This window comes from Brachyhypopomus gauderio, chromosome 7 (genome assembly GCF_052324685.1).
Source record: "Brachyhypopomus gauderio isolate BG-103 chromosome 7, BGAUD_0.2, whole genome shotgun sequence".
NCBI lineage: Eukaryota > Metazoa > Chordata > Actinopteri > Gymnotiformes > Hypopomidae > Brachyhypopomus > Brachyhypopomus gauderio.
Genome location: NC_135217.1, coordinates 9,667,777 through 9,922,908, shown reverse-complemented (window position 1 = coordinate 9,922,908; position 255,132 = coordinate 9,667,777). Strand labels below are relative to the sequence as shown.

General features: G+C 42.5%; 18 protein-coding genes across 30 annotated transcripts in view; 14 read left to right on the top strand and 4 right to left on the bottom strand.

Annotated features, from left to right (window-relative positions):
• The window catches only part of zdhhc23a (zDHHC palmitoyltransferase 23a), an 8,837-nt gene extending 8,489 nt beyond the window's left edge, over positions 1-348 (top strand). For both annotated transcript variants that reach the window (XM_077011522.1, XM_077011521.1), the window contains exon 5: positions 1-348. This exon is cut by the window's left edge and continues 2,330 nt beyond it. The gene's annotated coding sequence lies outside the window, so the exon portion shown is untranslated.
• Positions 349-9,348: 9,000 nt separating this feature from the next.
• On the top strand, positions 9,349-13,131 carry LOC143518195 (nectin-4-like). Of its 2 annotated transcripts, none has more exons than XR_013132079.1 (4): positions 9,349-9,527; positions 10,044-10,507; positions 11,862-11,953; positions 12,836-13,131. XR_013132079.1 is itself a non-coding variant. In XM_077010666.1 (4 exons), the coding sequence occupies exons 1-4, from the start codon at positions 9,410-9,412 to the stop codon at positions 13,034-13,036; spliced, it is 786 nt and encodes a 261-aa protein (XP_076866781.1). In that variant the 5' UTR covers positions 9,352-9,409; the 3' UTR covers positions 13,037-13,128. The 2 variants fall into 2 exon arrangements, 1 of the variants encoding a protein (XP_076866781.1); XM_077010666.1 differs by having other exon boundaries at positions 9,352-9,527; positions 10,133-10,507; positions 12,836-13,128.
• A 1,645-nt stretch (positions 13,132-14,776) lies between these two features.
• On the bottom strand, positions 14,777-18,111 carry LOC143518766 (thiosulfate:glutathione sulfurtransferase). The gene is made up of 4 exons (XM_077011520.1): positions 17,761-18,111; positions 16,015-16,134; positions 15,527-15,689; positions 14,777-15,420 (listed from the first exon to the last, which is right to left on the bottom strand). Exons 1-4 carry the CDS (start codon positions 17,909-17,911, stop codon positions 15,366-15,368), a joined length of 489 nt encoding a protein of 162 aa, XP_076867635.1. The 5' UTR covers positions 17,912-18,111; the 3' UTR covers positions 14,777-15,365.
• A 738-nt stretch (positions 18,112-18,849) lies between these two features.
• LOC143518765 (cystatin-B-like) lies at positions 18,850-20,167 on the top strand. Its single transcript, XM_077011519.1, has 3 exons — positions 18,850-19,003; positions 19,708-19,809; positions 19,914-20,167. Exons 1-3 carry the CDS (start codon positions 18,914-18,916, stop codon positions 20,040-20,042), a joined length of 321 nt encoding a protein of 106 aa, XP_076867634.1. The 5' UTR covers positions 18,850-18,913; the 3' UTR covers positions 20,043-20,167.
• A 33,516-nt stretch (positions 20,168-53,683) lies between these two features.
• On the top strand, positions 53,684-55,065 carry LOC143518763 (cystatin-B-like). Its single transcript, XM_077011516.1, has 3 exons — positions 53,684-53,777; positions 54,444-54,545; positions 54,687-55,065. The coding sequence occupies exons 1-3, from the start codon at positions 53,706-53,708 to the stop codon at positions 54,813-54,815; spliced, it is 303 nt and encodes a 100-aa protein (XP_076867631.1). The 5' UTR covers positions 53,684-53,705; the 3' UTR covers positions 54,816-55,065.
• Positions 55,066-60,030: 4,965 nt separating this feature from the next.
• On the top strand, positions 60,031-64,680 carry LOC143518764 (cystatin-B-like). Of its 2 annotated transcripts, XM_077011518.1 has the most exons (4): positions 60,031-60,082; positions 63,291-63,389; positions 64,118-64,189; positions 64,369-64,680. In XM_077011518.1, exons 2-4 carry the CDS (start codon positions 63,318-63,320, stop codon positions 64,495-64,497), a joined length of 273 nt encoding a protein of 90 aa, XP_076867633.1. In that variant the 5' UTR covers positions 60,031-60,082; positions 63,291-63,317; the 3' UTR covers positions 64,498-64,680. The 2 variants fall into 2 exon arrangements, with proteins under 2 accessions (XP_076867633.1, XP_076867632.1); XM_077011517.1 differs by lacking the exon at positions 60,031-60,082 and having other exon boundaries at positions 64,118-64,219.
• A 19,142-nt stretch (positions 64,681-83,822) lies between these two features.
• LOC143518761 (serine/threonine-protein kinase pim-2-like) lies at positions 83,823-88,561 on the top strand. Of its 2 annotated transcripts, XM_077011513.1 has the most exons (8): positions 83,823-83,935; positions 85,608-85,781; positions 85,891-85,985; positions 86,334-86,384; positions 86,651-87,029; positions 87,137-87,313; positions 87,653-87,764; positions 88,087-88,136. In XM_077011513.1, exons 1-7 carry the CDS (start codon positions 83,863-83,865, stop codon positions 87,757-87,759), a joined length of 1,056 nt encoding a protein of 351 aa, XP_076867628.1. In that variant the 5' UTR covers positions 83,823-83,862; the 3' UTR covers positions 87,760-87,764; positions 88,087-88,136. The 2 variants fall into 2 exon arrangements, with proteins under 2 accessions (XP_076867628.1, XP_076867627.1); XM_077011512.1 differs by lacking the exon at positions 87,653-87,764 and having other exon boundaries at positions 88,087-88,561.
• Positions 88,562-101,901: 13,340 nt separating this feature from the next.
• Positions 101,902-107,346, top strand: abhd10a (abhydrolase domain containing 10, depalmitoylase a). The gene is made up of 5 exons (XM_077011514.1): positions 101,902-102,092; positions 102,549-102,732; positions 103,384-103,495; positions 104,463-104,600; positions 105,584-107,346. The coding sequence occupies exons 1-5, from the start codon at positions 102,011-102,013 to the stop codon at positions 105,923-105,925; spliced, it is 858 nt and encodes a 285-aa protein (XP_076867629.1). The 5' UTR covers positions 101,902-102,010; the 3' UTR covers positions 105,926-107,346.
• A 358-nt stretch (positions 107,347-107,704) lies between these two features.
• Positions 107,705-111,594, top strand: LOC143518194 (uncharacterized protein C3orf85-like). Of its 4 annotated transcripts, none has more exons than XM_077010665.1 (6): positions 107,705-107,935; positions 108,790-108,823; positions 108,974-109,019; positions 109,712-109,836; positions 110,073-110,158; positions 111,282-111,594. In XM_077010665.1, the coding sequence occupies exons 3-6, from the start codon at positions 108,983-108,985 to the stop codon at positions 111,358-111,360; spliced, it is 327 nt and encodes a 108-aa protein (XP_076866780.1). In that variant the 5' UTR covers positions 107,705-107,935; positions 108,790-108,823; positions 108,974-108,982; the 3' UTR covers positions 111,361-111,594. The 4 variants fall into 4 exon arrangements, with proteins under 4 accessions (XP_076866780.1, XP_076866777.1, XP_076866779.1 ...); XM_077010662.1 differs by having other exon boundaries at positions 108,790-108,859; XM_077010664.1 differs by having other exon boundaries at positions 108,790-108,896.
• Positions 111,595-111,867: 273 nt separating this feature from the next.
• tagln3a (transgelin 3a) lies at positions 111,868-118,154 on the top strand. The gene is made up of 5 exons (XM_077011511.1): positions 111,868-112,212; positions 112,768-112,996; positions 113,318-113,492; positions 115,471-115,573; positions 115,797-118,154. The coding sequence occupies exons 2-5, from the start codon at positions 112,817-112,819 to the stop codon at positions 115,978-115,980; spliced, it is 642 nt and encodes a 213-aa protein (XP_076867626.1). The 5' UTR covers positions 111,868-112,212; positions 112,768-112,816; the 3' UTR covers positions 115,981-118,154.
• Positions 118,155-118,754: 600 nt separating this feature from the next.
• Positions 118,755-131,835, bottom strand: LOC143518758 (uncharacterized). 4 transcript variants are annotated; one of them, XM_077011506.1, is made up of 20 exons: positions 131,713-131,835; positions 129,803-130,415; positions 129,429-129,490; positions 129,186-129,283; positions 128,799-128,845; positions 128,547-128,663; positions 128,194-128,319; positions 127,727-127,888; positions 127,265-127,386; positions 125,157-125,613; positions 124,834-124,924; positions 124,677-124,693; positions 124,245-124,385; positions 123,945-124,073; positions 123,558-123,686; positions 122,951-123,081; positions 121,628-121,733; positions 120,885-121,008; positions 119,566-119,687; positions 118,755-119,054 (listed from the first exon to the last, which is right to left on the bottom strand). In XM_077011506.1, the coding sequence occupies exons 2-20, from the start codon at positions 130,349-130,351 to the stop codon at positions 119,013-119,015; spliced, it is 2,772 nt and encodes a 923-aa protein (XP_076867621.1). In that variant the 5' UTR covers positions 130,352-130,415; positions 131,713-131,835; the 3' UTR covers positions 118,755-119,012. The 4 variants fall into 4 exon arrangements, 3 of the variants coding, with proteins under 3 accessions (XP_076867621.1, XP_076867624.1, XP_076867623.1); XM_077011509.1 differs by having other exon boundaries at positions 118,755-119,051; XM_077011508.1 differs by having other exon boundaries at positions 129,803-130,363.
• Positions 131,836-131,860: 25 nt separating this feature from the next.
• On the bottom strand, positions 131,861-141,981 carry LOC143518759 (cationic amino acid transporter 2). Its single transcript, XM_077011510.1, has 12 exons — positions 141,806-141,981; positions 140,523-140,893; positions 138,636-138,791; positions 138,251-138,413; positions 138,010-138,146; positions 137,335-137,557; positions 136,014-136,150; positions 135,594-135,696; positions 135,153-135,268; positions 134,399-134,565; positions 133,711-133,819; positions 131,861-133,285 (listed from the first exon to the last, which is right to left on the bottom strand). The coding sequence occupies exons 2-12, from the start codon at positions 140,890-140,892 to the stop codon at positions 133,134-133,136; spliced, it is 1,833 nt and encodes a 610-aa protein (XP_076867625.1). The 5' UTR covers position 140,893; positions 141,806-141,981; the 3' UTR covers positions 131,861-133,133.
• Positions 141,982-148,675: 6,694 nt separating this feature from the next.
• eif4e1b (eukaryotic translation initiation factor 4E family member 1B) lies at positions 148,676-152,128 on the top strand. Its single transcript, XM_077011505.1, has 7 exons — positions 148,676-148,823; positions 149,009-149,103; positions 149,249-149,344; positions 149,933-149,996; positions 150,256-150,369; positions 151,014-151,153; positions 151,679-152,128. The coding sequence occupies exons 1-7, from the start codon at positions 148,800-148,802 to the stop codon at positions 151,791-151,793; spliced, it is 648 nt and encodes a 215-aa protein (XP_076867620.1). The 5' UTR covers positions 148,676-148,799; the 3' UTR covers positions 151,794-152,128.
• Positions 152,129-152,226: 98 nt separating this feature from the next.
• On the top strand, positions 152,227-159,475 carry casr (calcium-sensing receptor). The gene is made up of 7 exons (XM_077011504.1): positions 152,227-153,299; positions 153,717-154,371; positions 154,647-154,953; positions 155,213-156,052; positions 156,473-156,703; positions 156,908-157,031; positions 157,382-159,475. The coding sequence occupies exons 2-7, from the start codon at positions 154,154-154,156 to the stop codon at positions 158,527-158,529; spliced, it is 2,868 nt and encodes a 955-aa protein (XP_076867619.1). The 5' UTR covers positions 152,227-153,299; positions 153,717-154,153; the 3' UTR covers positions 158,530-159,475.
• Positions 159,476-162,939: 3,464 nt separating this feature from the next.
• b4galt4 (UDP-Gal:betaGlcNAc beta 1,4- galactosyltransferase, polypeptide 4) lies at positions 162,940-171,385 on the top strand. Of its 2 annotated transcripts, none has more exons than XR_013132265.1 (7): positions 162,940-163,091; positions 164,988-165,513; positions 166,261-166,493; positions 166,692-166,879; positions 167,084-167,206; positions 167,464-168,352; positions 168,510-168,639. XR_013132265.1 is itself a non-coding variant. In XM_077011501.1 (7 exons), the coding sequence occupies exons 2-7, from the start codon at positions 165,219-165,221 to the stop codon at positions 168,649-168,651; spliced, it is 1,086 nt and encodes a 361-aa protein (XP_076867616.1). In that variant the 5' UTR covers positions 162,941-163,091; positions 164,988-165,218; the 3' UTR covers positions 168,652-171,385. The 2 variants fall into 2 exon arrangements, 1 of the variants encoding a protein (XP_076867616.1); XM_077011501.1 differs by having other exon boundaries at positions 162,941-163,091; positions 167,464-167,568; positions 168,510-171,385.
• Positions 170,167-201,635, bottom strand: tex55 (testis expressed 55). 2 transcript variants are annotated; one of them, XM_077011502.1, is made up of 5 exons: positions 201,169-201,631; positions 198,977-199,419; positions 198,569-198,631; positions 198,043-198,133; positions 170,167-170,280 (listed from the first exon to the last, which is right to left on the bottom strand). In XM_077011502.1, exons 2-4 carry the CDS (start codon positions 199,082-199,084, stop codon positions 198,074-198,076), a joined length of 231 nt encoding a protein of 76 aa, XP_076867617.1. In that variant the 5' UTR covers positions 199,085-199,419; positions 201,169-201,631; the 3' UTR covers positions 170,167-170,280; positions 198,043-198,073. The 2 variants fall into 2 exon arrangements, with proteins under 2 accessions (XP_076867617.1, XP_076867618.1); XM_077011503.1 differs by lacking the exon at positions 170,167-170,280 and adding an exon at positions 197,223-197,915 and having other exon boundaries at positions 201,169-201,635.
• Positions 175,097-196,992, top strand: arhgap31 (Rho GTPase activating protein 31). The gene is made up of 12 exons (XM_077011498.1): positions 175,097-175,917; positions 186,033-186,135; positions 186,271-186,415; positions 186,845-186,927; positions 187,045-187,152; positions 187,301-187,443; positions 189,758-189,968; positions 190,354-190,478; positions 190,882-190,938; positions 191,460-192,260; positions 192,692-192,855; positions 193,192-196,992. Exons 1-12 carry the CDS (start codon positions 175,818-175,820, stop codon positions 195,439-195,441), a joined length of 4,290 nt encoding a protein of 1,429 aa, XP_076867613.1. The 5' UTR covers positions 175,097-175,817; the 3' UTR covers positions 195,442-196,992.
• Positions 201,636-202,117: 482 nt separating the features above from the next.
• On the top strand, positions 202,118-244,590 carry zbtb20 (zinc finger and BTB domain containing 20). The gene is given in 6 exon segments (XM_077011500.1): positions 202,118-202,292; positions 208,339-208,447; positions 234,685-234,891; positions 239,592-241,172; positions 243,615-243,979; positions 243,981-244,590. Coding segments are annotated over 3 exon segments (2,088 nt in total). The 5' UTR covers positions 202,118-202,292; positions 208,339-208,447; positions 234,685-234,891; positions 239,592-239,611; the 3' UTR covers positions 244,143-244,590.
• The last annotated feature ends 10,542 nt before the right edge of the window (positions 244,591-255,132 follow it).

Below are 255,132 nucleotides of genomic sequence, written 5' to 3'. Positions count from 1 at the left end.
TGAAGTGCCTGGAAAAGGTGGTTCTTTGGTCATAAATTGTTTCCAGAGAGGGTGGATGCTCTACAGATTGCTTACCACCCAAATAGATCATTGGATGATGGGGGGCCTTGGCCCTTCACTTTATTCTGAACACTTGGACACCAACAGAACATGTGCACTCATGCTTTTTCTGCCTTCAACACAGAACTCATTGTGAATCTGGTAGACCTTGGAATGCCCACATCCACTTGTAACTAGATTTTGCATTTCCTTAAAGACATGTGGTGAAGCTGCAAAATTAGGTCTCTACTGAGCTCACAGTCAACACAGGGATCCCTCTCGGCTGTTGTCACTGTCCCAAATGCTGTATACACTACAACAATATCACTATAAAATATGCAGGTGACGCGTACCTAATTAAGAGTGGAGACGAGTCATTATACAGGGAATCGGTCAACAAAATATTTGTTGGAGAGGACAACAATCTTGTTCCTAACATAGATTAAAACCAGGGAACTAATTCTGGATTTCAGGAGGAGCGCCAACCCCTCTGAAATCTCTCACCATCAAGGGAATTGAGGTGGATCAGGATAAGTGTCATATGACAGAAAACCTGAGCCATGCCAAAACCACCGTGGCAGGAGTGAAGAAAGCTTGGCGACGGCCACACTTCTGAAGAAGGCCGGACTCCGACATGGCCACTCCGCCTCACCTGCTCTCACTGAGAGCATTCTCACCTGGGAGGAAATCTCTTCAACAAATCATCAAAACCACAGAGAGCCATTTGCTCTGACCTCTATGGACACGCTCTATACACAGTGCTGGTGAAGAAAAGCATGGAGCGTTTGTACTCTTTGTTCATGTGGAAACCCTCAGGATACAACCTGTGACACCACAGGACAGAGGGTATCACCACTCACAAAAAGCAATTCCACATTGAGCTTTTTTCCAACCACCGTCACACTGATGGCTAAGGACATTACAACTTAAAGGAAATATCACCCCCACCAAGTCATTCAGGCTGTGGACACTAAACAGTCATACGAAATTCAAACACCTTATTGCCTAGGACTACATAATTACCTCACTTTCTCTCAAGTTCTGGATCTGGGTCATAATAACTGTAATACCTCACTGTGCAATATCAACGCACTATGCAATAATTCCCACTATGTATTTATTTTATATAGTTTGTAGCTGTTATTGTGTGTATTTTTGTCAAATAGCAGATCGCTGTTACTGCTGCTTTATATAAGTTCTTCTTTCAGACTGTTTTTATAAAGCTGAGCTTTGCACGAGAATTCCAGTGTGCCAGTACTGACCCATACCTGTACAGATACTCTATGGCATGATCAGTCTGAAGGTGTTTGGGGTTCTTCCTTCTAGAAAATGTGTGTTGGGTTATTAGCCCTCCTTTCCTGCTGCAATCTATCTAAGCTGCCTGTCAAAAATGTCAACGGGCAACCCTACCTGGAAGAAGTGAAAGTGGTTGTGTTATTACTGTGATTGTCAGTGGCTGTGTGATCATTGCTATTGAAAAAGTGTTAGCTGAAATGAAAAAAAAAAGTTGGAACTGCATTGCATTTGAAATTCAGTGGTTACATGTCATTATTTCAACTTATATGCATCAATTTATTTATTTATTGTTTTTATTCTGGGGAAAAAAAACCAAAAGGCCGTTGGTTGTAAGTGTTGGTTTGGGTGATGTAAGAAATCCAAGGATTCCATAACGGTGACAATCATGTTGACTGTCATGTTGACTGAAATTTGCATGTTTATTTATGGTATAACAAAGAATACATTTAATGCATTTGTCATGTGAAAAAGTCCTTAAAAATACTAAACAATGCAATTGTAAGTTTAAAGTTTTTATCACTACTTATTGATTGATAAATTAAGCTGTCACAGTGTGCCAATCCCAGCCTGTGAGGGACATGCCTACTCACACGCCTGCCCACACACACACACACACACACACACACACACACACACACACACACACACACACAGTTCATTCCCTTCACCTCATGTTTTAAGGTCCTGCCGTCTGCACTGCGCATTATATGCCCAGTAGTGGTGAAGCCGGTCTCTGAACTGTGGTCTGCCTAGTAACTGTGAAGAGTTTGTTCTGCTGTGTTGTCTACGCCAGCGACTCCTTGGTGTTGTCTTCCCGCACAGCCAGCTTGTACTTCTCTTATTTGATGCAGAATAAAGACTTTTAGACAAACACATTGCCTCCACACTGCTGTTACATAAGCTAAATAAAACACATGTATATATATATATATATATATATATATATATATATAATATATATATATATTATGTGTGTGTGTGTGTGTGTGTGTGTGCGTTATTCGTCTCACCTGTCTCTTGTCTCGTTTGCGTTATGCGTATCTTGTTAATGTGGGTGTATTTAGTGTGTCAGTGGTCTGTTCGTTACTCATCTTTGCATCTAAAGCTGTTAGCGCTAAAAACACTATTGCTACATATAAAAAAAAACAGTGCTGTTCACACTGCTCTATCGGTCTAAAATGTCCTGGTTCTCTGGAAACGTTGTGTATAATTAATATATCTGTGTATAATTAATATATCTTCTATATATACTATGACATCTGTGGTGAGGACAGGATTCTGTGTTCTGAAAGGATTTGCAGCCCAAAAGTTCATATTTGTATCATAAGGAATTTAAAATTTATAAATATATCATGAATAAATCTTTATAAAAAAACTTTCCATTTTGTAAAAGCACACACCACATATAGTACAAAAGATTTTAGTAGAATCAATAACAAACAAAAAACAAATGAAAGACAATTACCACACAGTTTCGATGGATGTGCTTTGACCAGACTGATCAGAGTGTGCCCACCAAAACTCACAGGAAAGTCAGTGATGACAGTCCAGGGTGCACAGAAGGCAGCCTACAGAGAACGAGACAGGGTCCGGTACAACAGCCCTCTCAAATTTCCTTCAGGAAATGTAAACCTAGTTAAGCAACAGTCTCTTGTAAAGTGTACCAACAGCACCACCTACTGTTCCAGAGTGGTGTATTTGTATGAGTCGGTGTATATTTGTGAGACAATCTGAGGAGGATCTCGCCAGAAGCTTGCTGCTGCTAAAAGTGTGCCAAAAGTCACGTGATACAGAAAAGGGCAGTTGTACGTATTTGCGAATCAAGACATGGGAATGTTTTTGTAAAGCACATTATTTTTGTGTGATGGATTAGAAAGTTGCTCTGCATTTGTTTGAAAGTCACATATGAATTTTTGAATCGTGTTTTGTATTTCTAAGTCACATTTTTCATTTCAAAAGCTCCACTGTCATTCTCATACGCCCCAAAACAGTCAGACCAGTCGATCTAATATCTGTGGTGATGAAAACCTTGAAATACTGTTGGCCTGACTGAACGACATTACAGACCCAATGTATTGGGCTAGAAGGTTGATGGACGATACTGTCAGCATGTGTCTGCTCTACATACTGAACCTCTTCAGTCTGGGGACCTGGGCCAGAAATCTCTTTAGGCTTGACATCCTTCCGCTCAAACTCAGCCAACTGTCCATGCCCTGCTCCACCTGCACCTTGACAACCAACTTCCTGACTGACAGGAAGCAGCAGGTGAGACTGATGGGTAAAATCACATCCAGCACCTCTTTGTGCCGGTGCCAAGCACGTGTGCTCTGCACACTACTCTTCTCCATCTACACCAAAACCTCCACCTTCGGAGACTCCACCATCAACCCCTCGACGTTTAGATAAGATACAACTATCACTGGTGTCATCCCCTATGGCAGTAAATCTGCAGGCGTTTCTACAGGCTTACACTTTGGTGACTTGGCATCACTGAATTCATTCACTGCACACCCATCACTGTTTGGATCTGCCACCCAGCATGACCAGGGGACAATCAAAGTTACAGCATGGATCATCAGAACCTACCTACCCTCCCTCCAAGAACTATGCTCCTCCAGTGTCAGGAAATGGGCTCCGTTACTCTGTTTCAGCTACTAGCATCCAGTAGGAGCTACAGAACCATCCATTAGGGGCTACAGAACCATCCAGCAGGAGCTACAGAACACTACAAACCAGATTCCAAAAAAGTTGGGACACTAAACAAATTGTGAATAAAAAAAAAGAAATGCAATGATGTGGAGGTGCCAACATCTAATATTTTGTTCAGAACACAAATCACAGATAAAAGTTAAAGAGAGAATGTATCATTTTAGGGGAAAAATACGTTTTAAAATTTCATGGCATCAACATATCCCAAAAAAGTTGGGACAAGGCCATTTTTACCACTGTCTGGCATCCACTCTTCTTACAATACTCAACAGACATCTGGGGACAGAGGAGACCAGTTTCTCAAGTTTAGAAATAGGAATGCTCTCCCATTCATGTCTAATACAAGGCCTCTAACTGTTCAATCGTCTTGGGCCTTCTTTGTCGCACCTTCCTCTTTATGATGTGTCAAATGTTCTCTGTAGGTGAAAGATCTGGACTGCAGGCTGGCCATTTCAGTACCGGGATCATTCTCCTACGTAGCCATGATGTTGTGATTGCTGCAGAATGTGGTCTGCATTATCTTGTTGAAAAATGCAGGGTCTTCCCTGAAAGAGATGACATCTAGATGGGAGCATATATTGTTATAGAACCTGAACATAGTTCTCAGCATTAATGGTGTGTTTCCAGACATGTCAGCTGCCCATGCCACAAGCACTCATGCAACCCCATAGAACCAGTGATGCCGACTTCTGAACGGAGCCTTGATAACAACTTGGGTTATCCTTGTTCTCTCTGGTCCAGATTACATGGCGTCCCAGTGTTCCTTAAAGAACTTCAAATTGTGACTCATTTGACCACAGAACAATCTTCCATTTTGCCACCCTCCCTTCTAAATGACCCCTGGCCCAATGCAAACGTCTCAGCTTGTGGAGCTTGCTTAGAAATGGCTTCCTTTTTGCACTTTAGAGTTTCAGCTGGTAACGGCGGATGGCATGGTGGATTGTGTTCACTGACAATGCTTTCTGGAAGTATTCCTGAGCCCCTTCTGTTATGTCCTTGACAGTGGCATTCCTGTTTGAGATGCAATGATATTTAAGGGCCTGGAGCATCCAGTAGAGTTTTACGGCCTTGACCCTTATGCACAGCGATTGTTCCAGAATCTCTGAATCTTTCGATGATGTTATGCACGGTTGATGATGATAACTTAAAAGTCTTTGCTATTTCACGCTGGTTAACACCATTCTGGTATTGCTGCACTATCTTTCTGTGCAACCATGGTGGAATTGGTGATCCTCTTACCATCTTGGCTTCAGAGAGACACTGACACTGAGAAGCTCTTTTTATACCCAATTGTGTTGTCAATTTACCTAATTTGTGTTAATTGGTTTTCCAGCTGTTCATTATATGCTTGATTACCTTTTTCCAGCCACTTATTGCTACTTGTCCCAACTTTTTGGGATTTGTTGACAATATGTATGACGGGCAGGGTGTGCGAATTAAAATGGAAGCGATCACGCCAAGTCTCAGGGAAAAAGGATGGTTTAATTGAAAGTGCGCAAACCAAAAACCCGTGACATTGTTCCAAACGAAGGATATAATGACCAGCGGTCAACTAATACAAAGACAAGACATATATAGGCAAACAAACGACCCTCAGGTGAGACAGATCACAGGCTCCGCCCACCTGAGGGACGCACACAACGCAACAACAACAACAACCGCTGTGGACGGAGGCGACCGGTAGGGGGCCGCCTCACCGTGACAATGTGAAATTCTGAATCAACATATTTTTCCTTTAAAATGTTTAAGATTAAACTTTTGATCTGTCATCTAGGTTCTATTACGATTAAAATATTGACATTTGCCATCTCCACATCATTGCATTCAGTTTTTATTCACAATTTGTTTAGTCTCCTAACTTTTTTGGAATCCGGTTTGTAGAAACAAAACATCCAGACACAACCAGTTTCTTTCCACTTTCCATTAAGCAAATAAATGTACATTCTGGTCATGTGCCCTGATTTTCACCATATATTCTTTATATTCTAGACTCCTTGCAAAGTTTTGTACAAATTCTTCCCCACCCTTGAGGTTATAGCCTGAAGACAAATTCCATTCTGATTCAAAAATTTAACATGATAAATGATTCTGAAAAGCTTCCACCTGCTTACCTGGAAGCACTTCCACCTCTCACCACCAGAGGTCCCCATCTCTGGAATACTCACATGTAGATCATGACGAGTAACTACTTTGCGTTTGCGAGCCTCCAGTTCTTGTCTCCTTTTTCTTGGCTTTTGTACTTCTGTTGCCTTGGTACCCGCCCTGTACTGACCTTTTTGCCTTGGCCCCCCAATTTTGATTTCTGCGTTTGTGTTTTGTATCTGTGCATAATTTTTATTAAAACCTGCAACATGGATCCTTCCATGTCGGCAATATGCATGATTGTTGATAATCATTGTGTAACGTTTCAAGGGGCACAGGCGTGAAGCAATTGCAAGTTTAGGGAGATTTATTGAATACAACAAGCAACAGACTAGACTGACAAGATTACAAAATGCCAAGGGGAATTTACTTACAAAACCAATAACAGAGATGGCAAAACAGAATAACAAAGCGACAGAACTACTCTTAACTAATATGAAGAACACATACACATAGCCGTATCACAGGACTAGAAACCAAGGAGGATGAAACGAACATAAGGCTCAGGGTATTATACTCTGGAACGGCTACGAACATAAACACAAAGCACAGGGCTGTAGACAGTAACATACGAGAGACCCAACCGAAAGACAACTAGACAACGACACCGAGGTGAAAAACAACCGAATACTAGGGGACCGAACAAGGAAGCTAAAAGCAGACACAAAATACAACTAGGACAGAGAAGACACGTAAGGGTAGGCAAAGCAGCGCGAGGGCAAGGAGTACTTAAGAAACATACACAAACCACAATGACCGACACGGGGGGGTTTTATACACAGAGACAAGACGGTGAAACGAGACTCAGGTGTACGAGACTGACGACGAGGGCGTGACAGACAGAGGGAGGAACGAATGGGAGCGGGGAGCTAGGCGGGACCAGGGAGGAGGGAGGGGCTGGACGTGACACATTGTTTCTGTGTATATGTCTCTGTCTGAATATCAATCAACTTGTCCGTTGTAAAGGTGTGAATTGGTAATTTGCATTTGAAAAGGAAAATCCTTTGAAATGTTTGGGAGATGTTTATAAATAGGCACTTCCTGGCTAGCACTGGGATCTCAAAACAAAATGTGAGAAAGGAACAGATGTTTCACTGGGCTATTCCAAAATAATTAGCACACACTAAGCATGGTAGAAATGTTTCACAAGTTAATGGATCTTTCAAAACCAATAGCGGTGATTAAAATGCACACACAAAGGACACAGACCCCCACGTCAACAGTGGAGAGGGGACACGTTTGAGAGGCAGTTATAAAAAATGTATGATGCATCCCTAAGAGTCCCAGTCCCATCCCTGCTACTGATGAGTGTGTTATGTAATACCACTCGAGCTACGCTAAAAGAAAACACTGGCATTAGTTGTTTATGTACTAATTCAGTTATGTTTGTCACATAGGACATATTGTGTGAATCTAACATTTAGACAAGTTTCTCTAAATGTTGGCTGCATCCATAAATCCTGAATTCGAGGTTGAGTCTATTTCATCTGCTTTCTCCCTTTTTCCCTGGTGATTTAAGACACGGTACTTTCTGAGTAGAGGTAACAGAGAGTAGGACACGTAGATGGCAAGTAATGTTTTTAGAGTAGGCATACTTTTGTTGTAATTTTGAATGCTGTTTGTTAGCGTGTGCACATTTTGTGTACATCTGCATATCTCATACTACAAAGCAAACTAGAAACATTTTCATCAGTTTTTCCTATGACAGTGAAACACTTGCAAAATGTAAGCGCTTTTTTTCTTTATTTACACTAAAGGTAAAAAGTGAACACAAACCTGTCAAAAATTTCCACAAGGTGTCCATTTTGTTTCCAACCATAACCACTAACCACTTAACCTACTTACTGCATCAGATTCTGAAACATTGAACTTCCAAGAGTAACTGAATGCATAGCTGACAAAATCATTTATGAATTGCTGTGTTGAGCGCTGTAGTATGTAATATATTTTTTTATTAATGACAATACATTAATACATTTATGTGGCCTAGTGGCCTAGTGGTAGGGAACTGGACTTGTGATCGGAGGGTCGTGGGTTCGATTCCCAGACCTGAGGCCATAACTGAGGTGCCCTTGAACAAGGCACCTAACCCCAACTGCTCCCCGGGCGCCGGGCTAGGGCTGCCCACTGCTCTGGGCACGTGTGATCCACAGCCCCCTAGTAATCACTTGTGTGTGTGTGTGTGTGTGTGTGTGTGTGTGTGTGTGTGTGTGTGTGTTCTAACTGCACAGATGGGTTAAAAGCGGAGGACAAATTTCGATTGCGGTGTAAAAAATCACAATTGACAAAATATGGCACATTTAAGGGTGTGTCTTATCATAATTTGAATAACATGACTGCATTTTCACCCATTCACTTCACATTGGAATATAAATTGTCTCTTGAGACAATGGACATGTATCTTGTGTTAAACTCATTTCTAATATTTGTTTTAATCGTCATGCACAATATTCTTCTATATGTGTATAGCTTTGGATGTACAAAATGTGCTGTATTACACCTTCGGTAGGTAGAGACGTGAGTTTTTTAACTTGTGATCAGTAGGTGTGTGAGTCCGTGTGAATATAGTAGACATGTCGGAGACCCAGCTGCTTCGTGATGACTGTAAAGTAACATACTTAACAGTATTGGGGGTAAACAGGAAAAGGTCTAGTACCAGCTAGTCTCTGCTTAGTGAAACCACACAGAAAGGACACGGTCACAAATGTGGAAGCAAGTTTGCAAACTAGTGTATGTGCGGCTTCTCTCATATAGAGAGCACACTTCCCCTGTGCATGTCAAGCTATGACTGTATGACATTATATGACATCTTTCTGTTTTCACTGCAAGCAGTTGTTATTTTCACACTCTCTGCTCAGTCTACCTGTCCAGTTGTTTCTTAGTATTTACTGTGTTCAGTCTTATTGCTATACTTCCTATTGCTATACTATACTGGATTCACCTTTGTGCAAGATTCCCCCATGAAAAGAGGATGATGAGGAGGAAGGAGTGATTTTGTGTTAGGAGAGGAACTTAGGTGCTTGTCTTGCTCTGACTCTCAAGCGGTGTGTGTGTGTGTGTTTGCACGTGTGTGTGTGTGTGTGTGTGTGTGTGTGTGTGTGTGTGTGTGTGTGTGTGTGTGTGTGTGTGTGTGTGTGTGTGTGTGTGTGTGTGTGTGTGATTGTGTGTACATTAAAGTTGTAACATGTGGTCTTTACATCCTGTCTCTTCTTGGAGAGTGTAGATGGTTCAGTGGCCTCCCCTCATTACTGAGTTGTGCACCATGAACAGCAGACTTAACCTGTCTCACTCTCCTGGACAACAGTGGGTCTGTCTACTTCTATGTTTTATACTCTTCAAAGGTAACAGCAGATGCATAGCACCCGCATAGCAAAATATTCTACTCATGTATGAAAACTAGAGTAACATAACCAACTTGTTATTGTTATGTAATTTAAAATGCTTTAAGCATGTTTGTATTGTTATGGATAAAGGTAGGGTTAAGCAGTTACATATATGCAAAGCATGTGTAATATGTTAATACCTGAAAATTCACAAAAGCAAACATGCGTATGAGTGTGTTTTAATGGAAATTAAAATTATGAACCATACAGTTGATAAGTTTTTTGGAAAATAACTTTTTGGATGTATATCAGTGGAAATATAAGTAAAGTATAAAAGTTATTTCTACATGTAAATTGAAATGAAAGATTTGAAGACCTCAAAGACCATATCTCACTCTTAAATATATGGTTAGTATGACTATGTAGATAATTTCAGATTGTTTTTGAAACAAACTCTCAAACTCTCTTCATGTACATGTCTCTCTGACCCCTCTGTCTTACCCCTCTTTTTCTCTGTCCATCTCTTGCTTTTAGTCTCTCCTTTTGTCTTTTCTCCCCCCCCCCCAGTCTTTCTCTCTTCTTCCCTCTCTTAATTGTTTCATTTGTCTCCCTCCCTCTCTTAGGGTGTTCACCAAATGACATGGTGGTCACATCGGCACCCATCCACACACTGCCTAATGAGACCGTGTCTCTGTACTGTGCACCCAGACACAACACAACAGTGTTTCAGGTCCAGTGGAGCCACTGCAATGACTCAAACTACATCCTTGTCTTCAGCCCGACATTAGGACTTCACATCAACGACCACAGGTATGAAGGCCGTGTTTCCATGAACAAGTACCACACGTTCACACTCAAACATCTCCAGGAGGATGACTTTGGCGAATACTGCTGCCACCTTACCACATATCCCAGTGGGAGCCTGAAGGGCCGCTTGCTCCTACTGAAAGATGATGGGAAAGGTCCCAGCATGGATACGCCAGAAGATGAACATGAAGGTATGTACGAGATCTTATCTTCATGATCTTCATGGTCATCATGATCATCGTGATTTATGACTTGACTCATTTACATTTACTTATCCAGAGCGACTTACAAAGTGCTTTGCATCTGATCACATAATTAAATCTAGGTAATAGTACAGATAGGTCAGAATTCAAGATACCCTTTAGTCAGACTACTACTATATGGTTTAGTCAGACTACTACTATATGGTTTAGTCAGACTACTACTATATGGAAGTTATTCTATACTGTGATTGTTATTGCCAAATTGAGAGCTGTGGCAGAGTAACTGAATGTGCCTCAAACTACGGCGGTAGGACGCCACAAATGTTTCTTTAAACAAACCAGCATAAACGAGCAGAAATGTTTTTCTATTTCTGATCACGAGATTCCAGCTTCACGGAGGAAGGCCGTCCTACCGCCGTTGTTGGAGGCACACTCAGTTGCTCTGCCACAGCGCTCAATTTGGCAATAACAATCACAGTAGCGCCATATAAGGCAGAGATGTCTGCCACTTGATCGATTAACCTTTCACACTAATCGAGTGTAAATTCACCATAAGGACTCGTCTGCTACCATTTGAATTGATCTAATGAGCTCTTATGTGGCCATGTTTCAAAAAACTTGCCTGTACTGCTTAGCGTGCTATAGTCCCATCCTGATTGGCTGCCTGAGGTGGAAAGCTGTAGAACCCGATTGGCTGAATAAAGTGGAGGGTTGTGGAATCTGATTGGAAGGCTGATGGAATCTAATTTGACTATAATTTGAATGTAGTGAAAGACCATGGAAATGAAAATGCATTTCTGATGGGATTGTATTTTGAAAATGCTTTTTGACCTAGTTTGAGCGCTGTTGGTATCGTAATGTTATTGCAAACAGGGGAGGAGCTACTTCTCCATTAACATTTGAATATTGACATATTTTTAGCGTGGTGGTGAGGTTGAAAATTACATTTCAAACGTGTTATCACGGAATGCAAAGCATATTAAGCGAATAGTATTTTAATTACAATTTTGATACAACCTTTGCATGATCTATATATATATAGATAGATCATGCAAAGGTATATATATATATATATATATATATATATATATATATATATATATATATATATATATATATATATATATATATATACACACACCGTATATGGGTTGGGTGTTAGCCTTCCTGGTCCACAACCTCCAGAGAGGTTTTGGACACTTTGTTTACACAGCTGATGAAGGACCTTTGTCCAAAACGTTCTGCTTCTCTGGAAACTTATGTTACTACAATTTTTATATCTCTATGTATCTTACCTAAGTATACTGCCATTTATATGTGTATGTATATATCCTTCCTTCAGGCCTTTCCCTTATGATGATGGTATATATTGCGTGTGGAATAGTGGTGATTGTGCTTCTGAATGGGATCATCATCGTGGTTGTTTGTAAAAAGGTAAAAGTCCTTCATCTTCTTCCACCTTTCAATGTGTCAGACTCCTGTGTTAGTGCTGCACTGAAACCATTTGTTCAAATATAATACAGATCAGAATAAGCAAACAACAACAGCATAAGATGAATAACATCCAAATGATTTTTCAGTGTAATGCAAATATGCTTACAAGTTTCTTGTAAGCATCAATAAGCCCATATTCTGTCACTCTCCCTACACCTACATCAACATCTCCCATCACACTTATTCCACCAGCACGCCTGTCACTCCAACCACAGCCTGCATTCCGCCTCCCCTGATTATTAACTGTGTACACCTGTTTCTGTTTTACTTTATCTATTTAATCTGTGTCATCTCAGTCTTTCAGTCTTTGTCTGAGATGCACAGCCATGCTTTATCTGTGCATAACAAATGGGTTGGGTGTTAGCCTTCCTGGTACACAACCTGTTTTGTTCTCTGCGTTTTGCTTTTGTTTCATCCATTTTTGGTTTGTTCACTTACCTGGATGGTTCACTGGTATTTTTCTCGTTGGACTGGTTTATCGTTTGCTCTCTGACCCCTTGTGTTCTGAAACCATACATTTACAGGATGTTCTAATAGATAAAATCACCTGGTGAGCCTATTTGCAAAAAGTATTTTCAACAAGCATGTGATTACTGTATGTAAAGTTTAACAATTAAACTTTAATTTGCTCTTGTAAACAGAAGTAATAACAGATTTTGGACATCACTGTAGCCTGAAAATATCTTTACGTACTTTACAGGGTATATTCATGGAATACCCAGCATTCTTGGGTTTGCTCAAAGCTGTGAAACTAATCGTCTAAAATTGTCCATTTCATGCTGTCTTGCTGTTTCTCTCTGTATGTCACTCTCTCGCTGACAGAGGAGAAGAAAGTTGCGCAACCCCAAGTATATCATCAGCCAAGCAGCCGGTGGGCCCACCAGCCAACCCCAGGAACAAGGGAAGGGACAGGGCGCGTCCCCTGACGTGAACACACAACAGACTGATGGAAGACAAGAGGGGTGCGATGGTGATGATGAAGATTACCTGAATATTTCAAAGCCTAGTCCTGCCAATCCCTAAATAGGGCAGTAATAGATTTCAAACCACACACAGCAATAATCACAGAAATTTGTAAATTTACACTGTTTAATAAAATTTAAAAAAATTAATATTTTTTTTCCTATTCTTATTTGTTCTTGGTTGTAAAATGTCCTTGTGTGTCATGTAAGACACGTATAAATAAAATCCTATTATTTTAAATGTTTCAATAAACATAGAAAATCATTATTCACTAGTTGCTATATAACTAAAATGGTGTATATGCTGCATGATTGTTTTACACCAGTGACTAATTGAATAAACTGTGTTGCAGGGATGTAGTGTGAACATCACTACCACTTTCCCAAGCTCATACCTATCCACACTGGTGGGAGGGTGTATCTGGGTGGGAGGGGCTTGTTTGGGTAGGAGGAGCTTGTTTGGAGGAGAGTGAATTGTCCCACTCAATAATTCCCATTTACAGCAGCCTTGCAGTTTCCTTTGTTTATTAATTGTGGCCAAAATAATCATTGTTTTTTTTTATCCTAATTTAAAAATGTCAAATATCATATATATGATAAACCAAGATTGGGCAGGTCTTTTCAAGTCAGTGGGGTGAAAAGTGTTACGGTCACAGTGAGCTGGCCCTGGTGTTCAGCAGAGGCGTCTACTCACACACTCCCTCTACCACTCCTCCACTCTCAATCTCCATCATACTGACACACCATCCTGCACCTGCAGCTCTTTCTGTTCCACTCCTCTCCCTCTATCTAAACCCCAGGTTTAGTCCACCAGTGCTGCACATTGAAACCAGACGTCATTGACAGCCAGACGTCATTGACAGCCAGACGTCATTGACAGCCAGACGTCATTGACAACGCTGTTGGGCTTCCACGCTGCTTCTTATATATCACGCCTAAAGCGCTTCTAGTATTGTTAAGCGCTTTGCGCCCGCGTTCTTTATTTAACACATTCAGAGATGTTACGCACTTTGTGCTCTTGCTCCTTGTTTTGTTCTGTGTCAAATATGGAAAGTGAAGATGTGCTGTGGCCACCTTTGCCCACTACTTCTTCTTTAAGAATGCCTTTGGTTAGTCACAGTTCATGTCTGCTTCTGCCACTGACTTCTCCCCTCCCCCTCCACTGTTTCCCAGGCAACTGCAACAGCTTCCAGTGCACAAGCCAGTAAAGCAGGGAAACCACACCTGAAACAGAACCCAACTTAAAACCCACTCAGTAAAAATGTGTGACAAAGCTCAAAATGTGATTCAAAGTATTCAAGGTAAAACCTTGGATGCTTCTAGAGATAAACCTGGCCTACCAGTGTCCTTGGTGTTTTCCCCAAAGGACCCCCAAAAAATCTGTGTATCCTAAAAGATAATTTAGCCCTGAAGGAACAGTGCATGATTTGCAATTCAGTCATTGACAAGAAGGAAGAATATTTATTTCCAAAAACACCTGCTAGAACACAAATTCAACTTTTTGAATGATGCTATTTGTAGTCAATCGGGCAGTTATGAGAAGGGAAGGGTATAACCAATCACGCTGTCAGCACAAGGACCTCTCCAACAATGAGACGTTTTTCAGATAACCACTAATCAGTGAATAGTCAAGCACTGATTAGTCACCTTCATGTATCTAAACCAATTGTGATAGGCCACAAGGCACGTGTTCAGTGGCAGCTAATGAAAACTGCATAAGAGGTTTTCAGGGGCTGAAGATCTTTACTGCTAATCTTCAGTGGAAGAGTGAACTTGCGCAAGATACGAGAAGAGTGTCCTATTGTTCATCCAAAATGTGTTTATTACATTTAATATATCATGCATACACAAATTATCATAAAAAGGTCATATTTTTATTTTTTATTCAAGAACAAAGAAAATCACATCTTTGCTACACAGTAACTTTTTAAAATTTCAAGTCTCAGTAAAAGAAGTAATCCTGTTTAGAGGTACTCCTTTTTTACTATGGCTAAATGACATGGGACTGCCATGAGGTAATGTGCAACTCATTTAATAAAATACAAGAATGTGTAGAGAAGGCATTGGCAATTTCAAATGGACGTGTCTTTCTGTCGTACATAAAATGTTCCTGACCATTTTGTTTAGAGTAGTCTGAAAGTCTGTTGATTTTGTATTCTGATTAGAATATGCCACAGTAAGGTTTGACAGAACTGGAGTTCTGGAGTTTATCAACTAAACCTTTACACTGGTTTACAGTCCATAATAAATACTGCATTCAAATAAATATTGCACCCAAATTACTATTGCCGCCAAATGTAAACTGCATGTCTGGGATCTGGGGGCTATCAAATTATTTTCCTTCAAGGCTGCCTTGCCCTTAAACTGACCCCAGAACAGTTGTTATGGTTTCACTGTGCTTCAAGTTGAGCCCATTCACTATAACCTCCAGCATAATGACGAGCTCTGAAAGACAAAGAGAAAATTGCTCATTTCATGTGAAGAGGCACTAAGAGTGTGTTTGACGTGTGTGTATGTGATGTGTATGCATGTTATTACACACATCACGTACCTGAAATAGCCCAGATGTTGGACTATCTCCAGTGCAGTGAGACTGCGGCGCCCCCTCTGGCAGTGGAGTATGAAGTCACAGTCACTTTTCCCAGGCATGGACACCCCATAATGCTGTCTGAACTGATCTGGATCCATCCTAAACGCATCCTCCAGGTCATCCACTGCACAACACATTACACATGGCATCACACTCTGTGCTCCACAGTAAGTGTGTGTGTGTCCACATGGTTGTGCGTCCATATGTGTGCACTTGTGTGTGTACATCTGACTCAATAAATGCTCTACGTGTCCTTTAAAAGTCCTCTACAGGGTAAAATATTTTTTTGAATATTGATTAAATATAATTTTTTATTTCTAGATAATTACATATGCATAATAAGCACGTACATATGTAATAACCCAAGTCCTGAAACTTCACAAACGTGTGTAGGATATAGGAGTGGGGTGTGGGATGTAAACGAGAGAGAAGGGGGGGTTACTCCTCACATGGAATGTTAGTCGCTCCTGGGATGTAGCCTTCCTCAAATTCATCTGGATTACGAACATCAAACAGCTGCAGAATTCCAGTGGCCATCATCTCCTTTAGCTGCTCATAAGATACAGTGTCTGAAAAACATGCACACACAAACATAGAGTGAGAGAGAGTGAGGCAGAGTGAGAGAGAGAAGGAGAGAAAGTGGGCAGAAAGAGACAAAGATTATTACCCAAAAACATATAAATCCAATATAATCTGATAAAAAAAATACTGTGCACCCAAACACACAGACAATAACACCCACACACACTACTAGAACCACATGACAATCTGTACAACACTCTGGTCTTGGGTGTGAAAGACATCAAACAGGTTCACAAAACTTGTTTGGTGTGACAAACCACAACTGTACACAAATAGCTTGGGTCCTTACAATTCGGACCTTACACTGAAAGGCTTCAAACAAATCATGGTCATGTGTGCTAAACAAGCTGGGGCCAGTGTTTCAAAAAACTGACAAACTTGTGGGCTTGTCTCGTGTGCAGACAAAATGGTGTGATCAAGATAAAGTGTGAAGAACATGAGGATGTAAACAACCTGTCAACAAAAAGGGGACAGAGGAGGATATCAAGAACTGTTCTGACGAACAAGCAATGTATAGTCATGTATAGTCATGTATAGTCAAGCCAGCTACAGCCAAATACAACGTCTTCCAATGAACATGTCCGAATGGGCGGCTCCTTCCCGACAAAGCCATTGCTGTCTAAGGGAAACAGAGAGGCAAGACCAGTGAGCAGTGGAAAAACTGCTATTCAGATGAACTCAGATTTCTATTGCACCATGCTGATGGGAGGGTAAGAATTTGCCACACGCATAATGAATGAAGCAATGAGCCCTTCCTGTCCAGTGTCAGGCTTGTGGGGGTGAAGTAATAGTGTGGATGATGTTTTCATGGCACACAGATCTTGATCCTACAGAACATATCTGGGACAAATGGAGATGTTCAAAGCATGCGAGATGCTGTCCTGTTCACACTGGCCAACATCCCTGCAGAACAATTTCAAGTGGAATCTATGCATTCACTGTATTCAACTGTGTACCAGTTATCAATCCAGGCTTTATGGACTTAATATCTTTTAGTTTTTCACACTCTGACCATATATCAGTGGGAAAAGAAAGAGAAAGAGAGAGAGAGGGAGAGACACAGAAAAGGGTTTTCCATCCACCGAGTTTTTGCGCATTTTGAAAACGCGCATGAAAAAAGCTGGATGAAAGAGAGAGAGAGAGAGAGAGAGAGAGAGACGTAGCGTGGTTGAATGAGAAGGGGAAAGAAAATGAGCGAGACGCAGCGAAGGTATGTGGCCATCTAATGGACAGCTGTAATCACCGCAGTTTGCCTGTAAATACACGTTTTAAAGTGTATTAGAAATCTGCGGAACTGAGTAAGCTCGTGTGGACCTGCACTGAGAGGTCCCTGGTGCTCCACCTACTTCCCGTATGACCCATACACAGTCATCGCAGGATGTCTACGTCACTACAGACATCTCTTACGTAAAGGGAAGTTCGGCTCCCGGTACGTGCAGACCCACATGCACGTAGTTAGCAACCGAATCCGCCTCTTGTGTCAAGTAAAATTGCTCTTTTCGGAACAAATCTACGTTTGTCCTACGTTATCAGAAAACGATACGTTCAAAATGACAAAACATCATTTATTAATCATTAAACCTATTAATAACGAAACACAGAATTACAAGTACCTGAATGGATGGCTTCCGAATAAACAGCCCGAGGATCTTGTTTACACGGACCGTCGGGTTCGTTATCACAAACCTCTTCGCATTGCTTCGCCACAACAACCATAACCGCTATCACTGCTCCCCACACGCACGTTGTTAGACGTAAGCGCATCGTGCCTCCTTGTATTTTTTCACACGGAGTTTAAATATAAGCACAGCCTGCTACCAAGTTGTATGTGAAACTTGTGCTGCCACTCTAGTAATTAAATAAGTCCAGTAAAGGTATAGTTAATCCTTCCAAGCGCCGTTTAAGGTCTCGTTTAATACGTGATCCACGAGGAATTGAGCATATATTCTAGTAGCCTGAGTAGGCGTGGCTCTCGTCCACTTACCGGGTGGGCGGTGTAAACTGGAAAAAGCCTGGGGTTTTATTAACAGTACTTTAGGGTTCATATAGCCTGTATAAGCATCTAATTACATTTGGAATAAACAATTATGATGTTTAACGTAGACAAATGTTTTTGGTTTATATATTTATTAACAGGAATACTTTCGTGCATGGAGTAGAGTTGTTGTGTTTACATTTAGTTTTTGGTCAATGAGAAATATTGGTGGAACTGTTGAATCCGGGGATCAACTATAATAATCGCAAATATGTTGCCACATACCCACTGAATTTATAATCCACGAATATTACAACTACGTTTATAATTAATTGATGTTTAAATTGTAAAAATAGCCATTTTCACCATAACATATAATTTGTTTCGAGGTTAGTTAAGAAAACAAACAAAACAAAAAAATGTAGCTGACACTTGATAAGAAGTAAAATGTACGTGTTACTAGTAAAAGAAGACGCGTCCACACGAGTTTAGCAGTTAGGCATTACATGCTGTTTACTGAATGTGGACAGACACACCTCAGCATACACCACTGACCAGGGGGACCAGAATACAACAAAACCTTCAATGTTTTGTTTGTTTTTTTCAGTTCATTCTGTTGTCACTGTTTTCTTTAAACTATGTAGTCGTGCTGTTTCTTGAAAATACATGGTACTTCCTGAATGATGACACGGATCATATGATCGTGAACAGCGACGCCCTCCTGTCAGGGTATTTAAGTGTCTTTTGTCGTGCGTCGTGCTCAGGTTTGTGCTTTGGATCAGAACTCAACTATGAGTAAAGGAGGTCACAGCGAGGGCCACGTCGGAGGACTAGGCAAGGAGCAGCACGCCACGGCGGAGATCCAGAAAATATGTGATGAGGTGAAGGAAAGACCTGCTGGTTTCCATTTATTGTTATTTTACTGTATTTATAATTCCGTGATGTTGTGGTGTAAGTTTCATGTCACAGGGAGTGAGAACTTAGTTTCTCTTTTTTATTATTGGTGTCTATATAGAGTTTCAATGAGGCACGTAGTGTAGAGGCACAATGTATAGGTTTAATGTCACATTTTTCAGCAGATGTACATTTAAACTACATTGGGAAAGAGAGAAGAACAGTTCTCAGAATGTTTACACTGAACACACTGTCTCCTGGATGAAGTTTTAACATTGTTTTAGGTTTTAGTTTTTGGTTATCAGCAAGTACTTTTGTAATATATATTTCTGCGACACACATTCTCCCACATGAAAACCTGAAACTTGCAGACAATATCTTAGTCAGACTATTGTGTGGGTGTGGCAGCTCTGAGTGGGTGTGTGTAGGTGTGTTGCAGACATGTATGGGGATAAATCTTATAAGTTCTCACATCAAAACTACAAGGGCAACTTTTAGTTTACAGGTTCTCAAATTAAAACTACAAGTGCAACTTTTAGTTCTCAAATCAGATATTTCACGCTCTCAAGTTTTGCAACAGATTTATCACCATAGTCATGTGTGCATGTGTGTGTACGTGTGTGCACGTGTGTGTGGTGGTATTGTATACTGACCCTAAGCGTTGGTTGGCTTTTCTTGCTCCCTGTAACAGGTGAAGCATGAGGCTGAGAAGAAGGCTGGGCACAAATTTAAGAAGTTTGTTGCCAAGTCATACAGCACCCAAGTTGTGGCAGGAACCAACTACTTCATCAAGGTGGGGCTTTACATCTGATACCGGCAGTGTGTGTGAGAGAGAGTGTGAGTGTGTCTGTGAGTGTGTGCATACATTTAAATATAACTTGTTGTTTTCTCACTCAGGTGGACGTTGGGGATCATGAGTTTGTTCACCTGAGAGTGTTTCAGGGTCTGGCATGTAATGGAAGTAAAGTAGAGCTGAGTGCAATACAGACCAAAAAGACCCTAGACAACCCCATCACCTACTTCTGAAACACACACACAGACCAACACTCTTAGTGTGTACTTTACAGGCAGTGCTGTCCTGTATAATGAGGTATATGACACCAGTGGTCCACTGTTGTTGAGTAATAAAAGATTGGATCATTCAATGAAAAGGGGTTTTAGTCTTTTTTTAATAGATTGAGTGAATAGTTATTCTCCCCTCAAATCTAAATACAATCTATATAAACAAAACAGTCAAATGTGACTTTGAAACAAATATCATGGGTAAAATAAAAAAAAAGATTTGCTTGTTGTAAGTGTGTCCTTGTACAGTTAAATCAGAATCAGAATCAGAAAAAGTTTTATTGCCATTGTCAAGGAACAGGGTTCGCAGACTAGGAATTTGTTTCGGCATGAAGGTGCAACATAAAAACAAGTAATAATAAGGGAATATAAATAGAATGAATAAGGTGAATAAAAGATGAATAAAAATACAAAGGGCATAAAAATACAGAGGCAGAACGTGCAACAACAGTACTATGTACAGCAGTGCATGTGGAGTAGTGGTGTGGAGCATAAATGGACCATGACTGACATTTTGTTAAACATCTTGTACTGCAGGTTCCAAGGTCACTTTAGCAGAAAACAGTAGTTACTTTGAACTCTGTCATACACAGTATTCTGTATGATACTGGGAATTGTAGTTTTGTCTAGCAAGATTCGTGACAGCATTGCAAATGAGCATCTTGTGCCCTCTGACTCTCCCAGTGTAAGAGAAATCAGATTTTCCATTGGTCTGTTCCAGATGCATGTTTCTGGGAGTCATTGGGGCTTTTGCTGTCTGCTTGATTTCAACACTGTCAGACTTGCTTAAATGATCATGTTTCACAAGATTCAGCTGTGTAAGTAAAGTTTGCAAGCGTACTGCAAAGAAAATAAAAGAAAAAAGTTAATTACAAAAACTTAGAAAAGCCCATCTACATTTGAAGTCTGAATCATAACATGGGCTTCCTGTGTGTGTGTGTGTGTGTGTGTGTGTGTGTGTGTGTGTGTGTGTGTGTGTGTCTTTGGAGTGGTGAACTGGCAGCACTAAGTGGTGGATGTGGGTGACACATACATTCCTTTTAATTTTTCAACATATTTCTAAATGGCAGCGAAAGGTATTGCCAATAGAGTCTGTCGAACAGGTACCACCAATTATACCATCAAGTACAATCTCACATTCATGGTGAAGCTCATCTAAACCAGACCTACAGGTAATCTGTAAAACAATGGCAATGACAAATAAAATATGTTACACAAAAATGTCTACAAATTAATACCTAAAGACACATATTCATACACAATACCACACTTTTGTTCGTTTTTCTGTTTTAATGTTTCAGAGTTTAAAATTAAGTTTGTTTTATAACCTCAATTAGTTTTACGGGCGAGGAACATGTGTACATCTTGACCGCCAGAGGGCGTAGATGAACCAGGCTGAAGGGGAGTAGTTCCACGTTTGCTTTCAGATTTGCTACAGTTTACTACTGTAGTTTACTGCAGTTTTCTAAACTTGTTTTTGACGTTTTCTTATGCCGTAAACACCGGACAGTATTACAGGAAAGTCTGTTCAAGCAGACACAGGTTATTAACCCTTACACACAATAATTCTGTCAAAGATTTATTGCACCATATTAATCAAATTATTTAAAAACTGTGCACAGAAGAATAGAATATCAGTCTGATCTGATTCTTTAGTCTAATGGTCTGACCTAATAATTATTGTAACGTTGACACTCCTCTGGACCCAAAACCAGCCAGCTTGTATCATCACCATGGTAATGGGCCACATTGAGATCTGTGGTTAAAGACGAGCAACATGGGGAAGCATGGTAGATACTGCTCTAAGATCTCAGATCTCATCTCAGATCTCATCTCTCTCTCTTTCTCTCTCCCTCTCTCTCTCACACACATAAACACCCACCCACCCACACACACACACACACACACACACACACACACACACACACACACACACACACACACACGTGATCAAGTAACATGCCATTATGATTATCTTGTTGACAGATGTCAGTAGCTAGTGTTTATAATACTGATTATAATACTGACTTATAATATCTGATGTCTAACACATGTACCAGCAGTGCAAGTTTGGCACCATAATGGAGTTAAATTATGACTTTTCTTTTTTTAAATGAAGAAAAATTATAATTTTTGCTTATTGTGGAACTTTGATCATCATTACAACATCAACAGTGAACTCTGGAAGCTTCTCTCTCCTCACATACCCATGATGCCTTATAGGGTTAAGCCAGAAAAAGGCTCATCTGTGAACAAATGCGTATTGTTACTGCATGCCATCCTGGTTGAAGAACTTAAATATTAGTACTTAATATTACTATTTAATATTCCTTGGGTGAAATTCCCAAGGTGACGTAGTTGGAGTTTTGTGGTGTCGTGATAGAAACTGTTGTACTAGGCATGCTGTGCCATGTGCTAACTCATTAAAATACTAATATTTTACACCCTCTACCACTCCTTGTGGCTTGCCATACCTGCCAAACTAGTATCATTTCATCTCTCTCACTTATCCTGTAAACCCAAAGAATCATGGGAAAAATAAGAGCACCACCTTAGCTTTGAAACGCTACACCTCTCCAGACCCAAAATTCTAGATGACCAGTAAGCTGTTGAGAACCTGACAAAAGAAGCTTTTGCAGGTCTTTTCCTAGACACTGACCTACGATCTCATAAACACGAAACCTGCTGGCACCCAGATGGGGCGAACAGGTCAAGGCCATGCAGAAGTGTCAGAACGTTATGTTCCTGTGGGGGATGCAGGATTTGATGTTCCTGTGTTAAACCATGGGTGGCAACAGAGGGTGGTCTTTCCCTGGAGGTCATACATAGGCACAGTGGGGGAAGTGTGACTCAAGGAGTCCCCATTGAAATGGGCTAAAACTGACCGTTAGTGTTTTGGTTTATCTGTGTATTTGCCAGGCTTGCTTGGACTCATTTTGCAGCATGTTGTGTAGTGGGAAAGACGGCGTCTTCAGTTCAGAAAGAAGGTAGAGACACAGAGGTGGGCTCCTGTGTGTAAATGTACTATGTTGATTATACCATCAAACAGATTCCCACAGATTAACCTGTTTTTGATAACTGCGGTTCCTTTGATATGCGTCGGGTGTTAAAGGAAGAGGAGTTTGGTGTAGGGTCTCTTTTCTTCTGTTTTGCTCTCTTCTCCTGTTTTCTTCTCTTGTCTCTTCTCCTCTGCTTTCTTGCACATTGAGACACCCTGCACTGGTCTGTTTAACTTTGTTTCCATGGGAATAACTATTTTTTCTTACATTGATTTAGAATAGTTGTTCTGTTGTTTAATAATAAAGTAATCTAGTGATTAATAAATAAATCTAGTTTCTTGGTTCTATCCATAGTAGGCCAGATTAACTCATAATAAGTACAGTATCAGATAAAGGTATGATAACACCTATTCCCTATAAAACATTTAATCTGCTGCATACATTTTATATGCAAACCCATTGGTAGCTGTATAGTAAACCTCTGACAAAGCAGGCTACTATTTATAGCAAGGAACTTTGTGAAGTTGGTTAGTTATATCCCATAACCTACAGTGAGCTATTGGATACGTGAGTTCCCTTAAACTTTATTTAAACCTTAACCAAAACTATTACATATTATGCACATTAGTCCTTCATCTGCACCTATTTCCATCTTTAGTTGTAGGTAAGCAGGGTTGAGGAGTTAAGCATCAAAACAAAAACCCATACAGCCAACCAAGGTGAGCTTTGTTCAGTCAGAAGACTCAGATGCAGTAGTAGAGATGGTGTACAGGAACCCAACCCTTTCTCCAAGACACAGGACACGCCCCCCACTGGCCTCCATAGGACCAGGACAGAGGAGAGCAGGATGAAAAGTGGAACAGTCATGTACAATCCTGCATATACAATCCTGTCTTCACCAACGTGTTTACCCACCACTCAAGCCTGGTTGTTTCTTCCTTCAGGATGCAGATGTCTGGCTAAACAACAATGAGGGAAATTGAAACATGATTAAAAAATGAAAAGAATCCACAAGTGCCATACGTCACTTTTCTTGAACTGTGGGAAGGAAGGATTTCAGTGTGGGTCTGCGAACCCTTGTGTATCAGCAGGGCCTCAGAAGAGGAGACATGATGGTCAGGAAGATGGCTCCTCTCCCTCGTCTGGGTCTGGCCATGGCCCTCGTAGAATGGTAGCTTCAGCTTCATCTCCATCTTCACTAGAGGAACCCCTTCCTGCACGTGTCCCACTTGAACAGCTCCTTGCTGCCGAGTGTGTGTTCCTTTATGTGCTTGTGTAGGCAGGAATTTTCACTACACTCAAATATAACCGAATCTTGTATGTGCATTATGTATGGTGTATTCTTTATTTAGCTGTGACTGTAGTCAGTAGACTACTGTAAAAGCTTTATTACCGATACACACCATTTTGCAATATTGTGTGCTGATGGTGATGTTGTGCAATGAACCCAAGTGTTGGTTGGCTTTTCCTGCTCCTGTAACAGGTGACGCCTGAAACTTTACAATGTTATTCAGGTCCCAGCTTGTGCTTTGAACCAGCTACTTCATCAAGGTGGGGCTTTACATCTGATAGTGTCAGAGGTATTTTGTGTGTGTGTGTGTGTGTGTGTGTGTGTGTGTGTTTAGCATGTCTTCTCAGTCACTCAGGTGCAGGTTGGGGAGTATGTACAGTGTTTCAGTCTCTGACTTGTTATTGAGATAAAATAGAACAGAGACCAAGAGGAACTTGATGACCATATGACCTTCTTCTGAACACACACGCACGCACACACACTCTCTCTTATAGTGTGCACTTTAGAAGCACTGCTGTCCTGTCTCATGAAGCCTCTGACAGCACCAAACCAGGGAAGCTCACCTGCCCATTTAGCTGCATTTCATTTATAACAAGAATAAGAGGATGAAGCAGATCACCATTTAAAATAACGTAACAGTGTTTCTGCTGTCACCACTAAATGAAGTTCGCCAACCCAACTTTGTGTAAAATACACATTGGTAGTTCCAGACACCTCCCTTGGGGTCTTGGGGAGAAAAGCAGACACCCCTTCCTTTTCTGATGTTTAATTTTATGCATAGCAATCAACCTCCAGGAAATGCAACATTATAAATGTAGTATAAATGTTTTTTTTTTTTTTCTTTATTGTCAGGAAGGGGAGGTATCCTTGAGCAAATACCTGTTACACTCCCTGTGGGTCTGTATGTGTGGGTGTGTGTGGGTGTGTGTGCGTGCGTCTAGGATATGTCTGGGTTTGCCACATCACAGGGAACTGCACATATAATATTCCAGCATAAATGTAATTTTGTTTTTCATATGTATATAGATTTTACATTTAGTATATAGATTTAATTTTTTTTGTTTTTAACATTAAAGTGTTTACATTATATTACTGATTCATAAATAAGTCTGTTATTACGTTTCAAATATCTAAAATGTACAATGTAGGAGTTTTGTCAGAAACATGCCTCTTCACTGCCAGCAGTAGTCTGATAATACAGCAGTAGTCTGATAACAGAGGGGATCAACTTCCCACTGTCCCATAATACACGTAATGACACCTGAGCGAAAAAGTACCTGCAAAAGTACATAAACATTTTTATTTGAAAACGAATCAGAATCACTGAATTATTTTTGGCTATTTATACATTTTATATGACATGATTAGGAATACATTAATGGATGTTATTGTATTCACATTTTATGAATATATTTAAATATTCTCAATAAAATAAGAAAAATTGGGAATAAACTTTTATATCTAAGAATTAATTACAATCATTGGGGAGGCGAGGGCGCGTGCCTCAGCTCACACCCTGTAATGATCTGCGCGGGGCAGAACAGGGAGGCGGACACAAACGCTGAGAAGAGCGAGATTTATTACAGGAAATTCCAAAAGCAGCGTCGATGTAACAGGCATGGGTCAAACCGGGCAGGCAATCAGGATACGAAACACGAACAGACATGGTAACGGGCACGGGAAACAACAAGGCAGACTAAGAACGGGAGAACAGGCAAAACACACGGAAGACAAATAACATGGAGGCGTAAACATACGAGCAGGCATATACAAACGAACAGGTAGGAACAAAAAGACCGATCCAGACAAGGGCAATACAAGGACTATATATACACTGAACTAAACTAGGGACAGGTGATGACAATGACACAGGGGCGTGGTAACAAACGAGGAATCATCAAAATAAACGAGCAGGGCGGGGCAAACAGGCAGGGAACACAGACATGAGGGAACCCAGAGTGACAGCTACGAGAGGGGGCGTTGCCCTACGTGACAGAACCCCCCATCAAAGCGTGCCACTCCGGGGCACGCAAGGGCAGACAGGACAGGGACACAGACTAGGACAGGACAGGGAACTACGGTACACGGCGAGGGACAGAAACAGCAGACACAGGACAGACCAGAGGGACAGGACCGGGCAGAACAGGACATGGGGCCTGGGGCATGGCAGGGACAAAGACAGGGGACATGGAGGCTGGCCATGAGCTGGGCCGGGGAATGGCACCACAGGCAGGGACCGGGCGAGGCATGGGAGCAGGGCTGGACGGGACAGGACTGGGAACAGACACAGGAGTGGGGCCAGGGGACAGGGCAGAGATAAGGACAGAGGCAAACACGGCGTGGACTACTGAGACCGGCACAGGAACAAAGTGGGTCAGGACTTGGGGAACAGACACGGGGACAGGGACCTGGAGGAAACGACCAGACACAGACACAGGGACGGGTACGAGGACACGAACAGGTACACACACAGGAACTGGGACCAACACAAAACCAGGGACGGAACATGGGAGCAAGGGGAACATGGGCAAAGAGACAGGGGCACATGGCAGAGCAGGGGGCACAAAGAGTCCAGGCCCAATAGAGGGCAGCACAGTCTCTGGGGACACAGGCGCGGCCGGGCGGCGGGCAGCGGGCACAGGCGCGGCCGGGCGGCGGGCAGCGGGCACAGGAGCCGGCAGGCGGGCAGCGGGAACAGGCAGGGTCCGCTGGCGGGCAGCGGGAACAGGCAGGGTCCGCTGGCGGGCAGCGGGAACAGGCAGGGTCCGCTGGCGGGCAGCGGGAACCGGCGTGGACGACCTCTCCTGGGTCGCGTGGACAGGTGCCGGCATGGATGAGACACCCTCGGGGGGCGGAACCACCGGGCTGACGTCCTCAGGGGGCGGAACCACCAAGCCGACGTCCTCGGGGGGCGGAACCGCCAAGCTGACGTCCTCGGGGGGCGGAGCCACCAAGCCGACGTCCTCGGGGGGCGGAGCCACCAAGCCGACGTCCTCTGGGGGCGGAGCCGCCATACCGACGTCATCGGGGGGGCGGGACCGCCATACTGACGTCATCGGGGGGCGGGACTGCCATACTGACGTCATCGGGGGGCGGGACCGCCAAGCCGACGTGGCTTGTACTCCCCCCCAAAAAATACTTGGGGGTGTCGTGATGTGTAGCTGGCGGGATCAGCGGCGGTAGGTCCTCCTCCTCAGGGTCCTGGGTGAGCCTGGAAGAATACACAGACACAGAAGCCCCTTGGTGGCTCTCTCTGCGATGGCTCCGCCTCCTCTGAGGCATCGGGAGCTCGCAGAAGCCATCGAGAGCCAACCGAGGGTTTAGCAAACGCCAGTCTGTGCACTCAATCCGTCTGCCCGCGACTTGTATTACAGGGTTCTCCTCCCTATAGTGATCAAGCCGGGCAGACACGTAGCGCTCAACAGGAGTCTCGACACGAAAGCCAGACGAAACCGAAAGTGACTGGGCTTTCGTGGGTGCGCGTCGAGACTTCCGTGTTCCCACAGCGCCAGGGGAATTTCTGTCTCTGGTTCGTTCACGCTGCGATATCGGAGAGTCGAGCTGGACCGAACCAGCCAACATCTCATCGCAGCGATTAAACTCACCAGAGTCTCGCTCCCTCACTGTGTCCTTGTGGGATCGGTCTTTATGTAATGATCTGCGCGGGGCAGAACAGGGAGGCGGACACAAACGCTGAGAAGAGCGAGATTTATTACAGGAAATTCCAAAAGCAGCGTCGATGTAACAGGCATGGGTCAAACCGGGCAGGCAATCAGGATACGAAACACGAACAGACATGGTAACGGGCACGGGAAACAACAAGGCAGACTAAGAACGGGAGAACAGGCAAAACACACGGAAGACAAATAACACGGAGGCGTAAACATACGAGCAGGCATATACAAACAAACAGGTAGGAACAAAAAGACCGATCCAGACAAGGGCAATACAAGGACTATATATACACTGAACTAAACTAGGGACAGGTGATGACAATGACACAGGGGCGTGGTAACAAACGAGGAATCATCAAAATAAACGAGCAGGGCGGGACAAACAGGCAGGGAACACAGACATGAGGGAACCCAGAGTGACAGCTACGAGAGGGGGCGTTGCCCTACGTGACACACCCCCTAGCACCAAACCACTCCCTCGGTCCCAATCACCACAGTACTAGCACCTGTTCCTTATTATGTTGTGCACCATTTTTACCCGTTGGATGCTCAGCGTTGGACCTTCCCTTCTCTGCGTGTACTGTGGTGTCCAGGACGCGTAGCTATATTGCTGCTTTGCAGAACACTCAGTTTTCTGTTTACTATTGTCACTTATATGATGGAGAATAAAGACCCTGTAACCCTCGCCTTCGACCGCCTCTGTTCCCGCATCACAATCAGCACAGATATCAGTCCACATCACTTCTCACCATACACTCTCTTCTTGATCTAAAATGTGTATCTGTATTTAAATCAGAAGTAGAATGCATTTGCCCCACACCCTATCACATGATGAATATAACTCCATTTATTGTATTACTTCAACCATAATAATTATACTATATTACAATTCTACTACCACAATTGAGTGGCCACAGATTTATATTTGTGACGGGCAGGGTGAGCAACTCAAAAAGGAAGCGATCACGCCAAGTCTCAGGGAAAGAGGATGGTTTAATAGAAAGTGTGCAAACCAAAAACCCGTGCATTGTTCCAAATGAAGGAAATAATAACCAGCAGTCAACTGGTACAAAGACAAGACATATAGACGAACAAACGACCCTCAGGTGAGACGGATCACGGGTCCCGCCGACCTGAGGGACGAACATCACGTGACCAAAAACAGGACCGCTGCCGCTGTAACCGGGGGCGACCGGTAGGGGGCCCCCCCACAATGTGACAGACCCCCCCACCAAAGCCGCACTCCCCTCCGGATGTGCGGCTTACAGCGGCAGCACACAAAACACAACAAAAGGGGCGGGAGGGCGGGGACAAGACAGGGACCCGTTCCCTGCCGTCCTGAGCTGAAACACAAAACACATAAGCTCCTCGTCACAGGACGGAGACAAGGCAGGGACCCGTTCCCTGCAGTCCTGGAGCTGAAAACATAAAACACATACAGGTTAGCTCGCCTCCTGGGCGGGACCCTGGACCGACTGGGCCGTCAACAAGACGATAACCACGCCCTGGTCGGTCACAGGGCCCTCGCGGCCCAACCGGCCTTAGGCCGCTTAAGCCCCACTGCTGTGTGCGGACCGGGAGCACATGGCCCAACACACGTCACAGGTGTGGATGTGTGCAGGCCGCCACACTGGGGTGCGGCCACGGCTTCCACCAACCACCTCCCGAACCTACCTCCTCGCTCGGAGCTGACCCCTGACCTTTCGCTAGGGGTCAGCCCAGACGCCTGGGGCGTGAACCCCTCCTCGGGGCCCCTCATCTCAAGGTGGACTCCTCCACCCAACCCAGGAGCGCCAGAGACCAGGGCCCTGGCAATCCGCAACAGGGACACGCTGGTCACCCCGAGCTCGAAGGAGAGGGTCTCCTCCTGGAGACCCCACTAGGTCCGGGAGTACCGCAGTCCACCACCAGGAGCGACCTGCAACACATCACACACACACGCGCACAGACAACACATAACACAAAACGCGCACTGCTCCGACCACTGACCCCCCTTTTACACAGGGGGGAAGGGACCCCTTCTTGGCATGAGGAGACACCCTGTCCTTACACCCCAGGCATCCTCCGCCTACAAAGGGGTACAGGGGCTCCTCTTTGCTCAGGGGTCCCTCCCAACCGGTCAGGTCTCCTGATGGAGCAGTGCCTTCTGAGCCACATGTCGTGGCTCAGGAACCCCATAGCTCCCCCACAAAAACATATTTAGGGGGGGCCCCTCCGGGGAACAACAAAACAAAAAACACAGACACAAACATTTAACATATACACACCCAAGGTGCCCTGGCACGGGACCTCTAATGGGTCCCTCCCCACACACAGTGAAGAGGGGTGCAAGAGAGGAATTACATAAAACAAAGCACGCTACACTTTAGGACAAAACGAACACGCAAAGACAGAACACAAACAAACGGACAGGACCCACCGATGCGCGCGCTCTGCGGAGCGTGACGCGCCTACTCCAGCTCTCTCTCTCTCACCGTTTTCCCCACGGGATCCGCAGATCTTTAGAGAGAGAGAGCTATACGCGAGCGGCTTGCGCGTCACGCTCACAGCGACGCGTCTCTCGGGCTCGCAGTCGCTCACCCCCGTCACCACGGGATATCAGGTGAGCGAGGCAAAAGGCACCGAGAGACCCTCGCGTCTAACGCGGTCTAGCGTGCGGCACGCACCGGTGGACCCGACTACATACACACACGAACACCACCAGCGAAACACACACCACGGCACACACACACGTCCACCTCGTTATTACAACAAAACACTACAACGTACATACACACACACACACAGACGATAACGGACAACGGACTTGCGCAATGTGAGGCACCGGTAGTTTCGCTGGGCGAGAGCGGAGTCTACCGGTCCCCAGCTCTATTCACCGCCGTGTGATTTACGGGTTTAAACACAAACAACATTTAAACACGGCGGGACGAGTGGGGACAGACTCAACACTCTCTCAGACAATACACGACAAACACACAGCACATAGACAAACACTTACCACGAGACATGACCACGAACGAAGGAGAAAGCAAAGGAGACTGGCGGCTTCCGAAGGTGGCTGGTTATTCTGTGACAGGCAGGGTGAGCAACTCAAAAAGGAAGCGATCACGCCAAGTCTCAGGGAAAGAGGATGGTTTAATAGAAAGTGTGCAAACCAAAAACCCGTGCATTGTTCCAAATGAAGGAAATAATAACCAGCAGTCAACTGGTACAAAGACAAGACATATATAGACGAACAAACGACCCTCAGGTGAGACGGATCACGGGTCCCGCCCACCTGAGGGACGAACATCACGTGACCAAAAACAGGACCGCTGCCGCTGTAACCGGGGGCGACCGGTAGCGGCCCCCCCCACAACGTGACAATATTGCAGTAAAATAATTTTAAACTTTTAAAAAATGTATAAAACAACATTTTCACTTTAACATATTTAATTTTTTTCGAGGTTAGTTAAGATAGTGTTGCTTAAGCTTTAATAAGGGACCAAAAAAAAGCTGAAATATAGAAAGTAAAATTTACAACCTACTAGTAGTTAAACAACAGACTCACTTGAGTTGAGCAATACTGTACTGTATTTCAGTTTACTTAATGAATTAAAGTAGGTAGACACACCTCAAGACACACCATTGACTAAAAGGGACCAGAATACAACATTTACAAAACATTTGAAGAGTTTTTTTTCTTTTCATTCTGTTGTCACTGTTTTCATAACTATATGTTGTCTAGGGCTGTTCCTTGCTAATATAAAATGATAAAATTCCCATGAAAATAAACGGTATTTCCTGAATGATGACACAGATCATATGATCATGAATAGTGACGCCCTGTCAGCAGGGCCGGAGTGGGCCATTTTTTCAGCCCGGGAGTTTCGTGCCCAAATCCGGCCCAAAATTATTTTCCCCTCCCAATCGGCCCAAACATGAGCCGGCCCATCGGGAATCCTCCCGAATCTCCCGATTAGCCACTCCGGCTCTGCCTGTCAGGGTATTTAAGTGGCCTTAGTTCAGTTGTCGTGCTCGGGTTTGTACTTTGTACAGGGGCAGTCGTGGCCTGGCAGTTAGGGAACTGATCTTGTGACCGGAGGGTTGTGGGTTTGATTCCCAAACCTGAGGCCATGATTGAGGTGCCCCTGAGCAAGGCCCTTAACCCTCAATTGCTCACTTGTATAAAAAAAATGAGTAAGTCACTTGGGATAAGGGCATCTGCCAAATGCCATAAAATGTAAAAATGTAAAATGTACTTTGGTGTCAGAGTTCAATCATGGATCCAAAGGGAGGAGGACTAGGCCATGTGCACAATGCCACACCAGAGGTCCAGAAATTCTGTGATGAGGTGAAATTAACATATCCTCCTTGCTATTATCTATTCATTGTTATTTTGCTGCATGTATAATTTCATGTTATTGTGTGTATGTGAAGGTGTTTCATGACACAGAAAAATAACTATTAATTTAGTTTCCCTGTTTTTAAGTGATACCTATATAGATTTTTTATATTTAATATGTGCATGTCTCTGTGTGTGAGTGAAATATGCTTTTTTTGGAGATAGTGCACGGGTTTTAGGCTTGCACACTTTCTATTAAACCATCATTTTTCCCTGAGACTTGGCGTGATCGCTTCCTTTTCGTTGCTCACCCCTGCCTGTCACACTCACCATAAGTGTTGGTTGGTTTTTACTGCTCCCTGTAACAGGTGAAGCATGAGACTGAGAAGAAGGCTGGGCACAAATAAAAAAAAATTGTTGCCAAGTCATTTGCCACCCAAACTGTGGCAGGAACCAACTACTTCATCAAGGTGGGGCGTTACATCTGTTACGTGTGTGTGTGTGTGTGTGTGTGTGTGTGTGTGTGTGTGTGTGTGTGTGTGTGTGTGTGTGTGTGTGTGTGTGTGTGTGTGTGTGTGTGTGTGTAACTTGTTTTCTCACTCAGGTGGACGTTGGGGATCATGAGTTTGTTCACCTGAGAGTGTTTCAGGGTCTGGCATGTAATGGAAGTAAAGTAGAGCTGAGTGCAATACAGACCAAAAAGACCCATCACCTACTTCTGAAACACACATACACACACACACACACACACACACACACACACACACACACACACACACACACACACACACACACACACACACACACAGACCAACACTCATAGTGTGTACTTTACTGGCAGTGCTGTACTGTATAATGAGGTCTATGACACCACTAGACCACTTCTGTGACTGTTTCCTAGTTCTACTGTCCTTCTGTTTCTGATAGTTACCACAGTGCAGTACACTGGCACCAGTCTAACACCAATTACTTAACATTATTCTCTTCTATATGTAACCATGGTTTTCTGAATAAAAAAATAAACATATCACTGAATTGTTATACTGTTGTACGTGTGTTTTTGCTTGTTTCATTTCCAGAGGAATAGGGTTAATTTTGCGAGTCAGTTCAGGTTCAAATTCACATTCTGAACACATCTGTGACAGTGTTTGGGTAGAGATTCTAGATTCACACAAGGACATGTACTCGGATTCAGAGTCAAATGGACCGCTGACATGATGGCATAAAGCGGTGTTCTGAAGTTATTGCGTATTAGATCATTCAATGGAAAAGGGTTTTAATCTTTTTTACAGATTGAGTGAATAGTTATTTTGAGGTGAGAATAATTGTCTCACCTCAAGTCTAAATACGATCCATCTAAAAAAAAAGAGTCAAAATGTGAGATAAGCAAACATCATAGGTAGAACAATAAGGTATTTGTCTGTTGTAAGTGCACCAGAGGCATGGTAGAACCCCTTCCTGCACGTGTCCCACTTCACAGGTGTCTTGGTGCTGAGTGCGTCTTCCTTCATAAGTTTGGCGGGGTGTCTTTTTAGTGGTATAACAGGAATTTGGGGAAATTTCCACTATACACTCTAATATAACCGAATCTTGTTTTGTTGGTGCAGGTGTATGCACATGCCTGTGCATGTGCATCTGTATGGTGCATTCCTTTATAATCGCTGACTGTTGTCAAGACTACTGTAAATCTTTATTACAGATACACAGCATCATGCAATACTGTGTGCTGATGGTAGTATTGTGCAATGTGCAATAAGTGTTGGTTGGCTTTTCTTGCTGCCTGTAACAGGTGCTGCCTGAGGCTGAGAGCCAGGCTGGGGAGAACTTTACCATGTCATTATCGTTATGCAGGTCCCAGCTTGTGCTTTGAGGTATTTTTGGGTGCATGCATGGGTGCGTGTGTGTTTAACCTGTTTTCTCACTCACTCAGGTGCATTGGGGATAATTAGTATGTTCACCTCAACGTGTTTCACTCTCTGATTTTTATGGAGATAAAATAGAACATAGACTAATAACCTAGATGACCCCATCACCTTCTTCTGATACACAACACACACACACTTGTAGTGTGCACTTTAGAGGCACTGCTGACCTGTCTAATAAAATGTATTATATTTATTTTTTGAGGAAGAGGAGGTATCTCTGAGCAAATTACTATGTGTGTGTGTGTGTGTGTGTGTGCGTGTGTGTGTGTGTGTGTGTGTGTGTGTGTGTGTGTGTGTGTGTGTGTGTGTGTGTGTGTGTGTGATGTGACAGAACCTGTCTGCATCTGTCTGGGTTTGGCGTGTCACAAGGAACTGAAGTTGAAGTGTACATGTGGGCAGAAGTATTTTGCATCCGCCTAGGGGATAACAGGAAATCCCTCACCCAGGAAGACAGAGATCGGATCTGAGTCCTCGCTCCCAATGCTTTTAGTCTCAATTACTCACCTTAGTAAGTGTGTGTGCCTGTCTTGCTGCAAAGAACTATCAGAGCGAATGCTGGAGATGTGGCCAGGGGGGTTTCAGGTATTGTGATTGTGATTGTGATTACGGTGGAGCCTGAAGTGGGAAATGCCAGCTGAACACCTATTCAGTTATGGTATTTGTCCCGTCCTTCTCAGATCTAGCAAGACAGAAGAGACACCCCTACACCTAAGTAGGTACACAGCTCAACCAGGCAATGGTTAAAGGGGAGACAAAATAAATTACTTATTGTTAACGGAATGATATCTGCTTTCTCTCAGTCCAGGTACAACTTCTCTCACATTTAACTGCTGTTAATCATACAGTTAATACCAAATTAATAATAATCATAATAATATTTTTTAAGTAAAGAAAACAAGATATTGCTTATGGAAACACAGTGTGTGCACAGACACAACCTTAGAGTGGAGCACGGAAATTCAAAATGAAAGTGACAAGCTTAAAAGAAATGTCAGTGACATGTAACAAAAAACTTTATCAAGACTGTCACTGAAGTGAGTCTGCACAGACTGTAACATACAGTAGTAACTCTTTCCTCTCCCCCAAATGAATGCAATATGCCTAATGCAACATTGTTATTATTTCAAAAGTGCATGTGAAATCAACAGAGGAATTGATTAAAACTGATATGCAAATATTGTGGCAGTATATTAAACACGTGACTTGATGCAACGTGCCAAATATGTACTTTGAAAAGTGGAGCATTTAAGACATTTGGCGCATCCATTAAAAAGATCTGTGGGCGGGGTCAGCAGGTGGAGCTCACTGATTGGTTATGGAGTGGTGGTTTTCACTAAGATCATACAGAGCGGAAAAAGCCATGACGAGTGTTAGTTGTGAGTCAAGCGAGCTGGTTTCAAAGAAAAACAACACTGCTACAGATTGGCAGCATTTTGGAATTGTTTAAAATAAAAGGGAGAGCCAGCAAACCTGTATGAGTCAGTGTGTAAGATCTGCTTACAAAAATTCTCCTGCAAAGATGGAAACACATCAAACATGCATTCTTATATTGAAACTAAGCACCCTTCAATTACAATTCATCAGGTGCTATAGAAGTCCCGACTTAGTTACCACTGTAATTGGAGCTTTTGCCAAATACAAAAAATACAAAAGAGATGATAGAAGGTGATTACATTAGCGATAGTTGTGGACAGATCGATCCAATTATTGATAATATTAATACCAACGCTGGTATTGATATTGAACAATACTCGTGTAAAAAATCGATACTCTAGCATTCTATTTAGCTGCAGGCCATCTGTGACCACAGAGGCCTTTTCCTGAATATTTTCATGGGCCTACCTGGCTCAGTGCACGATGCCCAGGTCAGTCTATGTGTAGCAGCTCTACCCACCACAAGGCTGGAGCATCACTGGAGATGGAGGTTATCCCTGTCTGGCTTCACCCATCTGCATCATGACTCCATTTAGAGAGCCAGTACTGAATGCAGTGCAGGCCAGGTAAAACAGACACCTGTCCACGGCCAGGTCTGTGGTGGAGAGAGCATTTGGGACGATGGAGACCCGATGGAGACCCGATGGCAATGATATTGTAGCGTTAATGCCGTTCCCTCATGTGCTGTGTGTTTTCTGAGTTTGTTTTATGTGATCATTCCTCAATTTATGTGATTACGTTGCTGAGGTACCTAATTAAAAGAGCCTTTTCTGTCGAAAAGGATCAGTTTACTGCCTCTCCTTCCTACACCATGCCACAATATAAAAGGTCCTTTACAGTAAATCATAATTTAAGCACTAAAAATTACAAAATATTGTCTGTCAGTAATGTGATGTAAAATCATACCTTGCTCTCAGGTGCATTCAATCTTTGCAACAGTGGTAATCGCTTGTTGTGAGAATCTCTAAGCTCTATCTGCTCCTGAAGCTGCCATTGCAGCATTAAGAGAGCATTAAACTGGTCAGGAGTGGACCCATTATCCTTTTACTGTGTCTACATTCCTTGTTCATCTTACAATATGTCCTCTCCTCATGGAGAGACTCAGACTAATTCAAACTAATGACAAGGTTTTCTATTATTTGTCATGCTTTAATCTTAATCTTATTTTCTGTGCTAACCCGTGTCTATGATGCCTTCAACTTCTACATGTCACAATAATCCAAAATGAAAAAATAACAATGCACACATGCAAGCACTTTATCGCCATCTGGTGGACAGAGAAAGCAGCGTCTTTTCTTTATTCAATTGTAGCGTTTAACTCCATATCCAGTGGCGTGCACAGACATTTTGGGGGGCAAGTGCTCGGGGGGGGGGGGGGGGGGGGGGGGGTCACTTTTTAGCGCACGTGGAACACTTCATTATAAAAAAAAATTACAAGCACATGTTGAATAAAATTTGACTTTTATTTGTCACATTCTCTAAACATGAGTTTTCAATGGAAAAAAGTCACGCAGCCAACTAATATAATTCATATCCAATATACAGTCATGTCCTTCAGTTAACTTCTGTTTACCCTCCACTGTCTGCAGGCCTTGTTGCATATATTTTGCAATTAGTAAATCAATATAGGCCTACAATTAGGTGTGTTGTCATTACATGAATGCAGATGGGCATTTTTCACAGGTAATGGGGAACTTCCCGTTTCTTCTTTCACAAACGAATGTGTTGATTTATGTTGCCTAACAAAACCTATACAACAGAAAACTTTCAGCTTAATACATAGATTTGCAAACTCTACCTTAATTATTTGTATGTGGTCGTCCTCACGTTATCTATCATTGATTTGGGCGACTAGTTTATCAGGTGATCAGTCGGCTAAAAATGCTTAGTAGTTTGGTGCTGTATGAGACATTTTACTGCACAAGAAAATGATTTCACGTTGGGCTTAGAGGGCAAACGGTACAATTTTACTTGATGTGTATGTGATCTGGCTGGTGGGGCACGGGAGAAGAAGTCTATCTGTGACCGTGCGTGCTGTGCTGAAGACGCTTCCTTCCACTCTGAACTGAACTGCTGCTGCAGCGCATCTGGTGTGACAAAGGAAGAGAGAGGTCGGGTGTGTGCGAGGTGGTGGCGCATTTCAGGGCATTGATTTTAATCGCTCAGGTTTTCAAAAGATCATTTCAAACCGACCTCAGTAAAATGATAATAAAAAAAAAAAACGAAGTTTCAAAAGGGCACTTTCGTTGATAAAGAGCAGAGTTGATGTCTATGTGTGCACGCCACTGTCCATTAGGGGGGCGGATCGATATTTATATCGATAGTATCGATACAAAGGTGAGGATCGGTATCGGATTGATACCACGGCGAAAATATCGATTCTTTTGCTGCAGTTTAGAGGTCTGCGTGGGGCTGCTTTTTTAATCCCGCTCCCGCTTGTTTTAATCCCGCTCCCGCCCGCTCCCGCCAAAAAATCGCTTGCTTTAATCCCGCTCCCGCCAGCACCTGCTTGTTTTAGTCCCGCTCCCGCCCGCACCGGCCAAAAAATCGCTTGTTTTAATCCCGCACCCGCCCGCCACATACACATTTCTGTCACCCCCGCCCGCAATCCTAATATGAATTGAATTAATTAGATTTAGTACTTGAAATTTTCTTATGTATTTATTAAAACAGCAATATAGCGATGGATCGCGCTGTCCCATTTCTTACCACAGTCCAAACACATGCCGTCAGGTGACGTACACCAACACTTTCTGATATCAATCACAACAAGCCGATTTCCCTCTCCATTAATTACAATGGAATATGACTTCCATACATCAGACTTTTCTGTAGTTGGCTTAATTGTGGTGTATTCGCCTGTTTTAATTGAATTTTCCACAGCTGAAACTGGTTGACCGTCTACAGCAGGGGTCGGCAACCTATGGCACCCATTGGCACGAGGCATAATCACTGGCACGCGACACGCTGGACCAGCATCAGCAAAAATATATATAACTTAATATAAATTATTATATTAATGGATTATAATTTCAATTTAAAAGTATCACACCCCCCCCCCCCCCCCACGGTTTGGAAGTATCGGTATCGGTATCGGCGATACTGACCAGTATCGTATCGGTATCGTATCAATACCAAAATTCCGAGTATCGCCCACCCCTACTGTCCATATCATTTCATAAAAATGTTGTCAGTAAGTCAATAAAGGATATATAAAGGTTCTTATTTTTACACTTTTTAAAATTAATTTTTTTTTTATTTATAAATTATGCATTATGCATTTGATGAGAATTTGACATTTTTCATAGTCGTAGTCCATTGCCTGTTTTTCATTGGCAAGGCACAAATCGGCTTTCTGTATGAATATACATACGTGTATGTAGGCTATACGTATATCATGTGAATGTGTATGGATGTCAATTTATTAGTGATATTAGTGATGTGGACATTAGCAACTTTGTTTTCAGTTTTTATTTAAAAGGAGCATTTGTTCCACTGTGCTGGGGCTTAGTTGATTTTTTTCTTCTTCATAGTTACTCCATGGCACTGTGGAGGCTGGTGTACATAAACATTCCTGACAGAGGTGGGGATAAACAATCTTATGTAATGACCAGAACTTTAATGGATCCTCTGACCATGAAACAATTGGGTCAGTCAGGTTATCTTTGAACCTCAATAGTAGCATCTGCAGTGGTATTTCTGACTAGCCTTGCTTATTCGATGTGGCGGTCCAATAAATCTCACAGACAGACAGACCCTCTCACACAGACAAAGAATAGATTGTATCAGTGCTGCACATTCGGCTGTGAGCGAACGTAACACTCGTGACGGAGTGTTTTTTCAATAGCCCTGAAATAAATACTCCGGTTTAAAATTAATTCTCCCGTAAAAATTAAAAAATATTTTTGGCTTAACTAATATTTTTGGAACAACTTACGTTCGCCAACGCCGCCCCGGACCTCAGGTCAGAGCTATCTGCCAAAATTGGACCGCGGAAAAATATAATTGATTACCCCTGGTCAAGACAATGCAGCTTCTATATCAAGTTTAACCTTTACTTAGGGAATCACTTTTGTTCAAGAGTGTTTCAGCTTCTGCCATATAATGGACATAAACTAGAACTGAGTGGACCAACAAGACCATAAATTACCCCATCAGCTACTTCTGAAACACACACAGAGACAAACAATCTTAGTGTTATCCTGTATAATGACAGTGCTGTCCTGTCTAATGATGTCTACGACACCACTGGACCACTGGTGTGACTATGTTTGAGCTCTACTGTCCTTCAGTTTTTGATAATTACCTTGGTGCAGTACACTGGCACCAATCTAACACCAGTTACTTCAACATTCTACTTCTTATGTGTAACTACAGAAAATGAATCTTTTGATGCCAAAGAAAAAATATATATCACTGAACTGTTATACTGTTGTACATGTGGTTTTTGCTTGTTTCATTTCCAGAGGAAGAGGGTTCATTTTGCCAGTCAGTTCACTGTTTTATATTCACGTTCGGAACACAGAATAGTAAGACATCTGTGACGGTGTTTGGGTAGAGATAGTGCTAGATTCACACGAGGACATGTACACAGAATCAGAGTCAAACGGACCGCTGACATGATGGCATAGAGCGTTACTCTGAAGTTATTGCGTATTAGCAGAGCCGGCCCTGACCAATGTGGTGCCCTAGGCGAGATTTTGGTCGGTGCACCCTGCATCATCAATCATTGGGTTGATTGTGTCACTATTAAAGAAACAAATAAAAAGCAAATGGTAAAGCAAAAAAGCAAAAAAATACTAAATATTACCATATAACAAGCAATAAATATAAAGGTGTTGCACAAAAAATATTTTAAAACTATTTTACATAGTTATTTTAACTTTTAATTATTAATAATAAATTACCACCAGTGCAAATTAGGGCAATTTGCCTACTGCAACATTATTATTTCAAAAGTGCATCTGCAATGAACAGAGAAGCATATGTGTGTTTTAATATATATTTATTTTAAAACTTGCTGAGCTAAGCTAATCATAGCATTGGGCAGTATGATGACAGTGGCGGTTTTCACTAAGATCATACAGAGGGGATAAAGCCACAATGACGATTGAGAGTTAGTTGTGAGTCAAGCGAGCTGGTTTCAAAGAAAAACACAACAGCTACAGATAGGAAACATTTTGGATTTGTTTCAAATAAAAATGAGAGTCCATTGGAGCATGCCCCCACGATTCTAATTCGATAATATGATTGGTTGATAGAACTGCCAATCTATAATAAAAGCTCTCAATGTAACTGTGCGTTCACACCGAAAGCGATAAAATCGCTCTCCGTCGCCGAGTCGCCAGCATCGCGTCGCGTGTCCAACATCGCCGGCATGCAGCACGTGACAGATATGCAAATCACGTTTTTAAAGCAGGACGCAGTATTTATTTAATTTATTAAATTTATATTGATGACAGGACACCCGATTATAAAGGAGTGCGTGTATAAAACATAGTGTGTGTATAAAACACATATAGTATATAAACCTAAAATGTTTATGTAATTTTTTTACTTTTTACCCCAGACCCGAAGATCAAACAGGAATAAAAAAAATCATAATCAATAATAGGGTATATGCTAATTTATTGCAGATGTTTTTTAACAAATGAACAGTATTCCCTCCAAAAATAAACATTTTGTACTGTAAATAAACAGGGACACATCGTAAAGTGCGGGACATCCAGAGACAGCCACTATCAATCTCTCCTCCATTTTGCAATCGGAACAAATAATCAGTAAGAACCAAAGTCAGAGGTGCGGTTTCGGAGGGGGGTGCAAATACACTTTCTGATTGGTAGTCGCCGCCGCGCGTCACTGCTCATTTGCATAAAGTTGAGCCGAGCTCAACTTGTTCGCGTCGCTCGATTCGCTCACGGTCGCGTCGCGTCGCTGGGTGTCGCTCATTGAAAATGAATGACTTCCGGTCGCTGTGTCGCTCTCGTTCCTGGGGGAGGGCCTTTCTCTCTTTGACCTAGAAACAACAGTGTGAAATATTCTGATTGGTTGATTTTTTTATTTCAGCACTTATTTCAGCACTAAGTTTTTTTTTCCAGCACAAGCACGAAAAGTGGATTTGAAAGCCGATTTATAGGAAAAATACAAATTATTGGTAAAGCATTATTAACATATATTACATATAATAGATAAAGCATCCTTTTTAAGATCAATTAACCTTCAGAGAAAGCGTTGAAGTCCCTGACGTTTCGCCAATGGTATAGTGTTAATTCACCACATATTACCATTATATTACCTGTTTTTTGCCGCCTTTCTTCCTCCACTTTTCTCCTTTTTCTACCCTGGGCACCAGAGGACCTCTGCCTTTTTGACGTCTTTACGAGGAGATGTCACTCACTCTGTGACGTACAGAGAAACAGTAACGAGGTGCGCAGAGCGCGTGGGGGCGGGCGGGTTGGCGCGCGGGTGATAGGTGTCGTGTGTTGTTATTATAAGAATTATTAATTTGACTAATACTATTAAACAATTAAATTATGATTATGTGGACTTTGCTTGTTTTCACATTTATTAATTTATAATTAATTAATTGTTATTTAATTATTTGATATTTGATTAATTGTTCATTTGTTAAAAAAAACAAACAAAAAAAAATGCATGCACGCGAGCGCTCCCCTGGACAGACGGCGCCCCTAGCATTTGCCTATGTCGCCTAATGGAAAGGCCGGCCCTGGTTTGTACCCAGGATCTTAATTATTTTAATTGTCTTCAGTCTTTTTATTATGTCTTTGCATATTTTACCTATCTAGTGTACAGCACTTTGTATCTGTTGCAGTTCTTGTAAAGTGCTTTATAAATAAAGTTGGTATAGTATGGTGTGTGGGTGTGTGTTTGTGTGTGTGTGTGTAGGATGTGTCAGAACCTGTCTAAACCTGTCTGTGTTTGGCTCGTCACAAGAAACCGCACATATTTAGGGTTCACACACACAGTGTGGGAACCCTATTGTAATTGCTCGAGTTTTTCTTATTATTATTATTTTTCAGGCTGTAAAACGCATACTGCAGCCTAGACCGTAAGGCCCAGAAACACCAAACTTGGCAGACAGGTGCACCAGAGGTGCAATGAGGGAAACCCAGACAATGACCCACATTGGCCTGATGGTGGCGCTATAGCGCAGCATTTTGTGTTTTGGTCCATATCTCCTACACCGTAGGTCATAGAAACGAAATTCCACTTCTGATGGATTCCTTGGCTCAAACCAAACAAAAAAGCCTCAAGGACCCTTTAGCTCCGCCCACTTAGATTTCGAGTTAATTTGCATAATGTGCAAAATCGCACACATCTTTGAGCCCAAACTTGTCCCTGGATTTTTCACATACATGCACATATGTGGTATCAAAACGTTCAGAAGAGTCTGAACTTTAAAATCTATCCAGCAAAAATGCTAATTTCATCACTCCCTAGTCAGTATAAGCCAATCAAATGAGAGGGTGTAAACTCAATAGTAAATTTTGCGCATATGAAGCTCTAACTGCAGAAAACTTGCATGCAATGAGATGACACTTCACAGACAGCTTCCCTCTGAGGGTCTGGGGCAGCTCGCAGAGGTTGCCATACCTCACCTGCTAGGGGGCGCTATAACATGCAAAAATTTGCCCCATGCACTCAGATTGGCCGATTCACATGAAACTTGGCAGACATCATCTATGGGCCTCTGGGAACCAGGTCCTAAAGCAGATATGCCATACTTCCAAAATGGCTGACGTAATCGGCCAATCAGTGATCGGCACGCGTTTGACAGGCTTACCATTGGTCGATATGCACGAAACCTCTTGGGTGTGGACAAGTGCACACCCCCTATGACATAATCCAGCCGGGTGTCGATTGGCCACTGGGGGGCGCTATTGCAAATAAAGCAAGTATATCCCCTACATAATTCCACTTGGGAACATGCAATTAGACTATTTTGATTCCTTGCAGTAGTGCGAACAACTTTCCCATTACATGTCCTATTAAAAAATGCAGTTTATTTACAGTTATTAATAGTTTGAAATCATCACTTTTCATACTCCTCCTAGGATTTTCATACTATCATGTCAAGCAAAGTCTTATAATACTCTACAGAGTGTGAAATCAAAAAACAATCCAAAGATTTTGAATTTGAGGACACGTATACCTGCTAAATATTTTTTTAACGGACAGCATCGATACATATAATATTCATATTCTTGAAGCTCTTTCATATTTTATCCAATTCTGACCAAAATGCACAAGCCCATTCAGAATCCCATCCTGAACAAATTTGTCAAGTTTCATCTAAATCGGTTATCGTATGGCTCTACAGTGCAGTATTATATACAGTGGATAAAAATGCATGTAAAGTCCCTCTGTCACCTTCTCCTTCTCACACGCACGCAGGCTGAAACTCACACTCTCAGGCTCTCTCACACTCTCACCCACATTCCCCCTCCCATCTCTGTGCCCTAAGTAAACATTGCTCTGGCTACCTAGATCTCTCTGTGTCTATTAACCAGGCACACACACATACAGGCGCAAGCAGGCCTTCCTATAGCATTCACAATGACACTTCCCTAGCCATACCCACCCATATCTCAGTGACTAACACATGCTCATACAAACTGATATTTGGCTTCTTTTTTGTCTCTCTCTCTCACACAAACACACAGACACACACACCTTTATACCTATATGTATGTATAGTTTCTATGTATACTTATGTATGTATGTATTAGTATATGTTGTCATAGTTTGAATACATATACTACCACACACACACACACACACACACACACACACACACACACACTTCTACCTAAATGTATGTATAGTTTGTATGCATATCTATAGTATATGTATAGTATATGTCAGTCATACCAGTGATGTCAGTCATATCAGACATGCCAGTCCAGTCATGTCAGTTATATCAGTCATGTCAGTGATGCCAGTCATGTTCTGCCAGTCATGTAAGTCATGTCAGTCCTATCAGTCATGTCAGTCCAGTCATGTCAGTCAAATCTTCAAATCATTACAGTCATGCCAGTTATGTCAGTCATATCAGTCATGTTAATTTTGTTCGTCATGCCAGTGATGTCATTCCAGTCATGCCAGTCATATCAGTTATGTCAGTAATGCCAGTCATGTCAGTCATGCCAGGCTTTGCAGACTACATTCATACTTTGAATACACAGGCAGTCATGTTAGGTGTGCTACGTGTACAAGGAGTGAAATAACAAAGCATAGTCTCTGGCTCCCTCAATCTCTCTCTGTCAGTAATATACAGGCCCAATCATGTATAGACAAGTGCAGGCCTTCCTATACTGTTCACATAGATGCAGCCATAGCCAGATGTGCTATTTTTGTGTCTCCCTTTCTGACACACACAGATGTCATCACACTCTACATCTGTAGAGCACACACTGGCCAAACCCAAACAGCTTTTTTTCACTTTTAGGTCTAAAGGACCTTTTGGGCTTCCTTTTGCCTATTGAGGCCAAAATGCCTATTGGTGTGTGAACCCGCCAATCGCCGCTTGCGGCTATATTTCAGATTTGTTATTGTTTCTTTTCTTTTCTTTTTAAGAATTTTACATTTAGGTTTTTTTAGTTATTAAATTTAAGGTGTACACTCCAGCATACACATGGCGAGACACTTAATAAAAACAGCCCCTCCCTTTTGGGCGTGTGTTTACGTTGTCCACGTGCATCGTCTGCGTCTGTGGATATCCGTGGTGATGGCTATGTCATGTGATAATCTGTCTCACCTGTGACTCGTCTCGTAATCACGTGGGGCTAATGTGGTTTGTCTATTTAATGTGCGTTCGCGCAGTGTCCTGTGCTCGTCGTTGTCTAGAGTCTACACGTTTCAGTGTGAATGTTAAGTGTTCCTCGTGTGCTATTGCGCAATCTTTTTTTTTTTACGTATATTTTTATTGAACTGAGCAGATACTTGAAAGACAAGTATCAGACAGCATTTTTGCATTACAATTTTTCAAAACAAAAACAATCAATAACACAAAAAACCAACAACCCCCCCCCCCCCCAAAAAAAAAAAAAAAAAAAAAAAAACAGAAACAACGCAGCAGGGGAGATCATGTACCGATTCTGTTATCAGTTCAATTAAAGTATTGTAATTTTACTTAATCCTGGTTGATTGTTTGCATATTTTCAAAATGAGATAGTACTGGGCTCCAAATTTTGTAAAAATTTTTAGTTGATCCTCTAAGAGAATACTTAATCTTTTCTAATTTAAGAAATAGTAAAAGGTCTCTAAGCCAGTGTGTGAATTTAGGTGGATAAGCCGATTTCCAATCTAGCAAAATTCTTCTCCGTGCTAGAAGAGTAGCAAAGGCAAAGACATCTCTTTCTTTGTTACTAACTGGGGCAACATCTTGCAGGATGCCAAAGATAGTTGTTACCACATTGGGTTGCACATCAGTGTCCAGTGCTTCTGATAAGAAATAAAAAATGGCTGTCCAGAACTCTGACAGTCTGGGACATGCCCAGAACATGTGTGTCAAATCAGCCTATTGCGCAATCTCTGTGTGAAAATAAAAGTGACGTCAGTCATACGGAGGAGTCCGTGTCTCATCCTTCGCCACGACCCCATCGTCACATATACTTAATATTACTCAATAACTCCTAAGTATAATGCTGAAATGAGTAGGCTCTGGCGTAATCTGACATAATTTACTAATCAAATTAAAGTTTTCAAAAGAGCCCTGGAGGTTCCTGTATTTATAGTACATAAAAATATTAACTATTATTTCTTTTTTTATAATTACTTTTATTTATACACACCAACCCCCCTCCCCCACCCCCAAGCAAGCACACACACACACACACACACACACTTTCTTTCTCTGTAGTCTAGTGCAGTGATTCTCAACTGGTGGGTCGCGACCCAAAAGTGGGTCGCGGACACGTTCTTGGTGGGTCGCGGACAGCTTGTAAAAAAAAAAAAAAAAAAAAAGTCTACTCTTCAGATTTAGACTTCTCTCTACTCAAAAGTCAGAGGCACATGCCACAGCTCCAGACTGCGACTAAAATGGTCGCAATCGCGACCATAAATGAGTAATAAAATTATTTTACTCGCCAGTGGCGACAGGTGATACAAGAGCATTATATTTTATGGGTGAAGATTTTTTGTCATTGGAAAAATATCCACAATTTTCTTTTGAGGTTGTATTTTAAAAGTTAACCGATATGCTGTAGTTCTCACTCTCATGTTCGCTCTGCCCATTAACAAAAGCGGGAATCACCAGCATGACTCGCAAAGCAGCGGAGCCGAGCTGAAACTTTAGCACTAAGCGTTAGCTTGTTGAAAATTCACACAGTCTACATCTGTGTCGGACCATAAGAGGACACACTCCTTTATAACTGTACATAGTTTTAAGTTCATTTTAATGGGATCAAAAGTCACTCATATACATACTATGAAACTTGGTAAAGTTCGTTTCACGTTCGCATATTCGGAATTCTTTCTTCAATACCTTTAAATTAAAAGTACCAAAATATGCAAATTCTTATTTCTGGCACCCAAGACAAACATCTACAACTTTGTTTACATCAGGAATATATATATTTTAAAACATGTTATTTTAAATATACTCCTGTCACCGCTGCAACGTCTAAGGCACCGTCTACAAATGACCTTAACACGGAAGCAAGTGGAGGTCGTAAAGGCCCCAGAGCACTGCGCACTGTTTTTTGCAATAATTTCAATAGCTTTTAAATGATCCATCTAAGACCACCAAAGAAGTTGGATTACATAAAGTTAATCTTTAATAACAACCTACAACTAAAAGATGGGTATTTATACCTTGCACCAATGTGTGGTGGTCAGTTTTTGTCAAATATTTCAATAGCTTTTAAATGGGCCGTCATAATTCCACAAAACAAGGTTGTTGATTAGGATGCACTTAACTATAACTTGTTTTATGCTCTTATGATGGACATTTTAAAAGCTATTTAAACATTTGACAAAATGTGCACTTAATATTTATACAACTTGTTTTTATCTTATGAAGAATCATTTAAAAATTATTTAAATCTTTGCAGAAAAAAAGAGTGCGCAGTGCTCCGGGGCCTTTACGACCACCACTTTTGTCCATGTTAAGGTCATTTGTAGATGGTAATAGTAGTACATTTAAAACATGTCTAATTCCGAATACGCGAACATGAAACCAACTTAACCACAGTTACAAGGAAGAGAAAACATCAGTCATGTAGGACGACAGAGATCCTAAATAACAGCTGACCTGATGTGAGTGCTTATTAGTTTATATTATGGCACCTAGAAAAAGTTATTGGCGCCTGATTTTTTCCTTTTAGGACCTACTGGCTCCTTGAGTAATTTTTAGTATGTAGCCCAGCATGAGAACCATCTTGTTGCCATGGTAACCACCAATTGTTTACCCTTTTAATTTGTTATAGCATTTGTACTGTATAAAACTGGGTCGCGACTTAATGACAATGAGAAAAAGTGGGTCCCGGGCTGAGACCAGTTGAGAACCCCTGGTCTAGTGTATACTTTGGTATAAAAACCATGCTAAGCACAGCTTGAATGAATGAAACTGTCTCTCTCCCTCACACACACACACAGGGCCGGAGTGGGACACTTTTTCAGCCCGGGAGTTTCATGCCCAAATCCGGCCCAAAATTATTTTCCCCTCCCATTCGGCCCAAACTAGAGATTGACATGAGCCGGCCCATCGGGAATCCTCCCGAATCTCCCGATTAGCCACTCCGGCTCTGCACACACACACACACACACACACCCACAGACCCCGAATTTAATACAACAGACCATCAAATCAGAAGCCCTGTGCAGAGTTTGCCATGGGAGTGCTGTCACTAGTGAGCCATTGGCCATTTAGTGTTGTCATGGAAGCGACTGTAGCACACGGAGGCATGATGGCCAGGAAGAGGGCTCCTCTTGAAGGTCTGGCCACGGTGCTCGCAGGTGAATGGCAGCTTCAGCTTCAGATCCACCTTCACGTGCTTCTTCAGGTGGTACGATGGCAGAAGAGCGCCGCCTGCTGGAGAAACCCCTTTTTGCATCTGTCCCACATGACCGGTGCCTTGCTGCTGAGTGTGTGTTCCTTCATGTACTTGTGCAGGCGTGCTGTCTTTTTGATTGTATCATGAGCATTTGGGAGAATTTCTGCTACACCCTAATATAACCGAATCTTGATTTGTTGGTGCAGGTGTGTGTGCATTCCTGTTTGTGTCCGTGTGTATGGTGCATTCCTTTATTACCTTTGACTGTAGTCAAGAGACTACTGTAAATTTAATAAACACCATCATGCCAAATTGTGTGCTGATGGTGATATTGTGCAATGAACCTAAGTGTCGGTTGGCTTTTACTGCTCCTGTAACAGATGACGCCTGAGGCTGAGACCCAGGCTGGTGAGAACTTTACATCTGATACAGAGAGTGTCAGAGGTATTTTTGTGTGTGTATGTGTGTATATGTGTGTGTGTGTGTGTGTGTGTGTTGTTTTCTCACTCAATCAGGTGCAGGTTGGGGATAACGAGTATGTTCACCTGAGTGTGTTTCAGTCTATGATTTGTTATGAAGATAAAAGAGAACACAGACCAATAATAACCTAGATGACCCCACCACCTTCTTCTGAGATACACACACACACACTCTCTCTCTCTCTCTCTCTCTCTCTTAGTGTGCACTTTAGAAGCACTGCTGTCCTGTCTCATGAAGCCTCTAACAGCACCAGACCAAGGAAGCTCACCTGCTCATTTAGCTGCATTTCATTTATAACAAGAATAAGAGGATGAAGCAGGTCACCATTTTTAATTGTTAATGTAAGTGTTTCTGCTGTCACCACTAAATGAAGTTTGCCAGCCAAACTTCATGTAAAATGAAGTGTAAAAACTAAAATTGATAGTTCCAGATGCCTCTCCAGTCCTTTGGGGAGAGAAGCATACAACTCTTAATTTACTGATGTTTAACTCTTATGAGCATACCAACCAACCTCAAGGAAATGTAACTTTATAAATTAATTATTTTTCAAAAGTTTTTATTTTTTCAGGAAGTGGAGGTAACCTTGAGCAAATACCTGTTACACTCCCTGTGGGTGGGTGGGTGTTTGTGTATGTGTGTGTGTGTAAGATGTGTCAGTACCTGTTTGCATCTGTCTAAGTTTGGTACATCACAAGAAGCTGCACATGTATATCAGTATATATTTCAGTTTTTTTTCTGAAGTGTATAAATTTTACATTCTAAAAATGTATACACTTCAAAAAAAAAAGAAATACATACTGATATATATGTGCAGCTTCTATTCTCATTTGGAGTGACGAGGAAGGATAGGATCAGAAATTAGTTTATTAGAGGATCAGCACATGTAGCATGTTTTGGAGATAAAGTTAGAGAAGCGAGATTGAGATGGTTTGGACATGTACAGAGGAGGGAGGAGAGGTATATTGGTAGGAGGGTCTTGAGGATGGAACTTCCAGGCAAGAGGAGGAGAGGTAGATGTAAGAGGAGGTTTATGGATGCAGTGGTAGAGTTTATACTTTCGCGAACGTCGCGAGCGTCGCTGCAGTGTTCTCCGAAACGATAGGTGGTGATAGGTGGCAGTGGAGAATAAAAAACCCCTGCAAAACCGATGAAAGAACATTTTTACCTGACCAGAGACCGTATATATACATTAGGCATCAAACGTAAATATGGCTTTGCAGTGTTGTCCGAAACGATACGTTAACAAATACGAGCCTCTTGTAATTCCAGGACGAAACATGAGAGAACGTGAAGACGTTAAGATTGGGCGTTTTGAAAATAAACAACCATTAAATAATGTGATAAAAGAGCGAATTATTTCGATTCATTTCAAGTATATAATAATAATAATAATCAATTTTATTTATAGTGCACTTTACATTTCAAGGAAACCTCAAAGTGCTATGTATAAGTTTATATGTATAAATATTTAACTTAATTAAGTTTAACGTGCTAAGAAATATTGAAATGGACCTTTAAAGTGACGTACAAGTGCTTTAATTCCACCTTGTAAAGGTGTATGAACCCTGCAAACATGACTTTGTTCATCGCGCTGAAGCGCGGCGCGCGCGCGAAGTTACAAAATTGAGCACGGGCGGCGCCACAGCGATTACGTCATTTTCGCCGCGCGGACCCTCGCGCCGCGTCAAGTGTAAACCAGGCTTAAACCAGGCTTAATAGTCGAATCGGGTTTTTTTTTTTTTTTTTTTTTTTTAGAGCACCTTAAACGGGATACCGTTCTCATTAAGGACTTTTTTTCTCTTCAAAGTAAATACCTAAAACACTCAGATAAATGAATAAACATGTTAGGTTGGCTTTATTCAGCTTTTATTTATTTACTTATTTGTTTTTGTTTAAACGTTAGAGAACGTTAACCGTCAGTGCGCATTGCGCATATCGAACTGTCAGACCGGCACTGTGCAAAATGTCAAAAATATTTTAAATAAAACATGCCTGCTTGAAAATTTAAAAAAATTGCCACACAACAGCAAAAAAAAAATACAAGGAAAGGTTCAAGTAACGGGGTTTAAAAGCAAACAACAACAAAAAATGTTTATAGACCTACTTTGCCGAGACGCGACGAGACGAGACGACTGAAACGACAAACGTTTTTTTTCGCCTTACGAAAAATGGTATGCCATGTTGATTGTTGTAGTGCGAAATGAAAGACGTTGATGACATAACCAGGGGTGATAGTGGGAAAAATTCCTGAGCCTGAACTTTTTCTGAGCGGGGGGGGGGGGGGGGGGGGGGGGGGGGGGGGGGGGGGGGGGTGCTGTGTTAGTGTACCATATTTGGAATATTTTATAATTAATCTTTAAATTAATTAATAATAAATAAGATAGTAAATAATATTCTGAGAAAATGCTGTAATCTAAAGATTTAGATTAGACACAATATGTTAAAAACAGGCATAATTAATTATTTATTCATTACTGTTAGTAAATTATAGGATACCAGACAACTCAAAGAAATTATGCAAATTAAGTTTAAAAGAATTACAAGTATTATGATTATAGTTAGTTTTTATATATAAAATTTAATAAATTTAATAAATATTTTGTGTTGGTTTATTAGGACATACATTTTGTGCTTTTGTTCATGTATTACACCTTACGCCGTACGGCGGCCAGGATGAACTAGATCGTCTGACCACTTGTACCGGCTCAAAAAAAACTTATATTTCTGATAAAAATTTAACTTAATCAAAATAAAGATAAAATACTGAAGTTATCTTGCATCTACCTCTGAAGCTCTGCCGATGTCTGAAATACAGACGGTCCCCGGGTTACGACGTTGATCCGTCGTAAATCGATTTTCATTGTAAATCGGAACATACGTACATGTATGTACGTAAATAACGTACTATATGCAGTTATCCTATCCTAAAGCTAGCCTTTTGGCAAATACCTTTATCCATAGCTGCGTTTAACTAATCCTGACGCCACGCACATCAAACACCAAGTTCCGTTTACGACGCAGAACCATTTAGGTCTAAACAAGGCTTTATACAGTAAATGGGAGATGTGTAGTAACCACGAAAAATCGTAACTTGGGAACCTCGTAAGGATCATAAGGATTATATTTCGGCCTCAAAACAGATAGCATGCGCGCGCGTGTGGTTTATCATTATGATTTGACGGATTTTTCCCCCCCTCAATTTTTTTTTCTCGCGGACACGTCGGTACGCCGGAATTCCGGCGTGGCGCCTGAAAACTATCAGGCCTGTATCATAACTTGCACTTTACTTTGTTTGATTCACCTTTATGTTTTTCAAAATACTTTTGAAGTTTTTTAGTAGCCTTTATAATCTCAGCAGATGCTGCGCGTATTCTGTAGCGTGTTCAGCTCCGCTCGTTTGGATTGTGCAACTGCAGGGTGTGATTTATTAATGTGTAGTAAGGAAGATGCCTATTGTTAATGCGCAAACATCATTTAAAAATATTTATTAACAGAAATTTGGACGATTTTATTTGACAAAAGGCTATATATAACGAAAAAAAAAGACATTTCATGTAACAACTAATGCTTAGCTGCCTCCTTGGGCACCCCCATGCAGTTAGAATGGTACATTCGACTATGACGTTCATAGTCGACTAGGGGGTATAGTCGACTATAGTCGAATCAGCGACTATTGCAGGTCACCCCTATTTTACACTATATTACTTATTCACAATACAATACATCTGTTAAACATTTAAATATGTATGAATGAACCTCTGAAATGTACAATGTAGGAGATTTGTCTATTTTTGACCTCGGGAACATACCTCTTCACTGCCAGCAGTAGTCTGATAACGCAGCAGTAGTCTGATAACACAGAGGGGATCCACTTTCCCCTGTGCCATACAACACATAAAGACAACTGAGTGCACTGGATCAAAAATGCTATGGGTGATTAAGACATTCTGAAGAAATCTTTGGATTCAGTGTGCAAAATGTAATGACCCAATTATTATGTAAAAGTACATAATAATTAGAGCTTAGTTGAGATGGTGTTGTTTATTCTTTAACGAGGGACCAAAAAAGTCGCTGACACATTGGAAGAAGAAAGGTTACAAGTTACTAGAAGTAAAAGAACAGGTTCATCAGAGTTGAGCAATACTGTATTATGCAGTTTAATTACCGGTAATTAATTTATGTAGGCAGACAAACCTCAGTATGCACCACTGACTAAAGTGGACCAGAATGCAGAAAAAAACATTTACATTTACAAAACGGTAATGTAAAAGGTTTTTCAGTTTTTCTGTTGTCACTGTTTTCTTAAATTTATGTTCTCTGTGTTTTGTAACTAAAAACAATAAAATTCCCATGGAAATAAATGGTACTTACTGAATGATGACACAGATCATATGATCATGAATAGTAACGCCCTGTCAGGGTATTTAAGTGGCCTTAGTTCAGTTGTCGTGCTCAGGTTTGTACTTTGGGGTCGGAGCTCAATCATGGAACCACTGTGCGGAGGACTAGGCAACGTGCAAGACGCCACAACAGAGATCCAGAAACTCTGTGATGAGGTGAAGATTAAGATGTCCTCCCTGCTATAATATATTCATTGTTATATTGCTGCATATTTAATTCAATGTTATTGTCTGTATGTGAAGGTGGCATGTGTTTCATGACCATTTCATTTAACTCCCTTTTTAATACTGAAATTTGTATATATTTTTAATATAGAGTAACATGTTTGTACATTATTATTTGGGTTAAATGGCAAGTTTTTGAGCACAAATAACTGGGATTCAGAAATGAACTGTGCTCACACTGACCAAACTGTCTCCTGTGTTAGGTTTTAACATCGGGTTTTTTAAATCAGATTGTACTGTTGTAAAACATTTCTGTGACACATATTTTCCCCACATAAAAACTTGGAACTTGCAGACAAAATCTTAGTCGGACTATTGTGTGGGTGTGGCACCTCTGGGTGGGTGTGTCTGTAGGTGTGTTGCAGGCATGTGTGTGCATTCCTGTGTGTGTGTGTGTGTGTGTGTGTGTGTGTGTGTGTGTGTGTGTGTGTGTGTGTGTGTGTGTGATGCATTTCTACTGTGACTAACTGATGTGACTGTAAGAGACTAATATAAATCCTTATTACTGACACACAGCGTTATGCAGTATTGTGTGCTGATGGTGGTATTGTGCACTCACCATAAGTGTTGGTTGGTTTTACTTGCTCCCTGTAACAGGTGAAGCATGAGGCTGAGAAGAAGGCTGGGCACAAATTTCGCGTGTTTGTTGCCAAGTCATTCGCCACACAAACTGTAGCAGGAACCAACTACTTCATCAAGGTGGGGCTTTACATCTGATACAGATGTGTGTGTGTGTGTGTGTGTGTGTGTGTGTGTGTGTGTGTGTGTGTGTGTGTGTGTGTGTGTGTGTGTGTGTGTGTGTGTTTGTGTTTAAGTTTAACTCTTTGTTTCCTCACTCAGGTGGATGTTGGGGATCATGCTTTCGTTCACCTGAAAGTGTTTAAGGGTCTGCCATGTAATGCACATCAAATACAGCTGAGTGGAATACAGATCAAAAAGACCTCAAACGACCCCATCATCTGCTTCTGAGACACACACACAGACACTTTTAGTGTGTACTTTACAAGCAGTGTTGTCATGTATAATGATGTCTTTGACCACCAGACCACTGGTGTGGCTACGTTTCTGAGCTCTACTGTCCTTCTGTTTCTGATAATTACCTTGGTGCAGTACACTGGCACCACCAGTTACTTCAACATTCTCCTTCTTATATGTAACTACAGATTTCTAACTGAATCTTTTGATGCCAAATATAATAAAATGCATCTGTGAACTGCTACACTGTTGTATGTGAAGTGTTTGTACATTTCCTGAGGAATAGAGTTAATTTTGTCAGTCAGTTCACAGTTTTATATTCTGAACAGATAATAGTAAGACATCTGAATAGAGTTGAATAGAGTAGAGTAGAATAGAATAAAATAGAATAGAATAGATACTTTATTCATCCTGAAGGAAATTATGGTGACCGTGCTTGGGCAGAGGTGGTATGGATTCAAGCCCTCAAGGGCATTTTACAGATTTAGTAATGAACATGCCACCTACATGAAGAACAAGTGTGTAAAGTGCTTTTAAGTAAGAGGAGGTTATCTTGAGCAAATACCTGTTAGTTCCCCTGCAGGTCTGTATGTGTGTGTGGAATGAAAGCATGGAATTTCCTTCCACTGCTATGCTGATGACACCCAGATTTATACGCCACTAAAGCGCAATGGTGGATGTTCACTGACACCTATTCTTACATGTCTTGAAGACGTTAAAGATTGGATGTCCTTAAATTTCTTAAATTTTAATGAAAAGAAGACCGAAATTTTTGTGCTAAGACCCAGTAGCTTTTGTGAAGCCTCCAAGGATGATTTGGCCCTTTGGCCACATATATAAAGCCACGCGTCAGAAATCTGGGCTTTATAATGGACTGAATTTAAATTAGAAAGTCAAATCGGTGCAGTAACGAAGTCTAGCTTCCTTCATCTAAGAAAACTGGCAAAGGTAAAATCTTTTCTTTCTAGGAAGCACTTTGAGACAGTGATACATGCTTTTATTACATCTCGGTTAGACTACTGTAACTCACTCTACCTTGGAGTCAGTCAGTCCTGTCTTTCCCGTCTCCAGCTAGTTCAAAACGCTGCTGCACGTCTCTTGACGGGAACACACAAAAGAGAGCACATTACTCCTGTCCTGGCTTCAGTCCACTGGCCACCTGGGTATTTGAGAATTCATTTTAAGGTTCTTTTATTTGTTTTCAAATCCTTAAATGGTCTTGCTCCACTTTATCTCACGGAAATGCTCTGTCCATATTCTCCTGTCCGGGATCTTAGGTCATCTAACCAGATGCTCCTCCAGACAAAGCTCAGAGGGGACAGAGCATTTTCCATTGCTGCTCCAACACTATTGAACTGCCATTACATGTTAGACAGTCGCCAACATTGTCTATTTTTAAATCTACTCTTAAAACACATTTTTATTCCCTGGCTTTTAACCAAGCATGAGACATTGATTTTGCTTGTTTTACTGTGTTGGTTGTTTTTTGTGTTGTAATTAATTACCGGTAGTTTGTACCCAGGATCTTAATTATTTTAATTGTCTTCAGTCTTTTTATTATGTCTTTGCATATTTTACCTATCTAGTGTACAGCACTTTGTATCTGTTGCAGTTCTCGTAAAGTGCTTTATAAATAAAGTTGGTATGGTATGGTGTGTGGGTGTATGTTTGTGTGTGTGTAGGATGTGTCAGAACCTGTCTAAACCTGTCTGTGTTTGGCTCGTCACAAGAAACCGCACATATATTTCAGTTTTGTTATTGTTTCTTTTCTTTTCTTATTTTTTAAGGATTTTACATTTAGGTTTTTTTAGTTTTTAACTTTAAGGTGTACACTCCAGCATACACATGGCGGGACACTTAAGAAAAACAGATCATGCTTACACTTACATTCAAGGTTTTTAGTGGTGTACTTAATATTACTCAATAACTCCTAAGTATAATGCTGAAATGAGTAAGCCCTGGCGTAATCTGACATCATTTACTAATCAAATTAAACTTTTCAAAAGAGCCCTGGAGGTTCCTGTATTTACAGTACATAAAAATATTAACTATTATTTCTCTTTTTATAATTACTTATATTTCTACACACCAACCCCCCTCCCCCACCCCCAAGCAAGCACACACACACACACACACACACACACACACACACACACACACACTAGACTACAGAGAAAGAAAATGTGTGTGTGTGTGTATACTTTGGTATAAAAACCATGCTAAGCACAGCTTGAATGAATGAAACTGTCTCTCTCTCTCTCTCTCACTCACACACACACACACACACACACACACACACACACACACACACACACACACACACACACCCCAAATTTAATACAACAGACCATCAAATCAGAAGCCCTGTGCAGAGGTTGCCAGGGGAGTGCTGTCACTAGTGAGCCATTGGCCATTTACTGTTGTCATGGAAGCGACTGTAGCACACTGAGGCATGATGGCCAGGTAGAGGGCTCCTCTTGAAGGTCTGGCCACGGTGCTCGCAGGTGAACGGCAGCTTCAGCTTCAGATCCATCTTCACGTGCTTCTTCAGGTGGCACTTAAATACACTTTGAAATCGATTAAAACAACTTGTGCTGAATTTGGTTCATGATTCATCCATGCATTAAATAACTGAAAGTAACTTTTACTCAAATTACATTTTAAATGAAGTAATTTTGTACTTTTACTCGAGTAAATTTTGAGATGGGTAATTTTACTTTTACTCTGAGTAGATTTTAGGCAAAGTAATGATACTTTTACTCAATTACAATTTTTCAGTACTCTTTCCACCTCTGGGTGGTACGATGGCAGAAGAGAGCCGCCTGCTGGAGGAACCCCTTTTTGCATCTGTCCCACATGACCGGTGCCTTGCTGCTGAGTGTGTGTTCCTTCATGTACTTGTGCAGGCGTGCTGTCTTTTTGATTGTATCATGAGCATTTGGGAGAATTTCTGCTACACCCTAATATAACCGAATCTTGATTTGTTGGTGCAGGTGTGTGTACATTCCTGTTTGTGTCCGTGTGTATGGTGCATTCCTTTATTACCTTTGACTGTAGTCAAGAGACTACTGTAAAGTTAATAAACACCATCATGCCAAATTGTGTGCTGATGGTGATATTGTGCAATGAACCTAAGTGTCGGTTGGCTTTTACTGCTCCTGTAACAGATGACGCCTGAGGCTGAGACCCAGGCTGGTGAGAACTTTACATCTGATACAGAGAGTGTCAGAGGTATTTTGTCTATGTGCACGTGTTGTTTTCTCACTCAATCATGTGCAGGTTGGGGATAACGAGTATGTTCACCTGAGTGTGTTTCAGTCTCTGATTTGTTATGGTGATAAAATAGAACACAGACCAATAATAACCTAGATGACCCCACCACCTTCTTCTGAGATACACACACACACTCTCTCTCTCTCTCTCTCTCTCTCTTAGTGTGCACTTTAGAAGCACTGCTGTCCTGTCTCATGAAGCCTCTAACAGCACCAGACCAAGGAATCTAACCTGCTCATTTAGCTGCATTTCAATTATAACAAGAACAAGATGATGATGCAGGTCACCATTTAAAAAAGCTAATGTAACATATGTTTAGTTTAGTGCAGTCACCACTAAATGCCAGCCAAACTTATATGCACACTGATAGTTACAGACACCTCCCCCGTCACTTGGGGAGAGATGCAGACACCTCTTAATTTACTGATGTTCAACGCATATGTGCATACCAACCAACCTCAAGGAAATGTAACATTATAAATGTATTCTTTTTCAAAAGTTTTTATTTTTTCAGGAAGAGGAGGTATCCTTGAGCAAAAACCTGTTACATCCCCTGCAGGTGTGTTTGTGTGTGTGTGTAAAATTTTTAAGTACCTGTTTGCATCTGTCTGGGTTTGGTACATCACAAGAAGCTGCACATATATATCAGTATATATTTCAGTTTTTTTCTGAAGTGCATAAATTTTACATTTTGTTTTTATTTTGTTTATAATGTTTTCACACTATATTACTTATTCACAAAAAAGTGTGTTCTAACACTTAAATATGTGTAAATGAACTTCTGACATGTACAATGTAGGAGTTTTGTCTATATTTGGCCTCAAGAACATGCTTTTTCACGGCCAGCATTAGTCTGATAACGCAGCAGTAGTCTGATAACACAGAGGGGATCCACTTTCCCCAGTGCCATACAACACAAAGACACATGAGTGTACTGGATCAAAAATGCTATGGGTGATTAGGACATTCTGAACAAATCATTTGATACAAAAGTACATAATAAAAGTACATAATAATTTGAGCTTAGATAAGATGGTGTTGCTTTAATGAGGGACTAAAAAAGTAGCAAAAAAATACATGTAGAAAGAAGTAGAAGTTACAAGTTACTAGAAGCAAAAGAACCGTAGTTTAATTAATGAATTTATGTGTTTTTCATTTTCCCCACATGAAAACTTCAAAAAAATCTAAAATCTTAAATCTTACTGTAATCTTACAGTGAGACTATTGTGTGGGTGTGGCAGCTCTGAGCGGGTGTGTCTGTAGGTGTGCTGCAGACATGTGTGTATAGTCCTGTGTGTGTGTGTGTGTGTGTGATGCATTTCCACTGTGACTAACTGATGTGACTGTAAGAGACTAATATAAATCTCTATTACCGACACACAGTGTTATGCAGTATTGTGTGCTGATGGTGGTATTGTGCACTCACCATAAGTGTTGGTTGGCTGCTCCCTGGTGAAGCATGAGGCTGAGAAGAAGGCTGGGCACAAATTTCGCGTGTTTGTTGCCAAGTCATTCGCCACCCAAACTGTGGCAGCAACCAACTACTTCATTAAGGTGGGGCTTTACATCTGCATTACGTTGTTTGTTTGTCTACATGGACGTAATTTTGATTTCAAAAGTGGGGGGGACATGGATTCGTCGCTATTTAAATATTTGGTTTTAACCGTAAAAACTGGGGGGGACCAAAGCCGGCTTTTGAAAAAGTGGGGGGGACATGTCCCCCCCGTCCCCCCCCAAAATTACGTCCGTGTTTGTCTATATATGTCTTGTCTTTGTACCAGTTGACTGCTGGTTATTATTTCCTTAATTTGGACTATTGCACGGGTTTTTGGTTTGCACATTTTCTATTAAACCATCCTCTTTCCCTAAGACTTGACGTGATCGCTTCCTTTTTAGTTGCTCACCCTGCCCGTCACAGAATAACCAGCCACCCTTCGGAAGCCGCCAGTCTCCTTTACTTTCTCCTTCGTTCGTGGTCATGTCTCGTGGTAAGTGTTTGTCTACGTGCTGTGTGTTTGTCGTGTTTTGTCTGAGAGTGTGTTGAGTCTGTCCCCACTTGTCCCGCCGTGTTTAAATGTTGTTTGTGTTGAGACCCGTAAAGTAACACGGCGGTGACTAGAGCTGGGGACCAGTAGACTCCGCTCTCACCCAGTGAAACTACCGGTACCACACATTACGCTCGTCCGTTGTCCGTTATAGTCTGTATATGTGTACAGGTATGGCTGTATCTCCACGGCCCTGGACTACTATTACCAACCATCAAGAAATTTAGGACTGAATAGGAATTACATAGAGATACACACAAAAATGAGAATTATTTATCCTTCCCATCTTTTCTTTGTTTTTGTATCTCTCTAATTGTTATGGTGACCGGCGTCGGCCAGAGGAGGATGGGTTCCCACCCTGAGTCTTGGTTCCTCTCAAGGTTTTCCTCATGCTGTTAGGGAGTTTTTCCTTGCCACTGTCACCCTTGGCTTGCTCACTGGGTGCTTGGACTCGGACGCTTGTAAAGCTGCTTTGTGACAACAACTTTTATAAATAAATGTTATAAATTTTGGCTTATTGATTGACTTTTAAAACAGGTTTGACAAAAACATAATTTCTCTGTGACGGTACAGAGGCTGCCTGCTGGCCTCCCCCATCAGCAGTGGCAGTATTCGATGTTTGTCTTGTCATTGTGACATTGTGTTCGTCCCTTGGGTGAGCAGGGCTCATTAGGGAACCCAACACCCAAATGTTTGTCTATATATGTTCTATGTACCAATTGACTGCTGGTCATTGTATCCATAATGTGTATTATGTCACAGGTTTTGTGTTGGTGCAATTTATTCATTAAATACACCCTTTTCCCTGAAACTGGCATGATCACTTCCTCCTTTTTTACATTCTATCACCCATCAAAGAATCACCAGCCTTGTGTCAGCAGTCGCCGGTCTCCTTCTTCTTTTTCACATCGGGTTTTTAGTGTCTGCGTGTATGTGTCATATGGAGGTGGACCACAAGTCTAGTCACCACTCATGCTGCATGTTTATATGTTTGTCTGTGCACTTCATGTAACACGGCGCGTGAGTTGAGCATGTGACCGTGTTTGTACAAGTCCTGGCCAGGAGGGGGAGGCCTCCCCCGGAACCTGGGGGTAGCCTGCACATGGGGGGAGAAGGGGCATGAGGCTCCTGTGACCGACTGGGAGTGGTTCTCGTCTGCTGATGGCCCAGTCAGTCCAGGACTTCGCCCAAGGGGACTTGGAGCTATTAAAGTTGCGTGTTGTGTGTTTTCCCAGTTCCAGGACTGCACGAAGCACATCCCTGTCTTGTGTTTGAAAATATATATAAAACAAGGTCTGAATCTGGGGAAACATTATCTGAAGCATAAAGGAGGTATAATTTAAAAAGCAAAAACCTCAATTGTCCACTGGAAATCATGTCCACCATGCTGAAAAGTAATGGTCATTATATAGTCCAACAAATACAACACAGGCACAGATATGATCAAAGATGGAGAACAGCACACTGGAATGGCCTTGTCCAGTAAAGCAGACACGAGCGCAAATAAGTGTTCACTTATTACTATTTCTAGAAATACTTTTTCTAGAAAGAAAAAAAAAATTACATCTTGTCGTTGGTCTTAGTCATTCAAGCTTGACGCTGTAATGGCTTCACCCTTATCGATGGAAATCTGTACCTGTCTTAATAATACTGGGAGTGTGTATTTAACGCTCAGTATGGACCGCTCAGTAAATTGCACTAATTCCGTCACCCGCCCTGCTGCAGTCATGGCAACATCCCATGCTGTGACTTCCTTTGTGTTTTGTGTGCACAGTATGGCCAAATGTCTCTGGATGACCTCAGTGCACCAGGTGGTCAGGGGAAGTTCAACCGCAGAGATCAGACAAGAAAATACTACATTATAAAACAGTAAAACTTCTTCATTTACCAGCAAAATCATCGATGCATTGGACGCGTGTGGATGAGAAGGACATGTTCCTACTACAGGCACAGCGCAAATAGGGTAATGATCAACCTAGTCATCAATGACAATTAGCCCATCAACCATGAAGGAAAGAAAGACAAAAGGCATGCAGACCAGACACAATGAGCCATCCTGGAGTACAATAGAGTGAGAGAGTCAGTCAGCAGCCTGCATGGATTTACTCTTGGGGGAATGTGCACACTGCTTTCTGGAATGGCTGATTTGGTCTATTTATTAAAGTGTACTCTAAAACATTTCATTTATTACATTTATTACAGCTTGATGCGGTCTATGACAGTCTATGAAAACGGCACTAGGAATGTGGTCAAAAACTACATTTTTTCAGTCCACATCTACAATGATTAATGGTTGCAGAGCTGGTTCAGACGGGGACCCTAAGCACAGTTTTGATAAGGGGCCCTGCTCCCTGAACTCTCTGTTTTCTGACAGCTGCACCTGATTATCCTCTAGTGTTCTCCCTCCTTTTTGATTAAGAATAAACAGTGACATACAGAACATAAAGAGGTGTTTGTTGTATCAGCTCCATCATGCCCATTCAAACAGACTCAAAACAGACATTATCTTTATACTTCCTGGTACTAATTTATGAAGACATTAACTGTTATGCCCAGTTTGCACAGCCAACGAAACAGCCATGCTCTCTTTGATCCCAGCATGAATTAACATTTAAAAACTACCTGGTACAGTGAATAGTTTGTGATTTTGGATACAAATCTAGCTAAATGCCTACACAAGGCACACTATTCATGATTGCTACACTACTGTGACAATGCTGAGGATAGCAACCACACCAGTCTTGAACTTGCTAGTCATATAACGTTGGAGCAAACAAAATCAGAGATGAGACACAAGAAGAAGTCATAGTTCCAAGTTACTCAAAGTAGAAAAACAGGGCCATCCGAGTTAAGCAATATTGCATTTCACACAGTTTACTTAAGGAAATAATGTGGGCAGCTACATCTGAGGACAAACCTTTAACTAAGGGGGACACAAATACAGCTGAATACAGCCAAACATTTCGAGAATATGGGAAGAAATCTAAATTCATACTTCATACATTGTCTTAAAATATGTTCTTTATGCTTTTCCTTGCAAAGTAAAGGAAATGACCCACAGTATTTCCTGAATGATGACACAGATCATGTGACCATGAATAGCCTTCCTGTCAGAATATTTAAGTGGCATTATCTCCATTGTCGTGCTCAGGTTTGTGCTTTGGTTCAGTGCTCAGCTATGGACGTGACGTGCGGAGGACTAGGCCCGGTGGAGAAAGCCACAGCAGAGGTCCAGAAATTCTGTGATGAGGTGAAATTAACACATCCTCCCTGCTACTATCTATTCATTGTTATTTTGCTGCATGTATAATTCTGTGTTCTTGTGTGTGTTATTGTATTGTGTACATTTGAACAAACCACATTGGGAGTGATAGAAGAACAGTCCTCAGACTGTTTACACTGAATACACTCCTGGGTTAGTTTTTAACAACAGGATTTTTATCATCAGGTTGTACTTGGGGCAGTCATGGTCTGTGGGTTTGATTCCCAGGCCTGAGGCCATGACTGAGGTGCCCTTGAGCAAGGCACCCAACCCCAACTGCTCTCTGGGCACCGGGCAGGGCTGCCCACACTCTGGGCACCTGTGCAGCACAGCCCCCTAATAATCACTAGTGTGTGTGTGTGTGTGTGTGTGTGTGTGTGTGTGTGTATGTGTGTGTGTTCTGACTGCACAGATGGGTAAATGCAGAGGACAAATTTGGATTGGGGTACAAATCATAATTGACAAGATGTGACAACTTAACTTCTGCTAACACATCTGCACCCACACGACAGCTTGTGAAATTCTCCAAAAAATCTTGCTGTCAGCACTCGGTGTGGGTGTAGATGTAGGTGAAGCATTCTGTTGCTGTGGCAATAGTTAAGAGACTAATATAAATCTTCATTACTGACACACAGCGTGATGCAGTATTGTGTGCTGATGGTGGTATTGTGCACTCACCATAAGTGTTGGTTGGTTTTACTTACTCCCTGTAACAGGTGAAGCATGAGGCTGAGAAGAAGGCTGGGGAGAACTTTGCCATATTTGGTGCCAAGTTATTCAGACCCCAGGTCGTGGCAGGAATCAACTACTTCATCAAGGTGGGGTTTTAAATCTGATGTGTGTGTGTGTGTGTGTGTGTGTGTGTGTGTGTGTGTGTGTGTGTGTGTGTGTGTGTGTGTGTGTGTGTGTGTGTGTGTGTGTGTGTGTGTGTGTGTGTGTCTAATCTGCTGTTTTTTCACTCACTCAGGTGCACGTGGGGGGTCAAAACTATGTTCACCTGAGAGTGTTTCAGTCTCTGCCTTGTGATGGACATACAGTACAACTGACTGCAATACAGACCAACAAGACCTTAGACGACCCCATCACCTACTTCTGAGGCACACACACACACACACACACACACACACACATATGCACACACTGCTGCACACGTGGTGATGCTGTTTCATCCAACACCAGCTACTCCAGTTTTCTCTTTATATCTAACCACAAATGTGCTTTTTGAATGAATCTACTGATACCAAAGATAATAAATTTTAAAAAGATCTCTGAACTGTAATACTGTTATTTGTATCTTCTTGTTTGTTTATTTCCAGAGGAACAAGATTGTAACATAGATTGTAACATTCTTACTTCAGTGTTGCACTTGTAACCACCAAGCTAGTACAGTCTAGTTTTTACCTTACTAGAGTACTAGATACCCACAGCAATGGAGTCAATTGGAAGTAATCATTTACGCCGCTGGCGTTGAGTGAATCAAGGTTGGACACAAACGCTGAGAGGAGTCAAGATTTACTCAGGACAAATCCAGAATCAAATTTATACTTTTTTAAACATTTTTACAGTCCAGGGTCAAATAGCCAGGAAGATCAGAGACAGAGACATGACTAACAACAGGGAGAAAGCACATCTAGAAAAAACCAGACAAACACCAAGGCAAAATCAAAGCACCATGAGTCAAGGCAAAACAAGACATGACTGACAGGTGGGGCGGATCTAGAAGAGACACAATTCAGACGTTATTAAATAATATAATCAACAAACTTATTGGGCACTACTGCTAAACAACACAATGAGAGCCTACATTACAAACTACAGTCTACAATACAAACTATAGTCTCCCATGCATTGAGCACTTCCCTTTTAGGTCACGCATTTGCACAAAGATCCCAAACAAAAAAAAATACAAATCTACAATTAGTTAGTAAAGTTAAGGTTTCAGGAAATATAGGCTAAAGATCCTTGGATATTGATTGACATACCACACAAGCGTGGGGGGACACACGCTTGTGCTCACATCAACCTAATATGTGTGTATATATATATATATATATATATATATATATATATATATATATATATATATATATATATATATATATATCTTCTTTCTTCTCCGAGGTTGGTTCAGCTGGGGAGTAACACTGCAGTCGGAGCCTACAATACAAGTGTCATCGCTCCGACACGGAATGAAAACCTGGCGTTCATCACAAGACATTTACATTGACAATATCAACACCCAGAACTTTCATTCTAGTTACCTTATACTTAGCCTGATTGTGTGATTTATTTGTGACTTGTGTATTCATCTGTATAATTTGTTTTTTTTTTTTTTTTGTGTAATTTGTGTGTTAACGGGCCAATGGAGGATGGGTTCCCTTTTGAGTCTTGGTCCTCCCACGGTTTCTTCCTATTCCCCACCATCTAGGGAGTTTTTCCTTGCCACTGTCGCCTTTGGCTTGCTCATTAGGGATTTGGACCCATAGTACTGTTAACCTTGTAAATCCTATAAAGCGCTTTGTGACAACATGTGTTGTGAAAAGCGCTATACAAATATATTTGATTTGATTTTATATATATATATATATATATATATATATATATATATATATATATATATATATATATATATATACTGTATATGAATCTATACATGGAACGTAGTGTATATGACAACTTTTATTGTCATATGGACAATATTACTTCCAGCAATAATATGATTACAAAGCCACATAGTGGCAAAACAAAATAACTAACAAACTTAACAACTTGACCCTGATAAAATACAAAAAACAACTGGAAAGCTACTGAAACCTACATTGTTCACTCAGTGAGTAACTTCTGCAGTTTTTCTTTTTTCTCTCTCAGCTTTTCAGCGCCATCTTTATGTTTCGTAGTTTGTTTAGACCCTGGCTTAGACTGCTTCATCTTTACGGCAATGCAGACTTATTTTTTCACGTTTCAGTAGTGTCAACAGTGTGCCATGCTATGCAGTTTGCGAAAATCATGCATAACACCTCCATATTTTCGCTTAGGAACATGCAGCTTGATTCTTTTGATTCCTTGCAGTACACTTGACAACTTTGCAATTACAAGTCCTATTAAAAAATGCATACTTTTGTCACATTCATCAATTGTTTGAAAATAGCTCTTTTGGAACTAGTCTAGGAAATTGATCCAATTATGGAAAAATTGGTATGAACATAATCTGTAGACTCTGAAGGTAAAAATAGATTTTAAAAATGTTGGATTTTTTTTATTTTCAGGTGGTCAACTCCCAATTTGAAAGTCTTTTATAGACTGAGGTCCTTGTGAGGTATGCCAAGTTTGGTTCAAATTGGCCTGTCGGGGGCGCTACAGTGTCCAAAAACCTAAGAAATCATAAAAACTCATGCAGCAATCATGTTATAAAGAATACAGACAAGTAATGGGTCTTGTATGATTCAGATCAATGAGGTCTATAACATTGCAATTACATCTCATAACAAAAAGTGCACTGCCTGACCAGAAATAAACCTTTTAATTCACTAAAATATTTGTCATTATAATATCAGTATGGTAGTACTTGGGCTTCATCTAGTGGCCAAATTCACAGAAACACACAAAACTTATCTCAGCATTTGATTTAGTTCTATGATCTAAATAATTTGCCAATACAATTTATTTTGACAAGTAATGGGTCTTGCATGATTCAGAACAATGAGAAAATTAACTTTGAAATGACATCTCATAACAAAAAGTGTACTGCCTGACCAGAAATAAACCTTTTAACTAAAGAGATCATCATGGACTACAGGACAGTTAAATGAACCACACATGCCCCTCTACTCCTAGATGGAGATGAAGTGGTACGTGTGCACAGCATTAAATACCTCGGACTCCACATCACAGCTGACCTCACCTGGACTCTAAATACCTCACACCTCATAAAGAAGGCTCATCAAAGACTTTTCTTTCTGAGGAAACTACAGCAGTCTGGACTCCCCTCACAACTGCTTGTGAACTTTTACACCAACACAATTGAGTGTGTCCTTTGTCTCTGCATGACTGTATGGTATTCCAGCTGTACAGTATAAGACAGAAAGGACCTGACCCGGGTGGTCAGAACAGCACAGAGGATCATGGGGAGTCCACTCACAGATCTGGACTCTGTGTATGCTGGCCGCCTTCATAACAAAGCCAGCAACATTATTAAAGATCCCACCCAGCCAGGACACCATCTCTTTGTTCCTCTACCTTCAGGACGAAGATATAGGACAATAAAAACCCGGACAAACAGACTGGGGAACAGTTTCTTTCCCAGAGCTGTAACATCCATCACTCCCCCTGCAAACCCAAACCCTTAGGACCTATTGCACTATATTATTTATATCAGCACTATTGCACTTTTTCTCATTTGCAACTTTGTACCACAAAACTTGTATTGCTGCTATTAATATTTTATTTATAATACTTTAATACTATGTACACAATACAGTATATGTTATGCTATGCCATATAATCATAAGAGTTATACCATCATACTGTGACGATGGGGTCGTGGTGAAGGATGAGACACGAATCCCTCTTGTGGCGACAGACGTCACTTTTATTTTAAACAGATATTGCGCAATAGCGCACGATAAACATTCACACAATCAGCACAACGTGCAGACATAGACAACGACGAGCACAGGACACTGCGCGAGCGCACATTAAATAGACAAACCACATTAGCCCCACGTGATCACGAGACGATTCACAGGTGAGACTTATTAATCACACAACAAAACCCTAACCACGTATATACACTAACGCAGACAAAGCACGTGGACAACGTTTACACACGCCCAAAAGGGAGGGGCCGGGGTCCTCAACGTGACACATACCATAACTGCCTCAGTTATACCATGTCGCTGCTATAAAATCAGTATTAGTATTTGTCTCGACAGACTCGTGGAATGTTTTATGTATATATGTTGTCTTGCACTGTTTTTATTCTTTTTATGTGACTAAGAGGTACCACTCAGAATGTCATTGTATCATGTACAATGACAATAAATCTCTCTACTACTACTACTAAATGGGCTTTATCACAGAATTTCATTACTGCAGTGTCTGGGCATTTTTTGGTTCATTTGTTTGTCAATTTTTGTTTGTTTCAGCATACTTTGAATATTTTGTTTTTATATTATGTTTATTTCAGATACAGCATTCGTTTTATTAATTTATTTTTATTTAACCTTTATTCAGGAGGAATCCCACTGAGTTACAATAACTCTTCTCCCAGGGAGTCCTGGCCAAGATTTGTGGAATAGTTACAAAACAATTACATACAATGACATACAATACTTCTATACAAACACAATTATATTATATATAATATAATATAATAATTATAACACAATTTCAGCCCCACAAACATCAATTTTGAATTGATGTTTGATTTTCTTTAACTATTAAGAGATGGTACGAAGTCTAAGTTTAAGACAGCTTGACGCTCATTCCAAACATAAGGCGCATACGATAAAAAAAGCCATTTTACCTAACTGTTCTTTCTAATGGGGTATCTTAGAGCAACTTATTTTGTGATTTTGTATTATATAAATTAGATTGAAATGAAAGTAGATTAGAAATAAATAAAGGTATTTTCCCCATTAGGGACTTTGCAATAAAAAATCAATACATGATACTTCTAATAATTCAATCGGTTGAATTTCTGTGACATTACATGTACAACATACACGTCCTGTGTGTGGTAGTGTTGTGTCCATCGAACGATTCGTTCGAATTCGCTTATTTCATGTTGGTCGCCATTTTGAAAAATTCCTGCACGACAACGAGGCTGTGGTGGGAAGAATTCAGGAAGTGTCATGCGGAGCTGCAGGAGCTAGTTCACTGTACTAGTTCAGTGTTGTGTGCCAGGCTGTAATTCATATCAAAGGTGAGAAAATGATAATGGCATATCTTTCCATCGATTTCCGTGCAACCCAGACACCCGTTGCCAGTAGATTGTCAAGATAAAAAGATGTTGGACCTTGTTTTCAGGTAATGTATACCTGAAATTAAGTTTAGCAAAACTAACGTTTGCTAAACTAGCTTAGATAGCGAATGCTAGCTAGCCAGCAAACGCAAAATACAAAAAAAACTTTAAATAGTTTTCTAAGTTAGCACGAGCTTACCCTGATAATAATCTCCAGACAATGATACAGATAATAATCTTCAGAAAATCTGTTTAAGAAGGTTAATAACTAGTTTGTACTTAGGACAGCAATCTAACCTAGAATGAATAACTTGGCTAGCCGTGGCAAACAGACTGCGGGTTTCCAACCATAACAAATTGGAAGATCGATATATGCTTGTTATTTGTTCATGTTACCACGTTTCTCATTTAAGATCACAGATAACACAAAAGTGTGCTCTAAACACTTTTCAAAAGACTGCATAGTAAGATCGCTTATTGGATTAAACAAACTGTAAACCAGCAGTGTGCCTACCTTGTTTACATGGTGTCAGCCAAATACCAGAAGGACAATAGAATGCATCCAGAGGTAAAGGTCACCCGAAATTAGTTAAATGATTTGTGTTCCAGCTTGAAGAATATAAAAAATAAATATGACTGGCCTTAATTCCCAATTCTAATGTGTGTGCCGGGACCCTGTTTGTATCAAAAGGACAAGAGCAACAACATCAGAAGGGGAACCAATGTAAGTACATGCAGTTTTAAGACTTATACAGATGGGAGCTACTGTGATCACTTTATACTTTGTCAATATTTTTAATTCAGCTTGTGACTTTGATGAGAAAGAGGAAGAATTGCACATTACAAATCTGCATGAGAAAGAAATGTGAGTTACCAGATACGTACAGAGCTGCAAATGATGAATTAATTTGTCAATGAATGTATTATTCATTACAATATTTGATTTCAAAGGTTATTGAAGTATTTGAAACATTTTATCTTTATTATGTAAACAAAATAATGGTCTAAGCCCATAATGAGTTGGTGCAGTGCATGAAGTAAGGTCTGGTAATCCATAACATTATTATCAAAGCACTTTAAGTCAAAGGTAGTTTGTGTAAATTTAAAAACAGATCACCTTACTAATAATGCTTTTTTTATTCCCATTTTCTTTTGTCTCTCCTCCAACACAGTTCTAAGCAGGTCATAGAGGCACTGGGTGATCGTGACTATCTAGAGGAAACTCTGTAGAAGAACAGCTTGATGCAGCAAAGAGGGAGATTGCCCATCTGGAGGAAGAAAATCGAAACCTCAAGAGTGAGCGGTTTCATCTACAACGCTTCCAGTGTGAGCTTAAACTGATCATGTTTTACACTGAGTCTATGGTTAGATGGAGTCAAATGCAAATGCTGAATTCTACAGAACAAGACAGTGTAAAACCTAGCTTCACTGCTCAACACCTATGCCTGTTTGACCAGTTCTTTCTGTTCCTTTGTCGTGCACGGCAGGGATTTTTTGCTGTGGATTTAGCTGTACGGTTTAATGTATCACAAGCAACAGTCAGCAGGGTTTGTATAACATGGTGCAATTACCTGTACTTTATGCTTGGTACGTTACCAATATGGCCAAGTAGAGCAGGGTACCCGCGGGTGCTTAAAAAGTCTTGAAATGTCTTAAATTTAGTTTTACATATTCAAGGTCTAAAAATGTCTTAAAATGTCTGGAATTTTAGGAGGGGAGGCATTAAATAAGTGTGTTGCTCAGTTTTTCTGTTTTATTTTACCGATGTATATCCCACAATAATGATCATTTTTGCAACGGCCGTATACTCCGCCTGGTACATGGCAGTAGTACGTCACCCAACAGGTGGAAACAGCAGACGAATGCTTTAGCTGCCTACCAAGCTGCTTTTCTTATTTGAGGGCTGCGGCGGGAACAATACAAGGCTCCAATGCAGACATGGGTAAATTTCGATTCAATTAATTGGCTGGCTGAAACCTTCCAGTGATTCGTATGAGGCGCGATGTGAACTTGCCGAAAAACATTCAAACTTGGTACAATGGGCTGTAAAGCGATGGATTCTCATATGAAATCTGAAAAACACAAGCGATATGATATCACTCGTAATAGTAATATGCATATCGAGTCATTCGCTGCTAACAGAAGTTTAACTGTAAGTGCCAAAAATAATTTGTTTACTATGTAGGGCGACCAAACATCCGTATTTCCCGGGACGTATTTCACGTCCTGTCCCGGGTTTTTTTTAAGTGAGGAAATGTCCTGGTTTTTAAATGACCTCCATTGGACCAATACAATTTAAATGTACAGGTACTAGGGCACTGCGCACGGCGCTGCGTGTGCCGTAATCCCTGAGCTTGGTTTACACTTGACGTGTCGTGACCGGCGCAAGGTTCCGCATACCGACAATGACGTAATCGCAGTGGCTCCGCCCCTGCGCGAGGTCCCCGCGTGCTGTCGCTTCGCGAGGTCGTGCACCCCCGCCCAACAATTTACACTCGCCACCCCCTCCAGGTTCAAATCTCACTCCAAGCGATCTTGAAAAGTTGGCAACCCTGGTATTATTTTTTCTTGTGAGAGGTATTTAAAAGGTCTTAAAAGTAATTGAATTTGAGATTAAAAAATGTGCAGATACCCTGGTAGCAGTGTTGGCTGGTCAATACGGGGCGCTGGGGCGCCGCCCCCTTAATATTGTTCCGATATTAAAATGAGTTCATTATAAATTGCGATAGTGAGGAAATTATTTAGTCACACTGTGTGTCTAATATAGCCACGTTTGAATTTATTAAAAGAGTAAACACATAATTGTATTTAATTGCTTACATTGTGCACACTTCCTGGTTGGGGCGCCGGTCTAATGGGAGTCAGTGTAGATGCGTAAACTTTTGCCAAGCACGTGATGTGAGGCTGCAGTTTAATTGGTCGGTTTCAGATTTTCCACGGGGCGCAGCTCTCTGCGCCCCGGACACTCCCACTCTTGTTAGACACCCCCACTCTTGTTGGTACTGTCAGTCATCTGCGGTTCGTTAACTCGGTTCACGTTGAATAGCTACAGGTTGGAGCAGCATCTAGTGTTGCACGGTATACCGATACTAGAGTAGTATCGCGATACTTCGTCACTAAAAACGGTACTATACCCCGTTTGCTTAGTATCGGTGCTATAGGACTAAGTGGGTTTTTTTTTTTTTTTTTTAAGAGCAGTATTTCCAAGGAGTGCCACACGGGGGCAGTGTGCGCGTACAGCAGTGCAGCACTTGCCTCCTCTCTGCAGAATAAGAAGAAACGGTGTACGATGGCTGATAATACAAGCAATATTGCGGACTGTCCTCAGCTTGTTGAAAAACTACACGCACTAAGCGAAATATGGAATTATTTGCATACATTTCAGACAGTCATGGCAACCCCGTGGACACATCAAAACCGGTCTGCAAACGGTGCTTTAAAGCTGTACCAACCAAAGGAGCCAATTGATTCTTTTTACATAAAATGCGCTTTCGTTTGACCCACCCAAGGTGCCGTAATACACAGAACAGTTGGTAACGCTGAAATGGCAGCTAAAACAAACGCAGTGTGTTCGCAGCTCGTCTTAATTAAACAAGGAAAGCAGCAGAAGTGCTGTGTGGAAATACTTTGTATTCGAAGCAGATACAGATGGAAAACTGAAGGACAAGAACAAGCCAGTTTGCAGGCGGTGCTTTCGGAACATTTCAACGAAGGGCGCTAAAGCCTGGTTTATACTTGACGCGCCGCGAGCAGCGCGAGGGTCCGCGCGGCGAAAATGATGTAATCGCGGTAGCCTCGCGCGCTGTCAATTCGCGAGGTCGTGCACCTCTAGAATTTTGTAACTTAGCGCGCGCCGCAGCGCAATGAACAGTCATGTTTGTAGGGTTCATACACCAACAAGGTGGAATTAAAGCACTTGTACGTCACTTTCAAGGTCCATTTCAATATTTCCCAGCACGTTAAACTTTAGTTAAATATTTATACATATACTCGAAATAATTCGCTTTTTTATCACATTATTTAATGGTTGTTTATTTTCAAAACGCCCAATTTTAACGTCTTCACATTCTCTCATGTTTCGTAACACAAGAGAACGGTTCAGTCAGACACATATTTGTTTCAAGCATTTTCAAGCACGCGGACAAGGTGTGCGGACTCGCGCGCTACGGTCACTCGCGAAAGTTTAAACCTAGCTTAACACAACGAATCTGGCCAAACACCTGAAGGCACGCATATTTGTACAAAACATTCCAAGAGGTTGGTGATTATTCCCATTTCTAGTATTATAGCATACAAAATTATGTGTCCGATTATGGTATCCTAGCAAATGTCATATTCTTGGTTTAAGAGCCGTAAGTGCGACAGCATACAGGGAGAAAAAAAGAGTGATCGTACTACAATGGATCAATCATCTATGAATACTGAATTCTAATACTGAAGTTTTAGTTACTTAAAGAGTTAAAGTTGTTTAAAGTATACTTAACAACTTAAAGTTGTTTAAGTACACTTTTTGCACTAGCCTTTTTTAACTTATAAATGTGAATTCCAGAGTGCACTACTATTATTTATGTTAATTTATATTAATGTGCAATTATTTATTTTTCTGTTTTAATGTTGTAGGGACTACACCTTTTATTTATTTGACATTTGTGAAACAAAATACAATATTCATTTGTTTATAAAAAACAAATAAAAAGCCTTTAAAAAGGAAATGAGCACAGTATCTGACTTTGGTATCGAAAATCGTATCGAATTTCAATACTTTTTAAAGTATCGTATCGAAGTTGTAATTCTTAGTATCGTGACAACACTAGCAGCATCTTTTACAAAATGAGAGAAAATTCCGTTTTAGCGTTGCAAAAAAATCCATTAACACAGCGTTCAATTGAAGAAAAAAAAGGATAAAGGAGCTTGGCCCGGATCAACCTAATTTACAAATTCGGCAGAACGCGAGTGATCGAGGACGATCTTACACCCGAGCCTTTTCCAGCTCTTCCTATGACGAACGGAGCTGGCTAGCTGGATGCGGTGTAAGCAATGCCTTTTACTGCTTCCCATGTTTGTTTTTTCAAAGTCCTGGCACAGAAAAATTGTGGACAAGGACCGGGGTACGAGACTTAAAACATCTTTCAGATAAATGCAAGACTTTTCTGAGAAACTCAATGACCCAGGACAGACTGAATGCATTGGCCATGTTGTCAATGGAGAAAAGACTAGTCACAGAGATGACTGAATTTAATACTAATGTAATAGAGAAATTTGCAAGCCAGAAGGAAAGGAGGGCAAAATTCATGTTCAAATAAATAAAGGGCACTAAGACTGCTTTATTTGTTTCATTTTTTTGTGCCCCCCCTCAATTTTTTTTGCACCAGCCACCACTGCCTGGTAGAGTGGCTGTAGATGAGCTGATGCCACCCTCCTTTAAACAGACACTCCCCAAAGCACGAGTGATACTAGACTGTACAGAGATCTACATCCAAACTGCAAGCTCAAAGGTTCTCAACACTGTCACATAATCCCATTATAAAGGTACCGCCAAACTAAAGTAACTGATTGGTATTACTCAACCAACAACCTGTACACAGGCTCCATCTCAGATAAAGAAATTACCAAAGAGTCTGGCATTCTGAGCCTACTTTAACCAGGAGATGAAGTAATTGCAGATAAAGGGTTTCTTAACATTTGTGTGAAACTTGTAATTCCTACATTCTTGGGGCCATGTTGGGAGTTTAGTAAAAAAGAAATTGCTCGCTTGAGGATCCATGTTGAGCGGGCAATCGGACACATTAAAGAATACCATATATTTGACAGAGTTCTGCCCCTTTCCCTGTGTGGTTCAGTTAACCAGCTATGGACTGTTTGTGCTCTACTTACCGATTTTCAGGGACCTCTTTTTTAATGATGAGGTAACATATTCAAATTGGATTATCAAATGTTAACATGCATAGTACAACCATAAACTACATTTTACAAATTCAGTATTATTTTTATTAGCCATACTGGACTTTGAATCCACTGAGTAACAAACATGCAAACATTTATTCAGCTAAACTTTATTGATGTGCATTTTTGATGTGTTGATAATTAAATTAATGCAACACATTTTTGCTCATTGTGAACCAATAAAACAATGTACTAATTTTCTAAAAATCATTCTCAGTTCATTTTTTATGGTTCTGACATTTTTATGGTCATGACATTCTCTCACTTTTTAAAATCAGTTCTTAAAAACTGTCATATTACAGAAACATTTACCTATTAACAGTAGTTTTCTTAAGGAACAATGCTAAATTTGTGTGCTTCCTTTATTTATAGTCTCCTCATCTGCACAGACCAGGCAGAAGATATTCAAAGAAGAACATATCCAGTTTAGTTTTCATAGGCTCCCTTTTCTTGGCATCAAAGTGGATCCGCTCCAGGTGATTGTCTTTGGTACAGTGAACAGAAAGATCACTTTATTCCAGTGATGCCCATCTGTCCCATTACCTGGAAATAGTAGTCATGGTTACATTTAAGAGCAAAAGTGCCATCTGGGCCTGCAGACAGGTAACTGCACTCAACAAAAGTGTTCACATTTGGACACTTTATCTCCAGAAGCCCCTGAAGAAGCCCAGAATTGTCAACCACCTTACGTTCAGGTGAGGCACCTAAATGGGGGGCATGAGGATTTATGATGAAGCCACAAGGTCATGTGTGATTACCTGTTACTTGTTCATACTCTGAAGATGCAATGGGTTCCATCTCTAGGCCCCTTTTCATTACCAGGGTCTGCACAGGCTTTTTCTGTCTTTGCATATTTGTCGCTAAGCAGTCAAAGTCTGCAATTCTAGAAACAATTCTTTTGAAAACAGATGAGGTCAGACGCTGGGAGCGGACACTTCCAGATCTTGTTTGTGCTCTGATCCCTCGTTTCCATCTCCAGTAACTTCAGAGAGGGTGACGGTCATGCCACAGTAGTAGTTACTCTCATTTTCATTTAAAGCTGTGGTGGCAGAGGAAACAGTGGGTGAGGGACAGTGATTGTAGTGGTGGGCAGGTTGTGGGATTGGTAAGTCAACACTGATCCACAGGGCAGGTCTCCAAACTCTGTTTCAACGTTATCCACTGGATGTCTGGCTGATGCTTGAAGTAGCTGGACCATTTGACACATGCTTCCAATAGCAGAAAGGTTCTCTGTAAGGTCATGGCATTTTTGGTTTAGACCGGCCCCTCATAATTATCGGAGCACAACCGACTTGTAATTTATGTATGTGGGATACGACGTGGAAACGTGGAAAAAATTTTTTTAATTATTAAAAAATTACTGGTTAAAGTAATTGGATTCAGTCTTAGCATTATTTTATCACAATCACTTGTGATTTTATTGAAATCATCTCTAATATGCATTTTCTGAATTTCTCCGATATAACAGCTAAATTCTAATTCCTCAGGTTAAAGGTGCTTCCTCCTTTCAACAGCTATAACATGTATTTGTATCTGGCTACAAAGCTGCTTTATGAATTCATGCAATGCAATCATGTCCATCACGATACGCGGTGAGTACTTCCCTGTACTCCCGCGTTACATGTGCTGTCTTTAGCTATATGGAGAGAGAAAGAAGAGATTGTAGTTTGTTAAATTTTATAACTTAATTGAAGAGCCAACTTTAGAAAACTTAGTAATTTCATCTCGAATAAGCTATATTGAGCAGCATTAATCTGTTTTGGGATCTCCTTGCCCTTGCATGTGCATAAATGGAAAGCTTTAGGGTGGGAGCACGGCAGCAGAGAAACTTAAATAGACATGGCAGTAGGAATAACTAGCTATGTAACTCGACAAGAACGGCAATAACCAACAAAAGTGACAAATACATACAAATACATACTTTGATGTGCAAATGAAGTGCTTCAGTGACAACATTCAACCATCTGCTGTATTATATGCAGCTATTGGGTATGCTTCTTTCATTTCTGAATGCTGAAGGATTTCAATCTCCCCCGTGGGCTCTACTTTGAAGCTCCTTAGGTGGTACCACCCACTTAGCAACTTTAGAACAAAGACTGGGCTTTCATGCACAATGATGATTTGGAGTATTTCTCAAAAGTCATGCAACCCTCCTGTCGATCCAAAAGGCAACAACATCCCAACACAATATTAAGAGCATAAAATGGTAACCTTGTTTGTCAAGTTCACAACCGTTGTCCTGGGAAAATTCCTTGCAAATGACTCCATAATGTTGTTTTCTAGAACCTCCACTGCCACTTTAGTAATTTTGGACACAGATAGTGGTGGCCTTCGAATGTTAGCATCATGGATGTGATATGCAATCATCAATTGATTTCTTGCCATTGTCATGAGAATGGTTCTGAAACACCCGGTCTGCCTCATAATCCTTGCAATCGGTGCTTCAAAACGCATCATGGTCCAGAGAGCCACAAGTGGTCCAAAAGCAGTTGTAAGCCATGGATAATATTCAAGAAAGTATGTTTCTTCAAGCATGTTCTTGTTGGGTGGCTTGTTAATCAGGCGTCACGTGCGCTGTGGCTTTTGCAGTGGCATCTGTAAAAGCATTACCTCTCGCTGCCTCATCTTGGGATGAGGTGTGCTCTGCGCATTTACTTGCGCTGGTAGCTGGACAGCATCTAGTAGCTGCGCTACTAGTTTGTGGTTCTTAATTTTGCTACCAGAACTAGTTAGGAAATCTCTGTGTTCCCATATGGTGCCAAAATCATGCACTACTCCCCAAGCATATCTAGAGTCTGTACAGATATTCACTGTTTTCCCTTTGGACAATTTGACCTTGGTGAGGGCTATTAGGGAGTTTTTCCTCGCCACTGTCGCCTTTGGCTTGCTCATTAGGGATTTTGACCCATAGTATTGTTAACCTTGTAAATCCTGTAAAGCGCTTTGTGACAACATGTGTTGTGAAAAGTGCTATACAAATATATTTGATTTGATTTGATTTACTAGCTCAGCTGCCTGAGCTAAATAGCTGTCTCCCCCTCGGGAGTCAACTCAAATGTTGAAGTGCTGGATCCTTTGGTGGGAATCAGTTATTTGAGGGGTGACTCGATCTCTGCGTAGGAGAGAATAAAGGTGCGACAATATGAACACATGCCAAGAAATGATAACAGTTGTTTCTTAGTTCGCAGTTTGGGAAGCTTCAGTATGGTTTGTTGTGAGATAACGTGTCCTAAGAAGTTTACTTTCTCTCTGCAGTATTGCAACTTTGATTTGGATGCCTTGTGGCCTTCCTCTGCTAAATGATTTAGCAGTGCCACTGTGGCCTGTCTGCAAAGGTCTCTGTTTGGAGTACAAACTAAGATCATTCGTATTTTGGAGTAAAGCTGTTCTCTCTGGAAGTTTCAAGTAGTTTATTCAAAAATGTATTACGCAATTACTGAAAGTAAAAAGTACAAGTATTGTGTTTTGAATTAATTAAAGAAAGCAGTCAAAGTTTGATTATCAATTTTTTTATATATCACTTACAAATCAAAGCTGTCAAAGACCATAGATACAAGTGTTCTGTATGTAAAAAACAAGTAGCAACTTTAAAAACTAGGCTTAACACTTTGTACACAAAAAAAAAGATAACATGTCCCGCTACATTGTAGGTTTGACACAGAAGTACAAGTTATTCTTAATTTATCTGAGAAAACTAGGTGTATTTTGGACATAAAATCCATCCATTGGGTTCTAAGGGTGAGCCTACTGCCCTGCATTTACCCTCAGTAAATGCCCTTACCCTATAAAAACACTACACTATAAAAATGGGCACATGATTAGTCAGCACGAAAAGATCAGATTACTGTTGCTAAAAACACAACTCGGCGTGACATCGCCTCTATGATTGCCAGCTAATGTTAAGTGAATACTGCAGCACGTCATGAACATAATTAGGTTAGTTAGCTAAGATATCTAACCTAACTAGCGCTTACTGACTTCTGTGCGTTATATTTGTAACTTACATTGATGTGTTCAAGTTCAAAGGTGAATTTTTGAAGGCTGATATTTCACACTCTTTAGGAGTAGGCATTTCATCATATAGGAATTTACTTTCACTCCGGCAAACGCAAACATTGTCTCTAGGTAGGGCCAGGGGTCTCCTTCCTCACTGTCACTATCACTCGATATTGAAGGTGTAGAAGGTGCCAATATATTCTTCTTCTCCAATATATATTTATTCTTCTGCTGTTACCAAGCACGGTACCATGTCTTTTAATGTGATTAAAAGCAAATGATTTCGAATCATTTTGAGTATGTGTATTTGTATAAATATGTCAATTAAGCTGAGGGTGCTGGAAAATATTGAAAATGGACCTTGAAAGTGCCGTACAAGTGCATGAATTCAACCTTGTAACTCCGCACGCACAAAAATCGAGAGGTACACGAACTCGCGACGCGATCGCACACGGGGCCAACGCGCATGCACAGAGCCACCGGCAATTGCTTCATTTTGCCGCGCCGAGCCTTGGGCCAGTTGCGATGTGTCAAGTGAACCTAGGCTCTGTTCGAAATAGCCTACTACATACTACTGGCATACTGATCGAGGCCCCAAATCAGTATGCCATATGCAGTATGTGACCAAAATGAAATTTTCCAGTATGCGAAACATACCCGGATGACCTACTACTTCCGCAAAATATTCCAGTACGCGAACAGAGCTATCTTCGTGGCGCTGCATCCCATCATGCAACGCTACGTTCACGTGACCCTGTAGTATGCTTTGCTTTTGTACTGGAAACTGTACTGCATACTACTACGAGGACCAGTATGCAGTATCCAGTATATACTGAGTCCAGTATGCAGTATGTAGTAGTCTATTTCGAACACAGCCCTAGATTACGAAGCTCAAGTGTTCAGTGAAGGCCGCAGCAGAGGCGGGACGCGACCGGAGCATGCACAGTTTTCTCATAAGTCAGCCTGATCGCTTGACCCGGTGACAGCGCCAGCTAACATGTTTATAATTGTAACTATACAGCACGTAAAAATGTATCGGAGTAAAATTATTAAACTAATGGAAAATATGTAGTGGAGTAAAAGTGGAAGTAGGAGAAAAAAATAATACTCCAGTAAAGTCCAGATACTGCATTTTAAGTACAGTAGTAAAGTAGTTCTACTTCGTTACTATACATCTCTGCATTTTGGTCAAATAATTCCAGTGTGTTAGGTAGTGATATGTGTGGCGTGGCCCATGGGACACAATAGAGATTCATTTGTCCTTCACTCAATCTCATTAGGCCTGCTGTCCATGTGTCGTTCCAGATCAAGTCAGTCATGGTTATTACGTCATGCAGCTCTGCATAGAACCTGGTCTCATACTCTGTATCTGGTCTGTCAGATATGTATGTGCAATGGAGTGTGACACTTTTAATGTGAAAATCTACTGGTAACAGAAGTCACCTCTGCCATGAAGTGCTTTCTGATTCCCCCTTGGGTGCCTTCGTACTGCCATTTATAGGCATAACCTGGTTGTCCCGATGCCAACTGAATCATTTGGGGCTCTCCCCAAAACAATAATAGCCCATTCTGGCCACTTTGGAGTGTGCATTGCAATTTGCACATCAAATCTCGAGCCATTAAATTAGCTGGGCACATAGCGGAGATCAGGAAGCTATGATCAAAATCATTATTATCTGTACTGCTATACTATAACATACTATAGATGTTTAATTTTATATTACTTTTAATTGTTTCACCCAGTGGCGGCTGGCCAATATGGGGCGCTGGGGCGCTGCCCCCTTAAAATTGTTCAGGTATAAAAATTTGTTCATTATAAACTGCGATAGTTAGGAAATGATTTAGTCACACTGTGTGTCTAATAGCCATGTTTGAATTTATTAAAGGAGTAAACACATAATTGTATTTAATTGCTTACATTGTGCACACTTCCTGTGTGTAGGGCACCGGTCTAATGAGATTGCATGTAGATGCACAAACTTTTGGCAAGCAGGTGATCTGAGGCTGCAGTTTAATTGGTTGTTTCAGATTTTCCACAGAGCGTAGCCCTCTGCGCCCTGGACACACCCACTCTTGTTGGTAGTGTCAGTCAGCTGCGGTTTGTTAACTCGGTTCACGTTGAATAGCTGCAGGCTGGAGCAGCAGCTCTTACAAAATGAGAGAAAATTCAGTTTTATCTTTACAAAAGAAATCCTTTCACAAAGCGTTCACTTGAAGAAAGCTAGGGCAAAATTCATGTTCAAATAAATAAAGGGCACTAAGACTGCTTTATTTGTTTTTAATTTGTTTGCACCCCCCTCAATTTTTTTGCGTCAGCCGCCACTGGTTTCACCTATTGTGATATTACGAGACCTGCCTCGAGACAAAGGGTTTTTTAGGTGCTAATAGCATATTATAGCTTTTACAGTTTTTCTCAGTCGATTTGGTACACTTCACATCATGATTTACATTGGCATCACAACAAATGCATTTCTCAAAACAGTGCAAACAGCAAAACTCAATGAAATACTTGCAAAATCACATACTCAAAATTGTTTTTGCCTCAAAAGCAAATATTTAGGTCAGTCAATTTGTCAGTGCCATCAGAATATCTAGTGTGTGTGCCATTGCCTATGAACAAGGCAGTCAAAATACTTAGTCATGTTGTCAGTGCAATTATAAGTCATAGTCAGTGCAGACTGTATATTCTCATGGAAACTAGCTAAGCTTTTGATTTCAAGAACGCTGCACATTCTGTGGTATATCCAATACATGTTACACACACAAACTTACACGGAACACAAACTTACAAGTTACACATGACTGTATGTGGGAGACTGATAGCAAGAAATTGGACTGGAATCAAATTTGTACAGCAATATTGTTTGACTGTAATTTTCGCACTGCAATTTGTTGACAAAAACAAATCTGATTGAAATTCAGAAAAGAAAATTATTCTACACATTCAAAACAACCTGAGCATATACAGCCTCCTCTTGCTGTGTGAAACTGGAACCTCTGCTACCCCTATGAGCTATCTTAATATCCTATATGGTATAATGCAAAAATGCAAAACAAAAAATTGAATAACATTCAACAGAATGTATGTCAATGTGCAGCATTACAACTGAGAGCACATTTCTGAATTACATACATGTTTTCTCTATGACATGTTTGAACGATTGAAAATTGAACGATTGTTTTTTTTCCAATATTCAGCTGCTCCCAGCAATCAGCTTCAGCCATTGTAAGACTATGGCTTATTTGTAAAACATGGTCCACAATTGTTGCCCTTATTTCACTGTTTTGTCCCCTCAGCCTTACACCACACAGTCTTACCCCTCTACACCCTGTACATGGCCTTGTCTTTCCATTATGAGATTTTGTGATACTGCAGTGTTTAGCGTCTATAAATGTTTGTCAATTATAGTAAAGGTTCATGAGACGCACCTCTGACCTGTGATTGAAACCATTGGTTGATCTAAACCAGGGGTGCTCATTACGTCGATCGCGATCGACCGGTCGATCGCGAAGGAAGTGTCGGTCGATCGCGAAGGAATGTGCGTAGATCGCGTCACATAAAATAGTAGTAGATGAATCGCACATCTGCACTGACGGTTGTATTTTGATATTCACGGTAGCCAATCTGCAATCCACTAATCCACTCAACAAATTACGTTCGCCAACACCCCCCCCCCCCCCACCCCCCCCCCCCCCCCCCCCCCCCGCCCAACATATTACGTTCGCCGCCACCCCGGTAGATCTTTCTCACTGGGTCATCTTATAAGTAGCTCGCAAGCTGAAAACTGTGGGCACCCCTGATCTAAACCTTCACCAATTCCCTTTCTTACTGTAACTGAATGTTCACCTGCAAACAATTTAATCAAATTAGGATAAATTAACAAAATGTAACAAAAAATAAACTAAATAAATACATGTAAAATGATGACTTAGAGATTAACTTGGGGAGACTGAAGACCAGTCGTGCTGCAGCATTCTGAATTAGTTGTAGAGGTCATATACAACTATGTAAAATCATAAGTTGTTGTGCCAACATTGCCCTGGTTTATATTTTGGTTAAATGTAAAAACAAATTTATGTGTATTTGTAACCCCAAATCTGAATTTTATCTGGCAGACTTGTTTTGTCCCTTGTCTCAAGAATCACTGATTTGTAACTCACTTAAGCTGTAAGGTACTGGAAAATATTAAAAATAAGACATTGAAAGTGCCTGACTTTGACCAGGGAAAAGGTGTATGAACCCTTTGGGTACAAGCCAGGCTGTATTAGGTTATTGTAGCAGCCTGGCTGATTTGGTGTTTTGGTTAAACAATTGGAAATTGTGGTATCACATGTGCTACTCAACTTTGGAATGTTTGGTTTAGAATGTTTGGTTGGGAAGTTGGAATGTTTGGATTTCAATTTTGATGCTGAAAAGCTCAGAACTGGTCATATGAGATTTTGCTCTGTGATTTACAATCCTTACAAATCTTACAAATAAGATCTGATTTACAATCCCAGATCTTTCTATTTTTTTTAGATCTTTCTATCTTTCTATCCATTCTATTTTTCACCTTGAGAATGAGTTTTTACCCCTGGAGGACTGACCAGACAAGGCCTGGGCAGGAACAGAACCACTTCATAGACACACCAGGTGAGAAAAATATATTTTCATATACTGTACATAATTTTATACTTCTATGTAAGATAGTATATTTAGTTCTTATGAGTATGGATTTCCATAGGCTTATTCATAATAATAAAAAAATTAAATATACACATTTATGTAGTAGGTTTCTAAGGTTCAGAAAAATAACATGTATATTTTTCTATTGATGACTGTCAAGCTCTTTATTTCATGTGTACAGGATAATATAATTAATGGAGCATGGGTTATTTCTTTGATTTCTTTGACTCAGCACAATTTTCATAAATCCCACCATGTTAACATTGTCCATATGGCCATGGAAAAAGCAAATAAAAATAAACATTTTTAAAAAGAAACAGATTTCTAACATAACATCACAAATTCTTAAGCATTCTCCCCACATTCTAATGACATCACATGGCACCATAGCCCTTCTTATAATCACTTGTTCATTGGGAAACACTTACAAGGCATTTGAGCCTCACTGTGAGGCATGCAGGGTTTCACTTTACCTGCTGTGGGATTTTCAGGTGTGCCCTACAACCCCCAAGAGACAGTGATCCACACGGATCCCTGTGGACCAGCACCCTTCCCTCACGGAGGTCAATGTGTCTGGACTAATGCGCTATTGGGGAAACGATGGTATTGCAGATGAAAGGATGAAAAGGGGAAATGAATGACGTTTTTACTATCATTTAGACAGGTTCGGCGGGTCGGATAAAAAAGCCTAAGGGGCCGTAGTTTGCCCGTGTATGGTCTATACAAACTAAATTGTGTTTGGTAATTTCCAATTCCACTGTGCTAACACATCCTATCTTGCATGTATCTTGCGATCGGAATTACTACTACAAATAACGATACACACACACACTATATTTGCTCATATATATAATTCTCAGATATAATTTTCTGGTGTGTTAGTAGTGAAAGGCGTGGGAGTTTAAAATAAACTCTAGCTTCCGAACAAAGGACGTATTCAACAAAATTCCACACTAGCCAACGGATGGGACTATTAACTTTTTTTAATCCACCTCGCAAGTAGGAGCAATCCACCGGACACAACGTGAGCTGTAATCTCGCCACTCCACAAAACACAAACCCCCCAATGTCAAAATAAAAGACCCCCAATATAAATGATGCATTAACACAAAATGGTCTCTAAAATTACAACTAAAATTGCTGTCTCACAGTAGTTTGTGTTTTGATACTGCCTATGTATCCTATGGTTTTAAAGCAAGCATTGAAGGAGTGCCTACATTTACTCCCTCTGTGGTTTACTGGCGAGATTGGCATAGACTTCTGCAGTCTAATGTCTAAACAAAGAAAGATGTAGTAGAAATTTATAAAAATTGTATTTACAGTGCATATAGTACAAATAAATTTTCTTCAAGCACACGAGTTACATTTTCTTCAAAGAAATAATTTAGAAATGATTGACGATGAGAAAGAGAGGATGCTCACATTTAAAATTATAATGGCAGAAAAACATGGGGAAACAGCAGTGATTAAGATTTCAACTAGCATTTCTATTTCAATTAAATTTATTTGTATTTGATTATATTCTGTTTGAAATGTGGAATATGTTTTTTTTTTACTTGTATAATTCAGCTGTGTCAACCATTGGCTAATGTTAAAATAATCCTAAGGTTACATAAACATTGTGTTCTCTTCATTTTAGCTGAGCGCAAGGGGAGCAGAAGCTGCAAGTTGTCTGCAAAGCGAGGGCGTGAAGAGGAACCTCTGAGGCGGAGTAGGAAGAGGAAAGGGGCTGCTCCTCAAGACTTGGCACCCCACCCCATGGAGACGCGGGCAAAGAAGAAGAAGAGAGAGAAGAGAGAGGAGGAGTGCACAGGTCTGTCTAGAGTAACACCCTCAACACTACCAGCATTTTACACCTGCTGATTTTTTTTTGACTGAATCTTATGTTGTACAATGATGTAACTTTTTTTTGTTTCATGTAGTGAGCTTCAAGTCACGCTACACTGTGGGAGATCTCCTGGGCACAGGAGGATACGGCTCAGTGTATGCAGGAGTCCGCAAGGCTGATGGAAAACAGGTGAGCATCAGCACACAATACAAGAATGATTGTGGGACCTAATTTCTATTTTAGATTGTGATTAGAACTTTGAAAGGAGCTATGAATTTTCCCTAGAGAGCCTTTGTTATTCACATGGCAATCAAGTGGTCAAATCTAATGTGCCTTGACCTTTTTCCACTTTTTGAACTTTTTGGATCAAAGATGTGATAAGCTTGACAATCTGTGGATGAGTATTTATCAGACTCCAGATTTATGAGTTACCCGAGAAGCTGTGGCTACCATCTGCAAGCCCTTAGATATATGTTAAATGTACTGACTGTTTTGTGTAAACAACTTCACTTGCTGTGTTTTTTATGTGATCGCCAGATCGCCATTAAATTTGTGCCAAAGCATCACACAGAGCGGTCCATCACTGTTGTAAGTTCAATATCTTTACTTATGTAATATTGCAACAATGTCTGGAACTTTTTAGATGGGTAAAACTGCAAAGGGACTATAAACGCAAAGCTGTTAGTTTTCCATTCAGTGACTCCTCCCAACACGAATGGAAAACAGTTCACTTTTTAGATTCAGGTTTCATCTAATGATTGGTATCAATCCAGATCCCTTTCATGTTAACCTGCTAACCATAATTCCACTATAAACCTTCAAACCCATACTAACCATGTGTTCCCTAATTTTAGCCTGGCGAAACTCGCAGTCTCCCCCTAGAGGTGGCTTTAATGGAGATGGTGTGCAAGCCACCTCGTTGTCAGCATATTGTGGAGCTGCTAGAATGGTTTGATTGCGACTGTTGCTTCATCTTGATTCTGGAGCGACCCGTCCCCTGCATGGACCTCTTTGATTTCTTGGACTTGCACGAACGCCAACTGCCTGAGCCACTGGCACGATTGATCATGCGTCAGGTGGTTCAGGCTGTCCTTCACTGCCGTGACCGTGGAGTTCTGCATAGAGACGTCAAGGAAGAGAACCTTCTGGTCAACACAGACACCCTTGACGTCAAGTTGATCGACTTTGGTTGTGGCGATCTGCTTAAGACCGGACCCTACACGCGATTTGGAGGTTATTCACCATAGGAATGAAATGTGCACCTCAAGTTAAAAAATGGGATCAAATTAGAGACTATTATAAACTTATTATTTTGTTACTGATTATTCTCGTTGTCTCAGGCACCAAGGTATACCGCCCACCTGAATGGCTGATTGACAGGAAGTATGAGGGCAGTCATGCCACCATCTGGAGTCTGGGTGTGCTCCTCTACAGCATTATCTGTGGAGATGAGCCCTTTGAGAAGGAGGAGGACATTGTTGAAGCACACCTGTGCTTCAAGGGAAACCCATCCAGAGGTGAAAAGGCGGAAGCATCTTCAAGATACTACAAGATAACTAGAAAGTCTAAATTGCAAAATTATCATTTATGTAATTATTTCATCTGGTAATGTAATACACAACCACAGATTGATAAAATGGACTAATGAAGAATGGAGAATTGACAATACAACATTTTGTAACCGTCTTAAAATTATAAAAAAGACTTGTTCAGTCTTTTTGTTTTTGTTAGTGATGGAGGTTTATGTACAGTTCTGTCATTTAAAAACTTTGAATAAGCCATTAGAACAGTCAGATCAGAAGTTTCAGATGGTAACTGATTTTCTTTCTCAACTAATCCCTTTGCTACACACACAGAGTGCCGCCATCTGATAACATGGTGTCTGCAAAAAGACCCTGAAAAACGTCCTGTGCTCGAGGATGTTCTTGCACACCAGTGGTTTTTGGAAGGACTTCAGAACTAAGTCAGGTTAGACAGGGAGTGTAGAGGTAAATGGATCTGGGCATGAGACTAGAGGACAGCCACCAGTGCAAAATTACATAGTCTGGGCCACTGATATTGAGTAATATGCAAGGTGCAATGTAATATTGGATGAGCTTATCAAGTTGTTGCTTATGGACCAGAAAAATCTGGGTCAGGCATAGTGTACTATTTAACAATTGAATGCTATAAGTGGTATATGCTTATATGTAGTACTTTATTAATCGAAAATGCAATTTAGGATTGTTCTATCTGTAGTGTTCCTCTATTTATTCTGAGTTCTAAATGGTTTTTTTCCCCTATTCCATAGATTCAGTTTTGTGGGCAGCAGATGGAAGCAGTAATGGTGTACCAAACACACTAGCTCCCCTAATGATGCCTTGCTGGCTGTGTCAGGGCTGGCTTGGATGCCACACCTTCTACCGCCATAAGAGGCACCGAGTCAGTCCTAGTGCGTTCCCGTGTGAATGTTTCTCGCCACCTTACTCTCTTTCTCTTGTCTCTCTCTACCTTTTACTTTTACTTATTCGAGTATCTACCTCCTGCGCCACTTCTGGCCCATCTCAAGTTTTCCTCCAGTCTTATCTCTTCCTGTCAGTTACTCTTTTATTTTGGGAAGGGTTTTGTTTTGCTGCGGCATTCGCCTGTTGCCGGTCACTTCCCCTGGCATCCTTGGTTTTGTTTTACGCATGTTTTCCGCAGTTTTTTCCGCGTTCTTTCAGTTGCCTTTGTTATTTCCCTCCCGTCTATATGGTTTAGTTTTGCCTTTTCACGTGTTGAGTAATCCACGTTGTTTTCCGTTGGTTTTTCCCCCCGTGTTCTACGGTTGAGTTTTCCGCGTCCTTTTGAGTTTTGTTTTGCCACTGTGTGTATGCAGAGTGGTTTTATGCTGTGCTTTCTGTTTGTTCGTGTGTGTTTTATTTCATACACACAGTCCTAGTGATAAGCATTCATCCTTATTGGTTTCTAATGGCATTTGGGTTCAATTCTCCCTTCATTTTCTTATGTGGTGTATACCGGTCTGTACACTACGGTGGCCGTGAAAGTGCAAACCACACCGATATTAACTAAGCACAAATACAAATGACAAAAACACAATGACATTAACAAAAACACAACGACATTTTTAAACCTGGAGCCGTAGAACAAGGCTTTGTCTTAAACCTGGAGCCGTAGAACAAGGCTCTGTCTTAAACCTGGAGCCGTAGAACAAGGCTCTGTCTTAAACCTGGAGCTGTAGAACAAGGCTCTTTCCGAAACCTGGAGCCATAGAGACAATAAAGTAAATAAAGTTTTACTTTAGTAAATATTATTTTATCTCAACCTAAATATAGTTCTGTAGGCCTCATCTCCAAAACCATCAGGCAGTAAAGAGTCTAGAAAAATTATATCTTTCTCTGCTACCAGTAAAACATGCATTGGGCATATTTAAAAATGACCAGATAAGCAACTTATTATTTTGTTCTATCAGAATCAGAAAAGAATCTCTGAATATCTATCTTAATAGTTGTAACTCATAGCAAAAAGTGATCTGCCTGATCCTTTTGCCTACTCCATGCAGGAAACAAAATAGCATCTTTGGAGCACAGACTGTCCTGGTATTGTAGAGAAATACATATAAAAAGATTACTTCATATTTGTACAAAATTATGGGCATTTATGAGTGTGCCTCATATATGCCTTATATAAGTGCCTTATAACAATATTACCGGTAAGCTTGACAGTGGGTCCTATTTTTAAAAGAATTAGGAACTGTATAAAAATACCCATACAAAAAAAAAGGACATTAAACCCAATTTGACTCTTGATTAGGTCTTCGAGCAGCTTCTGTGACAAGCTTAAAACATGCATTCCCAATCTATAAAAACAAAACAGAGTCAAATGCAAACAAAATAAATTTAGTTAGATTTTTCTTTGAGTAAACATTCTGCAACATACATAATATATACAGTATATATATATAATATATATAATATATACACTCCATGCATCGGTTTAATCCAAGACTCCAGAAGTCCTCAAGTGTTAGACAGACATCACCATCTTTAATGATAAGCTCTGTTGCTGGACGGCTAGTGTCCAAAATGTATTTCAGCTGAAATTAATAATAATTTAAACCAGTTACTTAATTTAGAGTGTGAGAGACAGTGTTTGACAGTGTAAGAGTGAGAGTTAAGTAATGTGAGGAAGCGAAGTTCACATGATGAGTTTAGATGAAAGTGTCACTTGCCAGTTTTTCTTCAATAGGATCCAAGTCTTTTTCCTATTTGTCCCCAGAGAAAGCATATAAATGGTCAGAATTTTTATTTATTATTTATTCATGGTTGTGGCACAGGGCGAAGGACGAGGCACGAGTCCAGCGATTACGCACAAACGTCACTTTGTATAGCGCAGACAGCGCACGGAGAACACTTACACATTTACTCTTACGTGACTCAAACAAAGACAAGCACGGGACACTGCGCGAACGCAGACCACATAATCCCAGAGTGATGACGAGACGAGCCACAGGTGCGACTGACAAACACGCTCGGACACAACCACACCCATGAAGCTCCACAGACGCAGACGACTAGACGTAGACAACGTAAACACATGCCCAAAGGGGAGGGGTCAGGGGCTGTACCGTCACAGAGCCCCCACCAAGGGCACTACCCGTCCCGGGGTGCCAACAGAACTGAATGCCCCGAACCCACACCGATGGGCGGATCCGGAGCCCTCAGTCCTGTGTCTGGGAGATGACTGCCCTCGGTGGAGAATCAGCTTAGAACACCCTCCCTGGGAAGACGGGAAAAGACGTTGGACACGAAAAACGGAAAATTCACAAACACACACACACACAGGAACATTTATAGACAGAGGCACAAAAGGGAAAAGGGGATTTGGGATACACACAGGAACGGACACAAACACAGGCACAGACACAAACAAAAACGGAGCCAGGCTTCGCGCCTGGAGCAGGGCTGCTAGAGGGGAGAATGCTCCGGGAGCTGCAGGCGCTGCGGTGTGTGGTCCTCCTCCCTTCCTTGCCGCAAACTCTCCGTTGGGTGCAGCGCGGCTGGCGGGCGCCCTTGCAGCCCTCTCGGTGGGCACGCTTCCCGTCTCTCTGGAAGCCCTCGGGTGGCGCGCCGCAGGGTAAGCCTGTCGCCGGTCGCCTTCCTCCTCCCGAGGACCCCACCGGGAAACTTCCCCTCCTCCCAGTGATCGCCCTCCTGGCCTGGCGGTGGGAACGGTTTCCTCAGTTTCCATCTCTTCATCACTGCCTGGGCTCCAGGTCATGGGATCCACTGGGCTCTCGCCCCGGGAGTAGTCCATCGCGCCTCCCTCAGAGTAATCGGGGGAAACGCCCTCCCTCGGACCTTTCCTCCCCCTCACGGTCTCGGCGTAGTACTCCGAGGGAGGCGGGCTCTTATCCTCCTCCTCCGTACACAGCTCACGGTCCGAGTACTCAGACGGAGGCTGGCTGTCTTCCTCGTCCTCACACTCCGTGAGGTCTGGGTACTCTGACGGAGGGGAACACACCTCATCCCCGTAACGCTCAGTAGGCGCCGAGCACAGGGATGCAGGAGGGCTGATCTCTTCCTCATCCTCCACGTAATACTCGGTGGGGGCCGAGTACACGGATGGTGTGGAGTCGTCCTCCTCAGACTCCTCCCCCTCGAACTCGTTCTCGGGGGGGGTTTTTCCGCCGAACAGATCTCCACTTATCCGACTCTCACCGGCGAGGAGTCTCTGGAGGAATGGAGGTGTCGATCTCGCCATATCCGCCGCGCCTCCTGGCGCTGATGTTCTGCCAGCGTCTCTTCCGTGGTAGCCTGCGCCTGGCGCAGCAATAACACAACCACAGGGTGTAGCTGCATCTCTTCAAGACTCACGGCGTTCTCGCGGCGAGGGGAAGAGGCATGCTGGGGCATGGTGGTGCCTGCTGGGCCTCTTCCCCTTCTTTGCGCGGTTCGTGTATCCTGGCGTACTTGGTCAGCTCGTCTTTCTGTGACGCAGGGCGAAGGACGAGACACGAGTCCAGCGATTACGCACAAACGTCACTTTATTTAGTGCACATATAGCGCAGACAGCGCACGGAGAACACTTACACATTTACTCTTACGTGACTCAAACAAAGATGAGCACGGGACACTGCGCAAACGCACATTAAATAGACAGACCACATAATCCCCGAGTGATGCCTAGACGAGCCACAGGTGAGACTGACGAACACGCTCGGACACAACCACACCCACGCAGCTCCACAGACGCAGACGACGTAAACGCACGCCCAAAGGGGAGGGGTGCGTCCCAGGGGCTGTACCGTGACAATGGTCCTGATATGACACGAATTTGATTGGTCCATAATCTGACGAGAAATATTTAGGAATATTATTAACAGTAAAATAGAAATAATCTTGCACACCAATGACTACAAAACTCTTTAAACCTTACTCTTCAATCGGTAGAAAGGCCTAAGATGTGAGACATTAATGCAGTAACGAGTCCCTTTGTCTTTCACCACAGTTGCCACACCTTTAGCAGTGATGGTATCTACAGAAAAAGGCCCTTGGTGCCAGTCTGCAAGGGTGTCTTTTCTGTGTTTTTTTATTGCGGTTTTGGAATATTTCAAGATTTCAAGAGAACTTTATTGTCAAAAATCTATGTACCAAGGTTAACACAGAAGTTTGAAATTGCGTTTAGCCAGTTCCAATGTGCAGTTAAGCAAACATATAGATAGGACATTGATAATCACTCACTAACTCACTCACGCACACACACACGAACACACACAAGCAGTCCAAATTAACATACTGTTACAAAAATATTAACATAGTAATACAGACACACACATACACACACAGTGTGCAGTAAAAAAGGTTAGACACACACACACAAGCAGTGCAAACTAACATAATGATTCAAAACATTAACATAGTAATACATACACTCTGGTAACTTTGAAATGTTCATGTAGTTCTCATCAGTATGTTGATGAGTCTGATGGCTTGTGGAAAGAAGCTGTTTCCCAGACTGGTGGTACGGGACTGTAGGCTACGGTAGCGCTTCCCTGATGGAAGTTTGTGTGCTGGGTGTGTTGGATCTTTGGTAATGTTCGTTGCTCTCTTGAAGCAGTGTGAGGTGTACAGATTCTTGATGGCTGGTAAGGGTGATCTGATGATCTTTTCTGCAGTCCTCACCACCCTCTGTAGTGCCTTCTTGTCTGCAGATAGACAGCTGCCATGCCAGACAGAGAGGTTGCTGGTCAGGATGCTTTCAATGGCACCCCTGTAGAAGGTGGTGAGTGCAGATGTGGGCAGGTTGGCCCTTCTCATCCTCCGCAGGAAGTGGAGTCGTGTCTGCGCCTTCTTGACCAGGGCGGTGGTGTTTACAGACCATGTAAGATCATCTGTGATGTGCACGCCCAGGAACTTTGTGCTATTCACAGACTCCACAGCACTGCCACGGATGATGAGTGGGATGTGTGTTTGTCGTTTTTTCCTGAAGTACAGTTATTTATTTTGTTTTGTTGACGTTGAGAAACAGGTTGTTCTTCTCACACCAGTTAATAAGTAGCTGTACCTCCTCTCTGTATGCTGAGTCATCATTGTCAGTGATGAGACCCACCACTGTTGTGTCATCGGCAAATTTGATGATGTGATTTGTTTCAAATCTGGCACAGCAGTCGTGGGTCATCAGCGTGAACAGCAGGGGAGATAGCACACATCCTTGCAGGACCCCGATGCAAGTTATTGCCAATTCTGACTGTGGTGTATTTGTGAGAAAGTCCAGCAGCCAATTGCACAGTGAGGTGCTGAAACCTATTTTACTCAGCTTGTTCACCAGGTGTTGGGGGATGACAGTGTTGAACGCAGAGCTGAAGTCAATGAACAACAGCCGTGCATGACTGTTTTTGTTCTCCAGATGAGCCAGGCATAGACGGAGTGCTGTTGCTATGGCATCATCAGTGGAGCGCTTGGGGTGATATGCAAATTGATGGATGGTGGATGTTAAGTGGGCCTTTACAAGCCTTTCAAAGCACTTCATGATGATGGAAGTGAGTGCTATGGGTCTGTAGTCATTAAGTAATGATGTTGGTGACTTTTTGGGTAGTGGTACGATGGTTGTAGCTTTGAAGCTTGCTGGTATGATGGCTTTGTTCAGAGAGATGTTGTATATGTCTGCGAGGATGTCGGTGAGTGAGTCAGCACAGTCTCTGAGCACACGCCCGGGTATGTTGTCTCGGCCTGCAGCTTTCCTAGGGTTCACCTTGAGGAGGGTCCTCCTCACGTCCGCTGGGTCCAGTTGGAGTGGAGTGTAGTGTCCATTTAAACAGTGTAGTGGCCCTGGCTGACTTGAGGGCCTCCTTGTCACTGTACTTGAAAGCAGCGTTGCTGTCAGGAGTTCACGTACCTCCCTGGTGAACCAGGGTTTTTCATTTGCTCTCACTGTAAGGTCCTTCGTGATGGTTACATCTTCTATGCATTTTGTTATGTATCCAGTTACTGAGTCTGTGTATTCGGTGAGGTTGACGTCCTGGTTGGTGGTGGCCGCCTCCCTGAAAACAGACCAGTCTGTGTGTTCAAAACAGTCCTGTAGAGATCCTGTGGCGCCCTCTGGCCAGACCCTGATCTGTTTCACAGCTGGTTTGCTTCTCGTCAACAGAGGTCTGTAAGCTGGAATTAGCATGACAGAGAGATGGTCTGATGAAACCAGGTGGGGGTGGGGAACTGCTCTGAAAGCCTGTCTGATGTTGGTGTAGACCTGATCAAGTGTGTTCTCCCCTCTTGTAGCAAAGTTCACACACTTGTGGTAGTGTGGCATTACTGTTTTTAAGTTGGCCTGATTAAAATCGCCAGCGATTAGGCAGACCAAGTCCAGGTGTGTGTTTTGTAGTGTACTCACAGACTGGTACAGAATGGAGAGCGATTCCTGTGTGTTAGCGCTGGGCGGGATTTGAGCAGCCGTAATGTTGATGGTACTGAATTCTCTCGGAAGGTAGAATGGGCGACAGTTGAGAGTTAAAAACTCAATGTTCTCCGAGCAGTGGCTTGTGATGACAGTAACATTTGTACACCAGTTGTTGTTGATGTAAATGCACACACCACCTCCCCGAGATTTACCCATACTGGCGTGATTTCTGTCCACATGGAATGTTGTGAGCCCTTCCAGCTGAATGGCGCTATCCGGAACGGTGTTGTGAAGCCACGTCTCAGTTAGGATGATCGCGTTGCACTCTCTCACGTTTCTTCGTGTAGTTAATTCCACACGAATATCAACACTTCATCACCTGCACTTGTGGTTTTGATAATGTTTTTGTTGCCTCTTTTGTGCCTTTTCAGCACCTGACAAAAGAAAAAAGTTTCACTGAACTATGACATTGTATGTAGCATTGCAGTTTTACAGTGGTCCATTTGTTTCTTTATTTAACAGCACTTTTCAGCATCAATAGCTCATGACAAATACAAGGTCACAAGCAAACTTAAGGTTTAAGAGAAGCTTGTTACATTTATAGATTTTAACTCAGGCTCAGTCATTTTTGCATAATAGAAAATAACTAATAATGTCTTTGGACTTTAGAAGGAAACCTCAGCCTCCATATTGTGCTCATTATATAAAAGTGGTCCTAACCTTCTCATTTAAGATTTTCATGTCTTTCACTCTGGTGTCTAGGTCATGCTCTGGGTCTGCAATTTCAAAAGTTTCTCCCACAGTATAGGCATTCATAACCTCTGGCAAACGAGGGTGTCTGTGGAAGAACAGGAAATATGGGGTGTGCCTGGTCGAAGCCTGGTTAAAAAGATGTTTATTATTCAGATATTAAATCAACAGCAGACAATAGTCAATTGTTACATAAAAAAATTCAAATAAAGTATATTATAAATAAACACTTGCTTAGCAATGTTGATGCCATACACAACTGCAGCTAAATGGAGATCCCAATCATTGTGGCTGTCATTGACATATTTCCTCAGGGCACGTTTAATATTTTGATTTGTTCGCTCATCCTGTACATTAAAAAAATGCATGGAATACAGTTGTGATCAAATTTATTCAACCCCCAATGCTGCGAAGGGTTTTATGGAATTCAGTGCACATTTGTAATTGTGTTCATAATGAAATCTTACAAGGACTTGTTAAAGAACTAAATGCAACTAAGATAGCATCAATTTTTTTTGTCATAAAGTATTAAATGGCCTTTTTGTAATTTCTTCATTGACAAAATTATTCAACCCCTTTACGACTACCACTCCTAAGAACAGAGGTTCATTCCAGTGTTTTCCATCAGGTATTGAAAACATCTGTGGATGTCAACGAGCAGCAATCAAGCATGATAAGCACCAATTAGGCAGATTTAAAAGGACTGTGATACTCAGCTCCTTCTAGACATCTACTGGTGTGTTTCCAAGCATGGTGAAGGCAAGAGAATGGTCCCAGAAGACAAGAGAAGAGGTTATTGCTCTTCACAAGAATGGCAATGGATATAAAAAGATTGCGAAGTTGTTAAATATTCCAAGAGACACTATCGGAAGTATCATTCGCAAGTTCAAGTTAAAGGGCACAGTGGAAACGTTACCTGGTCGTGGCAGAAAGAAGATCCTGACCGCGACTGCTGTGCGCTACCTGAAGCGTAATGTGGAGAAAAATCCCCGCGTGACTGCTAAGGAACTGAAAAAAGACCTGTCAGATGTGGGCACTGAAGTTTCAGCTCAGACAATAAGGCGCGCACTGCATAACGAAGACCTCCATGCCAGAACGCCCAGACGCACCCCCTTGCTGACTCCAAAGAACAAGAAAAGTCGACTGCAGTATGCCAAAAGTCATGTGGACAAGCCACAAAGGTTTTGGAACAGTGTACTGTGGTCAGATGAAACTAAATTAGAACTGTTTGGGCCAATGGACCAGTGCTATGTTTGGAGGAGGAAGAACCAGGCTTATGAACAAAAGAACACCTTGTCTACTGTGAAGCACGGCAGGGGGTCAATTATGCTTTGGGGCTGTTTTGCTTCTAATGGTACAGGAAAGCTTCAACGTGTGCAGGGTACCATGAATTCCCTTCAGTACCAGGAGATCTTGGAGGAAAATGTGATGGAGTCAGTCACAAACCTGCGGCTTGGGAGACGTTGGACCTTCCAACAGGACAATGATCCGAAGCACACATCCAAGTCCACTAGAGCATGGTTGAACATGAAAGGCTGGAACATTCTAGAGTGGCCATCGCAATCACCAGACTTAAATCCAATTGAGAACCTCTGGTGGGACCTAAAGAAGGCAGTTGCAGTGCGCAAGCCTAAGAATGTGACTGAACTGGAGGCTTTTGCCCATGAAGAATGGGCTAAGATACCCATAGGTCGCTGCAAGACACTTGTGTCAAGCTATGCTTCACGCTTGAAAGCTGTCATAACTGGAAAAGGATGTTGTACTAAGTACTAAAAAATAATGTCACTAGGGGGTTGAATAAAACTGATAATGATGTGAGCACAGTAAAGACATTTGTGGTTATTCCATCATAAATATTATGTTATGTTTGTCTAATTTATAAGTGCCTCTTTGATATAATTGTAAATAAGATGACTGAAATGATCAAAATCAATGTCAAACTGGCCAAAACACTTTATTTCAGTGGGGGTTGAATAAATTTGATCACAACTGTAGGTTTTTAAAAACTTCTTAAAAACACAGACAGAGTTTCAGAGATGTTCTTCAGTTTCAGTAAAAAAATGTTACTTGGCCATTGGTCTGAGGGTGGTAGGCACTCAAAACTGCATGTTTAATATTGAGAGCTACAAATATGTTCTTGTTCAGCTGTGTAAATTATCAATGTAAAAATGTAAATGTAAAATGTGATATGGTAAATATGATAATACAAGAGTTAAGTTATACTGAATATTAACCTCATTAACAAACTCTCTTCCCTGGTCAGTAATAATTTTCTTGACCATGCCGAACAAGTACAGCTTCTTAATGATTGCAGCTGACACTTCACTTGCGGTCTTAGATTGCAGTGGCTCAGCGACAACCCATTTTGTATACAAGTCCATCATAGTCATTATATATAAAATGTAAATAAAAATCTAATTGTGCCATATTTTGTCAATTGTAATTTTTCACCGCAATCGAAATTTGTACTCAGCTTTTTACCCATCTGTGCAGTTAGAACACACGAACACACACACACAGACACACACACACACACTAGTGATTACTAGGGGGCTGTGGATCACACATGTCCAGAGCAGTGGGCAGCCCTAGCTGGCGTCCGGGGAGCAGTTGGGGTTAGGTGCCTTGCTCAAGGGCACCTCGGTCATGGCCTCAGGTCTGTCAATCGAACCCACGACCCTCCGATCACAAGACCAGTTCCCTACCACCAGGCCATGACTGCCCCTATATATACACACACACATTAAATATATACATTATATATACATATATATTAGACCCCCCCCCCCCCCCCCTATAAAGGAGTGGTTCTGCAGGTGGGGACCACAGACCACTTCTCAGTACCTATGCTTTCTGGCTGATGTTTTGGTCACTTTTGAATGTTGGTGGTCCTTTCACACTCGTAGCATGAGACGGACTCTACAACCCACACAAGTGGCTCAGGTTGTGCAGCTCATCCAGGATGGCACATCAACGCGAGCTGTGGCAAGAAGGTTTGCTGTGTCTGTCAGCGTAGTGTCCAGAGGCTGGAGGTGCTACCAGGAGACGTGGAGGAGGCCGTAGGAGGGCAACAACCCAGCAGCAGGACCGCTACCTCCGCCTTTGTGCAAGAAGGAACAGGAGGAGCACTGCCAGAGCCCTGCAAAATGACCTCCAGCAGGCCACAAATGTGCATGTGTCTACACAAATGGTTAGAAACCGACACCATGAGGATGGTATGAGGGCCCGACGTCCACAGATGGGGGTTGTGCTCACAGCCCAACACCATGCAGGACGCTTGGCATTTGCCAGAGAACACCAGGATTGGCAAATTGTGCTCGTCACAGATGAAAGCAGGTTCACACTGAGCACATGTGACAGACGTGACAGTCTGGAGATGCCGTGGAGAGCGATCTGCTGCCTGCAACATGCTTCAGCATGACCGGTTTGGCAGTGGGTCAGTAATGGTGTGGGGTGGCATTTCTTTGGAGGGTCGCACAGCCCTCCATGTGCTCACCAGAGGTAGCCTGACTGCCATTAGGTACCGAGATGAGATCCTCAGACCCCTTGTGAGACCATATGCTGGTGCGGTTGGCCCTGGGTTCCTCCTAATGCAGGACAATGCTAGACCTCATGTGGCTGGAGTGTCAGCAGTTCCTGCAAGATGAAGGCATTGAAGCTATGGACTGGCCCGCCCGTTCCCCAGACCTGAATCCGATTGAGCACATCTGGGACATCATGTCTCGCTCCATCCACCAACGTCACGTTGCACCACAGACTGTCCAGGAGTTGCCGGATGCTTTAGTCCAGGTCACATTCAACTTTGTACAGAACAAAGTATTCAATGAGTATTTCATTCATTCAGATCTAGGATGTTATTTGAGTGTTCCCTTTATTTTTTTGAGCAGTGTATATAGCCATTTATTTTTCACCTTTGTACACAGTACACAATACTTTAATTGAATGCAACACTGGTGTCCCCATCTTGATTTAACTGACAGCGGTGACAACATTGCACCTATAATAAGAGTTATTTAAACAGATGTTTCAACTTTATCGTCAACTTTACAAGTTGGCACAAAGTAATGAACAGGAGTTATGTCCTTATATAACATTACTAGTTATAGCCCTAGTAAATTTGCTCCACATACCCACTCATACTATGGGAGGTATTTCCTGCCAATAATAAAACTAAAATGAAAACACTAAAATGAAAATGAAAATACCGTTTTGCCATTTCTTTTTCCATACATGTGTGAAAATATTATGACAAAATTAAAAATAAAATGAAATCACTTAATTTGCAATTTAATTTTTCACTCGAGCACGGGTCATATGTGACGAATATAAAATGAAAATTAAAAAGGAGGATTGGCGCTACCTGCTGGTGATTTTCTTTTTCATTTTCCACTTTTCATTTTCTTTTTCAACTTCACCAGCATGCAAATACATGTAAATGAACAGTAGGCGGAGCTACAACTACAGTACCTCCCGTGAAATCCAGAGAGGGCAGCACAAGCGACATGGCTGACGTTTTACTAGAAACGGCAAATGAGATTGTGAGGTTGGCGAATTGCCAGATTATATATTGCTTAGATGTGAAGTAATCTAGCAGGTTAATAGTGTTGTATGTCGGAATATATGTGAAGTGGTAGAACGCTTAGGGTCTGGATCGGGGACCATGGAAAACCGCTCAGTGCGAGGTCGGCCTAGGTTGGACGTTGCCGAAGAGACGACGCTAAAGTTGGTTACTTATTCGCAATTTCAGATTCGTTTGGCTACTTATTCGCAGCTCCTTATTCGGTTCACGATGCGTGTTTACTGCGCACTTTGTTTAAAAGAGATAGATTAAACAAACGAGCATAGGAGGCTAGGAGCATACATTAAGAGGTTATTGTTTCCCATACTGATTTTGTGAATGTAGAAAAAAATATTAAAATATAAGGAAAGCATTCCTTTTTGTAAAATGGTTTATATTTCAAGTCGTTACAATTGTTTGTAATTTGTACATGATTATGGAATTCGTCAGTATTTCTAACGTAAGGAAACATATTCTTAGATTTGAAAACTAAAAACACAGAAATGCTGTTCTAGAACACAAATCAATCGGAAGAAGATATACAAGCACACAACATGGTATATTGAGCAGTGAACGAATTTACAGGGGAAGGTTCAGAGGCTTATTGAAGGCCTTATTTATAGTGGACCAGATAAATAACAAATGAATCATAAAGAACAGGTCGCTCCCTAAGAGAAACCTGATTTTAGCCTGACCTACATAATTTTATACCTCAAATCTAACTGGAAACATGGCATATTGAGTAGTTAAGCACACAGGTGAAATGGTTCCAGACCTTAAGCGTTCTACCACTTCACATATATTCCGACATACAACACTATTAACCTGCAAGATTACTTCACATCTAAGCAATATATAATCTGGCAATTCGCCAACCTCACAATCTCATTTGCCGTTTCTAGTAAAACGTCAGCCATGTCGCTGTGTGCTGCCCTCTCTGGATTTCACGGGAGGTACTGTAGTTGTAGCTCCGCCTACTGTTCATTTACATGTATTTGCATGCTGGTGAAGTTGAAAACGAAAATGAAAAGTGGAAAAAGAAAATGAAAAGTGGAAAATGAAAAAGAAAATCACCAGCAGGTAGCGCCAATCCTCCTTTTTAATTTTCATTTTATATTTGTCACATATGACCCGTGCTCGAGTGAAAAATTAAATTGCAAATTAAGTGATTTCATTTTATTTTTAATTTTGTCATAATATTTTCACACATGTATGGAAAAAGAAATGGCAAAACGGTATTTTCATTTTCATTTTAGTGTTTTCATTTTAGTTTTATTATTGGCAGGAAATACCTCCCATACTCAGCAACATCTTTTAGCAAGGTAGGCAAAAAGTAACCGGCAATAACCCTGTCTCTAGTGCCAGGGTTCTTATGACACTCGATCAGAGCAGACCTCTTTTCCTCTTCAGTCAAGATAACCAAACGCATATACTTTTTGTTTGGTCCGATGTAAAACATTCGGTTATCTAAACATAAAAAGCAAACGTTCCACCATAGTTATTTATAAGAACTTTATATTCCACGACAGGACCGACTGTTAACTTAGGAACATGATTTGAATTTAACTTACCTTTAACTATAAAGTTTTCAGATACACGACGAATTTCGCGTCGCATATTTTTGTCACAAGTCGGTCTGAATAAACCGTGGGAGATATACTCAGTGCTTAATTTGTAAATCAACCGATACAGGTGTCGTGCCGAATTCCGACTCCCCTCGCGTGCACGCGCATGTAGGCGCTTCAGATGATAAGGGCGATTTCCGTTTCTTTTGAAAAGAGTTTTCATTAGAAAGTTGTTAAATACCAAATGTATGTATTTATTTATTTATTTATGTTCCTTCCCTGTTACAATATAATTATTGCCCCGGAGACAGGAACATAATTGAGGCACGAACTTTGCAAATCACTATTTGGAGTAGGTAATCCTCCACAACAGCAGGGGGCAGTACATCACAGCAGAAGCTTCCTAGGTCATCAGAAGAACAAAATCTCCTCAATAGTGCTCGTGTCTCCGCAAAGTGCGGACCGCTATGGCCTCAACGGTGTTTAGGAGTCACTGTAAAGCGCTTCTAAATGGCCGGACGTTTTCCTTGGTGCAGCGGGTTGCGGACGGTGAGTGTTAATGTTTTTACACGGTGGTTTGAGGGGAGACTCGAGGGTACGTACCGTCAGGAGGAGATGTGGGGGTGTGGCAGATATGACGCGCGCACACTGCCTCTAACATGTCAACATGGCAGAGTCTGATTTCACAGGTTCTCTGTTTTTCTTTCATTCATCTTTTGCACGGAATAGTATGCTTTGAAAATATACCGATGTTTACTTGTTGCTATATGTCTTCATTCACGTTTTGCCTATTACATTGATGATATTTTTCAAGCGCCATTGAACAACCTAGTGTCTAAATCTTAATCTGAAACCAGTAAAGTTTATTTAAAATATGATCTTATATGATTTTTTTAATATGACGCATTTTTGAATATAGTGAATGTGTTATTACTGAATAGCCCGTTAAGCCACGGGTTTATGAACTGTAGTGACACGGGCCTAACTCAAAATGTGTGCTCACAGGAGCCAGATGTAAAACCACTATCCAGTATGCCAATCGTCCAGACCTCCCCAGCCTGGCTTACAGGAAGCTTAAAGGGAAGAGTCCAGGAGTGGTGTTTCTCCCTGGGTTTGCTTCCACCATGAGCGGCCAGAAGGCAGAAGCCCTGGAAGAGTTCTGCAAGTCTCTGGGTCACTCCTATCTCAGGTAGTTGTCATTCTAGAGTCCACCCCAGTTACCAGGAACATTCACGAAAACCACATTTTCCCAGAATGTATATATTAGTGTTTTCTGTGTCAAAGTCATTGAGGACATCGACTTATCTTCTTAGTGAAAGCACCTGGTAAATTGAGGCAATAGCATTAGATATGTTCCCACTTTGGGGTCTAGGAGGAACTGATCAGTCTTTGCTGGTAACAGGCTCAAAACGTGCGTCCAGTGACCCCTGCCTCTAGGTTTGGTTCAGTGGCTCTTCAGTATTCTGCTGGGTTACTAAACATGGCCTGTTGAGGATAAAAAATAACAGAGATGCAGAAACCTGAGTGGAAGAATCTTAATAATTTGTGTGTTTTTTAATTGATACTTTGGCTTTTTTGTCAAAGTATCTGGTCCTTTGCCTCTGTCTTAGGATGAATGTATTCCCATGTTTTGATCGGGGTGCCACTCCTCAAAATATTGCAATATTGTTTTTGGTGTATGGCATTATGAATTGATTCGTCATAGAATATTTCTAAATGTTCGATATCTTAATAGACGCCGCACTGTTCATGTTAATGTTCAGGGCCTCTGGCAGTTCAAGAATTGCTGGGGACCATGTAACATTCTTGTGGTGGTGATGTGTGTGTTTGGGGTACTCAGGTTCGACTACACAGGCTGTGGGGCATCTGAGGGGCAGATGGAGGACTCAAACATCGGCTTATGGAAGAAGGACGTCCTGTATGTGCTGGATGAGCTGGTGGAAGGGCCCCAGGTCAGAAGGGAGTTTTGCGTTCATCTACTACAACACACCGATGACCTTCAGTTTGGAGCTGCATTCTTTTGACCCAAATTGTTAAGTTGTTGGGTCACATGGATGTTGTGACTGATCAAAAGTGTTTGTGAAGTCATTTCCATTTTGCCACCTACCCCTGTATAGTACTGTAGATGCTGATATTGCAGTGATGATTAACAACAAATGTTTAGTGCAGCTCTGCAGTATGTGGTGGTGATCAGTGCTGACAGCAGTCTGGTGAATCATGTTGTGTTTCCTGTGCTTCTAAACTGACTGACTCCATTTTGAAGTTCACTACTGATTTGCTGCTCCTCAAATGTTCAGTCAGAATTCAAGGCATTTACTTGATCCCGTACAAGAATATGTTATGTAAGCTTATATTCTATAGTGTAGGCTAGGACAGGAGGAAGTTGTACATAAGTTGGTGTACGTCAGCAGGAAAGCATGTGTTGTGGGCACAACAGCAGTGGCAGACAAAACATGCAAGTGGTATTTCCCCCAAAACAAAACACTCTACAAAGATGCTGTGTCGTTGGAGTTGAAGTCTGGTCTCAGATCAGCACAATTTTCTGCCTGTGTACATTAGATCAGGTGAACTGGTGGCTTATTGCCTTGGTACTAGTCATGTGTTACAAACAAAGCTATGAGACAATGGTGCGTGTTGATGAAGAGTCTGTGTGAAACCTCCAGGACCAATCATCACCAGGGTGTGAGATTGATACTTTACTGCTGCAGCTTCTGAAATTGGGCCTATTGTGTTGGATATATGTACCTCTCTCTCTCTCTCTCTCTCTCTCTCTCTCATTTGCCATTAAGCATTGCATTATCTCAGGGCTTTGGTTATTTGGGTGTAGCTCTGTGGTGTGTGGGGAGAGCCTTTGAGGAGATGAAGAAAAAAGAAAATGTTCCCATGGACATTCACTCTCCTCTCCCTCTCTCCCTGCAGATTCTGGTAGGCTCCAGCATGGGAGGTTGGCTGATGTTGTTGGCTGCTCTGGCGAGGCCGGAGAAGGTGGCCGCCCTGGTAGGCATCTCTACGGCAGCAGATCACTTTGTCACAGCCTTCAACACACTGCCTATAGAGGTGAGAACAGCCTTACGTACACACACACACACACACACACACAGGCTCTTGTTGTAGCTTGAGAAGAAGAGATATACAAGTCAAAATGGGTAGCGACTTCAGTTGAGTGGATCATTTGTTGTAGTGTTTTCTGGAGCTGTTGTTTGTGAGCAGCATGTTTACTGTCAGCCTTTGCTAGAGCAGAACCCAGCGCTAGCAGGCTTACTGTAACATTAGAGCAGGACCCAGTGTTAACAGGTCTACTGTAACATTAGAGCAGGACCCAGTGTTAACAGGTCTACTGTAACGCTAGAGCAGGACCCAGCACTAGCAGGTCTACTGTAACGCTAGAGCAGGACCCAGCACTAGCAGGTCTACTGTAACGCTAGAGCAGGACCCAGCACTAGCAGGTCTACTGTAACGCTAGAGCAGGACCCAGTGTTAGCAGGTCTACTGTAACGCTAGAGCAGGACCCAGCACTAGCAGGTCTACTGTAACGCTAGAGCAGGACCCAGTGCTAGCAGGTCTACTGTAAAGTTAGAGCAGGACCCAGTGTTAACAGGTCTACTGTAACGTTAGAGCAGAACCCAGCACTAGCAGGTTTATTTTAACGTTAGAGCAGGACCCAGCACTAGCAGGTCTACTGTAACAGCTGTGTGTTAACAACATCACCAACAGCTGGCCTGTTTGGCCCAGGCCTGGTTGTCTCTTAACAATGATTTTTTAATGCTTTCAAATAATGTAAGCAAGTGTTGGATCATTTTCTTCAATAAATAAATGAGTAATATTTCTCAAATGTCTCATTTGTTTAATTGGGTTCTCTTAATGTACTTTGATGTACTTGTGTAGGATTTGAAAATCTGATGATGCTTTAGTTCATATTTATGCAGAAATCTAGAAAATCCTGAAGGGTTCATGAACTTTGAAACAGCAATTCATCATGTCTGGAGATTAAGCCATGGTGTAAATGCCACTGAGTTCTGTGCCTGTCTGTCACCCCCTAGGCAAGGAAGGAGGTGGAGGAGCGTGGCTCCTGGGCCTTCCCCACCAGGTACAACTCAGAGGGCTCGTACACTCTGAGCCTGGCCTTCCTGCGGGAGGCGGAGCAGCACTGCGTGCTGGCCAGCCCCATCCCAGTCACCTGTCCCGTGCGTCTGATCCACGGCCTGCAGGACGAGGACGTGTCCTGGCACGTCTCCATGCAGGTGGCCGAGCGTGTGCTGAGCTCCGACGTGGACGTCGTCCTCCGTAAGGGCGGCCGGCACCGCCTGTCCGAGAGGGCGGACATCAAGCTGATAGTGTACACCATCGACGACCTCATCGACAAGCTCACCACTCTGGGGTAATGAGGGGGGAACCGAGGAGGTGGGTGGGTGTTTGGGCAGTGGGGGAAACGAGCAACCAATCAGGGTCTGAGGAAGGCCTTGATTGGCATGTGAGGACAGAAATGAGCCTGGGAAGAGGGAATGGCAAACAATTTGTCATGGAAAATATGACCAATTGGTACAAAATGTTGATTGTGAGTACCATATCAGAAGCTGGAGGGTTATATTTTAATGGCCTAAACATAAATGATAATATGAATATAGGTAGAGTTTAGTTCACACACACAAGTTTAAAACACACACACAATTACATGTACACAAAACCCTCCTGAGGTATTTCCTCCAAACCTGCAAGGAGGTTGTTGACCAAGTGCAGGAAACAAATGAAGCGTGGTTCTTTATCTCTTCTCTTCTGTGTTTGATGATGTTATTGGATGGCTCGAGCCTTTGCTTTTTTGTTTGTTTCACTGAGTCCACCCATAACTGCTGGCTGTGAACTGCCACTCCTGTGTATCGGCTCACAAAGGGCACATGTCAGAAAGTTCAGACTGCACTAGGCTGGCTTTTCGGTTTATTCCTCCGGGTAGAGTCTTCTTAGCATTTTCACTCCTGCCCAAGCGAGTAATGTCTGTAGGAGTGCAGGGTTATCACTGTGACCAAAGCCTCTGTCAGTCTGTTCAGTCTGAGTGGTGGAGCACTGTCACTCTCCTGGCATTATTCCTCTGACCTCTGACCCCCCCCCCCCCTTTTTTTTTGATGAATCTCTCCAATTCTTTGTCTGCTTCCTGTGAGATTCACTTTCTCTCTGTGTGAAGCAAGAACATTCTCTGTCTTTGTGTGCGTGAATCCACAACATCCCAGTACTCTCATTCTCCATGGCATATTTACTGTATGTAAGGACAGTATGTAAGGACATTCTCCATGGCATATTTACTGTATGTAAGGACAGTATGTAAGGACATTCTCCATGGCATATTTACTGTATGTAGAGTGGCTGCAGCTTTCCGTGTCTGTGTTCACACGTGTACCACAGTCTCACCACTCTCAGAGCTCTGTCTCACCACTGTCAATCTCAAGATGGTCTCTCACTTCTCGAGACAAAGGCCTCGTTGTTCTGCTGTCATTTTCTTCTCAGTTTTGTTGACAAACACACAGACTCCAAATGTGCAGAACAGATTTCCTGAACTTCAGAGCTGCAAAGTGAGTGGAGTTTGTCCACTATTACCAGAGCTTATTAGTGAGTGTTTTTTGCAGTAGTTTTCCAGCCTCTTTTTGCACATTTTGTTCTGCATTTCCTACAATTCCCACCATCCTCCTCTCTCCCTTTCACCTTTCCAGGTTATCATTATATATATTTTTTGTGTATATTTTGTTTTAAATATTGTGCATATGTATATCAGTTGTACATAAATAATTTTCAATAATAAAAGGCAAAATATAAATAAAAGGCTACAATGTGTACTATGTATATCTACCGTGAGGTCCATCATAATCAAGTCCATTGTAGTCATCATATTTTTGAAGGTTTCCGACACGTACACACAGTTTCCTCTGTATTCCTGTTAAAAATGTTTGGCTTCCAGGAAGGGAATACAAGTTGCTTCTACTTACTTTGGCAATCTTTACCTTTGTATACGTGTATGTGCACACATGCCCCTGTGTGTATGGGCACACATTGGTAATGGGGTATTCTTACCTCCGTGTGTGTGTGTGTGTGTGTGTGTGTGTGTGTGTGTGTGTGTGTGTGTGTGTGTGTGCCGCCTGTGAATGACTCATTTCTTCAGCTCTTGCTGTGTGAGCTCTTGCTTGCCAGCACTGTACTGTAACCTCTGTGATTGGGCCTGTGGGCTGAAAGGAAGCCCTGTTCACCCTCCACATCACCGTCACACTCTGCTCCACCAGCTCCGTGTCTCGGCCCCCTCACCCCGCCACCGTTCACCTGACACACCGCACACCACGACCTGCACACACACACACGCTCAACACTTCACACCCTACGCACACACTCTCACCACTGCCCCGAGTGGAAAGGTAAGTCTACCAAGTTTTTAGCTCTTATACTATTTCCAAATATGTATGTAAAAGCCAACGGTGCTTAGCACTTGAAGATGTGTGTATGCTTGGGGAGGAATGTGTTCATGTCCGGGGCTCCTCATATAGTGTGTCAGACACATTTTGAAAGAACACTGGTTCGCACACTGGAAGCCACGAAAACGTAAAGGTTACCAGCCCACGCTGTGGTGCGAGCCCAGCTCAGAGACCGTATATATACGTGTATATATATACGGTCTATATATATATATATATATACGGCCTCTGGTCCAGCTCGGCAAACGGCTGGCCGCCCGCGTGCAACGCTGCCACTGCCGTGCTGCGTTTATCACGCAGGTGACGACAGGCCAGCGACGTGCGGGAGACGTGGCACACGACTGTCTTCTCCCTCCTGCAGGACTGGCTGGGCTCCCTTTGTTCACCATTTGATCGTGTTTTCTAATGGCCGCTCACTTGATGATGACGATGACTCGGAAAAAGAGTAGAGACGTTTAAGAGTGGTTATTATGAATGGTTATTCTGCTGATGTTAAATGTCAATGCTATAAAAATCTAACCATGCCAACTCTTCTACTGTTTTACTAATAGTATATACAGCATTAATAATGATAAACATATAAATATTTTTGTTCAATGAATAAATGTTCAAATATTTTTTACCTAATTTGTAGCATGTATAGAACACACATTAATTGCATTTTAATATTTAGTTTAAATTCAGACTGCAGCAGACTGAACAAATCTAGTCTACACACACACACACACACACACACACACACACACACGGCTGGCCTCTTATTGCTTCTGAACCTTGCTGTGTGTTTGCATCCACAGCCCTGGCTAACACTGTTAAATCCACACGTGTGAGGTGCTAAACATTCTTCAGTTCTTCACAGCACTTTGGGTATTAGCCACACACACATACACGCACAGGGAGACAGGTACCTAACGTGTGACACATCCGTGTATTTTAAAAGCGTGTGTATGTGTATGAGAACATGTGTCCTTATTCGGGTAGGTGAGAAACATGCTACGCACACTGATGCTGACGGCCCTCCTGGGTGGTGAGTTAATTACAAGCTGCTTCCTGGGAAAACACTCTCTCTCTCTCTCTCTCTCTCTCTCTCTCTCCCTCACACACTCTCTCTCTCTCTCTCTCTCTCTCTCTCTCTCTCTCTCTCCCTCACACACTCTCCCTCTCTCTCTCTCTCTCCCTCACACACACTCTCCCTCTCTCTCTCTCTCCCTCACACACACTCTCCCTCTCTCTCTCTCTCTCTCTCTCTCTCTCTCTCTCTCTCTCCCTCACACACACTCTCCCTCTCTCTCTCTCCCTCACACACACTCTCCCTCTCTCTCTCTCTCCCTCACGCTCTCTCTCTCTCTCTCTCTCTCACACACACACACACACACACTCTCTCTTTCCCCCTTGCGCGCTCGCTCTCTCTCTCCCACTTTCTCTTGCTCTTTTCCATTCTCATTATATATTCAGCTTTTCATTTGAATTATATACATGGTCCCTTACCAATCACAATTTAGACCAGTAAATCACTCACAGTAAATTCACATACAAGGATCAATACATTTGCACAGACTGGGGTTGCTGTATGTTTTTTCTTTGTGCCCATGCGTACATAAATATATGTTTATAAAAATACCAAAACATTTAAAGGATACAGCGATACTGTAATATTGTATAATTTCAATGATAACAGTGCAGCACCACATCAGGACGGCTGTGCTTGGCTTCATTTAGGGGTGTTCATGGCCCCGTTTCTTCAGGAGGAGAATGCCAAGAAATTCATTCGTAACAAGAGGCAGGCGGGCTACTGGGACCCCAACCACTCCCAGAACATGTGGGGCTACACCGTACAGGAGCAGGTGATGATACCTATTTTGGGGAGATTGGGAAGTGTGTGTGTGCGCGCACGTGTGTGTGTGTGTGTGCGCACGCAAACACATGCACCATTACTACTACTCTCTCTGCAACTGCTGTATGTTTCCTTGTTTGATTTATTGTTTGGCTATTAGTTGATTTTGTGTGTGTGTGTGTGTGTGTGTGTGTGTGTGTGTGTGTGTGTGTGTGTGTGCGCTTACTGTTCTGATTGCTGCAATAGGCTAATGAATACTGGACTGCTTTGAGAACAGATGCACAGTATTACATGGATATGGGCAACCTGATGTTTCACCGCTCTGTGGCTGAGTGAGTCACTGTAATGTTTCCTCTTTCCTTTTCCTCTCTCTCTCTCTCTCTCTCTCTCTCTCTCTCTCTCTCTCTCTCTCTCTCTCTCTCTTGTATGTAAAAACTATACAGTAAATAATTAAAAGACAAATTATAGTGACATTTTACATTAAATGTAATGTATGATTCCTCAGCATACATGTGAATGTGTTCAGGGCATCATAGGTGCTGCTCATGAAGCTGGTTAAGAACACCAAGAACATCCAGAGCATCATCCCAAACTGTCCAGTAATGGGTGGCACTGTAGAACTTCTACCATCTATAGCCGTCTCTTAAACCATCTATTTGTTTTAAATGTGTTAGTCATGTGTTATTTCATTATTTTTATACCTATCTTTGATAGCTATTTATAAATAAATCAACTGGTAGTGTATATGTAGATAGATTGATTCTACCATCCGTCCATCCCATGAATCTCAGTGAAGAAGCGAGCATACCTAGGAAAAGCAGAGATACTGTGGTGCACCCTGAGACTCCCACAGGCCCAGGTGTGAGAGGGACAGGTGTGAGGGGGACAGGTGTGAGGGGGACAGGTGTGAGGACCCGAATGTGAGGGGGACAGGTGAGGACACTGGCAGCGTGATGCAGGATGGTATTAAAATCTTCATGGGGTTAAAACATTAATATTAAAGTCATAAAGCTTTATGTGTTAACCTGCAATAGTGAGCAGAACTACACGATGCAGACATTAGCACCATTCACTACAGGTACCATCTCCATAATGACCCATCATTTCCCCAGACTCTTGTGCAGCACTTTCAGTCAGAGCCAGTTTGTTCCAGTTTCTGTCTTCTCTCTGATGACCATGCAGGTTCTAGTTTGAAAATCTGTTTGGCTTGCATGTCAACACTCAGCTGACCAATGAACATCCAATAAAGTGACGCATTGAACAGAGACTCCCACCTCATGTTTACTTTCACAACAAAGTGTTGTTAAACATGCTGTCTCCTGTTATCTATCTATCTATCTATCTATCTATCTATCTATCTATCTATCTATCTATCTATCTATCTATCTATCTATCTATCTAATGTATGTCTGTCTGTCTGTCTGTCTGTCTGTGTCTGTCTCTGGTCTCTTGCAGTGAGAATAACAGGCTCTATATGGAGATGCTAAGGAACGCACGAGCGCACCTGGACGCGCACACCGGCAGACACCGATAGACCCGTCAGTGAACCCAGTGTCCAGGATGACAGATCAGCACACATTACTGTTGACAAAATGTCTAGAAGTTTACAACAGTAACTGAACACGCAGGCGGTTTGGGGGATGTTGGAACTGCTAAGTTGGCCGTTTTTTTGTTTGTAATGTAGCCTTTTGCCTTGTAGACTTCCAGTGGAACCTAAGAAACTAGGACCCCAACCAGTGTATTGTCTTTGTTAAATACATAGCCGTTTTGAATAATGAAATAAACAAAATAAAACGCAGTCTGATGTCGAACGATTTTTGTTGTTGTTATCTCACAATTCGTAATCTGCGGTTGCTGTAGTCCCATTATATTCTTCTGAGAGATTATTTTTTCTGCTGCGAGATTATTTTTTTTATCTTTCTCGGAATTTGTTGCGACAACTCTGTAAGCAAAACATTCTTCATGACCCGTTAAATTGTAACAGTACTGACATTTTCGTCCAGACAAAATGATGTCATTCTCCATAGTCTATTCTTTGTGCTTTTCATTGGCGTACGCCGTGTAGCCATTTCGCATCCATATTGCAACCCGCAGAGCCAACGACGAGCACTCTCGTTGCGTTTACGTAAGGCACCATACCGCTCGCCCCTGCCCCCACCTACGACTCCTTTTGCCTCCCCGGACGGCTCTCTCCGCGTGTTTTGGATACGTGGAGGCAGGTCATCAACACATCTCTGGTAGGCTACCTCTACTAGGCGCATCTCGTCTGAGGATGCTGGCCTGAGTAAAGCCCCCACGCCCCCACACCGATGCTCTTCCCCCGCTCCAAGTAACCGCGTTGGGAAACAGACGGGCGGACGGCAGGCGGGAGAGGAATAGCTCGTTGGTGAGTAGAAATTTAGCTTGTTTTAGCATATTATACACATTTTAAAATATTTTCAATTCTCTCTTATATAGACCTTGATATTTCTTATTTGTGGCGTATATATAGAAGGATGCTTGCCGTTTTCGTGCATGTATTTCGTCACGGCGGTGGACACTTTCTAAGACCTTTGGTTTAAATATGAGGACGCTCGTGCCGGATGAACCAAAGGACATCATTTATTCTGTTAATTTATATGTTGCCTACTTGATAGCTGCGCTCGTGCAACTCCATTCATAAATGATAAACTGGTCTGCCATGTTTGAAGTGTGACTCGAGGCTCGTGCATTGGGTGATGTCCAGCGGGGGAAGGGTGAAAAAAAGCAGTCGCATCACTTCTTATTCCAAGGGTGAAACACACATAAAGACCTGCACCTGTCATATCGACATGTGGTCTCATAGATTTGCATTTTTTAAGGGAAAAAAAGACTGGAATATTTAATCTTCAATTTGTAGTTGTATTGTTTTATGAGTGATGTTATTTCTGATCCATTTGTATGCGTTCGTGCTGTCCACCAGAGTAGTGCATCTATCGAGTGGGTCACCGTTGATCTTGGTGTGCTCTGCCATGGCCAATCGGGGGCCTAGTTATGGCCTGAGCCGCGAGGTGCAGGAGAAGATTGAACAGAAGTATGACACGGACCTGGAGGCCCGCCTGGTGGACTGGATCATGCTGCAGTGTGGTGATGACTTGGTGCGACCCGAACCCGGCAGGCAGAACTTCCAGACCTGGCTCATGGATGGGACGGTGAGGAAACCCCATCAGTGTGCCTGTCATCCTCTTTCCCAGGGCGTCTGCGGTTTGGCTGGAGAGACAGAAGAGATGGCAGCTTAGGTTTTGTTAACATGGTGGGTCTGCCCAGAGGGGGAAACCCAAAGAGTGAGAAGGGGCACCTTGCGAGGGGTTCTCATTCGGAATGTGCCGACTGGATCGGGCAGATTTGAATACTGATTTGGTTCGTATTGGTTGTGGTCCAACTCTGTTCCTTTCTTCCTTTCTCCTTCTCCCCACCCCTCCCCCTCCTCTCTCCTTCACTGTCTTTCCCTGCCCTCTTCTTTTTCTCTATAGATTCTCTGTCGTCTCATTAACAGTCTGTACACCAGTGGAACGGAGCCCATAAAGAAGATTCCGGAAACCAAGATGGCCTTTAAGCAGATGGAGAAAATCTCTCAGTTCCTGGAGGCTGCGGAGGCCTATGGTGTCACCAGAGGAGACATCTTCCAGACTGTCGACCTGTGGGAAGGTATCACACACACACACACACACCCATACATACACACACACACACACACACACACACACCACACACACACACACACACACACACACACACACACACACCCATACATACACACACACACACACACACACACACACACACACACACTAACGTGTGTTGTGAAAAGCGCTATATATAAAATAAATAAATTTGACTAACACACACACAGACCCATACATACATACATCATGTTATCTATGCATCATAAATATAAAGCTGACATTACATTGTAGTTCGAGTGATTTCAATGTCATTTATAACATTGCATTTCCGATCCAGTAATAAGTGATGACAGATTGTAGGGTCTGATTTTGTGCATGTGCACAATCAGGTACAGACATACCTTGTATCTGCCTGGGTTTGCACTGATGCGTGTGCGTGTGTGTGTGTGCGCACGTGTGTGTGTGTGTATATTTGTTTATTAGAGGTCAGACCAAATCAGAATTACAACCTGCGCTGTTCTGGTTAAGGCAGGGCACTGATCATGTCTGTATTTTAAAGATACTCAAAATCACATGAAGTTTAGGAGGAGACGAGCCAAAGGAAACAGGTTCAGAAAAACACATTATACATACAAGAAGGGTTGAGAGTGTTACTTAAAAAAGCTTTTCATTACAGATTATTAATTACAGACAGCATGAGAGTGGAGAGCAGCAGGCCTGAAACACAGCTAGCTCAGCAGCACACCACGCAATGTTGAACTAACACATCAAGCCTTTCACAGTGGGTCGCTTTTCAAAATAAAAGACCACATAACTGCACAGTCTGGGGAATAATAAGAATGCTAATGCATCCAGAAGTCTATACACATAAGACCTATTAAAACTATATAAATATTTATATGAACTTGCAACATTTTGAGTGGAACCATATGAAGCAAGACCTAAGATCATGTGCTGCATTGCATCAGGATGCTTTGAGTCCTGGAGGTGAGGTAATAAGATTGACAGGTGGTGAAATCACTTCCCCACACAAACATGTCTCCTGCAGAGCATCTGCATCTAACCTGGCTAGTAACACAGGAAGAGATCCAGGGGTAGACTCTGCGACCCAATCGGAATTACAACCTGCGCTGCCATTGGCTGGCTGTCAGCAGTTGTGGTCACGGCAAGGCACTGAAGATGTCTGTAGTTATAAGCATATCTGTACGTATAGGTAACCATGATCTCTTGTGCAGCATTGCTAAGCAGGTCCTGAGAAGATACAGAATATATAATGAACCTCTAGATAGGAAAAGAATACAATAAACCTTATTAGATACAGAATGTTTTGACATCTGGGAGAACAAAGTACCTTATACCGAAAACAATCTTCCTTGACTAAGATAGTTCAGTGATTGCTACTCCCATTAGAAACTGTGTAGTACTTGGTTGAAAAGAGTGTTAATCTTAAACAATGGATCATAATCTGGGTTCTTCATTTCCACCACTTTATAACTAGTGTAACAAGGTAATCTGATGGATACTGCAACATAACATGAGACAGAACACAGCTACCAGTGGAAATGAAAAATCAGATCCAATATGTAGTCTGTGATCTATTGACAACCAAACAACACACACACACGCACACACACAAATGCTTCATAATAACTTAGTTGAAGGAGCAATAAAACATTTTTCCTAGATAAATTAATCACATTTCACTATCAACAAAAGTAATCTCCGGATTATTAAAATGTACCAGTAATCGAACTGCCTTTGATCTTTTGTGTAACCTTTACTACCCAACCAAGCATTCAGCTCTAAATATGTAGGCTAAGTTAATCCAGCCATAATGCATTCAGGTGTGTTTCCATGCATTTTACAGATTTAGTTTATATGGGCTACGAAATGCAAAGCTTCTAATGTTGTACGTGTTCGACTGCTGTCCTTCAGTTAGCAGATATGCCATGTGTGGGCCTGGTGCAGTGTGGGTAATCGCATGTGGCGTGCTGTTACAGGAAAAGACATGGCTGCAGTCCAGAGGACTCTCATGGCTCTTGGGAGTGAGGCTCTCACCAAGGACGATGGGTGTTACCGTGGCAACAAAGAATGGTTCCACAGGTAAGCAGAGCGAGTGAGCTTCCAACATCAACGGTCCTGTGTGTTTCTTTTTCTTATTTCCCTCTTTGTTCATCACTTGACCTGCTGGTCTTTTGTTGATTTACTGTCTGCAACGTAAAACGTGCAGTACCAACGGAAATTGTGTTCATTACGTCCCCGCTGTATTCTAAATGAAAATGACGTGTAAACTCTGCGCACGTGTGTTGTTTCATGTGGAATTCAGGAAATCCAAAACCCACAGGCGAGAGTTTTCGGAGGACCAGCTCCGGCAGGGCCGTGCTCTCATCGGCATGCAGATGGGCAGCAACCGCGGGGCGTCTCAGTCAGGCATGACGGGTTACGGCACGCCACGCCAGATAATGCGCTACGACTCCCCCCGCCGCAACGGAGTCGACAGCAGCCCTTAGCCCCGCCCACGGTGCCGGGATCCAAAATATTCCCCAGAGCAGCTCAACCCCCCCAAACCCCCACTTTGTGTTCCTGCCCACACATTTTCGAATATTGATTTTTCCTCACTTATGATAACTGGTCATGTTAGAGCTCAGGGGAACTAACCCATAGTTCCCTAACTGCTGGTAGAAGTAGAAAGTACCCTAAGGAGCAAATCAGATGAATATAGACAAATCAAACCTGTTCTAGCTCATGACTTACAGAGGAGCCCTGTAGTTTAGCTGTGCGCACTGCAGTATTTGTGGGGTGGCATGCATCTTGGTGTAACACTACTGATCTGGAATCAGTTCATGTATTTCATGTATGATCAGAACAACATGGGGAGCAAATTCTGGATCAGTTGTTGCTCCAAAGAATTTAGTAACACTTACGGAACTAAGCGTGTAGTTATAGCAAATACTGCATCTCACAATGGTGAACTCCATTATATCTCATAGGTGAGGTAGGCCATGAAACCACACATGCTGTATTAGACATGCTGTTCGGGGTTCCTGCTACAGAGCTGGTGTGAATACTGGCTAAGTTTGAGGACACAGCAATAATAAGAGGGAGTGATGTCGTGAGTGCAGATGTCATGAGTGCCTGACCTCATAGTCATGAGTTCTAGTAACCATTGTCTGTGTGGCCTCATTACAGGACACATTACAGTGGCTACAGATGACTTTCTAATGTTATTATAATGGGAGGCAGCCTGATATTGTGTATTGAGGCCTCAATGCCATTTCTCTGCCTCTTATTCTTATTAGAAGCCATATATCATCAGTGGCATTGCAGTTTTGAGCAATGTATATTTATACTCATCTCATATGTCTGTCCGATACAGCATGTTCAGATCAGTATTTTATGAGCAGTTGTTGGATTAGTGTAAAGTATGCTGGAAATCAATTGTTCCTTGGACTGGTTTTCTGTGTTGATCATATTTCTGACTGGTAGCAAACGCAGTGATGTTTTTATTTAATTTTCTAATTTCACCATATTTTTGTAGGTCATAGTATGTGTTGGAGTCGATTTCTCATTTCCACTGGCAATCACGTTTTATGTAGGCTGTAGACTGAGCAAACTGACAGTCATTAATTATAACATGGTTTTGTTGTTGATTGGACCTTTTAGCTGGGTCTGTGTCTGCATGGAAGAATGCTATGCTCCTCAGCTATGCTGTATAATTGCTCTATGTTGTTTTTTATGCAGTCCGTGCTATACTGAACTATATTGATAGTGTTCCAGTGCGGGACCCCATAACCACACTTTACAACATTCCAAAACAGACTGCTTTGATGTCATAATAATAAATGATGTCATAATGCCAGTTTAGAGCTTCAGTAGTTAGAAAGACAAAGTTAGGGATTTGAGCTTTTAGATTTGAGCTTCGTCAGATGCTTGATTTATAATTTCTAAATTCAGTTATAATGTATATACATTATAACTACATTATAACTCATACTGGATATTTATTTTTGAGCACAAACCTCTATTGTGCTTAAAATGCATTCTTTATTTACATAATTGTGGTAATGGTATTGATATTATGGTGCCATTTCATACTCAGTAGACACTTAACTATTACTTGTTATGAAACGATGTACAAGATGGTGCTTCCCTACTTGAAGCTGTACAGACATAAGAGGAATTTTTACTTTTGCATTTTTTCATGGCTCAGAATAATTTAAAAACAACAAATATAAATGGCAAAAGGGTTTTTTACACATACCAAGCCTCATTCTTCTTCTATCTGTGTGTTTATGAATGTTTTCTCATCAAAACCAAATATTGTTCTCCATGATCATGAATGGCCCTTAAATGTAGGGAAACCACATATGGTAAGGAAATAACTGAAGAAAAAATGCTTAGTACTTTTCACTAAGACACGGCATGATCCGACTGTATTAAAAAAAGAAGTTATGAACATTGAATGTTGTTACAGTGGCTGATAACGCCTTTGCAATACTTTCACATTGATAAAACAGTACAGCAACAGTCTGTGACCTGCACTAACCGTTGTATCTTATGTCAAAATATAAGTTATGTTAGAACAGTGTTTGTTATTGCTTCCAGTCAATATCCCAGTTTTTTTCAGCATTGATCCATTTAAGTGTTTTACAAATGTCAATTAAACTTCTAAGTTCCTGCTGAATTTCGAGTGCTCCATGGACTGTCAAGCAGGCAAACACACACACACACACACACACACAAGAACATGACAGATGTAGGTCTACTGACAGAAGCTTGTGTGGGGAGGGGACTGGAGATCGTGTTCATGCAAGAAATACTAAAAAAAGGTAATGACTTTGAAAGATTTTTAAGGATAGAAAAAAATAGAATTTTCTAAATTTCTCTCAAAATAGAAATGTTATAATACAATTATTAAAATTCTAATTCAACAGATAGGAATCCCATGTTTGGTACTTAAATTCAAGTTAATTTGTCATGATCTATTATTTTGCATCTTAAGGACTGAATATGATTGAGTGATGGGACTGCACTATTTTCTGTACAGGCTGTATAAATATAGGCAAAGAGCAACCCCACAGCACTGTTGTGTAAGGCTGTAAATCAAAGCCCATTTTTCAACCCGTAGCTATGGTAACAACTCCTAGTGAGAAGGGAAGGGCACAGTAGTCATTGAGTTCAGGTGGGTTAAGATTTAACTGCATGTTAAATGTTATACAGTGTGCAGACAGGTAGGAGAGTCACTGGGGGAGGATGATGGGGCAGGAGAATAAACACAAGAGGCTTTTATCAAACTGCCTTTTATTTATTTTATAAGAAGCTACAATGACTGTACACTTCTGTTCACACATCAGCACATGAAGTAAATGAGCTTGCACAGAGGTCACGGTAACCCCCCCCCCTCTCTTGCATCATCTGTAACAAAACGTAGACAGGAACATGGAGGCTGGAATGTGTTTTTTTGTGTTTTTTTTTTCCTTTTTAAACGGTAAAACTGAGGGACTGCAGTGAAATTCATCCTGTTCATACATCCATCTTTCATTCATTCATCTATCCGGTCCTCCTCCACTTCTCCACGCTTCTGCTGCAAATCAAAGCAAAGGACAAAGGTCAAGTGAGGTCAGGAGCTGAGAGCCATGTTAGCATTGATCCCTGTCCACTCACCCCTCTCTCTCTATACATCACATACTCACCCACTCCCCACTGAGTCACACCGACGTAATAAAACATTGAGCTGTACGGTCAGTCTTCAAATTGTGCAACATCATTTCTCCCCAATCAAAAATAAAAAAATCTCCCACTCAAACCAAAAATCTGTTGCTTGACAATTATGTCAACTCGTCGTGAAAGCCGACGAAAGCATCTTTTACGTTAGCTTACACCAGAGGGAACGAGCGTTCATAAACAGTTAAGTACTTTTACGGCAATTTACAAGGCTACATAACGACTCCAGAGGGCCCCCTTCGGGACACCTCTGCCCTTCAGTAAAGTCAAAGCACCTAAAATGGCTCTCCAGCTAAACGCGTTAGCGTAGCGGTACCGCTGACCTACGAGGCGTAAAGGAAAGGCCCGTGTCCCCGTGCCTGTGAGCTCACCTTCAGCTTGCTGTAGTGGCTCAGGCTGCTGCAATGCTCCTCGCGGGCCCTCCGCTCGTCTGTGAAGAACAGGTTGCACAGCCTGCAGAAGAAGCCGCTCTTTGGGACGACATAGTGGAGGCCTGCGAGGACAGGAGGGACATGGTGGGCTGTGGTTGACATCACCAGGAGAGCAAGTTTGGACAGTCTTGTTGGTTAAAGGACGGGCGTACAGAAAGCCTGGCTGGGACTCCAACATTGATGCTTTCCTGAATGATCTCAAGGTCTAACAAATTTTTATAATTCAGTATAATTCAGGTTCCTGACGCATGTGAAACAATATGTCCTAAAGTTGAATCTAAACAAAAACATCTACAATGAATATTAACACTTTCCCATAACATTCCAAGGTAAGATATATGTGGCTCTCTAGATGTGATAGAACCATAATCCTAGAAAGAACTATGAAAGGGATTAAACTTAGCTCACAAGACCTAACCTCAAAGATTCGTAATGTAAAAAGTATTTGGAGAAGAGCTATAAAGGTTTAGCAACGTCCCATTAATTTAACAAGTTTTCATGTGACATATATAGGATGTATTTTATGTCATTTTAGAGGTCTAGGTTAGTTGGCCCGAATGACCCGCATGTAGTCCAAAGTACACACTAGAGTAACCCTCTCCCTAAGAACTCCCTAAGCCTGAACCACTTCATTGGAATTTCAGCCGTTTGCTTTGTTACAAGATGATGCAACACTTTCTATATTGCCGATCATTGTTACCGAACACAGGCTTCAAGACAGGTGAAACGTGTAGGGACAGACTTTGGTAGTCCACCAATCAGAACAGAGAGGGTGAGCTAACCAATCAGAACAGACGGCTCATCAGGAGGGGGGGGCTTAAAGACACAGGATCTCTAACAGTATTTCATTTGGAGGGTGAAAAGAGATGTGGGAAATTTTGAGGAAAATTATGAGGGACATTTTGCTGTTGGAACGTTTAAAATCTACTCTAGTAGAGCGCAAAAATAAAATTCTGAACATCGAAGATGGCAGGCCTCCTGTTGTATTCCTGTAAAATGCATCATTGCTTCTCCAAGTTTATTTATGGCTCTTATAATACTTCTAAGGGGCCTTTAAACAAAAATAGCACCTTACTCATTTAATCAAACTTTTCTCATGTACATAGATGTGACAAGATAATTATGTTTGATGCTATGTGACGTGGACCATGAACACAAATCTATAGTTTTAAGTGTGCACACACAAACATGCGTCTGCGCATACAAAAATGCTCACACACCTGCGTACACCCACAGGAAAGAGAGGGGGTGTCCCTTACCCACAGGGTTGCTGGGTTTGTATGGGCCCAGAGGAACGCTGTCTTTGTCCTCCCCCGAATCCTCACCCTCACACACAGGATCTCCACCCACACCCTCACAGCTGGACATTGGGCTATGACGGTCCTGCACACACATGAACACAAACACACACACACACACACACGTCACTTCTTGATTTGGTGGGGCTGTGAAAATAATCTTATGAATTCCTTACCATTTTACCAAGGGGATTAGTTAATGACAAGAATGTTTGACTTAAATACAAATCTAAATTATCAATTGCTTGGTTTGGACTTGTCAGCTTTGACTTTGTCTTTTGTTGTAGTTAATCAATACATTTCTTCTTCTCTGCATCTTTATGAACATCATCTTGTAATAAATGTTCACCTGTAGTAACCTGTACTCCTAGCCACACTCCACCACTGGAAGCCTGTCCCAACCAGCTCACATGTTCTACCACCCTAGGCGCTTTACAGCAGGGTTGTGGCATTCCTCACACAATAAAACACACATTAGCCAGCTATGTTATACACCCACAGGGGGTTATTTACAAGACCTCCCCTCCCACGCTGAGACATTGAGCCTAAAGCTATACTAACTGCTGTGCTATGAGGTAACAGTTATTCAGTCAACCACTATACCCTGACCTACTTTAAACAGAAACAAACCCATAATGACCAATACCTGCGCTTGTTACTGCTTTGCCCAACCCCCCCAGTAAGACGTTCAATGAGTGGCTCACCGTGCTGTTCCTGGACGTCTGGCCGTTCTCCCTCCTCTCGTGGCTGTCTCGGCCTGGCTTGATTCCTCGGGCCTCGCACCACTGCTCAAACTTGTCTGCAGGCGTCCTGTGTGAAAAGCACAGCCAAAAGTGCTCAGTCCCACAGCCGGGCCACAAGGGGGCGGAGCCAGAGCAAATATGTCTGGTCAACACTTCACACTGAACACAAACATGAACCTACACACTCAGCAGCACCTTTCTCAGTTTAAACTTGTAAAGCACGCTTGAAATCTAAGACCTTTAATGCTCCTCCTAACGGTCCAGATAACTGCACACCAACACACTAAGGCCTAGGCCAAAATATCATAGCCCAATATTTCAGAACCAACCACATCTCACACAGCACTTTTCCTGCAAATTCAATTAATTCATATGGTGTACAAACACTGTGCGGTTATCACTACTGTAAAGGATTTATGTGGAGTCTAAAAAAAAAAAAAAAAAAAAAAAAAAACCCCATCTTTCATCTACAAAGTCATGTCCCTACATAACGCAGAGCAGGCTAAACAATGCTGCTTCTTGGTTAAAATAATTTTAGTGAGAATTCTAATTATGATAATTTTCCTTCAAATCAAATCAAATCAAATCAAAGTTTATTTGTATAGCGCTTTTCACAACACATGTCACAAAGCGCTTCAGGTCAATAAAAACACGACGCCTTCCCTAAAGTGTTATTTATGTTTTTTGTTGTTATCTCCAAGAACTCGTGTATAAAAAGCTATTAAACCTCCAGCTGTGTTTCTGTACAGAACGAGGCCCGGGACACAGACAGCGCAGTGGGAACGAGTGTGAGGAGTGGGGTCTTTTCTAGCGCTGTGACTGGGGGCAGCTCTCCCATCCACGGCCTCCCGCTCAACTGCCTTGGCCTCTGTTTAACTTGTTCCCGTGGCTAGCTAGTCAAACATATTTGGTACGTCTTCGTTCGTTATCGTGGCTTTCATTGGCTCGTCGGTTTTGTCTCGTCGGGCTGTCTGCTCTTCACGTCCTCGTGCAGTTTTTCGCAGCTTATTAAACTTGCCGAAGTGTCGTCACTCAGTCATTCAGTGCAACAGCCATGTTTGTGGTGCTTTAACATAAAGCATCATCCAAATAATGCGCACAGTGATGTGGTTCAGTGGGTGATCACCAGGATTCAGTAATCATTCATTGTGCATCACCAGGATTCAGTAATCATTCATTGTGCATCACCAGGATTCAGTAATCATTCATTGTGCATCACCAGGATTCAGTAATCATTCATGTTGTATAAAAATGGTGAAGATTCATCGGAGCTCCTTTACTCACCATGGTATGAGGGAGTCTCCTTTCCTACACATGGTAATCTTTATCAGGGAGCCGTAAAATTTGAGTGGCCGGTGCAAGTACCTCTGGATCATTTTCTCTGCTGCATCCTCTGTCTCCATTTGGATATAACACTGAGGGGGGAGTGGGAGACATGTTGAGTTTTGGCACTCCATAACCAGAGTTGTTTAGCTGTAGAGGGCCAGAATCCAGCACGGTTTGGAGATGTCCCTGCTCCAACACACCTACTGCACCAGGTCATTAAATCACCAGTTGAGCGTGGTGCATTAGAGCAGAACAAGCAAGAACTCTCTGCTCTATAGTCAGAATACGTACCTTGGACATTAGGAAAAGATGTGTGTCAGTTTCTATGACTAGCCACCGTATATAATGTGTGTGTGTGTGTGTGTGTGTGTGTGTGTGTGTGTGTGTGTGTGTGTGTGTGCGCCTGCCTGTGTGTGTGTGTGTGTGTGTGTGTGTGTGTGTGTGTGTGTGCGCCTGCCTGTGTGTGTGTGTGTGTGTGTGTGTGTGTGTGTGCGCCTGCCTGTGTGTGTGTGTGTGTGTGCCTGCCTGTGTGTGTGTGTGTGCGCCTGCCTGTGTGTGTTCTCACCGTGCCATACATCCTGTTGGAACAGTAGGCAGTGATTTTCCCGAAGGGGCTCGCGAGTCGCAGAAGAGACATGTCCGAATACTTAAAGGGAGGGAGCATGCGGATAAACAATGATCTCCTGCTAGGACCCTATACACACACACACACACACACACACACACACACACACACACACACACACACACACACACACACACAAAGAAGTTATCTACAAACATACCAGCTTTTCCTTAGTCTGCAGGACAGAGTAATTCTTCAAAAATGAAATACATTTTATCAAAAAATGCAAAATATAAAATTCCTTTCCCAACCCTGTTGTTTTAACACAAGTAACCGTGTGGTTGGGCACAGACAGGAACAGATGCTGCTTACAAAGTGTTTTCATACCTCAATTCTGTTGAAGGCCAGACAAATTGAGACAGACACTGGCCTCCCACAAAGTTTGGACTTCTTGCTGTTTTTGTAGTAATTCACCATCTCATGGGCTTTTCTCACCGTTTCCAGTTCAATCAGAGCCTAAACACACACACACACACACACACACACACACACACACACACACACACACACACACACACACACACACACACACCTCTAATGTCATCACTTTAGAAAAAGTGTTCTGATGAAGTACTTTTTCATATAAAACTACAGTGAACATTCACCAGGTGTGCCGATGGAACACACCTCATGTCTGTAGTAGGATATAGCGAAGTTAACCACTTTGCCAAACGGGGCAGCCATCTTTTTGAGGGATTCTCGGACGGCTTTCTTGCGGGCTTCTCTGAACTCATTCCAGATTGGTCTTACCACAACGACCTTACCTTCCTAAAAAGGCGCATGCACGCACACACACACACACACGCACGCACGCACACGCACGCACTCGTTCAGTCTGCTCAGCCATCTCCATGACACCCGTATTACCCAATAACATGCTGTAGATAACAATGTTTTCAACACACAAAGACACCATGAATGTTTCCTGTGTCCAACAATAACACTGCATAACATCTAAAGACAGAATCTGTACATTTATCTTTTTATTTGTATTGTACAATTTTTAGAATCAAGAATGCACATAATTGGTTAATGGTGTTGGGTTTAATGAATACTAACCTGCTGCTCAGAGGAATCTAAAGAGGAATACAAAAATAGAAAAATCTGTTAATAATCCACAGAGGTAATATTTTGTGCACACACACAAAAATATTCTGTATAAGTGAGTGCAGTATGCCACATTGCTATAAATGCAGAGGTGTGTAGCGCTGTGCACCTAAGGAGTCCCCTCCAGCCGTGTTGTCCAGCTCATCCAGGGTGACGAAGTCGTCCAGGTTGTCTGGGAAGTCCATGTCTTCCTCACCATCCTAGAGAGGGGAAACCTCAGTCAGGTTCTACGCACACCCACTCACCACTGGATCCAGTAACACCATCTGCAGCAGTCTTAGTCCTCCAGGCTCATAAAGAGCAATATTAACGATTGGGCCTCCCAAGTGAATAAGCTCAATCAATATACCACATTTATTAATAAGCGCTAAATGCATTAAATGCATTTAAAGAGTCTCAAATGAAGCCAGCGAGAGCCTGGTACACACAGACCTGCTCCCCCACGTCCTCATCTGACCCCCGCTCTCCTTTGCTCTCTCCTCTTTCTGCTGGAGTACACTCCTCCGTTTCCTTCCTCTCCTCCATAGAGTCCCGCCCCTCTCCTCCTTCCGCACCTTCCTCCTCTTCCGTTCCCATGGCAATGCCCTCCTCGCCTTCTGCGTCCGCCAGGCCGTGCTCGTCCTCTAGGCGGATGCCTTCTGCGTTTTCCTCCTCCGTCTCCTCCTTCTCCTCCTCTCCCTCTCTCTTTTCTTTGTCTTTCTCTTGGTCCTCCCCTCCTCCGTCCTTCCCTGGGTCAGGGCCGGGACCCTTGCCCAAGCTCCTGGCCTTGTCCTTGCCGCTCGACGGAGGCGTGCTCTTGGAGGAAGTCGGCTCGTTTTTCGGCCTGCTGCTGCTGTGGCTCTTGCTAGAATCTGACTTTTTGGATGAAGAAGGTTCAGGACGGTCCTCACTATGAATACAGAAGGACAGGGTGGTTTTAAGAAATCCGTTTTAACCGGAATAGGACATATAGTGATGGGACAAAATAGACTGGCTCTGTATGCTTGGGTTCACTAGAGGGCACTAACTATGAACAGTGAAGTTCATCTGTAAGCAGGCAGCCCAGTGCAAGTCATGTAGTGCCAGAGTCCAGCTCACTGCTGTAACGCACCAACAAACACCAGCAATTAAATCATTCGTTGAATTAGGGGTGTTGGACCATGCTGCAGCCTCCAGGACTGTCTGGACTTATTTAGAGGTGTTTTCACTGCATACTGTTCCTTGTCTGATCAGATTCTGATATTCACCCAAGATAAACCAAGGAATCGTCAATTAGCATATCAAATTCCAGTTTTAATGCCTCACAGCTAATAAAAGTCATGGGTGTAAATTGTTTAAACTTTTGTTCTCATCTGACAATATTTGTTTCATTTCATGTCCACCACATAATTAACATTATAATTAAAACGATTTACAAGTATATACTATTCCTTGAATTCAAATCAGTCTACTATAAATTGGCAAGCTTAACATTCCTATGACCATGTGTTGATGTAAAGCAAAAATGTTTTATTACGTAACTTTTTTTTTTTTTTTACACAAATACTATTTTCTGTGGGTTACTTTGCATAGTTGACCACACATAGCACTTAAGCGCCACCATAGAGGGTAATACACACAGACACACACACACTTTAAGGGCGTACTCACACTAAGCACGGTTCGCTGGTTCCGTGCTGGGGCCCGGTTATCCCCCCTCCCCACTCCCCCTCTGGCCTGCACTCACACTGCCTTCATCAAACCGGCCCGAGCACGCTTACGTCATCACAACGTGACTTTATTTGGAAAAAAAGCACGCTCGCACAACACTACGGAGTTCACGATTCTCTTTTTATTGTATTTTTGGAGTCGTTTTGGGAGTGCAGAAACACGGTGCAAGCACAGATTTATCGATCATTTAACACAACGATTGTCTGCTAATCGCTTTGCCGCTATGACTGTTTAACGTGAGCATCGCATCACTGACGTCATGTTTGAGTTCCAGCTAAATGAACCAATCACATGAGGCACCAAGCGGGCCTGGGCACAGATAGCGCTCACACTAGAAGTGAACCGTGCCCGAGTCCACGTGAATCGTGCCCTGGCCCACCTCTTCAAGCGGGCCCGAGCACGGTTAACTGATCCGGGCCCGGGCACGGTTGGAGCGCTCACACTAGCCAAACGAACCGTGCTTCGGCAGGGAACCGTGCCCGAGTCACAGACCCTAGTGTGAGTACGCCCTAAAGGGCAACATTTCTACCCACACAGACTCACTGTGACATTTCCAGTATGCTAATATAACTAAAATCATACAACTTCATTTACTGAACCAACCAGGCTGCTGGTCGGTGCCCTCCTGTGACTGTGCAAATCGGAGTGGCGGCTGGCTGCATGCATGTTGGAGGAAACACACACTAGGCTTCACCCTCCTGCTGGTGTGTGCTGGGGGAGAACTAGTGGGTAGAGCTAATGATGACCAACACTGGGAGGAAACACCTGTACTGTTTAGGTCACTTCCTGGTCATTTTTTGCTTTTTCAATCTTTCTTAGGGAAGCAGCATCATCAGAGGTAAAACACCTACCGCAAGGTGCTCAGTGAAGACAGCGATACTTTCACACTCTTGTCCTGTATCCGTAGGGGGTTGGTGTGGTAGTACTTTACCATGATGTCTGCGTCACGCCAATCTACCATCTCTATGAGTGCCTGGAGACAGACAGACAGACACACACACACACACACACACACACACACACACACACACACACACAGTGTTTTTTAAAACCACATTTGTTCTTTCAACTGTCAGTTGTGAAATTTGACAAAAATGCTTTTTGACTTTGAGGTTTCAGAATATTATTGTGAGAAAGTATACAGTTTTTCAGTTTGCAAAACTTGCATAAAATGACACTATACGGCATCAAGTCCTTATAAATGCGTACTGTGTGGCCCTAGTTATCATTGTTGCAGGTTACTGTCCAGTAATACGAGCATATGTGGTGAAGCTATAGACTCAACACCGCCCCCTGTAGTGTGGTGGACCTGCCTTGTCTTCAGTGAACTTTGACTGCCGAATATCCCCAAACATGGTGGCCAACTCCAGAACCTCCTGCTGTATCTCCTTCCCTGGGGGCAGGCGGGAGAAGCACACCACTGACTGGATCGACAGCTTCGCACGCTTGGCCCCAGGTTCATATCCCTCAGGGGGCTGTCAATCACATTTGCGAACGAATGAGCATAGCTGTACATGCATAGAAGCCCCACCCTCGGTCATGAACTAATTTCATAATAATAATTTCATATCGCATTATTATTCTATAAACCGATGCCTTGCAGAATGATGTCACTTTTAGAGTTTCAAAACATTCATTTAACTCCCATCACTCAAAACATGACGCTGGACAAACACATGAGGGGTTGTGTGTGTGGACATACTCCACTGTCCCCACACAATCATTTTCACCGATTTCTAACATCTTTGAAAGGTGAAAACTGCTAAGTGGTTCCACGTACATGAATGACCTCCACGGTGGGGGACAGGAACAGGCTCACTCTGTGGCCCTTGATGAAGGCAGGCTTGGTCTGGTAGTGAGTGACCATGTCCTTCGCTTCAGTGTGAGAGCTAAACTCCAAAAAGCCCTGCAACATAGCAAAGATGTTCTCACTGATCTAACGAGCACCAGAAACCACCAACAGAACCAAAATGCACTTCTCTGGACAACTATTTGCTTCATGCACTGACCAAAGGAATTTTATTTATGTAAAAATATATATATCAAAAAGCCATCATAAGGTAAATCAACAGAAATGCATTATGTTTGAGTTCATGATGCGTGTTCCAGAATGTTTGCTTTGCCCTTAATTACCTTGAAAGGGAAGATGAGATGCTTTACAATGGTCCCGAAGGGGTTGCCCAGGGCTAGCATATCGGCCACTGCTACACAACCCATGGGATATTTGGCAACCACCACCCTCGTGAAAGGCTAGTGTCAACGCCGGCCCAAAACCAGGAAGCACAGTGTTAAGGGCACCAGTGGTGAATAACTCAAATTCACTTTCAAGATATAGAATTTATTTGAATTTAGCATAACATCGATACACATATACATGTGTTTTACCTTATAATGAGTAAAGAAACGTTCCGAAGGCGAGGACATAGACAGGTCTGTAAACAGAGAGACAGGTGTTACATATTCCTGGCATGTTGTCATATTGGCAGTGTTCCTGCACTGATGATCCGATGGAACATTCCAGTGACGCTGTCCAGTGGATATGGTATACAATGTGCAATAGGTCTCACACACACACACACACACACACACAAATTCAAAAGTGCATGCAAATCATCTGATGTAAAAGAAAACCATGACTGGTGCTGCTAACTGGACCCAGGCTTTGTAATGACCTGAGCCGAAGCTGCCACCTAAAGTTGGCCCGAGTCACTCAGCAGAATGAACACAGATGTTAGAATGGGAGCTGGGTGCTGTGATGGAGTTGTCCGGTACCTGTGGTCCTCTCCGAGCTGTAGGACCTCTTGCTGCCCAGCGAGGAGCGGGAGGAGCGGCGGTACGCGTAGGAGTCGTCGTCCGAGTACGGGTTGCAGCTGGAGAAGAACGGTCACATGATCAGCGAGCCACTCCTTCATTTACTTCATCGCCACAAATTAAAACTGATACCTAGTAATGCCCCTGAAAGGAGTAAGCTGTGAGCACCAGTTATGACCTCGAGTTCTGTAAACAGAAACTTACAAACGAATGAAATCTCTTCGTGCTTCTGAGTGGCGAATGCCCCGGAAGTGTGCAATCCACGCCTGTTGATCACAAAACGGCATCTGATTAAATCCTACATGTTTATGCCACTGAAATCATTAGGGAAACCCAAGAACCTCACTTTAGCAAAAATTATTTAAGCTGAAGGAAGACACAAGTGGTTACAGTTGATATCTGAAATGTTTCACACTTCTTTCACTAGCAAACAACTTAAAAAAATAATTAAGCAATTTTAAAAATACAGTCTATAACCAAAGACACATCTGGCTCATTCTAGAAAGTGCAATATTAAAACTGATAAAGCATTCAAGACTAACTCAGATATACATGTATAGAATCATTGTGATTTCTACCTTGGGTCCATTGATTTTAGCCTTGCAGATGGTACAAACGTGGGGAAAATCAGTAGGGGTTTTATCAAACTCCAAATCAAGCCCCAGATCATCCCCACTCTGCCTCTCTAGGGATGACTTCCTATGTCTGTAGTCCCTCTTCCCTCCTGTTCCCGGCCGCTCTGTCTTCTTATAACCATCCCCTTTCCCATGATGCTCGTCAGGGTTGGAGGCACGGCTATCTGGACGTCGTGACGAACTGGAGGAGGGAGGACTCGGCTTCCTGTCTTTACTTTTCTCGGAAGGCGGTTCCTGACCGGCCCGTTTAGTCTCGAGCTCGGGCTGGCCCGCCTTGTCTCTGTAGTCCGTGTCTGTGGCAGCGGCCTCCTTCTCAGCCCGCTTAGTTTTCAGCTGCATGATTAGATAAGGCAACGTCTCCACGCTGATCTCACTCTCAGGGATTTGTGCCAGGGCCTCAACGTCCTCCGCGGAGAGACCCAGAGCAGCATATAAACTCTGGGCACTCATGGCTGACGGGACATCACCGGCACCTCCCTCCAAAGACTCCATTTCCAACAGCGTCTACAGGAGGTCAAGGTGGGGAGTGTATTCTCTCACAGCAGTTATCCCAGAACTATAGACAGGAGTGGACAATAAAAAACTGACACTCGCCTTTGCAATACCTATATAGCAGAAGGATGCAAGATGCAAACATGCCCTCTATCAAAATCACTAGATGCTTGTGTGTGTGTGTGTGTGTGTGTGTGTGTGTGTTGGGAACATTCTGACCAATCCAATTCTCTCTCAATCATCACTACTTCTACAGGGTATTTTGGGTCATATTACAGAGCTATAATGTGTTGGTAGATACATTAGAATAAGACTGAAGCGTCTGCATTGTAATAGGATGCTGCATCAGTTGCCCATATGGCAACACTTGTCTGTGTGAAAAAACAAAAACAAGTTTTGTGATGCTGATTGTTCTCCTGACCTTCCACACAGACTAACATACTTAGAAACAGAACTGCTTTTCTTCCGCAATGTGACAATTAAAAATTATCTAACGCTTACATCAGCTTGTCAAGCAGCTTGCATCAGCCCCAGACCTCACACAGTTAACAGTGAGATTTGCCAATGAGATGTTGTCAATGTCAGTACAGGAGATCACGTGGAGCTCATCCTACCACATTGCTTAGCCAGTCTGTAAACATTAGCGCTAGTAGGGACGAGTTGGGCCTACGGCGCTGGTAGTGTTAACATAGGTGGCGTTGCATTCAAAACATGGTCGTGGGGCGCTAATGGACATAGCAGGTTAGCTAGTCACCTAGCTGGCTAACGTTAGCTGTCCATGTACAAATGCCTTGAGGACTCAAATATAAAAACACTGTTATGCGGCGAACTATTATATCACAAAGGCATAAAACACTCTGCATTATGTTAACAACGAACCACGGGTATTTTAACTACACTGGTCACTACCATGAGCTGGCTAACTCAGCCAGATAGTTAATTCAAGATTATTTCAAAGTTATCCGGTTATGAGATAGTTAGCTAGCTGGCTGGCTAGTCAGGCACTAGGCCCAACAACACCCCGCGTTGGGTCGTAAAGTTATAACCGGCTGCGATTAGCTAGCAAGCTAGTTTACCAAAGATATAACGTTATATCTTCTCGTTTCAGAAATGCAATTTTATATGTTATCAAAGTGTATGTGGTTCCATATAACCGCTGCACATACATGCAAAAGACACACAAATAAAGGAAACTCGGTCTGGCTGCATGACTCGTGTGATATCCGCTGGTCAGGCTAACAGCTCAGCTAGATATCAACCACTATTGATGCTACAGCTCCCCGCGTTGTAAATAAGTAACTAATTTTTAGTCAAACCACACATGTATAAACGACTGTGAACGTTTTCGTCAGCATAATTACCCAAATACTTTGGACGAATCTCTCTTCTTGACGTAGAAAACAATATTAGCAGGACCCAAATTCTTATCTCGCCATTTTGTGTCAACAGTAGGCTGGACTGCCTCCCGAAAACAACCTCTCAGCCTATAACAGAGACCAGCGTCAAAACCTCAGCACCTTACCTGAGTTCACTCAGTCTGGGGACAACCAATAATCGATTTAGTCAGCCAATGCGTTTTATTTTAAAATATTTTATTCATTTATATTTGTACATATAATAAACCCAGCCACAGAGACAACATTTACCTGTTAATCTATAGCCTACTGTGAAAAAAATGTTACCAAAGTTCAATAATTTCGTTTCGAGAACGACAACATTAGACGATACAGAAAGAAATGAACCTTTTATATGTTTACCGTACAGTTAGAAATCTGGTTTAAATGTGTATTCATCAATGTTGAAGAAGTACCACCACCTCTAGCGGTTAGGGGTGTTGAGTTGTTGAATACAAGCCCTCCGTTCCTGCTCCGCCCATGAACACAAAGGTCTTCGGTGACCAGCCGTAATTTTCAGGCCATGCAATTTTCTAGCATTATCAAAGTTGTCTTGCCTTCTCTTCCGAGCGAGGAAGCAGACTGTTTATTAAGAATACTTCGCCTTAAAGTTGCTGGCTGTTATCTCACGGTGAGCTTTTGCATGCAGAAGCCCCAATAAATAACAAATGAACTGGTTTGTTCCACTTGTAAAGTGCATGTATGTATGTATTTCTGCACCCAACTTCATTGCCTTCCATGTAATTAATCTTTCAATTTTGGAGAAGAACTTCCAGTGTTAACTGGAAGTTTTTTTTATTGTATTCATTTTTAAAACTTGTGCACAGTACAAGCACCTGCATGGTTCTTGTCGGATTCTGACTTGTTTTCTTAGCCAAACAAAACTTATAAAGTAACTGACAAGAGATGGCTGTAAACACAAAACACATCCTGTGGACTTTTAACAGGTTTCTTCAGGCACCTAATACACACATGCTGATAACATTGCTAAAATAATACATCTTGTTTTTTGTTTGTATATAATAGGCATATAATAGATGTGCTGATAGAAGTGATAGGAACAAAGAACATGAAAAGATCCAGTGACATCAGGAACTAAGTGCACAAAAAGCTCAAGAAATTTCCAGGTCCAGGAGAAAAGAAGGAAAGATGTGGAAGAGTGAAAGCAGCAATTGTTCCAATAAAAATCGGAGTACTGGGGGCTTTCACACACACACACACACACACACACACACACACACACACACACACACACACACACACACACACACACACACACACACACAGCTCAGTGCAGTGCAATTCAATGACAAGGTCAATTCTTTTTCCTCATTGCACTCAAAGACAAATTAATCACTAATGATTGTACTCGCAACAAGGCAAATCCTTTAGAATTTGGTTTGTGGAAGAGTGCAGGAACTCTCTGTGTTGCCATTCTTCACTGTATCAGTGACAGGTTTAATTTGGACCTGGTGAGAGGACTGGTCTCGTGTCTTCTGGACACTGTGCCACACACCATAGCAGAAATAGATCAGGATGCCTAAACACGAGAGAACAAAAAGTGGAAAATAGCAGAGGGCTGTTGTTTTGTTTTGATGATGCTGTTTGCTTCAGTCAAACATAACATGGTAAAAAATAAGTGCAACTACAAAGAAACAGTAACAAAAGCATTGTCTCGCAGATTGCTTTGTCAGAGTGGGAAATGCAATTAAACAAACAAAATAACATAACAGGCTATTCATTTTATTGTTTTAACCCAGTGCTTTAATATAAATGATAAATGTCTGATAAACCCATTGGCTGGTTTTAAGCAATGGAACCAAATTGTTATAAAACCAAAAATCTATGTATTAGGAATATTAGACTGCTTTACCATCATAAGAATGATGCGAGAGTTAGAGAGGATGTGAAAAATGTGGCAGTCAAGACTTTCAATTCTCAAGAAACTGAAGAAGTTCACCATACCTACTGCCATCCATACTGCATAGCGGATCCAGGTTTCTCCTCCCAGTTGGACCATGAGATATATATTGACGAATGTGCTAAGTATAGGAAGCACTGGCAGAAGAGGAACCTGCAGGTAAGACAATACAGCTTCTAGCATACAGATTATCAGGTCTACATCCTACCTCCCCTGAATACTCTTTAATCCTTCCCAGATAAAATTTGTTAAGATGACCCAATACCTCAGTACTTTTAGTGTACTATTAGAAATGCACTCAGTATAATCCCAAAGGGAATCTTTCGATCCCTTTCTCATGGTTTTTTTATTTATTCTTTTTTAAATAAAGATTCAGGTTTTAAGATAAAATCCTGCAATCAAAATTATTGATCAGGTAGAAAATGTCAATAAATTATAACAGTGTGAAATAATTACAGTTGATGCTCCGTCTATATCTTTGGTTAGACTCAAATTCTTTAAACGCAACCAGGTTTTTCAGATGCAAGGCACTTCATGGTAAGCTCAACATGCACGCCACAGAGAATGTAAATCCCATTATCAAATTCTCTTCAGAGCTTGAGAAGAGATAATAGGACAAACGATACAGAGCAGATCTGATCCTAGATCATTAATCTCTGAATAACTTTGGATAATCCATAAAAAGAATCCACTGCAACCATGTTTAGCAAATGCCAACACGTAGTCTCTCACCATGAAGGAAGACTTGGTGCTGCTCTGTGGCTGTCTCCAGATGATGACGACAGTGATGACCATGCAGAGTAGAGCTACCGTGAGAATAAGAATCGTCCACCACTCCCGTGCAAGAATGGACTCCATTCCCATAGTCAGAATCACGCTCACAATCACCGACAGCACAACTGGACAAAAACACAGACACAAAGACAACGTTGATGTCTTGTCACTCCTGTCCTATGGTGGTTCTGGTGTAGGTGGAAGCAGATTGTAAAAAGCACTAAGCACCACTGAAGTCACCTTCTCACCTTCTCATCTTCTCATATGGTCATGGTGCAAAAGTCACAATGCACAATATCGCCAAAATGGCCATTATTATATGCACACATTATGCCCACTCTGGGCATGTGTGCCTTCACAGCCACGCTAGTGTCCACTAGAGTGTGTGAGTGTGTTCTCACTGCATGTATGGCTTAAATGCAGAGGACAAATTCAGATAGGAGAAAAAATTGGCAAAAAAATTGCTAACTTAACTTATCCAAAATGGAAAAGCATGCAAACAAAAAGGTTAATCCCCCACTATCTCTATTGCCTAAACATGGTGATAATCATGGCTCAGACGTTGGAGCTCAAGTCTGAATCATGAACCTGTCAGTTCCCAGTCTGGGTCACAGACTGGGTCACAAGTCTGAACTGGACAATTGCCACATTTTGTACTCATATGTCAAAAGTGTTCTGGCATAAGAGATTGGCAAATAAAAACATGACTTACTGATAAAAATGGTGAGTAATGACACAACTTTAGAGCTTTTACGAGTAGGGGAAGATGGTGGGTGCAGAAGACTCCACTTCTGTTTCACTTTTAGCTCCTCTGAATTTGCTTCATATCTGCATGGACACAAAGGAGCACACAGCTGCTCAATTGGGTTTTTTAATTTGGTATTGTCAATGTATTCTACACTCAGTGTGAGATACTAAATGTCTCAAAATGTTTACTTTTTGAATATTTAAACTTGATTCAAACTGTACAAAAATTGGCTCAAAGTAAACAAGTTAGAATGAAACCTTGAGCGGAGAAACTACAGAGACTCTACAGTGGTCGTTTTGTAGCTGAGCGGTTAGAGCAATGTGCTAGCCACACCATGGTCATTTGTCAAATGTTGTGACTGTATCTGTACAGTTTGGTCACTTGTATTTCCATTGAAAGGCGTACCTGAGGATGAGGATACAGATTGCAACCAAAGTGTAGGCAAACAGGGTACCGATGGACATCATATCCACCAGGGCCTTCAAGTCAAACACCAGGGCCAAGATAGCTGAAAAACATAACACATATATTCTTATTAAGGAAACAATACAATATGTTCCATACAATATGTTACTCATAGTGATAGATTTGTAGAGAAACTATGGATTAGTGATTTGCACAGTTAATGACAGTAGCTGGAACCTCTCACATATGAACTTCTAAATAGGACCTTTAATTAGTCAAGACTGTCTAATTGTGAGCTGCGTTACTTTTACTCTAAATGTTCATTCTTGTTTTTCATCTTAAAACACTGAATTGTCCAGGAAATCCCATCCCCACCCAATTTGCTGGACGTTATGAAGGTTGTGTTTTCCAGTGTGTTACCTGCCACTACTCCTGAAGCGATTGTAGCTATTACAGGACTCTGCCTGGAGCTCATCTTACTCAGGGGTTTGAAGAGCAGTCCATCACGGGCCATGGCAAACAGGACGCGGGGCATGGGGAACATAGATCCCAGTAGACTGACACAAGCATAAAACAGTCAGAATGAATTTGATCACAGATCACAGACATTCTACAGAGGTTCTCAGTCTCCCTCCTTAGGCCATGTGCATCTTCAGTGCTTTACATGCTTTGGTGGGTTACATGCTCTGACACAACTGATTCAACGCATTAACTGCTTGACCATTAGCTCATGAGTGATGTATTAGAGCAGAGAGAACACTAAACTGTGTTGTGAAATCGTTCTCTGATCACTCAAACACTGCCTGTATACGCTCTCTTTATTAGGTACACGTGTCCAACTGCTCATTAACGCAAATGTCAAATCAGCCAATCACATGGCAGAAACTCAATGCATTTAGGCATGTAGACATGGCCAAGACGATCTGCTGCAATTCTAACTGAGCATCAGAATGGGGAAGAAAGGTGATTTAAGTGACGTGGCATGGTTGTTGGTGGCAGACAGACTCGTCTGAGTATTTCAGAAACTGCGGATCTACTGGGAATTTCACGCAAGCCATCTCTAGGGTTCACAGAGAATGGTCCGAAAAGAGAAAATATCCAGTGAGCGGCAGTTCTGTGGACGTAAATGCCTTGTTGATGCCAGAGGTCAGAGGAGAATGGCCAGATTGGATCGAGCTGATAGAATGGCAACAGTAACTCAAATAACCAGTCATTACAACCGAGACATGCAGAAGAGCATCTCTGAAGGCACAACACGTCGAACCTTGAGGCAGATGGGCCACAGCAGCAGAAGACCACACCGGGTGCCACTGCTGTCAGCTAAGAACTGGAAACTGAGGCTACAATTCACTCAGGCTCAACAAAATTGGACAATAGAAGATTGGAAAAATGTTGCCTGGTCTGATGAGTCTCGATTTCTGTATTTCTGAAAATTCTGCTATGGCTTAATTTGATGAGAACTTGAATGTTCTAACCACTGCTATCACAAAATCAGCTTTTCACATCTTATTAGTAAATGTTTAACTCTTGTTCCATTGCATATTTATCCATGCAGTTTGACATTCTGTTTTTACGGCTTTCCTGTGAACATCTCAACTGTACCTTCCGTGCTATCCAACACTCAGCAACATGCAACACATTTGGCTTTATGGTGCCCTCATTACCAAACACATCAGTCCCCATTTGGCCTTGTCTTGGCAATTAGGATGTGTTTTATGGTGTGCCATTATGGGCACTTTACCTGGTGGACAGGGCACACAGGGAGCCCACGGCGACGACATATTTGGCTGGCGCCCAGCCCACGTGGGTGAAGGCGACTGGTAGAGGACTCTGCGTGCTCAGCTGGTAGTAGGGCATCATGAGGGTGAGGGCAGCCGACACTCCGAAGTAAGCCAGGAAGCAGATCAGGAGCGAGGCAATGATTCCCACGGGGATTGACTTCTGGGGGTTCTTAACCTCCTCACCTTGGTGTGGAAGAGATACCCCCAAGAGAATTTGCCCCAGGCATCATACAGAAATGTAATTGTAAAATCGGGGCCAACTCTGAATGCTACCGCTGGTCTTTAGTCGGTGACACGTTTAGGATGCTGTTAAGTCAGCAAATGTCCATGAACAAGTTTACTCAGCAATGTTAATGTTACTAGAAAAAAGGCTTAGACCCTAGTAGGTGCTAATTGGCCTTATATTTGTCTGAATTGTCTGGATAATTGTCTGAAGTGTGCTAATTGTCTGAATAAATGTCTGAAGTGTGCTAATTGTCGGAAGTGTGCTTACTGAGTTTTAACAACATACACACTTCAGACATATTTTTATCACAAGCAGTTAAGAAAGATCAGCATTTAAGGTGTTGTTGTACTATATTTTGTTTAGATAAGTTAGCAGCCAAAAATGACCAGTGTCAGAAGAGCTGACGTACCTGTGGTGGCGATACAGTCGAACCCCACGAATGCGTAGAAGCAAGTAGCCGCTCCCGTCAACGTTCCCTCGAACCCGAAAGGGAAGAATCCTCCATTTCCATAATTTACATTAGTAAGGTTTGTATCTGAGCCATTTCTATTAGTGCACAAAAGTATGAGTAACATCAATGTCAAAGGACCTGTCTGAGGTGGTAGGCCTTACTTCCCTTTACATATACTTGAGATGAAACAGCAACTTACACAGATAATGAAGAGTTGATGATGTCCTCCTCGGTTAGTTGCCAGTTTCCAATGTCACCCTTAATGAATCCAGCAATAATGACAAACAGCAGCACAACTACATTTACAGCAGTGAATATCTTGTTCACTATTGCTGATTCCTTCACTCCAAAAGCAAGGATACCTGAGAACCACAGAAATAACAAATGTCACCATACTTTAAATAATATCTAATAAAAATATGTCCACAAGCATGTCACATGTGTACATTTAACCAGAAATATTTTAATAATAAATATCAGATTCTACAGCTTAGACACAAAAAACCCTTGTGAATATACCATATATAATATACCATGTATATACAGTATTGGTTACTCAACATTTGCTATCTGATAGAACTCGCCTGCTAAGAGCATAATAAGGGCAGCTGCAAAGAAGTCTGGGTAAGCAGCAAGTCCAGGCAAATTCATGCGTGCATGTTCACTCAAATAATTAGCAATGACATTCCCGATCAGGTCATCAAAGGTTCCACTCCATGCCCTGGCGACACTGGAGGTACCTGTGAGAGACAGATTATAGTATGTCGTAAAATCATTCAAACTAATTGCACACAGATCAGCTGTGACGAGGCACATGTTGCATGTTGATGCTATGACGTTGAGGTTTATGTGCGTGGTGCCATAATTCAGCCCTGCCGCCTTATGAAACAACACCTAAGTCTGAGCTTTGGCCACTGACTCATTTAGCTAAGCAAAAAATCAACTGATAATACAGCTAATGCAAATACTCACTACCTTAATTAACTTATTGGGTAATAAAATGTCAAAAGACCTGATGTAAATTGTGATGTTACATCTCAGTCAATGGTGTATACAGTATAATGCTGGTGTATGAAGGTAAAAATGTTGCAAAACTTCATAACTTTAAGGATCTGATCTGAGAACTTCTGAAGCAAAAACCGGACTTGTACTTTTTTAAATATGAGAACATGTAAACTAAAATCTGTACTTGTAGTTTTGATGTGAGAACTTGTAGAATAAAAATTTGAACGTGAATATTAAAAATTCACTTGCAAAAAATGTACACCAATTCATTTTTGGCTATACAACCACATATTCAAGCTCACCCTCTCAAGTTGACAGCACAACTTCAAATCTCCATGCCTCCATTTTTGCAACAATATCTTGGTACACTCATAACTGCTTATAAAAAATGATACCAGTGATTGCACTGGTTTTAGGTGCACTGGTTTGCTAATACTGCAAACATGGCAAATGGTCTTAAGTAATCAATATTACAATATGATGGAGAAAGTCACTTGATGTTGTTAGGACATTATCTTAGTGTCCCTGGCAAGCCAATGCTATCAAACCAGTGCTATAATTTTTTCAAAAGCACTTGTAGAATACTCAAATTAGTGTTGCACTTGTAGAATAAGTGTACCAAGATATTGTTGCAAAAGTGGAGGTGCACAGATTTGAAGCTCTCCTGTAAACTTGAGAGGTTAAGCTCAATTATGTGGTTGTATAGCCAAAAATTAATTTGTGTACATTTTCATTTTTATATTCACGCTCAGATTATTTATTCTAAGTTCTCATGTCAAAAAATGCGAGTTCAAATTTTATTTTGCAAGTTCTCACATGAAAAATACAAGTACATATTTTATTCTACAAGTTCTCACATCTAAACTACAAGTGCAGATTTTAGTTTACAAGTTTTCACATTAAAAATACATGTCCAGATTTTCTTCCACAAGTTCTCAGATCAGGTCCTACAAGTTTTACAACATTTCTCCCTCCATAAACAGTCCATCCAGCAGAGCTGTGGCAGTCACGTTCTCAAGAGGAATGTGCAGCACGGGTAGTTAGAACCTGTTGTTTTAAATTTGGAAGAACATAAAAGAAATAAGAAATAAGGAACATGTATAAGTGGGTGTGTGATAATGTAGGTGACTGTGAGTGAGGGAGGGGCGAAGGGTGTGGGTCTGTTTGTGTAGGCATCTCTCTAGGTCAATGGGACAAGCTCACAATGACAGTTGGTCTTATGAACAAAGGATGAGATTAATTCTGAAATGAATTGCCTGACCCAATTACACTTTTGCTACTGGGGAACAGACCTGGAACTGTGATGGTGCAACATCATTGGCTGTTGTATGAAGTTGTATGAATTTTATCTCATTTTGAAATGAAAAGAAAGGTTGTTTTCAGTAGGAGATCCAAAATGATATTCCAACACTATACTTAATCCAGCCTGAAGAGATACATATTGCCATTACTAAATTATTATTTACCTAAGACATAAGACAGCAGAAGGTTCCATCCTGTGATGAAGGCCCACACTTCTCCCACGGTGACGTAGCTGTAGAGGTATGCTGACCCTGTCTTGGGGACACGTGCACCAAACTCGGCATAGCACAGCCCCGCAAAGACAGACGCCACGGCCGCAATGAAGAAGCAGATGATGATGCTCGGGCCGGCCACAGTTCGGGCCACCTCGCCAGACAGTACATAGACGCCAGCCCCCAGAGTGCTGCCCACCCCTAGGGCCACAAGGTCCAGGGTGGTCAGACACCGCTTGAAGTGGGACTGCTCCCCGTCCGGCTCCAGGGGCTTCCGCCGGGACAAGCTCTTTATGAAGGTCAGCACCTTGTCACAGGACATCCTGGGATGGCCAGAAAGACCCAGACGCAAAGGAAAAAATGAATATAGAGTTGTGCCCTCCCCTCTTCTGTCTTTGTGACTCTCTGCCTTTCTTTGTATCTTTCTCTTCCACTCTGTATCACTGTTTTAAAGTATGTTTTTTTACCAGAGGTGGGCATTCCTGGTTCAGAAAGTAAAAGTCCTCTCCAGGATTTTGCTCAGGCTTCTTGGATTGTGTTGATTCCACTATTTTTTCCTGGCTTGCACTAATTAGAAAATCCATCAAGCTTGAGTAAAATCCTGGGAAGGAGTTCTGAACCTGGAATGTCCACCTCTGATTATTACAACAGATGAATCAAATCAAGCCAGAATGATAATTCAATTGGTGTCAAGTTGTGATAATTCATCCCTCCATTCACACCTTATACAAATACCAAACCCTGATAAATATTTAATGGCTTAATGATTGACATTTCACACTATATATTTTTTATGAATCACCTACTATTACTGAATCTAGATGCTGTTTAAATGTCTCTTTAATATAAATTAAGTTTGTTTTAATGTATAACTTTAAATAACATAATTCCCTTATAATATTGGAAGACTTTGTCATGTTGTTCTACTGTTCATCCAAACCAAATGCTCAAAACCAGCTAATTTAGTTAAAATGTCTCATTCTGCATGTTTGATAAAATGATCACCAGAGGTGAGATAGGTCATATGTATAGTCAGCAACATGTATATATGAACATAATCATGAGACATACAGCTCTAAACCAGCTCAATGCAAAGCTGAGTTTTCAGTGTTGAATCAACGCTTACAGTGATGAACACTAATGCACTAAAAAAAAAAAAACGAATGCAAAAAGTTTAAATACAGCTGTAACGTTAAAAACTAATGCAAACGTTCACTGAAATCTCCAGAACTTACCTTGCTTGAACTGTTCTTTGTTCTAGATTACTTCTACTTCTACTGTAAAAGACTTCAGCTTGAACTATTGTTTCACTGAAGTGACGTTTCAGTAATCCGCTAATTGAACCAGAAGTACCAATGAAATCATCCGCATGTTTTGCTGTGTCTGGTGAAGTTGGTATCTCTTGCCTGAATGTTGAGATTGCAAGGTGTGGCAGTGAAGTGTATCTGTGTGTGTGCGCTGTCTCAGGTCTCTCGACCACAGTCCATATTGCGGGGCCCCTCCTGGCTCTGCTCACGTGTTCGAGACGTTCACATGTCCCTTTTGACAGATTCTGTTACATTTAGGAAAGTGGTGCGATTTCTGAGAATGAACAAGATTTGTGTTTTCAGGCAAGCATTCTGGACACGTTTCCCCGATTCAGTTAGATTGTACTATGTGAAGAGGCTCCGTACGAAGGTCTGAACGAGTGGGAATTACTGGGTCTCAGAAACCACAGGCTCTTTGAAACCAGCAATCTTAACCTGACCATCACGTCTATCAGATTCAAATGTCGGGGGGGTGCACATGACTGTGAGATCCCACTTGTGTGTTGGATCACACCAGCAAGTTCCCAGAGAGAAGGTGAAGGTAAAGGCAATATAAAAGCTTGGCAGAGTATGTCTGTAGAAGGCTTTTACGATATCAGTTATTATATAATGTTTATGGAAAAGTGAGTAACTTTAGTAAATGTCATGTTATACATATATATATATCATAAAACATATATATTTATTTTTATACTCTATTTAACTTATATTTTAATAAATATAATAATGCAAGCATAAGCAGGTTTACCTGAAGAATGAGTTATTATTGATAAGGAGCTGATTATCAGGCCTGATAGGACATTAGTTACAGGCATAGATAAAACACAACAAAATACCATGGGATATATGATCCTGTGCTGACTCCATATTTGTTATCTCAAGAGCCAACTTCCAGAGCCATATCTGTGAATTTGCATATATAATTGACAAGCCAATGTAGTTCGAAAATCACATTTCCAACTGGGGATGCTTTCTACAGTCAAAGCTATAACTGTCTATCAACTTCAATTAAACAATTACTTATTCTTCATGATTTTGCAATTAAACTAGATTAAAGTGCATTTCCAATGGTGATTCACCATTGGCACTACAATTTAGTCCAAGACCAGGCTTAATCCATGCTGGGACTGTCTCTTCAAGGTATAATCCAATAATCCAGTGAACAGGTGAACAGGTCTGCTCTGATCTTGGAAACGAAGGCTCACAACTGAGTGACTCTCATTAATCATTAGTGATTAATCTGTTTTTGAGTGCAATGAGGAAGAAGAATTGACCTTGTCATTGAATTGCACTGATCTCTCTCTCTCTCTCTCTCTCTCTGTGTGTGTGTGTGTGTGTGTGTGTGTGTGTGTGTGTGTGTGTGTGCATGTGTGTGGTGGGGGGGGGTTGGTGGTTCCAATTATTTGCTGAATGAGACAAACCTAATACTCATTAAAAGAACACAGCAGAACAAAGGTCTAAAAGCGTATTGCATAAATGGTAGTTCTTTTAACAATTACCGGTATTCATTACCTCCTTCCACAATGACAATTAAATTATGTTACATTTTTGATACATGTTTTACTTTCACAGACATAAAGAGATAACACTGGTATATCACCGATCCTTTTTCCTGGAATGTTAGCCCTGTAACCTGTTTCCTTTCCTTCACCAGTTATCAGGCTGATCTTCGAAATTATCCTCTGACTGCCCTAACGCCTCCGATATCGCAAATGGACAATAACTGACAGAAGGACACTCCCCGAGAACTTCATTCTGGCACATTTCCACATTACACATTTCCACCCACTGCAGGTGGGGGGTGTGATTGTCAGATTTGATAACTCTCTGTACAGTATGTTTTCAATATAGTACTACTCAGAGGTGTGAATGGAGTGTGTAGTATTTAGCACCAATGGAGGAGATTCTTAAAAACAGACATCCTTTGCCTCGTCATTTGCACTCTTTGCGTTCTGTCAGTCTGTTTCATGAGGGTAAATGACACCTTGGTCATTTCTCCAAAGTTCCCACATACACTCAGAATTTACTGCTTACTTACTTTTTTCAATGGAAACTGCTTCTATATAAGATACGTTTGGGAAATCATCAGTACTGAAGCTGTAGCCATAAGAGGACAAACAAGCAGAAAGCGCGTGTCCATTTCAAATGTACTCGTATTCCGCTGTAATGTCTATACAACTGTGTTGGAGCTAAATTACTTATGAGCAGAACTGTAAAACATGCACTCCTGCTGAAAAGTGATGTTTATTTAAAGGTTGAAATTGTGTTTCATGGAGTAAATATGAGGATGCGGAACACAGGTAAGAGAGAAAGAGATGAAAACACGCACAATTTAAAACAATTTAAACAGATGAAAACACGCACATTCACTGATTCATTGATGATTTTTTATATTTTAGAATATTTAGCATTTATATTATCTAAAACGCAAGAAGAAAAGGTGTAAAATAGTTGTAAGTAAAGGAGAAAGAAAAAATATAACCACATGCAGTGATTATGGGGTCCAAGTCCCTGCATGGACTCCCACTCACACATCTGACACGAAGGAATGCAAAGCGAAAGCATGAACAAGATGCCTGCAGTTTCAGAGTACCTATACGTTCACAGCGACGTCCACCGAGAGTTTGTAGAAGGTCTGGTACAACATGCATAAGGATATGGAGAGAGATGATGATTAGTTACTAAGGTATGGGTGGGTATGGTAGGGCAGAGTTTCCAAGAACTTTACAGGCACGTGTACGTGTGTCTATGTTTAAAAGAGAGAGACAAAGAGAGAAAGAGAACTTATTCACTTCAGTCACAGACGTACAATATATGTCAACATCTGAATGCATACGTGCATCTGTCTGTGTGTATCTGGGTCACTCTGTACTGGTTAAATTATGACTAGTCACTGAGGTATGGGTATGTATGGGCAGGGCAGTGTGTAGGTGAATCATATATGTAGGCATGTGTGTGTGGCAGGGTGTATAAGAGAGAGAGAGAGAGAGAGAGAGAGCATGGAGTGTGTGTTTGTGTGTGGAGCAGTGTTCAGTTAACCCGTACATTTAGGCATGTGTGAATATACAAACTATGACTGAAATGAATACATCAGACCTGTGTGTGTGTGTGTGTGTGTGTGTGTGTGTGTGTGTGTGTGTGTGTGTGTGTGTGTGTGTGTGTGTGAGAAAAAAGAAGCCAAATATCAGTTTGTCATGCATCAGTTAGTCACTGATGTATGTAGGCATGTGTGTGTGGCAGGCTGAGAGAGAAAAGGAAACAATTTTAACAATTAAAACAAATGAAAACTCATACATAATCACTGATTCATTTATTAATTTATTTATATATTTTAGAATATAGAATTCTAATACTCAAGAGAAAAAGAAGCAAAATAAATCTAAAGGAAAAAAGTTATTGATGTTCATTATTGTAGAATGTAAAATGGACTGTGGCCATGTCTTCTTTTAGCATGCCTAAATGGCGCCACTGCGTGGTAGAGTATGGAAATGAACAAATTCAATTCGTAATTGGAAATGGACAACATATTTTTCACTGTATTTATTAACCATGAATTTCATGGTTGGCATGAAACAACATAAAGGTTACAATAAATCGAAAAACCTTCAGTTCCCCTCTTACCCATATCCATTCAAAAGAAACACCCAACAACCCACCCTTTCCCTCTTGAATATACTCCCAACACCCCTCTCTAACCCTCCCGAGAACACACCCCTGCCCCACCAAGCACTCCAGAGGTGGGGTAGAGAGGCTAGATGAAAGAGCAAACATATACAGCATACAGAAGTGCAGAAATCCAAGGGCATGAAAAACTGCTGACATACAAATAAAATAAAATAAACTTAATTAAAGGGATTTTACTGCAGGACTGCTGAGTAGGGTTCCATCCTTTCTGTATGCTTCATTTGCAGCTTGTAGAATGAGCTCAGTGTCAAGGGAAAAGGTACATACTGTATTTCAAACTGAGCTGGCCATGTCTTGAAGGAAGATGGTTCCATCAGTGGATGTGGTGGTACATGAATCAACCACTTCCTATAACTCTGCACAACTGCTACTAAAGCTGTATTGGTGTCCTTTAGCAGTCAACGGATCCTCAAGTGTTAATGAGATTGCTGGTTCAGTAAGAAGCACTTTTATGGTGTCTGTATTCTTAATTTGGCTAGTTTCAAGGAGAGTACAAAACTAATCATCAAATTCTTGATCCTGGAACTGTGTGCTAAAATCTTGTTCAACTGCAGATGTCTTTTGTACAATATTTTTCAATTCCTCCACAGTGAGGAACTCCTGAAGGTAAGGAAAGTTTGTTTATTTCTTCTTTCAGTAGGACTCGAAGTCTGGCAGTCAGAAAAAAAACAAGATTATGTTGAATTTAGACTGGCAAAGAATCAAATTATATCTTATGACACTGAAGTAAGTTAAAATGTATTTAAACATTGTTTGTGCTAAAGACCTAAGTGCAGTGACCAGTATAGTATGTATAGTAAGAAACATACTTGGTTATGCAAATACTTGTTTTTGCAGTGTTTCAACAGATGAATTTTAGTGTGAGTAAAGAACAGTGGCGGACTTAGCAATTTGGGGGCTCAAGGCGAAATTAGCTAGGGGGCCCATCAATATTAATATGCGAGAAATAAGTTAGCTAGTCAGGGGGCCCCTACAGTGGGCTGCAGTGGGAGGGGCCCAAGGCAGTTGCCTAGCCACGCCTCTATGCAAAGACCGCCTCTGGTAAAGAATTAAAATATAATTATTTTCAAAGCACATGATGTGACCACAGAGTGCAATATTATGGCTTAAATATGACTATATTTATATGGCTTGAGTAACTGGTGCCATAGCAGGTCACTGTATTGGCCACCTGGACACATGTCTCTCCAGGAAACCTTCTTAGTGCTGCTTCCTGAATGTTCTCCTTGAGGATATCCACGGGCACTGCAGACACATTTGAGACACTTGAGGGCAAGTCTGAGTATGTCTGTGCCATGCAGATTGTAAGGCAGCATGAACTGACGCTTAGCAGCAAGAGACGATAAAATGTTGTGAAAACAGCTTCTATGTCGAACGACTCGTTCAAAAAAAGGCTGTACTTTGGTTCAAAGCACATTGGCCATAGAGCTCCGAGCGTTCCAAAAGCCTCGATGAGTGGTGGATAATGTTCAAGAAGAAAACCTGCATGTATCTATACTGGTGTTCTGATATCTTGATGTCAAGGTGTCTAATTGTGTCATGTGTGAAATGGTGAAACCAATATTTCAGCAACGTCTTTAAGATCCATCCATCTGTCCATCTGTCTCTAAAAGAAAATAAAGACATGCATAAAAGTTGTTAGTTTAGTTGTTCCTTCAAAAGAAGGAATGCCCTTAAACCACACCGGACAAGGAATCATTTAACTAATAAATCAACAATATCTTCTCCATTCATTCACTGGTTGGTTGTATGCAAGGGTCGTTCAGGAATTGATGTGGTGGGGTTTATAGGCTATATGGAGGCCCCCATAATTGTGAGAACAGATGTAGGAAAGTGTGGCTTTTGAGCTGTAAATTAAACTGTATCACTGTGATGAAACAATTGAGTGTTGGTGTTGATATTGACAATATTGTAGCCACAAGCTAGCTTCAACTTACTACAGCCACACTACGTTAGCTTCACACTTAAAGCAACGAGGAAACAAAACTGTCTATTTGGCTAGGTCGTAGCTGGAAAAATGTTGCCCGCCATGTATATTATTTCCCGCAGGGTTCATACTCCTTTTCCGAAGTAAACTTCAAGCACTTTTAAAGCACTTTCAATGCCCATTTTCAATATATTATTGGTATCCGCGCGGATATCTTGACCGCAGTGACATGTTTACATGTTATGTACAGAACCTGTGTAAGCTTCTGCATAAAGCCTACGTCATGTCATATGTCATTTTTAACAAGATACTGTCATAATTATGAGATGTTGATTTGATAATTGCGACATACTACATCGTTTTAATGACACGACGTTCATACGTCACAAGATCTCGTAATCATGGCATTTGTTTATCATTCTTGGCAGCAATACGCTGCCGTACATACATTTCTAGACCTCTTTATGTCAAATAACCTGTCAAAACATTGTTCATAAACATTTTGCTTTATTGTTGAGACTGCTTACACTTGCTTTATCACCTTAGTTATGAGTGAAATTAGCTGTCAAGCTCACCATACGATGTCTCCGACATGCATTCTGTCGCGCACACAACCTCAGAGCAATTAAAACTATCGTTACATATCAATTGGTGTTGTAACAACAATGCAAGATTAGTTGTTTTGATTGGCGTCAGACACTGACACAAAATACAGTAGCACAAAAGCCACATATCAGTTGTATTAATCTATATAATTAATCAAATTTTCTTTTAGCAACTTTTGGAAAGAAAATCTACTTACAATCTGTCTGATATTTAGGCTACGGGAGGCACATCCCACAGTTCTATTCGAGCAGTTTACTTGGATTTGAAACCATGACCGGTGCCCATTTACTAATTTTTAGAAAAATCCGAAAGTGCTAGTTTTGATGAAAGCATGGAGTATGCGTGGAGTGTGTACAAATAACATTATGCACGAACAACAGAATTAAAGATGTCAGTTTAGCCTCCATAGTTGGTCATGATAATCATCTGTGCATATCACGCACACTGGCAAATAACAACGAAGAGCTCAGAAGAACAAATTAGATCTAAAACATCCTTATTATAGCCCAATCATAAGAATTCTTTACATTAATCTTACAAACAAAATCTAATATTTTCTAATAAGCGCAAATAAACTAACGAAACGATACCAGCGAATAGGAACATTGGCTACTCTATTAACTAATTAATTGCCATGCAAATGATCGGAAGACTTTTTGAAGCGCACCGCGATCTTCAGCCAACCTGCCACGTTTCGGGTTCGACATGGCGACTTGCGCAGTACAGCTGGTGAGCATGACCTGGCTTCGACGAAATTTGTTAGTATAACTCCACCAAACACATAACAGGCACTGTAAAGCTCTGTTTCTTCGGCAGTTTACTTTCTGCTTGACACGCCGAACAAATTTCGGCTTTATTATGCCGTACAGTAATACCACATTAAACAATCATATCTCGTGCCGTCATCTTGACAGATTGATAAACGACCCAAGAGTAAACCACAGAAGAAAGAGGTATTGGCGGTGAGCGTCGTGAAGGAACCGCTTGCTAGGCATCCGTTACAAAATCGGTTTGTTCACACACGACTTCAAATAAGGCTTATAATAATCCCCGAGTCTTACGTGGTACACATGAATATGGTTATTTCTTTTATTTATTATTATTATTTTTGTACATAGCACGTGTTTTGAAAGTTGTTTGTCTGTTCTGTTTAGATGGGCTCTTTGGTTCTACAAGAACGATAAGAGCAAAATGTGGCAGGATAACCTCAGACTCATTACCAAGTTTGACACTGTTGAGGACTTCTGGGGGTACGTTTGAAGTGTTTTCGGTTATACTGTAGCTCTGAAAATTGAACGATGGACTCAAATCAGAGTTTCATGGCTTCAATAAAGTTGTTTAGGTGTCATTATCAAGGGTCTTGAATAGGTTCGTGAAAGGTTCTGGAGCTTCTGTCTCTCTTCCCTTCAAAGCAGTCTGAGACAACTGATCATGGGTGCAAAACAAGAAAACTAGAGATCTAACCCGCTGCTGACTAACCAAAGAGGCTTGTTTACTTTTTTCTAATCGGGAGAATGTCCTTTCAAACATGGGTGGTATTTAGGCCAATATTTGTTACTGAGGGTTATACAAAATAATGTATGTGGTGTGGTATTCTAGTATAAGAATGTAGTATAGTATAATATATAACTATTATACTTATATAATAGTATAAGCATATTTTCAGGTGTCCAGCGCCTGCTTGGGCATTTAAAGGCACTCGTTTGTTTTTTGTTCTGTTTTTTTGCTCAAAGGTGTGTGTCAGGGTTGAGTTTTTGTGTGCATGTGGAAGAAAGAATGTATTTATTTTCTTTTGAAAGTAGAAATTTCTTATCAGCCTATTCTTTATTATGCTGCAGGTTGTTCAACAACATTCAGTCAGCCAGCAAGCTCTCATCAGGTTGTGACTATTCTGTGTTCAAGGTGAAGGATTTGTATTGAATTTGTCATTTGTCCTGTCATTTGTCATTGAATTTGTCATTTGTCCTGTAATTTTTTGTCATTGAATTTGTCCTGCACTTTGGGATGGCACTGGTGCGATTTGCGTGTCTCGTAGCGTGTGGTGTGAATTGCTTTTTGGTGTGCTGTGTAGCAGCACAGCATGAGGTGTGTGTGTGTGTGTGTGTGTGTGCGCACCTGCTGTAGTGCGGTATGAAGAGCCTGTGTGGCTCTTCCTCTGCAGGACGGCATTGAGCCGATGTGGGAGGACAGAAGCAACAAGTGCGGTGGCCGCTGGCTCATCACCCTCTCCAAGCAACAGAGGCACAGCGAGCTGGATCGATTCTGGCGGGAAACGGTCCGAAATCGCGCACGCACACACACAAAGAGCTCGTGGCATGTTGAGACATGTTGAGAGAGATGTTATCTGCGTCCATTCCCTTGCTATAATATCAGTTCAGCTGTGGAAAGAGAAGGCGTGGGAAGGTCAGCATAATGGGAATTGCTCTTTTGTAAATGTAAAGAGTTGCCAAGCAGGTTGGTATGAATTCTCCTCTAGTCTCCTCAAGTCATTTGGCAGATTTTTTTTCAGAGAAACATTGCATGGACAGTGAGGTGCATTCCAACATGGTCTTAGTTTGAGTCTGTAAACTTTGAGGGTTGCTTTCCCAAAGATTAATCCTACACCTAGACTAAAATCTCCTTATAAAAAAAAAAAAACGTTTAATTGTAAATAACCACTGAGATTGCTATTTACTTTAGCTGATGTCCAGGAAACTGCTCATAGTAAGCAGAAATGAACTATTTAGTGGGGGGAAAGGGAAGCAGGCCGCTGCATTGAGGTGTTTTATCACGTGCCGTGAACCCAAGAGAGACTCTTACAGTTTATGAAAGTCCTAAATGAAATGTTGGAATTTGCACCTTCAGCACTTTAACGCTTATGAGTTTTGGTTCAAGCTGTCTTCTGTCATGTGACCCAGGGACTGCTAATCACTCTTGCAGCTGCTGTGTCTTATTGGGGAAGGATTTGGCCCCTACAGCAGAGACGTCTGCGGAGCCGTTATTAATGTACGTGCTAAAGGGGACAAAATCGCTGTATGGACCACCAACACGGAGAACGCTGAGGCTGTGACCCACATTGGGTGAGGGCGTGTCTGCTTTAGACTTCAGCCAGGGTTAGGGACATTTGGGTAGCACAAAGTCCCTTGTTTTAATTTTTTTTATTATTTTAAATGCAGTCGAGCATTATCCAGAGTAAAGTTCAGACAATGTTAGATGCATCTTTACGCATCATGTTGGACTCGTGGATTTCACAGCCAGATGTGGGCCATCGGTTGTCCAGTTTGCTCTGGACAATAATGGTCATGGAAAAGGGATTTGTGCCTAGCAACCTAACGAAGCTAATTACCCATTAGACCAAAACTAACGAAGCTAATTACCCATTAGACCAAACGGCGCAGGGTGTTTGCTGCACTCCACGGCTGCTTGGATATGTGGCGGTGCGCCGAGCACGCCATTGGACAACCAGGGAACATTAAACCGTTTTGTAGTAGTCAGAAAAGCTTCAAATTTAAATGGGGGGGGGGGAAAAAAGTTTTTGAGCGAAGATATTTTATGTACAGCAGAACATCTCAAATCTTGTGTTTAAAACCTTTTTGTCTCTTCAGCCGCAAGTACAAAGAGTGTCTTGGCCTCCCTGCAAAGCTTGTGATTGGATATCAGGCCCATGCAGACACTGCTACCAAGAGCAACTCCATTACCAAGAACAAATTTGTTGTATGAATAGAAATGGAGGCTTTTTTGTTCCCCTCATCTGGTGGCTGCTGATGACCCTCGCCACAAGGAGATTTCTGTTGGAGATTCGTTTTGTTCACTTAAGGAAGTGTTCGTCACCAGGTTTAATAAATGGGCTGAATAGGGGTGGGGAGTGGGCGTGCAGGTGTGCTACACGCTAAAGACCTTGTAGTGACTGAAGCACTGTGTGTTTTTAAGTTCTTCTTTTGAGGTGTGTAGTTTTGTGTACTATTGTATTGTTGAAAGCTACATCTGCCCCAATTCCCTCCCACATGTTTTTGTTTTGTTTGTTTTTTGAAAAATAAATATGAAAATGAACCTTCCATGGTAGTTTTGCCTTAATTTAGCCTTCATTCCAGAAGGAAAGTGGCCACCTTAGGATCAAATGTACAGAATGGGGGGGAAAATGGGCAAAGCGTCCTGCAAGTCCCCCAACAGATTAATGCAATTTTAAGGGTTTGCATAGTAGCCTCGGAATGTCCTGATGTTAAGTTGAGCTTTAGGCTTTATAAAAAAGCATTTTGAGGGGCATTCTGGCTCAGAAATTGGGATTTACCCTTAAACAAGTGGTCAAGGGCATGTGAAATAGGACTGACCAGAGGCTGCTTCTAAGTGCCCACAGGAAATGGACAGATCTCCTCTGGTTAATGTTTTACTGTGCCTAAAGGAACAGGCAGCGTTACACTGAGTCAGACTACCCGGACTTAATTGAACAACTCAATAAAAATATCTGCAAGCTGACAAAGAGGCTGATCATTATGATCAACTGAAATTTCTCAATAGTGGTGTAACTTTTCCAGGGATGGTGATTGTGTTTCCCAAGCTGTATAGTTAACACAATCACATGGCTGTCGGTATGTCTATTCTTTGAGAACTGATGGATTTTAAAGCTTTTCTAAAAGGGGGTAAGTGTCTTTTGCATAAATTCTTACTTTTCCTGTCCTTTTCCTGATCTTTTGGTACTTTTATTTCTTTGCTTGCTTATTTAATGTTCTATTAACTTTGAATAGTTAGTATTGATTTAATAAGCACATTTAGGGCTGTTTATATATTTCATTGGAAATTTTGCTGCGAAGTTCAGATCGGTTTAGGTTGCGGTAGGATGGTATTCAGTACTGCCAGTGTGTGTGTGTGTGTGTGATATTTCTGATATTCTTACTATTTGCTATTACTTACTATTTTAATGTATACCAAGCTCAAATTTTGGGACAACTGTCATATGTAATACAGAAACTATCAAAACTTGCCACTTGTTTTACAACTTTAAAATACATTTAATATGAAACAAGTCTACACAGCATGCAGTTTCTTTTGTATAATCAGAACCTCTATCTTTTTCCAGGGAGCTTTCCGGTGAGTTTCTGTTGAATCGTTAGGTCCTGCTCCTGCATATTTCCAGGGTTAATCAGCAAGATGCTGGACTATTATTGCACCTTCGGTGGGAAGGCAGGTTATGGCCAACATGGTGTTACACCCAACAACCCTAGCAAGGAGGTCAGTGGTGTGAAACAAAGCACCCTTTACATCACATCTTTCTTACTGTGTTGGTCAAAGTAACAACTCCTTTTTTTCCCGCTGATCTCAGATCAGCATTGTGATGGCTATCAAATTTTCTTGTTATGGTTTGGCTAGTGAAGATACTGGGTCAGAGATTTCTGTGTCTGTAGCCAACATGCATAAGTCATGGGGGAAGGTGAACAGGTTTTATTGGGGGTGAAATGGTAGGCCAGAAGCTACTGAAAGATGGTGTGAAACTAACGCCCATTTAAAATAAAAGAGGGGTTGGGTCTATCTTCTTGTTCTGAGCCATTGCTTTTCTGAAGGTTCGTGAATAAATGGAGTCTCAATTAAATTTTGTTTAGTAGTGATATTTTGACCAGAACAAGGTGTTATTCTTTTTTTTTTCTATAGGGTGACGCTACAATAAATTAGTCCAAAAAGTAGTTAAAGGGGAGACAGAATGAACACGCGTGCAAACGCCTCTAGACTGAACCTTCTTGGACCCAGTCTTCCTTAAGCACACCCCATCCACTTCAAACAGTATCAGAGATGAAGACAGGACCGGTCAGTTCAGCGCCAGAGGAGAGAACACCACCAGAGAAGAGATTGACAGGCCCTCAGATAGATCCTCCATCAGCTGTTTGGTGACTAGCACAATGGGTTTGACTTGCATAGCCATCCCTGGTCACCTCTAATACAGATCTATTTCCATTTTCAAACATATTCATATTCGTGCTCAAGCATTTGCATTTGATACCTCTGGTGTAACAGGGAGTAAAATCTGGATTCTGTAAACAGTAATTCTGTAAACAGAATCTAATTAATTCAGTGGAGAAAGCTCTCTGAAGATGCAGCTCAGAGCTGAGACCATGAGCTTTTACCTAAATTTCTACCTGCACTACCTTGTACTACTGGGATCAAGTTCTGGTGTTACTACCTATGGCCCCCAACAGAGGGCGCAGAAGACTGGTGACATACTGCTGGGGGGGCTCTTCCCAATTCATTTTGGAGTGGCCTCCAAAGATCAGGACTTGGCAGCTAGACCAGAGGCAACCGAGTGTGTAAGGTATGTTGAAGTGCTGTATCCAAGGGCAGAAGTCTTAACAAATAATTAAAATGTTTTTAAAATTTATATAGCACCTTTTTAAGGAATTGATTCAGAATTTTGTAAACCAATTTTTCTTGCAAACTAATTTGGACACATGGATTTCATGGACGGAATGTCTTAATTCTTGGAATGACGAGATGCTGCCTGTTTCTATCACAGATCGTTATGCTCTGATTTCTACGCATTGTCTGTTTGACTGAAACGTTCTTCCACTCCCCTTTTGTGTTGTTCAGATATAATTTCCGAGGATTCCGCTGGCTACAGGCCATGATCTTCGCCATCGAGGAAATCAACAACAGCTCTGCTCTTTTACCCAACATCACCCTGGGCTACCGCATATTTGATACCTGTAATACCGTCTCCAAGGCTTTGGAGGCCTCCTTGAGTTTCGTGGCACAGAATAAGATTGATTCCCTGAACTTGGATGAGTTTTGCAACTGCACTGGGAACATCCCATCAACCATTGCAGTGGTTGGGGCTTCTGGGTCTGCAGTTTCTACTGCTGTGGCAGACCTTGTGGGACTCTTCTACATACCACAGGTCAGAAACCATTTTTTGCATTTTTATGTACTTCATTAAATGACGGAAAAAAGTATGAAAATACGGTATGTTAACCGTTGATAGAGTAATGAGCACTGGAGTGAAGATTTTGGTCACAAAACATGGCAGCTGGCCCATGATCAATCAAAACTGGTGCATCAGAATCCAATTGTTATTTGTGCTTTAGGTAAACGTAGTCTTTACTCTTCCTCTCTTCCCATTTTACTTCCTGTCGATCTTCTCTGTCTTGTCCCATCAGATCAGCTACGCGTCATCTAGCCGCCTCCTGAGTAAAAAAAGCCAGTACAAATCCTTCATGAGGACCATTCCAACGGATGAGTATCAGGCTATCGCCATGGCTGCGGTCATTGATCACTTCCAGTGGAACTGGGTCATCGCCATCGCCTCCGACGATGAGTATGGCCGGCCAGGCATCGAGAAGTTTGAAAATGAGATGTTGGACAGGGACATTTGCATCGATCTGAACATGCTGATCTCGCAGTACCTCGACGAGGCTGAGATAATGCGCCTGGCAGACCGCATTGAAAACTCTACTGCGAAGGTCATCGCCGTGTTTGCCAGTGGGCCCGATGTGGAACCACTGGTCAAGGAGATGGTGAGGCGTAACATCACAGATCGCGTGTGGCTAGCGAGTGAGGCGTGGGCCATCTCCAGCCTGGTGGCCAAGCCAGAGTACCTGGATGTCATGGGTGGGACTATAGGCTTCGCCTTGCAGGCAGGTCAGATGCCTGGCTTCAAGAAGTTCCTGCAGCAGGTCCACCCCAAGAAGTCTGCCCATAACGAATTCGTACAGGAGTTTTGGGAAGAGACGTTCAACTGTTACCTGGAGGACAGCCTCCGGAAGGTGGACAGTGAGAATGGAAGCACCAGCTTTAGGCCACTGTGTACAGGTGAGGAGGACATCACGAGTGTAGAGACACCGTATCTGGACTACACTCACCTGAGGATCTCCTACAATGTTTACATAGCAGTTTATGCCATAGCTGAGGCACTCCAGGACATTCTCACGTGTACACCTGGTAGAGGACTCTTTGCCAATGGCTCCTGTGCAGATATCAGGAAAGTGGAGGCGTGGCAGGTAACGTGACCTTTTTGAGCCAGGATATTTTTATGATATTTCAGCTAAAATGCTCCGTAGTGATTCACTAGCCTCACTCTGCTTTATCAGAATGGACAAAAAGTTTTTATTTGTTGTCACAACATGAATTGGTTTGGATGGAACATTTTGCTTGGGTAATGCTAACACAACACTAGCTCTGAACTTAGTTATTGGAAGAAATGAGAATAACCAGTCTTTGAATACCAGCATGGAAATAGCGGTTTTTAATAGAATACAGTACATAAATTTGATTCCTGGCTGATCACTTTGTTTCTTATTTATATTATACAAAGTTTATTCATAAATAAATTATATTAAAGTATATTCAATATATATATATATTTTATAAAGACACAGTAAATAAATTAGCAAAAAGTAAATAGCTTTTTGGTTCTGCAGGTCCTGAAGCAGTTGAGGCACCTGAAATTCCACAACAGCTTGGGGGAGAAGGTGCGTTTTGACGAAAGCAGCGAACTCTCGGCCAACTACACCATCATAAACTGGCAGCGGTCACCTGAGGATGGCTCTGTGGTCTTCAAAGAAGTCGGATATTATTTCATACATGGCAAAAAAGAGGTCAAGCTCTCCATAGACAAAACAAAAATACTGTGGAATGGCTATATGACTGAGGTGAGTTTAAAAACAGGATGCTGGAGGTTTTTTTTTTTTTCTTTTTCTTTACTGATTAAATACTGCTACAGAAACACTCATGGTTAACTTAAACATGTAAAATAATCTATATATATATTAACATGTTACCTCATTTTATAACCAATAATAAGACCCTAGCTTGTGGTCAAGTAAACAGTAGGTCTTCTGGTTGTCCGTTGGCAGGTCCCATTTTTGAATTGCAGTGATGACTGTGAAGCTGGGACCAGAAAGGGGATCATTGAAGGAAAGCCGAACTGCTGCTTTGAGTGTACCGAGTGCTCAGATGGTGAATACAGTGACCATAAAGGTGGGTTACATTTACATTTATGGCATTTGGCAGATGCCCTTATACAGAGCGACTTACATTTCTATCTCATTTTTATACAAGTGAGCAATTGAGGGTTACGGGCCTTGCTCAGGGGCACCTCAGTCATGGCCTCAGTCTGGGGATTGAACCCACGACCCTCCGGTCACAAGACCAGTTCCCTAACCACCAGGCCATGACTGGGTTAGAGGATTACCATCACATTTCTCATTCTCAACCTGAAACTGGATTGTTTTTTCCCCCTAACGTTTGAGTTATTTATTTTGGACCTGTGTGTATTTTTGTTTTGAATACTCTCTTGGTCTAACACCTACATTTTTTTTCATCAACAGATGCCAGTGTATGTACCAAATGTCCCAACAATTCCTGGTCCACGGGAAACCACACGTCCTGTTTCTTAAAGGAGATTGAATTTCTGTCCTGGTCAGAGCCTTTTGGGATTGCGTTGGCGCTGTTTGCTGCGCTTGGGGTCCTGCTGACCTCGTTTGTAATGGCGGTTTTTGTCCAGTTTCGGAATACGCCCGTGGTGAAGGCCTCAAACAGAGAGCTGTCCTACCTGCTCCTGTTCTCCCTCATCTGCTGTTTCTCCAGCTCGCTCATATTTATCGGTGAACCTCAGGACTGGACGTGTCGTCTACGGCAACCAGCCTTTGGAATCAGTTTTGTTCTCTGCATCTCTTGCATTCTGGTGAAAACCAACCGGGTTCTGCTGGTGTTCGAGGCCAAGATCCCCACCAGTCTGCATCGCAAGTGGTGGGGGATGAATCTGCAGTTTCTCTTAGTGTTTCTGTTTACATTTGTTCAAGTGATGATCTGCGTGGTCTGGCTGTACAATGCCCCACCGGCAAGCTACAGAAACTATGACATTGATGAGATCATCTTTATAACCTGCAATGAAGGGTCCATGATGGCTCTGGGGTTTCTGATTGGCTACACCTGCCTGCTGGCGGCTGTGTGCTTCTTCTTTGCCTTCAAGTCACGGAAGCTTCCGGAAAACTTCACGGAGGCCAAGTTCATTACTTTTAGTATGCTCATCTTCTTCATTGTGTGGATCTCCTTTGTCCCTGCTTACTTTAGCACCTATGGCAAGTTTGTGTCTGCAGTAGAGGTTATTGCCATTCTGGCTTCTAGCTTTAGCTTGCTAGCATGCATCTTCTTCAATAAGGTCTACATCATCCTCTTCAAGCCATCCAGGAACACTATAGAGGAGGTTCGCTCCAGCACGGCCGCTCACTCGTTCAAAGCAGCCGCAAAAGCCACGCTAAGGCAAAGTTCGGCGTCAAGGAAGAGATCCAGTAGTGCAGGCGGGTCTTCAGCCTCATCCCCCTCCTCCTCAATTAGCCTGAAGACCAATGGGAATGAGACAGGCACCCCTTCTGGGCAGAGGCGGAGCCAGAGGCCAAGGGTGAGCTTCGAGAGTGGAATGGTTAATCTCTCACTCAGCTTTGAGGAGGCGAGAGAGAACTCTGTGAAACTGTGACACTGAGAGACTTGCTTGCCAGAGGGGCAATTCTTTGGTGCTTAATATGGCTGCTACAGAGAAATTGTAGATGTTGATGACTTATTGCTTTGTTTGGTACATTAAAAAAAAAGTCTTTTTAGAGTCCAGTCTCTGAATTGAAAGCTGAACTTTCAATTCTCTGTCAAACCATGATTGTGTGGTCATGACCACAAATGAACTGAATGGCTTGACTGTTTTCCCATGGGGTATATGTTATGCTTAATTGTTTTGACCAAGATTGTCAAAGAACAGTACCAGCTTGTACATGCAATGTAACATTGACCCTGTTTGTTTGTTTTTTAAGTTGAGATCAGTGTCAAAAGAAGATGTTGCAACGTTATATTGTTATATGTGCAGTTCGATGTCGTCCTGCTAATTTGGTGCATCTGCACAAGTGCTTAACAACATGAGCAGATGGGGACCTTTCTCTTCTGGGACACTTCTGACAATATCACAGCCATTTTTCCTGGTTGTAATTATAAATGTGCTACAACCACAAGCTGTATCTGGAATAACATTTCTGGTTATCATTCTCATAACTTTTCTTAAGGTTGTTTTTAGACTGCAGTGTATATTTTGCCTAGGAAAGTGTTTTTGTCATCTTTTTATGTTTAACGCTGATAACTCAAGAGCATCATGTAGTCCTTTACATGAGGGAAGCTATTTAAATAAGGTTTTGATTAAAATGTATCCTGTTGGAAGGCCATTTCACATGAAAGCTTAAGGTGTATGCAACATGAAAAGTAAATATCCTCACTGTATGTTGAGGTAACAACCATTAAAATGACTTGTATTAAGACTAGGAAGTGTCCCCAAAAAGCACAGATCGTCAGTGTGTTCTTCATGGTGTCTGTTTCTACTGCCTCATAAAGGGTTCTAGTTGTTCTCATTAGGTGACATGATTTGATGGTTCTTGTTGAATAGTAATATCTGCAGTTGTAGTGTAGTGAAACGATTTAAATAAAACAAAATAGATTTGTGTAGTCAAAATAAAAATTCCAAACTTATTCGGGACATCCTTTACAACAGAAGTAGTCAAAATTGCAGTGCAGTGCACACGACAGAGAAAAAGAATGAAGAATAGGTCCTTCACAAGCTGGGCTTGTTTCTAGGGTTCCAGGAGGTGAAACCAGCTTATGTCCTAAACCAGTGGTTCCCAAACTTTTTCGGCCGTGCCCCCCTTTAGTAGATGAGAATATTTTTGCACCCCCCCCCCCCCCCCCCCCCCATATTGACACGTTTTACTTCCAAGCTCCGCGCCCCACCTGCAATAGCTCCGCGCCCCACCTAGGGGGTGCGCCCCCCACTGTCCTAAACAATGTTTAAATCCCAACATTAATTAAATGCAGTTCTAAAGTTCTGGGGGAGTAGATCAGTTATTTTTCCTTAATTTTTCTTTATTGCTGTCATAGTAACAACAGGCAATGCACAGGTATGTTGTCCATTAGCACCAACATGCCTCATAACTCTGATTGTCCGAGTTATCAGCATCCGTTCTCTTGGTTTCTCCAGTGTAAAGCTAGTCGTTACACCTGATACTGCTGACAACTTCTCCAGTAATGTCTGAGGTGGGGTGGTAATAGTTCCTTTTGTGTTATTTTAGTGGCTGTTAATCAATTAGCATGTAGCACATATAGAGTTTGCATCACAAGTATGTCTTTGGTGTCCTTATCTCATCTGTTGGAGATTGGCGTTAAGATAAGTGGGCTCTGAATTATTTTTGCAGACTTGTTTTTCATTTTAGCTAATGAGTTATCTGTAGGTTGATGAGTGAGCACAAATGAAATTCCTCTTGTCTTGTCCTCATGCCAGTATACTCCACCAAAGTATCTCAGTTATGTCTGACAGCAAAACTTCAAACTCCCTGGTGTATTTTCACTGTGCCAAGTCATGGCCCAAGTCATGGCCCACCTCAGTCAGCAGCAGTAGCGAACCGTGACCACTACCACACCCCCCGCAAAAAAAATTGTTTCCTCTCCTAATTACCTGCAATTTTAGTTTACAATTGAGACGACAGTACACCTTTAAAAACACAATAAACAATAACATATGTACTAGATAACTTCTTAAGCAAAATAAGGTTCCAACAAAATAAGGTTCACAGCTCCGTGTTCCTCGGGAGCGGAATATGTAAACAACGCGCACGAGGGCATCAAAGGACTGAATCCAAACAAGCTAGCGGTGGTACGCTAACGACAGCTAGCGTCGACACAGTGGGCGGAAATGATCATACAGTTAAACCCGCCCACAAAGACATACGATATGATTGGGCAATTTTACTGTCATTTGAAACTGGTATTGCGTTGAAATATAACTGCCAGGCCCTCTGTAAACGAACAGCGGGCATCACAGTGCTGATAGGGGGAGACACGGCTCACAGGCTTCCACTTAACCCCTCACCTTCCAACACAGATTGAATAGACACGGGTGAATAATTTATTTGCTTATATTTTTGTAATTGTTTAGATGTTGATTGTCAAACTAAGTGGATAAAATAAAATTGGATAAATTACATTATATATTTATGCTTTAAGAATATTTTAGGCCCACTGGTCAGCAGTGACTCACCAGACTGGTTTGGGTGTGGAGCTTTGACATTTGTCAGGATCCAGGGTATTAAATTTGATTTTGTAATCATGGGTTGTATAGTAGGATTTGTGTGTCTTTGTATTCAGAAGCATTTGTATTAGTTTTGTATTTGTATCGAGCCATTCTTTTGTCTGTCAATATTATGCACCCAAATAAAGTTATAGCCACATGATTATTTAACACTTTATCAGCATTGACAATCACTGTTAAGCTGTGGTTACAAAACTTGTATAGTACCTTCAAATGATTATTAATAATGCAAAGTTATGATATTACAGGTACAGGGTTTGCTCTGTTTAAGAAAAAAACTCAAAAAGATCTTGAAAGGGCGCTTGCCACTTTCATAATAAAGGACGTCCAGATGTCTTCTACTGTGGATGATGCTGGTGTGACGGGTCAGTGGTTAATTCCACTTGCAGGTCAGTCGAACATAGGAACTATTAACGTGATTGGATGCTGCGTGCGTGCTAACCGGGGGGGGGGGGGGGGGTGTTAAAGTTAGAATCGTCCCAGTTGATGAGCGCCACAGCAATGGTAAGGTGCATATGGTAGTATCGATGCCATACAAAAAATGCTAATCTGTAATTAATTGTCTATTGTCCGTCATTCTTTGTAAAAATATATTTAGTGTCTGAATACTGTTCAGTGGTGTGGACAGATAGCTAGTTGGCATACAGCTCATTTCTGCCCCACCCCATCCAGTAGCAAACATTCCAAACTGAATGCTATTTCACTGGCAGTGACGACGCTTTCTTTCTGTTTTGTCAGATTGGTACCCAATAAACTGAGTGTGGAAACGAGTGTGTGAGTCTACCATCTAACACAACGCAGTTACACTGGCTTTATAATTTTTTTTTGGGAAATTGGAATTGGACCCCACACACACTCTTCAAACTAGACCGGCTGTTAAAGCCATGGTGATGAAGGAAAAAGAAAAGGCTAAGACAGAGGAGGCGTGACCATATAACTGATGTATATGTAACATGTAATTGTTTGGGGCATTCTGGGCAAAATTAGGTGCCTCATAACTGATGGATCTGCAAACTTGACTGCTACTGTGAACAAAACTTTCTTCACAAATTCAAAAGGTTTGCATGTGGGTGGGTGGATGACATGTATACACTGTGCTAATGAAAAGACACAGAATCGTGATTCTAGCAACACTTGGCCATTAATTCAATGTCAATTTTATTCATATAGTGCTTTTTAAAATATTTGTTGTCACAAAGCAGCTTTACAAATCCATGGGTCCAAATCCCTAATGAGCAAGGCGACAGGGATGACAGTGGCAAGGAAAAACTCCGGACTGAGACTCAGAAGGGAATCCATCATCCATTGGCACACGTGCCAGTGATTAACATGTGGCTAAGGCAGGCTTATCTATAGCAGCACAACTAAAGTTAGGGGCCTGGAGGTGACCACAGTCATGGGGGCTCACTGAGGACTCATTGCTTTCCACCCAAATCACCAGGCAGTGAATGCCCCAGTCGTTCAAACAAACAAATGTTTAAGCATTAATCTTCTTTTGTTTGATTATTTAGATAATAAAATGCATCTGTAAAGCCACCCGCTCAGCAATAGTAGTTTGAGTAAAGGCTCTATATTGCCAAAACGTTATTAAAATTATTAAAGGTTTATTTGTTTGTATGTGTGCGTGTGTATTTTTTATTCTGACGGAACAGTCACATGTCTGACTGCTGCCCCGTTTCACGAAGCTCAGCGTGACGTCGCCCTCTCTGCCTGTTGGGCCACATCACGTCGTGTGACGCGGAGGGTCACGCCGGACCGCTGCGCGTGCGCCGCCCCTGAGGGGCGCGTGCACCGCCCCTGAGGGGCGCGTGCACTGTGGAGCGCTCGTGCGCTCAGTTCCCAACGTCAGTGTTTTCGGAAGTAACGTTTCACTTGGCACACCGCCATCGAGAGAGGAGCACACATTTGCTGTGAGGCACCAGGTAGGATCGCCGTCTCAGAGATACAGTGGCCAAATTGTGTGTTTATTTTTGTGTTCACACACTCCTGAAGATGGCCACAACGTTAGTTACAACAGTTTAACTCGTTTTGTGTAATGACATTAGCTCACTGGCATGCTGTGGAGCTGGTATGTGCAGCTAGCTAGATAGCTCAGGTAGTGTAGCGAGTTTATTCAAGATAATTTACTGCCTGAATACACCTATTATAAAAACCGTTACAGATGATTAGCAAAATAGCTACTTATTTTTGGCTTGCTTGTATGGGACTTTCAGTTATACTAGCTAGCTCTAAGAAATGTAAGTTATCTAACTATTTATTATTCTCTGTCAAAAAAGTATGGTGGCTAGCTAACTAGCTATCAAACGGCCATTACGAGAATTCTTATATATAGCTAAGATAGATTTATTGTTAGATGTGAATCTTGCCATAGTGTCACAAGAAAATAAGAACTAGTTGTGCAGGGTAAATGAATACACTTTCTCTGACCTTAAGAAATGTTTGTATTTCTTTGTTATATTTTTAATAACAGCATAGGAAGATGTCAGTGATTGTATGTAAAATGAATAAATAATGTAGCTTTGCTTAAATCTATTGTTGCAAAAATGAGTACACCCTTGATTAAATTCAACAAATGTGGGAAATGCTTGTATTTAGTATGTTACTTTTAAAGGCACAGAGTGTAAAAGATTTTGACCTTTTGTCACATCTATCGGTCCAGTCCTGAAGAATGGGTTCTTTGAAAGCCTGAACTCTTGATGGGGAATGCGGCTGAACGTGGTGCTCAGATTTGAGCTTGGTTGAGCTCAGGTTACACACCACCTCGGTGTTTTCACCTTTCAAGATTTTACAGTTTACCGCTTCCGTTCTTCATTGTCGGATCCATGCACTTATCACCTTACTCCTCCCACTTGAAATGCACATTTAAGATTTAAGATTAAGATCAGATGCAGAAATCTTGATTTTTATCAGTTTGAGCCTTGGCAAAAGATAAACAGGCTTTCTTGTGCTTTGACCTTACCATTGCTTTCCTCTGGCAATTGAAATGCCCTTCACTTCTGTGCAAGACTTCTTACTGGGTGTTATCAAACCATCATTCCAATGTGGCTTGTCACCTTTTGTACCACTTCTAACTCTAATTCTGCGTGTTTGTTGAGTGTGATAGCTTAACAGATTTCTCAGTAGATCAGCTAACCTGAACTAGCACCAAAACATTTGTTTTTGAAACTTTGGGAAGGTTTACTCATCTTTGCAAAATGGTCTTTAATTATTTTGACTAAGTAATATTTGCTCTTTTAGTATTTACATGTTTAATTATTGAAATGAGAGTTGAGATGTCTTCGACATTGCATCAAATAGGAATCTCATTTTTTGTAAAGAGAGATTGCTGAATTGCTTAAGGTATTAGGTTTATATTTGTTTCTGAATGTGTGTCTGTTTTACTAATCACAACTGAAACTGACATATGATATCAGATGTTGAGATATTATTTTCCTATTATGTCATCATTTAATTATTTCAGTTATTTTATGTCCTATACATTGTATAGCTAGCACTCTAGATTAACTTTGTGTATGTACTTGCCTATATAAAACAGTATAGTATAGTTGTTGGCAGTAATATAATTCTTGCTGCTATGAAACATAAAACGTATGTAACTGGCATGGCAAGTTGTCATTTACGTTTCATGCATCAGCATACACAAGAAATTCAAAACTATATTTTCCAAATTGATCTGGAAGGGAATGTCTGGCAAGTGAAAAAATACTCCCTGAAGTCCACTGGAGGTTCTGTGATGTGTCTCTGGAATGTGAAATGAGACTTGTCAGACTTGTCAATCAACAAAAAAACATTTCTCTTTGTGTCTCTCTTTGTTACAGCCTGGACAAAAAAAATGGATTAGCAGAAAGAAATACAGAGATGTCACTGCAAACCACTCCTCACCAGCTCTGAGCTAACACAGCTAGCGTTAGTGGGCCCAGGCGGCGGACTCGGTTACGCTTTCTGGGCTTGCTTGCGCTCACAGCAGATGTCCCGCCCCAGGACTCGTGGTTGTTTGTCGGTCCTTTTGCGTGTGCGTTCCCACGGGGCGTCCTGCTGACTCTCCAGCCATGGGCCTCTGTCCCACCGTGTACAGGTTCACACGAAAGACCAAGTGTCTGCTCCTGCTGGCCCTGTGCCTGTGCGTGCTAGCGTGGGTCGCCGCCTTCATTAGTGGGACGGTGAAGCCCTTTGAACTGGTACCCACTCAGGTGCAGAAGTGGGAAAGGATGGGTTCGGAGGTGGAGGCAGGTCTGAATACAGAGCCTGGCGGGTTGTATACCCCCACGGAACTGCTGCAGACCAAGGAAAAGGAGGAGGAAGAGCTTCCCAAAGCACCCTGTCCAAAGAAGTCTCCTCTACTCCGTGAGTGATCTTAAGTTTGATTTATTTTAAATTGGCTGCTGTTGCTTTGGCTGTTCTTGTTTCTGGATCTTTTCCTCATTTGTCAGTGCCACATCTACAACTAAAATTTACATTCTGAATGCTTAATACATGATGACCTGCTCAAATAAATGCATGCATTCCATAATTTAGCAACTACAGACATCTGTACTGTTAAAAGGCAAGAAGCTCATAAAACAAGTGTAGTAATTATGCACCTGTGTGTGGTTTTTTTTTTTTTTTTAGTTTTTCTCCCATTTCAACAGATAAAATGAATGATGATGTTTGATGCACGTGTATCAGTAACACCAGAAAGAAGCCAAACTAGGATGGTGTGGCTCTCCTTAAGTGCTGAATCTCACAGATCCTGCTGAGTGAATATAATTGTTTACCCATTACTGGCCCCTCTGCAGCTGTTTTGAGTCCCACTTCAAAGCTGGGCCTTGGGAATACATATGGGCCTCAGCTCCCACTCACGCGCTCAGTGTTTGAGTTCACTGTGTGCTGAGATCCAGGACCATGTGTTCCCAGGCAAACCGGGCAATTTAGCTTAAGTGGGAGTCTTCTGCACCTATCCGTACTCAAGTGCTCGTCTTCTGATAGTCTTCCCGTGTTCCTTTGTTCTTTTGCGTACGAGTTGGTTGTGTTTGTGATCGTTAACTCCCCCCCCTTCCCCCTCTCATCCCTGATGTAAATTTTTACGCGAGTGTGCTGTTGTCCTTGTCCAAGGCGGGCCGCTGCCGCTGTCCTTCGAGCCTGCGCTCACGCTGGGCCGGGTGGAGGGGGAGAATGGCGCCGTGTCCGGGGGGCAGTACCAGCCCGCCGACTGTGTGGCCCAGCAGAGCGTGGCAGTGCTCATCCCACACCGCAACCGGGAGAAGCACCTCCTCTACCTGCTCCACCACCTCCACCCATTCCTGCAGAGGCAGCAACTGCACTATGCCATCTACATCATCCACCAGGTAAGCAGCTCAAGACGTGGTGGAATGAAAATCTACCGGTCTCGTCTTTTACGTTATTGAGGCTCAGATCGTTGTTCGTTGTCAGGTTAGATTTAGGAGCTTGTAGCTGATACACACGTATAGGTATAAAACCGGCGTGTGTGTGTGTGTGTGTGTGTGTGTGTGTCTGCGTGTGTGTGTCTGCGTGTGTTCTCGTAGGCTGGTGAAGAGACGTTTAACAGGGCCAAACTGTTAAACATTGGATACCTGGAGGCTTTGAAAGACTATAGCTGGGACTGCTTCATCTTTCACGACGTTGACCTTGTCCCTGAGAACGATCACAATCTGTACACATGTGACCAGCAACCCAAACACTTGGTGGTGGGCAGGAACTCCACAGGTTACAAGTGAGTACAGGGGTAGAGTCATCCATCGTTATCATGAAGCCTGCAGCATTATTAGAGGCGCACACATGCATGCGTGTAGCGTGTACGTGTACACATGTAGCGTGTAGGAATGTAAAACGTACATCCTGTTCGACTGAGCCCACAGCAAACATTTACCATCAGTGTGCAAGCATGAAAGGATGTGCCTCTTGTGGATTCTTTCAGGCTGAGATATAAAGGCTACTTTGGGGGTGTGACGGCCCTGTCGAGACAGCAGTTCCTCAAAGTGAATGGCTTCCCCAACTCGTACTGGGGATGGGGAGGCGAGGATGATGACCTCCGCAAACGGTAACTAACCTGCCACCAATGGGCTCTGGTTTTCCAGTCAGGAAGTGATTATTGCATGTAATTTACGTGTAAGGTAACGTTATGAAGTCCCATTATTTGAAAGATCATGCTTTTTAAACTAAACTTGTATTTGAATTATAACGGCATGTTATCAGTAACATTCATTTTGGAAAATGACCAAACGCATTGGTAGATAGAGTCGCATGTATGTATTTATATATTTCTGCAGTGTTTTGAATATGAACACTTGTTTTCAGGGTGGAGCTGCAGAGAATGTCAGTAGTGCGTCCGCCCGCAGCCATCGGTCGCTACACCATGGTCTTCCACCAGAGGGACAATGGCAACGAGGTGAACAAAGACAGGTGAGTACACACGCATGCATCGGAACGAGGTGAACAAAGACAGGTGAGTACACACGCATGCATCGGAACGAGGTGAACAAAGACAGGTGAGTACACACACATGCGTCGGAACGAGGTGAACAAAGACAGGTGAGTACACACGCATGCGTCGGAACGAGGTGAACAAAGACAGGTGAGTACACACACATGCGTCGGAACGAGGTGAACAAAGACAGGTGAGTACACACGCATGCGTCGGAACGAGGTGAACAAAGACAGGTGAGTACACACGCATGCGTCGGAACGAAGTGAACAAAGACAGGTGAGTACACACGCATGCGTCGGAACGAGGTGAACAAAGACAGGTGAGTACACACGCATGCGTCGGAACGAGGTGAACAAAGACAGGTGAGTACACACGCATGCGTCGGAACGCTGCCGGTTCTCAAAGTGGTTTTTCCGCAAACTTGCTTCATGGCAAAGCAACGGAGATTAGCTTCCCTATGACCCACGTTCTTTGACCCTTTATTATGGCGTTTCTAATAAAATGATATGGTGATTCGAGCACTCAAGACAAAGTTCATGTTGTGTTTAAGCCCAACAGCACCGCCAGGGCAGTCCGTGTCCTCTGAAAAGACTATAGCTCCCTGCTGGCCTTCTTTAAGAGCCAGACATCCCTCTGAGGTGTGCAGATAAGCGCACTCGCTAGTGCATACTGCAGTCACTCCCCGTGCACCCCGCGGAGTGAGCCCAATCCTGATCACAGGCGTGTGCTGTGCACTTCCTTCACCGGAGCACAGCAGCGGTAATTCAGCTCTGTGTGATGAACCCCCCCCCCGAAACACTCTGCTATGGTGCTCATTCTTCTGAAGGATATGATCTGTGTTATTGGGCTTGTTGAACCTCAGGTTGTAGACCTCTGACGTGCCTGCTGCTCACCGGTCTCTCTCTACCACTCACAGGATGCGTCTGCTGTCCAAAACCTCAGACATGTGGAAGAAAGATGGCCTGAACTCCTGCACTTACCAGACTCTGTCAGTAGAGAGACCTCCCCTGTACATCAACGTCACTGTGAACATTGGCAAGCCCCCGTCCACGCACTGAAGCTGTCCTCTCCCTGATGGACAGCTGTCCCTCTTTTCCCCTCGGTAGTGTGAACTGAACTGGACCGACAGTGTACGGTGGCTGAGCCGCCGTACAGTTCAAGCAGAACTCTCCACCAGTCCAGCAGAACTCACGGACGATCTCTCCTATTTTATCTCTTATTTTATCATCGATGCAGTAGATTCAGACAAACGTATGCAAGTTTTAGGCATATAGATAAGGGAGGTAGACTTTTTAGACTTTTAAAAAATCTAATTTGAATCTTTCACTGTAAATTTCAGTGTAATCTGTGCTTTAGATCTCAGAGAAGTGAAACAGGTAATGTGGTATTTTTTGATGCCATATAAGATTTCAACTTTTGTATCATGCAAAAGGTATGTCAGCTTTTTTTACTTAAAGGTTCACTTTAAAGATAAAGGTTGATGCAGTTTGACCCACAGGTGCCTAAACATTTGCATAGGACTGAGTTTGTTTAATCAAATGTAAGGGAGAGGTGCATCATGGGAGGAGTGGGTGAGACCGAGAGCTCTGATATTAAGACTGATCTGCACAACTTGCGTTTGAATGTTAAATCCAGCAGTGTGTGTCTCAGGTTTGTGTGATCATACAGCGTTATTTTGAATGGTCATTATTTTCCTTGGGGGCAGGTGTGGTGTAGAAATGAACTGCTTTAAATGTGGGTCAGCGTCAGAACAGTACATATAAAATAAATATAATGAATATTTATACAGGGAGATGTTCAGATATCTGATTATCATTCATCAATAAGGAAACCAAAACATAAAACTGACGATGCTTTTATTAACAATAATATACTTGCGACTCACGTTGTAGGAAACTGATAACTTTCAAACCTACAGAATTAGCAGAATGAAGAGATCTTTATGAACAGAGCTATGTGAATACCACAATACTATGGACTTTTCCCACACATTTATTGAACCAGTAGTAACATTTATGTCACAAATTTGTCTCTTATTATCTCTCATTGGCTTTTAATGGATGGCTAAACATTTTGGACTGTGGACTCTGGACTGTTTGGATATATTTAAAGCAGCCTGGGAGGCAGTGAGGGACTTTTGTTTGGTTGATTTGACACTGACATGCAAATATCAATACTAAACACTGTCCAAGGAATGAGGAAGCTGGAGCCAATTCAGTGACAAAGTGTTTAATATGTAACCGACACACAGTTACTGCCTGTAATCTTTTCTTTTCCAACCTGTGTTTATTTTCCTGCCATAGTGTTTGCCCAATTTACCCTTTGTGCGTTTTCTGCTGTGGTTCAAACTGACAGAAGATGTAAAATGTTTCATGTAAGTGCAGAGCAGGGCTAATATTGGTTCTGTTCTAGGATTTCATCCTTGTTTGTTTGTTTGTAAACAAGTTCAGGCGAATGGCATCTGCATTACTTTTACTTTACCACTGCACTTTCTAGCAACACGCCAAGCGTGTGTCTGACATGCTGAGTGATGACTTAATTTTTTTCTTTTTTCTTTTTTTTGCCAAGAAAGAAGGTGAGTCCCACCTTCCAGTATGGTTTCAGCTGTCCACTTTACTTTTGGGGTGTTTTCCTTGTGCGCCTCTTGAGTGTCTTTCAGAGGTCACACAGGCAAGTCTTGAGATTACCTGAAAAATGCAGTTTAGGTAAAGTGTGAGGATTTAAACAGGTTTGCACAATGCTAACACATTTTACCTATTATCAACTCTAACCTTTTTTGCATCAGTGCAACAGTAAAATACATCTGTGTAAAGTGGACCTGTGCCAGAAAGAATCCTTTAAGCCATCATTAGTCTCCAACCCGAGCAGCTTCAAGCATAAATGTGCATGACATTCTGGGTGTGATTCTGCAATAGCTAATAGTTGGCCGATGAAAAAAAAATCAACTCAATAGAAGGTTCCATTTTAGAATCACCTAAAGTTGTTTGTGCCACGCCAACATCCATAAGGGACCAACAGTCAATATGTGGTGAAGTAAGTGTGACTGTATACGGTATGTAGCTGTATACAGTGTGTATTTATGAAAGTAAAATATGGATTTATATAATGTATGTAATCTTTTTGCTGCTGAGAATACTTTGAAGGAGATTCCATATCAGGTAGAGGTTAATACTTTGTGTGATCCTCTACTTCAAATGCCTTATTGCTGTTTACATCATTATCATTCATTCTCTCTCTCTCTCTCTCTCTCTCTCTCTCTCTCTCTCTCTCTCTCTCTCTCTCTCTCTCTCTCTCTCTCTCTCTCTCTCTCTCTCTCTCTAGAGACCCATCTTAACAAAATGTCAATGAAATTTTGTCTCAGCTGACTCATTTTGTAATTCTAAAGCACATTTCCTATTGTACTGAATGTTGCTAATCTGAGTGCCATATGTATTTCGGTTAGTGAACTACTACTTTTTTTTTGCATCATTTTTTAGTTTCTATTTAGTTTGATGTAGTAAGCTATTGTTGTGAAAAGTTCAGACTTCTAACACTAGAAATCGTCTGTTATATCTCTGTTATATACGGATCTGCTGTACACAGAGACACATGCTGCAGCAGCATGTAAAGCACAGCTGCTTGGACCGCACCGCTGCTTAAAAGAGCCTTTACTTTGTTTTTTATCTATTTTATAGCTCTACCTAAAACCATTACTTGGGATGAATTGAGTTTTTTGTGAAACATTTAGGATGCAAAAATACCTATTGGGTGGTGGGATTCTGGAAGTTTTCAATAAATTATTTCATTGATGTATATGCTTGTTGGCAATTAATTTGAACTTGTATGTATGCAGCATGTATGTATGCATGTAGGCCTGTTGGACATTTTCCTATGTAGGATCCTGCTTGTTCTTTGTCTCAGGTTTGGCAGAAATACTGTCAGAATTTTTTAGGCTGGTTCCTGTAGTGTAGGTGTTCTCTTGCTCTCTCTTGCGCACGCCCTGTCATCATGTTGTCTGTTATTTCTGTCTATGAACTGTTCTCTCTCTCTCTCTCTCTCTCTCTCTCTCCTCTCTCTCACACACACACACTCTCGCGCGCTGAAATGTGACATGAGGCGATGTGCTTCTCTCACACTAGACGCCAGTGAAGGCTCTCTTTCTCTATGTATGGTGATGTTGGGTGGAAAAGAGCCCCACTAGAAAGCCTCTCTTCAGGCGCTGGATCCCAGTTCGGATGCCTCTGCTGAGGTAATTGCTATTGAGAGTAAACCAAATATCAAGCTTCACATACCAGACATGCAGTGGGAGGTACAGTGTTAGTTTTCTCACATGTTGCTGGTGAAAATCGGTGACAAAGCATCTCAAGAACAGTTAGTGAATAATTGACTGAAAACACAGTTGGCTATTTATCATGCAAATTTGAAACAAATAGCAACTTTGGAATAACATGTAGAGCCTTGTGTGGTCACATCTGATGGATGAGTGAGGTGTGGGCCAAGTCATTAAGATGGACTGTGGGTCTTTCCACGGTATGTGAAAATGACAAATGTAATTACATTTTCGCCACTAAATCTATTGATTCTGTGTGCAGGAAGTGCTGGCTTTTACAGTGACAATCATGGGTTTCATAGCTACAAAACAGTGTTCCAGACTGTGTCCGGAATCAAATTGGATGTAGATAAAGATGGTTTTGCTGTAGAGTTTCAGACCAGCAGGTGGAGCTGGTGTCCAAATATTGCTCAAATCTAATTAAGTGTCAGGTGTTTTTCAAAAGCTCTGTTAGAGGTAGGGTGAAGGTGCAATCTCCACTCCCAAGTATAAAGGTTTGTTGAGCGCCCTCTAGTGGACTGAAATACTAATCTGCATTAACAAGACTTACCAAGGCTTTGAGTTCCTAAGAAATCCTAATTGTACATTAATTGTTCTCATTTTGCATCACTCTGTTTTTAATCAGCTATCAATTCACCCAGAACCAGAAGGCAAGCTATTTCTCTTTTTTTTGAAGACCACATTCATCTTGTACAGAGGTGAAATGTTTTGACCAATTGCTCACTGAATTCACCATTGCATCATCTGACACTGTAGGGTCCATCCAACATGGCCGCCCAATTGAATCAGTCCTTTGTTGAGGCTGGACATGTGACCCATAGCTGCGCTGAGAAGAGTAACCTTTGGCCCTCATCACGAGGCATGGATACGGAAATACGGACGCTTGGTGATGGAGCAGCATTCTATTCTCACACTCTGTAAACAGTGGTGTGTTTTTCTCCTGTGTGAAAGAGCTCTTTCTCTGACTCCACTTATATAGAGGGGGGGGGGGGGGTATTACTGAACATTTTACAAAAAGGTCTGGAAAGATAGCGAGAATTCAGGCTGTACCCTAAAATGATCTGTGTCAATCAGCTTTGCATTGAATATAAACTTTGGAATCGATGTGAGCCATATTTTTTTCTTTTAGAGTTTTATGTGAATCAATTGTGATTCACGTTGTGTAATGAGTTAGTAACTCAAAATGTATTCTGGTACAACAGTAAACAACTGGATTTTTGTTTTGCCAAGGACTTTTTTACTTTAAAATTGGAAACACACATGCGCACTTAGATAAACTCCATAATTTGAATTTCAACAAAAAGCATCTAGCAGTCATTATTAGCAACATTTATATTTTACAGCATTTACAGCCATATGGATTTATGCCTCAGTTATTGGAAGCAGCGTCCATTCCCACTATACTTCTCTCTGGAGAGACGGTGCCTTTCCAGCTGGTCTGGGAGCAGTTTCCTTTCCCCAAACCGCTCTCAGCTCTCAGCTATGAACTGTTATCAATGAGATATCAAAAACTGCTCTAAGATCAGTTTACAAAGGGGGCAGCTGCTTCCAGTTCTGGCTCTTCATATATGACAGGGTGATGTCATCGTCCATCCTGTGAGGCAGAAAGGGCTTATTGTCCACAGCAGGGTGGGAGGGACACAGTCAGAGACGTTGACTGGATGAGCAGTGATAAAGACCACTGTGGAGCACACAGGCAAGGAATGATCAACACCCAGGCCTTATTCCCCAGCACCCAAATGACTGAGTTCACTGACAAACGGTATTTCTCGCTGTGGTGGCAGCATTGTGAGAAATGAGCTCTTTCAGTTTGAAGTTCTGTGCATGCTCTTTGTGTGTGTGTGTGTGTGTGTGTGTGTGTGTGTGTGTGTGTGTGTGTGTGTTTTGCAGGAACTAACACATGGGCTGTGTTCCTGAGTAATACGTGCTTCCATAAATGGCTTCTTGTCTCTGTTTACTAAAGCCAAGGTCAACCTTCAAACAGAATATACATGTTAAGAGTTCAGCATTTCTCTCCACCACAGACAGAGACAGATGCGAACTTTAAACATTTTTTTATACATGAATGTTTATTTTCCATTTCTGACACATCTACTTAGATCTATTTCCATGACTAAGAGTAGTGTACCTTCCTCCAAGAAAGACACTTCAGTCACGTGCAATAAAAGTTGCCGAGTCATTGACGTGATTGTCAGGACCTGGGAGTAGAGAGCAGACAGCTGGTATGTGAAGGAACCTTCATTTGGGGTGGTGTGCTGTTCTCATGGTGGTACTGCCTTTCTCTGACCAGAAGAACCATTGGCTCACATCTACTGTGTCATGAGAACCTCTAGAGTCCAGACTGGCTAACAGTGAAACCTACTGGGAACCTGTTAGCATGATGTGTTGTGGATAATGCTGGGCTGTAAGAGCGCTGATTAACCCTTACTAAAACTCACAAAGACTGCTAAAGCGGTAAAAACATTAAATGAAATTTATCAGTTTCAAAGAAGGATAAGTGAAGGTGTCTGGGTGTGGTGTGTTAAGCTGATCTGGGAACAGTGTTGGGGATTTGGAGGACTATGTTCCTGTCACATTTAAATGATTAGTGTGTGACTCAGAGGGCACCAGATGACTGCCCTCTGTCTGTCACTTGGACTTCCATTAAATCTGTACATCTGTGTGTGTGTGTGTGTGTGTGTGTGTGGTTGTCACATAGAACTCCTTAGAGAGATTAAGAGTTGTCAAGAAATTTCAAGGTTTTTTGAAGTGAAGTGTTCTTCTAGTGTAAGCTGCAGTAACTTTGGTCAGAAACAGTTAGCCATGGCTAACAGTAACCATGTGTTCTCTGTTCTTCCCATCTGCTCTCTCTACCATTTTCTCTCTGTGCCGCCCCCTCCCTTTCTCTCTCTCTCTCTCTCTCTCTCTCTCTCTCTCTCTCTCTCTCATTTTCCCCCACTTCCCTTTCTCCCTGTCTGTTTTTGTTTTCCAAACAAAGCACCCTGTACAGGAAATTGTGTACTCTGGGAGCGTTCAGGAAGACTGAGAGCAGATTTCCTGTTCAAACCATAAGGAGAAAAGAGAGAGAGAGAGAGATGAAAGAGGGTCAGTAATCTGTTAACCAGTGGAGAAAACACAGGCAGCCATTTCCCTCCACTCCCCTGCTCTCCCCACAGCAAAAAAAGAAGAAAAAAAAGAAAAAAGAAGTTTGACATTTCAAACCTTTTTTTCCACTCAAACTACAGGCACCATGACCACCCAAACAATACAGGCAAGCTGACCAGTTTGGCTAAACTGAATAGGAAAGGGGAGAAAATCAGAGTGTCAAAGGGGAAAAGAGGCAACTACATGAGAAAGAGAGAGGGAGAGAGAGAGAGAGAGGGAAGGTTCTATGCTTCCACTAGATCACTTCCTGTGGCTGAGGAGCGTCAGAATGTAGGGGGTTGTGAAGACGAGAGGAAAAGGGGTCAGGGGGAGAGAGAGAGAGAGAGAGAGAGAGAGAGAGAGAGAGAGAGAGAGAACACCTACACTACAGGAAATCAGTCTAACAAACTCTGACAGAATTTCTGGCGACTGAGGAGCAGAAGCTTTTGGCTTGAACTGGCCGTTCCCTGGGCACTCCGGGACCAGGCTTTGGACCCCTCCACTCTCCCAGGCTGCACAGACGACAGAGAGAAAACCCTGATGGGGCAGTGACGTCAGACTGGTGCTGCGCTTTAGAATTCCTCTCCCACACCAGCTCGCTGAAGTCACGGGCAAGATGTGAGCCGACCAGTTCCTTTTGTTGGACACTGGACTTCCTGGTTTTGGGGCTTTTTTTGCCTTATCTTGTCCTTATTTCCTTGGGCCCATATTTCTCCGGTTTTCCATGCCGAGTGGGCCAATGCTCGGCATCGGGCCCTGTTTACTCTGATCTTAATAAATCTCGAACTCCTCATGAAGAACAAATCTGCCAAGCAGAAGTCGAAGAGGAAAGGAAGCGAAAATGTGTTCGGCTGTGACTTGACGGAGTACCTCCAACACTCGGGACAAGAAGGTACGACTTCGCTATCGCCTGACTCCTTGGTTTCTCAGCTCTGGTGCCGTTCAGAAAACATCCCGCCTTTAAGTTTTTTTTCTTTTCATCTCCTCATGCCTTAGCCTGTTCCCTCTCACTCTAATGAGCTAATCGTATTACTGAGACACTCTGCAGGTCACCCTTCAGGATAAACAGTTCCGATGGGTAATCAACCAACACCCAGTTTCTCTCCTGCCTTGCTCAGGAACTATAGACTCTAGAGAAAGCGTGAAGGGTGGATGTTTTAATGTGTCAAAAAAATGCTAACAGAGGCTTCTGATTTAGCAGGCATTGGCATCATATTATAAATATTTATTAGTCATAACTGATTAACAGGTTTAAGCTCCTTGCCCCTGAGATCACTTGTTCAGTTGTTATTGGAAACTGCTGTCTAGTCAGAGAGGAGTTATGGATGGGCCATAGGTGAAAATCTGACCTAACCTCACTGAAGTGTGTGTAGTAAGAAACCCAGTGGAGAGTGGAGAGTTTCAGACTGAATGTTATTCCTGTTTCTCCATGTCTGTGTACACAAAGATTCCTGCTCAGGTTCAGTAAGGAAACAGCAGGGGTGAAAAGTAAATAAGAAAGTGAGAGGAAGATGTGGGGAATGGAACACAGGCAGATGCAGCTGTTGGGTGGTTTTTACTGACTGACCAGAGCATGTTCCACTCACGTTTTCCTCGTTACATAAGTCATCGTGGGCTCAGCCCCCAGGGTCATCCCTTCAGTTACGTGTCTGTGTCCTGCCCTGCTGCACTCAACTGTGGGACAGACACTGCATGGTAGGAAAAGACGAGCAGAGACAATTTCAGAAGAAGTGGCACCTTCAGACTGTTCTAAGATCAGATCTCTTTATTCTCCTAGTCTTTTCTTAAGTCATTGAGAAAAAAAAAACATCAAATGCCACGAAACTGACCTGAGAGCAGTGCAGAAGGCCAGTTTGATTGTGTAAGAGTCTTTTGTTTTAGATCTTGTTTGCCCACACATTTTGTTCGCCTTGGCAGCTACTAAGAATTGGCACTAAGACTTGGGTTTTTTTTTCTTTTTTGGGGGGTGGAACTGGAAAAGAAGCCTTTAAAGAAATTAAGCTGCTCCTTTTTAGATGCATTTTTGTAGTGATGGTTAAACTGTTTCACTAACTAACTAGCATTAGAGTTTCACCAGTAGCAAACATTAGCAAAGTGTGACTATGTTCAGATATCTATGGCATAAGGTTTTTTTTACTGGAAACAGACCAACTGTCATCAGAAACAAGGAATCTGGAGTCAGCACTACAAACCTTCCCTCGTTTCTGTAGTGCCTTAAATGTTCAATGTTCAGTCTGATGTTCCATTTAACTGTTCGCAAACGACATTTTTCTTTTCTTCTTGCCAATTCATCTGACAATTTCACGGCAGATTTTTAATACTGGGCTGTGCCACTGGCCCTGAGCTGAATAAGACATACACTGGTGTGTACTGATCATATTTCTGCAGACACACACTTTAAGCCTTGGTCAGACTCAGACCCACCTTAGCAGCAGGACGTGAGTAGGGGCTTGCTAACAGAGCATCACTGTCGGAGTCCTGTGGGTGGTCCTCATTTTAACCCACCGCTGAGCTGTATGGAGCAGTAAGATTCAAATCAGCCACGTGACTCCAAATCCACTGCAGGATCTAAGAATGGCTGGTAGTTGATTTAACAGTTAATCCAGTTGGTTGGCAGCTTTGATATCACATCAGATGCCTACGGTCATGGAGGGTGAGACTCTGCAGTACCTTGAGCACTGAGATTTGAACACCCTTGTTGTTGAGTCTATAAAGTCTCTGTGTGATCTGTGAGAAGTCTCCATGTTAATGATGTGTAGTCTGTAGACTAAATGTAGTCACTGCATGGATTATAATCTCGACCCTGCGTAGGTTCTTTGTAGCCAACATGAAGACCATGTCATAGACTCTGAACATTTTGTGATGACTGTGTGTAAACTGTGCTGTAGACTCTGTGCAGTTTCACTGTGTCTCCACTCGTGTCTACAAGTGATATGCAGATATGTAGACTGTCTAGACGTGGTGTAGAGATAAAGTGTAGACAAACTAATCTGTGTAGTCTGTGTGCAGACTTTATATTCCAGTTGTAGGCTGAGCATAGAACCTATTTGCTTGCAAATCTGCCAGATCTTGTCCAACTGAGCTGAGTTGAATGAGGAACCCCATGATACACAGACGCTACCTGGCTGCATGTCAACTGACATCATAAGGATCTACTATTTGTTCCATAGCTCTAGAAAAGTGTTAATTTATTGTCCCCAAACTAGGTATTAACAAGTGTTGATTTCTAAAATAAAATTGGTTAAATAATGATAATGAGTTGCTCCAGAATACTCTGTAATACAATACATAACACGTCCTTTTTTAAAATTACCTTGCCTTCTTTTTCACTTGCATAATATCATTTTGAATTTTGTCAAATTGTCATATTACTTTGTACTCTGTTAAATTTGGTGGGTTTTTTGCCCTGTCTTTCCTGCAATTTTCTTCACTCATTATACCCACAGATCTGAGTCAAATCTGTGGGTGAATTAGCATTCTTTTGGCCTGACAGAAGATCTGGAACTTGCTAAAACATTATCACAATCGCATATTCAAGACAAAAGGTGCCAGAAAAACAGGCAGTTGTCTGAGCCACCATTATGGCGTGCCTGTTTCCTGATACTGAAATTCCAAGCCAATATTCTCATCAAGAGGACAAAGACAGACAGGCCATTCTCTCTTTCTATCTCTCTCTCTGTCCCCCCCCCTCTCTCCACATTTCCCTTTCTATTTCCCTCTCATTCTCTCTCCCTCTTCCTTACTCTCTCTTTCTCCCTCTGAGTTCACTGAGATGGCCTGTTCTTGGGTGTGTAAACTGTGGTTTGGGTTCAGTCATCTCACAGTCATAGAACGGCCATTTATTCTGTCCTTTTGCTGGAGGGCCCTGCCCCAGAATTGCACAGTTGTGGAACTCAGCGCTGAATAACCTCTAGTTTTCCAAGTTTGGTTTATGAAAAACCTTTAAGCTACTGACCTGCTCTCATACTGGTGACATAAATGATGTTATTGAAGTTAATGTGTTCACATCTAGATTATAGAAATGTATGATTTTTAGGAGAATAAACACGATTATAATTACTAGAAGATTATAGAAGTGTATAATTATTAGAAGGTTAAGTAAGTGTATGATTATAGAAGATTATAGATGAGTATGATTATTAGAAGAATTTGTGCCCTTCTCAGTCACAAAGTGTTTTTTGGGAAAAAGTGTTAAATTACAGCTTAGATGTTTTAGGCAATAAATGTACAGTTCACGTTCATTCATTTTTTTAGGGGGCAGGGCAACTCTAAGCCCAACCACCAATCTCACCTCAATGACTTAAATACTTCACTTTTTGAGAAGTCATTAATTTAGAAATTCTCACAGCATTTCCAGTGCAGACTGTGAATGTGTTCAAAACTGATAGCAAGTTGGAACTATGAAATACAGTATTGACAGCACATCTGAAAATATTTGAAAAATCTTTGAAGTTGCTTGAATTTCTGTATTAATAACCCATAAAATATTGCTGATCACTAACTAAATCATAATAAGAAACACTTTCAACTTTCAAACTAATAACATACCAACAGTTGTACTTCATGCTATCAATACTGAACACATTCACAGTCTGCACTGGAAATAGCTTGAGGATTTCTAGATGAATGCTTTCTCCAAATGTGAAGTATTTAAATCATGGAGGTGAGATTGGTGGTGTGGGCTGGAGTTACCCTGCCCTGAAAAAACCCAGACATTTTGATAGACACATTCTGCTCTTAACAAAGAAGTGTTTGTGTGAACCATACTAAAGCTAAAATAATTGTCAGAAAAACCTAGAAGAATTGGAGATGCAAAATACTGAAAAAGCACTTCTGAAGGCCTGCACGTCTGTCAGCGTGGTGAAGCAGTACCTTAGGGTAACACCAGAGAACCTGCAAACATCTTCTGAACATGCCATGTTTTCTGTGCATGCACCCACATTAAGAAACCCACTGAACACAAATGCTGTTTATGGTACGTCTCAAGTTTGCAGAAGACCACCTGGATGTCACGCAATGTTTCTGGGATAATTTTCCGTGGACAGATGGGATGAAGCTCATTGGCAGAACGGTGCAATGGTATGTTTGGAGGCAAACAAGCACCACCCACCCACAGCAAAGCCCCAACTGTTCAGCCTGGTGGAGGGTGCATGGTTGTGTGGGGCCGCCCTGCTGCCTCCACGGCTGGATAGCGTGCTCTCACAGAGGGAACCATGAAGCCAAACCTGACATGGCTTCACAGTCCGCTGTGCAAAGCAGTCCCATCTTAGTTCACAAAGTTTTTTCCTTTGCTGGATTTTGTAATATTTGGCATTTAATTCCGGTGTAATGGCAGGATCCATAAACTCTGCAGTGTCTGGGCCCCATGTGTTTCGCTGCTGATTTTTTTCTTCTTAATGCAAAAATCCAAGTAATTTCAAAGAGTTCACAGACATTTTCTTGCAGCTGTAGCCTCAGTTCAGTGAAGAAGTGCGTGTATGAGTAAGTGAATAGCACTCATACTGTTTAAATGTGTAGCTATCTGGGGTCTATCCGATGGGCTTTACTGTCAAAAAAGAAAGGGGGGGGGGGGGGGCGAGTCCAGGTGAAGACTAAGCGCGAGAGAAACGCGCATGAAAACAGCCAAAGAAAGTTAGTGCACGTGCCATTTTGAAACTCATCTGCTCTTTAATTGATTTCAAAACGGTAGACAGGAACAGAGTATTATAGATGACATGCTGAAACCTATTCATCTACGTTAAACTTATGTTAAATAACCATGTCCGGAGAGTCATTAAAGAGCTTCCTGCCTCTCATTAAACTCACAGATCTTCCCTAACTGATGGGTTTCACTTTTACTATAATGTAAAATAATGTTTGCAAAGATTATTGTTGATATTATTATTGTTGTTATTGTTGCTAAAACAAATCTGGAAACACCCAAATAGAACCAATTTTTTTTTGTTTCTATATGCATTTGTATGCATCTCTGGGCCTGTGAAACAGGTGTTTAGTATTTTGTGTGTAGCATATGTCCCGAGTTCTACTCCAGTGATCCAGAGATTCAGAGCTGATTTATATATGCAGGCTGTCTGTTTCTCTCACACTGCCTGATTCTGCATTATCTGATTTCACGTTTCTCAGGTCCGCTGGCTCCAGTCATGCTCAGTGCAGCTGTACAGCCAGATCCACCACTTCACACATCCAATTACAGCAGACTCCAGACAGGCTCTTCATTTAGCATCCAATTACAGTAGACTCCAGACAGGCTCTTCACTTATCATCCAATTAGAGCAGACTCCAGACGGGCTCTTCACTTAGCATCCAATTAGAGCAGACTCCAGATGGGCTCTTCACTTATCATCCAGTTAGAGCAGACTCCAGACGGGCTCTTAAATGATCATCCAATTAGAGCAGACTCCAGATGGGCTCTTCACTTATCATCCACTTAGAGCAGACTCCAGATGGGCTCTTCACTTAGCATCCAATTAGAGCAGACTCCAGAAGGGCTCTTCACTTAGCATCCAATTACAGCAGACTCCAGATGGGCTCTTCACTTTTCATCCAATTAGAACAGACTCCAGATGGGCTTTTCACTTAGCATCCAATTAGAGCAGACTCCAGACGGGCTCTTCACTTATCATCCTGTGTAGTGCATGATGTAATGGTGTTTCCAGCCATGGCTGGATTAACCGCCTACATTGCATAACCTGCTGCCTAGGATATTATAACAGTTTGTATTCTTTTCTGGGCCATTACTTCACCCTTACCCACGTCGTCATGTGGGATAAAAGCATGCTAAAGTATCAAGCTCATTTACTCTTAGGTTCTGGTTTTCATTTATCATTCGTCAGATAAGCTATCAAAATGTAATACACGATGTCACCTCATAGGAAATTTGAGAGAGGGTCTGCAAATGAAAACTGCTCCAAGACAAACAAGCTTGAACTAATGAGATCATTTATAAAACTCCTAAGTCAACCATGCATTTCAGAAGCGATATTTTAGTTAGTGTTCACTAGGCTAAGCTCCTCTTAGCATGACGTGCCTGTCCTTTTTGCTGGTTTATTCGTTTTTCTGTTGCAAACACACTTGTTTTTGGTCCGTCTTACTGGCCTTTTCGTCATAGTGCATCTAAAACTTCATTTTAGCTCCATATCCTTCACAGCCTAAGGCCGCCAAAGGGTTTAATGTAGCTCGGTTTCCAGCCGGTAAAGTGCTACAGCTGTGCTGCGGAGGACAGACTCCAGTAACCTCGACAGGCCTGTCGTCAGCATGTTGTGGGATATGCTTCACAAAAGGCCCGTCGTGAGACTGTGATTCGTGGTTAATTCTTTGCACCAGTAATTGCGAAGTTGCGAAGCTTTAAACAGTTACCTAATTTAGCACCATTTGTGCATTTAATTGCCAATTAAAGGACAGGCTCGATGTCACTGATGACACAAAAATATACAGAGTGAAATAATATAAAGAGTGAGTCGGTGGTTGATGAGACGTTTTAATAAGTAGCTCCATTAACATGTTATTTCAGATGATTTCAGTTTTTTTTGTGAACTTTTCGGTTCACAAAATTACTTCTAATGTACATCATATTTAAATCAAAAACATAAATCTGAAATGATTGAAAAAGCTGGTTTAAGAAAGTTATAATTAGAGTTGTAACGACTAAAATCTGAACACAGATTAAGAAAGATTAGGAAAATGGTTGTATTGGATACTTTCACATGAAAACATTTAAAACCTGTTCGTGCAGGTGTCATTTAATGTGGAGATGTAAACTCTGTCAATAAAGAAAAACCACTGGTTAAAAGAGGAAGCAGTTAGCAGTGAAACACAGTGGAATGTCTCTTATAATCAGCACAGACTGGATCGTGTGCCAGAGAAGACAGTAAAGGCATCGCAGTTTAAAATGATGACACGGAGCAGCTTCACTGATGTCATATGGAAAACCAGTTTCACTGCTCAGCACAGTCTGGAGTTTTGCCCTCAAAGGCTCAGAGCTACGATAGAAACCAATCATGCAGATAAACTAGTGACAAGGTTGATGGAACTCCATGTTTTATTGCTTTTGTTTGTTTGTTTCTACAATTATAATAAAAACATTTGTGGTTATTCCAGAAACATCTTGGGGTAGGTAGAGCTTTCTCTATCCTCATGAGTACGGATTAAATGTTATTTATTTCTGAATGCACCATTTATTCTCAAAGATATTCTAGAGGAAGAGTTCTTGTTTTAAACAAAAGATCGGATCATTAATGCTGAATTACAGCTTTCTGCATGGTTCCTAAGATACCCGGACCTACTTGCATGGAAAGGGTCACTGTATTCAGTACTTAACCAGGATCACAAGATCACAAATCTTAACTTACTTTGTTATGTTTATGATAAACTAGCACCACAATAAAATAATTTCCAATCCCTAAACATCCCCTCTACTCTTAAACACGTATAATGACCAAACCAGTTCAAAGTAAGAGATTTGCTCTGAGACAAGTGAAGTGCATTTCTTAGCCCAGAGACCTCACAGCTGTAGGTATGTTTAGAGAGTGATTGGATGCTGGTGGCAACCTTCCAAAGCCTCTTTTCTATGAGAGGAAGTGTCGCAAGTAATACCAGCACCAAGGCCTCTGGGTGTGTCTGGCTTCCGCTGAAACAAACAAACCATTTTTAACTTCCTGCCCTGGCCTGTCATCTCTATAACCAGAGACATAGAGGCCCAGAGCTTTAACCAAGATCACCTTACAGACCTCAGTCACGGCTAGCGGAGAGAGTCAGTAGAACGGGTTATGTTCTATGCCCGACAGCCACTGCCTGAGAAGCTTCACAGTCAAACTGCACCTCTGCTTATAAAGGCATAAGGAAGAGTAGCTATTTTGTGTATGTACAGTATGTGTGTGTGGGGCTCATGACACAGGGAGACCACGCGTCTGAGTGAAAAGGCTGATCACACTCCTTTTACTACACTCTACTACACGTATTTGTAGCTTGTCTGTGGTTTCTTTGAGTTTATAAGTTTGTATATATTTTGAAAGCATTAGCTTAATAGGGTGGCAAAAGTTATATTCTTATTAATATTATTATAAATCTTTGTGGTTTGTGCTTTTCTGGCATGGTGGTTACATTATGTGCATTCAAAAGGCAAGTTGTTAATGCTGAACTTTATTTGAATGGACTTCTCCTACCACACCATTTAAATACCATTACAACATTTTACTGGACGGGTGCGTGAATGACTCCGCCTGGAATTACTTGCATGCAGACATAAAAAGCTTGATTTTCACTGGGTTTGTAATACGTCCATAAAGAGGCTCTTTGTTGTAATGTTTATCAAACAAATGAAGATACATACTCAGCGTATCATTGACTACGGCTTCCTGTGTTTAGACCAAAATTACAACAGTCTCATAACTTGATGCTCTTTATATATTTCTCTATTTCAAATTGTATCACATTTTGTCGTCTAAATATATCTAAATATACCTAGATATCGCTAAATATAACTGCTTGTAACTGATAACTGTGCCACTTGATTTTGTTCAAAAAAGTTTTGAGGAGGAAGGTTTGGCATAAGGCTGTAAGCTGTGCAGGGTGAAAAAACAAACATCTATGGGTATGTGAAAAGAGTCCTTGATGGTGAGGTGTGTTTCTTACAGTCCAGTGTTGATTAAAATTGTGCAAATATCAGCCAAACTAATCCACACACAATCATTTTATTTAAATGTTATTTCACAATATATTGATTTTGATCTCCCTGTCTGCCTGTCTGACTAAACACGTGCACATGTTCACTCAATGAGTCTCCGGCAGCCTAAGTGCTGTGTTTTCCCCTCTCCTGTACACCCCCCCCCCCCCTCCCCGTTCTATACTCCCGCCTTCATACTCCCCACCACTCTTCTATACTCCTGTCCCATTTTCTACACTCCCCTCCCCTCTTCTATACTCCCATCCATTCTCCTATACTCCCCTCCACTCTTCTATACTCCCTCCCCTTTTCTATACTGTCCTCCCCTGTTCTATACTCCCCTCTACTCTATACTCCCCTCCCCTCTCCTATACCCCTCCACACTTCTATACTCTCATCCACTATTCTATACTCCCCTCTGCTCTTCTCTCCTCCCCTCTTCTATACTCCCTCCACTCTTCATCCACTGTTCTATACCCCTCCCCTCTTCTATACTCTCCTCCCATCCCCTTTTCCTTCTCCTTATGTTGCTATTTCTGCCTCTGCCTCTTCCCAGCTGCTGTGTGGAGATACATCCTGTTGGGCCCTGCCCTGACATTTTGCTGTAGTTCTCACTATAGTCTAAATGTTCCCCACACACACACACACACACACACACACACACACACACACACACACAGACAGAAGCCTATTGCAATCTTCATAGGAGTTTTCCTTTGAATTATGCATTACTGTGGCTTAATGCTAACCCTAACCCTAGTATAAAAGAGAATACACTCACACACACATACCTACACAAACGTCTACACATAAAGTAAAAATACCTCATTTTACAAGAACCAACCCTGATTTTGGGAATATTTTGTAACAGTAACTACCAGTGGCAAACATAATCTGTTAGGGTGAGTTTCTGTATGCTAAATCTGCAGGAGATGGTGTTTCACTAGTTTTACTACAAGCAATATCATTCAACTCATTTCTCTGTATTATATGTGTCCTCTTTATTTAAAACTACATATTATTTAGATTTACATATTACATGGCTCAGTGCAAAACACACAGGTCACATCGCATCTCGAAACCAATCAGTAAACATTTACGGATATGTTTCATTTGTTTTCACTAGGCTCCATTTAACAGGAGATGACAGGATATCCACTATGATAAGAAGATCACTGTTAGAACATGATTCTCACTTACAGTTACATAGTCCATTATACACTGCAGATATTTTATGTGGACAGCATGCTTGGTACTGTTTGTCAGTGTGATCTTATATAAGCTACCAGAATATTTTTGTTAAATTGTTTTTTGTGTGTTGGTTTTGTTTTGATTTTTAAATGCAGTTCCTCAGGTTCTGAAGATATGTGCAGAATTTATTGAGAAGCATGGCGTCGTGGATGGGATCTACAGACTCTCAGGAATCACCTCAAACATACAGCGTCTCAGGTGACCTTGTACTCTTGGTCAGATAGTTGACAACTCTGGACCAGAGTAAACCTGTACACATTTGACATGCCTCTAAGTTGAAAAGAGGAATTGACACTATGGCGTTGTGTGTTTTGTGCGTGTGTGCGTGTGCAGACAAGAGTTTATCTCCGAGCTCTGTCCTGACCTCACTAAGGAAGTGTATCTCCAGGATATCCACTGTGTGGGCTCTTTGTGTAAGCTGTACTTCAGGGAACTGCCCAACCCTCTGCTGACCTACGAACTCTACCAGAAATTCACCGTGAGTGGAAAAAAGACGCATTAGGGGCACAGCAGAGGAGAGGTCTGAACGAACGCTTGTTCAGACCGCTGTGGAGGCAGGAGCACGTGATGAATTGGTGTCCAAAAGACGTGGCATGGTGCCTGTCTGTTACTCAGTCTTCCTCTGCTCTATAGCACTTCAACCCAAAGCTGTCCAATAGTCATTAGCTTATACAACTGTATACACTAGCTTATTCATTTATACAATATGAAAATGTAATTTACGCATAACAATGACATTACTTGTGCATGCCCAACACTAACACTTAATCATGACACTAACACTTGTGCATTATGATTATGTTCAACACTGACATGTAAGCATAACACTAACACTTGTGCATACTTGTCCACTTATGTGCATCATGTCCATTATTTCTCCCCCCTCTATGTCGCCGGCTCCATACAGGACGCCGTGTCTATCAAAGAGGAAGATGAACAGCTCCGAAGTGTTCGGAGAGTCATTAAAGAGCTTCCTGCCTCTCATTTCAGGTACACCTTAACACACAGATCTTCCCTGACTGATGGGTGTCACTTTTAAACAAGTCAAAGCTATGTACGTTTGTTTGTTTGCTTCTTTTTTGACCTTTTTACACTTTTTGACCCTAGGACTTTGGAGTTCTTGGTGAAACACCTATCTCATCTGGCCACCCTTAGCCATAGCACAAACATGCATACCCGCAACCTGGCCCTGGTGTGGGCCCCGAACCTGCTCCGGTCAGCAGTACACCTGCCTGCTAAACACATATTTTTAGTGGCTTTTTACTTTTGTTATTCTTTGCAGTTTGAAATTGGCATGAATGAATTGCAGTGATCGTGCAGAACTTGTTCCTGATCCTTGTTGTGTCCTACATCCTGGACACAGGTCTAAGGAGATTGAAGTGTCGTCCTGTAATGGAGACGAGGCCTTCCTGGAGGTGCGGGTGCAGCAGTCAGTGGTGGAGTTCATCCTCAACCACACGGAGCAGCTCTTTAACCATGAGGTGGAGATATCCAAGTCAAAGGAAGGTGTGTTGTTCGGCGTGGTTAGCAAGCAGTAGCGACATAATTGACCAACCAGGTATATACTTCAAACAATAATGGAATAAGCTATTCAAATAGAGCTTCAGAAATGGATTCTTGAGGTCCCTATCGTTACTTCCATCTAATGCTTTTGCTATGAATTTGAGGGTTGATGACACCAATTTCAACCTTTCCTTCAACTCCAGCAAAATCAAGTGAGCGGCGTCACAATTTCATTGTTCTAGAACCTCAGATTGAACTTAATACGCCTCACCCGCTGCACTCGAATGGCGAATCCTGAAAAAAGAGAAAGGCTCTAGGGGAGGAGGCCTGGATACAATGAAATGAGAACTGAAGCCAAAAATATATCGTAAAAACAATGGGCAGAGATCCAGCACGAAGTGCAAGCAGGTAACGACAGCGTATGTGCAGCTGTGTGCAAGCTCACAAGAACACGGGCTTTGTTATTAAGTCTTAAAGAATTACTACATGACAAAACATTTCAGGTAGGAGTTTGCAGAGAACATACGTTGAGTTATTTCATTACAAGTCTTCCCCTGAGATACAAACAAAATCTTTGGTGGGCCATGATGTTTTTTATGTATTTTATTGTGATCCTATCAACTGCTTCATCGTGGTGTGCTAGCGCTTCAAAGATGTTTCTGGAGTAGTTTAGTGAACAGAGGGAAGGAAACTTGGAACAGCCTCACACCTCACACTGCTCCACCCACTGTCCAGGCCCACTCTCACTGCTCCACCCACTGTCCAGGCCCACTCTCACTGCTCCACCCACTGTCCAGGCCCACTCTCACTGCTCCACCCACTGTCCAGGCCCACTCTCACTGCTCCACCCACTGTCCAGGCCCACTCTCACTGCTCCACCCACTGTCCAGGCCCACTCTCACTGCTCCACCCACTGTCCAGGCCCACTCTCACTGCTCCACCCACTGTCCAGGCCCACTCTCACTGCTCCACCCACTGTCCAGGCCCACTCTCACTGCTCCACCCACTGTCCAGGCCCACTCTCACTGCTCCACCCACTGTCCAGGCCCAAACTCACTGCTCCACCCACTGTCCAGGCCCACCCTCACTGCTCCACCCTCTGTCCAGGATCAACCTCACTGCTCCACCCACTGTCCAGGCCCACCCTCACTGCTCCACCCTCTGTCCAGGATCAACCTCACTGCTCCACCCACTGTCCAGGCCCAACTTCACTGCTCCACCCACTGTCCAGGCCCAACCTCACTGCTCCACCCACTGTCCAAGCCCAACCTCACTGCTCCACCCACTGTCCAGGCCCACCCTCACTGCTCCACCCACTGTCCAGGCCCAAACTCACTGCTCCACCCACTCCCCCACACTAGGGCCAACTTCACACTGCTCCACCCACAGTCCAGGCCCACCCTCACTGCTCCACCCACTGTCCAGGCCCAACCTCACTGCTCCACCCACTGTCCAGGCCCACCCTCACTGCTCCACCCTCTGTCCAGGATCAACCTCACTGCTCCACCCACTGTCCAGGCCCACCCTCACTGCTCCACCCTCTGTCCAGGCCCACCCTCACTGCTCCACCCACTGTCTAGGCCCAACCTCACTGCTCCACCCACCGTCCAAGCCCAACCTCACTGCTCCACCCACTGTCCAGGCCCAACCACACTGCTCCACCCACTCCCCACACCAGGCCCAACCTCACTGCTCCACCCACTCCCCAGGCCCAACCACACTGCTCCACCCACTCCCCACACCAGGCCCAACCTCACTGCTCCACCCACTCCCCAGGCCCAACCTCCCTCTAACCAGTAGCCTATAATCTATAAAGTAGTTTTTAATTAACTGCTGTTCTCCATACCTTTGCTCAAAATATCAATACAGCAGTGTATTAAATTCTCCACGATTCACATTATTTACAGACACTGGTATAGATATTTTTTGTTGTCTTTTTGCATTATACATGTGTAGGGCTCTTTTACCACTGAAATACCATCTGTTTTACCACTGCTGTCCACAATATTGATAACTCACCTCCAGTGCTTTACCATATAGAAACACTGGAGGGTCAGCAGAACATTGCTGTAGTTCAGCTGGTTCTGAACCGGTTCTGAGCTGATTCTGAACAGGTACCTTGGCAGTGGAGATCCTGTCCTGCTTTGCCAAAATCATCACACTTGTTTGCTTGTTTTACCGAGTCATTATAACATCAATGCAGCTGTGCTTTTGTCAAACCAGGTGCTGGATGTTTAATTGATCCTGGACTTGAGTGGGATTGGAGGGATTATATGCAGCTGGTTGTGTGTGTGTGTGTGTGTGTGTGTGTGCGCAGGGCCTGGTGTGATGTGCAGGGAGAAGTATGCCACCCTGCCTGCTGTGTCCCAGGACGGGCCCATGAAGCTGATGAGTCTGGAGGAGGCGCAGGCTCGCTCCCTCAGCCCCAGCCACCCGGCACGCAAGGAGCAGCGGCAGCGGGAGAACAGCCTGCCCGACCCCAGCACGGCAGCCATGTACCACACGGTCATAGACCTGACCGAGAGCAAGTACGCACGCACCTGTGCATGTAGACACACACACACACACACACACACACACATGCACGAATGAGATTGCAGGGAGCTGCTGCAATGTGTTGCAGTGAAATGTGGAGAGGTAGTCAAAATCTCAGTGAAGTACGCGAGGTTTCCAGAGAGACAGGGAGGTTTCAGACAGAAGTCGTCCATCGGTTGTCCTGTCACTTTATAAGAAGCACCTGGTTTTTACCTACACCGATTGCAACCTCATTACGTACACCTGTCTCATAGATTTTCTGGTAGGGTTTTGGACTATAGATTTGAACTGTACACCTGCGAGATGTTTCTGGCGCTAAACAGTTTTCGCAGGATAAAGCGGAGGCATGCCTGAAATGCTTGATGTTGTTCACACCAGGAGGAAATTCTCCGGGAAGTCAAAGAAGTGGAAAGCGATCTTCAGCCTGGGTCGGTCCGTCACTGACACCAAGGGGAAACTGAGTCGCAACGGGAGTGTGTTCATGAGAGCACAGAGTGCCTCAGGTAGAATATGTTGTGTCTGTGTGTGTGTGTGTGTGTTTGTGCACGCTCGCTCTGTGAGGGGGAGACGGACAAAGAGAAAAAGACATAAAAGCAAGAAAAAATGGAAAAAAAGAAAGGAAAAAGCATCTACGCAGGGATATGAATCATTTTCTCCTGTTCAGCCTAAACATAACCTCAGGGGAAAAAATATATGTGGTGAGAATTTCTGGGCTTTCTGAGTCAGAGAGCTTTGAGACTTTCCATTACTAAAATGGACTCAGAATCCGTTTTCTGTTAATGGTCTCTGAAAAACTAATAAGATGTGTAGTCACACATCATTAGCGAATGCATAATGTGTAATTTGACACGGTGTTGAACAGATGTGTTTTTGAAACATAAAATGGTATTTATATTTCTTCCACAGAAAAGACAGCGATACGACCCTCGAAGAGCATGGACTCCCTCTGTTCCCTGCCAACAGGTGGGGCTAGAGGGCCATAAGCCAACCACCCCTGACATGGCTTTATCACTACTAAGACTAGAGCTGACCAGTGGAGTGTGTACATTACATGGTGCACTAGAAATAGTGTCATTTATGCATATATTGAAATATTTGTTCCTGTATAAGTTAATGAAGTGGAGAGAGACAAAATGTGCTGATTTTCAACAATGTCTCTGTGTGTGAGTTGATATATCCTGTTTTTTTGCCACTAGTTGTCCCATGAGAGCCTATTTATACACTTACGCCCCAATAATACAATGTAAAATAGATATTGTGCAGAACAATACTTCTTTTGTGGACTGAATGAGTACTATATTTTGATCTGTATGCAAATCACACAGTGCACATAAACAGGCATTTACTAAGGACTGATTTGAACGACCCTTTTCAATTTACAGGGCATTTAAAAATATTTTTTCAATTCTGACAATCTCAATTAAATAAATCAGGTTTAATACAGCAATCATAATTTGATCTCTGTGACTTTTGCTTCCACACAGATGATGGCAAGTCTCCATCAGGGAGAGGGGCAAATGGATTATTCGCCCCTTCTGTGAAATCCCGAACCTTGGATTCGAACATCAGCTATGATCCAAACGAACAAGATCCACAGTGGGAATTTGACCTGCAGAAATCGAGCAGGGTTATTGGTGGCAGCCCAGGCACCAAGAGACGAGGTGCCCCAAATACCTCATCTTCATCCCCCTCTTCTTCCTCATCCTCTTCCTCACCACTGCAGAGAGCACTTCCCGAACAGCTGAAGGTCTTCAAAGGGGACGACCTGGGCACATGCCGGCCCACTTCTCCAAAAAATCGGCGTATGCTGTATTCTGGTTCGGCCCACAACGGCTCCTCGAGGCCGTCCTTCCCAGGCAGCTTGTTCCCACTGGAGTCCTCGCCGCGGCATCAGCGCAAGGCCCTCAACATCTCCGAGCCGTTTGCTGTTTCCGTGCCTCTACGCGTGTCGGCCGTCATCAGCACCAACAGCACTCCCTGCCGGGTTGCGGGGAAGGAGTGGGACCGGTCTGGGGCAAAACCTCCCGAGCCCTATGGCATCGAAAACCTGGGTAACGCTAGTTTCAGGGACCTGGTCCCTAGTGGTAGTGGAAGTTTCAGCTTGCGAGACAGGGAGAGAGCGTCGGGGGGAGACACCAGCTACATCGAGAACCCGCCTGGTGACAGCAGCAGAGGCAGCGGAAGCCGTATCTATAGCAACAACAGCTCTGTCCCCATGGAGAAGGAGGAGAGTCTAACAGTGGAGAGGGGCACTAGGGAAGGACCCCCCAACACAGGGACAGAAAGTAAGATGTCTGGGTTGTGTGTGTATGTCTGCGTGTGTTTGAATGTGCACACATGTATGCAGACGTGAACATGAGTAAATGGTCTCTGGCTCAACTGATCCTGCATTTACTGATCCTACACTAATCCTTTACTGATCCTAAATTGAATCCTACACTTACAGATCGTGTTCACAACAATGATTCCTGTTCCTACATTTTGTTCACTATAATGAGCTCCTTGCTATGCTCATATATTCCCTATGAGGAGGTACAGTAAACATGTCGTTTTAAAGATTAAGAAAACCTTGTTTGGAAGTATTCATGGAAAAAACAAGTCAAACAAACACAAGTGTTCAGAGAGCCTTGTACAAATGCTTAAGCCTACACTGTGTTGAGCACATGGAGCTCTTTGCAATGATGACTGAAATGTCCTTCCATGTCCATTGTTTCAGGCAAGCATGCAGAAGTGAAGGAGCTGTTCATCACTGTGGAGGCGTCCGACACCCTGATGCCATCTCAGCCCAAAGGAGTGCACAAAGAATCGCCTTCGTCCTCCAGAGAAATGCTGAACACCTCTCCAGTGCAACTCGCTGAGCCCAAAAAGCTGGACCAACTGGTAGGAGTGATTATAGTAGCATTGTTTTAACACAGATAATATGCCCCCCTGCCTCATCCTTTTTAGGAATATAACAGCATTAGAATCACTATCAAGAATATTAAGACAGGATGATTTCTAGTTCTGTTTTTATTCACTATTTTGTAGTTTTATCTTTTGTCCAGATCTGCTTTTTACTAAGTGAATTACTCTAGCCCTCATCGTGTTATATTAAAAAAATCACTGAATGTCAAATATTATGTAATGTTTTACAATATTTTGATGTTTCAAAATTTTAATAATTTAGATTTTATTAAATCTAAATTATCATCATAAAACTTTTATTGTATTGAATAGGATATTGAGAGAGTCAGTGAGGAGCCAAGGTCCAATACGCATCATGAGCTCAGGATTACAGAGTCTGAAACAAACATCCTTGAAGACCAGCTGAAATCCAGTGCCTCCATGACCAAAATCACTGGAAACAATGGTGCTCTCAGTCTTAATGCTCAAGCTAAAAGAAGAAGCAGTTTACCTACTCATCCAGTATCTTGGAAGGGACATGTCAAAGAGATCATGACAGGTCTGCTGGTGGATCAAACTGGTGCTACTGTTTGTAACCCAACACTGAGGACTTCGCCAGAAAGACCTTCAGAGCTAGAACATGACATTCAGAGCTGCTATTACATTGGCAACAGTGATGTCAAAAAGGATCACAGAAGCCTGGATTCTTTCGAGTCTTTAGACCTCATGGCCGACAAACTGCAGTTCTCACCATTTCTGCATTTGAAGGAGACCGACATTCTCCAAGATGCTGAATCGTGGTCTTCAGTTACGTCCTCTGAAGATCCTTGCATCAAGAAAACCATTTTTACTGACGAATCGTCTTCTGAAACCAGCATTAAACCATGTGATCAAGGTCCTGCTTTGTTCGCAGACAAACATGTTCTGTCCCTGAAGCAGAAAGGCCAGGAGAAAGAGAATATCAAGAGCAACAGTCTTGATCTAACAGCCAAAGTGAAAGGAAGCATGGAACGGCTGTCAAAATGCTTGGATGAAAGACGCCACACCACAGACATTTCCCATCAAGACGATGAGGATGTATGGGGTAGTCATTTGGCAGGACTGGATCAAGTGGAACCCTGGGAAGACTTGAACTCCAGCAAGTTGTGGGTCACAAGCCCACTCCACACACCAAAACTGGAAGATCTTTTTTCTTTGTTGAAAACATCAGCGCTGACTGAAAGCAAAGCGTCTACTGAGCCTAATATCAACCACTCGCAAAAGGTCAAGAAGGTTGTAGAGGAAGTACACACGAATGCCACATTTTCATGTGGAGAACATACTGCTATGAACAGAGAAGCTGACACCGTACTCAACAGTGCCTCTGCCAAATCAAAAACACCAGAAGGGGACAAAGTTGGTCTTGGAGATATAACAGAGCTCTTTCTTGGTGCTAACTTAGAAGGGATCGGGGAGAGAGCAGAGACTAAATGTGAAACTCCACAGCTTGCACAGTTCAAGACAGCAATCTACCAGGGAGAAGCAATCAGAACACCAAAGAGAAGCCCTGGCACTCCAAAGCAGAAGATCTCTGCATCTTCCCAAAGATTTCACCGACAGGTATCCCATGAACCATGCATTACAGAGAGGAATGAGGAAAACATTGCTTCAAAACACAGACCATATTCCCTAAACCTGGATCTGGGACACCGGTGTATTAGGGACATCTCAAATAGGCAGAACCTTGACCTGGCAGACCCTTCCTCTTCACCAAGAGGTACAGTACCACATTCTGGGACAAAGCATGATGGGTTATCTGTGGAACTGGAGATGTTCTTACAAGACCGACAGGCACCCATGCGACGCAACTCTGCACCAGTCAGTGTGTCTTCAGTGCGCACTGCGTTCATGATCAAGACGTGTCAGGCTAAAGCTGTGCCCGTTATCCCTCCAAAGATTCAGTACAGCCACATACCGCATCCAGTGGCCGAAACGGACAGCCGAGATCAAGACAAAACATGTGCGCCTGAAAGGGAAGCTGAACAGATCAAGGTAGAGAAAGCAGATTCACTTCCCCCTCTCCAAATTGCAAAAGATCCCAAAGAGGAAAGAGAAAACTGTGAACCAGTTACGAGGATCCAAAGGCAAGGATCCACAGAAAAGCCCACAGAGACTTTCAAGTCGGCATCTGCCCCAGAACCTCCAGTACTGAGGAGGAAGCGATCTGCCAATGGGGATTCTTTCATGGACTGTCCCAGACCCGAACGATCCACCTTACTGCAGAGATCTTCCTTCCGGAATCGCCCAAGGCCTCAAAGCCTTATACTGTTCAGCCCTCCTTTCCCAATTATGGATTATCCCCCAGTAGGGGACGATGGCAAACTTGCCCTATCACCTATCAAGAGTCCTACCGAAACATCAGCCCTTGATGTCTTCACTAAAGAGCTAGCAGAAAACCTCAAGACTCCAGAAGGGGTCACTCTGAGAAATAAAATGACTTTACCCAAGAGTGGACAAAGACTGGAGACCTCTACAAGCTGCTTTTACCAGCCTCAGAGGAGATCTATGATTTTTGACAGCAGAAGCAACCGCCAGATTGAATGAGCTGTCTCTAAGACTCATGAATGATGTTCACGCCATGACTAGCTGAGGGTTGTTGTGTTTTTTTTTATTCCTTGATACATATTGTACCATAATGAATAACAAGTTCTCCTTAAATTCTAGGGATGACAAATGTAGAACGTTAAGTATTATGCTTTGTTTTGAAATGCTGCTGCTGGCAACTTTGTCATAGACCTCTTCTACTTAAAAGATAAATGAAACGCACTTTAGGCAAGTGTGCAGTACTGAAAAACTGCTGCATGCCAAGTGCTGTCCTTTCTGTTTTGCAAAGATGAGAATTCAGCCATATACAGAAATGTTACATGAAACAAATAATTCCCCTGTGGTTGTTTGTTTTTTTCCCCTCCTTTGGACAGATTTTTAGTATTGTATACTTTTATTTTATCCTTTTAGTATTGGTATTTCATTTTCATTTCATGGTATTTTCGTTTTCATTTGGGAACCAAAACTAAAGTGGATAACTTTTGAAAACACAAAATGGTCCATGTAAGTTATTATTCTGAAGGATGTTCTCAGTGAAAAGATGCATACCTATAATATTATGCCATGTTTGTGTTTTAAAAGAACAAAATAGGGAGCAATGAAAGGGATGAAGTCTAAACTTTTCTTAGTTTTCCATAAACTGAAATGTTCTTCCATTTTCTTTCATTATCTATTTAGGATGTTGTAGGCATCCAATACATAAAATATTCAGTGTTGTTAATAATGTGGCAATTAGTATTGAATGTGTTGATGGACAACAGTTACATACCCTGACTGCAGAGTAAATTTAGGACTGGCCTCTCAGGCCTGGTCTGACTTTGAACACACACTGGCCTGAAACATCGCTCCATGATGTTTTTGTAGATTTTTTTTGTATTACTACTGCTTCATCTAGCCTGAAATTCTACATTGCCAAAGATATTAAAAGTGTAGAGTTAACATACATTTATGTCATGCCATAATGATTCCTGAAATAAACATATAAATGTCTCATTCAAAACTTTATGATGAAAAATTGCCTGCAAACTCAGCATTTATTTATTTATGTGTTTTATGATAATGCCAGTTCATACATTGTGGGAAAAAGTTGTATAAAACATGGCATGACAATTTTGATACATGATGTTTGCATAGTTTTTACTGATTGCCACTGTCAAAGTTCTGTGGTCTTTGTTGAAAGCACAGATACTTGGCTGCTGGGCAGTTTATGGAAAGAAGTCTTTTGTTGTGTTATTTGGATTAGATTGTTGGTATCTGAAAGTATCTTCAGATTTTTTTGAGAGGGAAGAATGGCATGGTGGTCCTAGAAAGATGATGTAAACACATGAACAGTAAGGACTGAGAAAGTAATGTTTCATAGAAAGAGAAGGACCACAGGTGTTCTCCATAATGTACATGAAATATGTTCTCACATGGAGACAAAGAAGAGAAAATGCATGTTGACAATACCTGTAACCAAAGAACACTAACTTCATAATCTATTTTTTGTATCACTCAAAATTCAATGTATGTATTTACTGTAAACAAAACAATAAATATACTTAATACGTACTGTATAATTTTTTGTTATGTTTATATATAAAGTACTATAAAGGTAATTAACTGAAAAGGTCATTTTAGCAAAATTATTCTACCATGAGAAGTTTATTTAGTTGTAAAAGTATTAAGATGAGATCTTGTCAATATATGTGTATTAAAAATGATTCAATTAAGAAGCCATCAATTAAATGACAAAAAATTACAATTTCGATATTAAATCAAGCACTGACTGCACTGTTTTATCATAATTGTAAAATCACTATAAAGTACTCTCTATAATCATGCTATCAGCGATGACAGGCTTTATTAATATGTGCAATGTTTCTAATTAAGAGTAGTTTGGCAAACTCCCCTGTTTGTATTTCACACTGAAATACATTTCTTATTCTTGCTTAATCCACCAGGACTGACAGACGCGTCTCTGTTTTAGCCTTGTGTTTTTGGCTGCCCTTAAATCAGAGAGAAAGGATGTACTTTACTGAGCTTTGTGTGTCACAGCTGAAACAGCAGATGCAGCTTCAAAGCCAAGGATGATGACCAGAGTGATACACTGAAAGAAGAACCCACTACAAACAAAGACTTCCTTTGCTTCTGCAGCCAAAAAAAAACCCTCATGCAAATCTGAATACAGTGTGAGCCAGCATGTTTTTTCATGGCAAACCTACAACCAATTTTCTAGTACAAAACTACTTTAGATCTTCCTCCTCTAACCCTCCTGCACATACCCACCTGGATATATATATGAAGCCACCGTGCTGAATTCAAATTCAAAGATACGTTTTGGTTGTATTTCTTTTGTAGTTCCTTTACATTGTTTCTTTGCCACTGTTACTTATTGCAAGCGGGGGTACGGTGGCCAAAAATGTGATGTTGGTTTGAAAAAACAAAGTACCATTTTCCATCTTCATTGATGCAAATAACACAAACGATGATTTCTCATGAAATGACATCAAATACTGTTGTTAAGGAACACTATTTTAACTAAACAAAGCTGTGTAATTGCAACACATACCATTGCCACCCAAGTAAAATATGCCAGTATACAAATATCAATGGAGTTACCGTGGTTTTTTGAGTCCTACTCCAGAGAAAGTTATTCAGGTTCATCAGTTTTACGGTTTGGCTCCTGTCGGGATCGGATCATTTTCTGTACCTAGGTACACCACAGTATAAACACAGTATTTTTTCCTCAAAAATGTGAGATAGATATATATATATATATATATATATATATATATATATATATATATATATATATATATATATATATATATGTGGCCAGCTGTGCAAGCAAAGCAAAGTGCTTCAGAAAATCATGCAGTTTATGCATCTCAATACACAATAATTTAGGATGTTAAAATCAGATATTACAAGCCTAGAGTATAAATGAATCACACACATTATGGTCAGTCTCCGATGCACCGACCAAGCCCAGTTCTATACTAAATTAGTGTGTCACACAGGATTCTTCATTGCTCATGCTTTTAAATCCAAGATTAAGTGAGATTTCTGGGTAACTCATAATGTGTTCACAGTGGTATGCAGATTCTATCATTTATTCACATCGGTCTAAGGGGGAGGATTGTACCTGCTCTAGCATAAACTGTAGGGGGTCATCTGGTCGCTCATAAGCCAGGTTCTCTATGATTTCCTAATAAAAGACAGAAGGAAAAAATAGATGGGCATTTACTGGGCCTAGCATGCATATCAATGTTTATATCTAATGGTCTAAGATGATAAAGGTCTCTAGATCATTTTTCTAAATGTTTCAAAATTATAAAATCTTTTTTCTTTCCCACAAGTTTTTTTTTTTATCTAAGCTTCTAGATGATTGATTTCCCCAAGTAAAAAAACCCCGCTATAATTTCAGTAGCTATGTAAAGGGACGGTAAAAGTTATCACTATAAATCACCATCATCACCTTAACTCACTTTGCTGTAAATCACCATCATCTCCTTAACATGCATCGCTGTAAATCACCGGCTCCTTAACTTACTTCAAAGATCTGCAGGATGTTGTGTCTCTCCATATACCTTACGGCGCGCTCATAGGGGTCCTTCAGTTCCGTGATCAGCACCTTTCCTCTTGTGCCTGATTCCGCCATGTCAAAAGTGTTTTTGAAGAAACCCGCAAAAATACTGGACCACGGAATACACAAAAATAATTGGAAACACTATCACGTGTGGATCGGGCTTTAAAAAAACAAACAAAAAAACAGGGAAAAACAAACTTTTTACGCCTAGGCCTTAGCAGCCATAAAACCGGCAATGTTTTTACCGGAGTTAAGGTTATTATCGCTGCAGATTTTTGTGCATTTGGGCCTAAATGAAAGGAAAGATGTACGGTGTCCTCAGCCTGGCTTCCGCGGGATTGTTTTATCGCTTGAAATGTCATCCCGTAACCCCTGGCAACTGTACACAAGAGACGATGATGTCATTTCTGTGGGAAGACAATGGCAGAAAGGGCCTTTTAGGTGATGACAGGCTAAATGTCCTGTCACTGTCACATCAGGGGTGTTTTACTGTTAGTACAATGCTTCACTGTCTTATGACTATCTACCACCTAGAAATGTTGCTAATCTGCGACAGTATAATATAATATAATATAATATAATATAATATAATATAATATAATATAATATAATATAATATAACAAAGCTTGTTTTACACTGACGAATGCAAACAACATTAGTGGATATATTGTGTGTGTGGTTGGGGTATATATTAAGTACTATTTCTTAATTATAATGATACTTAAAGTATACTGTAGTCTGTGTTGTAGATTGTACAGTGTATATTAGTGATCTAGCAAAGTTAGAATGGCTTCCACCTTCAGCCTTCCTGTAAATGGTTAATATCTCTCTAAGGTGTAGAATGGCTTTACCTTGGCTTTCACCTTTGCTGTAAATGGTATATTTTCCCTGTAATGTCTAACCTGATTTCATCCGCTTTCATTTGAAAGTAGGAGGGGATGTTATCTCTGTATATTGGTTTACATTGAAGCCTCGGGCCCAATAGGTAAAAAGTTTGAAACCTAGACAATAAAGCTACCAGGCCCAGACCTCGTTAACGGCTTCAGGCCTCATTAAAATAAATAAATAAATAAATAAATTCACTGGATGGATTATTGAATTGTAAACAATGGTATGACAAGACGTGGCTAAAATATTAGTAGTTATGTAGTAGTAGTAATAATAATAATAATAATAATAATAATAATAATAATAATCATTATTATTATTATTATTATATATTAGGATTATTTAATATATTCGTACTTTTAAGTCGGCGAGGGGCGCGGAGGATGTTCAAATAAAAATAAAGTGATAAGAGGAAAGACAAGGATTGGAGTAAGAATACCAAGGACGAAAGACAACTCCCGACACAAGGTTTTAGTTTAGGCAACTCCTTTGTTGTATAACTTGTTAATGGCAATAAAGATCATATTTTGTTTTTCTGTATCGCCCTGAATGCTATCTCTCCTTCCATGCTGGTTGCTTTGATTTTCTGAACAAGTGGTTTAGAAAAAGACAAGATTACGAAGGGGAGCGAAGCAAAACAGCCGTTTATAGGTTGCGAGTCGTCCTCAGCTGACATCACATCCTACAGAGCGAGCATGTTATGTAGGGCAGACGGTGCTTGTGTCCCTCCGTGAACCCTGGCGGGGACAAACCTGCTGTTCGGGTTTCGATCCGGCAGGGGGAACTCAGAATCAAGAAAACATACAACCAAACCGGAAACCTCTTCCAAGGCAGTATGAAATTTATCATGAAAAAAACGACTGTTTAATTATCTTTGTGACCAAATAACTTATTCTGTATTTAAACTTTACGATTAATAAACTTTCCATCCCCGTTGCCCGTGTTCATGTATTCATATATGACATGAAATTGTGCTTAGACAACTGACGTTTCATCATGGGCTGATATCCAAATATTGCTCTATATTCTGATACGATATGCTCCATAAAGAACAATTTAAAGGTACCTAAATAAGGTTGTGTACAATGATTACAACGAGTACAAACGCAACTGGCGCACCCCACGCGTTTCTTAAAATAAATATTTAAGGTTAAAAACAGTGTCTGAACTAAGAATTCACTTCAGTTTTAACACTTATTATTCCTCGTCTAGACTACAGACTAGCGCGCGCGCAGACACACACACACACACACACACACACACACACCTGTCACTGTCTAGACAAGGGAGGGGGACAACGGGGTAGCTGGGGTCCCGCCGACCACTATTGCATTATTTTGTGTCACTCACTACGACTCTGAGAATGTATTGGAGAACAAAAAACTTCGGTGCCTCTTTTCCTCGATCTGATTGGTCGAGCAGACCGCCACCATTCCTCTTACGTTGCCTTGAGGTCAGCTAGGGACGTTAAAAAATAAATAAATGAGAAAATAGAAATGCGTAGAAAGTAAAAGGCACGAGAAGGCACACTAGCTTGTTGGCGAAAGAACGTGATGGGCAGCAACGCAGTCCAATGTGAGACTCGAATGCGTTAGATGAGATTTATTGACATAGCTCTCGCCCAATCTAAAGTAACGATAAGTGACAGACAAATGTAATTCTCAGATGACTGCCTCCTTTGATCGAGGATGGGACAGATGGACTTCAGGGAGTTTGCTTTGCGTTTGTCTCGAAGACGTTGCTAAACGCTTAATGCGTTGATTTACTTTTTATATATGTGTTAAGGTGGTCACGTCCATAAATTAGCGAGGAGGAATAACTGTTGTGTGAAAATAAGGAGCCACATCGACGGTGTTTCAGTAGTCCTAGCTGAGCGATGTGAGAAGTACAGTGAAGTCGGTGAAGAAACCAAAGACGCGTACTGTCCATGCTGGTTCAGACAAAACAACCTGCGTGTAGGGAGGACTGGTTTCGCTTTCAGAGCCACAATGGAGCCAGTTTCCACGTTTCCTCGCTCCTCAAAAACGAGGGCGTGCGGCTCGACGATTGGGGTAAAGTCATGTTGAACGATTTATGTGCCGACCTACGCGCTTGAAGGGAGCCCGTTGTGTTCCAATCGTCGGTGGAAAGGCGTGGCGCTCTCAAACCCTCGACGAATGGTACAGAAAAATGGGAGGGCACGACTGAACTGGTTGAGGTCCTCTCCGAAGGTAGGCTGCAGCGTGTGTTTATTGATGAGATGAAAGAAGATGGAAGTGAGAAATGAAACAAAGTAAGGGAAAATATTAAAAAAAAAAAAAAAAAAAAAAAAGATTCGAACCTTGCCGGGGGGGGAAAACCGGAGAAGCTGTGAAACGCCGTGGCCACTAGAGAAGACGCTTAGAGCAGCAGGTAAGAAGAGGAAGGGGAGGGGGAGGAGGTTAATACTATCTGTTAGGCTATTTATAAGAACAGTAATACCAGTTGTACCCCTGATGTGAGATAGAAAAAACTTAATCAGGAGGAGAAAGCATTTAATAGCTTAAAAATAGCCCCGTTACCCAAGTCTCTTGCTCACGCGCGGTTACTGTGCGGTTCTTGGAACAGATTTGAGAAACTTCACGAAATTTGCACATTTGGAGGTCTATCAATTGTCACTTTATCTGGAAAGTGTATGTAGTTTATTTGTTGCTGTTGCGGAGTTCCTTAAATCGTCCGTTTGTCTTACACGCAAACAAAAAAAGACGCGCGGTTGTCTGAAGTAACGTCTCAGGTAATATTAACATATAATTCTTGGCGTAATTTCTTATTTAGGAGTAGTTTGTAGCTTTCGAGTCGTATCGACTTTGGATGAGATGGCCTCTTCAATATTTTGTGTCTTGTTGGTGTAACATCACTAAATCATGACATGTAGGAGCGGATCGCGACTCCACGGAGGCGCTGGGAGACGGGGACTCTCCTACACCCAGCCAAAATATTTGGGAGAATAATGCTCCACTTACAGTGGGTTAACTGTCCAGCGTTAGGATTAGCAGCCGCCACTAGTACAGTGAATATCGCATTATAGACGATTTGAACTATTTAAGAAACTAAAAATGCACTCTTTTAAACCATAATCAGCCATCTTGGTATTTTTGGGAGCCATCGCTAAATTTTTATTAACCGAAGAAGATTTACGCGCTGGCTCGAGGAGCGGGCCAACTAGTGAGAGAATATCTCTGGTAGGCTACGGATGTTGCTGTTTTCTATTGTTTCCATTGCTTGTAAATTTAATATGAAAGTATGCAGCTGTTGTACCTCTCACTCTCACTCTTTCTCTCTATCTCTCTCTCGCTCTCTCTCTCCCTCACACACACTCTCTCTCTGACACTCTCTCTCTCTCTCTCTCTCTCTCCCTCTCTCTCTCTCTCTCTCTCTCTCTCTGTGTCTCCCATGTCGTATTAAGTGTCTGTTAGCTATTCGTTCCCTCAGAATTATGAATAGATAGAAGACAGAAGTGGTCAACAATCTAGTTCACGGAGTCTAGCGCCTGCGTAAAGGCACTAACATGTAGTTTCGACTCGAAAAGACAAGCGCCTTTCTGCTCTTTCGTCTCTTTCTGCTCTATCCTGCTATCATGTTTTCTTGTGCCCTCTTTTCTTGGCCGTGTAGCAAAATGCCCGCTTGCCCACGACGCACACATTTACAGTCCACCCAACTGTAAATACTTTTTTTTTTAGCATTTCAGTAAGACGAAAGTTCAGCCGCTTGCCAAACAAACAAAAAAAAGAAATTAATTTAAAAAAAGAAAGAAAAAAGAAAAAAAAAGAGATCGTACTCCGTTCGGGAGGCAGTCGGGCCCGTGAGCAGCGGTCCGGTCGGAGCGGTGATATTATTATCTCCGTAGAGTAGGAGAACCAAGACGCTGGCCCGTGGTACAACACAAGATAGTGTGTCGCCTTGTCGGTTTTTGTACGTTTTCCATCTCTTTTCTTCAGTGTTAGTCTATATTAAAACATGCGTCTATGTTTATAAAGACTGACTTGTAAAGACTTTTGGATTTCATGGAGCTTTTTAAAAAGCTTATAGATGTTGATTATGTTATTGCAAAGCTTTTCTTAAGGCGTGCTGTTTTGAAAAGATAGCAAACTTGTTCATTTATGACACGGTGATATAGTTTTGTCTTTTGGGGAAAAAAAAACATTTAAGCGTATTAGCAACAGTACTGCTTCCGAGATGTTGACCTGCCAAACAGACTAACAAACATGCGTATGCGACCTTGGAACTTTTATTGACTCAGTATGGTAAAACATGCCATGCATTCAGGCACCAAGTTATTGATAATGTGCTTTATACATTTTAATGATTAAATTCATCGGGTCTAAGAGCAACCGATTCTCTCTTTCATTTTGCGATTGTCGGAACTGGGTTTGAGCTGTTATTCTGCGGTGTGTGGAGACATTGTTACAGTTTAACAGAGGGATTTAACGTCCCTTTGACGCAAATTGACGTCCAGTTTTAAACCAACTACGTTGCACTATTGCAATAGCTGTCTGTGTTGTTAAATGTTCAGCAGTGGCTCCGTAAAACGGTCCTGAGTAGGCCGCAACTTCACATTATGGGTCATCGCAGGTTATAGTGGGAAAAGCATCAGAGTAGTTAGCTGCACACTGTGCCCAGAGCTTTTAAACAGCTCAGGCATCGAAATATTGTTACTTAGTCTTTATGGAAAGTTTAACCAAGTTGTTAAGCTAATTCCTTTATAAAAACGCTATTTTGGGCTTGCACGAGATCGTAAGGGATGTGCGCACCTTCTGTATAAAGGTGAAAGGTCACGCTCGCTCCGAGTTACCATAAAATGTAGCACCATTCCCAAATCGATATTTTCTTGGCACATCTGCGAATTGCATACCAATTCAGAATCTACCAGATATTATTTTTTCAACAGTTTCTATTTTTCAACATTTTGATTCTGCCATAGGGCACACAGAAGTGTGTTTTCTGACAGATCCATTAATATATATTTTACGTAACGAACAAAAAGTGAATAAATTAACCGATTTGTAATATAAATGACTCAATCTGATTGGATTTTTGAGAGCATAGTGTACCTTTCATTAGCACAAAATAAAGCATTCTATACGTTAAATAAGACATTTTATATATAGCCCACGGGCTTTAGCAGTTTATTTATTTCAATAAGGTCAACATTTATATCCCCTGACTTGAACTGTAATCTTGTCGCTTTGGTTTTTCAAATTTACATGTATTCAATTGAGCTGATTTATTTCAACATCTTTGTATACCTAACAAATTTGCAGTCAGTTTCAGAGTTGCATGCCAGCTTTGGGAAGATGGGGTGGGGGCCGTCTGGCCCATGCATGTGCCGCCTTCTCCAGTGTTGTAGGCCAGGTGGCTGTACAATTGTGCAAGTCCCTCTAAAGCATTTTTATAATACACCTCAAAACTGAAAATATATTTTTTTTACTTTGGCATGTACAGCAAGAATTCACTATCAGTTCTGAACTTTCACTCCTTCTAATTTTTTTCAGCGGATATATTCAGTGAGCACTTTTAACCCATTACTGCATAAAAAACGTGATTGTCTGCGTACACTTTGCAAGCACTTCGTTGTCTAGGTATATATTAGCCAGTTCATGAAGTTCAGCAATCCATATGTAATAAGCTCGGTAGCCACCCTTATACGCGTTATCATCTTTTCAAGACAAGTGAACAATTTCATGCCTAAAAGTAGAGTGTTAATAAGCATCAACCTTTAATGTTATTAATATTACTTCTTCTGAATAGAATAATTTGTTTTATCCTATGTCCTGTCTGCTCATCATGTGATCTACAAACATTTCTAAGGTCACTTGTTGATGGAGATATTGAGAGCAGTTCTTTGTTTATTAAAACTAATATATGCGTTAACTCATTACAGAACTTAAGCCCTACGTTTTCTTTGTAATAGTTCATGGTGCTACTAATTTTGATATATTTATGTGGTGAAGCCTGTGTTTTACTATCACTTATGTTTGTTATATAAAAGCTAATATCTGTTTTTAGACCTATTAGAAATTCTTCTTTATTTAGATTTCGTATTCAGCTCAATTTTGAGTATAGGATTTGCTCTTAGTGCCAGCTGATTTGTACAGTGTAAATAGCCACAGTTTATCAGCTCTTTAACTACCTTCATAAATGTAACGTTTCTCATCATCACACTTAACATGAGTCTAAAATAAAGAAATTAATTAATTAAACTGGCCAATAAAATGGATTTTCAGCTTGCTGGCACTGGAGGACTAGAGTGTTTACATGGTGTTTGTTTTGGAGACACTGTGTTAGGACTTCAAAGACATCTCTCCTATGTCACACCCAGGCACATATTAACGGCCCTGGTAGCTTACTTGGAATTGATTAGCTGTGCCATTTCTACCACCTCCCTATTTGACAGAATGACACTCGGAAAAATTATAACCATAGTTCCTCAGTCAGGTCATTTATACTGGAGGGCATCACACATGGGTAATCTGGAAGACTACACAATAGCAACATACATAAGGTTCCTGTTAAGTACCTTTGGTGTTCTGTGTGAACAGAATTAAATACTTATGGTGTTCTGTGAGAACAGACGTTAACATACAGGGATACTCTAACCATTGTTGGAGAAATGACCTTCATTGGTCTAATTGAAAGTCAAGGCCAAATACGAAAAAGAGCCTCGAAGGGGGGCTTTGCGATGATGAAACCGGCTGTACTATTTCACAGACCTTAGAAATAGTAGTCTATTTTCACCTAACACCACTAATTTGGCTGTTAATAATCAAATATTAATTTCATTCTCCACTTAATTCCCTTGCTGAAAGTTTTGCAAAGGTATTAAGAAAATGTCACGGTGACTTGTCGGAGAATGGCAGTTGAGGAAGATGGTGATATGAACGAGGGTCACATGACAGACTTGAAATAGACCTTAGCAACAGTCTTGACTGCCAGATATCAAAGTTTATAGGGTTTTTGATTGGTCTTATTTTCAACCTCCACCTCTCCAAATGATATATACATGTAATAAATGTAAAGAGCATATAACCCTGGCTTAGTTAAAAAAGTTGATGATTTAAACAAAAGGTTCATATATTCCTATTCATGCCGTTACCTTATTGTGATGTTAAGTATGTTCAGTGTACATCTAATCTGACATTTTCAGAAGTTGAGTCTGATTAGACTCCAAGTGTCCAGGACAGAGAGAGTCAGGTGATAGAATGAAGTGTGCTGGTAATGGATTCCTTTATGAATACTCACTTTTAGTCAATGACCAAACATAATCTGCATTCAAGAAAACCTGATCTCTATTATGTGTACATACATATATATATATGTTGGGATTTTTGTGTTTTTTTTCCCCATTGTTCCTCACATTGAGTTCCAAATTCCTTGAATGCTTGTGGGATGTGGGCAGATAAGATGACAACTATTGCTGTTTTTTTTCTATAAGATATAGATTTTTTTTTATCAGTTACCAGCCTATGAAATTATGACTGTGCCATTTCCGCAAGGTGCACCTCTGGCACATTGATTAATACACTGGGTAACATTACCCAGAAATACATTAGTATATATTCAAAAGAACTTTTTACCTCAAGAGTATCAAGGACTCCAAATTTTGAATGGGCCTCAGTTGCATTTTTGGCTTCAGATGCTGAGCCGATGTGGTGTTTGTGTTTATTACAGCATATCATAAGATGTTCTATAGTTTCGTCTCGATAGTCTTGGGTGAAAAAGAGCCTTTTGTTTGTGCTGATGTTCCGGTGTGGACCACGGGGAGGGCTTGCTTTTCCCCCCAAGGATTGTAGATTGCGATTTCTTGTTGAATTCCAGAGAAAGTTCAACAGGTTTTCTGGAAAAATTTTTGGAATACAATAAAAATAACTGAGCATCCTGCATGCAGAATGTTCCTGGGTTTAGAAGAGTGCCGATTGAAAAGGGAGCGAGGGGTGAACAGTGTTAACGTAAATAGGCAAGTTTCGAATGTTTACTCTTTCGATATTAAACAGACGAGTCGTGCATCGTTATTTTACAAAGCTAAAGAAGCTAGCACACACCAAGGACGAAGACAGATGGAAACCATGGTAACGGTGACCAGCCGGCGACTTGCCATTGTTCAAACATAACTTGGACAACTTTTCTTTCCTTTTTTCTTTTTCTTTCTTTCTTTTTTGCCCTGCTCCGAATCAGAACACGGTAGAAGCACTTCCAACCCCCAATATATCAGCGTAGCAATATGGAGACAAAATGTTGACGAGCCAGCTGCTGTAATGTGCAGTGTAGACACAAAGCCAGTGTTAAGGGGTTCTTGCATTTTAGCTGGGCACGCAAGTGAACACTCAAAGTGTCAACGGCAAAAACCATTGGCGTCGACACAAAGATGTTTATTCGAATGCACATTGTAGGTCTGACATCTGATTGGGTATGATGTTCTCAGTGACTGGTCCGGACTGGCTGAAGACAACACTGTCAGAGGGACATCAGATGTGACCACTCCAGCCAAGGCAAGGTGGAGAGGAAAGGTGTTCTCCATCCAAAAGAGAGAGGTAAGCTCAGCTGATTTATGGATATTTTTACAAACCTCTTGGTTGAGGTGGATGTGGGTAAGAGGATCCTGACCCGTCATGCATCTGAAAGGACACTAGAGAGAGAATAGTGTGTGGCACACATCAAATTATTTTGAACCAATCGAAATATCCCCTCTCATCCAATCAGGATTGAGTATTATATCAGAAGTCCCCTTTCTGCCTCCTTTCAACTTCTTCCATCAATCAGTGAGACATTCTCCATGTTAAAGTTGTTAGTAAAGGGTGTGTTGTACCAGTAGAATTGGTGTTCTTCAGAAATCAAGCTACTCCTTTATGACTTTATGATTAGTTGTGCTGAGTTGGATGTCCGCCTGCGTCATGTGAAGACAGCCACAGAGACATGGAAACACATGATGTACATGCAGTGCAGCCTCTAGAAAGCTGATAAATAAAAGTTTCTCTGTCCGGGAATCAGTCAATAATCAATTAGCTCAAAGCGTACCAGCTTGAAACTATAAATGTAGCCTGTAACACAGTAATGTGTTCGCTCAGAGAGCTGGCAGGCAGCCGGCTCCTGACATCAGGAGACACACACTCGTGGACCACTTACCAACAGGTAGAAACTTGTTTGGGTTCTCTTAAGTTCTCAGTGATACATTAAATAAGGAACCATTCTACAAGGTGGAAGTGTATGAGGAGGAGATGGAGGGAGGCGATTTGTTCTGTGTAAGATGAGCTGCAGAGGAGGCTATGGGACATCTGGACGATATTTATGAAAATAGCACAAGGCAAGAATTTGTTTTTGCTTTAGTCAGTATGGTAGCTTTCCGAGACGCTTTACAGGAAGTTATTAACTGTTAAGACAAGTGATCCTTCCAAATGGTGCAAAACCACCCTAGTAACAAACGTTTAACTAGTTCATCTAAAAAATTCAAATATTGATTCAAATATTAATCCTTATTTAGATGATGCTATCAATGTCCTACCTCCCCAAGTTTTGTCCTGTTATTGACTGTGTGTACAATACTAACAGCACAAGAATAGCACATCTTCAGTGACATCTTACCACAGTTTCTCCTCTGTTGTCACGTGAAGGAGGTGAAGACTTACCGTGTTATCACTTTCAACGACTTTGAACCTCTGCAAAGTTACTTTGGTGTCATCAAAGTGAGGGTTCTGCGTTCTAGGGGGTTCCAGACACCTGTTCTCCCCCACTGTGCAAAAAGCCAGACTCCTGTTTCCTCTTGTGTGGCACTCCATTGTCTTTCTCGGCCACTTTGTACTCTTGCCCAAGTATAAGTTACCTGTTGTTATAAGATGCCTGACTTTCCTTTATCAAATCGTTGTGTAACTGCTAGAGACAATACCACCACCCCCCACCCCATTAGCAAGAGTCTTCCAGCTGTCTGTTTGTCAGTATTGCAGTTGTTGCAGATTTATGGTAATTTGTGAATCATTCATTCTTTTTCTTAATTGAGCTGCAGATTTCCGTTCTGTTCCTAAAGGTTCTGCCGTTAGTGTGTGAATGTTCGTCTGAGTTGAGGCGTCACGCTGTGTCCTGCTGAGTAGGTTCCTCGTTTCCATGCTGGTTTTGAAGAATGGTGGCTTGGCAAATTGTTGGAGTTGCTCTCCTCCACATAGCTTTATCTGCCACTCCAACAAGTTTGGTATAATTTTGCTTTTTAAGGTTCTCTCAAATGTTGTACATTTGGAGAGGAACTCTTTTTAGATACTGTTCTGTCATTCTTAAATGCGCTCTCCGTGTATTTTTCTGATTTTTATTTCTTTTTTGTGACGTCTCTGTGGGTGGGGTGGAGTGAGGCGTCTGAGTCGTCTTGGTGACACGGGCAGGGGTGTTGGTGGGAGTGCGCGGTGTGATATGGCAGTGGCTGGAAGAGTGCGCCCTTAATATAGGCGATGACACCCCTGCTCCTCTGGCCTTTGGATGAGGCTCCAGCCCTTTGTCTCCGCTCAGCTTGTCAGTCCAACAGCTGAGACTCTAAGCAGGGACGGCGCTGTGTTTCCGTACCACAGCCTGGGTGCGTGCTTGCTTGTGTGTGTATGTGCTCCTGTATGTATGATTCTGTGTGTGTGTGTGTCTCTGTATATATCTGTGTGTGTGTGTGTGTGTGTGTGTATTTGAGTGTCTATATCTGTCTGGATGTGTGTGTGTTTGTGGGTGTGTGTGTGCATGCGCACGTGTGCATGCTTGCTTGTGGGTGTGTGCGTGTGTGCATGCGCACGAGTGCATGCGTGTTTGTGGGTGTGTGCCTGTGCGTGCGCGTGCATGTGCGCGCGCGTGTGTGTGTGCGTGCGTACGTGTGTGTGTGTGACCCTTGCACGGCCCTCCCGTGAGTGCTTGTTAATGTCACTGCGTGCGTCAGGATTTGGCGTGTGCTCCAGGCATGTGTGTATTGTTCACCTCAGATGACTCGTATGGGGGCAGTAACATGCGCCGCTGCTATCTGCCTTACACACCCATACCAGGAAACCAGTTTCTTACTGTCACGCTTAGATCTCATCTACCACAGGGGGAACATTTCCCTCAGAGAGTAGTTTTACCACACCGAAGGAGCTCCACCAATCATCCGCAGCCTTTTTTGCATATATAATTAGCAGGTTAAAAGTGCTGACTTTGCGTGGTGGGGTCTTTTCCCTGTGCGGAGTAAAACACCGGTTCTGGTTGACACCTGCTGAAGAGTTAACTAAGTTTCTGATAGGCTGTGTGTGAAGCAGGCTGGTGAATTCTGCTGTGTTGGATATAAACAGGTCTGTGGTGGTGTGCTTGGCCTAAACACTGGGACGTTACTGGGAGTCTTATTTCCATTGAAGCGGACAGATGGCACAGACTGTCTGCCAGCAGCGTTTTTGCATGTACACAGAGATAAAACCTGTCAGGCAGTTAATGGTTAATAACCAAATTTCTTTACCAAACATATTTTGTTTAGGCAAAAGCCGGGGCACGTAAGCGCCTTGTGCCTTTTCTCAGAGTGCCCCTTTAAAAAAAACCAACCCACAAGCACACAGGCATTTCACTGATGTGAAAAATGTATCTTGGATTCTAATAGGGAAGCTGTGTGTTTGCCAAGGTGTAAGTGTGTCCTCAGTTAACCCCAACCCCCATATGGTGCTGCGCTAGTCCATGTGAGATCGCTGCGATTTCTAAAGGAAAATATCTGGAAATGGTTTGTTTAAAAAAGAGAGAGACACAAAAACCCCCAAAACAAATAAATAAATAAAATGGAGGTAGTCCAAGAATTCTCTCTCGCCGGTTTTGCCAAGTTTACCTCCTATTTGTTTACAGCGGGGCTGTGCGAGATGGGTGTGGGCTGGCTAGACCAGGGAGCTCCGCCACCACTCAGAGACACAAAGAGATAGAATGTCCTCCATTTTGGAGAACGGAGCAGTCTGAAATGTGTTCGCTGCTCAGATCTCGGAAGAATTTACAAGCACACAATAGAAGCTGGAATCTACAGTTCAGTCATGGGGGGGTGGGGTGGGATCTAAAAGACCCTTACAAACAGTCCGGGTTTAAAACGTTTCTACGGAGCGGCCGTTAACAGGTCTTTATTGCTGTTGGCATGTAACGTGTTCCCTAGCAGTGTAATCTGTTCTGTCATTCGACGGTTGGCTACACAGAGTGTCTAATAGTGTGGTACAAATGTATGTGTCTTTTCAAAAAAAAGAAAAAAGCAACCCTGACACGGGCACATGCTCCGGGTTGTGGGAGGTGGCTGGTGTAGTTTGGACCCTGCCTTTTCACACACTTACCCGCCTGTTATCGGCAGCGTGCTGTGCCGGGGCAGAAGTACTCTGTATTCTGAAAGGCTGGCGGGTTGCAACATAAACGCCAAACGCCTGGTCCTGGTAAGCACGGCCAGATAAAGTTTGCCATAAAAATACAGAGTCTAGCTGTCACTGGTCCACCTGTCCTCCTGACTAGGGGGCGGGGGGGCACAAAACGTCCGGAGTCACCAGGCGGAAAAGCAGGAATGCCCAGGCACGACTTTCTCGCAGGGGAGGGGGTGTGTCCCACCCGGTCATCGCCATAGTGAAGGCACGCCCCCCTCTCCAACGGCCGGATGGGGTGGCGAGGCAGGGTGCGGGTTGAGGGGTGGGGTGGCGTGGGTTTTGGGGGTGAGGCATTGCAAAAGGGGTGCGGCCCAGGTGCTGTTGATCCCGCCCCTCCGGGCTGGGAAGGAAGCCGGCACTTAGTGCACGTGTGCGAGCCCAGGCCCTGGTTTGAGGGAGCCATCTGCAGGAGTGAGGAGACATTTTGTTGTCTCGCGGAGCAGGAGAGAGCCTTGAATCCAGCGAGCAGAGGTGTGCAGACCTGTTGCCAGGACAATTGTTGTTGCCAAGACAATTTGGCAGAGAGACATACGAGCTTCTCTGTTAGATTCTGGCTGGTCAAATGGAGGTTTTTTTTCCCCCTCTCTCTCCCTCTTCCTCCCTCCCTCCCTTTCTCTCTCTTTCTCTCTCTCTCTCTCTCTCTCTCTCTCTCTCTCTCGCTGTTTTTTTCATCGACCGACAACAGCAGCTGCTTAGCAAATGCACAGCATATGGGATAATGTTTATATACTATTAATGACTGTGTAGTACAGCTATCCTTTGATCTCAGCTACTACTCCACAGACACTACACGGGCTCTTTCTATCGTATATTTAGAAAAGACTGGCAGGGGATGGGCGTGAGGGCCTGGTGGGCGTGGAGTGCAGTCGGTCTCAGCACACAGACCCACTTTTGACGGCTGGGTTTGGGAACCCCACTCCATGCTCCACGCTCCGGGACCCGAGACACCCCCCCCCCCCCCCCCCCCCAAACCCAAGCCCCTCCCCCGTCTTCCTCGTTTGTCCGGCGTCACATGGTCACGTGGGAGTGCAGCCTGCTTTGCTCTGGGCCCCGTTAATGTGGTCCTCGTGATCCTAAGAAACCACATTTTTGTTGTGTCATGGCACAAAAACAACAGCAAAAAAATAAATAAAAAACCAAACAAAGCTTAAACACAATGTCTCATATTATGTGAGCATTCTTCATTTCTCCAACAGAAACTTCCCATAAACATTCTCCCCTACACAATACACATTCGACAGCAGCGGCACACTTTGGTGATTTAAAGGGTCATAATATACCATTACAAGGGATAGTAAGGTGATCTTTTTATTCATATTTAAATTTTCTTGTCTGCTTTCTTTCTTTCTGGTTTTTTTTGTGTTGTTGTTGTTCGGTATTACACGTGGCTGCTACTTCACATAGCCGTTCTCCTCAGTGAAATAGGAAGTAATGAGAATTTGGCTGCTCCTGCAGAGCCCTTGTGAGATGGCTGGCGGTCCTAACACGCTGCTCTCGCGGAAGCGTTATTAATCTGAGGAGGTCAGCTTTCCAGAGGCCTTGTGTTTTCAGATGGCGGATTTGGCAGATTGAGATTTCTTCGGCGGGATTATTAGCGAAACAAAGGCGTTGTTCAGCCCGAGAGGGAGGGCGTTGTGTGAGGCTCGCCGGTGCCCAGCCGGTGCGACTGGGACCAGCTACAGGCGGCAGGCCTACAGTCGCCTCTGTTTCCAACTAAAACACACCACATAGACCTGCTTGTTGTGTACACACATGCGCTCAAACGCTCGGGACGCGCGCACAATATCCGAAAGTCTGAAAGACTGTAACTGTGCCGCACATGTTTAGTCTTGTGAAAAACTTGTGCTGTAGACTTCAGAGAAATTTGTGGTGATTTGGAGCAAGGTCGCTCATTTACACGAGCCAGTAATCGTCTTACAGACTGTGTTGAAATCTTCTCACTCTATTGACTCTGTTATGTATAGTTGGAATGAGCAGTTCTTAATCAAATGGGCCTGTTGTGCACTGCTGTGATTCACCAGTGCCCACCTCTGAATCAGGATGGATCACGAGTTTTTTGGCCTTTTAAGCTTTCCGTAGACATGAGGATTTTTTCCCCATGTCTGTGGTCCCCCATGTCATTTCTTGCAGCAGATGCAAAACTGTCTTTACCAAATTTAGTCTTAACAGATTTTGAAAGTGCTGAATATTCATTCAGGAATTGATTTTGGCCTCCGGTTTTTCACGGTAGACCAGTTTTATTGATATGCTGTATAAACCTTGCCGGTTAACACAGGTCAATTTACATGTAATTTATCTAAGGAAAAAAAAAAACATCCCTGCTGACTGCATCTTTATGGATGCAGCCCCTGAGCAGAGATGCTGACATTATCATGTAGATGTGACATTAGGTCCTTGTGATGTGCGTGATCTTTAGCTGGGCCATGGTGCTCGTTAAGGCTCTTGTGGGAGGGGCGTTCGATTCCACCCAGATGCAGGCGGAGCCGTACGGGCATGCTGGTGGAGGTCGGAGGCTTCACATGCAAATCCACGCTAAACGTCTACACCCTGTCTGAAAGGTGAAGGGGGGCCCTTAAGGTCAAATGAAGCGGCCCTTCGTGCTCTTATGTGACTGACACTCACGTGCTGAAAGGGGCTTGTCTTGGAGTACGGCTCCGAGACCCTGCGGCGCGGGCCGGAAGCCTCTCACCGCTTAAAAGGAGAGTGATTTGATGGAGGAGAGATCTTATTGTGTGTGTGTGTGTGTGTGTGTGTGTGTGTGTGTGTGTGTGTGTGTTTACCTTGACACATCGTCTCTCTCTCTCTCTCTCTCACACACACACACACACACACACACTCTCTCTCTCCCATTCCATCATCATGGGCACTTCTGACCAACCTGCCCTTGAAACAGACGACTCTTCAGAGCCGCGTTATTTTCTTTTCAGCCCCGCTGTGTGCTTTACCTTCATGACATATGTGCCCCCCCCCCCCCCCCCCCAACACACACACACACACACGCCCGCGCCCGTGATGGCGTATTGACGGTGTTGCGTTACGTTGCCGCGTTCCTCTCTCACAGCTCATGTGTCAGAGAGCAGGCAGCCTCCGTGTCCTTTGCTGACCTTTCTGCGGCGGGTATGAATAGGCGTAGACGTACACTCCAGACTAGACATCCGCGGTTATAAGCGTGGAGTCAAACTTCAGCTCTCTCAATCCCTCACCACCATTATTATCTTTATTACAAGACCTTCTCCACGCCACATGTTATTATATTATTATTATTAGCATTGATAAAAGCTCAGGCCTTCTCTGGCTATGCCTACCTGATAGCACCAGGTCCGCCCAGTCCCGGTTTATTCCCGTGCCGTCTCTTCTTTGAACCTGTAGAAGTTTTATGGACTTCCGGAGAGTGAGGTTACAGGTTAGGTAGACACGGCTGTGGGCTCCGACTGTGTATGGTTGCTGGACCAAGGAGCCCGTATTCTTGGTGCTGTTGTTTTGTTGAGGTTCCTATACCATGAACCCGTTTTCTGACCCCATTAGTGTTGGTTTGGACCCTCTCTTTATATCAACACTCTACGTTAACCTTTACACATATAGTGAAAGCACACGCAAGGTAGCCATTTGATGAGGTAACCCCCCCCAAACGCCCACCAACCCCCCTCCCCCAAGATGGACTGCTTAGTCAGGGATATCTCACATGGCTTCTGTCTGGGCAGATTTGAGCTTGAGGCTTGCGTGGATGTGTAGAAAAAAGGGAGAATGCCGATTGGTTTGTCTTTGATAGGGACAGTGTGTTCCTCTCTTGCTCCTGTTACCCACTCCTCTCATGATGATATGACACTGACAGAGGAGCCAAACATTGCATCATACGCTGCAGCTCCATGCATAGATCTGGAAAGACTTTGAGCCAGGTTCATATTTATGTGCACATATTTGGAGTATACAGCCAACGTTGTCAAAAACGGGTCATTGATGAAAGAGGCCGGTGGAAATACCACCTGGCCAGTGTGCAGAGCATGACACCTTACCGTCTGTGTACCGCATGAGCAGAGTAGACATGGCAAACACTTCTGAATTTATATATATATATAGACACACATATGTATGTGTGTGTGTGTGTGTGTGTGTGTGTGTGTGTGTGTGTGTGCGTGTACATGCATGCATTTATGTGTATATGTATGTATACATTTGTGTGTGTTTGTTAACCATTTTTGCCAACTGGTGGTCTGATAATAAAGATAATAATAATGAAGGCTGATAACTGCTGCCCTCTGAAAGGCTGTATGTCATTATCAACATCCCAGCTATATATAGGGACAGCATCACGAAATGGCATACAATACCATACCACACAAGGCTGTCTACCATAAAGGCCAGTTCAGCTCTTAAAATAAAGCGGTGTGATTCTCCCCCCATCACTCATGCCGGGTAATGAGGGACCATCAGCTGTGGCACGCGTTAGCACGGTCGGCTGGGCCCAGTCGCCACCATGGCCGATTCGGGGATGGGGCAGGTGGGGGGGTGGGGGTGGTGGATATGGGCTTGAGAGACAAGAGTCTCAGGAGCATGGAGGGGCCACTACGGAAGCCCCGTGCCCAGGATACTCGTGCGAGGGTGTGGGTTTTTTTTTTTGTGTGTGTTTTTTCTTTCCCTTTTCCAATCAGCCAAGAACTCCTGGCACGGCGCGAGGGTTTCGGAACAGGAGGCTTTTCACACGCGTTCACACTCCGCCGTGGTGCCAGGACTCCTCCTGCTCTGTCGCGGAACCGTGCTGATCCGACGCGCGAGGCCCATTTAGCTGCGCAGCGGAGTGGCGGACGCGGGGGCACAGGAGACACTCATTCACCAGCCGCCATAGAACATAAGCTAAGCAGCACACGGCCACGAGCGGCTGCCATTTTGTAAAATAATACGTCCCGAGCAAATGTAATTAATTTCGTGCCTCGACCCACATAAAGCTACGTATCACGGAAGTCATTTTCATCACAGGCCATGACCCCCCCCCCCCCCCCCCCCCCCCCCCAGTTCCCTCCATCTCAAACCCGCAGGCAAACGGCAACGAGAAACAATTCGGCTCAATCCGGTCGGGTGCTCGGCCGAAAGCGAACGCCGGTAATCTCGGTAATCTCCAGCTGATGAGCGTGTCGGGAGCCCGTTCCCCGTCCTGCCTTGTGCGACCCTCGTTACAGCCGTGTGTGGAGGCCCAGGGGTCGCGCAGAGGTCCGGGGTGAAGTGGCGAGAGAGCACCCTAGTGGGTCCACACCACCAGCACCGAATCTGAGATTTTTTTTAAGAATCTCATGACTTGCTGCATACTGCCGATCAGCCTTTTCGCCTATGCTATACTATTATCTTTTTTTCACCTTCTAAAATTTGGCAGTTGCCATGGACGTCTGTAGCAACACGATAAGACGGTAATTGTACCAGTGTCTGCTGCAGGGTTCGAATCGTTTAGCAGCCTGTCACATGAGTAGTCAAATGGTTCACCTTCTGTTAAAATGGCTTAGTGAAACAACATATTCAGTCAAATAAGCACAGCAAATAAGCAAATAATCACAAGACAATATTATGATATTTTTCTAAACAATATTTGAGGAGCGGCATCCAAATTGTTAAAGGCATGGTAGTCACAGTTTTTCTGGATGTAATTTTTAATTTAGTTTTCTTTTTTTATTTTCTTTTACCTCTAAAAAATTAAGGGGACTGAGGCAAAATAATTATTTTAAGGAGCTAAGAAGTGCATCGCTGATGATGACGATTATGATGATTATGTGAAAAAGTTAGTACATTAACATATCGACAAACTGCCAATAGTGTGGTAAATTCAGACCATTCCACAGGTCCCCCACAGACATTTACAAAAGTCAAACGTGTGGAAATTCTGTCACATTAGATGAAGGCATTCGTTCAGGCTTTGTTTTCGGTGTATGCTGTTGCTTTCTGTATATGTATGTATATCTAGATATATTTAGTTTATGACCTTGTCTATGGTGTTCAGGCAACATGACGTATACTGACAGGAGCCACTGTCTGATTTCTTATGGCAATCACCTTCTTCTGTGACTGAATTGAAAAAAATACAAATTATTGAATGAATTAATGTAAAATTCATGTTTATGTTAAATGCTGGTTCATGAGATGGTCCATTTCCACTGTTAATGTCCACTGAATATTAGTGCTGTAGGTATTCTGAAACAAAAATGTTTGTTGAAGTTTTTTCTCAGGTGAAGTTGGGTGCATTAAAACCTTTTAAAATGACAATGAAGAGAGGGGATACCAGATTGTACTGGAGAAAGGGCACATTTGGAAACAATATATCCCGTCTTCACAATTCATTCTTGTTTTTCAAAATAAGAGTGCATGTCAGAAAACAGTATTAGTTGGGGTTGGGAGGTTAATGCCAAAATATGGTCGACATATGGGTTGTTGTCTAAATGCATTCTCGTAACGAGAGATTGTGCAGTTGATTGGCAAACAGTACCTAGCAAGACAATTAGCCATAATTAAAATGGGCTAGTGGTAGAAGTGACATTAGTGTTAGCATTAATGAGAGAGGCCTCACAAGCTAACATTACTGCATCAAGCTTCTTGTGCTATATTCATCTCACAAAAAAACAGGCAAAGTAAAAAGGTGAAAATTTTATAAAATAAATTAATTTAAAAATGATTGATCCATGATGCTTTCCTGTTGTGATAGCTGGATAGATAAAATGGTAACATGGTAATATGAAAATATAGTAACATGGGAACATGGTAACATGGTTCAGACTGTTTCCAGACCTCTTTTGGATTTATTTTCAGCTCAGGATGTGCAAATATATCTTGTATGCAAAAACTCTTCAGCCACTGGTGAGTCGATATAAGAGAAAACCCGAGCTTGGATTTTCACAAAAACAAAACAATCCAAAAAAAAAAAAAAAAAACCCAACACCCCCCCATTTCCAGAGAACAGTGCATTTCAGTCAAATAAATGTAGACAAATGCATGGGAGTTGTGTAAGACTGGGCCTGAACCCAATTCAGAAAAACCCCTGCACCTCGTACCCTCGCCACTTTCACTTGGGATAGTCGGTGTGGGCGCACAGCTTTCATATTTAAATGATATGGCTCCCCAATTCCAGGCACTGCCTCCCATTATAAAACTGCTGCTCATTTGTACTGAGATGGTGACTCCTTAAGGGAACGGCAACAAGACCATTGAGACCTGTTGCATTTGAAAATAGAAGATAATTCCTCCCTTCTTTGTGGATTTGCTAAGTGGAAGGGCATAGGAGAAATGAATAAGGATTTATTTTTCTTTGCATTTCCACATGGGTTGGAAGGAGTCGTGCACTGGGCCGAATTTAGGCCAGAGTACCAGTGAAGTTTAAACCAAGGTTTCAGGATATACGCGGTGTTCTGTAAAGTTACGGGGGAAGGCCAGCGCTCAGAACACTGAGGTGAATCATTAAAATCATAGCAGAGCGTGTATTGAAATATACACCACCAGTCAATCGGTGTAAGTGACAACAAGACTAGGAAAAAGTCGTTGCCAGCAAGTCATAAGTGGATTTAAGAAAGAAAAAGAGGAAAAAGCGTTAGTACTGGCGTCGGTGTGGAGCTGAGCTACATACAGGACGACGACTCCTCTTCTCTCTTCTTCTTTTCTCTTCCACTGCTCCGGAAGGCCAAGTTGGCCCCGGTCCCAAAGTGCACGAGGTCATTTCAGGTCAGCTTTGCCGCGCTGGTGCATAGGAAGTGCACCGCGTTACACACACACACACACTGTATTTCACTTCCTTGTTCTCACGTGCCAGCCTTGTACTTGCAAGAGAGAGAGAGAGACACGGAGAGAGAGAAAAGGGTAGCAGTCGCTTAAAAATCAGAGGAAGCCACATCAGTGGATAAAGAGTGCGAGTTTCCCGGGCCTGCTTCGAGCTCGATTCTGTGAGTGTGTTTTTTTGGAGGGTTTTTTTTTTTTGTGTTGTGTTTTTTTGGTCAGAGCGTATGTGACACGTGGAGGAAGAGAAGACATGCCACTGCCCTTGTCATCTCCCTCTGGATATGCCCGAGCAGGTCAGCATGGTAAGCACTGCTTGGTTTTCGCTGCATTTGTATACATTGGCCCGTGGAAAGTTTAGCATCATGACGCTGTTAGCATCTTTTGGTTCCTGTGTGTGGTTTTGGGCATAATGAAGGCATGAAGGGGTGTGTTAGGTTTGAAATGCTTGTAGCTACATGCCAGACTTACACCCACGCATGCTTGCGCACGTGCACACACACACACAGTGTGTGTGTGTGTGTATATATATATATATATATATATATATATATATATATATATATATATATATATATATATATATATAATATATATATATATATATATATATATATATATATATATATATATATATATATATATATATATATATATATATATATATATAGTATGTATGTATATTTATTATATATATGTTTTCACTATTAAAGGCTAAATACAGTATAGGTAAAAACATAAGCAGGAGATATTTTCTCTTCAGAGGTACAGCCATTAACTGTAACCAGTTTTTTTTTCAGCTAATGTGTATCGCACACTCAATAGAATACTATTTTATGCAATCCAGTTTATGTTTCATGATAAAAAGGTTCCCAAAAATAATTGGCCTCCATTTGGTGAGGTCGCCTATTCAACCCAAAATAAATAAATTAATGAAAAACGAGGCTCATGACAATGACGGTGTCTCATCTCAGCCCTCCTCATTGGCCAGAGTTACAGTCCAGCAGTGCTTAGGAATGTGTTTCCCCTCAAATCACAGGGAAAAAAAGCAATATTTTATTCAGCAGTACTCACACTCACACTCTCTCTCTCTCTCTCTCTCTCTCTCTCTCTCTCTCTCTCTCTCTCTCTCTCTCTCTCTCTCTTTCTGAGTGCTGTGTCCTTGTGCAGTTTGGCCTGTATTTATAGCCTAACCTAATTTACAACTCTAACCTGAGGCTGAGATGGTAAACTCTAATCTGACATGATAAACTGTAATTTGACATGGTAAACTCTAGTGTAAATTCTAATCTGACATGCTAAACTCTAGTTTAACCTTCAGTATGACATGGTAAACTTTTGTGTGAGATGGGAAACTAATGTAAACCCTAATCTGACAAACACTATTTTAAACTTTAGTTTAACATGGTACATTCTAATCAGACATGGTAAACTCTAGTGTAAGATGGCAAACTCTAGTGTGAGATGGTAAACTCTAATTGGACATGGTAAACTCTAGTGTGAGATAGTAAACTCTAATTGGACATGGTAAACTCTAGTGTGAGATGGTAAACTAGTGTGAGGTGGTAAATGTGACATGGTAAACTCTAGTGTGAATGGTAAACTCTAATCTGACATGGTAAACTCTAGTGTGAGATAGTAAACTCTAATTGGACATGGTAAACTCTAGTGTGAGATGGTAAACTAGTGTGTGGTGGTAAATGTGACATGGTAAACTCTAGTGTGAGATGGTAAGCTAGTGTGAGGTGGTAAATGTGACATGGTAAACTCTAGTGTGAGATGGTAAACTCTAATCTGACATGGTAAATTCTAGTGTGAGATGGTAAACTCTAATCTGACATGGTAAATTCTAGTGTGAGATGGTAAACTCTAATCTGACATGGTAAACTCTAGTGTGAGATGGTAAACTTATCTGATATGGTAAACTGTAGTCTGACAAAACACACATGGTAAAGTCTGAGAGTTTAAACTCTAGTGGGACTTTAGCGTCACCTTAAAAGACCTTTTCTCCACTGAGCTCACTCACTCTCCTGCTTCTGCTTGACCATAAAATACGACTCACTTGGCCTGCAGAGATACTGCCACCACACACGTGTTGACATGTAACTTATTTCCCTCCCCCACACCCCTGTCCCTCTCTATTTCTCTCTCCATTTCATTCACTTCTTATACTTTAGCTTCCCCTGTCTTTACTTAATGTATCACAGAATGGAGAATAATTGGATACATTCCAGTTATATATTTACAACTGCCCTCGCCTCAGTCACCGATGCCAACAAGTGGAGCTAGCGTTTCCAGGAACATGGTCTGTGTTTGTGATTTAAGCTTCGTGTAGGTGTTCGTTAATGTTGTTTGTCAATGCAAATGATGGATCTCCTGCCTGCGGGGTTCATATGCTGAGAGCAAAAGGGAAATCAATTAAAAGCCAAGCTCGAGCAGGCATTTCTCAGGCTCTCCATCAAGGGCCATGTTTTAGCGGCATTACAGGTATTATCTGCTAATTTTCATGTTTATACATAATTGCACGAAGAGTTGAGTTTAAAGCACTCAACTCTGTGATTTATATTGTTCGATAATTTAATTAGTGCATGTAATGATGTTAGATGGATGGGGTGGTGGGGGGGTGCACATCAAAAGCTGGGGTTTGGATGGTGCTTCTGGTTGGTGCTCTCTGACACGCAGCTTCTGTCAACTCTGACACGCTAGGGGAAAAACATTTTGTGGGTCTGCTGGTCTTTTAGCTGTTTTCCATGTTTTGTAAACATTCATCAATGACAAGTTATTTCTTTGAACTGGATGATGAGTTTTGCTCTAGGGAGGTCATGAGAGAACGTGGTGGGTGTGTATAGCAGTGATTTTGTATTGTTTTAACCTTCATGATGTAAGAACTTCACGGTCACTATGTCACATGATTAGAATGTTGAAAGAAAGAGTCTGCAATGCTGAAGTGTCCTTGCCAGATTTATACAAAGAACATCGGACAAGAACAATTATTATTTTTTAAATAATTGAAATGCACTTGATTCACAAACCGGAAAGACAAAGGCAACAGTAGAATGTTCTGTCCACAAATTTCTCATCTTTTCCCCCGGTCCTGACCACATATGTCTTCGGGTTCCTGGCTCCTGTGCCTGCGAGGTCATGGTGAACCTGTATGAGTAAATTCTTAACCCCTTATACGGCCATTCTTGTAATAATCTCTTTAAAGAACAAATTCGTGTGTTAAACTGATATAAGTGGTTACACACTTAAGCTGTTCAGTATTCACATACACATTAGGTCATGAAGATGGCACACAGCCAATCATGTGGGCTCCCATCACCTAGAAATTGAATAAAGTTATTATGAAATGAAAGGTCAGGGCTCCTTCTTTACAGTGAAATGTTTTCCAGAAGAGATCACCGAGCCATGACTGTGCTGTTACATTACGTCCAACTGGGTTACACGTTCATGCTTTTCCATGTTCCGGATTTTTTAGCGATTTGTAATTACCGTCACATTACGACAGTGACAGCTAACCAGATAACAGCGGCGTGCCCCCCGCGTCCCGCCTCACCACAACCGCAGCGGTGTAGAGGCCCTCCCACCCTACAGGGCCATCTCCGTCACTGGCCAAACACTCATCACCGACACCGTAAAAAAACAAAAAACACAACAGAAAAACAAACGAGCGTCGTCATGGCGTTGTCGGCATCTGTGATATAGGAGACCTCTCTTTGGGGTTTACTGTTCACAGACGGGAGAGAAAAGCGGGTCAGCACATCATTCCGACTCATTAATATATTTATGTCCTTAATATGCACAGCTAGACTGTGTTAAAAATAAACAAGGCATTCTCTCCACTTCCTGCCGTCTGGGAGGGAACCGCCATGTTGGTGCTGTTAGGGGCCGGGCTCTGATGCACAGGACAATGCGCCAATGTGCTGTGCATTGTAAGTCACATTTGCATATTCAAGATTTATATTATTCAGAGGGCTGACATCCTTCCCTTTCCCCGCGCCCCCCCTCCCGCCCTCCTGCCTCCGTGCCCCCCCCACACCCGCCCGCCATCTACGCTCTGCCCAACGCCGCCTCCCACCCTCCACCCCTCACCTTTCTCTCCATCCCTCTCTCCCTCTCTGTCTCACAGACCTGATAAAAATGATTTCCAGTCACCACTCTGCATTCTTTATGAGATGGCCGGCTCATTACAGAGCCTTTGATTAACCTGAATTCCTCTCCTGTCCTTCTCTCTCTCTGAGGCTTTCTTCTTCATCCTCTCTCTCTCTTTCTCTCTCTTTTCTCTCTGTCTCTTTTCTCTTCCATTCTGTGCTCTTTGTTATGGCAGCAGGGCATGGCGGTGGCAGCCTAGAGTATTGTGTCTGACTCTCTCCCAGACAAACTGACCTCTGGGGATTTATTGACAGCTAGCTCTACAAAGGCAGACACACACGCAGCCACTCGGCACAGTTACACTGAGAGAGAGAGAGAGAGGGGAGAAAAAAGAGGGAGAGAAAATGAGTGGAGATCAATGACAGGACGCAGAGAAACCGGTTCTCTCTCCCTCTCTTCAACCTATTTTTAAAAAGGAGGGAAGAACACAAAAACCCATAAAACTCAGAGAGGGAGAGAGGGAGAGAGGCGAAGGTATTTTTTGGGAGAGGGACATGAAGGGAGAAGAAGGAAGAAAATGGCGCCCTCAAAAAAAAAAAAAAAGGGATCTAATTAATTTTGAAGGATCATCAGCCCCTTTCGTCCAAGACTCGGGAGGGAGAGGGAGATGGAGAAGGAGGGAGGGAGGGAGGGACATGGGGAGGGGATGGAGAGAGAGAGGGTGAGCAGGAGGGTATGGAGAAATGGGGGGAGAGAGAATGAGGGAGGGGGGCAAGAGAGGGAGAGAAAGAGAGAGAGAGAAAAAGGGAGGGGGGGGCAGCAGACCCCTGGACTGATTAGCATTCAGGGCAGGTAGGAGTCGGCTGCTGCTCACCCACTGTGGGCCAGCCGGAGAGAAATGGCACTGTGTGTGTGTGTGTGTGTGTGTGTGTGTGTGTGTGTGTGTGTGTGTGTGTGTGTGTGTGTGTGTGTGTGTGTGTGTGTGTGTGAGTGTGTGTGAGTGTGTGTGAGTGTGTGTGTGTGTGAGTGTGTGTGAGTGTGTATGTGTGTGTGTGTGTGTGAGGGAGAGGAATGGCCATGTCTGATCGTGGGTGTGTGTGTCTATATATGTGTGTAAATAAGAATGAGTGAGTGAGTGTGTGTGCATATGCGTGAGTATACACCGGTGTGTGTGTGTGTGTGTGTGTGTGTGTGTGTGTGTGTGTGTGTGTGTGTGTGTGTGTACGGGCGGGTGTGGGTAGGTGGGTGTCTGTCTGCATGTCTGTCTCGGGGAGCACTGCTAGCTGTTTGTGCTTTTGTTACCCACTTTCACCTCACTTCACCCCACTGGCAGGAGGATTTACATGCTGCTGTCCACTCTCCACTGATCCAGGGTCAGCCTGCATAGTCTAAGCCCTCACACCAGCCCTTAGAAGAGAAAAATAAAAATGATCTTAGCTCAGTTAGAGGATAACGTGTCTCCTAGCTGCTGTTTTTTGGGGAGGGGGTGGGGAAGACTACAGATCCCACAAACCCTCTGATTGGTGTAGTGCACCGAGTATTGTTAAGGGTTGCTGGTGGATTTAATTTATTTCTGGTTTAAGCATATGTTATTTGGGGTGCCTGTGCTAATGCTAAACCCTGTAGTGTTTGACCCTTATTTTTGTGAGTTGATTTTATCTGTCTCATCAAATAATAGAACAACTAGATTGAAAAGAAAAGCACCTCGTGTGTGTATGTTTGTGTGTGTGCACGTGCGCATGCGTGTGTGTGTGTGTGTGTGTGTGCACTGGCGTGCGCGCATGTGTTTGTGTGATATTACAAAGCCATGAAATTGATAAAATATTCAAGTGGCTAATGGAGTGTTTTGTTGAACCTTTTATTTCTTCCCTGTCTAATGTACCTTTAAAAAGCTTTTGAAAGATCTTTATACCATGCACTTTAATGAGCCTTCTTTATTAAGACCCTGTGTGTGTGTGTGTGTGTGTGTGTGTGTGTGTGTGTGTGTGTGTGTGTGTGTGTGTGTGTGTGTGTGTGTGTGTGTGTGTGTGTGTGTGTGTGTGTCAGAGCCTGCACACACACACACACACACACACAGGCATGTCTGGGCGTACCAGCAAGGGCATTTTTCTCTCCACCAGTATCAATATGTATGAACCCTTCATTGTGTGTGCCATTGATCGGGCATCATTCTATAGACAAAGCACCTTTCCTTCATAAGGATGGAGGGGCTTTGATCCAGGCCTCCCCTCTCCCGACTTCATGCATATATTCTGACAGCTCGGATCAGGATCAAAGCGGCGTGCATGCGCACAACGTATGCGCTACAGTACGCGCGCACACCCGCCAGCTCATTTCCAATTCATTACCTTTAGCGGCTCCTTTACCGGCTAGCTCATAATTAATGAGCGTCGTTTTGCTGTGACGTTAATAACCACTCCAACCGCTTTATGAAAGGGAGCGCTTAAATCTTATTGGGTGCTCGTTGCCTACCTGAGATGCAAAAATAGGAAGGAATATTCCTCATGTTGCATATGGAGGTGTTCTATTGGCTCATGTGATTTATGTGCAGGCGAGGCAACCCCAGCCCGACGCTCAGACTTCCAGCTCTACCGTAAATGTGAGCAGCTTGAAACCGCTGTAGTTTTGCTCAGGTGTTTTTGCTTTGGGGAAACGGGAAGATGGTTTAGAGATCTCAGGTTGGAGTGTGGAGGGAATGAGTTCTTTTCACTTAATTACAAACTGGTTTATTTTTCCCTGTGAGGCACTTTGCGCAGTGCAAAATACACGATTCACTTCAGATGGCACAAAGAGAGAACACACACATACACACACACATATAATGATACTTGAAGAGAACACACGTGCACAATCACACATAGGGAGAACACAGGCGAGCACAAATGCACATAAGGTCCATAATAATTTTCAGCGATCTAAAAACCAAGCCATCCTTGTGTCCTGGCAAGCCCGCTGCAATTCTGTTCGAATCTTTATAAAGTAGCGCTTGTTCAAATGCAGTATCTTCCTGAACCTCAACCTGACAACCTACCAGAAGAATTTGGGTCACCGTCATGAATAGTTGATGCTTTGTGCCAAACATCATTTGCATGCAGGTTCTGTGATGGGCGTTAAGCACTCAGCCGACGCTGTAGTTTACTTTAGCTTGACACTTCTATTTGTCTTCACACATGAAAGCTTACAGTCTGTTGCAACACCAAAGCCAGAACCAGAGCAGGCGATGCCTTCATATGAACGTTGTGTGAAATTACGCAATCCTTACCGTTGTTGATATGCTTACGCCATTCGGAAATGCCCTGAATAGGGCTGATGGTAAATATTTGGCTCTGGCAGACAGACCAAGCATTCAGAACGCCGCGGGAGAGTGAGAGCGTGTATGGATGGGGGGTGTAGCAGTCCTCATCATACATGGGAGGAGTAACCAATCCGTACAGCCAAAGAGGAATCCCCATCTGTACAGACGACGAGGAGTGCCGATACATTCGGCCGACGAGGAGTACTGACCGATCTGTGCTGATGACGAGTACTGACCATTCTGAACAGATGACAAATACTGACCGATCTGTGCTGATGATGAGGAGTATTGACCGATCTGAACAGATGACAAATACTGACCGATCTGAACAGATGATGATGAGTACTGACCAATCTGAACAGATGATGACGAATACTGACCGATCTGAACAGACGATGACGAATACTGACCAATCTGAATAGATGATGACGAGTAGTGACCGATCTGAACAGATGAAAAATACTGACCGATCTGAACAGATGATGACAAATACTGACCAATCTGAATAGATGATGACGAGTAGTGACCGATCTGAACAGATGAAAAATACTGACCGATCTGAACAGATGATGACAAATACTGACCAATCTGAATAGATGATGACGAGTAGTGACCGATCTGAACAGATGAAAAATACTGACCGATCTGAACAGATGATGACGAATACTGACCAATCTGAACAGATGATGACAAGTAGTGACCGGTCTGAACAGATGATGATGAGTACTGACCAATCTGAACAGATGATGACGAATACTGACCGGTCTGAACAGATGATGACGAGTACTGCCTGATCCGTACGGCCAATGACGAGTACAGATTCATATGGACAACAATCCTCCATGTGTTAATTTAACGTATAGGTCACTGCAACCATGGTGTGTGTGGTACAAGCAGTGAACCAAGTGGTTATGGGAGGGGCAACACCCATTGCGAGGTGACGTTTTCTCTTATGTTACAGGTGGAGGCATCTTAGAGGGACCATGTGCATCTGCGTTTCCTACTTTGCTTTTAAACATCTGTGGCGCGTCTCCGTTTGTGAGACGTTTTGCCCGGGGGCTCGGCGGTGTGTGCTGTCGGCGGCCGGTTGGCTCCCGTGTCCGGGTCTCCCCTTCAAGTCGTCTTTCACATAACGACAGGGGAGCTGCCCTCATGTTCGCGTTAACCTGACCCGTCTGCCGGTGACTCCTGCCCAGACCGCCGGCCGTCCTCATCACACTCCCCTGTAGCTGCTCCAACACGTTGCACTCTGTGCCATGTCCCTCTAACGTCCTCCGCCACGTGGCCCATATGGGTGGGGAGTTTTGTGTTAGTGCTGGGCTTCCTGTCCGTTCCAGCCGTTCGGTTCAGCAGGGAGTGGTGGTGTGTGGTCCCACACACATGGCCCTATCCCTGGCTGGGGGAGTTGTGTGTGTCCGTGTTGCTGCACGTGCTTCATGCTATGTGATACAGATTGAATGGTGAATGGCCCCCTCTTACTGTTTATTTAGCCATTAGAAGGTTGAGTCTTTTATAAGGTTGAGTCAAAATAACATTGTGTGTGTGTGTGTGTGTGTGTGTGTGTGTGTGTGTGTGTGTGTGTGTGTGTGTGTGTGTGTGCATATGTGTGCATATATGTTTGTGTGCACACGTGTGAGTATTGCTGTGTGTGTCTGTTTGTCTGTCTGCGAGTGTGTGCGCGTGTGTGCATATGTATTTGTGTGTGCGTGTGTGTGTGTGTGTCGATGTGTATATGCTTGTGTACACATATGTCTGCATACATGTTTGTGTATGCACATGTGAGTATTGCTGTGCGTGCGTGCGTGTGTGTGTGTGTGTGTGTGTGTGTGTGTGTCTTTGGGCTTCAGGTTGGTGCTAGGATATTTCAGAATAGTTTGCATTTTACAGTGCTCCATAAAGGATTAATGAACTCTCGCAAAAGGCTCTTCAGGCCTGGACCACCACACTCAGTACGCCTGTGTGCTTTCTCAAACTCCGCTCACGCTCTCAAACTCCGCTCACGTTCTCAAACTCCGCTCATGCTCTCAAACTCTGCTCACGCTCTCAAACTCCGCTCACGCGCTCCAACTTCTAACGCTCCCTCAGCATTCCTTTCATTTCAGCAACAAGCTGGGAGAGATTGTTGTTGTGGTCCACGTACCTGCTGCGTCCATAGATGAACCCACAGCAGTGAGAGAGTCGGCCAGGACCTCACCGGCGTCACCGTCACAAATAACCAGGACGGTCGCAGGCGGACATGTGGAGGGACCAAGGTGTCCTAGAGAGGGGGTGGGGGTGGGGGGGGGGCTATCGAGTGCTTTCAAACTTGTTACATATATTCTGTTCCTCAAAGGGGAGGATTTTACAAAATGTCTTGGGAACCGCACGGAACAGTCACGTGTTTGGGACCAAGGCCATTCAGCTTTGATCGCAGCAATATTTCAAATCTTCTCCTTCTTCATTATCAAGAACAGTGGTGCATTTCTGAATGGCCACAAGTGTTAGTCATACACAAAGCATCTTTATAAGATAATCTTCCCAAGGACGAACACATCCGAAATCAAACCGCTTTGTACTCTCCGGGGTTCATGGAGAGTGCTGTCCCGTTCTCCAACTGCTAATCTAAACCTAAAACCTAAAAAGATGTTTTAAAATAACAACCTAGAAATTATTAAAAGATTCCAGTATGACTAAAGGGGCAGGAGACATCAGAAGACTTCTCAGAACTGGATCGATCGTTTTACAACTGCCCGGATCTATAATATGTTCGTACTCCTCCTGTTGCCTGTGTTCCGTTTTGTTTTGACTGTCGCTCTTGTGGGGTAGTGAGTGTCTCACATTTCAGCTCCGTTCTGGACACACCCTGATACATTTTTTTTTCTTTTCTTTTCTTTTCTTCTTTTTTTATTTAATGGACAAACGCCTCACTGTAAAAGGAAGACACGATACGAGAAATCCTCAAGATGATTTAAAAAAAAGAGGAGTTTGTGTGAGTGGCGGGAATGACTGATCCTGCTCTGTCGCCCCTTCTGGCTCCGCTAACACGGAGACCCGGACACACTTCTACATGTCGAAAACTGCAATAGCATCACATTTGGCAATGCAGGAAAAGTCCTGGCACCTGGTATATGCCGACCGTTAGTGGCTTCTCCATGTGTTGGCACGCGCACACTCACACAAGCGGGCACGCGCACACACCCACACACACACACACACGCACACGAACACGCATGGAGCTATCGGGCAAATATGGAGTGATCTGGCAAAGAGAGCAACACGTACATTCCTCAGTGTGTATCGCAGTAACAGCTCTATGACGTTTGTACAATCCTCAGTACAGTACGTCTGTTTCAGAGCCTTAACTGTTTAATGGTCAGGCTCTGTGCTACACTGAGATAGAATAAGCAAAATAGAGAGGTTTCTAGAAGAGTACGTTTCTCTCCATTGTGAGTCAGTCACATTGTGAAATTCTGATTAGATTCCGAGATTTTAAAGGTGACGTAGCAGAGGAGATTTCGGAATTTGTTTTCTGTAGAAACCTTTGGAGGTCACAAAAAAGTCCGTAATTATGTATCTGTCCTGTCTGCCAGAGGCTCACAAATTCAATGGAAATGTATAAATGCACAAATGAAGGGGAGGAGATATGAAATCAACAAACAAACAGCCAGACAAACAGACAAACAAACAGAATGTGGAGAATTACCAGACACGAAATCAGAGGTCTGATAGACGGATGAAAATGTAGAGCCGTCTCGTGATTGGCAGACGGCGGTTAGGCAGCAGGGCTGCAGTGTCTCGCGCTGCCATCCTTTGGCCTGGGTTCAGACTGTCTCGTCTGCGGGACTATGCGGTCGTCCAGCACAAAGCCACAGAACACCGAGACCTTTCACAAAGTAAAAAAAAAAAAAAAACAAAAACAGAAAAGCGATCAGGGAAAAAGCAGAGAGTGTTTAAGGAGGTGCACGGCCGAAGGAGCTCAGGAGAGAGCTGACGTCCCGAGTGACCATGCTAATGTGGCAATCGCTTGTCATCTGGGCTAAAATGGACATGGAGAGAGAGAGAGAGAGAGAGAGTGTGTGTGTCTGTATCTGTGTGTGTCTGTGTGTGTCTCTGTCTGTCCAGTGAGCCGAGTGCCACCTGCTGTATGGACTCTGTGGCTGGGCACAGTGGCCTACTAAGGATAAAGGTGCTTGTGAGGACCAGGGCACTGGTATGACGTACCAGTCTAGACAGAGAATAACTCCTGCTTCGGCTTAACGGGGGAGTTCGGTGGTTCTGAGGGGCCCGCAACCTGCTCCAGGTTCCGTTTGGGGGCTGCAGAGGTGACTTGAGTCTTTATAGGGGTTTCAGTGCACCACCCACTCCGCCCCTTCAGTTTATGAATGTAGGTTAGGCCATTCAATATTAAAGAATTATATAATAGACCCAGTCTGGGTACACACACACATACACTGACTCCAAATGCACATCCTCACCATGACTTCTCATACATGAACACACTCACACCGTCATACACAAACACACGAGCAAGACGCACATCCTCACACGTATTCATACACAAACACACATTCATACACAAACACACAAACCAGACGCACATCCTCACTCTGAATGCTAATGCAGAAACACACTCACACACACTCCAGACGCACATCCGCACTCTGAATGCTCATCCAAAAACATGCTTACAAGCGCGCGCACACACACACACACACACACACACACACACACTCCAGATGTACATCCTAACTGACTGCTCAGACAAAAACTCACACATTCACAAAGACTCACTCATTCACACACACACACACACATACACACACTGAATGCTCTCACATTCTTACATACTCAAATAAACTCTCTACTTATTCACAAACACACATATGCACACATATAAGCCTACCTATTCACTTACATTTGCATACACACACACACACACACATACACACATCAGCAGCATGATCTCTCTGTTTAATGAATCAAAATCAGACCATTGTCAGGCTGGACTAGAAGATGGATGGATGGAGTGTGTGTATGCATTGCAGGCGCGCGCGCGCACGTGTGTGTGTGTGTGTGTGTGTGTGTGTGTGTTTTAAAGAGAAGGTACTTTTGTGTAGCGCCACATTTGTGTTTAGCCATGACACTGCTGCACATTCAGCACTCTTATTTGAACCTGTGTTATTGAACTGAGTTTGTGTAAGGCTTGCAGATAAAACGTGCTTAATGAGATTTTGTGGCAGAACATTGTCCTTGCTTTTATAATTGTTGCGTGTGTGTGTGTGTGTCTATGTGTATATACAAGACAGAGGAAGAGAAAATACGTAAAACTCAATGATACAGGCTAAATATCTGTACTTCATTCTACTTGTAATAGTACATTTACAGAAAATCTTTTCCAAAGGCTTTATTTGGTGAATGTATGCCTTACCTTGAGAGCTTTGATGTATAACAATAAGAGGTTTAATTTTAATTTTAATTTTCTTTGGCTGCATGCATGTTCGTGTTTTTGCATTCAAGTGCAATGAAGGTCCCTTTTTTTTTTTTTTTGAACTTATAGAGGAATTTTCAATCAGTCATGGTTCAACAGACTCGAATGGGAACAAGTCTGAGAAACATTCTTATCTGGCTCTTAAAAGGCCGTCTCTCCTCGCACGTCCGAGTCCTGCTAGCTACGCGGGCTTCCTCCGCGCTGCTCTGGGGGAGGAGCTTGAAACCCCTCCGTGCTGATTTGGGGAGGCGCTCCGTTGTGTAAAAATCGGAGCACTCCTCGGGCCAGTGAGAGACAACGCTCTGTGGAAAAAGAGTGGAAAACCACACAGGTTACACAGCCTGGTGTTGAGGAGTGAGGAATCCTTATCTACATATTGCTCAACTGTACATCGGTAACCCAATCGTGTGCATAGATCATAAATCCTTCATTATCCATGAGTACAGCGTTGTCTCCAGACCCTTGAGTCTCACCCTGTATGCAGCCTGTTTACTTCCCATTGTCTTTGGACTGGAGCTAGGTTCGTTATTTAAAAAGGTGGGCCCCGGGCCCCTTTGGCCTGAGGCCCCTACCTCCCTTTTACCCTGGGAAATGTGTTTTAGGAACCATGGTCTGTACAAATGCCTTATTTCCTTCACCCTGTGCTCAGCTTGAACCAAAAATCCTCCGTGGTGGGGTGGGGGGGGCACTCGTCTGGGTCTGGGTCTGTGAGACGGAGGGGCTCGCCACTCACGTGCTGGCTGCAAACATAACCGACCTGCTGCAGTCTCCGCACCAGACTCTTCTGTTACCCTTCACAAACCACAATGAGATAAGACACCCTGTTGGTGGGTGTGTGGCTGTCTGTGTGTGCTGTCTGTGTGTGTCTGCATGTGTCTGTGTGTTCATGTGTGTGCATGCGATAGTCTGTGTGTCCGGAAGATGGCCGCCTGACTGTGGTGAGGCAGGCTGGCTACAGGTTTTCTCCACAAACACACCTGGCCCGGGGAGTGTATCATTTCTCTCTGGCCTGAGCTGAGGCTGTAATCAACCGGGGTGTGTGTCCACTCTTCTCCATGCTGTAACACACACACACTCACACACTCGCGCGCTCTCACTGGCACACACAACCATGTCCTTATATGTGGGGAGAATTCAGTTCTCACTCCAGAACGTGACACTTCTCGCTGTTACTGTGCAACTGTGCCACTCTGAGCAGTTCAAGTTTGGACAGAGGAAGCTGGGGGAGTCGCCGAAGGGGAGGTGGGTGTGGGGGAGGCGGAGTTATAAGAGGGGGGGTAGGCAGGGGGAGGGGTCTTCGGTGTCCTTTTCTTCCTCATATGAGTAGTGAGAGTGGCCAGTGGTGCATGAAGGAAAGATTAGGTGTTTTGGAGGTGTTTGCTTGTGACTGTGAAGGGCAGAGCCAGCTTTGAAGCTTTTAGCTATTAGCTATTAGCTTTCTCCTGCTTCTTACTTCCTTTTGTGCCCTTCAGTTTAGTTGTTATTTTTTTATTATTTTTACTTTTCCTGTCTATAATTTGGCATCTCATTGCCACTTTTTGTTCACAAACCTCCTCACCCAGTTGTTCTTTCACAAAAAAGAAAAAATTGCAGTTAAATTGGGATGGTGTGAACGTGAAAGCAGATGCAGGTGTGTAATAAGGCTCCTCTGCTCCCTCCCTCCCTCTCTCTCTCTCACTCTCACTCTTTCCCTCCCTCTCTCTCTCTCCCTCTCTCTCTCTCTCTCTCTGTCTCTCTCTGTCTCTCTCTGTCTCTCTCTCTCTCTCTCCCCCCTCCATACCTCCTGGTGCATGCTTGCCTTGCCAGGGCCTTGGTGAAGACTGTGTGAGGTTGGACTGCGGCCGGGAGAGATGAAGTGAGCGACCTCAGACTGGGCTCTCTCCTCTGCGTTTTCCAGCACCAGCAACCTGTAGCATCCTGCCCCTGTGCCTCGGCCACGCCCACCCGCCACGCCCACCCTCCCACACACACGCCCACCACACACAAGACTACCCCACCGAGCGCCATCAGACTGTACGTATGCCTCCGCGTCAGACACACACACACACACACACAAACGATACTGCTACATGTTTGTGTATCACTGTATGTGATATTTAAAAAGCGAAACACATTCTACCTGAGGAATTCTTAGTCTGATGCTGTTGTGTTGTTTATCTGAAGCACCCTTGGCCAGAATGACATCGGACAATATCTACACTGTGTACTGAACACACACATACTCTCTCTCACTCACTCACTCACTCACTCACTCACTCACTCACACACACACACACACACACACACACACACACACACACACACACACACACACACACACTTTCAAATACTTTTGTATAACCCATAGCCAAAATTCTACATAATACAAGACCACAAGCTATACAAGCTGTATACACATAGCACAACCTGGTTTCTGTCTGTCTGTCTCTCTCTCTCTCTCTCACACACACACACACACACACACACACACACACTCTCTCTCTCTCTCTCTCTCTCTCTCTCTCTCTCTCTCTCTCTCTCTCTCTCTTTCTCTTTCAAACAGACACACACACACGCACAGTCACCGGGCATGTAGAAACCACTATATTGAATGCGTGCTTTTGGATATACACATACACACACAGATCACTTGAACCGATCTACAAACATCGTCTCTCACTCACTGTGTAGAATGAAGTACTTCAGCTTGCATTACCAAATACAATGTCTGCTATTCTTACACACTACCGTATACAGTGTCTACCAGTGCATTCAGGAATTCAAACATACACCTTCATAAAAACCATTTTATGAAAACCGCACTCAAGCTTTTGTGTCTACATACATCTCACACCCAAATATTCTCTTTTATTGAGCTCAAATATTTCCTTGAAATTTATGAATAACAGTTTTGTGTCTGCAAACATTTACAGATTGTCTAAATGGCCTATTCTGCTAGTTAAACAAAATATTCATGGAATGGAAGAGTAATACACATTCTTCAATGAAACAGGACAATTAATAGCAAGTATTTAGATACACACACACACATACAACACAGTTTGGTCTTTGACACACGCGCACACACACACACACACACACACACTCACTCACTTTCACTGTCTTTGTTTCATCAGCAACCTTCGAAGTTTAAGAATATTTCCACAGACAGACACCACGACTGTCACTCCTCCTTCCTCAAGCCCACACAGTTCAGATTCTATTGTGCGCCATTGTATGTGAGTCATGGGATTAAAGTATTGAACATTGACTATAATCAGATGTTTCACTGAGCCAGTGTTTGCTTGCAGAAGCTTGTTTTTATAACCTTAGAGCACATCACTTACGTTTCGCATTTAGCTCCTTTCGAAAAGACCACGCTGCTAATTTGACATTTCCAGTTTGATAATTATGCGCAGTACGCTCAGTGTTTCAGATCGGTGGTACCACTCAAACAGGACAATGACAGTCTGAGACAGCAGAAGGTGTCGGAGAGCCGAAGGGAGTCTGAAAATGAAGGAAACGTTCATGGGCTCGATGAATGCGACACCGTTCTTTAAGAAACAGAGTGGGCACAAGTGTGGGAGAAAGGGAGGGAAAAGCTGTAGCTTTCAGGTGCAACGAGTGTGTGTGTGAGTGTGTGTGTAGTAGTGTCATTCAGTGGAATGAGTTTTCTGAGGGAGAACAAGAATTGATATCACCACTTTCTACAGCAATTAATATCATTCTTTAAAAAAAAAACATGTTAATGTCCTCACAGGAAGTCTTTGAAACTGTTTTGTAGCCATACTGTTATGGAGCATGAAGCACCATGTCAAAAGTAGACATTTTGTGCCCTGTCTACAGCAGTGTTTGTTTGGGCGAAAGATTTTCTCATACCGTACTCAACATACATGTTAGATCCGACCTCAGAAGGATTCTGAAAATAACCCTGAAAAGGGAATTTTTCATGATAGCACCATAGCTTGATGTTTTATTTCTGGTTTTAATTCATTTTTGATGTAGAAACACATGCCTCGTGCACAAACAAGCCTAAAGTAAACTAGGTATGAGTTAGAGCAGCTCAAGAGTGCCCCCTGTCTGTGGAAAGAGCTTTTCTCATGTTTCAGTTTTCCTAAATCATGTATACAACTGAAAATGTTTAAAGCTGTCTCTTGGAAATTTATTAAAACCAAACTATAAGGCAGCTGGTTTGAAATAAATGTTGAAAACGGCACTGCATGCTCAGTGTATGCATGAGCTACTAAAACCATTAACAGCTAAAAGAACTTTTAACAGTCAATTGAGTTTTTTTTCTTTCGTCATTACTGTTTTTCTCCTGCTACATAAAGTCTGACACCTACCAGGTCTGTGCAAAGGACACTCTGCTGTTTTCACCATAGAGGCAGAAATTTGAAGGGCAGAGTCTCAAATCTGTCCTTTAACCACTATTGGTGCTCTGCATGTCTGAGAAGAGTTATTTAGCCATTGGCTCAGTTCCACCACCTTGGCCGAGCTGTAAGCAATCTGTGTCATGGAAAGAGCTTCTACGTTCGACCCAGCTGACGAAGGGAGACCCCATCTGCCCGACACCTCTCCTCACATAATACAGTCTGTACACTGAGCAAAAAAGAAATTAAAAAAAGAAATTAAATTGCCCACTTTATAAAAGTGCGGCCCTGATGCCTCCTCGTCCTCCAGGAGGGAGAGGGACCGCATGCCCGGCGTGTGAAGGAGGTGCTCGGGCTCGGCGCCGTGTGCTCTGGCCTCTGCTGCTCAGCCGCTCGATCGGGCTCCCGAGTTCTCACGCTAATCGCCAACGTCCTTGACCGCTCCTGCATGGCAGAAGCTGGCCACCAGCCCCTGAAGGGGGTTTTGGTGCTGCCATATGTCTCCATGTTGGAGGGAAATATCTCTGGCCTATTGGCACTGTCTTGTATGTTGGTGTCTGCGAGTGAGCGTGTGGCTACGTGACTGTAACAGGCATGACTGGCTCGGTGCATTCTTCGTGACTCAAGGTGGGAATTGTTTCAGCATGGAATCACATAGGTAGAATTTGTAATCGGAATTCTGTTCCCCTTTATTTTTTTGGACGGGCCCTAGACTGTATGTCGGATCATAAATTCGTCCATTCAAGTATTAGTTCTGGAGTCTCTCAGAAGGAGAGAGGTCTGAACTCTATATACTTTCATGAAGGTAGAAAGCATTACCATAACTACCAAACGTATTTAGGGAAGTAGAAGACACATTATAAAGCAGGTCCCTTCTTGACTAAGAGAAAATGGAGAATTTTCTCTGAAGGCAGAAATGTTTAGAAAGTTCCCATGTTGGAACCCTGCTACGATGTTTTCTTTTCATTTGGACAGGTAGCAGAATGAGCCCATCACGGGGGATGATGAGAGACGCTTTTTGCTCTTCTCCTTTATCCTTTCCAATTAATCTTTTTTCGTATGCGAATCAAATTTGTCTCGTGTGTCATAAAAAGCGTTCCTGTCAGGACAAGTTCTCTGAATAAATTTCACAACAGCCTTCTAGTACGTTTTCCGTGTATGTGGACGGTAACATCATCGTAGGGCAGTCTGGGCTGCATGGAACCGTTGCACTGGTGTGTGAAAGGTTAAGATAAACCCTTGATGTTTCTGTACATCTTCCAACTTCCGCTTCATGCTGTATTGTATTAGGGTTGTGATAAAAATTGGATACTTCTTCAGGCCGTTGAAAAAACAAAACCGATGCGTGTACTCAGGAAAATGGCAAAAGGAATAACAACCACACAAGGTTCACAACAGAGGAGTCGTGTCAAGAACAACCGCCCAGCTCCTTAAATCTGCCCCTTTTAGCCAAACCTATTCAGGGACGACAACCAATCACATCCTTTTGATTTTATTTGTCCTTGTTTGAAAAAGTTAGCATTATGTCACCTAACCAGTTTGCCACCGGTTGAGCACCATCTTCAATTCCAGGGTGCACCTCTTATTTGAAATAGTACCACCCACAGAACCTATAGATCTTTTTGGCCTCCATTCCCTCCAGCTTTAACTGGTTCCCCGATTCCATATTTTGGTATATGATGTGCGTTAAGTCCATGATGATTCACACACATTAGTATGGTGTAAGCCTAATGCAGCCATACATGGTCCATCTGTATTACACCACATACTCTTTGTTCATTAGATGTATATCACACAGACTGTCTAGCAAGGCCATTTATAGCTTCTACCTGGGAAGTGTGGGGAAGACGTACATAAGCCATATATTCCTGGCCTTATTAGGACTAAACTAGGATGCAGGGGTCCCTGTAAAATTCTCTTCCACAGGGTGCTGGCCTGAGCCGTAGAAACAGTTTCTACTGTTGGCAGTGGAGATTGAATGGGCGGTTCCACTGTTGCATGAAAATTCTGTGCATAAATAAAAGTGATGGAAGCTCAGATCGACGTTCGTGATTAGGAGTTTTTGTGCGACACATCCTGATGCAGTGACCTGAAATTCCCTCCGAGAGAAGCCGGGCACTTCAGGTGAAGGGAAGAAAGCCGGCCCTGTGCACTGAAAGTTTTAGCTGCTTTGTGTAAGACTTGCATACTGTTTGAATTCTAAACAGGAGGCAGCTTTGAAGATAAAATGTATTCAGATCTGGACTATCCCTTACTCATGTGTGTTTGCATTGTGTGTGTGTGTGTGTGTGTGTGCGTGTGTGTGCGTGTGTGTGCGTGCGCTTGTGCACTCTGGTGCACGTGCGACTTCCGTTTGCATTGCAGGTGACATCAGTTGCAAGGGGATGACCGAGCGCATTCATAACATCAATCTTCACAACTTCAGCAACTCTGTACTTGAGACCCTCAATGATCAGCGAAACCGCGGGCACTTCTGTGACGTGACTGTTCGGATCCATGGCAGCATGTTGCGTGCGCACCGGTGCGTGCTGGCCGCCGGCAGCCCCTTCTTCCAGGACAAGCTGCTCCTCGGCTACAGCGACATCGAGATCCCGTCTGTGGTGTCTGTGCAGTCCGTCCAGAAGCTGATCGACTTCATGTACAGCGGCGTGTTGCGTGTCTCGCAGTCGGAGGCCCTGCAGATCCTCACGGCCGCCAGCATCCTGCAGATCAAGACCGTCATCGACGAGTGCACGCGCATCGTATCGCAGAACGTGGGCATGGCCGCGCCCGGTGCCTTCGCCGTAGGCCCGGGCGATTCGGCGCAGGGCACGCCGCGCGGCACGCCCGAGTCGGGCACGTCGGGCCCGAGCAGCGACGCGGAGTCGGGCTACATGCAGGCGACGTCGCAGCAGGGCCTGGAGCGTGTCTACTCCTCGCTCTACGCCGGCTGCACCAGCCTGGGCCTGCAGAACGGCACGCGAGGGGACCGGCCGCAGCACTACGGGGGAGGGGCCGGGGGCGGAGCCGCGGCGGCCACGGCGGGCGGCGGCTACGAGACGACCCTCCCCCTGCAGCAGAAGGAGGCGGGGCAGGAGCCGGCCTGGATCGCCCGCATCCACGAGCGGCAGCAGCAGGTGGAGCGCTTCCTGGCCGCGTCGGAGAGCACGCATTGCCGAAAGCAGCCGCGGCCCGTACGGCTGCACACGGGCGACGTGCACATCAAGCAGGAGCAGGGCGACGACTACGGCTGCTTCGGCCTGGACGACTGCCGCGACGACGCCGACCCGCACGAGAGCGGCGACGGCGAGCCCAAGGGGGAGAGCTTCGACTCGGGCGTGAGCTCGTCCATCGGAACCGAGGCCGACCCCGTCGAGCAGCAGTACCTGTCCGGCTTCGGGCGAGAGGGCGGCGGAGGCCAGGGCGAGGGCGGCACGCCTGTGCACATCGAGGTCACCGACTCCTCCCCGGAGCAGACCCAGGAGGCCGGCGACGACGGGCCACCACTGGCCGGCGGAGGAGACGTGGCCATGCACCAGCCACCACCCAACCCGTCCGGGCCGCAGTCCGTGCCCGGCGGGCAGATGTACATCCGGCCGGGCGAGACCATCGCCAGCAACTTGCGCATGCCGCTCACGCTGACCAGCAACACGCAGGTGATGGGCACGGCGGGCAACACCTACCTGCCCACGCTCTTCGCCACGCAGTCGGCCACCGAGAACAAGCCCTTCCTCTTCAGCCTGCCCCAGTCCATGGGGAGCCAGCAGCCGCAGTTCGTGGCCGTGCCCCCCCACGGCCTGCCGCCCTTCCCCGGAGGGATAGGCGGGGTGACCCCGGCAGGAGCCCAGCAGCAGCCCGCCTCGGGTGTGGCCCAGCAGGGCGAGAAGAAGCCCTACGCCTGCACTCTCTGCTGTAAAACCTTCACTGCCAAACAGAACTACGTCAAACACATGTTCGTGCACACAGGTAAGCGGCCGTTCTCCCCCCTCTTCCCATCCCTACTTTTCTCCCATCTCTCTCCTCCTTCCTTTCCTCCCGCCAGGTATTTGTTTTGTTTTAAAACCTTCGATGGTCCTTGAGTAAATTGAACTTTGTTCAGATGTTGCCTGTTAAGAGACAACGGTTCTAGGAGCAGTTAAGCTAAGAGATGGTTAGGTGCTGCTGTTGTGAGCGCGTCGCCATCTCCACCCGTCTTCCGGGCTGGCAGGGAGGTGCTGTGTCACAAACCAGCCTGGCACTCGCCGTGTTGGCGCCCTGTAGAGGTCATGTGCCACGCCCGTGCCCGTAAAAACAGGCTTCGGCAAAAACACTACAGGAATGAATGCGCAAGCTGCTGTCTGCCCGTGCCGACACCATGGAGCAGAGTGACTGAGCCTCGTGCTGGAATGTCCGTGTGTATGTTGGGCTGTGCTACTACTGTGGTCTGGGCAGGGTAGCTGAGCGCGTAGAGGAACCAGATGGTAATCATTCACAGATCTGGGTGGTTTTTCCTGTATGTGCAGTGTGTTGCAATGTTCACATCTGAATAGGCTGGGGAAATGGTATAGAAAACCCAAGTGGTCTTGTTTTCTCACAACTTTTGCTTTTTGACAATGGCTACCATGTTGGCAAAAATGTGAAATTCAGAAAAGTGTAAAGGTGCTTTTGATGCCTTTGAAACAGTTACTGACTAGGGAGCAAATAATCAGAAATGAAATATTTCAAAATAAGACACCTCTCTCCCCACTCCCATTATCACCACCAACAACCACATACACTCATACAATACAGCATCTTAGAACTTAACCCTAACCCGAAGCTTCTTAGAACTTAACCCTAAGCTTCTTAGAACCTAACCCTAACACAAAGCTTCTTAGAACTTAACCCTAAGCTTCAAATTGAAGCTATATATTGGGTTTTAAGAAGCATCCTCAGTTTTCACTCTTCAAAATATCCCCACTACATCAGACTTTTCATGTTTTCCCATCATTATAACGAGCAAAGCAAGCAGACTCACACAAACACACGGTCTGCCTCATCAGATAGTGAATGATACATGGAAGCAGCTCTGAAGATGCAGACATTCTGAAGTGGAAAGGGTTCCTTCCCTAATCTCCCTTTTGAAGTAACCTTGGGTCAATTGCTTCCTATGGCCATGTCCCGAATACAGAAGTGCTCATGTTGATGAGCCAGAGCTCAATACTTGGAGCAGAATAGTGCAAGAATTAGCACATATCGGTAGCCCATGAACCATAATTACCAGACACTGAAGCAATGCTTGTTCACCTGCCTTCTCGCAGGGTTAGATCAATCTGATTAGCAGATATGGGTGCGTCTGCAGTTCCTAATATGATAATGTCCATAGATATTGTGCTTGTGCTGAAAAAGGCCTAGTAGCCCCGCCTGTAACGGCTTGCAGGGCCTCCTATCTGCTGGGTGCTCTCACTCTTGGTCTTAGCTGTATTTTACCCTTGGTACACAAGTAATACACCACGTCTGTTATTTACCTCATGTGTCTAGTATATTTGGTGCTAATGAAGTCTTTCGGAAATCCACAGCATTGCAGTTTAGCTTCATTCCATTATGAGCTTCGCCTGTGTTGACCTTCCTCATGTTTTTATTGGCACCATGTAGAACGTGTGTTTGTCTTAAGTTACTGTGCCAGAGCACAAGTGTCCTTAGAGTGTCTCCAATCCGGCGGAATGCTGTTTTTCTACATTATTATTATATAACATGGCTGTTGGACTTTGACCTCTGGTTAGTCATCAAGTGTGTGGCTCTAGTTATGCCCCATCATAAATCGGCCACGGCAGAGCGCGGGTGATGTTTTAAAGGAACAGTAGCAACCCGAGCGGTGGTGCATTGTGGGGGAAGGACCAGAGTCCACGTTCATCCTGAAGCACACTGGTCTTCCCTGTGAGGGAGACATATTGGGAGATAGATGGAGTTTATGTGAGATTAAAGTCCTTAACACCCGTCACTGCTCCAGAGATCAAAAGCTTCCGATTGGGCGAGTGTGCATAATAATTAGTGTTTTGTGGACCTGAACCACTGGAAGGCCTGCGTTACCTTAACAAGGGGATAATAAGGCTCTCTAATTAACTTTGAATATTAATACGACCTTTCTCAACAAAGCTTTGAAGAAATGCCATGTTACCAGTCGTACCAGATGTTTTTTCTACACCAAAAAAAGAGAGATGTTACTCATTTAAATGCAATTCCTTTTTACCTGTATGGTACAACAGCTATAATAAACTTTGTCACGAAGCAGCTTTTCTGTAAAAAGGCATTTAAACAAATGTAGTGGTTTTGGTGACGGGGGGGGAGCTGGAAACCCTCCCTGAGTTTATCCGATGTATTTGTCATGAATCTGAATGTATGGTGCTGAGCAGCCGTCTCTCTAAAGCATGTCTGGCTGTGTTCACGCAGGTGAGAAGCCACACCAGTGCAGTATCTGCTGGCGCTCTTTCTCTCTGAAGGATTACCTGATCAAACACATGGTGACCCACACGGGTGTGCGTGCCTACCAGTGCAGCATCTGCAACAAACGCTTCACGCAGAAGAGCTCGCTCAACGTCCACATGCGTCTGCACCGCGGCGAGAAGTCCTACGAGTGCTACATCTGCAAGAAGAAGTTCTCCCACAAAACCCTGCTGGAGCGTCACATGGCCCTCCACAGCACGGCGCCCGGGGTCGTGGCCGGAGCCGGAGCCGGCGGCCCCGCCTCCATCCCCGTGCCGATGGCGGTGCCCGAGCCTGGAGCGGGAGTGGTGGCGCTCGCCATGCCGGTGGGAGGGGGGCGGGGCTGGAGGCGGAGTCGGAGGCACGGGAGTGGGCGTGGCCGCGGAGGCGAGCTGCCAGGAAGGGACCACCTACATGTGTTCCGTGTGCCCTGTGAAGTTCGACCAAATCGAACACTTCAACGACCACATGCGCAAGCACGTCTCCGACGGATAAGTACAAATCAAAAAAACTTCTTTTAAACAAAAAAAAAGAATGAAAAGAAAATGGCACTAGATTTTTTTTCCCTTATATTGGGGTATGAAGAGTAATGAGTATAGACACTGGCACATTAAGTTTCCCAGAAAAAAAGGTGTTTTTCATTTTGTTTTGGGTTTGGTTTGGTTTGTTTTGTTTTTTTTTTTTTTTTGGAGGGTTTTCTCTTTTTTTGGCGTTGTTATTCTTAAAGAATAAAAAAAGATGGTGGCCTTAAGGCCATGTAGTTGGGTAATGATCCACTGGCTGGATCCATACTACTGGCCTCTAAATGTATGATTTTTCTCAAATACTGATTTATGTGTTGAACACTACCAAAAGGCCTGCGAAAGATCACACACACACACACATATATATACACACACAAACACACACACACACACACACACACACACATATCCATACAGAAGCGCAGACTACTTTTACACTTACATAGAGTTATTCGTATGTGTGTGTATATGGCTGTGCTTGTGTGTATGCGTGTCTGAGTGTAGGGGTGTGTGTGTTTGTGTGTGTGTGTGTGTGTGCACGCACAAAGATAAACATTGCCGTGAAAATTTTTAAACTAGTAGATGTTTTCCCATGTAGACCGTATTGGACCCCGTAGGTGTCCAAGCTAACTGTGGTATACCTTTTTAAAAAAGACAAAAATTAGCATCTGGTTTGGGCTCTAGATTCATTCTAAAATAATGATGGTCACAAGTTTGCCTTTTAATGTAAGATAAGAAAAGGAGAGTTGTTCAATCTGACACTGGCTTTTATTTATTATTATGGTTTTGAGGGAAAATGATGCAGCTGTTATCAAGGTACAAGTCAACTTCAATAATTGTACTGAAATGTAACTTCCTGTGAGTGAGGTGAAGAAAGAAAATAATGCTTATGACATTTTCTTTTTTTCCCACGATTATTTTTGATGGCTCAAGTAAAGTTTACAAAATAAGGGTTTGTTTATAAATGACAGTATTCGAGCAAAAACGTTAAATGCCGTTAAGAATTTTCTGATTTGCTTTGCATACACTGCCAGTAAGAAGACTGTTATTTGACCTCTTCCACTTCAAATACAAAATGCGAGATACAAAAAAAAAAACAACAAAAACCACCACAACCAACAAAAGAGGGTTATTTTTATTTTGGCTTAAAATGATTCATCAATTTCATTTGCTCCATGATTCTACTTTTTAAAAAATGAAAAAGCTACACACACACACACACACACACACACACACAAGGATCTTACATTTTCAGTAAAACGGCAGGCTTCAGTATGCAAATGGCCCCAGTTTCTCGCTCTGTCCACCCCTGCTTCATGCTGTTATCAGGTCTACGATTCCAACGCAGAGGTGTTTCTGTGACGGTCCCTAGGACTCTGAACACTTCAGCTGTACAGGCCACTGATGACAGCTATAAGCTGGGTTAGATGGAGAGCCATTTGGAGAACTGGACAGAAATAACCCTCAAAAAGGTCTAAAAACACACACAAAAAATAAAAAACAACTAAAAAGCAGAGCCTCTGTGTTTCCTGTTGGCGATGTCTAGGGTGACTCAGCTGTTTGGGCGGGTGGGGTGAATAAAATGCACTACTTCTGATCTTTAAGCCCCACCTAGTGGCTCAGATGGCCAGTCATGTGCTTTTGCCTGACAGGATTCACAGACGGCAAGGATGAGAGAGAAGAGGAGGACTGAGAAACAGGGCAAAATTAACAACTACTTACTGAACCACAGCAAAGTAAACCTGGTCAATTTAGTTCCCTTCCGATATGCCACAGCTTAACAAGATAGACTCTTCAGACAATAAGACACATTCCCGATTTCATGGATAATTAGACATTGTGTGTGCTGAGTAGATTTTTTGAAAGTGAGATGAGAGAGGTTGTAATTAAAGTGTCGTGTCACTCTAAAGTTCTGCGCTGGTATTTGGCTTTGTTGTACACGTATTGTTCCAGACTTATCCGCCTGCAACAGCAATTCTGGAGAATTTTGCTCACTCCTTAAAGTAGATACACCGTTTTCTGTAGTTAGGATGGTGAAAAAAGCAATCATAATTAGTTTGACTTTTTCTTTTTTTTTTGGAATTTAATCCAAAAATAATAAGTTGTAGATTACAAAAAAGTGCTCCTTTGCACACTTACTTCAAATGCCTGTGCTTAATATTAAATTGTTTTACTTAAGAAATGAAATTCTATTATTTTCTTTTTCTTTTGTTGGTTTTAAAGGAAATATCTTTCTTAAAAGCTTAATAAGAGGACTGCATTGTTTTCTTGCATATATGTTGCACTGCATAAACCAATAAGTGCACTACTGTTCCCAGAGAGGTCCTAGTTTTTAGAGAAAAAAAAGTCATTTTTTTATCTCATGTTTGGTTCTAGAGTTCACTTGTGTTTCGAGTAGCTTTGTTTCTTATGATAAGATGATTAAATGTTTCTTAGCTCTCGTTATTACCGCTTGCTGATGTATTTACTTGTGCTGTGTTTGTGCAAGCATCTGTTTTGTTTGCTTGTTTCTTTCCTATTTAAATCTGAACCATTGTGTGAGCTTGTGCCCTGATTTTGCCATATAATCTGTTATTTTCACCACTGAGGTCCCCCCCAGCATTGCATACTTTGCGAGAGATTCTCAATTTTCTTCCCATACGTTAAGCAAATCATACCAAACTAAAAACAAACAAAAAATTCAAAAACAAAAAAAAAAAAGCTCAAGTTTTCTAGTGTATGCTAGTGTACGGGTGTGCTCAAGCATTATGATAGTGTGTTTTAGAGAACTATGGTTTCCACAGAAGGGTGGTCGTGTGCAGCTTTTCTTCGTGATTGTGCATCTGCGTAGGTGTGTGTGTGTGTGTGTCAGCGCGTAACCCTGTGGGTGTGGCCTCGTCATGTGGTTAGTGACGCCTGAACTGCAGGGCTTCCCTTGCAATATGCAGTGCAGGTGGCGTGAGGAGGAGGAGCAGATGAAGATGCGTGTTTTTCGTTCGTTCGTTTCACTCACGCGTGAGTGCGTTCGTGACACACAGCAATGGCAATTCTCAAAAGAACAATCACAGCAAAAAAAATAAATAAATAACATGGTGGAGAAAATTATCAAACACTGCTCCGGTGTATATATGAGAACCCCCCCCCCCCCCCACAAAAGACCAGAGCTTCAGAGTTTTTTACCTTTATGGTTCAGTTAGCTTAAATTTGAACGTGATCTGCCCCAGTGATGTCTTCATGCTGTAGAAATATATGATTGTAGTATTGCTGGTAAAGGTCTCTGCTCTGGAGTCTGCCCTGGTGCTTCTTGTATGTTAGGGTTTGATTAAGACTTTGCCGCACAGAAGGCAGTGTTTGGTAGTGGGGGAATGCTTGCCTGCTCTCCCCTCCGGGTCTGTCAGCAGCCGGGCTCACACAGCCATGTCCGTCTGCTGCTGCGGTGTGTGCGCTCTGGGTGATTTGGTTTCTGGGACCGCGCTGTGGTCCTGGACCTCAGATGCCTGTTGCTGTTATGTCTGCCGTGTTTGCGGGGAGGGGGTGGTTGGGGGTGTTGGGGGGGGGGGGGGGGGGGGGATTTTGCGAGTGCATCATTTCCTCTTAGGCAGCCTGTCTGTCCTTCAGTAAGCAATTACACATTTGCTTATTCTGTACTGCAGCATGCAAAAAAAAAAAAAAAAAGAAAGAATCGGAATTGAGCTCAGTTACCTTGAAGCAGTCAAAACCAAATGTTCATCAAATCAGCTCAGATCAGCATCCTAATCCATTTGCAAATGCATAGAAACAACATGTTAAAATGCAGAGCGTGTATTCCACCAAATCACAGCGTAAAAGTTCTAAATGATCAAATGCTAAAAAACCACAGGACATACAAGCCCAGAGAATCCGGGACCTGGGGGGCCAGGAAAGAGGAGAAGGCAGATTCATCTTTATTAATTCTTCAAACAAGCACTATGGTAGTGAGCAGTTAAATCAATATTGCTTCCAAATGAATTATTAGATGAGGTACACTGTTTAAAACAACATCAACAAAACACATTATATTGGCCATCGTGTCTGTGTCCTTAAAAACAGCCTTAATGATATTTAAATAACACAACCAAATGCACTATTGACTATAAAGGTGCTTATCCAAGGAGGTTTTGCTCTCACAAAACGTTTCATACTGTGGCAGAAAAAGTGTGTGTGTGTGTGTGTGTGTGTGTGTGTGTGTGTGTGTGTGTGTGTGTGAGGGAGAAAGACCAATACAATGCAATCAAGTGTTGGACCTTTGTCTTATAAAAAGCAACAGATGTCATGCTGTCAATCTCTGCCTGTTATTCACTCACTCATACAAACACACACACAGACACACACTGATTTAAACAACAAAAATGGACTGCTTTGTATTTTCAGCACCAGTGCAAAGGTAGTGCGCAGTACTCTTGCTTAACTCATTACAATTGTACATTATGACTATGCGTTTTAAACAGTGAGAACATAGTCTCTACTGCTGAACTTGGTGTCAGACATCATACAGTACTTTTTCATATTTATGATGCGTGTTCAGGTGTTCTGATAGGCCCAAATCAGTGCCATTCCATGATTGTTCATGTGTACGAAAGAAAGAAAACCATTTAAAAGATGAAATCTTTTTAATCGATTCTCTGTTAAGCCAAAATTGTGTAGCTTTGTTCAATTTTACAATCTAATGTCTACACAAATTTAGGACAGATGCTTAAATTACATACTTCATTATTGCGCTGATATTGGTTGCCCATTTCATGGGCCCTTTGAAAAATCACTACGGACATCACTTCAGCAAGTAGAGCAGTGATGACAATCCCGTTGTCATGACTCCCATCATGCACCTCCAACAGTAGTGAGGAGTTAGTTTTTAATGTCAGTTGTAGTTAACTTTTCAATCTCTTTCGTGTACAGTATAAATTTTGGATTCTCTTTGCTTTCACAGTTTATTTTGTATGATCTTACCGTATTTTTTCCTAGTTATTTTTAATACAGGACGATTCCGTTTGTGATTTACTCCCTTTAGCTTCTTAGCTGGTAGCTTCTTGGCCACAAGGAGACATAGAAATACCAACGATATCTGGCAGGAGTAGGAGTCAAAAGCTTTGTGTGTTGTTTATTTTTTTTGCCAATTTGTTTTGCTTACTGGGTAGATATTATTCAGATAACTAGTGTTCGTTTTTATGCACGGTCAGATACAGCATCTACAATAAAACAAACAAGAAAGGTGATTCTCTCCCTCCACAAGAGCTGTACAAGTCTGTAAACTTTGCAAGTATTTTCACCTTCAACAGTTTTTCTTTAAACAAAAGGTCTAAGCTAGTCAACACACTGGTCAGAAAGCCGTTTCCAAAAAGAATAAACCCTCTCCTTGAAGCCTGGAACACAAATACAGCACCTAGAAGTGAAATAAGCAACGCTGTACATTGCCTTCTTTCATACCCTTTCTGGAAGAATAGGTTCAATAACAAAGTGCCTCTTTGTATAGCTGTAAGCATGTCTCACAAGAACATTAAGTTCTCATCCATCATGAAATCATACACCATTGGCTATGCTATAATAATAATAATTATTATTATAATACTACTACTAATAATAGCTGTATAGTATTTAATCACTGGACAGAAACTAGCATCCTTACTTGCAATCACTGCCTAAAATATTAATTACATGCATAAATTTACCGCCATCTGTCTGTGAGAGAAGTTTGATGACTACCAGCAATAAACACAGATCAATTTGAAGAAACATAAAATAGAATTAAATAGAATACCCAGGTTCAAGAACCATAAGTAAGGGTGTGGAGTCTTTTAACCCCTGAAATCACCAAATCAAAGCCTCTTTTGTATTACCATAGTGTTGTATTAAGTCCAAAGTGCCCCTGAACCACCTACAAATAACTCAAACGTTAAAAAAAGAAGCTGTTTTGTAATTTCCCTGTGATATTTTTACACTTGTTTTAATTTCACGTCTGCACTAGGGGCATGTTTTGTAAGTCACATGACCTTGTATTTAGAACGTCTGCATTTAGATCACAGTTTAAACCACAATTAGCTGTCTAAGGATTCTCTTTGTTCCTTCAAGGCACCGATAGTTGTCTTCTTGTGAGGACACTTGTTTCAACTCTCCCTGAGTGAATGTTGAGTAATGAGAGCTTACGAGTTTTGAGGAATCCATGTTGGAACACAGATTATAAACTGAGCAGAATGTGATTGATTTTACTGGCGGGCTGTTGTGGCATATTATCCTACAATGATACTTTAACTTTACAGTAGACAGAAAAGGATTTTAGTGTTTTAGCACCACATGTACATGGGTGTTGTCGAAATGTAACTGATATTGATACGTTTTGTTTCAGAAGTCACAGCTTCCATGGCTGTCTCTGTGGATCAGAACTGCTTGTTTAATTCTGATTTTATTTTCACACAAGACACTTTTTTGGTGTCTGTTTGCCTAAGAATTGTTTCCTTTTTCAATCAGAGTATTGAACAATATTATTGGTTGAGGATATGATATTCTACTGCTTGTTTGATCAATTCCAAAGAAAAAAAAAATCACACACTTTATTTATGACCACAAAGGTTTTTCTTTAGAGGCATTATAATACACGTATTCTACAGTTTATACAGATTTTAACAGATTTGTTAACAGAGCTACAAAATTCTTTACAGACAGATGTATATAAGAGCTCAAATGCAGATACATATTATACTTCACTTATCACTTAACATTCAAAGCATGCTTCCAACTCAGAGCAGAATTTCCGAATAATTGTGCAGCATTCAGAAATTCCATACAACTCTATGCCATATTAATACTCTCTCACGCACCCACACACAAACACATAACCCTCATGATCTACTCATTTCAGTCATTTTGGCAGAAGATGGCCCAACATGCTGATGAGAGACCTTTTTTGTTGTTCTTGTCATCCCCCCCCCCCATTCAACATGGGCATTTGATTTCAAGTAAACAAACCTCGGTCGTCGGTGGGGAGAACTTCTGCCATTTTGCTAAAGTGTTAAGTGGAGCGATTGTATTTGAGGGATTGTAAATAGGTTGAGGTGGACAGATGGCTGTGCTCATGCTCGCGGTTTGGAGAGTAGAGGTGCCCACCGGGCCTCTTCTCTCTATCGGCCGCTTTACCTAGAAGAAATGTTCTCAACGCACCCGTGTCAGGAGAATCCTCCCATGTTTAACCATGTTTCTCTTTATTAAGCGCTATTACAATTTATCATTGCAACATCTGCTAACTAATCTGGATAATGGTATTTTTTTCTATTACAACTATAAGAATCGTTTTTTGGGCTGTTCAAGTCAAACAATTTTAATTAATATTAATAATAATAATCGCATGGTCTGACCAGAAGCAGTAGTTTGGTTAACTTTAATGCCACTTTACTGAGGAACAAAAAATTCGCCACAACAACCTTTGCTGTCTATTATTCACAGCATGAGTGTATACAGAGTGTGAGCACATGTATGAAAGTGGCATGATGATACAACAGCTGTGAGTCAGGAACCGTGGACAACGAAGGGATAGGTTCCTCTGAGCATCAGAGCATAAATATAGAAAGTTTCTGTTTTTATCACACAAGGCCATGGAATGGTGAATGATGGGTTGACACGATGCCCATCAGGACTGATCCGAGACCAGTTTTTTGTTTCTTCTACAATTATGTCTATTCTTGAGTAGAAACGTGTTCTAGTTAGGTTTAAAATGACTGTTTTCTTCCTTTAGCAGTTGAGTAACCACAGGTGATTAAGCTGTAGAGGATGTATGTTGGGGTTAGATTATCATGAAACTTGTTAACAATAAGGTCAGCTTCCAGTTAACTGTGTCTGGCTCCAGTCTAACATACACATGAATCGTTTTTGCTTTTGAAACAGCGTCGTTGTCGTGAAGACGCGCACAACAGCATGACTGCGTACTTAGCACCACCATTTGGTATTTCTGGGTTAAAAGAAGTGTTGGTTCATGTGGCAGTTCAATGTTGCTCGCTGCTTCTAAATTGTACTTAGCGGAAATACAGCGCGGAAGGCCACGTTAGTTAATCTGGTCATTTCAACTTTGTCCCTACCAAAATATAGTACTTATTAGAGAGATTCACATTGTATTTATTTTCTATAATTCATGTACTTAAGAAAATTTTAATACCCTGCTTTCTTGTACATGTATTCCCTTATTTTGTTCAGTAGTAAAATCCGTAATTTATTTTGAATCTAATAAGTATCAAACATCCGTATTCCCCCTCTACCTAGTTCTGTTTGTAATTACCCCACGTAATTTAAGTATTATTATTGTCATTGCGAACTGAATTGTCCTTGTGTCTCTTTAGGAGAGTTTAGATTGTTATTTGGGCATCAGTATTGTAATGTTTAGTAGTGATGATTGAAGCACAGCCATGTGGTTTTGAACACAGGGCGAGTTGTATTAGTTCGAGTTTCAATATCATAACTTGGCCTTGAAAAAGAAGTATCACAAAAGATTTATCAAAACATGGTGATGGTTAAATGTTAATCAAAATTCACATTCCCCCTTATAAATCCCAAGCATTCCTTAATGTTTTAATACAATTCTGATTATTCAACCATAAAGTTTGGCTTTCTCTCTAAATGTTTATTTATTTATTTATGTATTTATTTTGGAATCTTGATTTGGTGACCATTATTACAAAATAAGGATAAAGTCAGACAGAATCAGCACTTGTGAAATGTTTGAAATGTTGGAGAAAGCATTCCAGCAATCCAAAAATGTCAGTCCTTTTTTCTGCAGTTGTTAAAAATGACTATACAAAAAGTTGTATTTTTTATTTTCAACTTCAATATAGTTTTCAGTATTCTGGCTTGCTTTTACATTAGCCATGTTGAGCTGTTAGCTTTCTATTTTTGAAAAAAAGCATCGTGAAGTTAAGACATATGCTACAATAATGTTTTTCCCCTTACTCATCTTGTATTAACCCCTGTTCCTATTTCAGTTATCTACAAAATCTGTCACTACCCCTGAAAATCCAGAATGATTTTTAGGAGGCATCTAAATTTCACATCCATCATTGTAACAAATCAGCTTTTGTTGTATTTTTGTAATTTTTTCCCCAGCTCTGTTCTCTTTAACATCTGATTTTCATCATCATCCATCTCGATCAGTGTGCAAAACTTTACACAATATGCAGTTACAAAACATGGGGTTTGGTTTATAGTTACTGTCAGTGGTACCATCACAGAACGACTGTCATGTCACCAGTGAAATCCCAAAGGTAACCACCAACCAAGCATTTAATGTAGCACTGCTAAGAACCCACGACAATAGATTGCCTTTCGGTCTCTTGAGTAGGTCTTTCCAAGCCTCTCACTTGTCCTCCAAATAACATCTATGTCTACAGTCAAAAAGAATAGCATGCACTGTGCGATCCTTTGGGAGACCTTACTCCATGGGGCTAATTTGGGTTTGGATTCTTTACCTGTACTAGCGGACAGTTCCTGCAAACTTGGCCAAACTATGCCAGGTATGCTAGAGCTAAGACTTCCAAGATTACCGAATCAGCTTGGACATTCTGAGCTTTCACACACACACACACACACACACACACACACACACACACACACACACACACACACACACAGGTTGTATTTGTAAAAGCAGACTGCTAATTTTCTTTGTTGTTTGTCTTCATGATGACCTTGGCAAAATACATTGGAGTTCATTAAAAATGGGTGAAAAACAACTGTTACTGTAACCACCAAAGAACATTAATATCTCCATTTTTCAAAGTCCAAATATATGTATTTGTAAAGTATAAAAATGTAATGAGTCATATCTTGGCTAAATTTTGTTGTTTTCTGCTTTCTAAAGTTAGCATTCAGTACTTGTGAAATGTTAGTCATTTACACTACAATAACATTACTTGTAGGTTATACTAAAGTAGAAAGTTTCACTTGCTAATTGTACACCAACTTTGTCATGATATATAGAAATAACTATCTGCAGCACAGTAGTGCAGCTCATTTATAAATCCTAAGTGTTGCTGCAAAAGGACAAAATCAGACATCTAGAAAATAATATAAAGTTCCTCTTTAGTAAGCAAACCACTCTGCTATTAGTATTGCATCTTATCTTTTTATTACATATGACTAACATCTGTATTTTATCTCATGCTCAGACATGTTGCCGACTTAGCCATCATTGAATTAACTGACTTTTCAGACCCCTTTAGCAGCTGTTTTTCTCTCTCAAAAAAGCACCTAGCCACAAATCTCAGCACTGTTTTGGACTACCCATAGCTACGTGACTGAGCAGAGATGCCACCAAAATGCACGCCCTTCTCTGGGTCTGCTCCAATCAGAGAGCGGCAGGGGGCAGAGCAGCACATTTGCTCCATACAGCAGCTGACGTAGACGTGACCGAGCTGCGCATGTGCAAACAAAGTGGCCAAGGACCAAACACTAATATGTACCCTTTGCCCCTCCTTTGTTTCATTCACACAATTTAATTGGATAAATTTGGATGTTAAAATGGAACATCCTTATTGTCGTTTGTTACCCACGCTGTGCGAGAGAGGAAAAAAAAAATCTATACCGTCGCTTAACCTTCTCTCTGAGTGATCATTTTACATGTAAATATTGCTGAAATCACAGCCCAGCCCATTGTCTTTAAATTATGTGTATGGAAATTTTTGTCAAACAATGCTGGAGTTATATAATCAGTATTTTAGCAGTGCGGCGCAACAGAAATGGCTTGGAAGCACCTGCAGGTTGACATGTAGTGTTAATAGATTGCGTTTCACTCTCCATTTCATACTCCCCTTGTCTGACAACAGAGAAATATGTAAATGAGAACAGTTTATTGAGAATTCAGGTGTATTATAATACAGTATATGTGAACACAGTAAGAGAAATACAACGACATGTACAGGGGCTGATACCATCTGAGACGAGGCAGCGTGCAAAAATGATGTGATGTCATAAATATTCCCATTAGCACA

What these genes read in the sequence shown, in the direction of transcription:
- LOC143518765 (XM_077011519.1), top strand. Translation starts at nt 18,914, where the DNA reads ATGAGTAAAGGAGGTCACAGCGAGGGCCACGTCGGAGGACTAGGCAAG. An exon ending in TCCAGAAAATATGTGATGAG is followed by an intron (nt 19,004 to 19,707) that starts GTGAAGGAAAGA and finishes TCCCTGTAACAG; the next exon opens with GTGAAGCATGAGGCTGAGAA. An exon ending in GAACCAACTACTTCATCAAG is followed by an intron (nt 19,810 to 19,913) that starts GTGGGGCTTTAC and finishes TTTCTCACTCAG; the next exon opens with GTGGACGTTGGGGATCATGA.
- LOC143518759 (XM_077011510.1), bottom strand. Translation starts at nt 140,892, where the DNA reads ATGTCCTGTGACAAGGTGCTGACCTTCATAAAGAGCTTGTCCCGGCGG. An exon ending in TCTGCTGTCTTATGTCTTAG is followed by an intron (nt 138,792 to 140,522) that starts GTAAATAATAAT and finishes TGTCTCTCACAG; the next exon opens with GTACCTCCAGTGTCGCCAGG. An exon ending in ATCTGTATCCTCATCCTCAG is followed by an intron (nt 135,269 to 135,593) that starts GTACGCCTTTCA and finishes GTGTCCATGCAG; the next exon opens with ATATGAAGCAAATTCAGAGG.
- tex55 (XM_077011503.1), bottom strand. Translation starts at nt 199,084, where the DNA reads ATGGCGGAATCAGGCACAAGAGGAAAGGTGCTGATCACGGAACTGAAG. An exon ending in ACATCCTGCAGATCTTTGAA is followed by an intron (nt 198,632 to 198,976) that starts GTAAGTTAAGGA and finishes GTCTTTTATTAG; the next exon opens with GAAATCATAGAGAACCTGGC. An exon ending in TACAGTTTATGCTAGAGCAG is followed by an intron (nt 198,134 to 198,568) that starts GTACAATCCTCC and finishes TGGTGTACCTAG; the next exon opens with GTACAGAAAATGATCCGATC.
- abhd10a (XM_077011514.1), top strand. Translation starts at nt 102,011, where the DNA reads ATGGCCTCAACGGTGTTTAGGAGTCACTGTAAAGCGCTTCTAAATGGC. An exon ending in AGCTGGTGGAAGGGCCCCAG is followed by an intron (nt 103,496 to 104,462) that starts GTCAGAAGGGAG and finishes CTCTCCCTGCAG; the next exon opens with ATTCTGGTAGGCTCCAGCAT. An exon ending in TCAACACACTGCCTATAGAG is followed by an intron (nt 104,601 to 105,583) that starts GTGAGAACAGCC and finishes GTCACCCCCTAG; the next exon opens with GCAAGGAAGGAGGTGGAGGA.
- LOC143518194 (XM_077010663.1), top strand. Translation starts at nt 108,983, where the DNA reads ATGCTACGCACACTGATGCTGACGGCCCTCCTGGGTG. An exon ending in GCTGACGGCCCTCCTGGGTG is followed by an intron (nt 109,020 to 109,711) that starts GTGAGTTAATTA and finishes GGCTTCATTTAG; the next exon opens with GGGTGTTCATGGCCCCGTTT. An exon ending in TTTCACCGCTCTGTGGCTGA is followed by an intron (nt 110,159 to 111,281) that starts GTGAGTCACTGT and finishes GGTCTCTTGCAG; the next exon opens with TGAGAATAACAGGCTCTATA.
- b4galt4 (XM_077011501.1), top strand. Translation starts at nt 165,219, where the DNA reads ATGGGCCTCTGTCCCACCGTGTACAGGTTCACACGAAAGACCAAGTGT. An exon ending in AAAGAAGTCTCCTCTACTCC is followed by an intron (nt 165,514 to 166,260) that starts GTGAGTGATCTT and finishes TCCTTGTCCAAG; the next exon opens with GCGGGCCGCTGCCGCTGTCC. An exon ending in AACGAGGTGAACAAAGACAG is followed by an intron (nt 167,569 to 168,509) that starts GTGAGTACACAC and finishes TACCACTCACAG; the next exon opens with GATGCGTCTGCTGTCCAAAA.
- LOC143518763 (XM_077011516.1), top strand. Translation starts at nt 53,706, where the DNA reads ATGGAACCACTGTGCGGAGGACTAGGCAACGTGCAAGACGCCACAACA. An exon ending in TCCAGAAACTCTGTGATGAG is followed by an intron (nt 53,778 to 54,443) that starts GTGAAGATTAAG and finishes TCCCTGTAACAG; the next exon opens with GTGAAGCATGAGGCTGAGAA. An exon ending in GAACCAACTACTTCATCAAG is followed by an intron (nt 54,546 to 54,686) that starts GTGGGGCTTTAC and finishes TTCCTCACTCAG; the next exon opens with GTGGATGTTGGGGATCATGC.
- LOC143518195 (XM_077010666.1), top strand. Translation starts at nt 9,410, where the DNA reads ATGGTTCAGTGGCCTCCCCTCATTACTGAGTTGTGCACCATGAACAGC. An exon ending in ATGTTTTATACTCTTCAAAG is followed by an intron (nt 9,528 to 10,132) that starts GTAACAGCAGAT and finishes TCCCTCTCTTAG; the next exon opens with GGTGTTCACCAAATGACATG. An exon ending in GCCAGAAGATGAACATGAAG is followed by an intron (nt 10,508 to 11,861) that starts GTATGTACGAGA and finishes TCCTTCCTTCAG; the next exon opens with GCCTTTCCCTTATGATGATG.
- LOC143518764 (XM_077011517.1), top strand. Translation starts at nt 63,318, where the DNA reads ATGGACGTGACGTGCGGAGGACTAGGCCCGGTGGAGAAAGCCACAGCA. An exon ending in TCCAGAAATTCTGTGATGAG is followed by an intron (nt 63,390 to 64,117) that starts GTGAAATTAACA and finishes TCCCTGTAACAG; the next exon opens with GTGAAGCATGAGGCTGAGAA. An exon ending in GAATCAACTACTTCATCAAG is followed by an intron (nt 64,220 to 64,368) that starts GTGGGGTTTTAA and finishes TCACTCACTCAG; the next exon opens with GTGCACGTGGGGGGTCAAAA.
- eif4e1b (XM_077011505.1), top strand. Translation starts at nt 148,800, where the DNA reads ATGGCGACTTGCGCAGTACAGCTG. An exon ending in AGGCATCCGTTACAAAATCG is followed by an intron (nt 149,104 to 149,248) that starts GTTTGTTCACAC and finishes TGTTCTGTTTAG; the next exon opens with ATGGGCTCTTTGGTTCTACA. An exon ending in ACTGTTGAGGACTTCTGGGG is followed by an intron (nt 149,345 to 149,932) that starts GTACGTTTGAAG and finishes ATTATGCTGCAG; the next exon opens with GTTGTTCAACAACATTCAGT.
- LOC143518766 (XM_077011520.1), bottom strand. Translation starts at nt 17,911, where the DNA reads ATGCGCTTACGTCTAACAACGTGCGTGTGGGGAGCAGTGATAGCGGTT. An exon ending in TTCGGAAGCCATCCATTCAG is followed by an intron (nt 16,135 to 17,760) that starts GTACTTGTAATT and finishes CATGTTTTTCAG; the next exon opens with ACACTGTATCTTATGAGCAG. An exon ending in CAACATCTGGGCTATTTCAG is followed by an intron (nt 15,421 to 15,526) that starts GTACGTGATGTG and finishes TTTGTCTTTCAG; the next exon opens with AGCTCGTCATTATGCTGGAG.
- tagln3a (XM_077011511.1), top strand. Translation starts at nt 112,817, where the DNA reads ATGGCCAATCGGGGGCCTAGTTATGGCCTGAGCCGCGAGGTGCAGGAG. An exon ending in CCTGGCTCATGGATGGGACG is followed by an intron (nt 112,997 to 113,317) that starts GTGAGGAAACCC and finishes TTTTCTCTATAG; the next exon opens with ATTCTCTGTCGTCTCATTAA. An exon ending in GACTGTCGACCTGTGGGAAG is followed by an intron (nt 113,493 to 115,470) that starts GTATCACACACA and finishes GTGCTGTTACAG; the next exon opens with GAAAAGACATGGCTGCAGTC.
- LOC143518761 (XM_077011512.1), top strand. Translation starts at nt 83,863, where the DNA reads ATGAGTTTTTACCCCTGGAGGACTGACCAGACAAGGCCTGGGCAGGAA. An exon ending in ACCCTACACGCGATTTGGAG is followed by an intron (nt 87,030 to 87,136) that starts GTTATTCACCAT and finishes TCGTTGTCTCAG; the next exon opens with GCACCAAGGTATACCGCCCA. An exon ending in CAAGGGAAACCCATCCAGAG is followed by an intron (nt 87,314 to 88,086) that starts GTGAAAAGGCGG and finishes CCTATTCCATAG; the next exon opens with ATTCAGTTTTGTGGGCAGCA.
- LOC143518758 (XM_077011506.1), bottom strand. Translation starts at nt 130,351, where the DNA reads ATGGAGTCTTTGGAGGGAGGTGCCGGTGATGTCCCGTCAGCCATGAGT. An exon ending in CAAAGTTCACTGAAGACAAG is followed by an intron (nt 127,387 to 127,726) that starts GCAGGTCCACCA and finishes GTCTGTCTCCAG; the next exon opens with GCACTCATAGAGATGGTAGA. An exon ending in GCCACTACAGCAAGCTGAAG is followed by an intron (nt 119,055 to 119,565) that starts GTGAGCTCACAG and finishes TTTGATTTGCAG; the next exon opens with CAGAAGCGTGGAGAAGTGGA.
- arhgap31 (XM_077011498.1), top strand. Translation starts at nt 175,818, where the DNA reads ATGAAGAACAAATCTGCCAAGCAGAAGTCGAAGAGGAAAGGAAGCGAA. An exon ending in TCAAACATACAGCGTCTCAG is followed by an intron (nt 186,136 to 186,270) that starts GTGACCTTGTAC and finishes GTGCGTGTGCAG; the next exon opens with ACAAGAGTTTATCTCCGAGC. An exon ending in ATAGACCTGACCGAGAGCAA is followed by an intron (nt 189,969 to 190,353) that starts GTACGCACGCAC and finishes TGTTCACACCAG; the next exon opens with GAGGAAATTCTCCGGGAAGT.
- casr (XM_077011504.1), top strand. Translation starts at nt 154,154, where the DNA reads ATGCAGCTCAGAGCTGAGACCATGAGCTTTTACCTAAATTTCTACCTG. An exon ending in GACTCTTCTACATACCACAG is followed by an intron (nt 154,954 to 155,212) that starts GTCAGAAACCAT and finishes TTGTCCCATCAG; the next exon opens with ATCAGCTACGCGTCATCTAG. An exon ending in GGAAAGTGGAGGCGTGGCAG is followed by an intron (nt 156,053 to 156,472) that starts GTAACGTGACCT and finishes TTGGTTCTGCAG; the next exon opens with GTCCTGAAGCAGTTGAGGCA.